Source organism: Ceratotherium simum, chromosome 23, assembly GCF_057802395.1.
Source record: "Ceratotherium simum simum isolate JZ-2026a chromosome 23, ASM5780239v1, whole genome shotgun sequence".
Lineage (NCBI taxonomy): Eukaryota > Metazoa > Chordata > Mammalia > Perissodactyla > Rhinocerotidae > Ceratotherium > Ceratotherium simum.
In genome coordinates this window covers 1038639-1249437 of record NC_141922.1, presented here as the reverse complement: position 1 = coordinate 1249437, position 210799 = coordinate 1038639, and the positions used below count along the sequence as shown (strand labels likewise).

The 210799-nt window shown below is 55.3% G+C and overlaps 10 protein-coding genes, 1 long non-coding RNA gene and 1 other non-coding gene across 54 annotated transcripts; 3 read left to right on the top strand and 9 right to left on the bottom strand.

Annotated features, from left to right (window-relative positions):
• The first annotated feature begins 820 nt into the window (after positions 1–820).
• On the top strand, positions 821–13103 carry ZNF707 (zinc finger protein 707). Of its 20 annotated transcripts, XM_087447312.1 has the most exons (9): positions 826–908; positions 4565–4664; positions 4811–5807; positions 6459–6544; positions 6836–6912; positions 7279–7405; positions 7829–7960; positions 8394–8522; positions 8960–13103. In XM_087447312.1, the coding sequence occupies exons 5-9, from the start codon at positions 6865–6867 to the stop codon at positions 9796–9798; spliced, it is 1275 nt and encodes a 424-aa protein (XP_087303438.1). In that variant the 5' UTR covers positions 826–908; positions 4565–4664; positions 4811–5807; positions 6459–6544; positions 6836–6864; the 3' UTR covers positions 9799–13103. The 20 variants fall into 20 exon arrangements, with proteins under 20 accessions (XP_087303437.1, XP_014652801.1, XP_087303438.1 ...); XM_087447323.1 differs by lacking the exon at positions 4811–5807; XM_087447308.1 differs by lacking the exon at positions 6836–6912 and having other exon boundaries at positions 4836–5807; positions 7224–7405; positions 7845–7960.
• LOC147913964 (U6 spliceosomal RNA) lies at positions 11261–11367 on the bottom strand. Its single transcript, XR_015556000.1, has one exon. It is a non-coding gene; the product is annotated as a U6 spliceosomal RNA (small nuclear RNA).
• An 11640-nt stretch (positions 13104–24743) lies between the features above and the next one.
• CCDC166 (coiled-coil domain containing 166) lies at positions 24744–27756 on the bottom strand. The gene is made up of 2 exons (XM_004443070.3): positions 26899–27756; positions 24744–26798 (listed from the first exon to the last, which is right to left on the bottom strand). Exons 1-2 carry the CDS (start codon positions 27337–27339, stop codon positions 25983–25985), a joined length of 1257 nt encoding a protein of 418 aa, XP_004443127.1. The 5' UTR covers positions 27340–27756; the 3' UTR covers positions 24744–25982.
• A 1209-nt stretch (positions 27757–28965) lies between these two features.
• LOC147913963 (uncharacterized) lies at positions 28966–31936 on the bottom strand. Its single transcript, XM_087447095.1, is given in 7 exon segments — positions 28966–29288; positions 29291–29326; positions 29329–29775; positions 30784–31017; positions 31197–31508; positions 31654–31767; positions 31927–31936. Coding segments are annotated over 7 exon segments (1338 nt in total). The 3' UTR covers positions 28966–29103.
• Positions 31937–42034: 10098 nt separating this feature from the next.
• MAPK15 (mitogen-activated protein kinase 15) lies at positions 42035–48640 on the top strand. Of its 2 annotated transcripts, XM_004443037.3 has the most exons (14): positions 42046–42133; positions 43395–43493; positions 43751–43780; positions 43885–43975; positions 44420–44550; positions 44655–44818; positions 45021–45160; positions 45946–46003; positions 46359–46496; positions 46639–46744; positions 46864–47065; positions 47179–47312; positions 47418–47546; positions 47645–48640. In XM_004443037.3, exons 1-14 carry the CDS (start codon positions 42065–42067, stop codon positions 47819–47821), a joined length of 1668 nt encoding a protein of 555 aa, XP_004443094.1. In that variant the 5' UTR covers positions 42046–42064; the 3' UTR covers positions 47822–48640. The 2 variants fall into 2 exon arrangements, with proteins under 2 accessions (XP_087303429.1, XP_004443094.1); XM_087447303.1 differs by lacking the exons at positions 46864–47065; positions 47179–47312 and having other exon boundaries at positions 42035–42133.
• On the bottom strand, positions 43457–46204 carry LOC147913962 (uncharacterized). Its single transcript, XR_015555939.1, has 3 exons — positions 45972–46204; positions 44428–44496; positions 43457–44142 (listed from the first exon to the last, which is right to left on the bottom strand). It is a non-coding gene; the product is annotated as an uncharacterized LOC147913962 (long non-coding RNA).
• Positions 48641–49596: 956 nt separating the features above from the next.
• On the bottom strand, positions 49597–64207 carry SACK1H (scaffolding CK1 anchoring protein H). 4 transcript variants are annotated; one of them, XM_004443036.3, is made up of 5 exons: positions 63656–64207; positions 55789–56250; positions 54798–54962; positions 54597–54721; positions 49597–54391 (listed from the first exon to the last, which is right to left on the bottom strand). In XM_004443036.3, exons 1-5 carry the CDS (start codon positions 64190–64192, stop codon positions 51544–51546), a joined length of 4137 nt encoding a protein of 1378 aa, XP_004443093.3. In that variant the 5' UTR covers positions 64193–64207; the 3' UTR covers positions 49597–51543. The 4 variants fall into 4 exon arrangements, with proteins under 4 accessions (XP_004443093.3, XP_087303424.1, XP_087303425.1 ...); XM_087447298.1 differs by lacking the exon at positions 63656–64207 and adding an exon at positions 59805–59922; XM_087447299.1 differs by lacking the exon at positions 63656–64207 and adding an exon at positions 57156–59567.
• A 14612-nt stretch (positions 64208–78819) lies between these two features.
• On the top strand, positions 78820–87946 carry IQANK1 (IQ motif and ankyrin repeat containing 1). Its single transcript, XM_087447094.1, is given in 10 exon segments — positions 78820–78853; positions 79497–79691; positions 79694–79755; positions 79881–80009; positions 80071–80362; positions 80460–80623; positions 87078–87225; positions 87335–87401; positions 87499–87627; positions 87629–87946. Coding segments are annotated over 10 exon segments (1425 nt in total). The 3' UTR covers positions 87834–87946.
• Positions 87947–88005: 59 nt separating this feature from the next.
• SCRIB (scribble planar cell polarity protein) lies at positions 88006–111642 on the bottom strand. Of its 8 annotated transcripts, XM_087447295.1 has the most exons (38): positions 111204–111640; positions 109916–110033; positions 109724–109802; positions 109553–109642; positions 109396–109452; positions 109230–109293; positions 109066–109140; positions 108853–108997; positions 108267–108385; positions 107776–107975; positions 107521–107687; positions 107303–107433; positions 107084–107209; positions 106127–106294; positions 105229–105636; positions 104366–104428; positions 103721–103810; positions 102998–103075; positions 101775–102098; positions 101582–101662; positions 101243–101497; positions 100788–100898; positions 100395–100688; positions 100097–100285; positions 93048–93158; positions 92919–92966; positions 92643–92711; positions 90992–91054; positions 90342–90425; positions 90115–90222; positions 89868–90027; positions 89649–89793; positions 89366–89551; positions 89102–89244; positions 88984–89021; positions 88784–88858; positions 88475–88526; positions 88006–88388 (listed from the first exon to the last, which is right to left on the bottom strand). In XM_087447295.1, the coding sequence occupies exons 1-38, from the start codon at positions 111360–111362 to the stop codon at positions 88243–88245; spliced, it is 5019 nt and encodes a 1672-aa protein (XP_087303421.1). In that variant the 5' UTR covers positions 111363–111640; the 3' UTR covers positions 88006–88242. The 8 variants fall into 8 exon arrangements, with proteins under 8 accessions (XP_087303421.1, XP_014652758.2, XP_087303420.1 ...); XM_014797272.2 differs by lacking the exon at positions 90342–90425; XM_087447294.1 differs by lacking the exon at positions 88784–88858 and having other exon boundaries at positions 111204–111639.
• Positions 111643–112191: 549 nt separating this feature from the next.
• On the bottom strand, positions 112192–124721 carry PUF60 (poly(U) binding splicing factor 60). 7 transcript variants are annotated; one of them, XM_004443030.3, is made up of 12 exons: positions 124573–124721; positions 120184–120267; positions 117686–117781; positions 117483–117572; positions 116545–116595; positions 114223–114384; positions 114059–114151; positions 113700–113913; positions 113425–113615; positions 113162–113297; positions 112713–112948; positions 112192–112622 (listed from the first exon to the last, which is right to left on the bottom strand). In XM_004443030.3, the coding sequence occupies exons 1-12, from the start codon at positions 124594–124596 to the stop codon at positions 112323–112325; spliced, it is 1677 nt and encodes a 558-aa protein (XP_004443087.1). In that variant the 5' UTR covers positions 124597–124721; the 3' UTR covers positions 112192–112322. The 7 variants fall into 7 exon arrangements, with proteins under 7 accessions (XP_004443087.1, XP_014652763.1, XP_004443088.1 ...); XM_014797277.2 differs by having other exon boundaries at positions 120184–120264; positions 124573–124705; XM_004443031.3 differs by lacking the exon at positions 116545–116595.
• A 2959-nt stretch (positions 124722–127680) lies between these two features.
• NRBP2 (nuclear receptor binding protein 2) lies at positions 127681–135574 on the bottom strand. 7 transcript variants are annotated; one of them, XM_087447288.1, is made up of 19 exons: positions 135399–135415; positions 135067–135192; positions 134779–134901; positions 134609–134710; positions 134415–134504; positions 134183–134223; positions 133988–134082; positions 133846–133869; positions 133690–133773; positions 133556–133611; positions 133363–133458; positions 131888–132026; positions 131684–131777; positions 131513–131563; positions 131302–131437; positions 130245–130298; positions 130071–130134; positions 129939–129994; positions 127696–129852 (listed from the first exon to the last, which is right to left on the bottom strand). In XM_087447288.1, exons 3-19 carry the CDS (start codon positions 134884–134886, stop codon positions 129784–129786), a joined length of 1359 nt encoding a protein of 452 aa, XP_087303414.1. In that variant the 5' UTR covers positions 134887–134901; positions 135067–135192; positions 135399–135415; the 3' UTR covers positions 127696–129783. The 7 variants fall into 7 exon arrangements, with proteins under 7 accessions (XP_087303412.1, XP_087303410.1, XP_087303413.1 ...); XM_087447286.1 differs by lacking the exon at positions 135067–135192 and having other exon boundaries at positions 127681–129852; positions 130214–130298; positions 135399–135574; XM_087447283.1 differs by lacking the exon at positions 135067–135192 and having other exon boundaries at positions 127695–129852; positions 135399–135572.
• A 1364-nt stretch (positions 135575–136938) lies between these two features.
• Positions 136939–155250, bottom strand: EPPK1 (epiplakin 1). The gene is given in 9 exon segments (XM_087447282.1): positions 136939–139474; positions 139476–139549; positions 139552–139595; positions 139597–139716; positions 139718–139849; positions 139851–139983; positions 139986–140197; positions 140199–149426; positions 154950–155250. Coding segments are annotated over 8 exon segments (10320 nt in total). The 5' UTR covers positions 149375–149426; positions 154950–155250; the 3' UTR covers positions 136939–139045.
• Positions 155251–210799: the final 55549 nt, after the last annotated feature.

Here is a 210799-nt window from a genome sequence, read left to right as displayed (position 1 = left end):
AATTAGAAATAAAAAAACAGAGCCACTCTGACAGCCTAGCGGTTAAACTTCGGTGCTCTCACGGCCTCTGCAGCGGGGTTCGTTTCCCTGTCTCAGAACCACACCACTGTTGCCATGCTGTGGCAGCGGCTCACATAGAAGAACTAGAAGGACTTACAACTAGGGTATACAACCATACACTGGGGCTTTGGAGAGGAAAAAAAAAGGAAAAAAGGCAACAGATGTTAGCTCAGTGGAATCTTTCCCCGCCAAAAAAAGGATAAAAACATAAACCTCCCAGCAGGCTCAGAGCACCCACCTCAGCTGGGGGTGGAGGTGGGAGATGGAGTCTAGGGGGAGCCTGGGGTCTTGCCCCTTGCACTCCAGGGAGGCTGTCAGCAGCCGCCCCCCGCCCCCCAACTCGATGGCCACAGGAGGGTCCTAGAGGGAGTGTATGGGTGGAGAGCCAGCAGGCTCCAGAGAAAGGACTCTGCCCGGCGGGTACCTGATTGAGACAGGACGACCCTGGGGGTGGGCAGGGCCCTGAGCAGACAGCGATGGGCCGGACACCAGGTACTGGAAGCTTCGAGAACCGGGGCCTCCAGCACCGGGACACCTGGTGAGGGGACTGGAGACCGACCGCAAGGGGGCCGACGTTCTATAAGGCGGGCGGAAGGCGGGGCGGGTGAGCCGCCGCTCGAGGGCGGAAGGTCGCGCCAGGGTCACACCAGGGTGCCGGGGCGCCGGCGCCGGGATGGGGGCGGGAGGGGGGTGCGAGGGGACGGGGGGCTCGGCGGGATCCCGGCCGCCCGCGCACCACCGAGACGGCTTCCGGGAGGGGCGGGAGCGCCGCTTCCGGCGGCGGGAGAAGCACTTCCACCGGGGCGGTTTGAGAAAGTGGGAACCTGGAGCGGCGGCGCGGGGCAGCGGTGAGTGCTGGTGTCGGTTCGCGTCCCGCCCGTCCGCCGCGCCCGCTCCCCGGCCCGCGCCCTCGGGGTCGGACGGCGGGGCCCACCTGCCAGGCAGCGGTGCGCCTGGGCGCCGAGGGCCGGCGCCGGTCCCCGCGCGGCCTGCTCTCCGCGCCCCCTCGTCCTCGGCTCGTCAGGGCCGCGCCGCGTGCGCTGTGCTGGACCCCCTCCCCGGTGACCCGGCCACCGCCGCCTCGTAGACGACCGCCGCGTCTGTGGCGCCGGCTGGACCACTCCGGGGGGTCCAGACACCACGTCCCGCTGCCGGCCTAGGGTTACGAACACCCAAGTGTCCACACTCCGTCCTGCGCCTGCCCCGCGGTCCCGCGGAGGCGCTTCTCCCGGTGGGCGCCGCTCCCCGCCCGGGCCGGCGCTCACAGCCCCCGTGGGTCATCTGCGTGCTTGTCCACGTCCTCTCCGCCTGCCCGTTTCACCCTCCGCGCCACTGTCCCCGCCCTCCACCTCTTACTCGACGCCCGGAGGTCTTCTCGCTGTCTTCCCCCGCCCGGACCTGTCCTGCCTTCTGGTTCGTTCACCAGCGGGATCCTTCGGAAACGGGTCTTAGCCCAGTGGGCTCCCTGCCTGCCTCTCCCGTGAACCACGGCCCGGGGTGCCTCGGGCCGCTGCCCCGCCCTCTTCTCTGGCCGTGCCTCGCGCAGCTCTCTCCCGTGCTGTGCTTCCCGCGGGCCAAGTGCAGCCGGTTCGGAGCACGTAGCGGGTGCTCGCTCAGGGAGCTGTTCCGATTTTATCGCTGTGGGGGTTGTTGGTTGCTGGAGGAACTCACAGTCTCTCCTACCTAAACGATACCCGTAACGCGTGTGCTCAGTGCACCTTTTCATATGCTTATAGACCATCTTGTATCTTTTGGTGAAGTGTCTGTTTAAATATTTTGCCCATTCTAAACTTTATTTTTCTTTTTATTGTTGATTTGTGGGAGCTCTAGTTCTGGATAGGAGTCCTTTGTCAGATACACGTATTGGGAACATTTCCTCTCAGTCTGTGGCTTGCCTTTTCTTTTCTTTTCTTTTCTTTTCTTTTCTTTTCTTTTCTTTTCTTTTCTTTTCTTTTCTTTTTTTTGTGAGGAAGATTAGCGCTGGGCTAACATCCGTGCCCATCTTCCTCTACTTTATATGGGACGCCGCCACAGCACGGCTTGAGAAGCAGTGCGTTGGTGCCCGCCTGGGATCTGAACCTGCGAACCCTCAGGCGGCCGAAGTGGAGCGCATGCACTCAACGGCTATGCCACCTGGCAGGCCCCCGCCTTTTCATTTCTTAACTGTTTTTTGATAAGCAGAAAATTTTAATTTTGATAAAGTCAAATTTATCAATTTTTTTCTTTTAAGGTTAGTGCTTTTGGGGTCCCATGAAAGAAAACTTTGCCTACCCCATGGTTATGAGGATATTGTCTGATTTATGCTTCTAGAAGCTTTATACTTTCAGCTTTCACATTTAGTTCCCCAATCTGTCTTGAATTCTTTTTGGGTATGGTGTGAGGTAGGGGGTGTTAAATGTAATTTTCCCCCTGTTGTTCTGGCACCATTAATTGAAAAAAAAAAAACGACTTTGTTTTACCCGTTGAATTACATTGGTGCTTTTGTCATAAAACACTTAACTGTATGTGTGGGTCTGTTTCTGCACTCTATTCCGTTACATTGGTCTGTATGTCTGTCTTTATGCCATCACTACACTGTCTTAATTACTGTAGCTGCATCTTAGTCTTAAGATCAGGTAGTGTAAGTCTCCCCACTTTATTCTTCAAGATGGATTATTTGAGGTGCTTTGCTTTTCCATATAAATTTTATAATCAGCGTGTCCATTTCTACTCCAAAACCTGCTGGTGATTTTGCTTGGGTTGGTGTTGAATTTCTAGATCAGTTGAGGGAGAATTGAAAGCTTAATACACATAAACATGGGATATCTCTCAATTTATTTCTGTCTTCAAGTTTGCTCAGCATTGTTTTGTAGTTTTTTCCTTTTTTTTTTTTAAAAATAGCCCAGTGATCCCAACTTTATTTATTTTTTTTAATTTTTTAATTTTATTTATTTATTTTTCCCCCCAAAGCCCCAGCACATAGCTGCATGTCATAGCTGCACATCCTTCTAGCCGCTGCATGCGGGACGCGGCCCCAGCATGGCCGGAGAAGCGGTGTGTCGGTGTGCGCCCGGGATCTGACCCCGGGCCCCAAACCCGGGACGCCAGCATCAGAGCGCGAGCACCCAACCGCCAAGCCACGGGGTCGGCCCTCCTTTTTTTTTTTTTTTGATGAGGAAGATTTACTCTGAGCTCACAATCCATTGCCAATCTCACTCTTTTTTTTGTTTGTTTGTTTTTACTTGAGGAAGATTAGCTCTGAGCTAACATCTGTGCCAGTCAGTCTTCCTCTACTTTGTATGTAGGATACCTCCACAGCATGGCGGATGAGTGGAGTACGTCTGTGCCTGGGATCTGAACCTTCGAACCCCGGGCTGCAGAAGTGGAGCATGTGGAACTAACCACTTGGCCACACAGCCGGCCCATGTTTTGTAGTTTTGAGAGTAGAGGACTTGTGCATCTTTTGTTAAATGTATTCCTAGGTCCAATGTGTGTTTTTTCCCACACCACCGAGCAGTTAACTAAATTGTGACACTAGCTACCTGGAGATAGTGTCAGACCCCACAGGTTAAGGGCTCACTCAGTCCTACGAGACTGCCCCTCCCCCACACACTTCAAATGCCAGTCGAGGGTCCAGGTCATCACTTGTGCTTCTGCCCCGTGATTATCGATCCCACGACCCCCTCCTTGGTTCAATTAATTTACTAGAGTAGTTCACAGAACTCAGAGAAACATTTTACTTACAGGATCACCAGTTTATTATGAAAGTATGTAACTCAGGCACAGCCAGACGGAAGAGATGCACAGGGCTGGTATAGGGAAGGGTGCCGAGCCGTCACAACCTATCCCAGCACGCCACTCTCCTGGAAGCTCCACGTGGTCACCAACCTGGACACTCTCCAAACCCCGTCCGTTTGAGTTTTTATGGAGGCTCCATTAAAATAAGCACGATTGATGAAATCATTGGCCATTGGTGATTGATCCCACCTCCAGCCCCTCTCCTCCCCAGAGGTCAGGGGTGGGACTGAAAGTTCCAACCCTCTCATCACTTGGTTGGTTCTCTGGGCAACCAGCCCTGTCCTGAGGCTACTTAGGATCTTTCCAAGTCACCTCATTAGCATTAGCTCAAAAAGGCCGCCTTTTATATGACAAACATCACTTTTATCATTCAGGAAGTTCCAAGGGTTTGAGGAGCTTTGTGCCAGGAACTGGGGATTTCTTATTATGCCACACTAGGTATTCGACTTTTAGTTGTTTTTGTAATTGTTACATTGTAATTTTTATTTCATTTTCCCAATATTCATTGCTGGTAGAAATATGATTGGTTTTTATGTTCTCTGACCTTATTTACTTCACTCATTAGCTCTAGTTTTTGTTTGTTTGAAGATTCCTTAGGATGTTCCTATAAGCACTGTCATGTCATCCTTGGATAACGAACGACATTTCTGCTTCTTTCTTTCTAATCTTTATGGCATTATTTCTTTCTAATTTCTTGCACTGGCTTGGACCTCCAAAAAATGATAAGGAGAAGCAGTGAGAGCTGACGGTGGTGCCTTGTTCCTGAGCGCAGAGGGTGAGAGCTCAGTTCTGACCTTTGGGTGTGACGTTAGTCCAGGCTTATCCAGGTGAGGACGTTCTCCTCTGTTCCTTGTTTGCCGAGAGTTTTTCTCAGGATTGAGTGTTGAATTTTAACAAATGCTTTTTGTATGTCTATTGAGATAATCATATAGTTTTATTATGATAAGTTTTCTCCTTTATTCTGTTAATGTAGGTAATTGTGTTGCTTCATTTTCAAGTGACAGGAAAAGTTGGGGATGTCATTGTGACTGAAAGTGATGCCATGGTGTTGAAAGGAAAAGATGAAGAAAATCTCAACCTGAAAAACATAGTTGGGAAAACGTCTAGCAGTTAGCCATAATTGCCAGTGCATGTCAACAGGAAGAACTCACGAGCTTCTGGCAGAACTTGCAGGTGGAGTGGCTGTGCCGCAGGTCGGGGGCAATAAGTGAGGCCGGTGGGAATGAAGAGCGGTCACCACAGATGCCCTCACTGCTACGTGCCGTGGACGAAGGCGTCTTTCTGGGAAGTGGTCATGCTCTGATCTGGGGCCTTGCAGCCCTGGAGTCACTAACTCCAGTGAATGAAGATCAAACCAACTTTGTGTTCTTAGGATAAACTCCACTTGGAGTTTTCTGGAGAATATAGTTCTTTTAATAAATTGCTGTATTGGACTTCCTAATATTTTGTTAAGAATTTCTGTGTCTGTGTTTATGAGTGAGATTGGCCTGTAGTTTTCTTGTCTTATGATGTCTTTATCAGGGCTTTGCTGGCCTCACGAGACAGCTGGAATGTGTTCTTTCTCAGTTTGGTAAAGACATCTAAGATTGTTGCTATTTTTCCTTAAGGATTTGGTGGGGTTCACCAGTGAATCAGCTGGGTCTGGTGTTTTCTCTGTGGGAAGGTTTTTTCTTTTTTTGTCAGTTTCATAATGTGCTTTTAAGGGAATTTGTCCATTTCATCTCAGTTGCTGAGCTTGTTGACATCAAGTTGCTCATAACGGCCGTTTATGATACTTTAACGTCTAAAGGGTCTATAGTGAGACCTCTTTCTTTCATCCCTGATATGGGGAACTAGGCATCTTCCTCCAGCTGGTTTGACTTTTCTCAGGGCGTCTTTAGAACTGGGCTCTCCTGCATCTTAGGTCTTCACGTTCTACCCAGGAAAGACCCAGGAGCCACTGTGGCAGGGGACCTCGGGCTTCTGAGGAGGTTGGTTCTGAACATACCTGGGGGCCGAAGCTGGATCGGAGCAGACCCTGCTGCTTGGTCTGGGAGTTTGTGGCTTATTCCTAAAACTCAGTGAAGGGTGATGAAGCTCTGATGGAGAGTAATGGGCTGCACTGTAGTTGGATTTGGGGGAAAGCTGTGATGTGGCCTTGTTTGTGGGAAAGTGCCTGAGAAGGTTTATGTGTGCAGTGCCATGGGCACGTGCTGCCCCGGTCCTGTCTCTGGAGAGGAACCCAGGCTGCCTCAGCTGGGATTTTAGCCCCCAATCCTCCATTCCATGTCTGCAGCAAAGCTCCTGGCTTTCAGCCATAAATGGCTGCTCTCAGCCATAATTTGGTGGCAGACTGTGGCTTGCCTTCTGGCATGTCATGGTCCTTGTGTGTGGGAGGTCGCACCCGGCACCCGGTGATTTCCCTACAGCAATGCCGGCCCCCCTCCCATCCCTAATTCCCCTTCCATTATGGAGCATACCCTGCAAGCAGCATACCCTGTGAGCAGCATATCCTGCAAGTGTGTGTGCACTTGTGTCGCTGGTTTTTCCTGAATCCCCCTCGGCCCTCTGAGTAGCTGTGGCTCTTGGGGTCAGGTGGGGACTTCCAGGCTACAGCTCTCTCTCACTCTCTGTCTCCTCAGGTCGGCTGCTCCTCAGCACTTACCTTTCCCCAGAGGGGGCCCACGTGTCTCCCTGCAGGCCTGCTGTTCCCATGGATGTCTCCCAGGTGAGCATGGCCTCCTCCTGCCCTGCAGGTGTCCAAGGCCCCAGCCTCCAGCCCACCCATGGGGAGGGGTCCACGGTGGTGGCTCCAGAGGTCTGTGATTCCCTGCCTGATTGGTAGTTCTCTGTTATGGACGGGGGAACAAAAAGAAAATGTGATTCATTTACAGTAAGACCGCAGTTGATGTTACAGCAAAGTTGAAAATACACATGATTCTCTTAGGTGGTGTCTTGTCTGCTAGAGCTGCCATAACTCAATACCACAGGCATTTATGTATTTCTCACTGTTCTGAAGGCTGGAGGTCCCAGATCAGGGTTCTGGCGATGACCCACTTCCTGGCTCATAGACGGCCACCTGAGAGAGGAGGAGAGGTAGGGAGCACGAGCTCTCTAGTGTCTCTTCTCATGAGGACACTAGTCCTGTCAGATCAGGGCCCCACCCTTATGACCTCTTTTAACCTTAATTACTTCCTTAGAGGCCCCGTCTTCAAACAGCCATACTGGGGGCTAGGGCTTCCACATACCAATTTGGCGGACACAGACATGTAGTCTGTAACATGTGCCTTCCCTCGTGCCTAAGCTTCAGGCCTCTTGAGGTTTTTCCTCTCCTGCCCGCACACACTTTTTCTTCCAGCCCAGACACATGGGTTTTAGCTTCTCTTTATTTCCTGCTGTCCTGCCAGCCTCAGGAGCAGCCAGATCTGACTTCCTGCTCTGGTGGGGAGCTGTCTGTTGCAGGAGCCAGTGACCTTCGAGGAGGTGGCCATACATTTCTCAAGGGAAGAGTGGCAGTGTCTGAACCCCAGCCAGAGGGCCCTCTACCGGGATGTGATGCTGGACAATTTTGGGAGCTTGGCCGCACTGGGTAAGGACTATGCTGTCGGTCTCTAGAGCCTGTCTGGACCCTCACTGGTGCTGGGGCCTCGAGTCCAGGCTAAGGGGCTCAGGAGTGGCAGCTCTTGTCCTGTGTCCCATAGAGGGGCTGCCCTGCGGCACGTCTGGCCAAGGGCATTTATCTGTGCTCCCCTGGAGACAGCCTCATCTTCCTTCCTCGGGCCCATCCACTGTTGGACCCAGCGCTGCTGGGACCTTCTATGGGCCTTTGCCGCCAGCAGGGAGGGGTGGGGAGAGCCCATTGCGATTTGGAGCTGTGATTCCCTTCTCCCTGTCTGTCGTCTTTGCTTTGGGGCAGCTTCTCTGGAGCACCCCCGAGGGCTTGTCTGAGCCGCTGCACCCTGACTTTGTCCTCTCTACAAATAAACCAGCACCTTTTCTCTCCTTTGAGAAGGATTTCTTGGCCCCAGACCAGACCTCGTCTCTCGCCTGGAACAGTGGGATGAGCCGTGGGTTGAGGAGCAGGAGAGACCCGAGTTTCAGGAAGCACGGAGGGGTCCCCATTGTCCCACTTCTCAGCTCTCAGGTGAGCTCCACACACAGCGTCCGTCCGTTTTCCTCTCGCAGCAGGACAGTTGGCGCCAAGCTGCTTTCTGTGGAAACCCATGGGGAACAGCCACGCTCCTGCGCTGAGCGCTGCTCCGAGGAGCACTGAGCGTGTGCCGTGGGGATGTGTGAGGTGGTACAGGCAGGCGGGTGCAGCCTTCGGTTCGGGTGGGGCCTGAGAGGGCCAGGCGCCGTCCTGTGGAGACCCTGGGTGTGGGTGCTCGAGGCCTGGCAGCCACACATGGTCACAGGAAGAGGTCAGGAGCCTGACACGCCTGCTCTGAGGGTCTTCCCCTGTGGCCTGGGCAGGTGCTTTGTGTGCTGTTTGCTCCTTTGTAAAATCAGACTATAACAGTGCCTCCTTCCGTAAGTGAGGTGGTAGGCGCAGTGGCAGGTTCTCTTGTTGATTTCAGATTCTCTCAGAAGTGAGATCAAGCAGATGTGTGAGAATGAGACACTCTGGGAAGACACTGGGTTGTGTGGAGCCCCAGGATGGAGAGGGTCTTGGGTACCTGGCTGGAGGGGAGCTTATGGCCTGGAGGGTGAGTGGTTCAGAATAACTACGCAGAGCTCTCAGGCTTCTACACGCCTGTCTCTGGCACCCCCCGCCCCGCACCAGGGCCTTGTTGAATGAACGGAGGCAGGTTTAGGGGACATTCTTTTTACCCTGATTGGTATATGTACTATTGGGCCGTTTAAGCCGACTTATAGTATTATAATATTCCATCATGTTGATAATACTGGAGTTTACCTAACTGTGACCTCTCTTGGGTGAGCATTTGAGTTCATTTTCACTTTCCCACTATTTATACTTTTAGCTCATCTATGTGCTTCCTTGTCACTCCTGTGCCACTTTCTTGGAGTGGATCCCTAATTAGATTGAAATGAGCTGGTAGGACACACTTTGTAGCTTTTCTTCTGTTTTGCTGGCCCATTCTCAGGGCCACCACCCTGTGTAAGCCCCTGTGTTTCTCCACAGGAGCAAGGAAGTCCCTTTATCAGAAGAGACACCGTAATCAGCCGTTGGCAACTCACGAGGAAATGCACGAGCCTGAGAGAGCCAAGGCAGGCGCTGGCTTCAGGAAGAGCTTCCTTCTGAACTTGGATGACGTACAGTGTCCCGGTGTGGCGGCTCTGCAGCGTGGGGTGTGTGGGGCGTGTGGGTTGTGCTGCAGGCGGCAGCCAGGCCTCTGTGAGCACCGGGAGCGTCCCGCCGAGGAGCAGCCATTTATCTGTGACACGTGTGGGAAAGTCCTGAGCTGTCACAGCCGGCTCGCTGCTCACCAGACCGTCCACACGGGAACCAAGTCCTTCGTGTGTTTTGAATGCGGCCAGACCTTCAGGTGGGTCTCCAACCTTGTGCGACACCAGAGAAACCACACCAGCGAGAAGCCCTTCAGCTGTGAGGTGTGCGGACAGGCCTTCAGCCTGAAGGACCGCCTCGCCCAGCATCGCAAGGTCCACACGGAGCACAAACCCTACCCGTGTGCGGACTGTGGGAAGGCCTTCAAGCAGAAGTCGAACCTTCTCCGGCATCAGCTGGTGCACAGCGGGGAGAGGCCTTTCTGCTGCGCGGACTGCGGGAAGGCCTTCCGCACCAAGGAGAACCTCACCCACCACCAGAGGATCCACAGCGGGGAGAAGCCCTACATGTGCGCCCAGTGCGGCAAGGCCTTCCGGTGGCCCAAGGGCTTCAGCATCCACCAGAGACTGCACCTGACCAGGAGGGCCTACGAGTGCGAGCGCTGCGGGAAAGGCTTCCGCCACCTGGGCTTCTTCACACGGCATCAGAGAACCCACGGGAGGGGGGAGGTGTAGGAGCGCCCACGGCGCATGTCTGCGTCTGTGGGCCCTGCAGGAGGCTGTCAGTTCTGACTTAACAAGGCGGGAAGAAGCCGTCTAGGTCCTGGCCTCTCAGGAAAGCCACAGTCAGAGCTCCAGCTCTCCCGAGCAGCTCCCTGGGAACACTGCCTGGAGAAGCGGGTCTGAGGGGCACACCAGGGAGGAGCAGGCGCTTGGGTGGATCTCGGGCTCGTACCCCTGCCCCATCCCAGCCTCAAGGGCTGCTCAGTGCAACTTTAACTTTCTTACCTTCCTGCCTCTTTCTTGCTACCTTCCTTGTCCGGTCTTTTTCAACTTGCATCCCATTTCCGTGTCTTAAGAAAGGCAGCTGTGGGTTTTGCACAGAAGTACAGCCCTTCCTGCAGCCTCTACAGGTGTGACTTAGAAAGGGGCATCTTTGTAAAGTCTTGAGCTTGTCAGAGGATTATAGAAAGACCTCCTTTGGTGGTCGGCCAGAACTCAGGACCAGAGTTGTGGTTAGCAGGTCTGCGTGAGGACAGGGCATCCATCTGGTGCCTGCTTGGGCCCGTGTGTCCTCACAAGTGTGTTAGAGCCCATCCTGACAGCACTGCTACTCCAGCTCATCTCTCCAACCTAGGTTAACTCATGGGTCTAGGTCTTTGGTAAAACAGCACTGCGTCTTGCTTTGTGTGTGTGTTTATATTTGTGAACACGTGCAATTCAGGAAAGCTTTTCTCCCGGTATTATGTGACCAGATGCTTGCGGATCTGTCGGAGACGCCATATGGGTCTGCACAGTCCTTTCATTCCAGACCCAGCCCTTTGCTCCCAAGATCACAGCTGAGTCTGTTCACCCGGTGAGGTCGAGCAGTTGGAGCTTCTGGTACTCCGGTAGTGACTATCTGTCGGACCCTGTGATGGGTGTGGGAACACGTGGTGAGGAAGGGGGCAGGAGGGCCCGGTTTGGCCCATGAGACCTGGATGGGTCTCACCAGACCCAAGTCTGCGTGTGGATGCATCACCGAGATGACTCCCAGCCTGTGATGGCTCTGCTCAGCCCCAGCCCTCTGCTTTTAAGATCTTTCTTTCAGTGAATAAGACCCCCACAGCCACTACCACATGTTGTGGGCTTTATGGTTACCAGGGCAACTGCAGGTGCCATGGCACTGGGGGTGGTGCCACAGAGCTGATCAGGTCAGGGGTGGTCGACTGCTCACCAAGGTGACCACCACCACAGAACTCTTCCCACAGCCCTGTCAGGAGAGCCTTGGGAGCTGGTCCTGCACCTTGAATTGGTGAATCAAGTCGGGTCTTAGAGCAGTAAGGGGTGGCCGTGTTCACGACGGGGAGTTTTTTTTTTTTTTTTTGTGAGGAGATCAGCCCTGTGCTAACATCCGCCAATCCTCCTCTTTTTTTGCTGAGGAAGACGGCCCTGGGCTAACATCTGTGCCCATCTTCCTCCACTTTATATGGGACGCAAAAATATGGAACGCTTCACGAATTTGCGTGTCATCCTTGCGCAGGGGCCATGCTAATCTTCTCTGTATCGTTCCAATTTTAGTATATGTGCTGCCGAAGCGAACACCACGACGGGGAGTTTTATGGGGAAGAGGTGACCTCTTTGTTCTAAACTTAAGGCATCTCCGCTTGTCCAGCCCGGGAATAAAAATCTGCCACGTGGAGCTCATGAGGCCAGTGGCTTTTACTCAGAGACTTGGTCAGGGATAGGATACTTGCCCCCTTGCCTGTAAGAACACCATTTCAGGTGATCCAAATAGTTGATGAAGGATTTTGATTTTGTTTTATTTTATAAGAATTTCAGCTAACAAGTGAGGAGGGAATGATAGAATTAGAAATGAGTTTATAGGAAATAGGGGGTGAAGGGCAGGTTCAAACCACCAGGAGAAAGCACTGAGCCAGATCAGACAGAGAGATGCTACCAGGCAGCGACCTCTCTCAGTAAATCAGGCTGGAGAAGAGGGAGCCACGACGGACCAGGAGAGCGCCAGAGGCACTGCAGTGAGGGACTGTCTGATCTTGATTTGAGCAAACCAGCTGTAAGAAGACATTTTAGAGACAGTTGTGGAAATTTGAACATGGACTGGATATTAGGTAGTACTAAGGAATTTGCGTGATAATGTCACGGTGGTTCTGTTTTAAAAAGTCCTTATTAAAAGTGCATTCTGGGGCTGGCCTTGTGGCCTAGTGGTTAAGTTCAGTGTGCTCTGCTTCAGCAGCCTGCATTTGGTTCCCGGGTGTGGACCTACACCACTTGTCAGTGGCCATGCTGTGGCGGCAACCCACATACAAAAAGGAAGATTGGCACAGATGTTAGGGTGAATCTTCCTCAGGAAAAAAACAAAGTGCATTCTGATGTATTCATGGGTGAAATGACATGATGTGGGATTTTCTTTAAAATTCTAATAAAAAGAAGAAAGACTGGGGCTGGCCTAGTGGCCTAGTGGTTGGGTTCGGAATGCTCTGCTTTGGCAGCCCAGGTTTGCAGGATTGGATCCCGGGCGCGGACCTACGCCACTCATCAGCCATGCTGTGGCGCCAACCCTGCATATCAAATAGAAGAAGATTGGCTCAGGGCTAATCTTCCTCAAGCAAAAAAAGAGGAAGATTGGCAATAGATGTTAGCTCAGGGCAAATCTTCCTCAGCAAAAAAAAAAAAAAGAAATGACAAAACAATATTGGCAAAATGAGTTGTTGAAGATAAATGATGGGTATGGTTGAAATATTTCCATATTTTTTCTTATAGCATATTTGTATTTTAGGTTTATTAATACTTACTGAAGATGGTTTAAAACAGCCATTAAGTCTTAAGTTACATAGCTGTCTCAGTTGGCTCAGACGGCCATAACCAAACACCACAGACTAGGCGTTTTAAACAACAGAAATTTATTTTCTTAGTTCTGGAGGCCAGAAGTCCAAGATCAGAGTGTCAGCATGCTTGGTTCCTGGTGAAGACTGTCTTCCTGGTTTGCAGGCAGCCACCTTCTCTCTGTGTCCTCACCGTGGAGGGGGAAAGAACTCTGGAGTCTCTCATAAGGGCACTAATCCTGTCATGGGCCCCACCCTCACGACCTCATGTAACCCTAATCACCTTCCAAAGGCCCCGCCTCCAAGTAGCGTCCCACTGGGGTTGGGGCTTCAACGTGGGAATTTTGGGGACACAAACCATAGCAGAAGCTTCTCTAGGTCAGTCCTGGCCTGCAGACCAGCTGGCTCCTGTAGGGTGGGCCCATTGTGGGCAGTGAGACCATAGGGGTGTGGTGCCCAGGGCCTCCAGAATAAATGGAAATCTATCCAATGGAACATTTGAGTGACTTTTCTCTTATTTATAGAATCCAAATGTTTGTACTGGTGCCTGTATTTTTCTTCCAGTTCAGAGCTGTTAGGCAGGGAAGTGCCTGGTTGGTTCCCGCCTGATGTGTGGAGTTGTGAAGGCCTTCAGATGGCGTTTGTGTGCAGGTCTGAATGGCCTGTCTTGGACGTGTGGGCAGTCAGTGTTCAGAACAGCACTTCTAAAGACTCGAGCTTTGAGGGCCGGCCCCGTGGCTTAGCGGTTAAGTGCGCGCGCTGAGCTGCTGGCGGCCCGGGTTCAGATCCCGGGTGCGCACCGACGCACCGCTTCTCCAGCCATGCTGAGGCCGCGTCCCACATACAGCAACTAGAAGGATGTGCAGCTATGACGTACAACTATCTACTGGGGCTTTGGGGGAAAAAAAAAAAAAATTATTGGGCCGGCCCTGTGGCTTGGTGGTTAAGTGCGCGCGCTGCGATGCTGGTGGCCCGGGTTCGGATCCCGGGTGCACATCGAGGCACCACTTCTCGCGATGCTGGTGGCCCGGGTTCGGATCCCGGGTGCGCATCGAGGCACCACTTCTCCGTTCATCCTGAGGCCGAGTCCCACATACAGCAACTAGAAGGATGTGCAGCTACGACACACAACTATCCACTGGGGCTTTGGGGGGAAAAATAAAATAAATAAAATCTTTAAAAAAAAAATAATAAAAAATAAAGACTCGAGCTTTGTCCTGCGGAAACCCGGTGGCCAGGGTCCCCTGTTTCTGGGTTTTAATCCTTCATGATGCAATTGTGTGGAATTAGATATGAACAACGAAGAATTAGGTAATTAACTAAATTCCGTCTGATGACGATTATTGACTGATCCCAGCAGCCACCTTGGGCTTAGGGGGCAGTTCAACGGCGGGAGTGTCAGGCTCCCAGCTGTCCTTGCTCACCTCTACTGGCTGGTTAGACCACGGCTGTGGCAGATGTCCCCGTCTGTATTGTCTGTAGTTTCTCGGTGCCCAGCTTTGTGGGCTCTGGCTGGGGAGATTCCTTTGAGGGAGTGGTAACGGGCAGACACAGGGTACTCTGATGAGGTTGTGGCTGCTGTGTATATTTGTTTGTCACTTCCTGAGAAAACTGCCTTTAGACAAGCCTTGGATGGAGAATGGTGGTAGTGGAGCAATGTAAGGGCACAATAGAGCCTGCACCTCAGCTCTCCTTGTCACCATGTCCTCAGTCTCCAGCAGGTGTCCTGTGAGAAGCACCAGGCTTCTTGGGGCAGGCGAACCTGGATGGCAGTGTAGCTCCTCCGTCAGCTGGTGGGGTGGCTGCCACTTTTACGTGCATTTCTCTAGAGTAGGGGTGTGTGAGTCCACTTTGGGGCCGAGTGGTGTGCCACTGGGGCCGACAGGTGAGAATCGTGCCTGTGACCTGGCCTTCCACCCCTCTATCTCCAGGGGACAGTCTTGTCCAGCCTGCATGTCTGAGCCCGGCACACGTGTCCTGGAGCAGCAAGAACCCCAGGAATATGAGGACCACACGGTGGCCCCTGCGACCTTGACCAAGACCAGGGAGTTCGTGTGTCCAGGGAGAGGAGAGCCCGGCACTCAGGGGAGAGCATGTCCCCAGCAGGCCCAGGCCCCTGGACAGCCCCCGTGCATTCTGAAGCCACAGGCAGACCATCTGATAATCTTTGGGGAAGCATAATGCTTGGTAAATATAGATGTTTGGGGTCATGCTAGTGAGGGTGCATCATAAACACAAACCCGGTGTCCTGGGTCTTCATGGAGTCTGTGTACGTCCCAAACCCTTGGGACCCTTCCAGAAGGCGCGTGCATGTGGAGTTGGCGGTGCAGGGCCCTGTCGGGAGGCAGTGCATCTCCCCAGTATCCTAGCCCTTGATACCTCAGAATGTTTGCATCTGTGTTCTCTTGGGATCTGAGTCATGGGCCCACCAAATGAAATGCTTTGGGGATTATGAAACGTGCAGGTTTTGAGCAGAAGTGTAAAGAAAAGCTGATACCTCAGTGTGAGCCTAATGTCAGAACCATACTGGACTTTAAACTTGAGGAAGCCTCCTTTCCACCTGCGCCAATCACCACTGTCCAAAGCTGGAGGGTGGTCGTGGAGCCTCGGGGGCAAACAGGCACCGTGGCAACTTGGCGAGGGAGGCCCAGGGCCGTCTCACACCTGACTGCTTAGAGTTACCTCACACTCTCTGCAGCCCCCACACGCACACGTTTTAGGACATGTGACAGCCTGAGTCAGTGTGCAGTGCGAGATTGCGATTGCAGGAATGTTCTCTCTCCACAGTCCACGCAGAGGTCCATCAATCAAGCCTCAGAAAAGGCAAGGCCTCGGTAAGGGTCAGCCTCAGAACGCGCTCACCACGTCACCTGGCGCTGCCACTAAGTTCGTGGGTTTCTTGACTGGACTCGTTAAAAGACCTTTCTGATTGGCTCGCCCACCGGGTTTTGTCCCCTGAGGCTGCAGCACGTGACTTGCAGGCCCCGTTGTCATGCCGGGGGGCTGTCCTTACATACTGCGGAGGTGGGAAGACAAAGTGGTCGCCTTGCCGGTGCTCCCCACTGTCTCAAAGCTGCGCCATCCAGTTTCCCGTCTGTAGCTGCAGCGCCCTTGGTGGCAGAGAGTGAGCACCCCTGCCTAAGGTGGGCCCGCTGTCCCGAGAAGCGGGTCCCAGTGTGTCCTTCACAACCCGAAGAGGCTTTTTGCAACTGAAGGACCATGTGGAAGATTTGGGTATGACAAAATTCCATACAAAGGAACCAAAAGAAAGAGAAAACTTTTTTCAAAAAAGAATGAGGGTGGGGGCTTGCCCGGTGGCATAGCAGTTAAGTTCGTGCGCTCCGCTTCGGTGGCCCAGGGTTCTCAGGTTCGGATCCCGGGCACAGACTGAGGCACTGCTGTCTAGCCATGCCGTGACAGCATCCCATATAAAGTAGAGGAAGATGGGCATGGATGTTAGCCCAGGGCCAATCTTCCTCAGCAAAAAGAGGAAGATTAGAGGCCGGCCCCGTGGCTTAGCGGTTAAGTGCACGCGCTCCGCTACTGGTGGCCCGGGTTCGGATCCCGGGTGCGCACCGACGCACTGCTCGTCCCGCCGTGCTGAGGCGGCGTCCCACATACAGCAACTAGAAGGATGTGCAACTATGACATACAACTATCTACTGGGGCTTTGGGAAGAAAAAGGGGAAAAAAATTAACAACGACAAAAAGAGGATTGGCATCGGATGTTAGCTCAGGGCTAATCTTCAAAAAAAAAAAACAATCAGGGAAGTCAAAGGGTAGTTGAAGTTGAGTGATGTCCACTCTAGGACAGCCCCAGGGACGCAGTGCCTGGCTTCTGAGACTGCTGAGGAGGCAGCAATGGGCATGCTGTTGTCAGGCCCGCCACGCCCATGTGTGGTGGGCTCCTCAGGCTCCTCTGTGAGGCTCCTCCAGACTTCCTAGGGGACCTGAGGTCTCTTACCTGTGGAACAGGCTTGAGAGGGAGTGGCTTTCTTCAATGACTTCTCATTTGGGGGAGGAGAGACACCTAAAGGGAAATAGGACAGTGTGTTCTGTAGAACCTTCCCGTTCATCTCCCATGGTGCCTTCTGAATGAGACCGACTGGAAGCTTCTACTTTATTCTTCAAGGCAGCTCCGGGGCCAATAACAGCACCAAACATACTTCTGTACCAACATGAATCCAGTCTTGCTATTTCCTGATTCAGTTCTTTCCTCCTATCCTGCAAATAAAACTCAACCATTTGGCATTTGTAACAGACACAGTGAGGTGCCATTTAAAGTCCCCTTCAGGACTAAAGGACTCTCCCCCGGTTGCTGAGAGTGCTGCCACCACAGCCCTTGTGGGTCAGCCGTCTGGGAATTGCCCTTGGCCCAAGTGAGTCATTTGGCCCAGGGTGGCCCCTTTCCTGGGGGCTGCCTCCAATGACAGGTCGATGGAGACGTGTAAAGTCCAGCCCCTGGGCTCTACCTCTAAATGTCACCAGCTTCAGAGCGCCCTGTGGGTCAGCCTGAGCCCCCACTCCTCTGCACACATCCTCTCCCCAACATGCCCACAGCGTGCGATTCTGTCTCAGAGTTGGTGTTTGGTGGCGATCTCAGCCCATGAATATCCAGTGTTGTGGCTGGACTGGCCTTTGTGGTCCTTACTATGATTGTAAGACACCCTTCAGCAATAACCGTAAGCAAACTGAAAAAATAAAGGTTTATTACTTACAGGACGTGGAAATTACACAGCACGCCTGGGGCCACACAGCGAGGTCGCGATGTATCCAATGATAAGGAGTTTTCACCTATTGAGGTATATAGGGTACTCGTCTGGTTTAAACCTGATTCGGCCTGAACTAAAGAAGCCTGACTCAGGGCCTGTCAAGCATGTATTGTACATCCACTTTAACCATTAAACATAAGGATGCATTAAACATTGTCTCCAAATAAAGGAATGCACTCTGAGGATGGGGATGCACGCGGCCTTTACTGCACGCCAGTGTCACTACTCCTTTGAAGACACGTTTCCTTCCCCAACAGCAGGTCATGTTGACCTGCAAGTCTGTAACTGAATGGCTCTTTGAAACTGTATATGTATCCTGGGCATGTTTGATGTATGTTCTTTGTTCTAAAAAGGTATAAAACTGTACTGAAAACCATGCTTCTCCAGAATGCTATGTTCCTTTGTGGAGACTGCCTTCCCTGGGCTAGTCCTCAGCTCGGCTCAAGTCAGTCTCACCTTCTCTCTCGTCTATAGAATGGCTGTTGGTTATTTGTGCTGACACCATCATTACAGTATTGTACAGAGAGAGTGCATGGGCCTGGGGTTCTGCTTTTATTGGGGTTGAGGGAGGGGGCCTAGGGTTTTGCGGGCTCACTCTTTATTGGTGAATTTAAAACATAAGGGGGGAATTTAAAGCTTGGGAAGAGAAAAAAACCAGGCCCAGAAGTCAGTTATCACAACCAACCAAGATCTCTGAACAAAGCAGCCTGGGGGGAGCGGGCTCCATCTGCTCAGTGGCTGATCGTGGGAGTGGATGTCCTCTTCACAGTGGGCGCCTCGGCAGTCAGAGCTGACCCAGGCACTTCATTACAGACAGAGAACAAATGGCCTGCTGTCGGGCTGCGCCAGAGTTGGCCTCTCGGGTACCCGGCCCGCAGAGCAGAGCCTCCCAGGCCTCCCATTTGGCAGCCAGGAACCCCAAGCTTGTCCATTGCAGTCCCTCACCAGGAGGCCCCTGTGGTCTGACTATCCCACCCTTGGGCAGGGTGGAGTGGAGTTCTGCATCCCTTGACCAATAAAGTCGGCAACTTTTGTCTAGAAAAGAGAGCCAAGTGCACGTTGTTTTAGTGAACTTCATTCCAAGTTACAGTTCAATACAAGCCTCATACTTAAGAAAGTATACCTCTCTGGGACAGTGCAAGAAGTGAAAGATCCTCCTCCCCCAGCCCCACACCCCAGGGGTAGTCTGTGCATGGTGGAGTGTGTCCCCAGGTGCTTATCCTGTGCCATGTCAATAAGCCCCAGGTTTGGGTTTGTTTTCCTCGCAACAGTGGAATAGTACTCCCCATGTCCTCCTGTATCCACTCTTGTCAGTCTTCTGTGGTCCCTCCGGGTCCCGCTCCTGTAACAGCCTCACGGAGCTCAATGCTGTGTGTCCTGCTGAAGGACGTTTCCCGTGCATATCGTGCTGCAGTGAGCATTCTCCCCATCTGTTCACACGTGGGCGTTGCATCAGTCTGCTGGGTGGCTGCGGCTGAAAACAACAGAAATTTATTGTCTCAGTTCTGAGGCCAGAGGTCTGAGGTAAAGGTGTGGGCAGGGCCGAGCTGCCTCTGAAACCTGTAGGGGAGGATCCTTGTTTCCTCTTCATGCTCCTGCTGGAGCCGGCAATCCTTGTCCTCCCTTGGCTTGTGGACGCGTTGTCCAGTCTCTGCCTCCGTGGTCACACAGCCTTCTTCTCCCTGTGTGTCTCTGTCTCTTATGAGGACACCAGTCCTATTGGATTAGGGTCCGCCACTCCAGTGTGGCCTCATCTCAGCTAATGACGACTGCAGCAACCCTGTTTCCAAATACGGTCACAGTCTGAGGTTAGGATTTGCACATGTCTTTTTGGGGACACAATTCAGTCCCCAGCATATATGCAGAATGGATTCCTAGAGAACTGCCAGTCACAGTCAGCCTCTTTTAGATTTAACAGAAGCAGACACGCCCCCCCCCATCCCCCCTCAGGCTCTGCCGTGACGGGAGCTCTTCCCGCCTTGGGTGGGGGCCTCCCTCGTGGCACTGCTGTACTCAGCATCTCCCCAGGTCCTGGGTGCTGTCTTGTCACATGTGCATGAGCACTGTGTTTCCTCTCTGGTGTCCAAGGCCTTTGCCTGCTTTTGCTGGTGGGTTGTTGGCTCCTTTTCTTTTCTTTATAGCTCATTATAAAGAGAGTTGTCCTTTGTCTCTTAGTTGTTGTAAATTTTTATTTTTTTTTGGTGAAGAAGATTAGCCCTGAGCTAACATCTGTTGCCAATCCTCCTCTTTTTGCTGAGGAAGACTGGCCCTGGGCTAACATCCGTGCCCATCTTCCTCTACTTTATATGTGGGACGCCTGCCACAGCATGGCTTGATGAGCAGTGTGTAGGTCCACGCCTGGGATCTGAACCTGCAAGCCCCCGGCCACTACAGTGGAGTGTGCGAACTTAACCACTACACCACCAGGCTGGCCCCTTGTAAATATTTTTGCCAAGATTGTCATTTGTCTTCTAACTGATTGTGTATTTTACCTTAAAGTTTTTCATGTTAATTTTTATATCTTCGTATAGTAATCTTTTCTTTTATTCCTTGGGGGTTTCTTTCTTGTTAAAAAATGCTTTCCACTCCTCAAGAATATAAAAGGCTTCCACTATTTTTCTTTTTGTGTGTGTGAGGAAGATCAGCCCTGGGCTAACATCCATGCTAATCCTCCTCTTTTTGCTGAGGAAGACCGGCTCTGAGCTAACATCTATTGCCAATCCTCCTCCTTTTTTTTTCCCCAAAGCCCCAGTAGATAGTTGTATGTCATAGTTGCACATCCTTCTAGTTGCTGTATGTGGGACGCAGCCTCAGCATGGCCGGAGAAGCAGTGTGTTGGTGCGCGCCCGGGATTCAAACCTGGGCCGCCAGTAGCGGAGTGCGCACACTTAACCACTAAGCCACGGGGCTGGCCCAGGCTTCCACTATTTTAATGTTTTTACTTAAAAAAAACAAGTTAATAGACTTTAGGGGCTGGCCCAGTGGCGCAGCAGTTAAGTGAGCTTCATCATCCCCCAACACACACCCCTGGCAACCCTTGATCTCTTTACTGTCTCCATAGTTTTGTCTTTTCCAGAATGTCATATAGCTGGAATCACAGAGTATGTAGCCTTTTCAGATTGGCTGCTTTCACTTAGCCATATGCATTTAAGGTTCCTCTGTGTCTTTTCATGGCTTTAAAGCTCATTTCTTTTTAGCACTGGAAAACATCCCATTGTCTGGGTGGACCACGGTTTATTTCTCCATCACCTACTGCAGAGTGTTGTGGTTGCTTCAAGTTTGGGTGATTGTGAATACAGCTGCTGTAAATCTCCGTGGGCAAGTGTTTGTGTGGACACAAGTCTTCAGCTCCTTTGGGTAAATACCAAGGAGCATGATTGCTGGATCATATTGTGAGAATATGTTAATTTTGTAAAAAGCCACCAAACCGTCTTCCAAAGTGGCTGTATTATTCTGCATTCCCACCAGCAGTGAACGAGAGTTCCTGTTGCTCCACATCCTCACCAGCACTTGTTGTCAGCCTTTTGGACTTTAGCCATTCTAACAGGTAAGTGTTTACTCTTTCGGAATTCTTGGATCTTTAGTCACAAAGAGCTGACTTTCCAGACAGGCCTGATGGTGAGAGCCCTTCGCTTGTTCCAGCACCCAGCTGTCCCCCTCTCCCCGATCACAGCTCTCGCCCCAGGGCCAGGCCCCCCTGCACTGGAGGCCCCGTGCAGGGGCACAACCCAACCAGCTGGGCCCTGAGGTCCAGGCCAAGGCAGGCTCCCTCCTCGTCCACGTGGCCTCCCTCTGCAGGTTGGGGACACTGCTCCCACTCATCCCGTGCCCTGCCCCACCGCAGGGCTGCCCACTCCCCTGTTCTCTGGCCACTGCTGGCGTCAGCACCCACCCTGGCCCAGCCTGGCCTGGCTCATTGAACCCTCTGGAGGCATTGCCCTCACTGTAATTCTCTGAGGGGCCTACCCACCATCCCCTGGTGTCCAGTGTCCCTTCTGCCTCTGCCAGGGTGATGGGAAGCTGAACAGGGTCAGCGGCTTTTTTTTGGGAGGGGACTGGGCATGGCTGCGGGTGGGCTCGCTCTGGTCCCCACTCTCCAGACTGGCCTGGAGATCCTGGGGAGGGGTTCCGGGCGGCGACAGGAAAGCCCGCACGGCACCCACCTGGTGGGCAGTGGTGACTTGGTGCAGGAGCTGCAGAGCAGCGGTTAGGTGCTGAGGGGACAGAAGAGGACGGGTGTCACAGTCTGAGGGGGGCCTGGGCCAGAGGCGCCCCCTCGGGGCCAACCCATCCCCTCTGCTGCTGTGTGTCCCCTGGGCTAGGTGTCCCACGTGGCCCAGCCTCAGGGGCTTGCGGGGTCATGCTATCCTCCATCCCCATAGGAGCTGTCAGGGCAGCAGCCGGACAGGACAACCAGGGCCGACTTTGAGCAGCTCATTGAGAGGGAGAAGCCAGAAAGCTGTGCAAGGAAGAAGGGACTACCAGAACTAGCCCTGCAGCATTTTGAAAGTCAACTTTTTATCAAAGCATAACAACATACAAATATGTCCCAAATGGTAAGTATGCAAGTGGATGAACTTTTACAAGGAAAGTAAGCAATGTCTCATTTGTGGGTAATCTTGTTATCAATAGGTTCTCAGCCAGGAAGGTGTGATGGAAATTTAAAGCGTTCTGAGGGTTGTGGGGACAGTAAAGATACTATCTTCATGAATTATGAGCTTAAATGTGCATGTTAACATTTCTCAGGTGACCACTAAAAGAAGAGAAGAGTATGATTTCCAAGTAGAGAAACAAATGAAATGGCGGGAGGGGTTCAACTGAATCATGAAAAGAGAGAAAGAAAATACAGAAAGTATAAAATAAACTGATAAAAAACCGAAACTGCTATTAATACTACAAATTAACCAATGTAACATAACTACACTCTGTAGTTAAAAGACAAAGATTGTCAGAATGTATTAAAACTATAAGAACCATTTATACCGTTTCTAGGGACATCTGAAATATAAAATTGACACCCAAAGAAAGGGGCGTGCAAGACAAACCAAAAGAAAGTTGGAACAGCCACATTAATATCAGACAGGCTGTGGGCAGAGGTAAAGGAGGACACTGCAGATTGATAAAAGGTTCCATTCACAGAGAAGAGCTAGTAGTTCTAAACTTGTATGCAACTAATAATTGCTTCAAAATACATAAAGTAAAAATGACAGAACTACAAGGAGAAATGGACAAATGCCTACTTTGATGTCTCTCGGAACTATTTCATCCAAAGCAGTGGGCTACAGGGTCTTGCGGACGGGGGTGTCTGGGCAGAAAAGAGAGATTGGAGTGTCAATTGATAGGAGTGGTGCCTGGGAAGAGGAAGTGTGGGGTGTACCGCTGTTTAGTAGCTTCATAATTGCCAAGAACTCTTCCTATCTTGATTTAACAGCACAAATTAGAATCAGTGTTTGAACAAGGTCCAAACGTTGTATTTAGTGGAAATGCGTCTTAAGTTTCTGTTAATCAATAACAATTTCCCCTCCTTCTTTTTCTTTTCCTTGTCATTTATTTTTTGGAAAAAAACAGATATTTGCCCTATAGAGGATTTGGATGACTGCATCCCTACTGTGTCTTGTAGCATTTTCCTTTGTCCCCTCTATTTTGTATACATTGGTAGTTAGATCCAAAAGCTTGATCAGATCAGAGTTTTGTTTCTAATTGAGATGCTTTGTGGGTTGCACTGTGCAGATTCTATTGCTTCATACCAGGAGACACTTAATGTCTTACTCTTAGCAAAGTTAGGGTCATTCATGGATTCGGAGAGTCAGCTGGATCCATCCATTATCCTCATCAATCTTCAACCTATAGGCTTTACCAACCATTATGACATCGCTGAGTATTTCTTCTGCATTTATTAAGTGAAATTCTATACATAACTTTCCTTCACCAACAATTTGTTTATCTTGAAATACAGTTCATACAGAAAAGGCAGAATGGACATGTGGTTCTTCATTTATCAATTTTTAGAATAATGAGTTATTGTACCAGCAACCTTCAAGATGATCAATGGGGTGAGTTTTTATAGTATTTTAAACTCATGCATTTTATATATTTGATGTGTTTCTATTCAGTATAGTCACTATTCTTTTTATTGCTTCAATTGTTGACTTTCTGGCCAATCTGAGCCCTTCACTTTTGCTACCCTGTCCTTCTGACAGGACTTTCTGACAGGTCTGTATCTGGGAGAAACCTTGCTTTCTGGTGTTGACTGAAGAAAAATTCACTACAATTCAAATAGCAGATATTTATTTGGGCAATTAGAATTGTAATTCTGGAGACACAGATTCAGGTAGAAACCCAAAATGGGCTGCGAGGAAGACAAAGGAGACAAGGGTGTATACAGGCAAAAAGAGATAAATTATGTGGGTTGTTTTCCAAGACTTGCAATTGGTGCCAGTACCAACTGTCGCTTCTTGGCTGTATGTGACTGGTTGCTAAGGCCATATGGCAGAAAGTTCTTATCTATGAGAGTAAACATATTTCTTGAAAGGTCTAGACAACAATAGTGAAGCACACTTCAAAAGTTACATTCCATCTGGGTAGAGCCCTGGTGTGCGTGCATACACCCCACTTCCCTAATGGCCTCCCAGCTCCACTTCAGAAACCTTGACATACGTTACTCCATTTTGTTACTGCTGTCCATGCTAGCACAAGATGTCTAGACTCATTTTGTACTGTTTCCTTCCCCAAATCTCGAAGGAGCCCTTGTTCCTTTTATTTTTATTTATTTATTTTTTTGAGGAAGACTGGCCCTGGGCTAACATCCATGCCCATCTTCCTCTACTTGATATGGGACACGGCCACAGCATGGCCTGAGAAGCAGTGCGTTGGTCTGCACCTGGGATCAGAACCGGTGAACCCTGGGCCATGGGGTTTGGAAGCAGAGCGGCAAACTTAACCGCTGGGCCACCAGGCCGGTCCTGTCGTCCCTTTCAAAGAGAAATGGTTATGGGAACTTTCCCCAACCTGGGTTTGAACTCTTCCAAGAGAATTTGTTTGCTGCTGCCAGGGCCCTAGGAGCACTACCAACCCACAACCAGAACATTTAAATTTTCACGGAGGGGCTCAAGGCATCGGGGTCACGTGTACTCGGACGCCAAACATAGCGGGGTGAGGGGCTTTGCCCATTCTCTCTTGGGTCACCCGTGTCACGCACTACCCCTGGCCAACAGGAGCTCCGTTTTGAACCTGTGATCTGAACGCTTCCCTCCAGTGCCCTCCCATTTGGGCCGCCAGCGTCGCGACCCCGGCGGGAGCAGAGCGCTCCACAAAGCACCCACCGTCCGCGCCCAAACCCACGCTTCCGGCGCCCCGCGCCAGCCCGCCGGAACTCGCGCCGCCCCGACCGGAAGTGCGCCGGCCGCTCTAGCGGCGGCCGTCTCGTTGGTCGAGCCTCCATCGCTGCTCTCGCGTCCCGAGACCCAGGGTTTTTTAACAACCTCGCCTCTGCGCTCCGGATGAAGTCTCCGCCCCTCCGGCCACCGTCGAGAGAGCGCGGGGCCTAGCCTCCCCAAAAGCCACTCCACCTCCCCAGCACAGCCCTCGATGAGTACAAACCACACTGAAGGACATCTTAATAACCGTCCTGTGCACGTTGGGACTGACAACTGAATGCGATGCGTGACCCTGGCAGAGGGGGTGGCCACAAAGGACGCTGTTGGGACAACTGACAACACTTTAATGTGAGCTATGGATTAGCTAATACTTTTTCCTCCACGCTAAATTTCCTGATTTGGATCATGGTACTGTGGTAATGTAGAATGCCCTTGTGCTCAGGAAACACTAAAGGATTTAGAGATGAAGGGGCACGATGTCTTGAACCTACTCTGAAATGGGTTCAGGGAAAAAAACGCACAGACACACACACCTCCCCTCAACGGGACAGAACGCAAGCTGCTGGTGAATCTGGATCAATGCATATGGGACTTTCCTGCACTATTCTTCCAACTTTTCTCTAAGTTGGAAATTACATTAAAATAAAAAATTACCAAAAAACCCCCCATAGGTTAAACATAAAACCTCCCGTGGCTCCCCGTGGCGCTGGGACAAAGCTCACGCCCCTCTGGAAGGCCCTCCTGACCGCAGCCTGCACCACGCTGGCCCTCCCGGACACAACGGGCAGTTTGCCCAGCTCCTGCCTGGCCCGCCAGACTCCTTTCCTACTCTCACACCATCTGTCCACGCCTGCGATGTCCGTCCCTGCCACCAGTCTGTCAGCCCTCGAGGGCAGGACGCTGGTGTGGCCGACTCCTTCTGCTCCGGCAGCCCGAGGTCAGCCGTGGAGTGGAGGGGTGCTGAATCCCAGCAGACACACAGGGCGATGGGCGATCAAGCTACCTTGCAGCTTGGAAACTGGAAGCTGGAATGAGTGGCCCCTGCACCAGCCGGAGATGCTGAAGCAGCGAAGCAGGCGGTGCCAGTGCGGCGTGGGGGTGTGTGTGTCGCACCTTTATTAACAATGGCACTCACCAAGTACGCGTCCTGCGCACTCGTCTCCCCCCACTCCCTGGCCTTCCTCCCGGCAGGCTCAGGCTCTCCCGCGGCGGCTTCCGCTGCAGCGTCAGTGTTCATGGTCCTCTTCGACTGCGGGATGGGAAGAGCCCAATCCAGGCACCGACTTGGCAGAGGGGGTGGTGTTCTGTGACGCCGCACGCAATGAGGACCGCGAAGAAACCCAGGAACCTGGGCGGGACAGGGTCAAGGACGGGACCCGGGAGCCCGTGTGCGATGGGGCCTGGGATGGGACCCTGGAGCCCATACGCGACAAGATCGCTGACAGGACCCGAGAGGCCGTGCGCGTCGAGAGCAGTGACGGGGCCCGGGAGGCTGCGTTTGACGGGGGCCGGGAAGCTGCGCGCGTCGAGAGCAGTGACGGGGCCTGGGAGGCTGTGTTCGAAGGGGGCCGCGAGGCTGCGCGCGACAGGCTTGGGGAGGAGGCGAAGGACTCGCGGCGCGAGGCGAGCGGAGGAGGTTGCCATAGCGGCGGGCCTTCGGGGCCCCGGCGCAGCCAGCCATGCACGCGCGCCAGGCCCCGCGTGTCCTCGTGCTCGCGCCGCAGGTGCTCACGCTGCTCCAGCAGCTGGCGCCGCGTTTCATGCAGCAGCTGGGCCCGGCTGAGCAGCCGCAGCAGCTCCTGCCGCAGGCGCCCGTTGTCCGCCTTGATGGTCTGCGTGTGCGCGATGAGCGCGCGCGCTGCCTCCCTCTCAGCGCGCCGTGCCAGGGACTGCACGCGCTGGCGAGCCTCACGCTCGAAGGCCGCCTTGTCCTCGATGAAGCGCCGCTTCACGCAGTGGAGCAACTGCGTGTGCTCCACGCGCTTGTGCAGCAGCTCGCGCTCCAGCGCCCGGATCCGGGCCAGCTGCTCCAGCTGCAGCTCCTGCGGCGGGGGCGCGGGTCAGGTCCGGGACGCGGCGTGCGCCCACCCCGCCCGGCACCCGGCGCCCTCCCGGTCGGCCCGTGGGCGCGCGCGCACTGGCCTTGTAGGGCTGCAGCTCCTGCACCTGCCGCGCTATCTGCGCCGCGCGCGCCTCCATCTCCAGCAGCTGCGCGCGCACCCCGTCCTCTCGCCCACTGTAGTGCGACGCCAGCTCGGCTCGCTGCCAGTCGATCTGCGTCAGGTCCACGCGGTTCTGCTCCTGCAGCCGGACGATAGCTTTGGCGCAGCGCTGCGCGTGCGCGCTCATGTAGCTGGCGTAGAGCCGGTTCTCCTCGCGCAGGCGCAGCGCCTCGCGGTCGAGGAAGGCGTTCTCCTGTAGCACCTGGTCCACGCGCTGATCGCAGGCGTCCAGCTGCTCTGAGAGCAGCTTGTACTCACGCTGCAGATACTGCGCGCGCTCCGACAGTGGCGCCTCGGCGCCCTCTCTCGCCGCACCTGGCTGGCGCCCTGCGCTCAGCCCGCGCTTCTTCTTGGGCGCCATGGGTTGGGATCGGGGTCTGGGGCACGCGGACGCGTGAGGGCACCGCCCCCAGCCCGCTCCTCCAGCTCAACCCTTCCGGTCCCTCAGCCTGAATATTCTAGCGGGGCGGGACGCGTCTCAGGTTCACGAGGTTAGGGGAGGCAGAATCAGGGTTATGGGGTCAACGTGGGGTCAGGGCATGGTCGCCAACCTTTACTCATGGGCTCCTTCCGGACCTTGGCCGTCCGTCGGGGCGCGCCCACCGTGAGTCGTGTTGATGTTCAGCCGGCTCAGTCTCCATGGAGAGAGAACTTAGTTGCTCTCCCCCACTTCTACCCAGTTGCTTGGGCGACGGCCCCACACCCCCTCCGGAAGTCGGTGCGTGACGTCCTGTCGGAGGACGCTGGACTTGCCTCCGAACCTAACAGACTCAGCAGCAGCCGCAGTAGCCCTCAGTCTCCACGTGCCAGGCTGGGGCGCTTTGCCGTCTGTCCACCGATGGCCTCTTAACCCCGTCGCCCCATAGGAGAAGAGGCTTCGCCCAGTCCTGGCCTCCAGCCTTGAGCAAGCTCCACCTTCCCAACACACACGTGTGAAATCTCCCTCTATCTTGTCCAGACAGAGCTTCCCCACAGCATTTCATCTCTCCGGAGACCCTAGTTTTCCTCGAAGCACTTCATGATTCCTTTCCCTCCTTCTGGAGGCCTCCACGGGAGTTAGGGTTACTGGGAAGATCGAGTCCATTCGGATGCCGTCCGTCGTCCAGTGTGTTTCTCTCTAGGATTCCTAAGGCCACACGTGTGGCACCTGTTCAGCTCATCCCACCGAACGGCACTTGGTCGGCGTCCCTTCCCAGTGGGCGGCGTGGCTGGAGTGGCAGGAGCTCTGTCAGGGATTTGGCTGTTGCTCTTTTTGCTGTTGACATTGTGGAAACATCATCATAAACCCCTCATTTAATTCAGTCTTGGCTAGATATGTGAGCGGCGCATTCAGAGTCCAGCAGCCAGCGGGCCCAGCCTCCCGTTCCGTTAGATGCCTCGGGAGGAGGCGCGGCCAGACAGCCTTTGACATGAACTTACAGGTACACCTATTTTGGTCCTGTCATCATTGGTCCAGGTCTGTCCACATTTGCTCTGATATGGACAGATTCAAGGATTGTTGACTTGTAACTGTGTGAGGAGCACGGTTTAGGAAAGAAACCATGTTGGTAGGAAGGCTTGTGTTGAACACCATTTTAGGAGGTTGATTTCAGAGCCGCAGTAATTCACTGATATCGTCGGACTGGCTCTGTCTAGTTAGCTACACCTGCATGAAAGGTATGGCAGAGCCTCTTAAAATTAGGGACACAATTGAGGCAGTTTCTTCTTTGTAAAAAATGTATTTTATAAGTAAAAATAAAATGTCAAAATATTCGAGACGATGCAGAATCTCTGTTTTAACATTAAAATTTTAAAGAAACGTTGATTCATAAACTCTTAAAACAGCATCTGAATGTTAGCCTTAAATGATATTGGCTTCTAATATGAAATTGGTGCTTGACTTCTTACAGAAAATTGGGAAAAGACCAAGTAGAACCAGGGGAAAAAATCAGGAGACCCTGCACTGGGGGCTCCGCCAAGCCCATTGGGATGTTTTCTTCTAGTCTCTCTCCAGGGCCTGGCATCTACATACCAGGGTCCCTCTGCCCCCAGCGCTCTCCACTTCGCCACTCTCGGGGCCCGCCTGGGGCCACTGTCCCCATTTGACAGATTACGAAACCGAGACTGCGAGAGGCGGAGTCTGCTCTCACGCCCGGTCTGGTCCTCCGCAGCCTCGGACCCGGTGCCCTCCCAGGCCAGCCCGCGGCTCCAGGCCGCCCCAGCCCCTCCCGGGCTCCTGAGCCGCACGCATCTGTCGCGGGAGTGTCTGGGTCGACCTCGGCCTTTTAATTTCTGTTGCGAGGTGAGGCACTCGATGGGCGGAGGTTTTTAAGTCGTCCCAGCCTCCCGGATTTCTCGGTGAGTTGTGTCGCTTTAAAGCTCATAAATGCCTCCTTCCAGGAGGAGTCTGCCAAGCCTTTCGTTCTCCTCTGTCTCCAGCTCCCTCGAGACTTGCTTGTTCCCAATTCTGCAATTCCCAATTCTGCAGTCTCGGTGGAATAGTTCGGGGAGCCCGTGGTAAGCCCCGCCCCCGGCCCGGATCCCCCCCGCCCACCTTCGAGCCCCGCCCAGCCCCGGCTCCGCTCCCCGGCCCGCCCCACCCACTCCCCTCCCCCGCTGCCCAGCCGGAAGCGTCTCTCCCAGCCCTCCCCACCGGAGTCCTGGCGGCGGGTGCTGGGCTTCGCCTCTGACCCGCGGCGATTAGGGCAGGAGGGGGGACCTTGTCTCCTGCCGCTTCGGGCTGCCCGCGCCGCAGGCCTCGGGAGCGGGGGTGATTCCAGGAGCAGCCTTTCTCCCGGGGAAGAGGAGGCCGCCGGGCCTGGAGGCGGGCTGAGATGCAACCCCCCCCCTCGTACCCCCGGGGGCCTTTCTCTCGGTTGTTGGGGAAGGGGTGTCTCTGGTGTCCGCCAGGTACCACGAGAGACAGAACTCATCTCCGCAGGCCCAGATTCAAGGCCAGGCGCTACCTGCCACATTTCTCCCCGCCCTTGGGGTCCTTCACCCCTCCCTCCGTGAATGGGGGGGACAGTCTTAGTCCCACAAGGCGCCAAGACTACATCTCCCTCAGAGTCCGACTGGGGAGGGTCTGGGAGGTCACTCACCTTTTGGCCGGGACACTGAGCTGGAAAGTTACTGGGAAGAAGGGGCGCAGGCAATCTGCTCAGCTTCTGCCAAGGCTGCCCCTCCCCCACCCCCGTATCACGGCTAGTCCCCCCACTCCCCCAACTAGTGCTCTCTGCTGGGGGCCTGCGTGGACCCTGAAGGCTGCAGCAGAATGTTCTGTCTGGCCTGTTCTGGGATGCTGCTCACACCACTCCTCAGGCCACTCAGCAGCGGCCCCCCAAGCTTCCAGAGGGCCCACCCGCCTGCCCCTGTCTTGCTGTTCCTTCTGCCCTGGACACCCTCCCTACTCAGCTCCTGAGACTTGGGGTGAACTCCCCTCCTCAGGAGTAGCCAGTGGGTTGAGGCTGTGTGCCTAACCCTGGGGTGAGCACTTCCAGCAGCCTCTGCTCTCACTTCACAGATGGAGAAACTGAGGCACGGAGTGACTTGTCAAGGACCCCTGACAGCACTGGGGCTGTGACTTGGACCTTGGTGAGCTCTTCCCACTGTGTCCACTGCCTCTTGCCAAGTCCTCTCCCCATCCCTGCCCTGTGCCCTAGGGCAAGGGACAGAGCCAGGCACCTTTATTTAATCCCACTCCACGGCAGCCTGAGGCTAGCACGTGGCCAGTGCCCACGACCCTTCCACCTGCCAAGGCCAACTGGACCTGAGGAGTTGGGGGTGGGCTCAGGTGATGCCAGAGACCCTGTCCTTGGAGCTCAGCCCTGGGCGGGAGCCTGAGACCCACAGGGGTGGCAAGATGCTGAGCAGTGGTCAGATGAAGGGACCTGGGGGGCCTGGTGGTAGGGATGCCCCAGCCCCACCCCAGTACCTTGTCCCTTGATCAGAAGCACAGCGCTGATGGCGATCACCATGGCAAAGGGGACGACAGGCAGGAACGTGAGTGAGGTCCAGGAGAGCCTGTCTATCCAGTGTGTCATCTGGCTGGGGTCAAGCCCTGGAGACCCCAGGCCTGGCTGTTCTCTGGGCCCTGGGCAGGACCCGAGTCCAACCCCCTCCCCATATTCCACCTTGTGTGCTGCAGCCCCCTCGCCCCTACACCACCTGAGCTGGCTCTGGGCCGGGTGTTCAGGCAACGACCCTTCCTCAAGTGGCTTCCCCTCCACACCCGGGTACCTCGGAACCGATGCCAGACCCACACCAGGCTCACGGTCAGCCCCAGGTGGAACGCCCAGATCCAGGCCACGATGTGCGTCAGCTCCCACAGCCATGGCTGCCCCTGGAGGAAGCGCTCTGCCCTCCCCAGACACACGGTGCAGTGAGGGCCACAGCTGCACTGCCACCCACTTCCCAGGAGCAAAGACAGGCCAGAGCCAGCGGGAGCCTTGGGGTGCGTGTATGGAGGGGTGGGGCTCCGTGGTGATGCTGCCCTGGTGACCCAGGTCTCTGGCCTGCTCTGGGTCAGTGGGGTCCCAGCTTCAGGGCAGGCTAACGAGCTTCAGAGGGACTCGCTGGAGCCCAGGGCCTGGGGGCTTGGCTCCCTAGTTCTCTCCCTGCTGAGGGGTCAGGCCCGGGCAGCTTGGGGTATGGTCCAGCTCGACCTGCATGCCCCCTCCCTGGGGTGCTCACCTACCTCTGTTTGTGAGGAAGAGGATGACAAACAGAAGGATGCCCAGAGTCCAGAGCCCCACGCAGGCCCCAATGGCGATGCCTGCACCCACCTCCACAGGCTGGCTCAGAGATGCCCCTGAGAGACAGCCATGAGGGGGTGCCCAGCCAGGGGACACGCCTCCTGGGGACCCTTGTTTCTGAGTCTGAACGCACAGTCTCAGAGACAACCACATCTACAACCCGAATGTGCCCTCCTGGGAGTGGCCTGGTAGGTGCCTGGAGTGACCTGGGGTACCTGAGTCCATAGCCCATGCGGGGAGCAGGAGAGAGGAGAGGACGACCTCAGAGACCCAGGTGCTGGACGAGCACACCAGGTCCACTCCAGCAGGGTGGGGGAGGCCGTGCATGAGACAGGGTGGGCAGTGGGCGACCACTGTGACACAGATCGGGACACGGCTGTGATAGCTACTCAGACTTCAACACTGAAGGGCAAGGTGGGGTGGGGCCCACGCACATGGATTGTGACACACGGGGAGGGGCGTGGCCCACGCACATGGACTGTGACAGCCTTCAGTCTGGGAGGTGTGGATGGTGTGAGATTGGTCTCCTGGGTCACAAGGAGCCTGCCATGGATAAAGCAGGAGGTTCCGGCCACACTGTCTCCACCTGGGAGGTTTCACCTGCCAGGCGCCTGCTCCTCCCTGACTCGGGGTCTTCTGGATGAGGCCTCCCAAAACTGCCCATGATTTTCCCATTATCCACAGCCCACTTTTCATCTAATGCATAATAAACACCCCAAGTCGGGAATGCACTCAAAACAAAGCTGAAGGTTACAACTGCACGCCACAAAATGTATTGTTGACTAACAATAAGAAAATAAAATCTTCTTAACAAAATTTATATCCACAAGGATATTGGACAAGGGAAAGATGGACTTGGTAGAAATAATGGCCCCAAAAGAAAACACATAATAGCAGATTTAAAAACAACTAATGGATGAATCAACTGTCAACTGAAAATTGATTTAATTACTAAGTGTAATGAAGTTCACTCCTTGGAATTCTTTTTTGCTGAAATTCACTGATGTTAGTATAATGCTGCTTTTGGCCACATTCTCAGTGGCAGATGGCAGGTCAAGACCGCCTCTGGCTTGAGGTTCGTGGGGGAAAGTGGGGAAAAGAGGGGCTGGCCTGCAGTTGTGACACATCCTTGGTGATCTAGGGACCAGCTGGTGCCCACTGCCCTCAGCAGCTGCATCAGACTGCTCCACGCTCTCCTGGGAACTGGCTCTTCTTGATTGAGTTTACTCCTGCCGTCCACCTGCAGTTCCCACTGCCCGTGGCTGGGGGAATGCCCAGTTGTCCATTCTGGATCAAGTGTGTCAACTTTCCTGGCCTCCTGGGCTCAGCTCACAGCCCCACTCCTAGCCTTGGACCCTCCCTGAGTGGGTCCAGCTCTCATTTCCTTCAGCCTGTCCAACTAGTTATAGTCCTCCCTCCATTTCCATCCATGTGCCTTCTACTCTTCTCTTTGTCCTTCTGGGCATATAGCTTTTCCATTGATATATACATATATATATATATATATATATATTTTTTTTTTTTCTGAGTAAGATTTTCCCAGAGCTAACATCTGTGCCATTTTTCCTCTATTTTGTATGTGGGTCACCGCCACAGCATGGCCACTGAAAAGTAGTGTAGGTCCACGCCCAGGATCCAAAGCCAGGCTGCTGAAGCAGAGCAGGCTGAACTTAACCACTAGGCCACTGGGCCAGCCCTTCCATTCATGTTTATATTTATTATGGATTATATTTGCGGAATACTCCCACTTGTTCAGTAAATTTGCCATTTCATCTAGGTTATTAAATTTATTGATGTGAGGTTGTTATTAATAAATCCTTATTATATTTAATGTTTGAAGGATTTGGTAGGAATGTACTGTCTTTCGTTCCTGATACTGGTAATTTCTTTCTTTTAGTTTTAATCAGTCTAGCTGGATTTTATTCCATTTATTCAAAGAACCATCTTTTAATTTTATTGGTTTTCTCTGCTGCTTGTCCATGTTCCATTTCAATGATTCCTACTCTTTATTATTTCATTCTTTCTACCTACTTTGGCTTTAATTTTCTCTTCTTTTTCTAGCTTTTTAAGGTGGAAACTTAAACCTTTCACCTTTCCTAAAATAAGCCTTTAGAACTATAAATTTCCCTCTAAGCGTTGCTTTAGCAGCATCCCACAAATTCTCATATGTCATGTTTTCATTATCTTTCAGTTCAAAATAGTTGCTAATTTTCCTAGTGATTTCTTCTTTGACCCATTGTTTATTTAGAAGTATGTTGTTTAATTTCCAAATCTTTGGGGGGATTTTCCAAATATCTTTCTGTTATTTATTTCTAATTCAATTCTGTGGAATCAGAGAATGTAATTTGTGTGATTTCAACCCTTTTAAATTTGCTGATCTTTGTTTTATGGTGCTTAGAATAGGGTTTATCTTGGTGAATACTGCAAACACGTTTGAAAAGAGTGTGTATTCTGTTGTTGTTGGTGGATTGTTTTATCAGGGTCGGCCAGTCAAGTTGGACAGTAATGTTCGAGTCGACTACGTCTTCATTTTCTGCTTGTTCTACTAATTATTGAAAGAGGAGTGTTAAAATCTTCAGCTGATTTGATTATTTCTTCTTTCAGTTCTGTCAGGTTTTGCTTTATGTATTTTGAGACTTTGTTATTAGGTACATACACTTTCAGGATTATAATAACTACTTAATGACTTGACCCTTTTATCATAATGAAGTGTCCCTCTTTCTCTCTAGTAATATTCCACATCCTGAAGTCTACTTTGTCTGATATTAATATACCACTAAAGCTTTCTTATGATTAGTGTTTGCATGATAATATCTTTTTCCATCTGTCTTAGTCTATTCAGGCTGCTCTAACAAAATACCACAGACTGAGTGGCTTATAAATAACAGAAAGTTATTTCTTGTGGTTCTGGAGGCTGAGAAATCCAAGATCAAGGCGCCAGAATGGTCACATCTGGTGAAGGACCTCTTCCTGGTTCATAGCTCATGCCTGCTCACTCTGTCCTCACATGGTAGAAAGGGCTGGGGGTCTTTCTGGAGCCTCTTTTATAAGAGCACTAATCCAGTTCATGAGGGGGTCCACCGTCATGACCTATGCACCTCCGAAATGCCCCACCTCCTAATACCATCACATTGGGTATTAGGATTTCAACATACGAATTTGTGGGGTGGGGGGGACACACAAATATTCAGACCATAGCATAATCCTTTTAACTTTAATCTATCTAAGTCTTTATAATTAAAGTGCATTTCTTGTAGATAGCATATTCTTGGATTTTGATTTTTAAAAAATAAAGTTGTACAATCTCTGTCTTTTGTTGGAGTATTGAGACTATTTACATTTAATGTAATTATTGATGTGGTTGGATTTAAGTCTACCATCTTGCTATTTGTTTTCTATTTCTTCAATCTGTTTCTTGTTCCTTTTCCTTATTTTTCTGTCTTCTTTTTGATTAACAGAGTAATTTTTAATATTCCATTTTATCTAGACTATGGGCTTATTAGCTATATCTCTTTATGTATGTTTGCTTTTATTTATTTTATTTAAGATAAAGATTTGTATGTTTAACTTATCAAAGTCTATTTTCAAATAATATTATAATACTTCACATGTAATTTAAGAAACTTACAATAGTATATTTTCATTTTCCTTCTTCATACTTTGTCTATTGGTGTAATATATTTTACTTTTACAGATTGTAGACCCAACAATATATTATTATTTCTACTTTAAACAGTCAACTATCTTCTTTAAAAATTATTATTTTTTCTTTTTTTTGTGTGTGTGAGGAAGATCAGCCCTGAGCTAACATCTGCCAGTCCTCCTCTTTTTGCTGAGGAAGACTGGCCCTGAGCTAACATCCATGCCCATCTTCCTCCACTTTACACGGGACGCCACCACAGCATGGCCTGACAAGTGGTGTGTCGGTGCACGCCCGGGATCTGAACCCGGGCCACCAGCAGTGGAGCGTGCGCACTTAACCGCTAAGCCACGGGGCCAGCCTCCCAAAATTATTTTTAATTGTGGTAAAAAACACATAACACAAAATTTACCACCTTAACCTTTTTTAAGTGTATAGTTCAGTAGTGTTAAGTATATTCATATTGTTAAGTATATTCACATATTCACAGATCTCCAGAACTTCTTCATCTCACAAACTGAAACTCTATACCCATTAAACAATAACTCTCCATTCTCCCCTCCCCACAGCCCCTGGTAACCACCATTCTACTTTCTGTTTCTATGAATTTGACTACTTTAGATACCTCATACAAGTTGCATCATACGGTACTTGTCTTTTTGTGATTGGTTTATTTCACTTGGCATAATGTTCTCAAGGTTCATCCATGTTGTAGCACGTGACAGGATTTCCTTCCTTTCTGAGGCTGAATAATAGTCCAATGTATGTATATAGCACCTTTTGTTTATCCATTCATTTGCCAATGGACATTTGAGTTGTCTCTACCTCTTGGCTATTGCGAATAATGCTGCTATGAACAAGAGTGTGCAAATATCTCTGAGACCCTGCTTTCAATTCTTTTGGATGTATACTGAGAAGTGGGATTGCTGAATCATATGGTAATTCTAATTTTAATTTTTTGAGGAACTGCCATACTGTTTCCATAGTGGTTGCACCAGTTTACAATCCCACTAACAGTGGTTCCAATTTCTCGACAAGGGTACAAGGTACAGAGGTTCCAACTTCTCCACATCCTTGCCAACACTTATTTTCCATTTTACTGATTGTAGCCTTCCTAATGGGTGTGAGGTGACATCTCATATGGTTGTGATTTGATTTGAGATAGACTTTTGATTCTATTGTTGAGCTACCAGGTTCAGTGAGGGCAGTCAGCTATCTTTTACTGAAATTTAGTAGATGAGAAAAATGTCTTTTATGTATAGCCACTGATTTGCCATTTCCAGGGCTCTTTATTTCTTTATGTCAACCCAAATTTTCATCCAGAATCATTTATTCATCGTAAAAAACTTTCATCAACATTTTTTTGTAGTGCAGGTCTGCAGGTGATAAATACTCTCAGCTTTTGTTTGTCTGAAAACATCTTAATTTTACTTCATTTTTGAAGGATATTTTCTCTGGGTATATAACTCTAGATTGGCAGGGTTTCTTCTTTCTTTTAGCACATTAATGATGTCATTGCTTTGTCTTCTGGCTTGAAGGTTTTTCCTGAGAAGAACTTTGCAGTTCTGCTTACTTTTGTTCCTCTGTATCTCAGTTTCTTTGGTGGCTTTTAGTGTTTTTTCTTTTTCACTGTTTTTCAGCAATTTAGTTATTATGTGCTTGTTATGGCTTCCTTTGTGTTTTTTCTATTTAGGCTTCATTTAAATTCCTGGATCTATGAGTGTATTATTTTTCTTTCAAATTTGCAAATATTTCAGCCATTACTTTTTCAAATTTACTTTCTGCACCACCTCCTTTTGTTGATCCTGTCCTGCAGGTTGTTGAGTTTTTTTCTCTGTGCATTTCAATTTGGATAGTTTCTATTGCTGTGTCTTCAAGTTCACTGATCATCTCTTCCGCTGTTAAGTCTATCCAATGAGTTTTTCATTTCAAATACTTTATTTTTTGGCTCTAAAAATTCTGTTTGGTTTTTTTCATAATTTACTTTTCTCATCTCATCATATTCATGTTTTTCTTTAAATCCCTGAGCATATTTATAATAGCTGTTTTTAAAGTCATTGCCAATTCCATCATCTCTGCCATTTATGGATCTAGTTCTATCAACCAATTTTTCTCCTGGATTTTGGTCATATTTTCCTTCCTCCTCACAAACCTTGTAACATTTTTTTTTTTGAGGCAAAATTCACACAACATAAAATTAACCATCTCAGTGGCATTTGTTCACAATGTTATGTAACCATCACTTCTATCTAGTTATAAAACATTTTTGTCACCCCAAAAGGAAAGCCTATACCCATTAAGCAGTCACTCCACAATCCCTCTCTCCCCAACCCCTGGAAACCACCAATCTGCTTTCTGTCTCTATAGACTTACCTATGTTGAATATGTCATATAAGTGGAATCATATAACACGTGACCTTTTGTATCTGACTTCTTTCACTTAGCACAATGTTTCTGAGGCTCATCCACATTGTAGCATGTATCAGTACTTTATTCCATTTTTTTGTGTGTGTGTGAGGAAGACCAGCCCTGAGCTAACATCCAATGCCAATCCTCCTCTTTTTGCTGAGGAAGCTTGGCCCTGGGCTAACATCCGTGCCCATCTTCCTCTACTTTATATGGGATGCCACCACAGCATGGCTTGACAAGTGGTGCGTCGGTGCACACCCAGGATCCAAACCTGCAAACCCTTGGGCCGTGAAAGTGGAGCATGTGCACTTAACCACTGCGCCACCGGGCTGGTCCCCCTGTATTCCTTTTTATAGCTGATTTATATTCCATTGTATGGATGGACCACATTTTGTTTATCCATTCATCAGTTGATGGACACTTGGGTTGTTTCCACCTTTTGGCTTTTGTGAATAATGCTCCTATGAACACTCGTGTACAAGTATTTGTTTGAATATGTTTTCAATTCTTTTGCATATATACCCAGAAGTCAGATCGCTGGATATGGTAATTCCATGTTTAAGTTTTTGAAGAACTGCCAAACTGTTTTCCACAGCAGCTGCACCATTTTACATTGCCACCATCGGTGCACAAGGGTTCCAGTTTTTCTATATCCTTGCCAAGACTTGTTTTTTATTATTATTACAGTCATTCTAGTGAGTGTGAAATGATACCTCGTGTGTCTTTGATTGCATTTCCCTGATAGCTAATGATGGTGAGCATCTTTTCATTTGCTGTTGACCATTTGTATATCTTCTTTGGAGAAATGTCTATTCAAGTCCTTTGCCCATATATATATATATATATTTTTTTTTTTCTTTTTCGCTGAGGAAGATTCTCCCCGAGCCAACATCTGTTGCCAATCTTCTTCTTTTTTTGCTTCAGGAAGATTAGCCCTAAGCTAACATCTGTGCCAATCTTCCTCTATTTTGTATGTGAGCTGCTGCCACAGCACTGTTGATGATCCACGCCCGGGATCCGAACCCATGAACCCGGGCTGCTGAAGCAGAGCTCGCCAAACCCAACCACTACACCATGGTGCCAGCCACCCATATTTTTAATTGGGTAAGTCTAGTAACTTTTTATTGGATGCTTGATTCTGGGTATTGTGACTTTTATGTTCCTGAGTGTTGTGTTGTTGTTGTTTCCCTTTAAGGAGCGTTGAAGGTTTTGGCAGGCAGCTGGGTGATGTTTGACCATTCTGTTCCTGTCAAGGCTTATTCTCCACACTCCTGGTTGGGGGGGAGTAGCCTTTATCTGGAGGTAGTTTAGTCAATTCACAGAGGTGTGACCTGTCCAGGGTCTCTCCTGAATGTCCCGGTGTCCACCCTAGCTGCTTGGCACTTAAAGCTCTCCCCTGCCCATGTGAAACCAGAGAATTATTCAGCTCACAGCCCCCAAGTTCTTTGTATGGACTCGTGTAAGTTGCTCCTGCCTGCCGTGGTGCTCAGTGGCGGGGTCGAGTGAACCCTGTTTGTTTCTGTTTTCCTGAGATCATAGCCCTGCGCTGCTGTTGCCCAGTGTTTGCAGATAGTTGTTTACCATACTTTGTCCGGTTTTCCAGCTGTTCTTTGAAGAAGGGCGTGTCCAGTACCAGTGGCTCCATCATGAGCAGAAGGAGAAGTCCCTCATTCCTTCCTTGTTCTTTTTCTCTTGCGTATACCCCACCCCTCTCACTTTATGTTGAGATACAACTGAAGTATAGTAAACTGCACATATTTAAAGCACATGATTTAAACAATTTTGATGTGAGTATACACCCCTGAAACCATTACCACAACTGAACATTTCTATCACCTCCAAAAGTTTTCTTGTACCACTTTCAATCCATCTCTCTCTCCACTCCACTCCAAGGCCATCACTGACCTGTAGTTGGCATTTTCTAGAATTTTGTATAAATGGAATCCCCACAGTGTACTCTTTTGAGGAGAAGTCTGGCTTCTTTAGTAGCATAATGATTGTGAGATGCATCCATGTTGTGTGTATCAGTAGTTTCTTTCCCTTTTTGCTGAGTAGTATTCCATTGTGTGGTCACACCACGTTTTGTTTCTCCCTTCCTCTGTTTCAAATGTTGGAAGCACATCTGGGTCGTTCTCAGTTTGCGGCTATTAGAGATAAAGCTGCTGTGAACATTTCTGTGCACGTCCGTGTGGACATGTGTGTTCATTTCTCTGTGGCAACTATCTAGGTGGAGAATGCGCCTGGGTCATGATAAATATACATTCAACATTTTAAAAAACTGCCAAATTGTTCTCTAAAGTGGTTGTAGCATTTACCCTCCCATCAACGGTGTCTGAGCACTCCAGTCCCTCCACACCCTCACCGACACTTGGTGTGGCCAGTCTTCTTAACGTTAGCAACTCTAGTGGGTCTGCAGCGGAATCTCACGTTCTAATTTGCACTCTCCTTCCGTTTCAGAGGCTTACTTCACTCTGCCACTAGACCCCACACATTGCCCTGGCCTCCGTCCCACCACACTGATCTCTCCTTCTCAGTCTTGAAGGCCATCTTGCAAACTGTTTCTTTCTTATTTATTTATTTATCCCCCAAAGCCCCAGTAGATAGTTGTATGTCATAGCTGCACATCCTTCTAGTTGCTGCATGTGGGACGCGGCCCCAGCATGGCCGGAGAAGCGGTGCGTCGGTGCGCGCCCGGGATCCGAACCCGGCCCGCCAGCAGCGGAGCACGCACTCAACCACCAAGCCACGGGGCCGGCCCGCAAACTGTTTCTTACAGGTCTACAGTGAAATAAATCAGAAATGGAGAAGAAGAGTTAAGAAACTCTTACAGCTATAGGACAGAGTCATTTTATGACTGTTGAATCTAATACAAATTTTGGGCTTTATTTTGTATGTCTATGGTTTTTAAATTTTTTTTCTAGCAACTCATTTTTATTGTATTTTACAAGATTATTGGTCTGCAACAGATTGAACTATTTTAAAACTGTGGGTCCTCAGACAGTTTGGGAGCTCATCCCGAACGCTGGAGGCCCCAGGCCCTGCCTCACCCTCTCCAGGTGCCGACTCACTCCCTGGTGATCTTGCCTCGCTGCTGCTTTGAATGACGCCCCACACCAACACCTCCAGGGTATGTCACCTGTCCCCACATTCCAAAGTCATGTCTGTCTATGATTTCCACTTGGATGTCATATCAGCATCTTAAAATGTCCCAATTCCTAATCTCTCTAAACCTGCTCTATCCACTGCTCCCCATCTCAGCCCTGTCTTTCCAGACACCCTGGACCCTGAACTTGGGGGTCATCTGAGATTCTTCTTTCTCTCACACCCGCAGCCCACCCACAGCAAATCTCGGAGCTGTCCACCCTTTCACACCCCCACCGTTTCCTCCTCTCTCTGCTTCCTCCCTGCTCTAGCCCCTGGTCTCATTCACAACAAGGGCCCTCCTGCTCTGCCCTCTCCCAGCGCTCCAGCCACGCGGGGCCTCCGTGCAGTTCCAGCGCGCCGCGCACACTCTCACTCGGAGCCTTTGCCTGGCTGTCCCCTCGCTGCTCTCCCCTAGCGTCCACTGGCGGGTGCTCCCATTTCCTTCCCTGGCCACCCCCGCCCGCAGGCCTCCTTACCTCGCTTTCTTTTTCTCCGAGGCTCTGATCGCCGCGTGGCGCGTGACCTCAGCGCACAGCAGCCCCTCTCAGCCGGTCCTGCAAACTCTCACCTCCTCCAGCTCTGCTCTCCCAGCCGCTGGCCGGGAAGGCCCCGCCCTGGCACTCCCCCCAGGCTCCTCGCGGCGCCTCAGCACGCGCCCATCCAGGCGCTCGCACCCGCTGGGGAGGGCGCGGCCCCTGCCCCCAAACAGCGCCCGAGTGGATGGGCGAGCTGTCCACCAGCGAGTGATCCCCTAACCGTCAGCACCACCTTGGCAGAGTCCAGAAGTAAGGCGGAGGGTGGAAAGAGCATCCCAGGCCGTGGGCACCGCGCGTGCAAAGGCCCAGAGTTGGCAGAGAGGGTCCAGGAGCTGCAGAAGGCTCCTTGGGGCGGAGGTGGGAAATGAGCGGAGGGAGGCACCTTCTTGGGGGTCTGGCTGGGGCAACCTGGGAGCGCAGACTTGAGGGCAGCCAGGGTAGGGGGCGGCGCCCCTGGTGGGGCGGGGCTCCTGGTGGCCCCGGGTTGGACGGGGCTTGGGCTGCAGACCCCGCCCCATTTCGGCCGGCGCAGGCGCAGGGAGGCGCCGCCGGTTCCCACGGCAACCGGGTTCAACAGTTCCAGCCCAGCGGTGTCCGGAGGCCTCCGGGCGCCCAGCGGCCGGCATGAGCGCCGCCGAGGTGGACCGTCACGTAGCCCAGCGGTACCTGCTCAAGCGGCGGCTCGGGAAGGGGGTGAGCGCGGGAGGCCCGGGAGTCTGTTCCCTCTCACCCTGCCGAGACTCCTCCACGGACTGGAGGTGTGGCCCTGGGCAGGTCACCGAGCCCCTCGGTGTCTGGGCCTCCTGTAACAGGGCCCTAACCGTGCCTACTCCCAAGGAACTTGTCACTTGGCTCCCAGAGCCAAGTGACAGCCGGGGCCCCCAACGGTCTCAGGCCGGAGCCATCCTGGAGCCCCAGCCACCATCCCCTGCTGCCGGGCTGCCTCCCCCAGTGCCCCCAGGGCGCTCTGGGGAGGCCAGGCCCGCCCACTCTAGGCGCCTAGGGGGAAGGGCAGATCCCAGGCCGGGCCGGGGAAGGGCCTGAGCAGTAAACCGGGTGGGCATGTAGTGGGGGCCAGAACCGTGTGTGCGCCTGTGTGCGTTTGTGATTGTGTGTGAGCATGTGGGGTTGTGTATGAGCATGTGTATGTGAAGGCATGTGACTGTGTGGATGTGAGTGTGTAACAGGGCAGGGGAGAAAGAGCAGTCCAGACAGTGCTAACAGCAAGTGCAAAGGCCCTGAGGCAAGGACCTGCTTGGCTGTCAGAGAAACAGCAGAGTTGGTGTGACTGAATAGGAATGACAAGGGACCGGGGGGGGGGTCCCATTATGTGGGGCTTTGGCTTCTACTGTGAGTGACATGGGGAGCCGTAGCAGCCGTTGGTACCACTTTACAAGGCTCACCCTGCCCGCTCTGTCGAGGATGGACAGTGTGGGTGGGCGAGGGAGATTAGTTCAGAGGTTAGTGTAGTGATCCGGGTGAGAGATGCAGGAGGCTCAGCCCAGGGTGGGGCGTCAGAGATGGAGGATGTGGTCGGATTCTGATGACTTCTGAAAGTGGAGCCAACAGGATTTGCTGACAGGGTGGATAGGGTACGTGAGAGAGGGGGGTTAGGGTGCCTGGAGGGGGGAAAGGCCGTCCCTGAGAAGGCACAGGCTTCAGTTTCTGCCCAGAAGCTCTCATCTGTGAGCTCATTTCCTCCTGGGGCCTCCATCTCCCCTCGCTTCCCATCACCTCCTCCAGAAGACACTGGAGCCCTGGGCAGCAGGCTGGGCAGCCTGTAGCTGCAGGGGCCTGCTCAGAGCCACAGCCCCTCACACCCCCATCTGTCCCCTCCCAGGAGCCAGAGTGGGAAGGAGGAGCCTCGTGTCTGCAGGGGGCAGTCTAGTGGGCAGGGGATGGTCAGGCAGGAGGCTGGCCCCGGGCCTAGCAAGCTGACCGCCCTCCTGCCCAGGCCTACGGCATTGTGTGGAAGGCGGTGGATCGGAGGACCGGCGAGGTTGTGGCCATCAAGAAAATCTTCGATGCCTTTAGGCATAAGACAGATGCCCAGGTAAGTGAATGGGGAAGAGGTGTGGGAAAGGACCAGGGCAGGGGTGTGGGGGTGACCCTTGCCACCTTGGTACCTGGAAGCTCCAGCGCAAACTTGAAGCCCAGTCACAGCAGGTTTCCGGCATTTCTCAGAGCAGCACCCCCTGAGACCGCGTGGTCCAGTGGGTGTGCGGGTGGCGAGCATCAGTCCCGCTGGATCTTTTCCACGTGGCCTTCCTTCTCGTCCTCCCCCACACTCGTGTTTCTGTCTCATTTCAGAGAACGTTTCGGGAAATCATGCTGCTCCAGGTGAGTGGCCAAGGCCATCCACCCACTTCCCCAGGTGCAGTCTTTCAGACAAGGGGGAAGCCTGGCCCCTCGACCCCTGACCCAGCCCCCGGCTCTCTCCCCAGGAATTTGGGGACCACCCCAACATTGTCCGCCTCCTGGACGTGATCCCGGCAGACAACGACAGGGACATCTACCTGGTGTTTGAGTCTATGGGTGAGTGAGGCCTCGCTCAGACCCAGCCCCACCTCTGTCCTGGCCCGGGCTCCCTCTGTATGTCCCTCTGCTGCTTGGGTCCCTGCAGTGGCCAGTGGTGACCACCTTGACCCCACCTCCATGAGGCTCCTGCTTCGTCCACTGTTTGTGGTTGCATTTTCCTTTCTCTACTCATTTTATAAAACAAAAGCAACATGAAATCAAGTATTAAAAATAATTCCACACAGTTTTACTGCTGTGCTGACAAAGGCAGTGAGCAGGCCTGAGAAGCCTGAGGGGACTGCCAGGCAGTGTGCACGTGCAGGACATGGCTCTGGGGGTGGCCAGCGGGGCCTGGGGACTGCAGGCACTGGGTGGGCCGAGGATACCTCAGAAGGGCGCAAAGTGGGACAGACCTGGCCCCCTCACCCCGGGCCCCCCAGGCTGACCTGCGTGTCCCCCCAGACACTGACCTGAATGCCGTCATCTGCAAGGGCGGCCTGCTGACGGACATCCACAGGCGCTGCATCTTCTACCAGCTCCTGCGGGCCACCAAGTTCATCCACTCAGGACGTGTCATCCACCGGGACCAGAAGGTGCCACCCACACTCTGTTTCCTGAGCCCTGAGCCGTGTGTGTGCCCACCAAGGCAACCTCGAGCCCTGGCCTCGTCAGCCCTCACCTCCCTCCTCTCCCCCAGCCGTCCAACGTTCTCCTGGACGCCAGCTGCTTGGTGAAGCTCTGTGACTTCGGCCTTGCCCGTCCCCTCAGCGGCCTCCCTGAAGGGCCGGAGGGCCAGGCCCTGACAGAGTATGTGGCCACACGCTGGTACCGGGCTCCGGAGGTACTGCTGTCCTCGAGCAGGTAACAGTGACACACACACCCCTGCCCCCTCTCACCCCCGCATGCCCTCTTGCCCACCCAGGGCCCCCAGGCCTTCCTCTGCCCTAGCACACATCCTCACAGCTCCTCCCAGCACCCCAGACCCTGGCCCCCTGAATGTCCCTCCTCCCACTCCCACCTCTGCTCTGGGGTCCCCCCACGCCTCCACCCCTTCTTGCCCCAGGTACACCCCTGGGGTGGACATGTGGAGTCTGGGCTGCATCCTGGGGGAGATGCTTCGGGGGAGGCCCCTGTTCCCTGGCACATCCACACTCCACCAGCTGGAGCTGATCCTGGAGACCATCCCACCACCATCTGAGGAGGGTGAGCATGTGGGGGGGGGGGTCCACTGGGCACCAGGGACGCTGAGGGTCAGAGCACACCGCTGTGGGGAGACAGGGCCTGACAGGCCAGGACTGGTAGGGAGGAGGATGGGGAGGGCCCAGAAGCCTCAGGAAGATGCGGACACTGGGCCCAAGGAGGAGCTGCTGGGGTTTTGAGGAGCGACTGGGCAGAGTCTGCAAGGCAGCAGGGCCTGGCCACCAGGTCCATGAGGGCCAAGCAGTGCCCACGAAGGGCCAGCTGGGTCAGGACAAGAGTGCTGGCCCAGCTGTGCTAGCACTCCCTGCTGTGCTGGGAGCTGAGCTGGGGAAGTCTGGGGAAGAGGGGGAGGAAGGCAGCAGGGGAGGAGGGGCTGCAGGGGTCCTTCCTGTTCGGGACGCGGGAGTGGGGGGGGTGGGGCAAGAAATAGGTGAAGGACCTGGTGGAGGGAGCCCTGTTCTCCCCCAAGTCTCTGGTTTCCTGGGTAGAGAGGGCAAGGGGCTCCTCCATGGAGGTGGGGGTGCCACGATGTGCTGGGCCTGCGTGCACATGTGAGCATGGGCTCATGTTGATGGTGTAAGAGTGTGCGAGGGCGGTGCATGTGTGGGTGCACACAGGCACACGTGGGTGCACGCGTCCAGATATCTGGGGTTCGAGCCCTGACAGCCAGCCTAAGCCCTGCAGAGAGGTCACTCCATGGGGCCAGAAGAGAGGGCCCCAGAGCTCCCTGAGCACCCCACCCCACCAGGCCCTCCTGGTCACACCGCTTACTGCCACCCACCCCGCAGACCTCCTGGCTCTGGGCTCCACCTACAGCGCCTCTGTCCTGCACCGTCTGGGGGCCCGGTGAGTGTGGGTGCTTGGGAGCCGGCCTCCAGCCTCTTCCTGTAGCCTTGCTGGCCAGTGTGTGCCAGCCCAGCCCTGCTCTCCCGATGATGGTCTCAAACCCAGCAACTGTTGGTCACGCTAAAAGCGTCTGCCCAGCTCAGCCTGGGGCGGGGGGAGGGCCCGCGGGAGCTGGGCCGGGTGCAGAGAGGAGGGGACCGGAAGACAGTCTGCCCGAGAGTCCTGCGTCGGGGGCGGTGATCCAGAGAGACAGTTAAGGGGCGGGGCCGAGGGTTGGAAGCCGAGCCCGGACCACAGACGTGGATATGGGGAGAGGCCGCGGCCTGGAGAGGGGATAATACTCGGGCCGCTGCAGGCCACGGCAGACGCTGGACGCCCTCCTGCCGCCCGACACCCCCCCGGAGGCCCTGGACCTCCTCAGGCGACTCCTGGTGTTTGCCCCGGACAAACGGCTTAGTGCCGCCCAGGCCCTGCAGCACCCCTACGTGCGGAGGTAGGGGCGGGAGAGAGCGGGGTCCCCCGGGCCAGCCCCCCACGTGCCGGGTTGGGGGTTGGGTGCCCATCCTGGGCTCGGTCTGAGAGGCCTGCCTGAGAGGTCTCGCTTCTCCCGCCGCCACCTCGCTGGCTTCCCGCAGGTTCCACTGCCCGGCCCGGGAATGGGCCCTGGAGGCGGATGTGCGGCTCCCGGTGCACGAAGGAGTCCAGCTCTCGGCCCCCGAGTATCGCAGCCGCCTCTATCAGGTGCTCCGGCCCGCGTACCCCATCATTCCCCAGCCACGCGCACCCTTGAGGCCTCCCCCTGCCTCAGCGACCCCAGATACTCCGCCCCCTACGCCCAGCCGCGCCCCTCCCTCCCGCAGATGATCCCGGAGCGCAGGGGCAGCAGCAGCGTGCCGAGAGAGAACGGCCTGGGGGGCGGCCCTTCGGGGGCGGAGCACAGCGCCCCCCGGCCCCGGGCGCCCCCGCCCAAACCCGGAGCCTCCACCGCGCTGCCCTCGGGCTCGCCGGCGCAGAACCCTGGACGCAGGCCTCAGAGTGGCCCCGGCCAGGAGCCCGCGCGCGGTGTGTGATCGCTGACGGCGCCCACCCCGAGCCGGCCTGGCCCCTTCTGGGTGGGACACCAACTGTCCGCAGCCGGACTCCTAACCCCGGGGGATGATCTTCCGACCCCACAGAAGCCCCTGGCGGAGCCACGAGCCTTCCCAGGCAGAGCTCGGCCCCCCTGCTCCAGCCTCCACTCCCAGGAGGTCCTGGGAGAGGGGAAAGGCCCCCCGGGGCGACGGCAGCGCCCCCCTCGGCACCCTCGTGGGTAGGTCGTGGGAGGGTGGCCGCAGGAGGACCCCTCCCACTGTACTTCTCCCAGGGCCGGTAGCACCCAGGTCCCTCAGTGACCCTGTGACGTGCCCCTTCCCAGGTGAAGCCCAGCGTGAGGGGGGCGGCGACCTCCCTGACCTCGCAGGCCGCCGCCCAGGTGGCCATTCAGGCCCTGATCCGGAGTGACCGCGACCCGGGCAGAGGGGTGAGGGCGGCCGGCGCGCCACGGGTGAGCCGGCCCTCGCCTCCCTCCCGTCCGCCCTACCCCGCCCCCCTCCTCCTCTCCGGCCGCGCCACCCCCTGACGGGGACCCTCGACTGCATGCAGGTCCCCCACGGGCTTCCCCGCAAGCCCCGGCCTGGCCGGAGGATGTTCGGCGCCTCGGCCTTGCAGGGGGCCCAGGGGGCCGCGCGGGCCGCGCTCGGGGGCTACTCGCAAGCCTACGGCACCGTCTGCCGCTCGGCGCTGGGCCGCCTGCCCCTGCTCCCGGGACCCCGCGCGTGAGCTGCCCTCTCACCCTCAACCCGCGCACGCCCGCCCCCCCACTCCAGGCCCCGGATCAACCCCCCCTCCGACGCCCAGCACTCTCCACCCCCCTTTTCCCCACCCCTCCCTTCCTTGTCTAGCTTCTTGTCCAGGCCTCTGTGGGGGGTAGATGAGGTTCCCACCCCAGCCCCAATCACTTCTGCCAATAAAGTCTTGTCAGTCTCCAGCCTAGCTGCCCACCTTCACTCTCACTAAGGGACTCCCTCTGAGGCCACAGTACCGGTTTCCAGAGGACCCCCTTCGGAGGACCCTGTCCCATATCTAGGACAGACCCCATGAGAAGCCGTGTTGTTACCATCTGCTGTCACCCTGTGGCTCCTGTCTACCCGGCGCCCAGTGTTTTCCCTCCAGGCTCAGGGCATCTAAGACTTGGCTGAGGGGTGCCTTGCGGCCAGCTTCCTGTCCCTTGTCCACACACGCCATGGGGCCTTCCTGGTGCCAAGCTGTCAGATCCCAGCCTGGACCTGCTACAGGGTCCATGCTGTCCCCAGGGTCGTCCTGGCAGGGCAGGGACCTGTGCCTGGGCGCAAGCCACCACGTGACCACATTTGTGACCCTGAGCCAGAGAGGAAAAGGAGAAGAGATAATGAGGCAGTGCCCCAGGGCACAGACCCTGACTGTGGTCATTGTCAGTGACCCCAGCCTGTGCCCCCCCACACAGTGACTGGCTCCTGGTTTGTCCTGGGGGAGGGTGGGGGACACCCTAGGGATGTCTTGTGGGGCTCAAGGCTACCTCCTCTGGTCACCACCCGGCAAAGGGCCTGGTGTGAGTCTGGTCCAGGGGTGTGGGGGGTAGGGGGAGATCCAAGGGGCCTAGCAGGCATGAGCTGTACCTCATGGTTCCATGAGTGCCCCGCACGCACCTGACTCTGTGCAGGGACCAGAACACAGGCAGCCGCCTGGCTGGGGGGGCTCGAAGCCTAAGGGGTGAGGCCTGTGCTGTGTTGAGGGCCAGGCTGCCAGGAGCAGGGAGCTCTGCCCTCCTGTAAAAGCCGCTGGCTAGTTGCTGCTGGGGAACAGACGGGAGGGGTGAGGCGTGGGCAAGCAGAGCTGGGTGGAGGGTGGGCCCAGACCAGGCGGCTGCAAGAGAGATTCAGAAAGCAGAGAGAACAGGGCTTGGGAGGAGCTGATGAAGGCGAGGCTGAGGATGAAGGCCACAGTTTGGGCTTGGAGATGGGCCAGCTGCCGAGGGGGCAGCTTGTTGAGTTTCTGGAGCCTGAGGCATAGCCCTAAGGTGATGGAGAAGGGGGACAGACAAGGCTGTGGGATGAATGCTACTGCCCAGAGGGAGCAGGGGGTGCCCAAGGCAGTCCAGCCCTGCGCACAGAGGCAGGGCCGCTGGCATGGGAGGGCTGGGAGCCCGGACACCTGGGGAGTGGCCACTTCGTACCCAGGGTAGAGGAGGACTCAGATGCATGGGAGCCACAAGATGAGGCTGGGAAGTGTCTGCTGGCCTTGGTGACCAGGGGAGTGCCCATGGGGTGTGCCTACACGGAGGGCTGGGCCGCCCTGAGGAGGGGGAGCAGACGGCTAACTGAGGGTGTTAAGCGGCCTGTCACGGGAAGGGGCTGAGAAGCAGAAGGAGTTTGTGTTGGGTTAGAAGATTCGGGTAGAGGTACTGGCAGAGCAGGTGGGGAGGGTGGTGGTGTCCCGAGGGAAATCTGAGAAGTTCATAGGGCTAAAGGTTACAATGTATAACTAGGTGATTATATATATTTGGGAATGTGTTGGAATATTTTGTGCATTGTGTTTTATTGTTAACACCAAAATGTGCAGAACCAAGTTTGGGAAGATGTCTTATTCAGCACGACCTGGAGGTGCAGACAGGAGGCTCCGAGCCCGGGCCCTGGCCTCCCCACGGGCAGCACGCTCCACTTCCTGCGATGGCTCTCCCTCAGCGACAGGCCTGGACTGGTCTGCTCAGAACAGCGACGCACCAGGCGGTGTGAAAACGCACTTGTCAGCAAGCACGTCAAGGCCAAGAGATGCTCCAGCTCATCCAGCTCCCCAGTGACCTTTTCCACCTGAACAAAGTCCCTGCTGTCACCCCTACTTGGGTGGTGGCTTCGGTAACCAGGCTGTGAGCTGTCCACCAGCTGGAAGCTGCTTGGAGTCAGAACTGCTGTCTGCGCTCAGTGGCCTTGTTTCTTAAACCCTTTCCCAGTCTGAGCGATTGGAATTTCTCATACTTAAAAAAACCAAAAACTATTTGAAAAGAAAGAGCACAAACAGTAATTTCACAATGATAGCACCTACACTGGGGGACATTCTAAGCATTTGGTGACAAAATGTGTCATTCCAAATAGAAATTACTCTGTGGAGGTGAAAAACATACAGGAAGGGTAAGCGAGGACCTTGGGCACATTTTGCCCATTGGTGACAAAGGAAAGGACCAAGAAAACGGTGGAGTCGGGTCTGCTGGGTGCCTGCAGGGCAGGACCACTCCCACCTTGTGGGGGTGCCAGGACCCCTCAAGCAGTGGGTTGGGGCTCAGGCGCCACTGCACCGTGTCCTCGGTCCTCACCTGTTCAAGTACAAGTGCTCCACATCAGCCCCTTTCCGGGGCGTGGCTGGGTATGGTGCCTGTGAACATGTGTCTGTCTGGGCGTGTGGGGAGCCTTCACGAGGCTGGGGCGGTGCATCAACCATCCAGACTGGTTTTATTGTGCCACAAAGCCTGGTGCTCTCACTTCCTGCCAGGTACTGGCCAGAGCCTTGCTGGATGAGCGGCCAGGCCTGCTTCAGTTTTTCTGGCAGGGCAGCCCTTCAGGGGTCTTCTTCTAACCCCCTCCCACCCTGCCAGTGGCCCACCCTATTGCGCTTCCCAAGAGGAGCATCCTTTGGGTCTGGCTCCACCCCTCTCTCACAGACTGCCTGCAAGCAGCCCTGCCTCCCCACAGAAAAAGGATGGCCACCAAGAAAGGTGCCAGCAGGCAGGAGGGAGGCAGCAAGAAGGAATCCAAGCAGGGCTGGAAGTGAGCCTTGAGTGACCTGAGGCGAAGGTGGAGAGAACCAGCCCTGAGGAGGTGGGAGGCCCAGAGAGGCCGGGGCTGCCAGGGGACAGCAAAGAGGCAGGAGAGTGAAGACACAGCACAGCCAGGAGGCCAAAGGGGAACCCTGAGACACAGAAGCCCTGAGACACAAGGCCCCGAGAGAATGTGGCACTGAGGCACAAGGACATGGGGTCCTCCTGAAAGATGGGGGACTGAGGCACAAAGAGATGGGTCCCCAAAAGATGGGGGACTGAGGCACAAAGGGCCCCCAAAAGATGGGGGACTCGGGCACAAAAATAGGGCCCCCAAAAGATAGGGGACCTGGGCATAAAAATGGAACCCCCGACAGATGGGCCCTGAGGTGAATGAAGGCCCAAAGGGGACCTGAAGCCAAAAGAGGTGGTGGAGGCAGAGGGGTAAGAAGGGAAAGGCTGAGGACCCAGAGACTGAGGTGCTGAGAAGAGACAGAGGTGGGGGAGTAAGGCATGGGACACTGAGGGGCTGGAGCCCCTAGGGCAGAGAGGCCGAGGAGCGACAGGCAGGGTGTCCACCAGGTCACTACAGGTGGAGCCGAGCTCTGGCTGTGCTCAGCCGGGTTCCTAACTGCTTTGGCATGAGGGCCAGGTGCTCTGCGTGATGAGTGGCAGTGATGCAGGCACCCCGACCTGGGCTGGTGGGCCAGGAGACTCACTTCTTGCTTTTGAACGTACCCAGGATCTTGGGCATGAACTTGCCCACCTTGCTGTCCCTGGCGTCCTCCTCCGCCGGGCTCTCCCCTGTCCCCAGGCCGCCAGCGTCCTCCTTTTTACAGAAGACCTCAAAGCGGCTGTAGACGCGCTTCTCCTTGCGCATGCTCTCCATGCGGCGGAGCAGCCGGTCGCGCTCCTCTGCGCTGGCTGGCAGTGTGCGGCTCAGCCGGCCTTGTGTCCCCAGGCTGTCAGAGCGGAAGATGGCCGAACATTTGTCCTTGTCGGACATATCAGGGGCCAGACCCCCGGCAGCTGGTGGGCGGCCTAGCTCAGGGCTGCTGTGGGTGGGGCCTGGACCCGGGGCGGGGGCGGGGACTCCACGGTGCTTCTGGCCGTGGGCGCTGATCTGCTCCAGAATGGCCTTCGTGTCATCCCGCAGGTTGCTGCTGTACAAGGCATTGGCCGTGGCTGAGACCACGCGTGCCCGCGGGCCCCGCTCCTCTCCTGTGGCAGCCTCTGTGCTGTCACCCCGGCCCAGGGAGGGCCGCCGGGGGCTCTCCGGCTGCCCGTTCTCCTGTGGTGCTGGGAAGCCGCTCTCACCTTCTGCGCGACGCTCGCCCTTGGGACTCAGCAGCTGCCGAAGGCGCAGGGAGCCCTTGCGCAGGACCTCCATGGGGCCGCCAGCCGCCTCCTCCGCGGGCCCAGTCTTCGGAGACTCCCCGGAGAAGGTAAGAGTAAGGCTGCCCCTGCGCTCCGGCACCGGGGGCACTGGGCTGCTCCTGCGCTCCGGCACGGGAGGCAACGGGCTCCCCCTGTGCTCGAGGTAAGTCGAGGTGGGGCTCCCCTTGCGCTCCGGGTAGGCTGAGGTGGGGCTCCCCTTCTGCTCAGTCAATCCTGCGGTTGGGCTACCTTTGTGAGCAGGAAACCCAGGAGTGGGACTCCCCTTCCGCTCGGGGTAGGCTGAGGTGCGGCTGTCTTTTGGCTCAGAGTGGGACGCCTGGTGCGCCCCGGGTCCCTCCGGCGGGGGACTGTCCCGCCCTTGCGGGGAGGTGGAGCGGCCCTGGGCGGAGAGGAGGCGGGAGGGCACCCGATCGGCGCCACTCCAGCCTAGCGTGTCGAGCAGCTGGGTGGCAGTGAGCGTGGCAGCTCCCGGCTGCCGCTCGGCCTCCTGGTGCAGCCGCTGTGCGAAGGAGTCGCGCAGGTCTAGCAGGCAGCTCTCGAGGCTGCGGCGCTCGCCCGCCGCGCCGCCTGGCGCTGCCGCCTCTTCCCGCCACGCCTGGGACACGACAGCCTTGCTATGGCTGCCGACGGTGACTGCGGCCCCCTCCCCGCCGGGATCACGTGCCGGGCCCTTGTACTTCTCCAGGAGCTCGGCGACCTTGGCGGAGGCGGAGGAGCGCACGGCCTCGCCGCCGGGGCCCAGCATCTCGCTGACGGCCTGCTCCTTGTGCAGCACCTGCACCTTCTCGGTGGTGGCCGCCGCGGCCCCGCCCGCGCCCTCCGCCTGCGTCGAGCTGAAGATGAGCGAGGAGCGCAGCCGCGAGCTGCGCTGGATCAGCGGGGTCAGGCGCGAGCGGAAAGCGTCCTGCTTGGCCAGGCCTGCCTCCTCTGGACCCTCGCGCTCTGGGCCCTCGCCGCCACCGCTGCCAGAGCCGGGCACTGGGCCCTTGGCCGGGAAGGACGCGGGCACGCGGAAGGCCGAAGGGAGTAAGTCCCCGCCGGCCCCCCGGCCCCCGGCCCCCAGCACGTCGTCCTCGTAGGCCTCGCCCTCCATGGGCGCGGGCAGGCCCTCGTCGCCCGCATCGTCGCCGTGGCAGCCGCTCAGGTAGGAGGCCAGGCGCCAGTGCCGCAGCCCGGCCCGCCCCTCGGGCCCGCCCCTGCGCTCCGGCTCTGCCTCGGGCGCGGTCTCGGGGCCCAGCCTCGCCGCTGCCTGGCACGGGAAGCGCTGGCTCAGGCTGGGGCGTGGGGCACCGCCGGGGGCCAGGCCGCGGAGGCCGGGCCCGAAGTTGGAGTCCGAGCCGTGGCGCACCTCGCGCGAAGCGCCGGACGGCACGTAGTCCAGCCGCTGGTGTCCGTCCGCGCCGAGCTCGGGGAAGCGGGGCCCAGCGCCCAGCGCGAAGTCGTCGGGGTCGCCGAAGCCCGGGCGGCCGGCACGTAGCTTCTCGAACAGGCCCTGCGGGCGCGCTGGCGCGAGCTGCGAGTCCCACTGGTAATGCTGCTGGTAGAGCTGGTCGCGGTGGAAGTGGCTGGTCTGGAAGCGGAAGTCGTCGCCGTGGCTGAGGAACGTCTGCCGCGACACCTGCCGCGCGGCCGCGAAGTTCTCCACCGCGCCCGTGCCGTCGGCGGCCGCGTAGCTGTGCCGCTTGATGGCGTCCATCTCCAGGTGCCGCGCCTGGAAGAAGCCCCGCGGGCCCGCGAGCTCCCCGCCTGGTCCCGTCTCGGCGTCCAGCCGCCGCGACAGCGGCCGCAGCCCCGCGTGAGGCTCCAGGGCGCCCCCGGGCATCCGCAGTGGCTCCTCCCGGCGGAAGGCCGACAGGAAGTGGCGGTCGGGGTCGAGGAAGGAGGGGAACCCCAGACCCTCTTCCCGAGGCGGTGGGAACAGGAGGTGCGCTCGTTTGGAGAAGAAGGGGGTCGGTACCCCGGCCACCTGGCCGCTCATGAGGGGCCCGCCCCCCGCGTATGGAGCCAGGGCGTAGGCGTCTATGCGGGCCAGCTCCCCCGCCGAGGGCACCAGCGGCTCGGACTGTGCGAAGAGGATGCGGAATTCCTCATCGAAGCTGGAGACCAGTTCGCCCTGGAACACGTGCGCCAGGCTGCGGTGGATCTTCTCGAAGGACCACATGAAGCTGCAGGGGGAGCAGAGCCATAGTCAGACGGAGGGGACAGGCTGAGCAGCAGCGAGAGGCGCAGAGCCCCGCCTGTGGCTCCGAAGTGTCAAGTCTGCAAGGGCTCAGGCGGGGCTGTGTCAGAGGCTACAGGAGGGGGGCTTCTGGAGAGGAGGCCCTCGGGTGGGGAGGCGCTGGGGCTGCGGGGCAACGGGGCTGGGCGCACCTGTAGCTCCCACTCATCACCACGGCACAGTCCACCAGGAGGAACTTCTCCTTCACATGGCCCTGGAAGGACTTCCCGGTGCGGCAGTAGTAGGTGGGGCCTGCCACAGTGCGCACGCGCAGGAACTGGGGAGGGAGAGGCGTTAGGTCTCTGCGGAGGGGGGCTCTCCCAGTCCCTACACGCCCCCTCCCCAGCACTCACGTCCACGTGGTGCAGGTTGACACGGCATTTGTCGGCCATGTCTAGGAAGTGCTGTGCGTTCATCTCATCCAGGAGAATGTAGACCGGGACGCGGCGCGAGGCAGCCTCCAGCACCTCACTGAGCAGGTCCACATCAGTGAACATGTCCATCACCACTGCCACCACCTGCGGGGATCGTGTCAGAAACGGAGGCAGACCCCTCCACTATCCCCACCATTCCCTAACCAAACCTCCAGGGTCCTGGGCGAGGTGGTGGTGGGGGAGCCCTCTGGATCACCCACAAACACTGCAGAACAGCCATAAGTCCATCCCACGGGAGAGTGGGGCCCTGTCAGGGAATGGGGGTCAGGAGGAAGGGGCCTGTCAGAGGGAATGGGGGGCTGTTGGGGGGGCCAGGGCATGATGGAGCCCTAGGCAGCACAGGGCCTGCATCCTGTTGGGGACCCCCTGCCCTACAGATGTCCGAGCTCCCCGGACGCCAGGGCAGGGATCAAGGCTGGGCCCCAAGCTCCAGTTCTGCCCCTGGGAGGGGGTCACCGCCCGAGGGACAGAGGGCAGAGGCAGGGGTCTTCAGTGTCTGGACCTGCTGCCTCAGTCTCCATGGTTTAACAGGGTCTCTTCGCTGTTTGCCAACTGCCTGGTTGGGGGTAAGAAGCCCTCACCTGGGTCAAGGGCAGGACTAGAGAGAATTCTCTGAACAATAAATCCAGGCCAGGAGGGGCCCAACCATCCCAGAGCCACTGCGTTTCTGGGCCCTGGCCACGACCATGGGCAAGCAAACCTGGGCCTGCAATAACCAAACCCTTGGTAACCCGGGAAGAAGTCTGTCTGAGAGCTCGAGCTGCAGCCTGAAGGCCAGCCGGCCAGCCCTGGCCTCCCCTCGCCCCAGAGCTGGGCATGCTCATGTCTCCTCCACCCTCACACCCCTACTCATGCTGCAAGGTCCAGCTCAGGCTGCCTTCCCCACTGCCCGCCGAGCCTGACGCTGCACCTGCTGGGCAGAGCGGATCATCCTTCGAGCCTCATCCTTGATGCTGGGGCTGTCAGGCGGCGGTGGCTGCACCAGTGTGGTCACCTCAGTGCCCTGGAAGCCGAAAGTCAGGGGCCAGCCTAGGTCGAGCTCGGGCACTGCCTGGTCGGAGTTCACGGGCCAGTAGGTGCCTGAGGAGCCATCCATGTCCACATTGGGAGGGCTGCCTTCCGGTGGATCAAGGGCCACATGCTGCGGGGGCCGCAGGTGGCGGCTCACGTGGTCCAGCTCCTCAGGGCACAGGAAGGCAGGTGCCCCCTCGGACGACAGGAAGCGGCTGTAGGCCTCAGGCCCGCCCTCAGCCAGTGCGTCCACCGCCAGGCGGTAGTACTCTTTGTAGTGAGGTGGCAGGTACCCAGGAGCCAGTGGGTTGTCCCCCTGCGAGGAGCTCTGGGAGCGGCGGGCCATGTTGGCGCCAGGGGCCTGGGGGAAGGGCAGGGAGACACATTACTGGGGCAGGGGCACTGGGCCCATGGCCCCCCCCCACATGTGCACATGTTGTAGAAGGGATCGTCAGTGACGTGGGTGGGCTGTGGAGTTCAGCACGTGCCTGGAGGCCTTCCATGGCACCCCAGACCCTCGGATGCCACCAAGTGGGGGACAGCAGCACCGTGCCTGGCACAGATAGCCTGGCCTCGTCTCTGGGTGCTCTGGCCATGCTGGTGGGGCCCTGGATCTCACCAGGACCCAGGGAAGGCCGCGTGCCCCTGCTTCCAGGGGGGCTGCGGCTCCACATGACCCCCCTCAGGTCACTTTATGGCCTCTGTGGCCCCAGGCACTTCTGCTTTGTGGGCCCTTTCCTCCATAAAAAAAAATCAATGATGTTTTATGACTGCTGGTATAAAGAAAATACAATCCAGGATGAATTCTTTATTATTATATTCACTCTTTTCTTGTGATTTTATAGCATGAACGCATTTTCGTGGGCCCCCGCCACTGTGCCTACTGGACAGGTTGGGCGGCTCACTGCCTGTGTGTCTCTGTCCCTGGTGTCGGAGGACCTGCTCCCCCTGCCTCCTTGGCTCATTACCTCAGCTGTAAAATGCAGCCGTGGAGGCTGCCGACACACGCCTGCCTGGGTGAGCTCACCTGAGGCTCAGCACTGCAGGCCCTGGCCACACCCGCAGCCGAGTACAGGGTTTCACACTCTGAGCCCCATAACCACTCACTGACCTCGTAGCCCTCTGAACCCTGACCCCTGCCCCTTGTCCCTGTCGACCAGGAACCCCCTTCCCGTTGGTCCACCACTCCAGCTCTCCGGCCACTTTCCCATCTTAGATATAACTTCCCTGGGCCACAGCCCCTGGCCCGCCCTCCCAGCCACGTACTTCACACCCTGCAGAGCCAGCTGCAGCCTCCTCCCTCCCCAGAGCTTGGAGTCTTGTCTCTGCCAAGCACGGCCCTGCTCACAGTGGTGATCTCTCCAAGTCTGGTCACCGCCCTGCTCCCCGCTGCACTCGGATGAAGTCAGGGCCCTTTGCTGCGGCCCTCAGGCTTGTCCTGGGTTCCAAATGTGCCTCTCCACCCTCATGGCTCGCTCCAACTTCACACCGCCACCCACACACCACTGGCTCCACTCCAGCCCACCTGCCTCCAAAGGGCCTTGTGGGGGCCTGGCCCCAGGAAAAGCTGCCATTAGCCAGGTGGGGGCCTCTATCTGGCTCCCAGGGCCCAGCTACACACCATCCCTGAACCACCTGGATCCCCGCCCTCCTCCTCCCCCGGAAGGAGCCCCAGGCACTGCTTGCCCCACCCCTGCTGTTCCTCAGGGTGGGGATGGGCTGGGACTCTGGTCGCGCCAGCTCGCAGGTTCCTGGATCTTGGTCCTGGCTGGGGAAAGTGCTTCTGCCAGACTGCGCCCCCTCCCCAGGTGCAGCTGGAGACATTGCCTGAGCACGTGAGGGGTCAGGACTCTGTGTATGATGACCTGGGGACCTTTCCTGTCTGCCTTCCCGGGGGGTTGGGGGGTGGCGGGGTGGGGGGGACTGGACAGGCTAACTGAATGTGATGTGGAGCTGGGAGGTGGGGGAACCAACCTCTGCATGCCACTCAGTCCACACCGGCAGAGATGCTACCCGGGCCAACTGTCTGAGGAAAAGCTGTTCTGACATTCCCTTGTGGGGGCACTGTCCTCTGACTGCATCCAGTTACATGCAGGGTGGCCATATTGTCCTCATCCTACATGCACTAGATTGAGGCTGACCACGCCGGGGTGTGGCACATTCAGTGCCGGCCTGAATGTGTACTGGGGTCTCACACTATCTGACCACAGTGGGGGGGGGGGGTGCCTGACACTGTATCTGACCACCGGGGGCGGGTAGTGTCTGACACTGTATCTGACCACAGTGAAGGTGCCTCACACCGTATCTGACCACAGTGGGGGTGGGGTGTCTCACACAGTATCTGACCACAGTGGAGGGGCTGCCTCACACTGTATCTGACCAAAGTGTGGGGGGAGGGTGCCTCACGCTGTATCTGACCATGGCGGTGGGGGGGGGGTGTGCCTCACACCTTATCTGACCACAGTGAGGGTGTCTCACACTGTATCTAACAGGGCACTGTGGTATCTGGCTGTACAGGGTCAGTGGCTGACCATGCAGGGCTTGGGGGCACTATCCTGCTGACTACATTTGAGGGTGGCACCTCCTAAGTCCAGGGAGGCTCACTAGAGGGGATCCCTACTGACTTCACTGGGGAGGGAATCAACAGTAACTGTCCAGGCTGCGTGTGACAGGGGGTGGGGTGATCCCATGAGGGCAAGAGGCCTTCTCATCAGATAGGACTGGTCAGGAAGGGGCACCAGTCCTGCGTGACCACCAAGGTGGCCCTGCTCGGCCTGACACAGCAATACCCGTGACCTCAATGACCTTATTCCTTTGCCTGTTTCCTCTCATGGTCTGCACACCTCTGACCTGTGGACTAGGCAGTGGCCACTCTCCAGCCGGCAATGGGGAGCCCCAACAGGGGCCTCCTCGCATATTTGCCTACCAACCGCCTGCCCTAAGGGAGGGAGGGGCGCTTATCCCACTCAGGCCAATGACTCAGCAGGAATCCGCTCCTCTGCCGCTGACCTCTGACCTCTGACACAAGCCAGACAAAGCCTCCAGGGCCCTGGTGGGCTCCCTAACCAGGGACTTCCAGCCGCCGATCCTTCCCACCTGGGCAGAAGATGAGGTTTCTAAGTAACTAGAAGGAGGATCCTGAGGGAAGGATCTGGCGCTAACGCAGGAGGTGACGTGACCCTGCCCAAGTGCAGACAGGGGCAGGAAGGGGCTCCCCGCAGGAAGGACTGGAGGCGTTAGGCAGCGGGGAGGTAAAGAGGGGATTCGGCTGGACGGGCTCATAGACTGGAAGTCGGTGAGTTGTAGTTTTCGGGGTGTGCTATCGCAGGGCCCAAGGGGGTTAGTGCACCTCAGGAAGTTAGCGGCTGCCTGGGTTGGGTGTCCCATCCACCCACCCCAGTCCACGAACTTGGACGCGAGGGAACGCGGGCCTTCTGCTCTCCCGCACTCCACGCAGAGAACCAGACCGAGCGCTGGCCACCCCCGTCCATGGCGGCCTGGGCGGGGAGCCCCCAGGGAAGGGTCTAGGCCGGGCCCAGCACCCTCCCCAGACTCCAACTAGGCCGCGAGGGCGGGAGCGAGTCACGACGGCTTGGGCAGCCTCGCCTCTGGCCCCTTCCCACTCGGCTCCTCCTGGGCCGGCGTCGTGCGAGGGCGCTCGCGTCCACACTGGCCTCTGCGGCCGCGACGTCCCCTCGCCCGCCCCCCCCCCGGCCAGACCCTGCCCCACGAACGCGGCTGCGCCCGCACCCCCACCCCCGGCCCGCCCCGGGTCCCGCGGCCCCGGCCCAGGTGCGGCGGGAGGGCCGCCCAGGTGAGGCCGCGCCGGGGGGCGCCGCGCGCGCCGACCCCGCCGGCCCCGCGCGGCCTCCTCGGCCGCGCCCCGCCCCCTCGAGCCGCGGGAGGGGGCCCTACCTGGCCAGGTGCGCGGGGTCTCGGGACAACGGCAGCAGGAGCCGACCGCCGCCCAGCGGCCTCGCGGTCCGGTCGGTCCGGCGGCCACTCCCCGCCGCGGCCCGCCCGCCGCGGCCTGATTCACGCGCCCGCCCCCGCCCCGCCCGCCGCGCCCGCGCCCGCGCCGGCCTGCCCGGGCAGCACCTGGGGCGGGGCGGCCCCACCCCGCCGCGCCCGCATTCCGCCGCCCGCGCCCGCCCCCGCCCCGCCGCGCGCCCGCCCGGCCAGCCGCGCGCAGACCCCCGCGGCCCCGGCCCCGGGCCCGCGCCCCCCGGCGCCCATCGGTCCACCGAGGGCTCGAGGGCCCCGCGCCTGACCCCTGACCCTCGCCCCGGAAGTCGAGGTGACTCGGAAGTTCCGTCTCCGTCGCTAGGAAACGGGCCGGCCCGACGCGAGGGGCGGGGCTTCTGGCCTCGTCGGTCGTGGGGGGGGTGCAGGTGAGGCAGATGACGGTGTGGGGGCGGTGCCGAGCCCGGGGCGGGGCCCCCGCGAGCACCGGGGACCCCACCACACGCGGACACCCCCACCCCGACGCCTGCACACAGGACCCCCCCACACACACACTGATGCCCACGAGTACCTGGGACCCCAGGAGCACATGGACCCTGCGGCGCTCAGATCTCCCCGTGAGCCACATACACACCGACGCCCACACGTATAGGGGACCCACGCACACAGGGGACCTGCCCACTCATATGTAGCCGGCACACACACCAGTCCCCTCCCAGACCAACCCCCCACCCCAGGAATTCCCCCACAGGCCCACCCACACCCACACCTGTAGGGGACCTGCAGGCACAGGGTACTCTGTACACAGCCACCCCCACATGGACAGGGGACTCCACAGGCACATAGGGACCTGTGCACACAAGGGACACCGGACACACTGACCCCCACACACCAGTGCCCACGCCAACCCTCTGACCATGTACATGGGACCCCATAGGCACCAGGGACCCCCCACGCACATAGAACCCTTGCACACATACGGGACCCGACATGCACACTAGGTCCCACACGTGTGGATCACCCAGGCACACACCAACATCACACACAGGAGAGCCCACGTGCACACAGGGGTCCCTTAAGCACTGACCCCACACATAAGCAGGGGACCCTACATTTACTGAACCCCCCCCCCCCGTACCCACTCTGCAAGCACAGGGACACTCCCGCACAGGCCCCAGCACACACATAGGACCCTACACCAACAGAGTCGCTTAGGCACCGAGGACCCCGCAAGTACCAACCCCCACATGGGAGGGGACCCGGCATGCACACCGAGCCCCACGCACTGACACGCTCCGTCCATGCACACATCAACCCCCACACTCGTAAGCCCTCAGCTGCCCCAGGTGCCTCAGTCTCCTCTGTGTCCCCCCAAACACTTCCGATCACTGCTCAGAACCCCAGTTCCCCACCAGGCCCTCCCTCAGGGCCCCACTCCCCACTTAGGCCCTGCCCTGCGCTTGACCATCTGTCTAAGCTAAGTCCTGCCACCCCTGCCACTCCCCCAGCACTCCCTCCCCTGTCACAATGTCTGAACCCTCTCTCTGCCAGTCTCCAGTCACCCTCCTGTCCCTCTTGCCATGTGATCCTATTTTCTCAGTTTTCAGGGTCATTTCCAGTTTCATTAATCCCTTCCCCAAACACTCAGCAACACTCCACCGGTGCCAATATGGGAACATGGGCGTGGGGTCGGAGCAGTGCCCAGGCAAGGGCGCTGCCATGCGTTACCTGTGCAGTGGGGGAGGGGAGGGGACCCCAACCCAGACTAGGGCAGGGGAGGCCTCCCAGGGGAAATGAACTTTGAGATCAGTCGCCTGGACCAGGAAGAAAGGTGTTGCTTCCAAGGCCAGGACAAGAGAGGGTTGGGGGCACAGAGGGGTCGATGCCCCAGGTGGGCAGGGGCAGTGGGGAGGCACAGAGGCTGCAGCAGAGCAGGGTTGGACTCAGGCTTGTGCATCAGGACAAAGCTTGTCCAGCTGGCGGCCCATGGTTTGGGGCAGGGAGATGGTTTAGAGTCGGGTACTTGACACCCGACCTTGGGGGCTGTGGTCAAGGCCTGGGACCAGAGGATGGGTGAGCCAGGGGTGGAGGGGACAAGCTGTGGCCAGATGTTCTTGCTGAGCATTCTGGGCACACATGCCAATAACCAGGGGAGGGCATCGGGCTAGGAAGCTGGAGGGAAGCTGTGAGGGGGAGTGCCCGTGATCCTGGGTTCCCCAGTTCGGCACCTGCCGACTGTCCGTCCACGCAGGCCCCAGGCAGTGTGCAGTGTTGTTCCCCACTACTTCTGCCGCTCCAAGCACACCCTCCCTGACCTTTCCTCCCCGCCCCACCCCCAGGAGGATGAGCAGTAAGAAGGGGGTACCCAAAGCTGCATCAGGAAAGTGGTAGGCGTCCCTCCCTGGAGCCAAGCCTTGAGCAGCTGCTGGTGAGTGAGTGTGCCCTCCGACCTCCAGGGCACCCCACTCAAACACTGACTTGTGAGACTCTCTACACAGCCACCAGGGACACTCCCACTGAGAAGACCCTTCCCTCTGAGTGGCTTTCAGGGGATCTCTTTATTGGGCTCGGGTGTGGTAGACTGGGGATTCGTCCATTCTGGACCCTGATCCTGAGTCTTGTACCTCTGGGACTGGGGTCAGGGGCCCTGGGGGCAGTGTTCAGCAGAGCATAACTTTAGAACACATGGAGATGGCGAGAACCTGTGTGAACTGAATACTGCTTCTGAAACAGCAGGGCTGAAATCCATGTTGGGGATTCTCAGGCTAAGTATGTGGTCCACTCTGACCCTCTGCTCCACCTGGGCCATCCCAAGCTTTTCCCTGCCACTCTTGCTCCCTCAGGCCACCCTCTCCATAGCCACTTCCAGGCTGAATGGTGATAGCTTGCCCTTGGCTCAGGAAGGGCACCTCCTCCCAGGCCCACCTCCACCGGTTGTCACTCCCCTTCTCTGAGTCCCATTTCTTCTCGGTCCCAGCATTCATCTGAGTTCTCCACTAAGCTGCCAACACCTTCCAGGCTGTGGCTCTGGGTCCTCCCAGCACCCAGGCCTTCACTGGGGCTGTGCTTGGCAAGAGAGCACCTTACTGCATGCCCAGATACGGCCCCTCTGCCTGTAGTGGGCCTGCCCCAGCCTCTGGACCCCCCAGGCTCTGGGGTCAGAGGACCTGGAGGGCTGGTGGTTGATGCCTGCTGTTCCACGCCAAGCGGGGTAGACCAGCGTTCCCCAAAATAGCCCCAGCCGCGTCTGAGGCAGCAGGTGTCCTGGAACGAGGATGGTAGGCTCAGGTGCCGCATGCTGCTTCCGCAACCTCAAGCCCTGGGCACACACTGCAGTAAACAGGGTGCAGGGCAGATGGGCCGGGAAGCCGGGGGTGGGGGGCACGTTCCTCAGTTCTGTACTGTCACCCAGGTCCTCGGCCTGGCCTGACCCCATACACCGAAACACCACCCTCGACAGCTCCTGCAGTGGCCTGCCCTGGCCCACCTGGCCAGGACCTGGGTCCTCTGCAGGAACACCTCTGCCTCAGTTTCCCTGAACAAGCTCCCTCCCTGGGCACCCTCTACCTGCCAAGCACTGGGCCAGCCTGAGAGGGCCTGCAGTGTCCTGTGTGGGGGGCACCAGCCTCACTTTGCAAATGTGAAAATGGGCCCACAGATGTCCCGCAGCCCGCCTGGCCTCAGTGCACAGCCCGCTGGGCTCCCAGCCTCCTGGGCCTCTGCAGGTGGCTGTAGGTTGCTTGCACGGTCCCCACGCCCCCAGATTGTCCAGAGCCTGCCCCTCTTCACGTCCCCTGCCTTACCTGGCCCTGGGTCTGCAGCACCTCAAGGCCCTCGCTGCGGAGTTGCTCCAGGGCCATGGCCAGCTCCAGCCCCTCCACGCGCACCCAGGCCTGCTCCTTCTGCAGCTGCTGAAGCAACAGCTGCTCCTCCTGCCACAGCTGCATCTGCAGCTGGGCCTGCCGCCGCCGGTCTTCCAGCAGCAGCTGCTCCTGGGCCAGGCACAGCTGGACTTCGTGGAGCTTCAGCAGCTGGGGGCCCATGCCCGGCAGGAGGCCCCCTGCCCCGCAGCCTTCCATGTCCAAAGCGGGGACTAGTGCCAGCTCAGACCCCATAGCAGCAGCCTGCGCTGGCCCCTCGGCTGCCTGTGGCTGCTCTGGCCTGGCCACCTTGGGGTGCCCCTGGGGAGCTGGCTTACTGCTGGTCACGTGCTTGTCCCGAGGGCCCCCTGCGGCCGGGGGTGGGGGCTCGGCCTCAGGGCCATGCTGCCCCGTGGCCCGCTGCACCCTGCCCGCCCTCCTGGCTCGGGGTTTGCGAGCTCGACTTCGTTTCCCAGACATGGCCGTGATCCGGCACCTCCTTCACCGGGTGTCTGCTCCCTGGGGCCTTGCTCATCAGCCAGGTGGCCTTGATCAGGTGTGCTCAGAGGGCGTCCCTGGGAGGCCACGGTGGGCCCTCTGCTCCTGCAGCCCCCTTGTGCCTGCCCTGCCCCTTGGCTGGTGCCCGTGGCGCTGCTGCTCCCGGCCTCGGCTCTACGTGTGGGCCTCACGGGCCCCACTCGGCGGGCCGGGCCACGCCAGGAAGTTTATAGGGACTCGGCGGCGCGGTGGCTCACCCGGGTGCAAAGGCTGACTAACGTGCTGACACAGGGCGCGAGACTTTACGGCCATAGGCCTCGCTGGCCAGACTGGGAGGGAGACTGAGAGAAACCGGAGGAGGTACTCTCGGCAGCCAGACCGCCGGCTGTGTGTAGCGACGAGTCTGGTCCTGCCCTGGGCGGGCACTGGTGCCCCCCCACCCCGGTCCCACCCTGGCTCCCCCGTCTCACCCTGGTCTCAGGAAACTCAGACTCCAGCCCACAGGGCCGGGAGCTGCATCCCCAGCCACATGACCATCTGGACAAGACCCTCACTGGTCAAAGACAATCCCAACCCAACTACCATGGGAGACCCCAGCCTCCCAGCCAGCACGCTCAGAGGAGCCCCGTGGGGCCCGAGCTGGCCTGGGTGCTCTGTGGACATGGTGGCTCCCTCGCTCCAGCCTGGCAGACACCTGCTGGGGGCCAGGCTCTGCTGGTGGCTGATGGAAGAGACTGGGCCTTGAAAGGTCCAGCTGGCATTCTGTGGACTGAGATGGGGCAGCAAGGAAGAGTTCAGCCTGTCCTGGTTGGGAGTCCAGCTGCCCTACCCACAGAAACAGAGGCCTGAGGAGCCCACACCTGGCCAGCCTTTGGATTCCCAGGGATGGGCCTGGGGGGGATGCGGGTCGAGCCTGAGTGCTGGCCTCCCCTGGGCTTCCTGTTGGGAGGGAGGCTCCAGGGGGAGGGGGCTCCTCCCCAGCGTTTCCCCAGCCTAGGGCCGCTGACTCACACCCACGCCCAGGGCCCCATCCCAGCCAGCTCTGCCACACTGGCTGGACTGGTTTGCCTGGCTCAGCCCCGCCAGGTGCACCCCCTCCTGCTCAGCTTTTGCCCCAGAGGCCTCAGGGGCAGGTAGACAGCCGGCCACCGCCTGGGGAGCACGGTGGACACACAGAAAGGGAGAAGGGCCCTGGCGAGGGAAGTGGCGCCGGGTGGGGAGCAGCCCTCCTAGCAGAGCTTCAGCGCACCTGGGCTCAGCAGAGCCGGGCTTTGGGAACGTGGCGCAGGGCGGTCCTCCCTGCTGGAGCTCACCGGCACCCCCCCCTCCCCCGCCCCGTGGTACCCCTGTATTTGCTGTGGAGGACAGGCTGGGCGGCTGCTCATTAAAGCTGCACCGCGGGTGGGCGCTCCTTAACAGCCAGGATGCAGCGGCCCTTCTGGTGGCCCAAGAACGCCTCCTGAAGTTGATAGGGAGGGATGGGTCCACATGCCAACCGCACTGACCGCCCCGCATCTCCCAGGGAAGCCAGGAGAGAACCACTGGCCACAGAGGACGACCGGCCAGCAGGTGAAGGGCATGTTTGCGCGTGTGAGTGTACGAGAGCATGTGCGTGGGTGTGCGAGCGACCGCGTGTGTGCGTGCTCGTGTGAGTGTGCTCGCGGAGCGGGCCTGCAGCACGCACGGAGCAGCGTGTCCTCCCGGGAGCTGGCGGAGCCAGCCGGGCCCTCCTTGCTCTCACCGCCCTGGCCCGTGCTTTCCCGGTGAGGGCTGGATGGGGCGGCGCTGTGAGGGCCTCACGGGGGCGCGGCCTCTCGGGAGTGCCTCTAGCCGCTGTGGTAGTTGGGGGCTGCCCTCCTCCCGCCGGGTCCATCGCGTCTCTGCTCTGCGTGCTGTCGCCCTCCGCCGGCAGGAGCCAACCTCGGGACCAGCAGGTGGGCGTCCCAGGGACAGGAGGGCATGGCACCGCCTCAGTGTCACCCACCCCCCCACACCCCCGGGGCTCTCCTGCTCCTTCATGGGTGCCTGTGCCTCGACCTCTGTCCCAGGCCCTGTGCTCTCAGGGGGCACAGGCTCCCTTTTGGTTTCTTGCACTGGCCTCCAGAGTTGTATCTTTACCCAAACCTTCCTCCTGCACCCCAAACCCATATTCAACTGCAACCCAGCCCCCTCCTGGGGGTCCTCAAACTCAAGAGTGCATGGAAATGTGAACTTCTCATGCCCTTCTTCAGTGTCCTGGCTCCGCACCTGCACCTGGAGACCCTGAACCCGAGCCCCACCCCACATTCAGCTCATCTGCTCTCTGCTGCTCTCCCTCCCCTCTCTTCTGCCCTGGTCCCAAGTGTGCTTGCCTCCTGACTCCAGTCTGCTCCAAACCCACCTCCCACCTCTCATTTTGCTTCTAGTCTGTTCTCCAGAGCAGCCAGTCTCAAGTCTCACATACACACTTGATCCTGCCTGGCGGGGCTGGCCTTACCCCAGGGAGATACTACCAGGACCACCTTTGTGCTCGCCCCCCAAGAGCCAGGATAGGGAGCCTGACCTTGTCCTGAGGACAGGGGTGGACTACAGAAGGTTTGTAAAGTCCTGACTCTTGATTTTATAAAAGTGGTATATGCCTGATGTATTAGTCAGGGTTCTGGATTGTGTACAGTAGAAACAAATTATATGCAGTTTAAGCAGAAATGGAAAGGATTGGAAGGTCTGCCTTGGAAAGTGGCAGAAATGAGAGAAAGCAGAGGACACAGGCAAGGTCAGGCCCAGAAAAAGCCTGGTCAGGATGTCCCTTCTGTCACTGGAGGTGCTTTCATTGTCAGGGAACGGTGGGACGGATGTCTGCCCCCCAATTTTGTTTTCTGTAGTGTGAAGTGGGCTCCCACTGAATTCTCCAGAACAGCACGCAACCCTCCAAGGTAGGAGTCCCGAGCCTTCAGCAGGCCAGTCTGCTCTTCACTAAGGCCAGCTGCTCTGTGGGACATGGAATACGACGAGCCGGGCCCTGCGGCCTCATCTCTTTCTGTATGAGGTGGGCTCCCAGCTCAGAGGCAAGGTGGGTGCTAGGACTGTGCACACGGGAGTTAGCGGGTCTGTGCAGAGGGCCCAAAGGGCAGGTGTGAACAGCCAACCCAGGAGGAACCTCGATTTCAGCCAGAATAAGTGGTGTCCCCTTCACAAAGGAAGGTGTCAAATAGGACTGCCCTGCTCAGGGCTGGGCACCCGGAGATTGAGGACACACATGGGCCCTGCCCTGCCGCCATGGCCGTGTGGCTCGTGAGCCTGGGAGCAAGTCTTCGTGCCCTCTTCTAACCCAGGGCCTTCTCTGCAGTGGGGACATCTGGTTGGCGTCACACGGATAAACTGTTTTCACGCTCTGGGTCAATTCCAAGAAGTCCATCTGGAGAGCATCATCCCCCAACCTCCTTGTCACACCCACATTCCTGATGGTCTGTCCACATCATCAGCCAGTGTGGATGAGTTGGTATAAAGGTTAATCGCAGGACGGTATCTGGTCTAGAGCAGCCTTGATAAGAGCGGTCCATGCTGTTAGGCCCAGGTGTCACCACCACCGCTGCCACCACAGCCACTCTGTTCACAGACATGTGCACAAGCACCGGGTGGCTGAGGAGGCTGGCTGACGTCCATAGGACAGTTGTGATGTCCACCTGGGTGTCCAGCGCCTCCTCTGCAGTGGACTGTCTCTGGATGTCACTGTGAGACACAGAGCCAGTCTTGTCTGCTTGGTGCGCCCGAGCCCGCCCCCATCGCAGGTCCTTGCGTGTCCTTTCCTGACCTGCCTGTCACCTTTGTTCCAATCTGGTTCATTTCAGGCTCCTGAAGCACCAGCCAAGCTTCTCTCCAGTGTCCTCAGTTTGTCTGCACACTGCAGGCCTCTCTTCCTGTCCATAGGAAATGATAACCAGGTGCCCCTGGGGGATCTCCCTCCACCGCTGTCCTTCAGGACCTCCCGAGAGAGGAGCTGTCATGTGGCAGTGGTCAGTTTAAGTCAGTGCCACGGCATGGACCTGGCTGACTGTGCCTCAAGGCCGAGTCCTTCCCTCCTCCATCAGCTCCCCTCCCAGGAGCCCATCCGTGTGGGTTGAGGAGAGGCATCAAGATGACAAAAGAGAGGAGAATGATGTGGCTGGGCCAGGGAATGTACTTGTGCCTTGGTGTGTACCATTTCTGTCAGCCAGTGGGTTGCTGCTCTGTCCGCCAAGGCCGCAAGTCCCAGGGTGAGGCCCCTGCTTGTGGGTAGCACAGGCTGCATGTTCTCTGGTTCCCGGGTTGGACTCCCAGACCCTACAGGGCCTGATCTCGAGCTAGGGGCTCTTCTCCAAACCAAGAGTAGTGTTCCACAACAGAAGGCACCACCGTGCTCTAGAACCTCAGAGTCTGTGCTGTGGCTCTCCCACTGGGCTTGCCAGAGGCTGCACACGACATCCTTCTCCCCTACGAGTATCTTCAGCACGCCAGACTTGAGGATCATGTGGTCCCAGCAGGTGGCACCTCCCACCTCAGCCAGAACCTCTGGGCCCTGCTGGAACCGTTGGCCTTCAGGGTCCCTCAGGAAATGGGGTGGAGTGGTATTCCCAAGTAGGGTGTGTGCTGCTCTGCAGTCCTCAGGGACCTGCCAAGCACTGGGCCTTTTTCTTGATGGAAGAAGGTACAAGGCTCAACAATTTATCTTATACCTTAGGACGTCCTGACACGTCCCAGATCTGTGAACCCTAACAACTTCACCAGCGTGCTTTTACCTCCCACCCTCTGGAACTCCCTGGATCAGCGAGATGTCAAGATGATCTAGATTCCTGTATTAGTTTCCCATAGCTGCTGTAACAATTAACACACATTTAGTGTCTTAAAACAATGCAAATTGATTCTTGCAGTTCTGTAGGTTAGAAGTCGGACTCGGGCCTCAGTGGCTTACAATGGAGGACTAAGCAGCCTGCTATCCTTCTGCAGGCTCTAGAGGAGGATCTGTTTCCTTGTCCTTTTCCAGCTTCTGGAGGCCACCCACATTCCTTGTCTCATGGCCTCTTCCTCCATCTTCAAAGTCAGCATCTCTTTGACCTGCTTCCAAAGTCATAGCTCCCTCCGAGTCTTCTCCTCCCTCCTCTTCTGCTTTGAAGGACCCTTGTAATTACATTGGACCCACCCAGGTCTTCCAGGGTGGTCTCCCTATTTTAAGGTCAGCTGATTAGCAACCTTAATTCCATCTTCAATCTTAATTCCCTGTTGCCAGGTAACACAATGTATTCATAGGCTCCAGGGAACAGGACATGGACGTCTTTGGGGGCTGTTTTCTGCCGACCATTGTCCCTGTGCACTATTATGATAGAAAGCCAGAGAGGAACCATCGTCTTGAGACAAGACAGTGAAGGTGTGCTGGGGTCTGCCATGTGAAGGTGAGCTGCTTTTAGTCCTCCCCAGTGGCGGATATTGCGAAGAAAGCATTTGCCACACCAGTAGTTACATATCAAAGTGCCAGCGGCTGGTTGATCTGCTCCAGTGAAGACACCTCTTCCGCACGGCAGCTCTGACTGGTCTGCCGCCTGTTTAAGTTTACTGTAGTCTGTCGTCTTCCACCGTTATTGATTTGTTTTTTTGCAAAAGCCAGACAGATGAATTTAATGGAGGTGTGACGGGGATTACCACTCCTGCTTTCCTGAAGTCTTTTTTTTTTTTTTTTCAATTAAGGCTTTATATTTTAGAGCAGTTTTAGGCTCACAGCAAAATCGAGGGGAAGGTACAGAGATTTTCCCATATATGCCCTGACCCACACATGCACAGCCTCCCCCATTATCAACATCCCCCCCAGAGTGGGATATTTGTACAATGGATGAACTTACGTTGGCACATCATAGTCACCCAAAGTCCACAGTTTATCTCAGGCTTCGCTCTTGGTGTTGTACATTCTGTGGGTTTGGATAAACGTGTAATGACATGTATCCATCATTATGGTATCACACAGAGTACTTTCACTGCCCTAAAACTGTCTCCTTGGTCAGCCCCCAGAGAAGCCAAGTGTGCCCTTCAGTGTGGTATTTTTAGGTCCTGATATGGGAGGGGGAGCCGGAGATGCTGAGGCTGGGCTCTGGCCATGGGACCACGTGGTCTTGCAGTGAGTGGAGTCAGAGTGTCTGGTTATCTCACAGTTCTGTGGGTCAGGAGTCCACCCAGCTTAGCTGGCTCCTCTGCACAGTGTCTCTCTCAGGCTGTTGTCAGGATGTCGGCCAGGGCTGCAGTCTCATCTCGGGCCTCGACTGGGGAAGGGTTTGCTTCCTTGTGGGCTGTTGGGTAAGGGCCTTGGTTTCCTGCTGGCTGCCAGTCTTGCCACGTGGGCCTCTCCAGAGGGCATCTTACAATATCTTTTTTACTTACACATTCAGAAACTGGGGAAATAACCATAAGTTGTGTCTGCAGAACTACCAGGTGCAGTATAATAGGAACTTGGGCCAAAATTCCATGATCTCCTGTCCATGATAAGCCTGCACTTTGACTAGTGGACCATAGTGGTGTTTGGGGCCCCAGGAATTAATTCAGAACCAATGCTTACTTCCTGGCTGTTGCCTTTTCTCCAGGGCATAGTCATCCCAGTAAATGGACAGGGGTCCTCTGGGGGGGGCTCAGAGGCAGATTTACTGTATACTTGGTGACAAGTTGCAGGGTCCCTCCTGAAGGGATCTGGGCTTCTCTTTCAACCACAGGGTCTAATTTGGCTCATTGAAATGCTGCTTCTTGCCATGGCTGGCTGGCCTCTCCTTTCCCATTGGCAAGGAGCTTGGTGCCACGTTCAAGCACAAGAGCACCACTCAGTCGCTTGCATGATCGTATCTTTTGGGATCTGTTTCCTGGCACCATTCTAGTACCAAGTACTGTACCTGTCAGAGTGCAGTCAGAAAAACAAAACTGATTAAACTTTAAAGATGGACTTTAATATGAAGAGTTGGTCGAACACCTGTTGGAAATCTAGAAAAGCTGGAGGGGACCACGGAGGTGTCACAGGGATAATTTCAGAAACAGCCATCTCCCCCAGGCTGGGAACAGAGGAGCCACGGGGGTGGTCGGCACTCAGAAGCTTGTGGAAGGGGCCGTGTGAGCAGGAGTTGGGGGGGGGGGGCATGTTTCTGAAGCCAGGTGATTACCTGGGCTGCTGCTCAGGCCTCAGGAGCTCCGCAGAGGGCCCCAGAGAGCGGGGGCTTTGCCCAGCTGTTTCTCCAGCCTCTGAGAGGGCGGCTGACCTTGGAGCAGAGAGAGAAGTGGAGATTGGAGCCGAGTGCGGCTGGGACCAGCTTCTCCCGCGGCGGCGAATGGCGGTTCTGGGCAATGCTGACAGGGACAGTCAGCACACAGGAAGCAGCAGGTCCCTTCTCTCTCTTCTTGGTGGCAGAGCTAACAGGCAGACAGGCAGCAAAGGAGAAGTGTGTGGCAGTCTCGGGCTTACGTCAGAGCAGAGTAGAAAGGTGGGGTTGGAGCTGAGACTGGACGCGGCGGCCGGCCGCCACTTACCGCGATGGGGCGGTCGTAGCTTTCAGAAAGGCAGGCGCTCACGGATCCTTTCTAGGACCACTTCGGGCACCAATAGTTGGCTCCATTTCCCTGGAAGATGGGGCCAAAGCAACACAACAGAGTGGTGTCATTCCCAAACATGAGTGGAGGAAGAGGAAGGTGAAGAGGAGAAGCACAATGTGATGCCTCGCCGAGCTCCCCACCGCCCCACAGAAGAGAGCTGCTCCCCAGTTCCCGCGGGACGAAGACCCCCAGGGATTTACACTGCCCCCATTTTCAGGTTACTTCATCTGTCTCCTTCGTCAGCCCCCAGAGAAGCTAGGTGTGCTCTTCTGTGAGGTAGTTTTCAGGTCCTGATGGGGGAGGAGGAGCCAGAGACACTGGGCTGGGCACTGGCAGTGGGAACAGGAGGCCTAGAGGTGAGTGCTGTCAGTTCCTGGGCAGCAGCTGAGGGCCAGGGGCCACGGGAGCTGGGGCTTGTTTTGTTGTTAGTGTGACTCTTAGCGCCCCTGTGCACAGCAGAGTGGAACCCTGCCCAGTCTTCCTGCGCCATCCTCACCTTCTAGGGCTGTATCAGACGATGCTCCGCTGCTATTCACAGGGTTTTCATGGCAATTTTTTCAGAAGTGGGTGGCCAGGTCCTTCTTCCTAGTCTGTCTTAGTCTGGAAGCTCCTATGAAGCCTGTCCACCAAGGGTGACCGTGCTGGTATTTGAAATCTCGGTGGCATAGCTTTCAGCATCACAGCAACGTGCAGTCACCACAGTGTGACAACCAATAGATGGGTGGTGTGGCTCCCTGACCAGGAAACGAACCCCAGGCCATGGCAGTGAGAGTGCCAGATCTTAACCACGAGACCACCAGAGCCGGCTGGAGGCTTGTTAGATGAGACTGATACAAATCCCATCTATTTGACTACGATATGCCTTTCTTACACAAATTTTAGTTTTTATGTTCAATGATATACATCCAAATTTTGTAATACAGTGAGTGTATGTGTCATTTTGAACAATTGTATGCTAACAGTAACAGTAATGACAACTCAATCCAGAAGAATTTTTTAAAATGTAGAGCTTTGTAGTTACAGGGACATTTTTAAAAACTAAATTGCAAAAAAAAAAAAAAATCTAATTTGAAGTATGATTTTTTTTGCAGAGAAATATTATAGGATTATCAATAAAAAGCATAAAATATATTAGGATAGAAATCTTTGAAGAAAGTGGGATAGATGCAAAATTTCAAGGAGAAAACCACAATGTGTCATTTCTAATTGTAAAAGAAGACCTTTTTTGTGTAGTTTAGAAAGGGTGATGCCGGGTATCAAATGGTTATGGTATTTGCATCCCATTAGTAAAGTAAGAGTTTTATTTTAAAATTTCATCAATAAACCAGAAATTTGATCCTTTGCAACTATTTAAGCTTGTTACAAAAAATTTTAGATGTTAACTTTAAAATGTACAAGGAGGTACATAGTTTTGCATTTTTAAATGAGATATGCAAGCAAGAAAATTTGAGGACTGCTGTTCTAGACAACCGGATTTTTAGAACTTCGTGGAAGTAGCCACTTCTGTGTCATCAAGATAATTTACTGCGTCCTGCCTGTGTCTCAACAAGGGAGCCAGGGAATCTGCTGCTTACTGGCCCCAGGTCTGACCCGCACACTGTAATCGCTGTTCTGCACCATTGGGATCGTCTGAGGAGTGTTCAGACAGTCAATGTCCCTGTGGACTAATTGTGACACAGAACAACTGACATTATTCTGAGGCAAGATGGTAAGGTATATTGATGTCACTTCCAGGTAGAAGCAAATTGCTCCTGGTGAATGTTTGCTGGGACAGGAAAAACATACTTATCAGATCAGTAGCTGCATCACAGATGCTGACTGCTGTACTGATTTGTTCCAATAATGAGAAAACACATCTGGGACGGCAGCTGCAGTCGGAACCATCTTCCGATTAAGCTTACAATCATTTTTAGTCATTCTGCAAAAACTATCCATTTTCTGCAGTAATAAAACTGGAGAATTTAGTTCTTCTCTTGTGCTATTAATCTATATGGTCTCTTAATTGTTGCTATATTTTCTTTGATTTACTATTTTGGGAGAACATTCCCAGCTCTTCCACACGGCTCCTCTTAGAATAACAGTGATGACTGCGATGATAGGTAACATTATTCACTGCGTGCTATGCTGAGACCCTGTCTCAAGGATTTTATATTTATCAACCAACTGATCCTCAAAAAACCCAACAAAGCCTGTGAAGCAGGGAGAGTGGTTATCCCTATTGCTGACGAATTTAAGTGGGGCTTAGATAGTAATTTTCTGATGTACAGGATCAAACTTGGGTTTGGTGTTCTGCCTCAGTCTTGCATCTGTAAGACGTAAGAGATTAATTTAACGAGGTCACAAAAGGCCCCTCAGGCTTTGATCTGGGGATTTAGGGATGTTTAGCTTGTCATTCTCTTTCAAGGACCCTGCAGTTCTTGAAATTTCCATGTTCTTCTAATATGACCCTCTAGCAGCCAAAGAACAGAGAGAAGGAACATCTGCTGCTGGGGGCGGTGCCTGTCAGAAAGACTTCCTTGGCAGGGCACTACACCAACAGAAAAGATGGACAGCTACCAGGTAGCCCCCCAAAATCCATTCACTCATAAAAATTTCAAGCCATGCCAACAAATCAACAGAAAAAGCCACAGATCATGGCATGCCCCAGTCTTCAGAAATCAGCAGCCTCTAGACGTGTGATGCCCGTTGTTCTCTGCCACCCTTGGGTCTCTGTGGGACATTTTCCCTGTCCCATTGCTCTCTGTTTGCTCCTTCCTTATGTGGTTCTAGTCAGTTTATATGCCAAGAGCTCTATCCAGCATTATTTTGGAGACACCTCTCTGTCTCCCTCTCATTAATCGTGGGGCCTTGAACTTACCATGCTTGGTGGGAGAGTCACGTCCTAGTCTCCTCCCTGAACCAGTCGGTCAGATGAGAGGACAGAGCAGAGCCGCTTGGCCCCACTCCGACGTCTTACCAGTGGGTGGGAGGTCACTCCCCTTTTCTTGACCCTGGACATGAGGCTGAGCTTTCTTTGGCCTTTGTCACTCAGAGGCCTTCTCAGTTTTATCCTTCACTATTTGGGGTGAGAAGGAGTTGCTGCTTCCAATCAGGTGGTCTTCAAATTTCTGGACTTGATTGCCTTTCATTTTTCCCTGCAAAACAGCCCATTTTATTCTGAAGTCATCTCCTTTGTGAAGACTCATGTCAAAGGCAGCCAATAGTAACCAATACACGCTGCAAACATTCTGTTTTCTTACCTCATCTCCTAGAGCTAGTAGTTCATGAAGCACATTATCTACCTTCCGCTCTGTCCAGCACGTTATCTACCTTCCGACCTACCTTCCGATCTGTCTGGGAGAACAGTACCTGGAGACACCGCCAAATGTCCATCCTTTAATGATGGGCCCGCCTCCTGTTAGCCTCACATCCGTTCCTTTGCACCGCTGCCTCGGCCTGCAGCCAATACCACACACTTCAGTTTGATTGTTGCTGTGGTAGCACCCCACTCTGGTACCAGTTTTTGAATCAGTCAGGATAGGCTAGGTCTTCGGGAACAATTTCTTGATTTAAAATAACAAAAGTTTATTCCTCGCTCAGGCTGTATGTCCACTGTGGCCTAAGGGCTCTGCTCCAGGACTCAGACCAACAGAGGAACTGTTACATCTCTCAAAGCCTCTCGAGTTACCTCCAATCGTGAGTGGATTTACTCACAAGTGTATTCTTTCTATCATCCTTGCCTGCACCTCCGTGTCCATTCTGGCATCCTCTCTCTTCCACCTGCAGAGCACTTTTGTTATTCTCTTCAGTGTGAATCCTCTTGTGAAATGAATGAGAAACCTCAACTAAACTGGGGTGGGGAAGGCCTGTAGGGGGGGCTCTCACTCCCATCACACATCCTCAATTACACCAAACAGGAAGAGACTGACTTGCATCTCTGACAGGAAGTAAAACTACTTTACTACTGAAGGAATAGCCCAGCCAATGATAAACGCCACAGCCCAGCCAATGAGACACGCCGCAGCCCAGACAACGTGAAACACAGCAGCTCAGCCAATGAGAAATGCCACAGCTCAGCCAATGAGAAGCCGTTGCTGCCCTGAACTGTTACTTTCCCCCAATGGGCTTTCTTTTAGAACAGCCCTCCTCCTCCCCCTTTTTCTCTATAAAAGCAGCTCCCCTCATTGGTTTTCTGGATTTGCCTACGGTTTGTCATAGCATGCACATCCCAAACTGTAATTCTTTTGGCTATTCCCGAATAAACTCATTTTGGGATAAAATAACAGAGAAATCTGCTTTTTAAGTTGACGCTCTTAAGGTTTTGTTTGTCCAAAGGTGTGTTTATTTTGCCTTAAAAAAATTTTTTTTCCCCTTTGAGAGTAATATATCTTTTTTCCTTTAATTAATTTAAAGATTTTTCTCATTGTCTTTAGCAGTTTTACTGTGGTGTGCTTTGGTGTGTGTGTGTATGCTTGTTTTTGTATTTATCCTGCTTGGGATTCATAATGCATATCAAAGCTGTGACTTGATGTCTTTTGTTAGTTTTGAAAAATTCTCTTTAAATGTTTCTACCACCTCTCTTTTCCTTACACTTGCAACTCCAATTACATCTGCATCAGACCTTTCTTTCTTTTTTTTATTTTTTGCTGATCTCACTATATCTTTTTTTTTTTGCATTTCTTTTTTTTATTGTGAAATTTTTGTTGTACATTATTGTTTATCAGTCACCATATAAGTGCATCCCTCCACCCCTTGTGCCCACCCCCACCCCTCTAGCCCCTGGTAACCACCAAACAGTTCTATCTGTCCGTGTGTTGATTTATCTTCCATATATGAGTGAAATCATGCACTGTTTGTCCGTCTGCATCAGACCTTTCTTTGTGTCCCTCCATCTTTAATCTGGATATTTTCATTTGCATTATACTCCAGGTTACTAATTCTATTTTCAGCTATGTCTATTATGCTGTTAAACTTATCCACTGAGCTCTCAATTTCAGTTTTTGTGTTTTTATATTCTAGAATTTCCATTTGGTTCTTTATTATTGTTTCCAGTTCTCTGCCCATAATTTTCAATCTTGTCTTTTAATTCCTTGAACATTTTTTTGTTTGTTGTTAGTGCCATCAAGTTGATTCTGACCCTAGTGACCCCGTGTACAGCAGAGTGGAACCCTATTCAGTCTTTCTGTGCCATCCTCTCACCTTCTGACGCTATATCAGACAACGCTCTGCTGCTATTCATAGGGTTTTCATGGCCACATTTTTTGGAAGTGGGTAGACAGATCCTTCTTCCTAGTCTGTCTGAATCTGGAAGCTCCCCTGTGTCTACCTGTCCACCATGGGTGACCCTGCTAGTATTTGAAATCCTGGTGGCATAGCTTTCAGCATCACAGCAACACGCAGCCACCACAGTATGACAACCAACAGATGGGTGGTATAGTTCCCTGACCAGGAAACGAACCCGGGCTGAGGCAGTGAGAGCGCCAATCTTAGCCACCAGACCACTGGGGCTAGCTGTTCCTTGAACACGTCACTTGTAATTATTTTAAAGTCAATATCCAAGAACTCCATTATTGGCTTTATCTGGGTCTGTTCCTATTGTTCATCATTTTTCTTGCTTTTTAGTCATATCTTGTTTCCTCATTTGCCTGATTATCTTTTGGGTGCTATACATTGCATATTAAAAATCTTGGAGGTATGCTAAAGTTCTGGACAATGCCATCTTCCTCTGGAGAAGGTTTGTTTCCAGCTGGCAGCAAGGCTAGGGGCAACTCTGGATTGCCTTCTTCCAGTCAGGGGTTCAGTGATCTGAAGCTGAGGCTCCCGTTCCCACAACAGTTGCTTTATATCCCAAGGATGGAGTTCTTCAGGATTCCTGCCCAGTAGGGTTGCCAGATAAAATACAAGACACTCATTTCAATTTGAATTTCAGAGAAACAATCAATTTTTAGTCTATGTCCCCAAAATTGCGTCCTGTATTTTTATTAGCTAAATCTGGCAGCCCTAACCCCAAAGCCTTACCAAGCGCCCTGGATTACAAATTGTGTCCCCTTGACTCTGTGATCTGCCAAAAGCCCCGCTCAGTTTGGTGGCCTCCCCTCCCATGGGGGCTGTGGCTTTCAGCATTGACAGCTGCTGCCAGGTGAAACCTATCTGCCCAGGCTGGGCCCCCCTCCTGTGCTCACCTCTTGGCCCCACAATTCTTCACTTCCTTCATGTCTTTGCAGTGCCTTCAGACACATGTTCTACAATATATTCATTTTGTCCATCTTTTCTATTGCTGTCATTGGGAAGGCTGGTTTGAACCTCCTACTCTGCCATAGCTGGGAGCAGAACTATGGGTAGAATCTTCTTGAGCCTCTGTTTCCCCTCAGAATTTTGTGGACGCTGATTCATTGACTTCTAACATTCAGTGTTGCCATAAAAGTCTTAGGAGAGCCCGATTTAATTTCTTTTTCTACTTGGGTGCTTGAATAACTTTTTTTCTTTTAGGTTCAACAACCTAATCAAGATGTGTCTGATGTCAGTTGTTTTGTTTCCTGATATATTTTTTGTCCCTTTTGTCTTAAGATTCATTTCAGGAAATTTTTCTGTATTTTATCTTTAAATATTTTTTCCCATTGTTAGTCTCTGCATTCTAGAGACACTAATTATTCTTATGTTTGACTGTCTTTGCCACTCTCTGTCTCCTCCTTCTAACCGATTTCCGCTCATTTCAGCCATATTCTCTGTGAGCCTCAGACCTTTCCTTCCAGTGGTGAGCTCCCCCTGCCCCCATGTTGACTATTTCCGAATGCTCCTCCTTTAGTCACTGATCTGTGGGGTTGAGTATTGTTTTCCATTCCTCTCCTTATCTGTGCCAACTCTATTCTTTACCTCATTTGCTGTTTTTCCCATCTGATCGTTGATCCTTTCTTTTATTCAGTTTCTATTTTTATTACGTTCTTCCACTTTCTATTGTGGTGCTTTTGGAGAGGTGGCTTTGTGGCTTGTTCTCTTCCAGTGGCTAACTGCCATGTCACCCCTACAATCTGCTCGCATCCTTTCTTTTCGCATCGAGCATGGTTACAGTGAGCATCTCCCCTCTGCCCCGATGTAGGAAGTCTCAATTACAGAAACATACGTTCAGCATTTACTAACTTCTGGGAATTCACGTGTTCTATCATTAGACTGTTGGAAAGCCCTGTGGGGTGTAGCTGCCATTATTACCCCATTTTAGAGAAAGGGACACTGAGGCCCAGAGAGGTTAACTGGTCGCCGGACATCACCTGGGCAGAGAGCAGCAGGGCCGGGAGAGGACGAGGGGAGGTTGGGTTGGGGGGGTGGAGCACAGCTCGCAGGGCCCTGAGTTCCCGTGGGCTTGTGGGTTGAGACGCTCGCTTCAGCCCAGTCGGCTCAGCCCGGGATGCAGGTGCCTGATTGTGGGAAGGATCCTTCCGGCTTTCAGGGGGCAGGGTCCTGTGGGGGTCCGCGGGGGACTTCCCGGCCTGAGGCCATCTTTCTCATCCTCCTCGGGTTTCCTACCAACTTCTCCAGCGCCTCTTCCCAAGCTGGGGGCTCATAGGGGATTTGCAGGGTCCCAGCTGTGTCTGTGGAGGGGAAGGTCGGGAACTTTCTGCCGAGCCCCGGATCCTCTCGCCGCTCTCCCCTGCGCTCCTAACACCTCCTCGTAAAGCTCGTGGATTATTCCGGCTTGGCTGTGTGTGTGGATTTTAGAACATTTTTGTCCTTCCGTCAGGTGGGGATGGAGTGCGTCTGCTCCACGCGCCACGTTCACCTGGGGCTCGGGCGCACACGGTGCTGGAGGCCCGGCAGCTGCGCGGACGGACGGCAGCTTGGAGGGGAGCCGTGTCCCCAACCCCGGGGCCAACCGCCGAGGACCAAGCAGCCGCTCTGATCCACTGTGCCTTCCCGCAGCTCCTGGCAACAAGGGAGCTGCCCGCCGTCATCAGGGGCACCAGGCGAACCTGGAGCAGCAGGAGAGGCTGCAGAGGGAGGTGAGGCGGGGCCTGGGTCCTTGCGGGGCGGGACCAGAGGGAGTGGGAGCCGGTGACATCCGGCCGTGGGGGTGGGAGCTCAGGATAGAGGGGCCATAACCTCAGGGCGGGGGCGGTGACCTCAGGGTCTGGCGCCCGGGAGCGGGGAGGTGGCGGGCCGAGCACAGGCGGCGGGAGGAGCGGTGGCGCGGGGCCGCCTGCTCGACGCGGCGCTGGTCAGAAAACTGGGCGAGACCCAGGGTGTCCTGCGGGGGGTCAGCGGCGGGGGCGGGTGGCCTGCGCTCGGGGCGCAGGTGCCTGTGGGCCTCGCACCAGGTGGACGAGCCGCTGACCCTCGAGGGTGCGGACTCCTGGGGGAACCCGCCCCTGGCCATCCAGCTGCTGGCCGAGCAGGGCGCCAGCCCCTCCTGCAGGGCGCTCGGGCCGGACGCCGCTGTACCGGGGTCTCTAGAAGCTGTGGTGCTTCTGAAGCTGGGGGCTGACCCCGGGTGTCCGCGGCGGCGGCAGCAGCCAGAGCAGGCACGCAAGCACAGGCAGGAGCCTCCGCAGGGGGCCTGCTCGTCCTCCCCCAAAGTGCTCAGCAGCCTGGTGGCCCTGCGCCGGGCTGGTCCCTGACTTTTTTGCAAAAATTTCTTTAAATGCATCTGATTGGAACCCCAGACTATCTCCCATCTCAGTCTTATATCCTCCCACCCCCACCCCAGATCCCAGCCGAATCTGTGAAGCTGAAGTGTTGCCTGGGAAATGTGGGATCAGCCGGGGGCCCGCTGGGGGCCCGCTGCTCCCACACTGGTGGGTGCCAGGGCTTTTGCGCAGCTGGGGAGCCCGTGCCCTGGGCCCCACCTTCACCCCCAGGCTGCCTCCTCAGGTTGCTGCTGAGGGGTGGCCCTCCTTGTCTTCTGAAACATTCCCTCTGCTCTTCCCCTCTGGACCCTCAGCTTCATCTCTTTAATAGACAGGAGGGGGGCGTTGAAAAGAGCAGCGGAGTCTTTGGCTTCAAACTACTCCTGCTTTCTCCTCAAACAGAGGAGCAAAACGTGAGGCCAGGAGGACAAAGGGCCTGGCCACTCCTGAGAAGGGGCTGCGTGAGGAGGGGGAGCATGGAGAGGACCCCCCTGTCAGCTGCTCATGCTCCACACCCATGTGGGGGCAGGCCCAGGACTGGGGGGGGACAGCCCCAGGCAGTGGGCACAGGGGGCTGCGAGGGTCAAGAGCATGCAGGTGGCTGTCTGAGGGGTGCTGAGGAAGATGTGCCAACACAGCTGGGGCCAGGGGGTGAGGGGGCCTGGTGGGCTGTGGGGACAGGGTGCTGAGCAGCTAACTCAGGAGGGGGGAGGGGAGGGGTCAGGGAGGGCCGGAGGCCTGCCAAGGCCACAGGACGCCAGAAGCATGGCCTTTTCAACAAATGGTGCTGGAGCATTTGGAAACCCACGGGCAAAGAAATGAGCCTTGATCTAAACCTCACACCTCACAAAAACTAACTCAAAATGGATTATGGATTTAAACATAAAATGTAAAACTAGAAAACCTTTAGAAGAACACAGGAGAAAATCTTAGGGACCTATGGCTTGGTAAAGAGTTCTTAGGCAAAAAGCAGGATTCATTAAAAGAAAAATCAACAAATTGGACTTCATCAAAATGTATAACTTTTGCTCTGCAAAAGAGCCTGTTAAGAAGATAAAAAGACAAGTCATAGGGAGAAAATATTTGCAAATCACGTATCTGACAAAGGACCTGTATCTAGAACATACAAACAACTCTTGAAACTGCACAGTAAATAAATCATACCATCCAGTGAGCAAAGGAGACGAAGTGAAATCCACTGACGAGGATGTAATGACGGCAGTTAAGCACAGGAACGGTCACCCTCAGCACGCACCTGGTAGAAGGGCTGAAATTAGCATCCACACCAAATGCTGGCGAGGATGCAGAGAAACTGGATCCCTCACACACTGCTGGTGGGAATATAAAAGGTACAGCCCCAGGGAAAACAGCGTGGCAGCTTCTTAAGAAACTAAACGTGCACTTACCATGTAACTCAGCAATCACACTGCTGGGCATTTATTCCAGTAACATGAAAACTATGTCCACACAAAAATGTGTGCACACATGTTCATAAACATGGTAGTTACACAAATCTACACACGGGATAAAACTGCACATAACTACACACACACAGGAATACATGTGAAATTATTGAAATCGAGTGACTGGGGTCTGTGGATTGTAGTCTGTCGATACCCCGGTTTGTAGATTGTACTGTAGTTGTGTACAGTGCCATCACTGGGGAACTTGTGAAGGGTATATGGGAACTCTACTATTTTTGCAAATTCTTGTAAATCTATAATTGTTTCCAAATAAAAGTTTAATAAAACTACCAAGCATGCAAGGAAACAGGAAAATATAAGCCACAGTGAAGAGCAAAATCTATTAAAACTAACTCAGAAGTGACACAGATGACAGAATTAGTAGGCAAGGACATTAAAACTTATAACTGTATCACACACACACCCCTACCTCTATCTCTAGCTCTTTACTCCTAAAATTGTAGAGATTAAAACTACAATGTCTGAGATGAAAAATACACTGAATGGGATTAATGGCAGATTGGAGATTGAAAAAAAATTAGTTAATTTGAAGACATAGCAACAGAAACTACCCAAAATGAAGCACAGAGAGAAAGAAGGTTGAAAAAAAATGAACAGAGGTTTTGGCTTCCGGGATGGAGTGACCCAGACCTGACTGATCCTTCCACCTGAAACAATGACAAAACCTAGAATACATGAAAAATGGTTTTCCAGACACTAGGCATCAGGCTCCAAATCAGTGATCCCCAAGAGGCTGGAATTAACTAAGAGAGCCCTTTGATGGCCTAGCGTACCTCTGAGAGAAGCTGAGTGGTGCAGGAAGGGAGGATCTGGAGTTAAGGAGACAGTTCGGAGTACAGGGACACCAAGGCAGCGAGAGACTGCAAGTGCCAGAGAGAAGAGCTGCGAGGAGAACGGGAGCTCCAGAGGCATGCAGGGGCCCCTTTGGGCACTCAGGTGAATACTCGTGTGTGTCAGGAAGCTTCTCTGCGAGGAGGGAAGGAAGTGGTCCTTGCCTGTTCCCACCAGCCACAGCAGGAAACCCCACAGTCCATGGGGTATTGGACGGAGCACTCAGGATGATCTTGCCTCAGCAGTGAGGAATAATTATTCCTAGAATAAATGCTGCTCTGGTACAGCCTAACAAATCCTAAGACCCAAAGGATAAAAATTTCTGAGAAATTTAATAGTATCCCAGAATGAAATTCAAGAATACTTAAAGAGATACAAAAAACAGCTCCTAAGAAGGCAAAATGCACACTGTCTGGCGACCAATGAAAGATTACCAGACATGCAAAGAAGTATAAAAATATGAGCATAATAAAGTCAACCAATCAAAACAAACCCAGAACTGACACAGATGTTGGAATTAGCATATAAAGACATTTAAATAGCTGTTATAACTGTATTCCAGATGCTCAAAAAATTGAGTAGGGACATGGAAGATATTAAAAAGACCCAAACTTAAATTCTAGAGATAAAAACTACAGTGTCTGAGATAAAAAACAAAAAACACAACTCTGGATGGGATTAATGCAGATTAGATATTGCAGAGGTAAAGATTAGTGAATTTGAAGACTTAACGATAGAAACTACCCAAAATAAAATCCCTCTAAATGAAAAGAGGATCAGTGAGATGCAGGACAACAACAAGCCTAAGATATAAGGAATTGGAGTCTCCAAAGGAGGAAAGAAAGAAGAGAAACAGAAAAAAATATATGAAGAAATAATGACCGTATAATTTCCAAATTCGATGAAAAATAGAAACCACATTCCTAAAAGCTCAACAAACCCCAAGCACAAGAAACAGGAAGGAAAATCATGCAAAGGCACAGTAGGATAAAATTTCTTAAAGCCAGTGATAAAGAGAAAATCTTAAAAGCAGCCAGTGGAAAAAGACACGTTATAAACAGAAGCACTAAGATAAGGAGATGGCAGATTTTTTATCAGAAACAATGCAAGTGAGGAGACAGAGGAGCAACATCTTTAAAGTGCTGAAGGAAAAAAAAAAACCTTGTCAACTTTGAATTCTATACCCAGTGCAAATATCTTTCAAAACTGAAGGCAAAATAAAGACCTTTCCAGACATACAAAAGAAATGTGAATGCGGGCTGGTCCGGTGGCATAGTGGTTAAGTTTGAGTGCTCCACTTTGGTGGCCCGGGGTTTGTGGGTTCCGATCCCGGGTGCGGATCTACACACCACTCATTTAGCTGTGCTGTGGCGGTGTGCCACATACAAAATAGAGGTAGATTGGCAACAGATGTTAGCTCAGGGCCAGTCTTCCTCACACACACGCACACATGTGAATGGAAGTCCTACAGGCAGAAGGAAAGGGACAGCAGATGGAAGTACGGGACCACACAAAGGAGCGAGGGGCACTACACACAGTAACTACACAGATAAATATACAAGAAAGTGTCATTATTTAAATTTATTGAAAAGATAATTGAAGAAACAAGGAACAAAAATAATGGTGATGTCTTATGGGGTTTTATAACATATGTAGATGCACATATTGAACATTGCACAAATTATCGTTATTTGGCTCAAGTGTGTGACAAAAATATCAAGTTTGGGAGGGGGAGTAGAAGTAGATGGTTTAGGTTCTTCCACTCCACGTGCAGTGGGTAATGTCACTTGAAGGTAGGTTGTGATAAGCTACAGATGCATACTGTAAACCCTAAAACAACTACTAAAATATCAAAAGAGTTATAGCTAATAAGTCAACAAAGGAGACAAAATGGAATTTTAAAAACTATGCAATCCAAAAGGAGGCAGGAAAAGAGGAAAAGGAAAATAAAGAACCAATGGGACCAGCAGAAAAGCAGCAGCAAATGGCAGTTTTGAACTTGACTGCATCAGGAACCTCATTAGATGTAGGTAGTCTAAACACCTCAGTTATAAGGCATAGGGTGTCACTTTTTTTTTTTTTTTTTGTGAGGAAGATCAGCCCCGAGCTAACATCCATGCCAATCCTCCTCCCCTTGCTGAGGAAGACCGGCTCTGAGCTAACATCTATTGCCAATTCTCCTCCCTTTTTTTCCCCAAAGCCCCAGTAGATAGTTGTACGTCATAGTTGCACATCCTTCTAGTTGTTGTATGTGGGACGTGGCATCAGCATGGCTGGAGGAGCGGTGCGTCGGTGCGCGCCCGGGATCCGAACCTGGGGCGCCAGTAGCAGAATGCACGCACTTAACCGCTAAGCCACGGGGCCGGCCCTAAAATGTCATTTTGGATTTAAAAAAACATCCACCTATCCTCTGCCTGTAAGAAACAAACTTTAAATGTAAAGACACGAATAGGTGAAAATTACAAGGATGGAAACAAATAGGCCAGGATAACTCTAAACATAAGAAAGCTGAAGTGGCTATGTAACATCAGGAAAAGTAGATTTCAGAACAAAGAATATTACTAGGGATAAAAGAATCATTTCATAATGACAAAAGGATCAATTCAACAAGAGAACATAAGAATCCTAAATGTTTATGCAGCTGCTAACAGAGCTTCAAAATACATGAAGCAAAACCTGATAGAACTACAAGGAGAAATAAATCCACAATTACTGTAGCAGATTTCAACATCCCTATCTCAATAATTGGTGAAACAAGTAGACAGAAAATCAGTAATGATGTAGAATTAAATAACTATCAACCATCATCCATCCATCCATTTATCATTCATCTGTCCATCTATCATTGTTTCCATAAATTTATCCATTCATCCAATATTTTTCCCCAGTAGTTGATTTACTCTTTCATCAGTTCATACATTCTCTCATTAACTTATGAGTCATTGGTTCATAAACTTACCAGTCTATCCACTCATTACTGTATCCTCCATTTTAAATCACCCCTCATTTATTCATTTATTTATCTACTATTAATTCAAACATCCACCATACACACATTCATACTGTTTACCTGAAAGAAAATTCAGAGAAAGAAAGGACCACGTTTAGTTCACGCCACAACTGTATCCTCCAATAACAGACATTTTGGTTGTCACATGAAAGACACTCAAATTGTGCTGAATGGCTGAACTCATCTATCAATTCATCTATCCCTTTTCTCAACCAACCACCTACTTATCTAATTTATCCATCCATTAAATCCCTTCAGCTATTAATTTTGTTCATGCATCAATTCATTAGTTCATTGCATTAGTTCATTACTTCATTCTTTTATCAGTTAATTTATTCATCTACTCATCATTCATTTATTCATTAGCTCATTCATAAATTCATTCATTACACTATTTTATTTCATCTGTTCACTCATTTAGTTTTCCATTTATTGTAGTTCTTCTACTTACAAACTAACCTTTGGCAAATTCTTAAACTTATTTGAATCTGTTTCCATATATCCACAAATGGGGCTAATAGCAGTCCCTATTTTTTGAAGATTAAAAAAATAATGAATGAAATTCCTTAGCACAATTCCTGGCACATAGTCAGTGCTCTATAAATGATAGCTATCATTCTTTTAACTAAGTATTCACAATTTCTTTATTAATTCATTCACTCACTCTTCCATACATCTAAGTCATCCATCCACCCCTCTCTCATTTGTCTGCCCATCCAGTCATTAATCCACTCCTTCATCTTACACGTCTTGGGACTCTTTTTTTGTAAAATACAAACCACATACCAAACAGCACAAATGAAAGTTGTGTGGCTTGACTGACCACAAAGGAAATACTCATGGAGTAACCACCTGAGTCAAGAAATAAAATATTGCCAGAACCCCATCTCTCCACCCAGAGAACCCCGCCTTCTGGGCCCCTTTATCACTCCTGGAGTGGGGTGGGACTTCAGAGGAGGCCAGTGGTGAGGGGCTGCTGCTAGGGGAGTTTTGGGGCGAGGGTGGTCCCAAGTGGGAGGTCTGTAGAGAGACAACAAAGGAGCTGCAGGCTGGCCCCTGTGGGTGCTACAGAGGCAAGCTGGGAGCCCGGGGGCTGGCAGACGGGGTGTGGAGGGGGGGTGGCGGGGAAGGGGCCGTGGAGGCCCTGTTGGGTCCTAGCAGGGAGACCGAGGGCCCTCGGGTGTCTCAGTTTTGGCGGGGGGGCTGCACCATGATGGTCAACACTGCTGGGCCCATCACTGGAGAGCAGTGAGGGCCGTGTTCCCGGAGTTGGTGCTCTTTTCTCTAAAATGCAAGAGAAGCAGAACTTCCTCTCTGGTTAAGCAGGACACAGAACACACGCCCTCCCCCTGACCAGTGTCGTCTCTCACTAGGTGGCCTCGCTGGACACAGTGGCCAGTGCGCTGCAGTCGTGGGACCTGAGCCTCATGGAGGCCATGCTCCAGAACATGGAGGCCGACTGGTGTGGCTGGTGTTGGGGGAACCAGAAAGGATGTCCTCTGACCTGGCTGTCACAAAGAAGTGAGCAGCCACCAGAGAGGAGCTGAGCTGGGACGGGGAGCTGGGGAGGAGGAGCCTGGTGCCGGGAGGTGGAGACAGGCAGGGAGGCCCCTGCAGGCTCCGGACTAAGTGGACACGGTGAAGCCGGCCTACCCACGGCGGGAGAGGGTTCAGCTGGCGCTGCTGGAGGCACTCAGGTCTGTCTCCTCCTTCTGTCAGGAGGAGACAGAAGGCGGGGTATGCCCGGCACCCCTGCCCCCACCCTGCCCTGTACCCCCTCCAGCCACCACGCAGGTACCGGAAGCCAGTGGTGTGCGACCTGTGCGGGGTGGATCTGTTCCCGGCGCTGCGGTGGGACCTGGTGCAGAAGCTGCCAAGCCGTGGGCCGCCAGAGTAGAAGAGGTGCCTGTTGCAGCTCTAGCCCACCCACCCATGGCCGAGGATCGCCCCACCCAGGTCCAGAGGCGCGCCTGGGGCCCTTCTGCCTCTTCTTTGTCACCAAGGTTTGGTGGGCACCGGCTGAGCAGCGCAGGTCCTGCTTCCTGGCGCACGCAGCTGCCCAGCCAAGGCCTCTGGTGCCCGGACCCACTGGACCGCGACTGTGCGCGTCTGTGCAGGGAGAAGGCTGACTGTGCGTGTCCATGTCCAGGCCAGGCGGGAGCCCCAGCTGGAGGACACTGGTTTGCAGGCACTTGGGGGTGGTCCCTGCCTGGCGATAGGCAGCCCAACCAGTTCCCCCAATGTGGAGCAGCATATGCTGGGGGCGGGGCGGGGCGGGGGGCGGTACAGACAAGCGGCAGGTAAAACGTAGTCAATTTTATTCTCCTTAAACCACAAAATAGAGTCTTTGGTTGTACAAACGTCACTAGTTACAGTCTTGCCAAGAGGTCCCGGCTGGGGAGCGGCAGTTAGTTGGCGGCCAGAACTCCTGAGGGGTCTCTTTAAAACGCTAACACCCAGGTTAAAAGACTCGGGGCGAGGATGGCGGTGGAGCTGGCAGGGCCCCCACCCCAAGTCGGGGGGAGGTACCCCAGCCCTCTAGGAGGGGACCGGGCCCAGGCCGCGGCGCCCTGGCCGCATGGGGCGGCGGCTGCTGCACAGTGTCACCTCCTCGGGGCCCAGGGCGCCTGGTGAGGGCCTGCCCAGCAGCACCATGGCCACCTCTCCGTCCTCCTCCTGCAGGCCTGGCGGGCAGAGGCAATGGAGTGAAGGGGGAGAGGGAGTGGGCCAGGCACCCTGCAGCACCCCCAGGACTGGCCTGCCAACTCACCGCGGCTGGGAGATGGTTCCAAGGACCTCAGCTCCTCAGCAAAATCTGGGGACTGTGTTGGGGAGAAGGGTTGGGTCAGTGCTCCGCCCCAGACATGCCTGAAACCCCTGGAGTGAGCCTTGGTGGGGTCCTTGCCAGCCCTGGCTGAGGGATGGGAGGTGGGTGGGGAGGCCTCACCCCCAAGGAACAGGACGGGTGACAGACAGGGAAGGTGCTGGATGAGGGGACAGGCTGGATGACAGGCACAGGCAGAAAGGTGGCAGGAGCCGTGTGGGGCTGTCCTGCAGAAGGGCCGGGAGGGCCCGGTACCTGCATGTCATAGACAGGTCTGGAAGAAGGCAGGGCTGCAAACACCCTGTAGTCAAACTTCCTCCCAGACAAGGCCTTAGAGGAGAGCGTGAAGGAAGAGAGGCAGAGAGCAAGAAGAGGAGTGAGGGGGGCTGCAGTCTGATCCCCGCCCCACCCACATGGAGGGATGAACAGAATGGAGACAGGTGCTGGGTCCTCACCAGGCGTCCAGGGGAGGTGCTGGTCTGGGGGCCAAGATCTAGGTGGACAAGAAGTGGGCGTTGGGAGATGTTGGCCCCACAGGCTGAGGCCCCCCCACCTCCCCCTGGACACACGGACCTTCCAAAGGGGTGGGTGATGGAGTAGGCGCGGGCGAGGGGGCTTCAGCGAGCCGCTCCAGGGGCCCACGCTTGCTCCGGCCCTCCTGGGACTTGCTGAGGACCATCTGTGCACGGAGGGCATCCTGCTCCAGGGACTTCATCCTGCAGGGGAGCCGAAGGGAAGGTGGGGCTGGCAGGGCCCACCGGGCGCAGGCGGCCGTGTGGGCAGGGTGGGCCCAGTGGGCGGGGGCAGCCCCAGGTGGGCAGGGCACCAGAGCCTTACCTGGCCGCCCTCCATAGTGCGCGCTTCTCGGCCTCCAGGGCACGGCGCTCGGCTGGGGACAGGGCCCGCTCGGGCATGGGGAGCTCGGGGCTCTGCACGCGCAGCCGCTCCTGATGGCGCCGCTCAGCTTTGGCCGTCCGCACCGGGGCACTGCCTCCCAGGGGTGCAGGGGACGCAGGGCCGAGCCTAGGACAGGACAGGAGGGCCAGGTGGGCGGGGTGCTGGTGAGAGGGGGTACCTGGAGAGACAATGGGTGCCCGCCTGCACCCCCACACCCCCTTACCCCGTGGCAGGGCCTGGGCCCGCCCAGGGCGGTTCCTCCTCTGGCTCATCGTCATCGGGGGCCTCCCCGTCCAGGGAGTCCAGGGTGAGCCCTGCGTCCGCAGCCTCCTGCAGCATCTGTGCCCTCTTCTGCTGCAGCTTTCGGGCTGAGGCAGGGAAGGGGAGGTCAGGCTGCAGGCCTGGCCCTCACCACCCGCCTGCCAGCCAGCCAGCGGCTTACCTTCCTCCTCCTGCATCTTCCGCAGGTCGTCAGCACCCACCAGTGACACGCGCTTGGGGCGGCCCTCAGCCTGGGGCACCCGCACCTCCAGCTCAAAGTACTTCTGCCGCTCGCGGAAGGTCAGCTGCTCCGGGGAGGCGGCCAGCCCAGGTGCAGGGGACTAGGGGGAGCGGGCCCTGAGATCTGGCCCCTCTGGGCGCACACCACGGGTGCATGCAGCAGAGTAAGGCGGGCGCCTCCCACCTACCTGGGCAGGGGCGTCCTGGGCCGGGTGCGGGCCGGGCACGGCAGCGAAGGTCCTGTAGGCCTGCTTCACACTGGTGGGCAGCTCGTCAGGGGAGGGCGGGGAGGGGGGCTGGGGGGCGGGGCACATGTGAGCTATGCTGGGACAGCTGTCCTGGCTGCAGCCACCACCCACCCAGCCACCAGCTGTCCCCAACTGCCTCCAACCCCCACCCACCGCAGGGCACTCACACAGCAGGGATCACCTCTGCCCCTGGGTGCCGGGGAGCCCCTTGGCCAGGCCTGAGCCAGTGGCTGGATCACCCCGGGTTTTGTCTGCAAAGGGCAGGGGCGGGGTCCAGAGGGAGGGATCAGGGGTTCAGGTAAGGGGATGGGGGGAAACAGAGAGAGAGAGAGATGGAGCCAAGGTGGGTGGCTGGGGTGGCTGCCCAGGGCATGGGGCCAACACTCACCCGTCTGCCTGGAAGGACCAGAGGCCGGGAGCTGGGCACTGCTGGTGCCTACCCCCCCACGCAGTGCAGTGAAGGAGGCAGGGGCCCATGGCCTGGCCCTCCCCGTGCAGCGGAACCAGGGAGCCTCAGCAGACAGGTTGTGGGGACCGGGCCGGGCTGGCCCCCAGGGACTCACAGACAAGACGATGGACAGAGGTGAGGTCACCTTGACCACCCAGCCTTGTCTGCCCAGAGGAGCCACAAGGAGCTCCCTGCCCCCACTGCCAGCCAGCTCTGGCCAGGAAGGTGCCCACAGGCTGTGCCCTCACAGAGTGATGGGCGGAAGCTGGGGGGAGGTGCTGTTCGCTGGCACCACCTCCCCGGTAGAGGGGGCACTGCACACTGGCACCCCTCTGCACTGTTCTCCACCCCCACCCAGTGGGTGCTCACCTGCTGGCAGCTGGGGGATCGAGGAGCCTCGGCCATCTTCCCTCCTGTCATCCCAGATGGTACCTGGAGGAGCCGGGCGGTGCGTAGGGTGAGGGCCCCATAAGGAGGAGAAGTTGGGGGATGGGGTGCTTGCCTTGGCAGCACAGAGGCTGGTCCTCGGCTCCCCAACCCGACCACAGCCCAGGGGATGTCCCCAGATGGGCCTGGATGCCCACTCGGCCAGCACAAAAGGGTTCTCCCCAAAATGCTGTGGCCTGGAGTCCACCAGGCTCTCCCCCTCCCCCTACAATGCCGGGAGGACAGGAGGGAGGCCTGGGGTGTGGGCCTGGCCTTCAGCCTCTGCTCTTCCCCCTAGCCTGGGCTGAGCAGCCAGGCGTCTGTCCATGGCAGTGGGCTGCTGCCGTGGGGGCAGCCTGGAGCTTGGAGGGAGAGATGGAGACAGACAGACAGACCAAGACGAGACAGGACAGAGTGAGAACTGCGTAGGGGAAGGCCCAGGGACAGAGACAGCGATGGGGAGCTCTCAGGGCTCCGGGCTGAGGCCCCTGCCCACTGCCTGCTGCCAAGATGCCAGGGAGCAGCTGGGCCAGTAGGCTCTACCCACAGCGGGGCTGGCTGCTCCACAGGCAGGCCCCTACCACCCTCCCCATGCACCTCAAAGGTGTACGACCAGGGGGGTCCCAACTCGCCAGCCACCCCACAGCTGTGTCCCTTTTTGGTCAGAGGACACTGGGCCCCTACCGCTCCTGGGGGCTTCCTACTCTCGGCTGTTCACCGCCGAGGGAGGGTCTACACTGAGGCCCCTGAGTGGGTTCCCTCAGCCCCCAGGCCCCTTCTGGCCCCTCACCGCCTCCTGCTCCTCCAAGGCCCTCACCCAGCACGACCTCCCTCTGCTCGGAAATGTCAGCACCTCCTGGAGCCCACCCCTCAACCACTCACGATCCTGCAGGGTCTCCCAGTGGTGGCTGGTGGACACACCCTCTGGGAGGGTTATTTATCTCTCTCCAGGGAGGAATGAGGACTGAATGTCCATCGTGCCCAGCGTCTGCCCCCCAGCCCAGCTGTCAGTGCTGGGCCTCTCCCCTCAACCCTGGTGTCTGTGGCTCCTCGCAGCTGCTCCAGCCTGTCCTCTCCAGGGCGGCTTGTGCCCAATCCCACCAGGACCCCCTGATGGCTCTGGTGGCCTCCACCTGCCCCTGCCCCCAGCCCTCTGGGGCCACCTAGCTCCCTCTGCCTGCAGTGGGCTGGGCCCGGGCTCCCCCACACTCAGCCTGCTCAGTGAGTCCGAGGACAAGGCACAGAGGGGGCCGGGGCCAAGGGCCTTCACAAGAGCCAGCCAGCCTACCCGCTCTGAGCCTCGCATCCTCAGCACCTACCTCATGGCTTGGTTCAAGGATTAAGGGGGACAAGAAACATGCCAGGCTGGGAGATGGAGTTCCAGTGTGGGAACCCTTGACCAGTCCACCCCTGCAGGCCCCAACTCGGCCTCCTCCAATCCCCACCCCTGCCCCCACCCCAGATGAGGACCCTCCATGGCGGTGCCCACCCGGGAGCTCTGTCCTGTGGGGTCTCAGGTGAAGGAAGGAAGCTAAGGCAGGAACAGGACAGGTAGACAGAAGCCAGGCCAGGGGTGCGACTCAGAGACACTGACCCTCTGCACACTGCCAGGCATGGCGGCCAGAGCGCGGTAGTCCAGCTTCAGGCTCTCTGGGCTCCGACCCTGAGGAGCAGAGTGGACACAGTGCTACAAGATGTCTGTGACCGAGCGTGGGGCGGGCAGCTACGAGGGGTATGGAGTGGGTGGTAGGGGTCTGGGACCTATCCACCCCTGCAGTGCCCCAGCAGGGAGGGAGCAGCCAGAGCGAAGAGCCACAGGCCCTCGTGGAGAGAAGCCTAGTGAGCAGGCAGGGAGGACCCAGACACTCACTGCGGCCTCCGGCCCCCAATGCAAGGCCTGTCCAGGCAGCTCCTTCTCCTGTGGGCAGAGCAGACATGTCAGGGACCGCTGGCCTCAGGCTTCCTGGCCCTTGGGCTCCCAGCCGTGGGCGGCTCTCACCTTGGCGGGGCTCTCAGGGCTCAGCTCCCGGTCAATGGAGGAGATGCTTTCCAGGCTGTTCCGGCGGCCGATGCCTGCCGCAAAGGGGTTGGCAATGATGCCCGGGGACACCTGAGGAGGGGAGTGGGCTAAGGGGGGACCCCGGTCTCGAGGTCCTGCTCCAGGGGCAGACCGGAATCCTGGCCCAGGATGCGCCAGAGACCACATGGCTGGTCACCCAGGACACTGTGCCATCACCCTGTCTAAGACGTGGGGTGGCCACGGGTGACGTCTGCACATCACGGGCAGCAGAGGCTGTTCTGACAGGATTCTGAGGCAGCCATGCTGGGCCCTGCTGCTCGGGGTAGGGGCAGGGCAGGCTGACCGTGTGCACTCACCACGGGGAGCAGAGAACTGACAACCCCGGGGGTGGGGGCAGTGGGCAGCGATGCGCCTAGTGTCACAGAGATGCTTGCAGACCACAGGCTGCCTCTGGAACCTGCAATGCGGGCACCTAAAGGGATTCTGACACAAAGGACACTGCAAGAGAAAACCCCACTAGCTCTGTCTCGAAAAGAACTAAAGCATCTCAGCCTGGTGACTGGCAGGCAGGGCAGACAGGAGGAAGGAGGCAGCCATGGCGGGGGCACTGGGAGGGCGGAGCCACGGAATGTGCTTTTCTGCCAGCACTGAGGGCAAACACAGGCGGCAGGGACACGGGAATTGCTCACTTCCGACCCCACCCCCCAACCCCTGAGAGAGAAAAGGGGCTGCTTGGCCTCGACCAACAGCAGGAACCAGAGGAGGGGGCGGCACAGTGACACACAGGCCTAGAAAACGCCCTCGTGACAGAAGGGCATGGGCAGTGTGGGCCCAGCTACATTATTGTTTCAAAAACCCAACTGAAATGATAAATAAAGAGAAGGGCAGAGAGACAGCCCCAGAGAGTGCAAGGAGAGGAAACGGTCACAGCAGAGAAGACAGAACTCAAGGTCGCGAGCACCGAGCAGGCAGAGGGACGCTGTGTCACAACAGAAGGCGCCATCAGGAGGCAGATACGATGACCGTAAACCTCAGGCCCTACACAGTGAGCAGCTAAACACGGGACACAAAGATGACTGGAAACCTGAGGGCTTGATCCAGAGATCTAGCGGGAGACTGAAATACGACTCAGGTTCTGATGAAGCTTGTAGATTTAACAACAAAACTCAGGAGCCTACCCTCTTAACTTCAAAAGTACTGAGTCACAGCCACGGGGCAGGTGCGGGAGCAGGGGGCCTGCAGAGGGGGGATGGCCGCACAGGGAGGGACTGGGTGGGAAGGACTAGTGGCGCCGCCGCCACTGCCTGGTTTCTCACCTCGGAGGCAGCCATTCAGAGCTCAGGGGCTGCCCTGTGGCGCTGAGCGGGATGAGGGAGAAAGGCACCACGCACTCTTCCAGGTACCAAGATACTCGCAGACACAGATGTGCACACAGAGGCACACGCAGGATCCCAGCCACCGAGAGGTCCCCAGAGCATGACACCCCAACGGCCACGAGCACACCCAGACCCAGATCTTGGTGTCTAAATACTACTTTCCACTAAAAGAAAGCAGGGCTCCTTGGAGAAGTGCGACTCCAGGGCAGGGCGGGGAAGCAGGAGATGAGCCCAGGACACCCCGTTGTGCCAGAAAGTCATGGGAAGTCAAAGTCAAAGAAGGTGGGGTCGTGTTCAGAGGGGCCAGGGCCAGCAGAAGCCCCTTTCATCAGCCAGGCCTGGGGCAACTTGAGCGTCAAAATCAACATAAAAAGTGACAAAGTATCACCTGTGAAATAAAATGAAACTGGCGAGTCTCCACGACCGGGTAAGTGGCTGAACACATAACCGCAAGGGAGGGCAAGCTCCTCCCCACAGCAGAAAGCCGGCTGATGAAAGCAGAAAGAACAATGGGGCGAGAACATCATGCAGCACCCACCACGGTCCTAATGTGAGAAACGTGACTGGGCGCCCGAGCCGGTGGGTGAAGATCTGACAAGGAATGGGACATTCATACACTCTAAGTGCCTCCCCACAAAATACTTGTTAATTTCGAAGGGGAAAGAGTCACTTTGCAGTGGGAAAGACTGGGGACGCCAACGTGGAGATCACCAGTAATGGGACAAACTGCCATCCGTGTGTCCTGGTGGGAGGCCCAGACAAGACAAGGTCACTTCTGTGATAATCCTCCCAAAAACCTATCAACTGAGACATCCTGCAGTGAGGGACGTCCTACACAGTGATGGCCTGTGCTCATCAGAAGTTCGAGGTCAGAGTCAGGGGATGCCATGCACAACCCTGGGCCGTGCCCCTGCTATAAAGGACATCCTGGGACAGCAGTGAGACACGCACGGCCCGAGTGAGAGGGTCAGTGGACTGTTCTTCCCACTTTTCCCCAAATTTAAGATTATTTTATGTATTTGCTTATATTTTTCCAAAAGAAACAATGGCAGGATAAACCAAAATGAATACAAATGGTAGCCTGCAGAGGCACAGAGATGGAAGTCAGACTCCTCAAAAGCCCATGTGTGTGGTTTTGGCTTTGGGACCACGTACAAGTTTACACTAATAAAAAAACTGATTTTTTAAAGTCATCCCTAAAAACTGAAAACAAGTCAGCCTAACTGTATATCAAGTTGGCAGCATTACGATACGAAGAATTATTTCAAATGACTTAGAAACACAGTATTTTGATTGTACGGCCTAGTTGGATAAATCCTAAGGACATAAAGAAATCTGAAATTGCTTTCAATGGTCTTGTTATTGGTAATGATGTTGGTATTGCATTTTAAAAGTATTAAGTAATCATAGTAATATTATTTAAAAACAATTTTCAGTATGAGAAAAAGAAACACAAATATAAAAAAAGTTAATAAAAACATTGTAACCTTAAATATGAATTGAAAATAACAGTATAAACTCATGATGTTTTTCTTTCTAAAAATACCCACGTGCCAGGGCCAGCCCCATGGTGTAGTGGTTAAGTGTGCGTGCTCTGCTGCTGGTGGGGCAGGGTTTGCCGGTTCGGATCCCGGGCGCGCACCGACACACCGCCTGTCAGGCCATGCTGGGGCAGTGTCCCATATAAAGTAGAGGAAGATGGGCACAGATGTTAGCCCAGGGCCAGTCTTCCTCAGCAAAAAGAGGAGGATTGGCATGGATGTTGGCTCAGGGCTGATCTTCCTCACAAAATAAATAAATAAATAAATAAAATAAAAATACCCACTTCCCAGGCTCCATGTGCTGCAGAGCCCACAAGTAGTGACAGCCCAGGAGCCCTGAGCACCAGGCCACCCGGTTACGGACTCTGAGCACCACTCCCACTGGCAGGAGGCAGAGCAAGGATGCTACTGAATAACAGGGGTCACACTGCCCATCAAGGGGACAGCGTGAGCACAAAACACAATGGGCTGGAACACATCAAGGATATACCATCCCCTGATTTCATAACAACACTAAAAACAGAAACAGGAAAACACCTCAGTAGCCGTCTTTGGAGGTTTCCAATGTACCAGCTTAAAAATTCAAAAAATGACAAATGAAAGAAAAGAATCAAGTATTTATCACATCTTTCCTGTGTAAAATTTTCTTATTTCAGGACAAAACAATAGCTGATGAAGAAAATCTCTTCTTTACAGACAAATCTGTAGAAAAATTAAAAGCAAGAGATGTAGCAGGAATGACTGGAACATTCTTCCTCAGAGCAGAAATCAGGAAACACGGAGACAGAGAGGCGGGCTCGATCAAAACCAAAAACCTGTTCTTTAAAAAGGCTGTCAAAACACACAAAACTTTGGCGAGTGTAATCAGGAGGAAGAGAAGACAGACCCAGAAGGAATGTGACCGCAGGAGAGAGGATGTTCTCCGCCTGGTACCCAACACGCTGTGAACGAAGGGAGAGGCCTCTGGGAACGGCTCAGCAGCCCGACGTGCCCAGGGATCTTGGTGCTGATGGAAAGGCTGGCACATGCTGTGCTGTTTCCTCTATGTAAGCCTCTCAATAACCCTATGAAGCAGACACTGCTATCACCCCGTGGCACTGATGAGGAGACTGAGGCACAGAGAGGTCAAGCATCTGCCCAAGGCCCTACAGCAAGTGTGAACCTGCCGCCAGGTCTGTAAGACTGTGCAGGAGCCCCAGGACGCACCAGCCAGAGAGCAAGGACTGGCATGTTCTAACATCAGCCCTGGCCCTGCACCGTCCGGAGTGCTGGGCAAGAGAAATGGCCAGCACAAGTTGACACCAGGCCTGGTTTGCAGAATCAAAACAAAGTTAGGGAGATAGGTGGCAAACCCTGACTCCTATAGGGGTCAGACAGGTTAACACAGATGAGGCAAGTGGGCTGAGCTGAAGAAAAATGGAGGGTGGTGAAGAATCGTGAGCACCCTGCCTGTGCCCTGGAGGGTCAGAAACACAGACAGCCCTGTGGGAATGAGGGCCGAGGTGCCAGGAACCCAGACACTGATGTGAAGACTCCTGAGGTGTAAACATCGCTCCTGTTTCTTTAAAGCTCCAAGCCAGCAGGAGGAGACCTGTGGGCTGAGCCTCAAGTCCACTGGGCAGAGGCACGTAAAAACCATCCAGAAAAGGACTTCAGGAAACTCAACACTCATTTCACGTAACAATTCTTACATGAAGCAGCCGCCCAAATTTAAAAAACGTTATGAAAGAAACTACAGCAAACATCAAACTACAAGATGGAACAGTCTCTTCAAGTTGGCACAAGGCAAGGCTACCGGCCGCCTCCACCCTTCCCACAGCTCCAGGGGTCCCAGAGGGGCAGGATGGGCCTGAGCGGGAAAGGGAGACCCGAAGCCATCGCTCAGGCCTCAGGGCTTCCACTGGGAGATTAAACAAAATCTTGATTAGAATTAATAAGGAAACAAGAGCAACCTATGAATGCTCAGAAAACACTCATCACACAGCCACAGGACTCTGAAAGCACAGCCAACCCCAAGTCCTCACCAAATTTTGTTACAGAGTTGGCAGGTTCATCTGGAAGAGAAAACACATGGAAATAAACTGACACTTTTCAAAAGAAGCAAAAACAGTGGGTGACTTGACCAATTAGATATCAAAACATACCATAAAGTGACAGAACTGAAGAGCGTGCGTCGCCAAGGAACGGGCGGGAGCTCACCCAGACCACAGCCAGAAGCATGCCCGGGACACACTGTGACACCAAGGAATTTGGAGCTGACCCACAGGGAGTCACGTTTTCCCCAAATTCGTGGGGAAATGACAGACGACTCAGTAATATGTTGGGACAGCATATTCATTCCCTTGAAGAGCAAGTCCAGGTGGATTACAGAGCTACATGTTCTGTAAAACTTATGGAAGCTCAAGAAGAAAATGTGGGACAATGGTTGGACAATTTTGCAACAGGGAAGGTTTTCCTAAGCAAAAACCAAAATCCAGAAATCAGAAAAGATTAGAAGATTTAATTCATAAAAAACTTCCATTTCTGTAACCCCAAAGACACCATTCTTGAAGAGTTAAAGTGACAAACGTTTGCACCCTACGTAACAAAGACTGACACCGACAACGTGCAAGAGCGCGTGCCAGTTATGAGACCAAAGACGCACTCCCAGGGCGGGGGCAGGGGCGCTGGGACGGACGCAGGGCAGGCTCTTGGCTCTGACCCAGCATCAAGACCTCGGGACTCTTTTCTGCAGAAAATCCCCCAAGAGCACAAAGACGGGCTCCCAAGCTCGCTGGGAACACCCGGACAGCCACAGCGACACAGGGAGGGAACGCCAGACGCAGTGCGTGAGGGCAGCCAGAACCAAGGCCCAGAGAGCAAGCCAGGTGTGGGCACCGCCCCCCGTAGACTTGGGGCCACACTAGCCCCCACTCTTTTGGATGTCTGAACGCTTCACCATAAAGCTGTATGTATTTTCTGTTTTTGAATAAAAAGCTTTAAACCAAGTAAACATATTGACTAAAAAACTTTTAAATATGCATTTTAAATAGTAAACAAAAGGCAAAGCCCTCTCTAGGGACCACATGGACCAAGGCTTCGGTCATAAGAGAAACTCCTCCTCAGAAACCACCAGATCCTGTGAGGAAGAAGGGAGACGGGCACGAGGCCGACCCCAGAGCCCAGAGAGCAGGGCCTGCAGCCCAGCGTCCAGCCCTGGAGCAAACAACACCAATGCCAACTCCTTTCCCATTCAGGAGACAACATGCAGAATGAGGGACAACCCCTCACTGGCAGTGCTGGGACAGGGGGCAGTGAGTCACTGTCCCTAAGATCAATTGCAGATGGGCCACCTCGAGGTGACTGCCCTGTCCGAGAGATGGTGCCAGCAAGGAGCCCTCGGAGGCTTGTGTGGGCCGCAAAAGGATGCAGCCACATCAGCTTATGCCAAGGGACCCCAGGATCAGCAGTAGAGAAGACGGGAGAGAGCGAGACAGCCTGACCCCCAAGCAGAAGGGACACCAAGCCTCAGAGGCCAGGTTTGTCCAGAATGTGGGCCGGGCCAGGCATTGGGAGCCCAGTCCTGGTCCCGGCAACCAACACTTCCTCTGGGGAGCTGGGAGGAGGGACAGCTGGGTCCCTCACGTGCCCCACCCTGGCTTCTGCTCTGGGATGGAAGGTCTTGAGAAGTGAGCTGTGTCACTGTCTCAGGACGGCACCTGGGCAAGCTTGGTGGGGCCCCTGTGCATGTCTGCAGGCACAGTTCTGAAGGGCCCTGGCCTGCCTACACGCCTAGCTCTGAGCCACCTTGGCCTGCCCTAGGGACCACACCCTACAGATGCTGCCGTCTTCTTGGACCTGACCATGCTGTCTGTTCATGTGCCCCATCCTACTGGGCCAGAGCCTCCACACGCCACGAGCAGGCGGCCGAGACCACAGCAGGGCACTGCCCAGCCCCACAGCTCCCACCCGTGGCCGACTCTAAGTGGCTGAGCACTTCCCAGGCTCGCAGGCAGAAAGCATCAGCTGTCCCAGCCTACACAGTCTCAGCTCCTCGTGACACTGCCAGGCCATGCTGGGCAACACCAGGTCTCCACGGCAGAGCACTGACCTCGGGGGGAGGGGCACTGACCTCGGGGGGTGTGGTGATGCTGGTATCGAAGCCGTCGCAGACGAGCACGGTGAGGTTGTCGCCCACACTGCGCAGCAGCTGCACGGCCTCACCGTGAGTCAGGCCCAGCAGGCTCTGCTGGTTCACCTCTAGTAGCCGCAGCCCCACTCGCAGCCGGCCATCACGCCCTGCCGCTCCCGTGGGGCTCACCTGCAGGGAGACCCAGGCCCTGCACCTCAGGATGGGCCCTCGCCCCTGGGCCCCCTTTCTCCACCGTGAGGGACCCAGTGGAGCAAAGTTGGCTGAGGCAGCTTCTCACCTTGGAAATGAAGATGCCCTCATCTGTGGGATCGCAGGGGTTCCCTGCATGGCCTTTGGCACCCCCGCGGATGCTGATGCCGAGCTTCTCCCCAGGAGCCTTCTGGATACAGAGTTCCCGCATGCCCGGGGGCGGTGGGTCCCTCCGCACGAGCAGGACCAGCTCCAGGCAAGGCCGGAGAAGGGCGCTGACCGCATCCTGGTGCGTGGCCTCCCTCACATCCTGCCCGTTCACCGCCAGGATGCGGTCACCGACCCGCAGGCCGCTGCGCGCAGCCAGGCCCCGTGGGAGCACCTGTTGGGGGATGGCGCTATCCAGCGGGCTGGGGGCCTCGCTGCCCTGTGCCCGGGCCAGGCCCCCCTTGCATAGAGATGCCTATGGCACCCACTCTACCTTGGAGATGAACACCCCAGGCTCCTGGACACCAAACGGGTGGCTGGAGTGGTCAGAGCCTCCGACGATGCTAAGCCCCAGTGGGCCTCCAGCTCTCGGCAGGCAGATCTCCTGGGGACACAGAGGGCCGTGAGGGGCCAGCTGAAACAGGCTTGTCAGAGCAGCAGAGGGTACTTCTCCAGCCCAGAGGGTGTGTGGGTCCAGGGAGGCTAAAGCCAGGTCAACAGGGATGGGGGGGGCACCCTCCTGGTCACCTCGGGGAGGTGATAGTGGGGTGCACAAGTGATTGCAGGGAGAGGAGACCAACCACATAACCAAGGCCTGCTGTCCTGGGACCTGACTGGAGAAGGCGTGGGCACCTGCTTTCCCACCCAGGGGGACCAGTGCCCCACACCTGGAACTGTGCAGACATGGAGGAAGAAGGGCATCGGGCAGGGAGAGAGCTGGGGACTCACCTCCACTGGGTACGGCCCCTCCAAGGCAGCGGCCAGCAGGCTGGGGGCCAGCCTCAGTGGCCCAGGCTCCCCAGGGGTGGCAGTGACCACAGTGGTGGTGGCAGCAACGGTGGGCGGGGGGGAGTGTGGTGGGGGACTGGGGGGAAGGGGCCCTCCAGCCTCCCGCTCCAACAGCAGGGCAATGGTTGGGGAGGCGGCAGTCAACAAGGAGACAGCATGGTCGTGCCTGGCCTCGGTCATGTCCACCCCGTTGATCTACAAGAGCGTGAGCAGTTAGTGGGCCCCATGGGGCCAACACAGTGAACAGGATGCTGGGTGGGCCCCTCCACCTCCACTTACCGAGAGAACACGGTCGCCGACCTGCAGAGTGCCTGCCCGGTGGGCAGCACCCCCCTCAGCGATGCGAGAGATGAAGATGCCCTGCAGAGGAGAGGAGAGCCGTGCAAGGCCAGGAGACGTGTTACTGTGGCTGGTCCTGGTTATGCTCTGACCCGAAGCACCCCGCCCCTGCTTGCCACTGCACCCGCCTCACCCCGTCACCAGCCCGGTAGGGTGTGGAGCCTTTCCCGCCAGCGATGCTGAAGCCCAACCCCTTCTCGCTGCGCACGAGGCAAGCCACGTGGCGCTGGCGGAGGGGCCCGGGGGTCTCGGGCTGGAGTAGGGGCAGGCGCAGGCCACCTCCCCACCGCTCCCGGGGGTTGTAGTCGTCCTCGGGCCGCAGAGGCGTGACAGTGACGGCGTTCTCGGGCTCCACCATGCGCTCCCGCCACAGCCGCATCTGCACGGTTGTGCCTGCGCCCCGCAGCGCCTCCACGGCCTGGTGGTGCTCGGCATTCTGCAAGGCCACACCATTCACCTGTAGACCACGGCACTCATCAGGGCAGGCCACGGCCACGTAAAGGCTCCACGCACACCCCCTCCATGCATGGGAAGACAGAACAGGGGATAAGCCACAGGGCTCCTGGGGGGCTGCTACCCGCTCCCTCAAGTCTGTGCCACCCCAGGTTCAGGACACGAGTTGGTCGAGAGGCAGGTGATGCCCCTCCTGCTGGTCCACACCTGTGTCCCCAGTTCTGAGACCCCTTGCCACCTGCCCCTCATCCCAGCAGTCCCACAACCGAGAACGCCCAGGTTATCAGGTTTCCAGTCCCGCGCCTCCACCCTAACCCCCACTCGGTGAGGCTCTCCCCTCCTCCAGGGTGCAGCAGCTCCTCCGTAGAGATTAGGGTACTGGATCAGCCCCATCTGGATGAACACCTGCCTGGCCTGCAGCCGCCTGTCCACTGGCCCCTCTTGACCCTTCGGGAAGGGCACACTGCCCTCAGACCCCACCCTGGTGACAGCTGTGAGCACACGGCCTCCAGTGAGCTCCCTGACACACCTGTGGGGACAGGTAGCTGGGTGCTCAGGCAGGGACTCCAGGGCAGGACCAAACCCCCCATCCAGACCCATTAAAGGTCTGACCACCTTCTAGGCTGGCTCCTCCTTGAGACCTCTGCTACTGGCACAGCCAGCACCCCACCTCTCTGGGCCTCCCGCCTAGGGGGAGAGTCTCTGCCTTAGGGGGCTGACAGCTGGACCTCCTGACTCTGGCTTATAGGCTCCACACTTCACCAGGGTCATCTACCTGGGGCTCTCAGAGGAGAGGGGCTGGGGCCCCCCACCTCCTGCAGGGGAGGCAGCCGAGCACCCGACAGCTGGGGCTGTGTGGATCTCCACGGCCAGAGGCCCACTCACACAGCGGCCAGGACTCACCTCGAGGAGCTTGTCGCCCACACGGACTCCTGCCCGGGCTGCAGGGCCCTCCTCGGACACCCGAGAGATGAATATGCCCTAGAGGATGAGAGGGAGCTGAGCCCGAGAGCACAGCAGAGGCCGTGGAGAGGGCCTCTGTCCTGCCCCTTCTGGGGCATGGGCCCTCAGTGGCTATGCATGGGCCAGAAGCCCCCAGCTGAAGGAGACCACCCCCAGCCAAGGCTGCAAAGACGACCAACGGCCTGGGAAGAGAAAGAGCGGGCCTGGGGTGGTCAGAGGGGCTGGGCTTGGGCTGCCATGGGTCCCGCATGCCAGGGAACTAGAAGGCACAGATCACCCTCCAGAAAAGGTTTTCGACCCCAAACCCAGCACACAGGTAAATTAGGGAAGGAAATGCTTGACCACAAAAGGCACTGCAGGCAGGGGCACACTTGCTGAATCATCTTTAAACTCTCGAATCCTGCACGAACTCAGTCCAGGTTGGCACTCAGTGCCCTGCGTGGGCCAGACCCAGCACCCAACAGTGTGTGTGTCCCTTAGGGGCAGGGAGCCCGAGTGAGTGGAGCACCCAGAAGAAAGAGAGCAGTCAGGCGAGCTTGGAGGTGCTACCCAATAACCCTCAGAGCCACAAAAAGCTTCAGAGACAAAGGCAGAGGTGCTGGGAGCGGTGACCTGGCCGAGATGGCTGGCCAGAGCGGGCGGCCGCGGCATGCAGCTCCTCACCTCGTCGTCTCCCTTGTAGGGGGTGGAGCCCTTGCCACCTGCGATGCTGATGCCCAGGCCCCCCGTCTGCCGCACGATGGTGACCATCAGCTGGAAACAAAAGAGACACATGTCCAGAGAGGCCCGTGAGGGGCGGAGGCTGCCTGTGGGCCCAGCAGGGGATGCGGGAGGGCCCAGTCCTCTCCAGTGACCACCTCTGCCAGGGCTGGCCTGGGTACAGCAGAGAAGCTGGACAGGGTGGGTGTTGCTGGGGCAGAGTGTGGCAGCCAGGCTCAAGGGAGCTCAGCCTGGAAGGGGTGTCCACCCATGGGTGTTGAGGCCTAAGGCCCCACCCATGGACTGTGGACGGGGCTGCCTCAAAGCTCCATGGCCCCCAGAGGTGGGAAGGTGGGAAATGCCCCAGCACCCCTGCCGAGACAGGCTGTCCCTGCCCAGAGACCAGCACTCTGTCCTCGCGCGTCTGTGCCAGAGAGCCAGCAGGCCCCGCAGAGATGTGTCAGCCCTAGACCCCCAACTCTAAAGCAGGGATCAGGACCTCTGTGGGAGGGGATCTGCGTAGGAAAGGGGGAAGGAGATGCAAGAGCCCGCAGCCCGGGAAGCAAGGCGAGCAGCAGCCGGGGCACAGAGCAGCGAGCGAGTACAGACCTCTTCTTCCTCAATGCGAGCGGGCTCTATCAGCAGGTTATTGGCCTGGTCAAACGACACCCCCTGTTAGGACAGGACCAGCGAGGGCATGCAGGTGAGCCGCCGCCCGGCCCCGCCACCGCCTCGCCGGGCCCCACCACGAGCAGAAAGGAGAGAAGAGACCACACCAAGCTTCCGCAGCCTGAGCACCGGCCCCTCCCCGCCTGGGCCTGGCACAGCCCCCTGGCACGGGGTCCCCACCAGTCTGGACCCGTGGCTGCCGCTGCTGACCACCAAATGGGGCAGGCTCGGCTGGTCAGGGGTGGGCCCCACAGCAAGATGAGCCCAGGCCTGGCTGTCCCAATTCAACCATCCACGCCCCCTCGACTGTCTTGGTGTCACACCTGCACTTAGGGCAGACCCACTGAAGCAGTGCCACACACAAGAGCACTGTGGGGCTGGGGTGTCCCCAGGGGCAGGCAGGACCCTGTGTGGGTCCATGAGAACCACTGGAGGATCAGAGAAAGAATACAGATGAAGGCCCCAGGGTTGGTCTGAAGCCCAGCTCTCAGGAGGGCTCAGAGGGCAGAAGAGCGCAGGCAGCAAGACGGTGGCCGCCAGACCCCCAGGATGGAGCTGCAAGGCCAGCAAGGGCCTCTGGGCCCAAGTCGGTGCCCAGCCCCGGGAGGATGGCAGAGAGTCAGTGGCCCTTGAGGATGGGCCCCTCCCTCGCCAGCTGGTGTCAGGACACCGGCCCAGAGTGGCCACAAGGGATGCCTGAGACCAACGCCAGCCCAGACCTGGAGGCCTGGCGAGGAGCAGTGACGACACTGCCTAGGGGCCAGGACAGCCCGGTCCTGGCGACTGTGTGGGGTGAGACCTACCTTGACAGACGGCACAGAGGCCACGGCCTCTTCCTTTTCTTCCACGGCCTCGGCTGCCACCGCCACCTCCTCTTCTTCCTCCTCTCCAGCCTCTTCCTCCACCTCCTCCTCCTTGGCCTCCTCCTCCTCCTCGGCCCGAGGAGCCCAGGGTGTGTGGGGGCCATTGTGCCAAGCCCCAGGCCCAGCAGGGCCCTCGCCGTCAGGCTGCGTCCCCTGCAACAGAGCCACGACGGCCTCGGGCTGGGGCAGCTTGGAGATCTTGAAGTGCTTCTTGTAGTGCGGTGTATCCTTCCGGATGAGCCGCTGTCTCCCACCAGGCAGGGACCAGGGAGCCTCCAACTGCCCTTCCTCATTCTCGCCATCTTCCCCTGGCAGCAACAGCGTGTCCTCTGCGAAGCGCACTGTGGGCTGCACACAACTGAGCGTGAGGACAGTGGCCTGCCCCCCCTCCCCCACCCGAGAAAGCCCTGCTGAGCAGGCGGCAGCAGACAGGGGCTCCAAGAGGCTCCCTGCTGTGCGAATAATAAGGATGGGGGGCTGCCCGGTGAAGGGCACGAAAGAGCTCAGCTCCAAGGAGGTCCAGGGCCAGGACACTCTTTCGGCCCCACGCATGCTGCTCTGAGCAGGACCAGGGAAAAAGTCTCCTGGGGTCTGGGAATGGTCTGCAGGGTAACGTATGGCAGAGATGAACGTGGGAGGGCAGAGACCACGCCGAACACGGCTGTGGGGTGGAGACCCTCACCCCTGGCCCGTGCTGAGTTCTACAGAGAAGAGAGCCCACCTGTGTGGCCCACTTGCACCTTGACTGGTGCTGAGCACACCCCTGCCTGGGAGGGGCGTGGGGCAAGGAGCAGCCCCAACCCTTGGGCGAGTGAGTGGCCTCCAAAGCCAGCCTCACCTCCTCGTAGGCCTCCTCTGCAGCCTCCTCCTGGGCAGCCGGTGCAGCTTCCTGCTGGCTTAGTCCCTCTGCCTCGGCCAGCAGGACCTCAGGCTCACCCTGGGAGGCCGTGCTGGTGGACAGGTGCGAGCCCTCACTCAGACCAGACACGGCACTCAGCCTCTTTTCCTGTGGCGGGTCAAGCAGTGGGGTCAGGCTGTAAGATTACACTGTGCCCACCCCCAGGGAAGCCACACTACCACCAAACTGAACCTTCGGCACACAAAACCACAATTCTGTGGTGCAGCACCTCAACGATCTTTCCAAAAAAATTGGAAGAACAGAGACTGAATGAGTTCCCAGGAGGATGCCAGCCTAAGAAAGGCCAGGCACCTGGATGTGAGCACGGCTCCCCAAAATGACCACAACAGCTCCATGGTGTAGATAGCCCCACGCCACAGACACAGGCCCTGCCAAGTGTCCCCCAGCCACCAGATATGCCCTGCTGTGCCCCAGGGGCCCTGAAGCTTCCCCAAGCCCTGTTGCCAAAAGCTTTTGAACAAGCAGAGTGGAACCTGCCCAGCTACAGTCCCAGCTCCCTTCACAGAAGCTGGTAACGCCTGTGCCAGCTTGTGAGCACCTGAGGAAGATGCCAGTCCACAGACCCAGATCTCCACCCCGTGTCACGAAGGGCACAACTGCCTCTGGCTCCTCCTGCACTCCTGCCCCACTCGTCTACGCCACATGTTCCCCTGAATCCGCCCCAGCACCCCTTGCCCAACGCAGCCCTGGTCTGTGGGACGGCACAGTGCACTTGGCCCTGGGCCTCCCCACCCCCTCACCAGGCTCATCTCCTCCCCCGTGCCCACCCCAGGCCCTCAGAACCCCACACCCAGGATGAAAGAAACGCCCAGGACTCCTGAGAGAAAACCCTCCACGCTGGTGTCCCTCCTGCACCCCGTGGGTCCCAACAGGCACCTCTTCCAAGGGCGAGGGTGGTCTGGGATCTGGCCCGCAGCAGTACGGCTCGCTCCGACGCTCTTCAACACCTCTCTTCATCACCTTGAGCTCACTGGGATGAGGTGTGGCCCGACGCTGCAGGCCCTGCAGTGGACACAGGGATGAGGGCCGGGCAGAGCAGAGATCAGGTGGGGGCGCAGAAAAGGTGGCCCACCCAGGGACCCCACCCCCCTATACCCGCTTCTCGGCAGTGGCCTCCTCGGCATCCTCGTCACCCAAGGGGGCCTCCAAGAACTGGATGACGCTGACACGGCTGAGCGGGGCGTCGCTCCAACTCTCTGAAGGGCTGCTTCGCTGCCCTGGGTCATCTGCAGGAGGCGAGCGTCAGGGAACTCCAGCCTTGCCTGAGACCATGCCCACCCCTGGGTCACAGCCACGGGCAGCCAGCAACCTACCGAGGCTGGGCAGGGGCTGCTGCGGCAGCAGGTAGCAGGTGAGCACCTTCTCACCAGTCTGGGCGTCGTCCTCGGTCTGGAACCGGAGCATGGGCTGTGCCTGGTTCTCAGCCAGCCACAGGGCCTTGAGGTTGAGATGGGTGAGTGCGAACGGCAGACTCTGCAGCCTGGGGGCCGGCGGGCACGGTCAGCTCAGTGGGGGCCGGCGGGCACGGTCAGCTCAGCAGGGGCCAGGCAGGGCGGGTGGGCACTCACCGGTTCCCTGCCACATCCAGCACATGCAGCTCGGCTGTGTGGGCGAGCTCAGGTGGTAGGACAGCCAGGCGGTTGTCCCTCAAGGATAGCACACTGAGCGCTACACAGCCTCCAATCTCAGGTGGCAGTACCTCCAGGCGGTTCCGGTCCACATTGAGGTTGGTCAGCTTGCTCAGCTTCCCCAGCGAGTGGGGCAAGGCCTGGCCCCGAGGAGGGAGAGTCAGAAGTCAGCAGAAGCCCGCTAGGGGTTTGGAAAAGGAAGATAGGACTCCCCAGGGCAGTCTCTACCCCCTGCTCTGGTTCCTCCCTCCTCTTCCCCCAACCACCTCCCACCATTGGGCCTCCCATCCAGAGAGAGGTCCCGCTCCCGACCCACAACAGCACCCCTACCCTCGCTCTGCACGCCTCAAGGCCCCCCCATCTTCTCTGCCTCCCACGCTAACTCTGAAACCAACCCCTGCCAGGGTTGGGGCCCACAGCCTGGGCCCTACCGTCAGCAGGTTTTCCGTGAGGATCAGCTCAGACAGGTTCTCACAGTCCCCGATGGCCTCGGTCACCTCACACAGGCGGTTCTGATCCACCTTCAGGATGGACAGCTGCTTCAACTGACCTGTTGTTCGGGAAAGGCGGCGACAGGGCTGAGTGGGGTGGAGGGTGGAGACCATCTGCCCCTCTCCCTGCCTCTTGCAGCCCTGGAGAACCAACAATCACTGAGAGCTCCTGCCCTGCCCCCAGACCTGTGCTCGCCCCTCCCACCCATCCTGGGGCAACCCTGACCGCCACACCCACCCACACCACATATCCTTCGTGTTCCCCAGCTCCAGGGACCAGCCGCCAGCCGCCCTATGAGCTCTGCCCACCTGCCCTTGCAAGCTCACCATCCCCACTCTGCCACAATGAACTGCCTTAGGCTCTCAGACTCATGTGGTCATTCCCCCCAAAACCTCAGCCTAATCTCCCCTTCCTCAGGCACGTCTCCCGGAGCCCCAGTGGGGTCAGATCCTTGCCCCAGGACCCTCTTCTAAGCCCGGGTTCACTGCCAGCCACACCCCTCCTGGTGCCTAGGCCAGCGCTGACCAATGCCGTCAGGAAGCCGCTGCAGCAAGTTCTGGGAGAGCAGCAGGTCGGTGAGCAGCACCAGCCCGCCGAGCTCCGCGGGCAGCTCCTCTAGCCGGTTCTCCGACACATCTAGGCACACCAGGCGCCGCAAGTTCCCGAGCTCCTGAAGGCGGGCGCGGAGGGTCAGGAAACAGAGGAGCATAAGGCAGGGCCAGCCACACCCTCACTTACTGGGGGCAGTGCCGACAGCTGGTTCCGGTCCAGCCACAGCTCTCGCAGATTGGGCAGAGCCCCCAGGGTATCAGGCTGCAAGAACAGACAGAAACAGTGGACGCCAAGGCTCCCCGGCCTTGCCTGGCCCAGCCCCGCCCAGAACGGCCCCACCCTCTCCGCACCAGCACTTCCAGATCATTGCCTCCCAGATCCAGCTGTTCCAGCTTGACCAGAAAAGACAAGGACCTGCAGAGGAAACAGAGCAAGTTTCGTCCTGGCCACACGGCCCAAGGCCTGCACGGCTGCAGCCCAAGCTGGCGGCTGGTTGGGGGGCCTGAGCCCACTCACGCAGGCAGGGACTTGAGCAGGTTCTCCCGAAGCTCCAAGGTCACCAAATTGGCCAGGCTGAAACAGACACCAAGGCAGGGCGTGAGACAGACAGGGACAGAGAAAGAGGTACAGGAGCAGGGCTAAGCCAAGCCCCCCACCCCAAGTGGACACTCACTTGCCCACGTCCCCGGGCAGCGCCTGCAAGGACACGTCATTCAGAGCCAAGTGAGCCAGGCTGCGCAGCTGAGTGAAGCCTTCAGGGAGCCTACGCCAGAGGAAAGGGGACCTCAGATACCCGGGCTGGGACCGCCGGACCTCCCACACCCCACTACCGCCTCCCACCCACCTGGACAAGGGGTTCCCGCTGAAGTCCGCGATCTCCAAGGCCTTGCAGAACTTGATGCTCTCGGGGATCTCAGGAATGTCTGTGATGGGAAAGGAGGCGGTCACCATGGAGAGACCCACCACAGCCTCCAAGAGCTTCGAGTCCTTTCTGCCACCTCCAGGCCCCACTCCAGGCCCGCCCCAGGCCCCGCACCGTTCCTGGATACATCCAGCTCCACCAGCTGCATGAAGTTGGCCACCTCGGGGGGCAACCGCTGGATCTCGTTGTCACTCAGGCCCAGCTTGCGCAAGTTCAGCAGCCGAAAAAAAGGCTGTGGACAGGAAAGGGGTCAGGTGACGGGCCCTGTAGCCAAGAGACCCTCCAGAGCAGACACAAGTTCACAAGTTACAGCTTCTCTGGGCCTCTGCCTGCTCCAGATCTCACAGCAACTGGGGGTCCTGCCACATCATCCCAGCCCGTGGCAAGAAGAGCAAGAAAACACACACATACAACTCACTACACTCTCGACTCCCTGGATCTGACACCCGGTTTCCTTTCATATTACTTCAGGCATGTCCCCTACCACCATCTAGCCATGTGACTATCCTCACGTGTTCAAATCATAGCTCAAAAGTCACCTCCTCCTGACTGGACGAGTCCCCGTTCCCTGCCTTGTGTGTCCCTCAGGACCCCACCCACCAGGCAGGTGGGCTCTCTGGGGCACAGTGATTTCTGCTACTACACCCCCAGCAACGAGCCCAGTCCACGCCTGCACCAAAAACTTGACAATCTCCAAAAAGAGTAACGAAAACAGTGGACCACCACAGACACAAGTGTGGCTGTGAGCAACGTGGGACCTGGAGGTGAAGTGACGGACAGCCCTCCCGTCAAAGCCCAGAGCGGGGCCACACCCTCTGTGGCGTGCAGCCCCCAGGCGTCAGGCCACTTAGCACCCCGTTTCCAGAAAGGAAATCCTTTTGTGACTCGTTTCCTCTAATCTTCTCTCCAGAGCAGCCTTAGAAGAAAAAAGCAAGCTGACCAAAAGAGCAGCAGTGAGGTGCGGACTGAGTGCAGACCTGTCAGGGACAACGACCTTAGGAGGGCTCCCCACAGCACCCAAGCGCCCAGGAGGAGGAGAGCAGTCCCGGGAGAAGGCTGGGCTCCCATCCCCAGAACAGCCCGGCAAGTTAGTATTCACGGCTCAGACCAGGTTCACCCCAACCCCATCCACCTCCGCCACGGCTTTCATTTTGCGGCTCCTCCTCTAAGATCAGTGACCATCTACGCCCCTGATGACCGTTGCCACCTGGTGCCAGCGCCGGCGGTGGGTGAGGAGGGCGGGGCTCTGGCCGGCAAGAACCAGCAGGGCTGGTTGGAGCTGCGGTGCCCCGCCCAGGCCAGCGCCTGAGGAGGGCTCGCACGAGCGGGGTCGACCCGACCCCGAGCTGGCGCCGACCCCGAGCTGGCGCCGAGATGGGGCGGCAGCGCGGGGGCCGCTCACCTTGGGCAGCTCGCGCAGCTGGTTGGCGTCGAGAAGCAGCTCCTCCAGGCTGCGGCTGTAGCGGTAGATCTCCTCGGGCACGGCCTGCAGTGAGCAGTGCCGCTTGTCCACCGACTCCACGTGCCGGTTGCAGCGCCACAGCGGGATGCACTTGAGCATGGTGCGGGCGGGCGCGGGCCGGGCGCGGGAGGGCGGGCTGGGCGGGGGCGGGGCTCGGCCCGCATGAGCGCCGGGCGGCCGGCGGGACGGGGGAGGGGCGGCACGCTCGGAACGCTCGGACCGCGGCGGCCTGGACAGGGGGCGCGGCCCGGCGGCGCTCAGATCCTCGGGAGGCGGCGGCGGCCCCGCATCGCGCCCGGCTCGCTCGGCTCGTCCACTCGTCCGCCGCTGTGCCGCAGCCGGAACCGCCGCCGCTGCCCGCCGGACTGCCCCGCCGACAACCGCCGGCCGCCGCGCAGCCCGCCGGGAAGCCAAGGCCCGCCCTCGCCAACCAGCGCTGCCGGGACTGCAACGCCCACAACGCCTCGCGGCGCCAACGCCTCCGAGGACCCATAGCGGGCTCGCGCACAGCCTGCCGGGAGGCTCAGCTCCCGTCCCGGGCGCGAGGCACGGTGGGAGCTGAAGTCCGCGCGCCGGCCCGACGCTTCCTGCCGGCCGCCCCCTGGGGTTGGCCCCGCAGCCCCTCCCGCCGGGACGTGGGCTCCGCGAGGGCAGGCGGCGGGCAGACGTGGCGCTCCATTTGCCTGGCCGACTTAACGTGTCCCGGACTCGAGGAGCTCTGGGCCAGCCTCCTCCCAGCACTACCTGTGCAGGGGGCAGTGGGAACCCCGCAGGCACCCCGGCCACGCGCACCTTTCGGCTGGTCCTCCGCTGCCCGGGCAGAATGGAACCAGGAACAGACCCCTCCCCATCCTCTGTTCTCCAGCCCCGAGGCTCCCCACCACCCTCTGCTGGGCCGCGGGAACCAATAAGCACAGGACCACTGTCAGACAGGGACAGTCAGGGCCAGCAGCATCTGCGCCTTTATCCGCACGCTGGGCGGCTGGGCCCAAGACACCACCAATCACTATAAAACGAGGAAACAAGGAGCAAGTGCAAGTCCGGGGAAGTGGGCCAAGGTCACGCGGAAAGGTCACTGTTATCAAAACGCTCCTGGTCATACACTTCAGCCACCACCTTGCGACCAGCAAACCAGCGCCCATTGAGGGCCTGGATGGCCTTGTGAGTCTCAGAGGCCATGGAAAACTCCACAAAAATCTTGACAATGATCTCTGCATCCTCCTCCTCGCCCTGCTTCTCCTGGTAGATGATGACACGGTTGACAGCACCAAACTTGCCACACTCCTCAGTCACTTCTCCCTCCAGGTCGTCATCGATGTCTTTGGGGTCCACCATGTTGCGCAGAACCATCACTGTGGACTGTGTTTGTGGGGGCGGACACAACAGCTGAGAGCTGTGGCTGGCTGGACCACCCCGCCCCCACCCACCCCGCTGGCCCAGGCCGCCCACCTCCTGCTTGCGGAGCAGCTTCTGCATCACCATGTGGCGGGCGCTGCTGCCCGAGATGCTCATGTGCTCCTGCTCGCTCAGCATCTCTGGCCGCTCCGACTCGGGAAACAGCTCTTCCTCCTCCTTCTCCTTCTTGGGCTCCAGGAGACCCAGCGTCGGAGGGCTGGCCAGGATGGGGTTCACCACTCCCACAGAGGGGATGGTGACCGGAATGGGAGGCCGGGCTGGGGTCACACCTGCAGCAAACCCACCAAGTCCAGCAGTCACTCCCCTCACCCCTGACCATCCCAGGAAAAAGCACAGCACCACCCGGCCGTGGCTCGCCTGCCCTGGGTGCAGAGAGCTAAGCCTGGAGCACACAGGCCAGGAAGCTGAGGGTAGAAGGCAGCAAGCCCTAAGGAAAGGAAGGAGCAGGGGAAGGAGGGAAAACTTGACCCAGCCAGGCTCACCTGTGATGACTCCCGGGGCCTGGGCAGCCATGACAGCCTGGGGTAAAGCCCCCAGGGGCTGGGCTAGAGTCAGTGCGGGAGACACCAGTCCAGGTGTGGCCAGGGTACCCAGGACCGCTGCTCCAGCTACTGCTTCCTGCAACCCAAAAGACCACTACGCTCAGTCCCTGGTTTGGCTGCCGCCCTCAATACCACCCAAAAAGCCAGTCCCCAAAGGATTGGGGATATGACTATACCAGACACTGTCACACAACAGTCCTCACCTGAGCCGTAATCTTGGCTGTAGCTGCAGCTGCAGCCACAGCAGCAGCAGGTGGGAGGCCTCCAGGTGTGGCAGGTGTAAGCAGGGGCATGGGGGGTGTGACAGCCTTGCCCACCCGCAAGTACTGGCCACCCAGGTCAAAGAGGTTCATGGAAGATACGGCATCCTGGGACGACTGGGCCTTCTCATATTCTGCAGGGCAGGAGCAGCAGTGAGGGCCAGCCACAGTGTTGAGTGGGCCCTGGCCCCACCCCTGCCCCACCTTCCCAAACTCACCAATGAAGCCATAGCCCTTGTGCTTGCCAGTTGTGGGGTCCCGGGCCAGCGTGCAAGATTTGATCTTGCCAAAGGCCTCAAACACGCTCTTGATGTCATCGTCCGAGAGGTCCTGGTGCACGGAAGCCACGTAGATGCGGTTGAAGGCTCGTGCCTCCTCAGCCAGCTGGTCTATGATGGGCTGCGCCTGCCCTATGTTGCTGGGTCTGCCCACCTGCAGAGAGGCAGGGGATGAAGAGTCCCCAGTCAGCCCAGGCCTGGCACTTCAGGCTTCTGGAGGGGCTGCTCTGCATTTTCTGGGTGACCAAACATAGGGCACGCAGTGCACTGGCCCCAAGGCCCACCTCCCTGGCCCTCACCTTGATGTTCCTGCCTCCCAGCATCACTGAATTCATCTGCTCCAAGGCCAGCTGCGCAGCTTCTGGGACCTCATACTCCACAAAGGCAAAGCCCTGGATACAGGGACGTGCCGTTAGGCCAGGAGAGCCCAGGGCAGGGTGGGGCAGGGCAGACCAAGTCTCACCTTGTGCTTCATGGTGACGGAGTCCCAGGACATGTCAATGCTCTTGATGGGTCCAAAGGGGGCAAAGGCCTGGCGAATGGTGTCCTCTCCCAGCTCATAGTAGATGGAGCCCACGTAGACCCGGCACATGATGGCCAGCGCTCGCTGCCGCTGAGCTGCCATCTGGAGCAGGACATAAGGGGAGAGAGAGCCACTGGCTTGTGAGAGGGTGGCGGAAGGCTGGGCAGCCCATTCCCCTCCTGGCCCACCCACCCAGCTCTGCTGTGGGGAGGGCTCCCCACACGGCAGCGCGGTGCAGGCTCAGCCCCTGTGGTCAGGGTGGTGGGGGTCAGCAGGACCCTACACCCAGGAAGGACGGCTGGGCCCAAAGGCAGGACACGGACACACCCCAGCCTGCCCAGGTCCCAGGCAGACTGGCAGCAAATGTGACAGGTGGTTGGGAGGCAGGGCTGTGTGCCCTCTGACCCAGCCCACCCTCCAGTCTAGGGTGCAGGTACCCTGGGCAGGGCTGGGAGATCCTCCCAGGGTCCTGGCCAAGGGCTCTGATAGAAGAGGGAAGGGGGAGCCGTCCAAGCTGGAGGACCCACTGGTGTGGAGGCAAGAGAGGGGGGCAGAAGACAGGGCAGCTACTGCCCAGAAGAGATCCCAGGGGAGGAGGTCAGGAGCCCGGATGGGGGCTCCCTGGAGAGAGAACCAAGAGCAGCTGCTCATGTGGGGCTGACTCAGGTGGGGGATCAGTGCTCTGCAACCCCCCAATACCTTGAACCCTTCACAAAAAAGGGCTGCCTGGAGCCCAGCCCACATCCACAGCCCACAGGGCCTGGACTCCCAGAGCATCAGGAGGTGGCAGAGCCAAAAAGAGAAGCCCCAGGGCTCCTTGGAGCCAGGAGGTGACAGGCCAGGCAGGCCCAGGGCTCTGTTTGGGCAGATATTGCTCCCACACTGGGGCGAGCTCAGCCACTGTGCTGAATGACCTCCTCATGCTCTCAGGGATGGGGTTCCCACCCCTGCCACCTCACACATGACATGCCAGGCAGGAAGGTTCCCAGAGCCACTTGTGGTGGGTCACCAGCAAGAGCCAGGCCCCCAGGAGGAGATCACAGGCCCAGGGCAGGCAAAGAAGATGGGGTCCTGGCTCCAGCCCCTCCACAAGCAGGGGTCCCCTCACCCCCACGAAGGTCCCCACAACCAGAGACCAGCTTCCTTCTTTAGACACCAGCTGGCTGAGCACAGGTCGGGCCTCCCCCTCCCTCACAGAGGGGCCTGAAAATAAGGTCCACATCTCCCCCAAACTAAGAATTCCCCCCAAATGGGACTCCCTTCCTCAAACTGGGCTCCCAACACACAGGCCTCAGGCTCCATGCTGAAAGCAAAGTCCCCCAAAGGTGGAACCATGTCCCCTCTCACACCAAGCGCCCCAGACATGAAACCATCTGCCCCTCAAGTCAAAGTTCCCCAAGATAGGAGCACATCTCTTCAGTGTGGGCTCCCAACAGCAGGTGGGCCAAGAGCCCTCTCCCTGATGTCTCCCCAGAGTCAGACACTTCCAGAGAGGACAATGGGTCTGTCTGGCCTGAGGACAGGGCCATCTCCCTGTGAGAGCAGCACACTCAGGGACGGCCCCCAGAGAAAGGGCCGTGTTTCCTCCTCAGCCTGCCTCTGGGGGATCAAGGGGAGTCTCCTTCCCAGACTCCTCTGCCCACGGCAGCCAAGGCCACAGCCTCCACCTCTGCCTCCTCCCTGGCCTGCTCTGGCCATGGCCACTGCCCGCTCCCTGGCTGCGGGGCCTCTACCCCTCAATGACAGCCAGGCCCAAGGCCCAAGTCCTTGCCCTTCCCTCTCTCTTGCTCAGGTCCCTCCAGCCCCCACCCCATCCATCCGTCCTCCCTCCAGGGTCTGATGAGGCCATGAGTTAGGACCCTTCTCTCCTCAGGGGCCTGACCCCAACCCAGGAGCCCAGGCAGCCTGGAGACTGACGGAGCTGGAGGCCCGGGCAGTACACCCCGTGCGTGCAGGTGGCATGGGTGCAGGTGGGCCTGGCGTGGGCAGCTACCCTCCTGGCCGGCTGCCCTCCGCAGTTACCTGGCCGGTTAGTTCTAAGGCGGGCCCTCAGAGCAGATGGAGGACTCCCCAGGGGCGGTCCCGGGGTGGGTGCCCGCCCACACCACTGGCCCCGCCACGCCTGGCGCTCTGCTGCGCTTGTCCCGAGCTGGCGGGCAGGGCCGGCTAGGGGAGCAAGGTCCCCAGCACACGGGCTGCACTGCCCCCCTCTAGCCCTGACTAAGGACATGAGCCCCGGAAGAAGTGAGCATTTCTATTGACCGATTGCAAAGGTGAGAGAGGATCTCCAAAGCCCATTGTCACTGCTGCCATCTGAAAGACAGTAAAGACAGAGTTCAGTCTGTTGGAGCCGAGCAGTCTCCCGCTCTCGTCATACCTCGCCCTGCCAGGGAGGCCCGCCTGCCTTCCCACACTGCCGGCCAACTGGCCGGCCGCCGGCACCTGCCCAGGGGGGCCTCAGAGCCCCAGGTGCCCCGCCCCGCAGCCTGGCTGGCGGGGCAGAAGGAAGGGAAGGGGAGCGGGGTGGGGGGGCATGGTGAAAAGCCAGGGCATCTCCCAGCAGCATGAATGTCTGAGGGCTGGGCAGGGGGTGGGGCTCGAGGCCCAGGCACCTGTCGGCCTCACCCTGGCCTCTTTCCCACAGCCATTGCAGCCTCCAGCCACAGGTCTAGAGCAGGGCCCTGTGGAGGCGCCCCCCCAGCCTGTCCTCTCAGTCCTGGGCCCCAGCCCAGGTGGTCTGGGCTCACTGCAGGGGTGGCGGCCTGATGGCTCTTATCTGAGGCCATGGGGGCAGGGAGGAATGCCCCTACATGCTGCACCATCAGCTGTGTGGTTTGGGAAGACATGGGCCCAGGGGCAACCTGAGGCAAGAGTCTGAAGTCCAAGAAGAGAAGCCGACTCGGGGAGTAGGGAAGGTCTACAAAGAAGGGGCAGGGAGGGGCGTGGGCGCTCAACAGGTGGATAAGGCTGGGCCACTCGTGCCTCAGGGAGGAACCCGGGCGTCCCAAGAAGGACTCCTTGAGAAACTGAGAACCACAACACCTTGTGGGGACGGCCACAGGCAGAGGAGGAGGAAGAGAAGGAAGAGGAGAGGGTGGAGGTGGCGGGGAAGGGGGTGGAGGCTCCCCGGACCAGGCTGGGTGGGGCGGCCTCCAGCAGAGCCAGCACCGCGGCCGGAGGGTAGGGCCCAAGCAGCTCACCTGCAGGTTGGTGAGCTGCTGCTGCTGGTGCGCGATGGTCTGCTTCACCAGCACACTCTTGATGCTCTGCTCCATGGCGTACTTCTTGGCCTGCGAGAGAAGGTGGTGAGGAGCACTGGGGGGCCCAGCCTGTGGGGAGGCGGGCCTTCCTCCACTCTGACTGGCACCCCACACCCCCAGTGCCCTGGGAGGTACACTCTCACCTTCTGGAGGGCCTCTTGCTGCTCAGGCGTCAGGGGAGGCAGCCCCAGCTTTGCGGCTGTGCTCTGCCCGTTCTCCATCTTGATGGAGTCTGTTCCCTGAAGATGGGGAGCAGGGAAACGGTTAAGAATAAGCTCAAGACCTCCCTCATGTGGCCTCAGGAACCCCACCCCACCTGTCTCCCCCCCACAACTGCACCTGGCCTCCAGCCCAGCCCATTCCCAGGGACAGACACGTCCTAGCACAGACTGTCTCCTGCCTGACCTGGATGCAAGTTTGCCCTTCTGACATCCCTGCGCCTGTTCCAGGCCTGTCTCTCCCAGGACCCCTGGGTAGGACACATACTGAGGCAGTCAGGCACCTTGGGGGCCCTGGGCCAACCTGGAGCAGATGCAGGGCCCAGGCCACAATGGCCTCCTCAGGAGCTACCAAGACAGGCAGCAAACAGGATGAGGGGCCTGGCCTTAGTAGCAACCCTGACCCCGGAACCTCCGTCCCATGCGGTATAAGAGAGCTGGCCTCGGCTGTCCTCCAAGACAATGGAGGGACCAGAGCCCTCTGGGTATTCTGAGACTGCTCACTCTCAGACTGCCTGGTGCCCAAGCCCCTACAGCTTTTCATGGCCCCAGCCACAGCCACAGACTTGGCTTCCCTGCTTGGGAGGAGTTCCAGGGACCACTCAAGGAGCAAGTATGGGAAAAGGCCTCCCCCACAGCACGTCTCTATGCCGCCCCCCATCCCCCATCCCTGCACTGTGCACACGGCCCAGAGAACCCGGAGTCACTCTCCCAGCCCACAGCAGCCCCAAGGGGGTCTCCAGCCCACCTTCGCCAACCTCCTCCCTGGGCTGAAGCTCCCGGGGAAAAGAAGCCAGGAGCAGACCAGTCACGGGGGGACAGAAGTGGACACCTGCCAGCACACTGGCCAGGCAAGCACAGGGACCAGGAGATGCTTTGGGGGGGGTGGGGAGAGTCAGTCACAGCCCGCTGCAGACTCAGAGGGGATGCTACTAGGATTATGTTTACATTCCTTCTGTCAAAATTAATTTCTTAGCTGTTTGAAGCAGGAAAAATACAGCCGTGTAAGCAGGAGGAGAAGCCAGGTCCCCAAATCAAGCAGAGTATGTGTGTCGGGGGTTAGAGCACATCTGCCTGTCAACCAGCTCAGGGGCCTACGGCTACCCAGCAACTACAAGGAGAGGTCACCGCTGGTCCCTCCAGAGGGGCCCTAGGACGTAGCCTTGAGAGGGATGGCAGAGAAGAGAGGCAAGTCCCCCAGCACAGGAGTGATGAGCAAGGACAGAGGTACAAACGAGGCAGGAAGGGGCCGGCTGACCCAAACCCCAAGAACCACCATCTTGACCAGCCTGAGTGCTAGGTTTCCAGCACAGGGTCAAAGGGCAGGAAGCCCTGGAGGCCCCTCCCCCAGCAAACCAGTCTGGTCCCTTCGAGGCTTGTTCTCTCTGCCCTCCCAACTGGCCCCAAGCCCAGTTCTCCTTAGTGGGAGAGAGGCCCCAAGAGCCAGGGGCTGTGACTCTAGAGCAGGCTGTCACCATGGTAATCAATGCAACCCCCTTTCAGCCCCTTAGAAACTTTTCAATCTCTTCTTTGTCTTGGTAAACAAAAGGCCCTTCTCCCACCAACCAATGGCTGGCTCCACAGCCAGCCAGGGCGGAGGAGGGCTGGCTAGAGGGACACCCTGGCACCCCTGCCATCAGCTTCAGTCCCCAGAACTTCCCAGGATCCAGACTGCATACTATAGCCCTCCCCTGAGTGTGTGGGGCGGGAGGCAGAGGAGGACCCAGCCCTAACAGACCTCCAGGCCACGTTGTTGAGCCCCCTGGAACCCTCTGGAGGCAGGTGCTGCCAAGGAGAAGCACGAAGATCCATCCTATCACCCAGCAACAAGGCCCAGCTCCACCTCCCATAGGACGCTCCCAAAGGCCGGCCAAGGGAGCAGGACAAGATTGGCCCATGCTGCGCCCTGCAGACGGCCCAAGTCCCACCCAGACCTGGGCCCAAGTCCCACCCAGACCTGTGCTTTGACTTGCACGTTGTTCTGCTTTGTTGCTTTACTTAAATTAGAGATCTAAAATGAAAATCTATTTCTGACTCTTAACAATACCCTGAACGTTCTGGAACGCATGCCTGCCCTTCTGCACAACACTGATGGCTATGAGCCCGCATCTGCTGAGGTTCAGCCCCCACCTCATCATTGTCACCATCTGCCTGGCATCTGAAGACACATGAGGCTTTGACCCACCACAGAAGCAGGACGGACGCTAGGGGAGAGGCAGGGACGAGGAGGCTGGAGCCAGGCCCAAAGCTGGGTGGAGCGGGGGCAGGACAGGTGCCTCTGCCCAGAAGGGAGAGAAGAGTCCCTGGGGCTCCTCCCGCCCTGCCCCCAGCCAGGTCTCTGTGGGCCCAGGGATGCGCAGGCAGGCGGGCAGGCAGGCTGGCGGGCAGGCAGGCCTGAGGGCGAGGATGCTTAAGGTCAGTACCTGTGGAGGTTTCCATTTGTCTCCCGCTGCCACCACTGCCGCCGCTGCCGGCTCGGACCCCCCTCCTTGCTGGCCATTGACCTGCTGCAGGCAGGAAGGAGATGTTGTAACGGACAGTCACAAGACCCACCCACCCAGGCCATCTCTCATCTTCCCTAGCTGAGGGCTGAGCTCCCCAGGGATGAGCAAGGGAGGCCGGGCAGGGGCACAGGAAGCAACCAGCTTGGCCCCTAAACATTCCTTACACTCCACCCACCCCACCCTACCCATTCCTCCAGCACACCTGCCCAGGGCCCTGACACAAGGGGCTGGCCCGGCAGAAACCACAGCCAAATCTGGGGCAGCCCTGAGTTGGCAGCGAGTCTCCAGGGAGGGACAGGGTAGAGGGGATAGAAAACCCGGCTGGGCTCCTGCCCTGGCCCCAATGAAAGGCATCCTCTCCTGGATTTAGAGCTGCCCTCAGGCCACACAGCTGAGATCCTAAAGACCAGGTCCTTTCCCATCAGCAGGAAGGACAGAACAGGATGACAAGGAGCACAGCTGGCTGTTTCCCCTCATCTCCTTCTGAGGCAGACAGGGGCACCTCTCTATCACCCTGCACACACACCTGGGCTGGCCCACTGCTCACCATCAGCTCCAGTGCCTTCCACAGATTCTGGCCAAGCCCAGGCCCCACGCCCCTCCTGAAGACACACCTCTGAGCGGCAGGCGGGGCAGGTGGTCTGCATGTGCAAGCCTCCCTCCCCCAGCAGTCAACTGTGCAGGCTTGTCTAACTCCAGAAAGGGCAGCTGAGAGCTTGGCCACGCCCCTAACCCACAACCAGAGGGGCCATAGAGCACGCTTGCAGAGCCAGCCCCATGGAAGAACACGGCTTAGCAGGACGGCAGGGGCAAAGACAGGCTGAAGGCAGGAGGCGGTCAACGTTGTGGGTGTGGGGGCCTTGGTGGAAAAGCCCTGGGACCTACTCTACCTTCTAAGAGGGCACCAGTGAAAACAGAGCAGAACACACTCAGCCTGTTCCCAGCTCAAGGAAGAGAGCCAAAGATATTAGGAACACCGGGCGCCGCCATGCCCACCCTCGGAGCCCCATGCACAAAGCCAGAGGCAGGGCTGACTCGGCCAGAGCGTGTCTGAGGCACTTTAGCCTCAAAGGAGGAACAGCAGTACAAGCCTGGCTGCACTGGAGACGTGGCCAGCGGGCATGAAAGCTGTGGCAGACCAGCCCTGTGCCCTGCCTGGAGCGGCCCTGAACTCAGCACCACTGCTCCTTAGAAATGGTGCCCCAAAGAGAGCTGAAGGAAAAGGGGATTGCACCTAGTGGGTGCACGGCCCCTGGGGGGCGGAGTCAGAGTCTGGCTTTGCAGCAAGTCCCTTGGTGGCTCCTGGAGCGCACCCAGGGCAGAGGCTGCCTCTCAAAGCCCACAGCAAGAGATCACTTCAGGTCTGAGGAAGCAATCCAGCCCCTAGACCCATGTGAAGAAAGCCAATTTTAGGGCACATTTATAAATAAATTCCTGCTCTCCAGAATTACTGTAATAGCTAACACAGGAACCAGGACAGCGCTGAGAGAACACGGCTCAGAAGAGACTTCCTACAACAGTCCACCAAGGGACTCTACACAGGACACCCCACCCCACCCACGGCAGAAATGAAGTGCCCAGTCCCAGGGAGCCTAGAGTTCTGCTCTAAGCAGATGCTTGGAGGAAACTGACTTATCATCACAGCTAGTCCCATGCTGTCACCCTCTGGCAATGAAAACCGCAGGCTTTGCAGACACAAAGCCCCCCCTCAGTGCTTTGAGGGGTGAGAAACCCCCTGCGGGGGGGCAGTGCAGCTGCAGCTCCAAGACTCTGGAACCCAAACTCCTGCTGGGTCAACAGCCCAAGGCAAGAAGGATTATTTCTTCTTAAGAAAACCAGAAAAGTTAAGTAATTACTTAACATCTCCAGGATTCAGTCTCCGGGAGCTGGCCTCTGGCCCAAAGATCCAGTCACTCCTTGTAAAGGACTGAAGTCAATCCCTGCGCATGGCGAGCGAGCCATAGGCTCTAGTGACTATTAGTATTGTTATAATATCCAACATCAAATCTCTGGGCGGGGCTGCTGCAGGATACCGCCTTCCATCTGTTCAGTCCCCTTCACACGGTGCCATGCTGTTTACTGCACCGCCAGGCTCCATGCTGGGCACTGCAGATGCAGCAAAGACAAGACAAGAGACGTGCCAACCAGCACCTACAGAAGAGGATTTCTGTAGTTAATGAACACTAAGAAGAAAATCAAGCTCAGAGTGAGAAGAGAGGAACTAGGAGGCATACTCAGCCATGGCAGCCAGGGAAGGCCTCCCTGTGAAGTGACATGCAGGCCAGGACCTACACAGGAAGAAGAAAGCAACTGTGCTCTCGGCAAGGGGGGACAGTCCCAATGGTCCTGCCAGACAGAACCCAAGGATGACAGCCCCCAGGGCAGTGAGCCCAGCTATCAGAGGATGGGGAAGAACGGAAGAGTGAGCCAAAAAGACACAATGCAGCCAGCACACCATGCCCCTGCTGAGAAGGGGCTGTGGCCTGTTTCTGCAGCACCAGGTAGAAGGCACACCCCAGGGAGAAGAGGCATCTTCTGCATCTTACTGCATCCTTCCCCACCAGATCCCTGTCAGCCAAGTTCAGTGCCACTCCATCCCACCTCCCACAAGAGCCAAAGCCACAGCTTAGGACAGCAACCAGTGCTGCTCAGCACGCATGGACTATGGAACACAGGCTCTCACTGTGTCCAATTACGACAGACAGCAGAGAAACAGGCAACTCTTCTAGAAACCTGTCCATTCAAAAGTTTAGAAGAGGAACATGTTAGACCACAGGCCGGACCTCACTCTCAGAGTCTGATAAGGTAAGCCTACGCCTTTACAGTTTATATATACATATTAACCTCTCGACAGAATTCAGATGGGCAACGAACACCCCTACTGAAACCCCAACTCACAGGTTTCAGACTTACTGACCACGTCCACCTCTACTATGATACCACCTGTGTCTGGCACCGTGCCACAGCAGAGCTGAGCCCCAATTCACCCCTCAGTCCCCAAGAGCACAGGTGCTGCCAGCTCCAGCCTCCAGTGCCCACTGAGGCCGGGGCTTGGTGTTTCCACTGCTCTGTGGATGCTTGGGGAGAGGAGGCGTCCACTGTCACTGGCCTCTCCTACACCTTCTCCATCTTCCCAGGAGTCTTGGTCCTTATCTCCAAGCCTACCTCTCCTTCACCATTCAACTCTGATTGCTGCCCGGGACAGTCACCAAGTCTTCAACCCTCACCTCTTTTCTAACTTCCCTCTCACAAAGGTCATTCATTCTTTGGCTTCAACAGGAAGCAAGACATGGTACAAAGAGGACAGTGGAGTTAGCCAGACATGAGAATCACACACTGGGACCCCCTCATAAGCTGGGACCTCTCTCCCCCTGGGAGTCAGTTTCTGCCCCGGGGGAGCCAAGCCTAGCCCCCTCACTGGGCATCAGCCCCCAGCTCCGGGCCTGGCCAGGGCAGTCTAATCACACTTTCGGACCTTTAGATGTCTCCCCTACCAATCCAGCCTCCAGCCACCTGCAAAATCTGCCTTCTCAAGCAGACCTCACCACATCACTATGGGTACGGGTCGGGGGGAGAGTGGCAGGGAAATAAAGAGACTTAGTGTCTCCGTGAAGGGTCCAGGAAGGGTCAGTCACTATGCAAAGCGGAGAGAAGAAAAGGGTCAGGGCAGACTTCACCACGGAGGTGCTATATGAGTAGGGGTCTCCATCTATGCTAATCAGTCCATGTGGCTGAAAGGGAGGCGAGCACCGAGCAAGAAAGGGGTTCCTTCCTCGGGGTGCCCACACCAACCTGAGCACGGCTCGGGCACCCCGTCTATGGCACCTTGGGTAGGATCTGGCCTCTGGTGCCCGCCAGACCCCTGAACAGGGCAAGCCACCCTCCTCAGCGGACCCGGCTCCCTCCCTACAGGTCCCCGCACGCCCGGCGGCCTCCCTGCATACAGGAGGGAGGAGGGACGCCATCGCTCCCGGGATCCCCGCCTTCAAGCCGGGCCACAGGCACACCCGGTCGGCAGAGGCGGACGACGACGCCTGGCTCCGCCCTGAGGCTGTTCGCCCGGCCTGGCCCGCCGCCCCGCACGCCCCCCGTGCGGCCCTCCCGCGCCCGGCGCCGGAAGCTGCAGCCTGCGGGCCGGAAGCTGCGGCCTGGGGCCGGCCCCCGCCTCGAGCAACCAAGGGCCGCGAGGCCCGCGCGGGGCCCGGGAGCGACCATCGTGTCCCCGGGGAGCCCTCGGCGCCCTGGCCTGGCCGACGACCCGCTCCCGCCAGCTGAGCAGCAGCCCGCGGTCACGGGGATCTCACTTACGAGAGCTATGGTCGCCGTCGCCATCTTGCGCCCGTCGCGGCCGCTGGCGCGCCAGACGCTCCTGCTCCCTCCGCGGTCTCGCGCGATCTGGGCGTCTGGGAAGGCGCCGGGAAAAGGACGGAACTCTCGCGATAAAAGGCCCTTTCGCCAGCGACGTGGAAGGGGAGAGGAACGCTCTTCCGGTGCAGGAAGGGACAGTTAACGCCGCGAGAGGGCGGGGCGGAAGGGGCGGGGCCGGGGCGCGTGTGGTCGTCCGGGCCTCGGCTACCCCCGCGGCCCGCCCTCCGCGGACGAAGACCCTGCAGCCTGAGTATCCGGGGTCAGCCCCTCGCCTCGCCTCCTGGCCCGCTCCGGCCGCCGCTCCTTTTTTCCGCCTCCTTTACGGAAGAACCGGTGCCGTCGCCGCACTCCGCCCAGAGGCAGGCGGAGGCCGGCGGGCCCCGGGCTGAACCCCACCGCGCGAACGGCAGGGTTGAGGGGGTGACGAAGAAGCACCGTGTGTCAGTCGGGTTGGAGACGCTCTTCTCTGCGTCGGAACGCCTCCGGGGCCTAATGAGCCTCCCGAGAGATGGTGTGCCTCACAGAATCGGCAGCCTTCTCTCCTTCCTGGCGGTCCGTGAAACTGTCGTGCGTCAAAACCCAAGGCGTCGTGGATTCGGTCACCTGCAGTCGGTAGCACTGCGACCCAGGACACGGGCCATGAACCGGTGGGTGGGAAGGGTGTGCCCCGGGTCGCCTTGGTCCCCGGACTGTTTTCAGAGGCCGCCGGCTCCATCCGCGAGCCGCGCAGTCCGCAGGCCGTGACTCGGTGAAGACGGCGCGGCGCAGGGCCTGAGCTCGGCCGCGTCGCTGCGGCCTGCCGGAGGCGGCGAGGGGCCTTCCCCGGCTGGGCAGGTCTCCTCAGCCCTGGGAGAGTTGAAAATGAAATGTAGGCACCGCCACTGACACGTGGCAGAATGTTTTTCTCATTTCCCTCCCCTCTAAAACGACACGAAAAGGATTTTATAAAGGCAAAAACCCATAAAGACAGAGTGGAATGTGAAGCTGGAGGAAGGTGTGCGGTGGCAGCTGCTTTAGCCCGCTGGAGGTCAGCGTCCCAGAGATAGTGCGTGATAGTGCAGTTACAAAAAGGAGATCGCACATCTGTCCCTACCGGCGGTGCCTTGGAGGTGAGCGCCGGCCGAGGGGCTCTGAGGGCCGTGGTGGGGCAGGGTCCTGTTCTGAAAGTGGGGAGGGAGTAAGTGAAACTCCTGTCCTATCCCCCACCTTCTCCCCTGGCTCTGAGTCTGGCCTCGAACATGTGCCACCCACTATCCTCAGAGAGGACAGCTCCTCTCTGCAGCAGCTCCAGCTCAAAGGAAAAGACTGGCAGATAGATCCCTGGCCTCAAGGTTCACGGAGCAATAAGCCCCACCACTAAGATCATCTCGCTTTTAAATGCACCTGAGGAAGAGGAAAAAAACGGAAAAGGAAAAGGGACTCAGAAGGAACAGAAACAATAAAGCAAGCAGAAGAAGGAAAAAAAGCTAAACCCATATCCTCAGAGATGTTAGAGAAGATGATGTACCCAAAAACAAGAACAAGAGGGTATAAAGAACATTCAGCAAATGAAAAATAGCACTTACAACTGAAAAATATGAGAGGAAAATGAACAGTTCAATAGAAGGTTTGAAAGATTGAGTTGAAATCTTTCAGAATGTCTAACAACAAAACCAGATAGCTAAAAAACAGAAAATGTAATCATAATCACACTGGTCAGTACTCTTCAGTGCTTAGAACTGGGCTGGCACCTCAGAGGCCTCTGTAATAGAGGGGGATGGATGAAGGGGTGGGTGGGCTGGGACTTTGCCACCGCTCCCGGGGAGGGGGACAGAAGCACCACCTTCTGGTGGCAGCTTCGCCTGTGAACTTTGACATTGATGTATAATATGGCATTCAGAGTGCTTGTGTGCTGGGTGCTGTTCTCATTTCATTACACACATGAAGTTGTGCAGTCCTTAGAACAGCCCCATGGAGTGGGCACTGTTGTTATCCCCATTTTTACAGATGAGGAAGTAGAGGCACAGACCCATGTCACGCAGCAGGAGACGGCAGAATGGCTCCAAAGCCTATGCCCTTAACCACCATATATTATGCCTCTCGAAAGATAAATCTAACATCTAAGTAATAAGCATTCCAGAAAATAAGCAGATGGGAGAAGTCAACAAAAAAACAAAGAAAATTTCCTAGAATTGAAGGGTCTGGATCTCTGGACAATAGATGAAAGAGAAGGTCTATATCAGGACACATCATTGAGAATTTCCAAAGCATTGGTGCAAAGAGAAGATTGTCAGAGAAAGAGAGAAGAAATCACAGACAAAGGGTCAGAATTTAGAAAGGCATGGAAATTCTCAGAACTAGAAGAAAGTAACATGGTACCCTCAAAATCCTGGGACGAAATAATTCCCAACCTAACCAAACTTTTGTACCTAGTAATGGTAACAAACAGATGTGAGAGTAGAATAAGAAAACAGGCTAAGACTCCATAACTCCCCATGCACCCTCTCAGGAAACTTGGAGGTTGTTCCTCCTCAAACAGAGGGCGAATGAGGAAAGTGTGGGATCCAGAGACAAGAGAAAGGAGGTGCTCCAGGATGCTGGTGAAGGAGTAACTCATGCTGACAGCTGGGCCACAGGCCCAAGAACAAGCAGCCTGGGGCAGACAGTGGGCATGGTGGGGGCTCTAGGAAAAGATTAAACTGAATAGTCAATTGTGCAAGGAATCTCAAGTATTGAGAGGACGTTCACACTTCTGCAAGAGACTCTAAGGATGAATTAATGAGAAATGTATAGAAAACTAAGCAAATTAAAAAAAAGCAATTATTAACCCCAGGAAAAACAAAAAGTTGTGCAAGAAAGCAAATATAATTCTAGGACACCTTGTTCTCTGCTGAGACCTGTGGTGATGAAGCTATAATACCCTTCACACTGGGATGATGCTAGGTCAAGGGATTGAGACCAGTGACTCCCCTTCCCCCAGAGGATGCCAGCAGGGGACACCTAATGTACAAAAACCAATAAAAAGGAGTAAAAGCATGTATGTCGTTTTGTGAAACATGAATTTTAAGTGCCTGAAGAAACAGCTAAGAGAGTTGCATTTGGAAAGGATCAGGGTTGGAGACTGTATTTATTATTTATTTATTATTGGCCTAAAAAAATTCATTCCACTTTTAAAATAATATGTATACCCCTTTGAAAAGATAAAAGTTAAAATGAAAACCTCAATGTAGGCACAATTAAATGAAGCAATGGTGGTATCCACAATTTTGAGTTCAGTTTAATCATTGGTACACAATCTGTTATGCATTTGACACGAAACTGTTTAAGACGATGCAGAATCAGACATCTTAGCATCAGGATTTCCAGCTAGACATGTAAGTTATTTTAGATTTGTAATTTTAAGTTGAAAAGTGTAAGAATTTGAATAATTTTGTAAAGAGTACTGGGATGTTTAAGATAACTTGAGATTCACTATATTTTTACATTTAATTTATTAGATATGTGTTGGTAAATTTGTTTTGTTTTGGTTTTTGGTTAGGGTGGTGTGGTAGGTGGGATAATGACCCCCCCCTGCAATAGATGTCCATGACCTAACCCTCCGATCCTGTGAATGTTACTTTGCGTGGCAAAAGGTATTCTGCAGATGTGATTAAGGACCTTGATACGGGGAGATTGTCCTGGATTATCCGGGTGGACCTAACCTAATCATGAAGCTTTCTGGGCTGCAGAAAGCCAGACAGATGGTTCATAAGAAAGACAACCCAACGTTGCTGGCTTTGAAGATGGAGGATGGGGCCATGACCCAAGGAATGCAGCAGCCTCTAGAAGCTGAGAACAGCCTTCAGTTTATAGCAGGCAAGAAAATGGGGACCTCAGCTCTACCACTGCAAGGAAATGAATTCCTGCCCAGCGCCCAGCACCCTGCCTCACACCTGCAGGCCAACAACCTGAAGGAGCAGGAAACGGTTCTCCCCTAGAACCTCCAGGAAGGAATGCAGCCCTGCTGACACCTTGATTTTAGCCTGGTGAGACCTGTACCAGACTTCCAACCTACAGAACTGTAAGTCTGTGTTGTTTTAAGCCAATAAGTTGGTGGGAAATTCTTATAGCAGCAACAGAGAACTAATACAGTGGTGAGATTTCCTGGTTTGACATTTGAAATGCTTAAAAAGAAACCTGAAGGCACTAAATTTATACATGCAATTTAAAGTGTTCAAGAGTGTTTAACTAAATTTGAAAATGGAGGAGAGGTGATCCAAGAGAATCAAGGACGGGGGGGGGGGCGGGGGAAGGGAGTTGAGTGGGAGAGACAGGGACCCCAGGAGGCAGCTGCCACGGGGAGGTGAGGGAGGGGATGCGGGAGGTGGTGAGTTTGAGAGGAGGCGCAGTGAGGAGCAGGGTGGACACCTGACCCCGACCTCTCCAGCCCAGGGGATGCAGGAGAGAACATAGCCCTTTGGAGGGGGTGGCAGGGGCCAGAAGAGTGTCTGCAGAGGAGGCAGCAGGTCCTGGTCTCAGAGCAGCAGAAAGTCAGAGAGGGGCTCCAGAGCAGGTCTGCATTGGATGGAGGGTGGGGTGAAAGAGCCACATGGAGCTGGGAACTTGAGCTTCTTGGACTCTTGTCTCTGCTGCCTGCTTCTCCCGCCAGGTCAGGGGCCTGCCCAGCACCCAGCGCCATGCCTGACACCTGCAGATGCTTCACCACTGGCATGAGGTGGGGGTTCCTTGTGTGGATCTGTGGTACCAACCCAGGATGGAGCATTTCCCTGGGCAGACATCTGTCCTGGGCTGACTCCCATGTCCCAGCACCGTGGCTCCCTGCCAGGCCGCCTCCCCCATGCTGAGGGCTCAGTCACTGACCAGATAGCTTGGGGGGGTAGGCAGGGGGGACTCTTGGCCAGGAAATGGAGGATATGGGAAGGGATGCTGAGTTGTGGAAGCAGGCTGGGTGGGGGAATCCTGATCCTAAGGACATAGGGCATAACCACTCCCCCCACCCCCACCCCAGGGCTCCTCCGAAGCTGTGGAAGCAGAGGTTCCTCACTAGCAGGCCTCTGGTCATTAGCCCCTAGGCATGCAGGCAGAAGGCGGCCCCTGGTTCTCCCACCCCGGGCCAATGCTGAGCTTCCCCCTGTGGGCAGGCACGGCTGGTCTCCAGGGGCTGGGGTGCGGTCAAGGCTGAGCTCCGCGGTACTTGAGGAAGGTGCTCTCCAGGAAGGCGGCCAGCTTCGTCCGGTCGTCCTGCAGGGCAAGAGGGAGGCGTGGGGCAACGGAAGGGCGTGGCCCACCCTACATGCCCTCCCGGCCCAGCTGCCCGGCCCGCACACCTCATGGACGAAGCCGTAGTGCACGAGCTCCGCGGCGAGGTCCTGGGCGCTGTCGGCTGCAGCATGAGGGTGAGGTGTGAGGCCACTGCCCACGCCCGCACCCGCGCCCGCCCAGGTCCCCACCCCGCCTACTTGGGAGCAGGTCGTAAGTGAGCTGCCGGTGCAGCCGGTCCTCCATCACCAGAAGCAGAGTGAGCTGAGGATGCAGGAGGGCGCGGTTAGGCTCCCAGAGTCCGCTCTGCCCCTGTTACCTCCCCCCCTTCCCCATGCCACACCTGTGTCGCCCCAGACCCCAGCCCTGCTCACATGCCAGGGCGCCTTGTCCTCGCTTCTCTCCAGGTTACACTGCATCTGGATCACCTGGGATTGGGGGGCGGGGGGCAAGGTCACCACAAAGGCTCGAACTCAGCAACTAAGCAGCAAGAACAGATGCCACCTCAAAGGGGCCCAGAAGGGACAGTAAGGATTGGAAATGGGAAAATTCTCTACAGGAGAGGCTAGAAAGCACATCTCACTGCTACAGCCTGGCGAGTTAAGCAAAACTTCCAGAAGAGTAGACATTGAGTCTGGGTACTGAAGGATGAATAGGAGTTTTCACAGGTGGAGAGAACACCTGAACAAAGAGGGAGCTGTGGGAAGCAGTGCGGGGGTGGGGGGCTGTCAGCAGGGACACATGGGATGCCAGCAGGACTGGGCCTCAGAGCACCTCGGTCAGGCTGAGGACCACACCATCTCTGTGGGCCACTGTGGCTGTTAGGACATGAATTCTGGCTGCACTGTGGAGGGGAGCCAGGAGGAAGGCGGCCAGGCTGGGGAATGGAGGTGGCCCCGATTAGGGTGGTGACCATGGAGACATACTCAAGGCTGAAACCAAAGCCTCTGGAACCCAGTGGGTGTGGACGTGGAAAGGGAGAGAAAGGGGCTGAGGCTGATTGGCCAGGAGGGAGCCTTGCAGGAGAAGAGGTTGGGGAAGCACAGTGGCTGGGGGCCTTGGAGGAGACACGAGGACACAAACGTCAGGGAATCAGCAAGCCGAGGGGGTGGGATCAGAGAGGGCTGGGGGTAGATGAGAGTGCAAGATGAAGGCTGCTTGGAGCAGGGTGGGGTCAGGGGGCCAGCGTGTACGGTGGAAGCAGCAAGGGATGGGGGAGGGGTCTGCAGGGGGCAGGAGCCTCTGGGAAATGGGGTATCCCAGCTTGTCCTACTGCCTCCCAACTCCCACAGAGTGGTCAGCCAGGACCTGGTCTCTGGCAGCCTGGAGGAGGGCTGGGCTGGGGGGACTCGAAGCCCCTGAGAAAGGCACCCCCCTGGGCAGTGGGACAGGCCTGAGATCTGGCACGGTGCAACAGAAGTGGGGGCTCACCTTTCTGGTCTCTGAGTCAAAGGGTTCTGGTGTTGGGGTCTTGGCCTTCTGGGCCTCCTCGGGGAGTGGGGCCAGCACACGGGGCAGCCCCAGGGGCCGAGCAGCAGCAAAGTTCATCAGAGGGTAGATCCCATTCCTGGGGACACACCAGGGGTGGCTGGGGGCTCAGGCCTGGCAGCCGCCTGTTCCCCAACTTCACGCCAGCTCTCACCTGACATCCTCCAGGAATTTGTCCAGCTCCAAGCAGGAGACCTCTGAGTACCTAGCATGGGTGCGAGAAGCCCATGAGGGGTGGCCAGCCAGCTTGCCCTCCCAGTGGGGCATGACTGGGTGGGGGCTGGCCAGGCAGAGAAGGGAGGCCTCCAGGTGGCAGGCCACTCACCGCCACTGCCGCGGGGGCCGGGGGATCTCTGCCAGGACTGCCTGCAAGTCCAACGCTTTGGTCTTTTCCTCCACCACATTCTCAGGCATGAGGTCTGCAGGCCACAGGAGCACTCAGGGTGGTGGACCCTGAGTCACGGGTTCTGGAGGGCCCCCTTCCACATCCCAACTCCAGGCCCTCGGCCCACCCCTGGGCTGGCCTGACCCTCACACTGGTGCTGGATGAAGCAGTGAGCTGCCAGGAGCTTCAGTGAGTGCACTTCGAAGAGCACGCGGTGGAACAGAAGGTTGTGAGCAGAGGGCCGGCGGGCGGGGTCCCGGGCCAGGCAGGAGAGGATGAACTCCTGGGGTTGTAGAGAGGAGAGGCTGCAGTGGGCGGAGTGTCTCTGCTCTGGCCCCACAGTATGAGGAGATGAGGCCCCTGAAGTCCCCGGACCCCAAGGGTCCAATCTCCGTGGGAGCGTTCATGCAGGAATGCATGTAGGGAGACGCATCCTGTTAGCAGCCAGGCCAGGACCTGATCCTACAAACAGGAGTCAGGCCCTGGGCTCAGAACTTCCCATGCTCTATTTCCATAACCGTCACAAAAATCGTGGGGAGTAGGCGTTGTCACCCCCAATTCACAGATGAAGCCTGCACTGCTGAGGGAGGACACTAGCCCCTGCCCTGCAGCCCTGGGGCCGGCAGAGTGCCCGCAGATCAGCCCAGGCCCCTGGAGACCAGTGCGGGCCAGCCTAAACCCCAGCCTGCCCCTCTCCTGGTTGCCTCAGCTCAGGCCTTGCTTCAGAGATGATCTCAATGGGCCCCTGCCCGGCCCCACATCCATGCCCTCCACTGCCCCTCATGTCTAGTCTGGCTCCACCTCCCCACCAGCCCCATCGGGCCCCATCACTTCCCTCCCTTGCTCCCCTGAGGCCATGTGGTTAAGCCAGACAGTCGCTAGACTCTGGCCAGAGAGGCTGTGGATGCAGCTTCTGCCCCACACTCCCTTGGCCTGTCCCCCACCCACCATGCTCCCCACACAGCGGGGCCACATCTCTTCTAGCCTGTCTCCAGGAGGCTTAAAGGCGGGGATGTGGAGTCGGGCAGACCCGGGTGCAAATACTGGCTCCACCACTTCCTCTAAAGCCTTGGGTGAAGTGCTTAGCCTCCCTGAGCCTCGGTTTCTTTATCTATAAAATGGGCATAACAATAGTGCCCACAGAGGGAGTAGCTCTCTCGTCTCCCTGTCCTTAGAATGTGCCTTGAGGGGCCGGCCCGGTGGAATAGCAGTTAAGTGCATGCGCTCTGCTGTTGGCGGCCAGGTTCAGATCCTGGGCGCGCACCGACACACCACTTGTCAAACCATGCTGTGGCGGCATCCCATATAAAGTAGAGGAAGATGGGCATGGATGTTAGCCGAGAGCCAGTCTTCCTCAGCAAAAAGAGGAGGATTGGCAGATGTTAGCTCAGGGGTGATCTTCCTCACACACAAAAAAAATGTGCCTTGAGAGCCTTCAGGCCTTGAACTCAACATGCGGTCTAGCTAAGGTGCTCCTTGCGGGTGGTCCCTTGTGCAGCAGGGCTGACACACCCCTCAGTGGCACTGACCCGCTGCACCTCCAGACCTGCCCAGAGCAACTCACTGGCCCTACATGGAGCATCGAGAGCCAGCCAGGAGGGGCAGGGCAAGCTGCTTACCCGCATGTTGGGGTCACTTAGCGAGTGCCTGGCCCGAGCAATGGCCTCCTCTGTGACCCGGGTGTCCCCGTTGGCTTGGATCTCCAGCACAGCCATCTGGGGAGCAGGGCCAGGTCAGGCATGGGAGGGGACAGTACAGGTGAGATGGAAGGGAGCTAGCTGGGAGGTGGCCAGGTGGCCGTAGGGCTAGTACCTCCAGTGCACACATCCCAAAGGAAAAGATGTCCACAGCAGTGCCATCAGCAACCTCTGAAAGGGGGAGAGCAAGTCAGAGCGGGTAGGGCAGCTGCCGAGCGCGCGAGCACTGAGAAGCCCTCCGGGACTCACCGCCGTACTCTGGCGGGAAGAAGTGCAGGTTCCGCGGTTCCTCGCGCTCCGCGCGGATGGGGCTTCGAAGATCGTCCGGAAGTGCTATGGAAAGCGCCAGCGATGAGCGGACTGCACCTCTCCAGGGCCCTCCATCCCCCCAGGGGCCCCACGCACCATTGGAGAAGATGCGGTGCCACACTGCGCCGGCCACCGCGGGTAGAAAGAGCGGGCGTCAACGTGATGGGGCATTGGGGGCCCTCGGTTCCCGGCAGGTACCCCAGCCCCGCCCCCCTGCCCCACCCCGCCCCGCCAGCACCAGAGCCGATCTTGATGAGGCCGTTGTGCTGTATGAAGATGGTATCACTGGTCAGGTTCCCGTGGATGATGGGGGGACTGCAGGCATGCAGAAAGCTGCGGGAGTGGTGGGGGGAGAGCAGGCAGAGCAGGGTCAGGGGGCGCCGGGGAGGTGGGGGCGCGGCAGGGCGGCGCGCGGGCAAGCCCAGGCCCTCACCTGAGCGCGGACAGGATCTGCGTGCACCAGCGCTTCCAGGCCTGGCGGCGGACGGACTCCGTCGGACCGGCACGGGAGAGGCGGCTGGGCTTGCGGTGCCCACCCGGAACCCCCGCCTCGGCCCAACCCCTTTCCTGTTCCTGAAGCCACCCGGTGCCCCCACACCATCGCTGTCTTTGACAGCCTCTAACCCCTTCCTGTCTCCTACATCGCGCCAGCCCACTCCCCATACCCGGGCGTTCATGGCTTTGTGGTTCTTCTTGGTCTTTTTGAGGAATTGCTTGAGGCTGCCCGAGGACACATACTCTGTGATGAAGATGACCTGTGGAGCGGGAAGGCTCGCGGCTCGGCCAACGGTGGGTGGGTTTCCACAGCTGCCCCACGAGCTGGGGGCCTCACCCCTTCCCTGGTGTGCCCCTGGCTCACCCGCGCATGGGCCTCAGAGGCATCCAGCCAGTACTTGTGCAGCTTGACGATGTTAGGGTGGTCCACTAGGGCCAGCTGCTCAAACATGGTCTGGATCTTCTCCTGGGAAGGGGGGGCCAGTCACGGGGTGGTCATGGGGTGGGGCAAGGGGGGGGTGCAGTGGACCTCACCTCGTGCGCGGCAAAGGCCTTCCTGTCGCCGAAGTGCAACTCATTCCAAACCACCTCCACCCCCTCCTCCGTGTCCATGGCCAGGAAGGTGCTCTGGACCCCTGGCATGTTCCCCTGGTTCACCTGGGGGTGGGGGTGGGGGCTATGAGTGTTCTGGTATGTGTCAGGGGAGAGAGTGGGGGCTTGGTCTCTGCCCACACCCTTTCTGCAGACCCAAGCGTGGGATGCAGGCCCTGGCCAGCTCTAGGGCGAAGCTGGGGGCCTGGAGGAGGACTGGCCCCCACGAACCAAGGAGTGGTATCCAGGGCTGGGCTTAGGGGATTTGGAGCAGTTTCAGGGGTTTGAAGATGGTCCCCAGAGGGCTAGCGGCTGGTCCCAGAGGCATGAGGAGGCGGTCCTTGGAGGATACTGGACCTTAGGGAATTGGGGGTTCCTCATCAGCGCGTGGGGGCCAGGCCAAAGGGGGCCAAGGGCCGGCCAAGAAGGGAGCCACCTGCGCGAGGCCGCGGAGAGGTTTCCGGCCTCCCGGCTCCTCCAACACCCCCACGCCTCGCGTGGCCACCATGGCCCCTCCACCCGAGGTGGGCGCGACACCTCCCCCCCAGCCCCACCGTGCCCACCTGCTCCCGCCGCTTCTGCCAGCGGCCGCACGGGCTCTCCTCCAGGATGTCGCTCTCGTCCTCGCTCTCGTCCTCCCGCTCCCGCTCCCGGCCCCGCCTCGGCGCCGGCTCCGGGGCCGCCATGGCTCGGCGGGCCGAGGCCGCCGCCCTCCGCGCGATCCGCTGCCCCGCGCCGCCGCTCCCCGCCCGCCCTGGCCCGGCGCCCAGACGCCTAGCCGGGAGCGGAGCGGCCCCCGCCGCCTGGATCCCCAGCCCCGCTCCGGGAATTGGGAGGCGCGGGCGCGCGGACGGCCCGGGGGTGGGGCCCGCCCCGCCCCGCCCCGCCCCGCCCCGCCCTCTGGAGCCGCCTCCTCGGGCTGGAGTCTGAGTGGAGCTACCGGGCAGAGGCCGAGCCTCCGCCGGGCGGAGCCCCCGCCCGGTGGAGCTCCGTCCCACATGAGACCGCGCCGGGTCCGAAGCCTTGCTTATCCTCGACTAAGGCCCCGCCCCACGGAGCCCCACCCCATCCCCGCATAAGGCCCCGCCCCATACTAGACCCTACCCACCGCCGTCTGAGGCCTCGCCCCACAATCCCCGCCGCATCTGAGGCCCGCCCGGGCTGAGCCCTCAGCCGCGAGCCGCGCCGCGTGAGACCCCGCCCCATCCGAGGCCACGCCCACGCCCACATAGGCCCCTCCCCACCCGCTCTAAGGCCGGGTCCCGTCCCGGGCCCCCGGCTTCTCCCGGCTGCGGCCGCTCTCGGCAGGAGGCCCAGGGACCAGCCTGAGCCCAGTGACCCGGCCCCAGGGGGTTCGGCGCCGGCCTAGAGCCGAGTCCATCGGAACCTCCCCGGGGGCGCGGCGGCCTGCGCGGACCGGGCCAGGGGTCTCGGGGAACCGCCCCTGCCCGGCTCTTGGAGCCTCGCGTTCTTCCCGCACCGCTGCCCGACCGGCTCCTGCCGCACACACATCCCGAAACCCACCCCGGACCGCGGTTCAGTCTCCGGGCTTCCGCCCTGGGGTGGCCCCAGCGTGGAGCGGGGCCTGGGGCAGCCCGTTCCGCCCGAGGGTGCTGCCCGAGGGCCTGAGTGAAGGCCTGGGACAGGCATCTGGGAGGTGAGCTCTCCTGGCGCGTCCCCCCTCCGACAAGGAACACGTGGGAGGGTCACGGAACGTAACAGAAAAATACACAAACAGGCCGACCAGTTGACTTTAATTCATGCCACAAACCTCCCACGGGTGCGCAATTCTGTGTTCCCTTTCACGTCCCTATGCTCACCTTACCACTTTCCAGGATAGCGATTTCCTATCTTCTCTCTTTCTGCCGATGGCTCCCCTGGAAAGTGGAGCCATCAGGAGGGAGCCGCACCCCCACTCACATGCAGCCCCCTCTCCCTCCAGGAGGCCCCCTTCACCACACCCTCTAGCCACATCAGCAAGGCACGCTCTAGAATTCTTATCTAAAATCCCCCTTTACCCCCAACCCCCACTACCTTCCCACGTCTCCTCCCACTCACACCTGCCGATTACCCACCCACCCTTTACTTTCTCCATCTAGAGAGAAAAGTAGTGGATGCTTGTGCCTGCTCACAGAGTTTATATGAATAAAATGAGCCTCATTTAAAATGGAGTTGGGAGGCCAGGAGGGGTAGCTCTCACCCCTACCACTCTTCCTTTGCAGACCCCAACAGGAAGTGTACTTTGCATTTTCCAACAGGAGACGCCTACGTTACCACCCCAACAGGAGGAAGACTTTCTCCTCGCCCAGCAACAGCCCAGCCAATGGGAGCCACGGCTCAGCCAGTGAAGAGCCAGTGAAGAGCTGTCATAACCCCACACTCCTGCCCTCCTTCAATAGACTTTTGCTCATCTCAGCAGCTCCTAACTCCTTCCTTTTTCTCGGTAAAGTAACCTTCCTCGCCTGTGTTTGCCAGACTTGCCCATGGTTTTACCATAGCTTGCTTGTCCAGAATTGCAATTCTTTGCTATTCCTGAATAAACCCATTTTGCTGGTAAAATAACTGGCTATTTTATTTTTAAGGTCGACAACTCCAACCCTGAATTCCTGCTCCTCCATCTCCATTCAATGGCCTTCAGCCCCACTGGTTTCTGAGGCGCTTGGGACACCTCTCTTCTTCCCAGCATTTGGCTTAGCTGGCATCTGATCCCTTTCATCATCTCCACTGCTGCCATCATTTTACGACCAGGGACCATTGCTCCCCCGGACCACTGCAGCAGCCTGCTCCTTGTGCTCGAACCTTCCACCAAGCAGCAGGTGATCCTGTGAAAGTGTGACTCACCTGCTTAGAACTCTCTGTGTAGTAAAGGGGGGACCAGCGAGGCCTGGCCCTCTGTCACCCACCCCAACTAGACACTCTTCAATTAATGACTGAAGTTCTAGGCTCTTCCAGGAGCCTTTGAGCAAGACCTAACTACAGCATATGCAGAGTATTCTGAGATAGGGCTCTGTCACCTGAAATTTTCAATACTCATTTTTCTTGTTTAATCTCCTGTATCTACAATGAGGATATCCAGTTTTGTGGATGAACCTTCAAAACTCGGAAATCAAAGAAGATAGCTTCGTTTATACAAAAACATTTTTTTGTAAATTGTAAAAGCCATAGCTCCAAAAACATGAGACATCATACCTACCGGGAAGATCTGAACCAAGAGACAGAACCAGCCTGTGCCTTCACTGAGGACAGCAGTGGGATGTACTGTTCAGAGCCATAAGCCACTGAACTATAGACAGGAAATGATGGAAAATGACTTAGTCCACAAACAGGAGAATTATTTTGTAATTGCAAAGAATGCATTTAATAAAACCATGAATGCAACATATTGATATTACACACTTAAGATATGCCAAGGTGCAAAAAGAAAGAGTTCTTCATTCTAAATTGTCAATTTTAAAATAAAATAAAATAGCCAGTTATTATACCAGCAAAATGACTTTATTTGAGAATAGCAAAAAAACTGCAAATCAGGACATACAAACTAAGGTGAACCTACTGGTGCATCCAGAGAACAAAAGAGGAGCTGCTTTTATAGAGAAAAAGGGGGAGCCGGAAGGGGCTGTTCTAATTGAAAGTCCATTGGAGGAGTGTCAGAGTTCAGGGTGATGACAGCTCCTCGATGGCTGAGCTGCGGCATTTTCCATTGCCTGGGCTTGCTGCTGGGCAAGAAGAAAATCTTCCTTCCTCCGGCAAGAACAGTAAAGTAGTAGGAAACTTCCTGATCCAGGAATGCAAGGTACAGTCCCTTCACCCTGGAGTAATCGGCCATGAGTGGTAGGGCTTCAGAGCTCCCCCTACAGGCTTTCCCAACGTGAAGTTTAGTTTAGGTTTCCGTTATTAACTTTCACAAACCAAAGCAGAGTTTATCAAGGATTCTCAGGAGCCAATTTCAGTGAAATAGAAATGAATCGAAAACTGACAAGTGAGAATACCAGGAGGAGTCAAGATCATCATGAAAGAGCCTGTCCTTCTTTCAGTGCAAATGGGGACACACGGGAAACGAGGCCGAGTACAGAAAAAACTGGAATGTCAACAAAGGAATACAAGTAAGTCGGACAGAATGGAAAAAAAGGTTGGAAAGGAGAAAATGAGGAAAGATACTGTAAGATATTCTTGAGAGTGGACACAGGAACATTACAAAGTCCATTCACACTTAAAAGAGGGAAAGAAATAAGAGGCCAGTCTCTGGGTCAAGAGTGGCCCTCTGGAGCAGCTGCATGTAGGTGAGGTTCTCGTGCGTGTTGGGGTCGAAGAAGCCCTTGGTGTCGTCGCTCGGGTCCGCCAGGACGCGGTTCATCTCCTCATCGAAGTAGCCGCGCTGGTAGGCCACCTCCACGGGCACGCGGTGGCTGTGCACGGGGTCGATGACGCCGCCCGTGGCGATCTGGGCCTCCAGCAGGCGGATGCCGTGGTCCCTGACGATGAGGTCCTTCTTCATGGCCTGGAAGAGGGAGATCTGCTCCCCGGTGTAGGGGTCGGTGTAGCCCGTGACGGCGCGCTCGGCCGACAGCAGCTTGTCCTGGATCTCGCTGCCCACCACGCCCGCGGCCACCGCCTCCTCCACGGACAGCCTCTGGTTGCGACGCGGGGTCGATGACGGCCGGTGGCGCCTGCGCCTCCAGCAGCACCAGGGCCGTGCCCGGCCGCAGGACGCCTTCCACATGGCCTGGTAGATGCTCATCTTCTCCTGCCGCCCGGCTCGCCCTGGCGGGCACCAGCACGCCCGCGATGCAGCTCGTGCCCTCCAGGTAGCGCTTGACCGAGTCCATCTCTGTCACCTCCTGCAGGGTCTTGGTGCCCTGGGCCAGGTCCCGCAGGGTCTCGGCCCAGGATCCCGGACGTGCGCAGCTGGGACGCGGACACCTGGCGCCTCAGGCCCCGGAAGGACACCTTGCTCAGCCGCTCCTCCGTCTCCTCGATGACCTGGGTGAGGATGGCCATGAGGGCGGCAGGGCCAGGGCGCCGCCGCATGCTGGGCCAGGAGCTCGCCCCGGCGGGCAGGGCTCAGATAGGAGGAGAAGAGGACCTCCCACACGGAGACCGGCTGCCCTCGGAACTGCCCGGCCTGTACCTCCATGGTGGCGGCACGAGGGCCTGCTCCTGGAGGCGACGGGCGCCTCGGGCGTCGGCATCACCGCGCACTGGCGGCCCCAGCTCCGGCTGGCCTGCGGGCGGCGTGCCCCGCGCCTGCTCGGTCCCGTGGGCAGCCTCGGCCTCCTCGATGATGCTGGTCAGCCTGCGGGTCAGCCGGCAAGCCCAGCGCCCCGAGCTGAACTGGGCCAGCAGCTGCTCCGCGTGGCGCCGCCACGAAGCTGGACGCCAGCACGTCCCACACGGACACCGCCGGCCCCCGCAGGCGGCCCACCTTGACCTCCATGGTGGCGGCACGCAGGGTCCCCCGAGGGTCTGGGGCGGGCGGGCGCGGGCTCCCGTCCTCGGCCCGGGCCAGCAGCGAGGTGAGGGCGGCGCCCACCTCCTGCGCGGTCAGCGCGCCCGCCCGGTACCGGCGCAGCAGGTCCTCCCGCAGGCTCTCGGACACCTCCCGGTAGAAGAGGAGCTCCCAGACGGAGATGCTCTGGCCCTGGAGGACGCCCGAGCCCGGCGTCACACGGGCCTCGCGCAGGGCGCCGCGCAGCTCCTCGCTCAGCTGGTGCACGGCGGAGCCCCGGTCGGCCAGCTGCAGCATGTAGAGCCCCGTGTCGGGGTCGCGCACGCAGCGCCGCAGCAGCTGCACGTAGGTGAGGTTCTCGTGGGTGTTGGGGTCGAAGAAGCCCTTGGTGTCGTCGCTCGGGTCCGCCAGGACGCGGTTCATCTCCTCGTCGAAGTAGCCGCGCTGGTAGGCCACCTCCACGGGCACGCGGTGGCTGTGCACGGGGTCGATGACGCCGCCCGTGGCGATCTGGGCCTCCAGCAGGCGGATGCCGTGGTCCCTGACGATGAGGTCCTTCTTCATGGCCTGGAAGAGGGAGATCTGCTCCCCGGTGTAGGGGTCGGTGTAGCCCGTGACGGCGCGCTCGGCCGACAGCAGCTTGTCCTGGATCTCGCTGCCCACCACGCCCGCGGCCACCGCCTCCTCCACGGACAGCCTCTGGTTGCGCACGGGGTCGATGACGAAGCCGGTGGCCGCCTGCGCCTCCAGCAGCACCAGGGCCGTGCCCGGCCGCAGGACGCCCTTCCACATGGCCTGGTAGATGCTCATCTTCTCCTGCCGCCCCGGCTCGTCCTTGGCGGGCACCAGCACGCCCGCGATGCAGCTCGTGCCCTCCAGGTAGCGCTTGACCGAGTCCATCTCTGTCACCTCCTGCAGGGTCTTGGTGCCCTGGGCCAGGTCCCGCAGGGTCTCGGGGCCCAGGATCCCGGACGTGCGCAGCTGGGACGCGGACACCTGGCGCCTCAGGCCCCGGAAGGACACCTTGCTCAGCCGCTCCTCCGTCTCCTCGATGACCTGGGTGAGGATGGCCATGAGGGCGGGCAGGGCCAGGGCGCCGGCCGCATGCTGGGCCAGGAGCTCGTCCCGGCGGGCAGGGCTCAGATAGGAGGAGAAGAGGACCTCCCACACGGAGACCGGCTGCCCTCGGAACTGCCCGGCCTGTACCTCCATGGTGGCGGCACGTAGGGCCTGCTCCTGGAGGCGACGGGCGGCCTCGGCGTCGGCATCACCGCGCACTGGCGGCCCCAGCTCCGGCTGGCCTGCGGCGGCGTGCCCCTGCGCCTGCTCGGTCCCGTGGGCAGCCTCGGCCTCCTCGATGATGCTGGTCAGCCTGCGGGTCAGCGCGGGCAAGCCCAGCGTCCCCGAGCTGAACTGGGCCAGCAGCTGCTCCCGCGTGGCGCCGGCCACGTAGCTGGACGCCAGCACGTCCCACACGGACACCGCCGGCCCCCGCAGGCGGCCCACCTTGACCTCCATGGTGGCGGCACGCAGGGTCCCCCGAGGGTCTGGGGCGGCCGGGCGCGGGCTCCCGTCCTCGGCCCGGGCCAGCAGCGAGGTGAGGGCGGCGCCCACCTCCTGCGCGGTCAGCGCGCCCGCCCGGTACCGGCGCAGCAGGTCCTCCCGCAGGCTCTCGGACACCTCCCGGTAGAAGAGGAGCTCCCAGACGGAGATGCTCTGGCCCTGGAGGACGCCCGAGCCCGGCGTCACACGGGCCTCGCGCAGGGCGCCGCGCAGCTCCTCGCTCAGCTGGTGCACGGCGGAGCCCCGGTCGGCCAGCTGCAGCATGTAGAGCCCCGTGTCGGGGTCGCGCACGCAGCGCCGCAGCAGCTGCACGTAGGTGAGGTTCTCGTGGGTGTTGGGGTCGAAGAAGCCCTTGGTGTCGTCGCTCGGGTCCGCCAGGACGCGGTTCATCTCCTCGTCGAAGTAGCCGCGCTGGTAGGCCACCTCCACGGGCACGCGGTGGCTGTGCACGGGGTCGATGACGCCGCCCGTGGCGATCTGGGCCTCCAGCAGGCGGATGCCGTGGTCCCTGACGATGAGGTCCTTCTTCATGGCCTGGAAGAGGGAGATCTGCTCCCCGGTGTAGGGGTCGGTGTAGCCCGTGACGGCGCGCTCGGCCGACAGCAGCTTGTCCTGGATCTCGCTGCCCACCACGCCCGCGGCCACCGCCTCCTCCACGGACAGCCTCTGGTTGCGCACGGGGTCGATGACGAAGCCGGTGGCCGCCTGCGCCTCCAGCAGCACCAGGGCCGTGCCCGGCCGCAGGACGCCCTTCCACATGGCCTGGTAGATGCTCATCTTCTCCTGCCGCCCCGGCTCGTCCTTGGCGGGCACCAGCACGCCCGCGATGCAGCTCGTGCCCTCCAAGTAGCGCTTGAGTTCTTCGCGTTCCTGGATGTCTTCCACTGTGCTCTCTCCTCTCTCCAGTTCCTCCAGCGTCTCCTTGCTTATGATTGCAGAGTGGAAGAGGTCAGACGCTCTGATTTGTCCTCTGATGCCTCTGAACCATAATTGTTTATGGCTCTTTTCCTTCTCATCAATTATTTGAAGTATAACTTTTACTACCTTTTCTAGTGCACGTGCTGTGTCTCTTTTGTATTCACCTACTAACTCGAGCTTCTTCTCCTCTGTCACATATTCGGAGTTCAGCAGCTCCCACACTGATGGCGTCTGTCCCCTGTACCTTCCCACCGTGACCTCTATCCGCTCAGCCTCGAGGGCACTTCTTGTTGCCTCATCGATATACTCGGAGTCCTTCCCATCGCTGACCACAGGAAACAGAGCCCAGCCTGCCCCCTCTTCATGGCGGCTCCTCTCCTGCAGCTCCTGGTATGTCACCTTCTCTCGCGTGTTGGGATCCACAAACCTTTTATTCATGCCCCTCTGACCTGAAATGAGCGGGTACACGTCCTGGTGCAGACAGCCACGTCTGTAGGCTGTGTCCAGCGGGAGCCGGTGGTGGTTCAGTGGGTCGATGATGCCCCCTGTGGCCACCTGCACCTCCAGCAGTCTGAGTGCCTCCTCCTGTTTCACTAACTTCCTTTTCATGGCCTGGAACAGTGGGATCGTGTCTCCCGTGGCTGGGTCCGTGTAGCCTTTGGCAGCCTTCTCTGCATTCAGAAGCCTTTCCTGCAACTCGTCCCCCACCAGGCCGACAGCCATGGCCTCGTCCACCGAGAGCCTCTGGTGGCTGAGGGGATCCAGCATGAACCCTGTGGCTGCCTGCGCCTCCAGCAGCTGAGTCGCAAACCCCATGGGGATGAGTCCTCTCCTGCTGGCCTCGTAGAAGCTCATCACCTCCTGGGTGGCAGGTGTAGTCACCCCTGCAATGCAGCCACTGCCTTCTAGATAGATTTTCACGTGCTCTAGCCTGCTGAGGTCCTGCCCCCGTCCTTGCCCCCTGTGCAGTGTATCCAGGGTCTTTTTATCAATGATTCCAGAGTTGAATAACTCTGCAGCTGTCACCTCCCCGCCAATGGCTGCTACCGTGATGCCTTGGTTTTGCTCTTCTGTTTCTTTGATTGTCGTGGTAATGACCTCCAGCAACTGCTCTATGCGCAATTTCTGGGCTCTGTACTCCTGGACAAGCTGTCGCTTCCTTTCCTCTGTGAAATACGAGGAGGACAGCAGGTCCCAGAAGGAGACCATCTGATTCGCAAACCTCCCCACGTGCACCTTCGTAGTTTTGGATTGCAGAACTTGCCTTGTGGCTTCATCAACATACATGTAGGTTTCTCCTTTCTTTACAACTTGCAGCATGTAGAGCCCCGTCTCGGGGTCACGCACGCAGCGCTCCAGCAGCTGCAGGTAGGTGAGGTTCTCGTGCGTGTTGGGGTCGAAGAAGCCCTTGGTGTCGTCGCTCGGGTCGACCAGGACGCGGTTCATCTCCTCATCGAAGTAGCCGCGCTGGTAGGCCACCTCCACGGGCACGCGGTGGCTGTGCACGGGGTCGATGATGCCGCCCGTGGCGATCTGGGCCTCCAGCAGGCGGATGCCGTGGTCCCTGACAATGAGGCCCTTCTTCATGGCCTGGAAGAGGGAGATCTGCTCCCCGGTGTAGGGGTCGGTGTAGCCTGTGACGGCGCGCTCGGCTGACAGCAGCTTCTGGTAGGTTTCCCTGCCAAACATCCCTGCTGCAAACGCCTCCTCCACGGTCAGCTTCCGGTTCTCCACAGGGTCAATGAGGAAGCCCGTGGCAGCCTGTGCCTCCAGCAGCACCAAGGCCGTGCCTGGCCGCAGGACGTGCCTCCTCAGGGCCTCTGAGATGCTCATCCTTTCCTTCGTGCCCTGGACAAGGACCCCGGCGATGAAGTTGCCTCCTTCCAAGAACTGCCTCACGCTGTCCATCTCCGTCACCTCCTGCACGGTCCTCCTCCCCTGATTCAGCTCGTCCAGCGTCTTCTTGTCGATCAGCTGGGACCTGAACAGGTCGCTGGCTGACACCTGCTTCCGGAGCCCTCTGAAGGCGGCCTTCAAGGGCTGCTTCTCTGAGGCCTCAACCAGAGCAGTGACAGCGCTGACCACCTGTCGCAGGGCTGTGGCCCTCCCGGACTGGCAGAGCGCCGCCAGCTCCCGCCGCTGGTGGATGCTGACATACTCCGAGTGCAGCAGGTCCCAGAGCGACACGCTGAGTCCTTTGAACCTCCCCGTGCCAATGGGCACCTTCATGGCCCTCAGGGCCACCGCCGTGTGGTTGTCCACCTCAAGCGCCACGTCCTGGGGGAGCGGCAGCAGCCACAAGCCAGTGTCGGCGTCCAGGACACAGCGCTCCTTGAGCTGCTGGTATGTCACCATGTCCCGCATGCTGGGGTCGAAGAAGAACTTGCTGTCCTCATCCTTCGTGGTCAGCGCCCGGTGTGTCGTCTCGTCCAGGAGGCCAAGTCTGCAGGCTGCCACCTGGGGCAGGTGCACCCCATGGATGGGGTCCATCACACCCCCTGTGGCCAGCTGTGCCTGCAGAAGGGGGAAGCCCTCGCTCTGGGGCACAAGCCTCTTCTCCATGGCCTGCCACAGCGAGAGGGCGCCCCCCGAGTAAGGGTCCGTGTACCCAGCCACCGCCACCTCAGCCTGCCGGAGCTGCTCACCCAGGGCTCCATCCACCAGACCAGCCTGGACCGCACCTTCCACTGACAGTCTCTGGTTGGTCAGAGGGTCCACAAGGGAGCCAGATGCCACCTGGGCCTCCAGCAGTCTCTGCCCCAGGCCCACGGGCAGGAGGCCGTCCCTTATGGCCTGGGTGATGCTCACCTTGGTCCCCGAGGGTTGCAGCAGGACGCCCGCCACACAGCCCGTGCCCCACAGGCAGGCCTTCACCTCGGGCTGCTCGGCAACCTCGGCGGGCGACCTCGTGCCCTGAGCCAGAGCCACCAGGGCCTCCTGGGTGATGATGCCAGCATCCAGCAGCCAGACGGCGGGGATCTCGCCCCGAGGGCCGGGCACTGTGACACGGGCCCGTGCCAGGAGCTCCACCTCCTGCACCCACCTCCACACAGCCGCCTGCAGCTGCTGCACGGTGGTCTTCCCCACCCTGAAGTCCTCCAAGAAGCCCCTGCGCTGTTCCTCTGTGAAGTGGCAGGAGGCCAGCAGGTCCCAGAGGGACCTGCCATCCTCAGCCCCCTGTGTAGCCTGCAGCGTCTCCCGGACCTGCTCGTCTGTGGGGACAGCAGGAGCACTTTCTGGCAGGGGCAGGAGGTGAAGGCCAGAGGCCTCATCCCTCAGACACTGATCCAGAAGCCGGGTGTAGCTGGTGTGTCCCCGGCCGTCTGGTGTGGGGAAGGTCTCAGAGGAGCTGGACAAGGCCGTCTCCATCTCCTGGTCAATGCAGCCACGCTGGGTAGCCACGGACATGGGGAGGTGGTGGTGGCCGGTGGGGTCAATCACCCCTCCTGTGGCCACTTGGGCCTCCAGGAGGCGGGTAGCCTGCTCCACAGGGACAAGTCCCTTCTTCATGGCCCCAAACAGGGACACCCGCTTCCCAGAGAAGGGGTCTCTACAGCCAGTGATGGCATCCTCGGCCTGTCTCAGCCTGCCATACAGCTCTGGCCCCACCAGCTCCCTGCGCACGGCCTCATCCACCGACAGGGTCTCCAGACTGTGGGGGTCGATAATGGCTCCGGTGGCTGCCTGGGCCTCCAGCAGGGCCAGGGCCACTCCCGGCCCCAGCAGTTTCTGCTTCATGGCCTGGTAGAGGCCAAGCCGCTGGTTGGAGGGCTGCAACAGCACGCCGCCCACGGCGCCCGAGCCACGCAGGTACCTGTGGACACTGTCCATGTGGAGGAGAGCCTCGGGGCTGACTGCCCCCTCCAGCACCTGGTCCAGGAGCTCCTGGTCAATGATGTGGGCCTCTAGGAGCTGATAGGCAGTGACCCGGCCCCGTAGCGTGGGCAGTGTGACGTCTGCCCACCTCCCCATCTCTCTCTCCAGCAGCTGTGCGACCTGCTCCAGAGAGACCTTGCGCAGCCGGTAGTTCTGCAGGAGCTGCCTCCTCTGGTCCTCACTGAAGCATTCCGAGTTGATCAGCTCCCATGCAGAGACCCTCTGCCCCTGGAACCGCCCGTACTTCACCGACAGCAGCAGGCGCTGGAAGGCCTGCCGGGTGGCGCCATCCACCAGCGGGGGCTGTGTGCAGCTGAGCGGCAGCACGTAGAGGCCCGTCTCGGGGTCCTCCACGCAGCGCTCCAGCAGCTGCATGTAGGTGAGGTTCTCATGCGTGTTGGGGTCGAAGAAGCCCTTGGTGTCGTCGCTCGGGTCCGCCAGGATCAAGTTCAACGTCTGGTCGAAGTAGCCGCGCTGGTAGGCCACCTCCACGGGCACACGGTGGCTGTGCACGGGGTCGATGATGCCGCCCGTGGCGATCTGGGCCTCCAGCAGGCGGATGCCGTGGTCTCTGACGATGAGGCCCTTCTTCATGGCCTGGAAGAGGGAGATCTGCTCCCCGGTGTAGGGATCGGTATAGCCCGTGACGGCGCGCTCGGCCGACAGCAGCTTTGCAAACACGTCAGGCCCGATCACACCGGCCCTTAGCGCCTCCTCCACGGAATATCTCTCGTTTTCTTTTGGGTCAATGATGAAGCCTGTGGCCGCCTGCGCCTCCAGGAGGATGAGGGCCGTGCCGGGCCTGAGCAGCCCCTTCCTGCGAGCCTCGTAGATACTGAGCCGCTCCTGGGAGCCGGGCAGCAGCAGGCCGGCAAGGCAGCCGGTGCCCTGCAAGTACCTCTGCACCGAGTCCAGGCTGCCCACGTCCTGGGCCGTGGTCTGTCCTCGTTCCAGCTGCTCATACACATCCTGGTCGATGATCTCTGCACTCAGCAGCTCTCCTGGTGTCACAGCGACCCTCAGCCCAGCAAAGGTGATCCTGGCATTGGCTGCAGCCTGCTCAAGGGTGGCCCTCAGCGTAGCTGCCAGTTCTTCCACCGAGAGGGCCCCTTCCTTGTGCTGTTGGGCCAGCGTCGCCCTCTGCTCCACAGGGACTGCCTCGGAGAAGAGCAGGTCCCAGAGCGACACGAGCTGGCCCTGGAACTTGCCCACGGAGACAGTGGTCATGGCTGCACTCAAGGCCTGCCGCGTGCTGTGCTCGATGAACGGGGGTCCCTGCGGCTCCTGTTTGAGGGCCCCTGCTGAGAGGGGCAGGAAGGCCAGCCCCGTCTCTGGGTCGGTGACACAGCGGGCCAGCAGCTGCCCATAGCCCAGACTCTCCTGTGTGCTGGAGTCCGAGAAGCCAGCGGCCTGTGAGAGACACAGCTGAGTTTCTTCGTCCAGGCAGCCAAAGTGCAGGGCAGCCTCCAGGGGCAGCCGGAGCCTGCGGGCTGGACACACTAGCCCGCCTGTGGCCAGCTGGGCATCCAGGAGCCGCAGCGCCAGAGGCCTGTCTACCAGCTCCTTCTTCATGGCCTGGAAGAGGGGGATGCGGGTGCCGCTGAAGGGATCATGGTACCCCGTCACCGCCTGCTCTGCCACCAAGAGCTGCCTGTGGAGCTCTGGGCCAACCAGGCCTGCCCTGACTGCCTCATCTACCCACAGCCGCCGGCCGGTAGCTGGCTCCACCAGCGCACAGGTGGCGGCCTGAGCCTCCAGGAGTGGGAGCGCAGCGCCCATTGGGAGCAGGTGCTCGGTGACGGCCTGGAAGAAGCTCTTCTTGAGGCCAGCGGGCAGCAGGACGACCCCCGCCATGCCACCAGTGCCCTGCAGGTAGCGCTGCACCTCGGCGCGTGCGCTCACGTCCAGCACCGCCAGCCTGCCCTCCTGCAGGCCGTGGGCCGTCTCCTTGTCCAGGACCCCTGCCTCCAGCAGCTCTGCCAAGCTCACCGCCCCACTCAGGGTGCGGAAAGTGATCTTAAGGGGCAGCAGGGCCAGCCCTGTGTTAGGGGCTCGCACACACCTGCCCAGCAGCTCACGGTACGGCAGCCGCTCCAGAGTGCTGGGATCCAGGAAGCCCAGGGCACCCGAGCCGGACTCATGCTCCGACAGGCTATGCCATGTCTCCTGATCCAGGAGGCCCTGCTGGCAGGCCAGCTCTGGAGCCACACGCACGCCCCGGATGGGGTCCACCAGGCCCCCAGTGGCTAGCTGGGCCTCTAGCCAGCTCCACCCCAGTGCCCTGTCCACAACCTCCTTCCCGATGGCCTGGAAGAGGGCCAGCCTCCCACCCCCATAGGGGTCTGGATACCCAGTGACCGCGCGTTCGGCAGCCAGCAGTTTCTCCTTCAGCTCCAGGCCCACCAGACCCTGCTGCAGGGCCTCAGATACGGGGAGCAGCTGGCCCTGGGCAGGGTCCACAAGGCCCCCAGTGGCCGCCTGGGCCTCCAGCAGAGCCAGCCCGAGCCCACGAGGTAGGAGGCCCTGCTTCATGGCAGTGTAGAGACTCTGGGCCTGGCCCGAGGCCTCCACATACACCCCAGCGATGCTTCTAGCCTGGGTGGACGACGCTGCCTCAGCCTGGGGCCCAGAGGGCGTGCCAGCTCCCAGCATGGCCTTCATGGTATTGGGGACGATGGCTGGCTCAGTGTTGTTGGTGACCAGGACATCAAGAGGAGGAGAGACGTGGCCATTCATCACGTCTGGCTGGTTGTGCAGAACTCTCACCCGAGGTCCACTGTGTCTGCGCCTGCAGGGGGTGGAAATGCTCCCTTAGGGTCTCTGGGATGGCACTGGTGCGCGGGCCGGAGACACGGTCAGGGGGTCAATCCCAGACCCTAGATCCGCCTAGGCATGGCTGGCCCTCCAGGGGGATGAGGATCGGCATCCAGGTGGGGTCCATCCCCTTGCGCCACCGGGTCCCAGGAGGGACCTTGTGAGCACAGGGACCCCAGGCCAGCCAGGTAGCCTGTAGGGACGTGCGGCTCTACTTCTCCTGTAGGCCATCCTCTGGCCTCCATCCCAGCACAACACCCTCAGGCCCGTGCCCCCGGTCCTGGTGCAGGGGGCTGGGGCCCTCTGTGCTCATGTCCCAGCTCAGCCCCTGTGTCCCCTGGGCCATGGCTCCTCCCACCTTCAGCTTCAGCACCCACACCTTCCAACTGCGCCCCCGCTTTGCTCCCCAAAGGCTCCATCCCCCACCACCCCTGGGGTGGCCTCCACGTGTTCGTGGACATCAGCACCCTGCCTCATCCTCTTCCACCTCCCCTTTCAGTGACCTCCTTCAAACCCTCCCCCACCCAGACCTGCTGCTCCAGAAGCCTCTGCCCTGGTGCCCACTCCCTCTGGGCTCCCCAGTGGGCTCCAGCCAGAACTCCAAAGTCTCATGGCTCAGCTCTGGGCCCTCTGGGCTCTGGCTTCTCAGCGCCCACACCTGGCCTGGGGGGCCTGGGAGACCAAAGACTCAGCGCCAGCCTGCTGGCCCTGCTGACGGCCGAGCTCGGGTCTCCCCGCCCTGCTGGTCCCTGGTCAGCCGGCTCAAAGCCTTAGCACCCTCCACGGCTATCCCCTCTCAGCAGACAGCTGTGCACCCTTATCCTCTCGGCAGTGGTGACAGGGGCCTAACCTCTGGCCCCTATCACACCCGCACACCAACCTCCTCACCCAGGCTGTCCCTTTCTATGCTGGGTTAAATCATGCCACCAGAAGGATACGTGCAAGTCCTTGTCTCCAGTACCTACGACTGTGGCCTTATTTGGAAATAGGGTCTTTGCAGATGGAATTAAGTTAAGATGAGGTCACATGGAATAGGGAGGGCCCTAATCCAACAGGACTGGTGTCCTTATGGGAAGACAGAGATTGGGAGAAGGGCGGTGACGACGGAGGGAGGCTGGAGCGATGCAGCTCCAAGCCCAGGAACACCAAGGATGGCCGCCAGATGCCAGAAGCATTGATTTCAGATTCTGTTCTCTCGAACTGGGAGAGAATAAGTTTCTGTTGTTTTAAGCCGCCCAGGTTGTGATAACTGTTGCGACAGCCTCAAAACGACTGGGCCTCCCTCCCTCCCCTGCCCTGTGAATGGGTTCACTCCCCGTTTCCTCGGAACTACCCCTGTAGTCCCCCGCCCTGCTCCACACCCTCATTCCTGCGGGCGCTGTCTGTCTGCTCAGGAGCCTGTCAACACCTGTCCTTGCCTCCCGACCAGCTCCCCAAAGCCCACTCCTCGAACTCCTGCACCCCACACAGGGTCTCCCGAGAAGGCTCAGGCCCCTCGTTTGCCCCTCGCCCCCACTGCACAGCTCTTGCTGAGGCGACCTCCAACTCCACTGCCAAACCCTACATACCCATTTCCGATCTGACGGCCCCCAATCTCCGGGGTGTGGGGCCTCTTCCCCCTGATTCTGCTCCATCTCCATTTACTCATGAAATCAGAGAGCTCCTTGTGACCGCCCTCAGCTCCCAAAATTGGCAGCTTGAGCCCAGCCTGTCCCAGAGTTCAGAACCACGAGTCCAGCTGCCTCCTGGACACCTGTGCCCGGCAGTCTCACGAGGAGCTTCAAACTCACCCACACCCCCGCAGCCGCTCACGCCCTGTGACTAGCTGTCTGCCGCCATCCACTCTGCAGAGCCTGAACCCTGAAGCCCCACACTTCTTCTCTCCCCATGGCTGGCCCCACGAGTGGTGATCCCCTGCGCCGGCCCGTCTCACATCGTGCCCCTGGCCTCCACGGCACCCCTTGGCCTCACAGCACAGTGAGCACCTGCTGTGTCGCTCAAGGCTGGCTTCCCTGCTCCTGCCCTCCCCGCCATCCTCCAGCCCCTGGAGCAGGGTGAGGCCAGCAAGTGAACACGGGGTCGGGGGACTGAGCCCTCCAGGGGAAGACCTTCTCAGTGGTCAGGGATGTGCAGGGGGGCAGCAGGTGGCTGAGGTGGGTGCAGAGCCACCCTCTGTCAGCGGTAATAAGCCCAAGCTTTGACATCACACAGACCTGGGGGGACGGACACTTCGAGGCACTGCCCAGACCGCATCTGGGATTGCAGCACTCAGCCCCCTCCAGGGAGGGCTGCAGGCAGATGGCCCAACTGTGGCTCCCTTGGGAATCGGCTCACCCAAGGTCACCCCTTTCCGGGCTGCACAGGCTCAGTCCCTCGACTGGACTTGGGGTGTCACAGCCCATGGGCTGCCCGCTGAGACCACATCGAACCCACCCTCCTGGTGAGATCCTGCTCCCTCCTTTCCCTTGCATAGCTGCTGGTCCTGCAGCTGACCTGCTGCTCAGTCTCGGATAGTCGGTGCCAGGACCTGGCAGACACCGAGGTGGGGCTTCAGAGGGGCCCACTGCCACCCCGCTGGCCGCGAGAGCTGGGCTCCAGGAAGCATCACAATTTCAGCTGAGGCGAGTGGGCCGTGCCAGGCAGGAATACTCTGGGCACAGTACCAGGCATTTAAGATGGGGACAAGTGCATAGGATGGTGGAACGGGGGGCATGGCTAAGCAATCAGGCTTTGGAAAAAGATCACAAAAGGCTGCAAGTGACCAACTGGACAGTGAAAGCCCATGTGGTTGCCTGGGGCCTTGCAGTGGCCAGTGAAGAGACCCCGGTCTCCGCAGGGCAGGGCAGGCTGAGGTGGCTCCGTTGTAAGAGGGCCTCTGAAGGCACCAGCAAAGCACCAGCTCACAGGTGGCCGCATACCCCAGGAGGGGGTACTGCTCCAATACGTCCTGTCCCAGCAGGTGGACCACGTGGGCCCAGGAACTAAGGGGTGGGAGCAGGCGTGGCCTTCCCACCATCACCCCAGTGACCCACTGAGGGTTTGGGCTCCTTGTTCCGCAGCTCCAGGGTCGGTGGATTTAGACATCTTGGTCCCAGACGAGAACTGCTTCTTCCAGGGGACACAGCCACAGTCCCACTGAGCTGAAGGCCACGGCTACTACCAGGGCACTCTGGTTCCTTGTGTCCAGGACCAAGAAGCCTGAAGACCCACCCAGCAGGGGAACTGACCTGACCATGAGGAGGAGCGGGGCCTGTGGTGGTGGCCCATGTGGCTCCTCCCCTGCCTGGTTCTGCCAGTTGTGGCAGCAGACGGTGGGTGCAGCGGGGGCGAGGGGAGTGAGGAGTGGGTCACGGAGAAGAGACCATGAGGGCCCGGTGTGGCCCCAAGACCTGCAGTAGTGGCCGGGGTCTGTCCTGATCACCTTCTCCCTCGCACTTCCCCAGGAAGAGACGCCCATGGGTGCCCCGAAAGCGGGGTTCCAGGGCACGGTGTGACCTTGGTGGACGCAGGGTTCTCTGACGGCCTTCTAGGGGAGAGTGGGACTCCATGACAGGCCAGCTTGTTCCACTGTCGGTCTGATTCCTCTCTTCCCTTCCATAGGGGCCATCCTGAAGCCACTCTCTAATCCTCTGTATCAGACTCTGCTTCAGGGACCCGACCTGAACACATGCTTTGCTGCCCACCTGCACCCGTGACCCCGTGTTTCCTTTCTGAAGTGTGCCCTGTTCCAGGATGGCCTTCACAGGGTCTGTGAGCCCGAGGGAGCCACTCGCGGCCAGCATCCAGCCCTGCCCCAGTCTCAGCCCAAGTACCAGGTAACAGGGCTACCGGGGGAATGAGAACAGTGCCCCTGCCCCTCGCAGGGGATGAGGGTGGGAGAGAAGACAGGCACCTCACTACCCAGCAAAGGGGGAGAAGGGCATTCTGGGCCACGGCGGGGGCAGGAGCGGCGTGGTGGGCACGGCCGTGGGTGGTTCTTGCTCAGGACATGGGCAGCCAGCCCAGAGCCCAGACCGGCTGTGCTGTGGGGGAGGGGCGGCACCTAGACAGGAAACCCAAAGGAGCCAATACAAACTGCGAGCAGCAGGCTCCAGTGCCCTGCACAGGGGATTCACGGGGGATGGGCTGGGTGCCTGAGGGGCAGGAGCAGGCAGTGGGGGCCTGGGGCCCCATGCAGCAGCAGCTGCAGGACCACACCCTGTTCTGTCAGCAGTGACCTTGGGCCTGGTGTGAGTCTCCCTGGGCCCTGCCCAGGCAGGAACTGAGGAAGGTCCTGGGACTCAGCACCTTGAGTCTGTGGGGACCTTGGGAGGGCAGCTGGACAGACAGGTCTGGAGCTCAGTAGAGACTGACCAGGGCATGTGAGGAGTGTCCAGGGCCTGGGGAGCGGGAGAGGGAGACCCAGGCAAGCCCGATGTCACAGAAGCCAAAAGATTCCAGAGAGGTGGCCACCAACGGACTGGGCCCGGTGTGTGACCACAGGGGCTGGTGGCCTCGGGTCTGGGAGAGACAGCAAAGGGAATCTGAGAAGGGAGCAGGGCCCCTCCTGTGGCTTCCCTGGAGTAGCCCTACCTCAGGCGGCCCCCAGGCAAAAAAGGGTGGGAGGGCAATTCCTGAGGAGGGTGGGCCCCATCTGTCAGCGCCTCACGGCCCCCCCACTCCAGCCTGGGATGGGGTGGGGGCAGGGAGCTGGCTGGCTGTGCACCTGAGCCAGGTCAGAACAGAGCCAGGTGGCCAGGCGTCCTCAGGCTCACACAGAGAGGCTGCAACCTTGGCCTCTGCCCATTTGTGGGCAGCTGCAGGAAGATCCGCCCAGCCCCACGGGACAGAGATCAAGGCTGATGAGCGGGTAGGGTTCTGGGTCCACGGGGAGCGGGTGCGCGATGGGCAGAGCCACTCCCGCCTCTGCTTCCCAAGGGTCTTGAGATGACCCAACGCGGGCGTCCTTGTGCCCTCCCACCCCCGGCAGCAGGTAGCCCCCCAGTGGGTTAGCGCAGGCCTCCCTCACCCCAGCAGCCGCCAGGAGACGTGCCCGCCCGCTCAATTTATCAGCCTAATTGCCTCGCGCCGGAGCGTCCCGGCCCGCCCCAGCCGCACACGCCCCCCCGTCCTGCAGCGGGACGGGGAGGGACCGGACCTGCAGCGCCCGCCCAGAGCGGCGCACCCGTCCTGCCGGGAACCGCGGGCCGCATCTCCCGCGCCCATGCGGGGAACCTCAGCCTTCCCACCCGCGCCCCGGGCTCGGGGGCGACTGCCGGGACCACCCCCAACCACCACCACCAGGGCTGGTGGACAGGGGACCCGGCCACAGCGCCCGGCTCGGCCGGAGCTCAGACTGCGCAGGGTGGGAAAACGGCCGAGCCGGAGTCCGGAGCTCCGGGCCACCCCGCGGGCGCCTTGCGCCCCCACCCCAGCCTCCGCCGGCCCCAGGCCCAGCGCCCGCGCAGGTGGTTCGGTTTCGCTCAGTGGCCACCCCGCCCCGGCCCGGGTGTCCCACCTGTCCGCACGGCACCCCAGAGCTCAACACGCAGTCCCTCCGCTCGCTCCTCGGCCGGTTTGCGACGCCGCCCGAATTTAAACCCGCTCAGGCCCCTCCCCGCGGCGGCCCCGCCCTCGTCTGGGGGCGGCGGCCCGATGGGTCGCCCCGAGGCTGAGTGGGGCTTACGAGTACCGGGAACCGCGCGGGGGGCCGGTCAGACGCCCCACGCGCGCCCTTTGGCCGGCCGGCGGTCTGTGAGCACCCCTAGGCGAGGAGGGGCCCCCCAGTTGGGTGGGGCGGCTGCCGGGGAGCAGGGTCTTCTCCCTCCTACTCTTGCCTCTTTCGACCCTTCCCCCAGAGTCACCGCGAAGGAATGCGGGGCGGGCTCAGGAAGCAGGGAGAGAGTGCGCCCCGCGCCCGCCTGGACGGCGTTTGAATGGAGTTTGCAAGGGAAATGCGGACCCGCCGGCGCACGTGGTTTCGCTTTCCAAAATGCGACTTGATTCCCGGAATACAGGGCCGGAGCGCTGGTGCAGGAGCGGGCGGCGCCGACCCGACCCCGCTTCCCCGCCGGTTGGCTGTCCTCAGGCCTTGCTCACTTCCCTGGGGCCGGCTCCCTCCGCTGCTGTTTAGTTCTGGGTGGGCTGAGCCAGCGTGTCCTCAGGGACTCCCCTCCATGCGCCCCTCTTCAGCCTTGACCTTGGAAGAGCTGGGGTCTCTGTGTCCCCAGCAGACTCCCAGTCCTGTCTGGAAAGGATGGTCAGGCCTCACCCCACGGGTCCAGCTCCTCCACCCAGGCTCAGAGGAGGTCCACTGTCCACCCAGGAGTACCTAGCCCCCCCTCTCAGACGCACATCCTAGCACCCACCTTCCGGGGCAGGGGGCTGCTGGAGGTGTTGCAGGTGGAACCTTGGGACACCACCTGGGTCCCGCCTGCTGGGGACCACAGCCCAGGACAGGAACCTCTCATGGCTCTGCTGGCTGGTCCTCCCCTTCGCTGCCCAGAGATCCCAGATGGACAGGGGCAGAGCAGGTATCCAGCAGGCCCCCAGGGCAGAGCCCAAGGCCTCTGCTCCTCTATCACCTCAGCCCTGAGGTCTCAGTCTCCTGGCTCTCCCACACCTCACCTCTGCCCAGGGCATTCTTGACCAGATTCTCATCCAGGGCCACCCAGCCACCTCCGACGTGAACCATGAGGGCCCCTTGAGACATCTGCACAGGCACAGGGTTTGGGGGTCCGGGCTTCCGGGTGGATGGTGCTGGGGTCAGCTCCCATGGCTCTGCCCTCACCCCTGCCCACCAGGCCCATGCTCACACCTGCTCACCAACGCTCCCTGGACCCTGGCCGGCCTCTGGCCACCTGTGCGCTTGTCCCCAACCATGTCCCCCACACTGCCCATGCTGTGTGGCTGCTGCTGGCTGCTGGAGAGCCCTGGCCTCGACAGAGGAGAGAGCTCTGACGTGGGACCACATCCCTGCAAGGTATGCTGGCCAGCTGCACCCAGCCCCAGTCCTGCTCGCCGGACACCAGGACACTGTCCATGACCTCCTGCTGGGAAGTGTGGCCGTGTTGGCCATGGCTTGTGGCCCGGAGTGCGCCCAGCGCCTTCTTCCTGTGGCCAAGCCATTGCAGGCAGCATTGCTGCCAGGCCACGAAATCCAGGTGTGTGCCAGCCCCTTGCTATGGGAAGGAGGTGTGAGGCTTGCCAGGCCTAGGTCTCTCTTGTGTGCGCAGGGGTGGGCAGCGTGCCTACCTGCCCCTCACCTGAAGGCGTGGGCTGGCTGCATGCAGCGGACCCTGCCCCAGGCACTGCTACTGGTCCTTGTCACACCGGCTCCTCTTCCTGTGGCTCCAGCTCCCCGTGGTGGCCTCCAGCTTAGCTCTTCCAGGAATGCCCCTGGGGGCAAGCCTGGGCGACTGTCCTACTCCCCAGGTTCCCAGGCTGTCCCTGGCCAGGGCCCCTCAGAGCCAACACCTTCCCTGGGGCACTTCCTCCAGTCCAGTGCTTCATCCCAGCAGCCCCCAGGCCTGGGCCTGTACCACCTCACAGGAAGGAGGGGCCTCAGGGTATTTGGGAGCGGGGGGTGTCAGGAGGCCGGTGAGGTAAGGCCCCTATGCCCCATCCCGCCCTGCTTTACCTGCCGCCACCGCCTCCTGAGCTGGTGCGCTCTGCCCAAGCTGGCCACCAGGCACCCAGAGCCCCTCAGGAGCTGTGCCCAGCCCTGCAGTCCACCCCGCTCACCCCAGAGCACCCCATGGGTCAGAGGGCATGGTCCAAGGAGGGGGTGCCAGGGCACCTAAGAGCAGTGTTACCATGCTGACCCCAGCCTGGTCCAGGAGATCACTGTGTAGGCCACAGTCCTTGGTCTCAGGTCCTCCCTTGGTCCCTTGGGGCTCGTCCTGGCTCAGCCTGTGGGGTAGTGCGAACAGCTCCTCCACAAAGTGGCCTATGGCGAGCATCGCCGTCTCCTCCAGGATGCCCGGCCTATAGCAGTGGTGTGGCAGAGGTGGGCAGGATGCAGGGCCGGGTGGGAGTGAGGTGGGCACAGAGCAGAGTGGCAGGCTGACCTCTCCATCAAAGGGCCAAACGCTGCAGCCCAGCAGCCCAGCTGCTCCAGCAGCAGGCCCTGGTGGCAGGTGCCCTCACAGGCAGCCCCTCCTCACAGGGCCGGCCCCCCCCATGGCAAAGACAGTGTCAGGGGCTGTTCTCAACACGGCCATCAGAGGAGGCTCACATGGGAAACCCTGCCATCAGAGGAGGCTCACAGCCTGCCTGCCTCCAAGAGGCCCTTCTACCTCTGTTCCCCATGGTAGCCCCATATCCTGAACCCTCCACCCTGTGCCTGACACTGGCCCCTCCATAAGCAAGGAGACGTGACATGGGCTGGCCCAGTCAGCGCAGCAGGGAACACAGCCCCTGCCCTGCTGGACGCTCAGGGTTGGGTTGAAGAAAGGCCAGCAGAGCCAGCAGGGGTTACTCCCTCGTGAGGATTAAATTGTGTCCCCCCCAAATTCGTTATGTTGAAGTTCTAACTCCTGAGCCCTTCAGAATGTGACCTTCTTTGGAAGGTGGTTGCAGATAAAGTTGGTTGAACTGAGGTCTACTGAAGTGGGATGGGCCCTGACTAGTGTCCTCATCAACACAAGAGGTTATGACACAGACACACACGGAGGGAGGGCGATGTGAAGGCACAGGAAGAGGACGCTGTCTACAAGCCAAGGAGAGAGGCCTGGAGCAGATTCCCTCACAGACCTCGACAGGAACCACCACCACCCGCCCCCTCCCCCACCCCGACACCTTGACCTGGGACTTCCAGCCTCCAGTACTGTGAGGCAACACGCTTCTGTTGTTTAAGCGGCCATGGCAGCCTGAGCAAACTACGACAGTCCCCCAGTCTGAGAACTCAACCTGGTAGAGCAAGTGAAGAAGGAGATCTGGGACTTCAGGGCAGGAGGAACACGTCGAAGCTGCCTCTTGCAAGTCCCAGCTTCTCCCACATTACAGGAGGAGAAGGAAGGCAGAGCCAGGGTGGAACGCACTCTATTGACTCCCAGGCTGGGCCCCAAGGTTGCATTAAAGTAGGAGAGACACCCAACCTGTACTTTAGAATTAAATTTCTTTATGTCTTGCTCCAAATATATATTTTCTTTCCGGTTACTGCATAAATCGAAGTCATAAATAGCAACACTGTGATCTTAATTGGGAGCTCCTCTTGATAGAAAAGATGGAAGGTGTGCACAGATACCTTGCCCTCTCTGTCCCCACCCTAATACTGTTTAGAGGTTGGGCAGTGCTGTCCCCAGAGGTAGCGTCCTTGGCTGGCTAGACCCACCTCTGAGGGCTGGCAGCCAGGTCCTGCCTTTACCTCTGGTCCTGATCCTGCTAGGAGAGCAAGGCGGCCTTGTCATGGAGACTTGAGGTTATTGGAGGGATGGGAGCCAAGTCCAGAGATTGCCACAGAAATCCTTCTGGTCAGCCCTGCCTGCCCCAGCTGTCCTTCCTCCTTGCTGCACCCTCTTCACCCCGCAAGAGGGCCAGTCTCCGGAGGCCTTCCTACCAGCAGACGGGGCCCCAGACCCAGAGCCCCCAAGTTGTCCAGCTTCCCTGTGGTCACCCTTCTCCTCCCACAGGACTCTGGGGCAAGCTCTTCCCCATCGCCCCAGTCTTCCAAGGCACCTTCAGGGCTTGGTCCCAGCTGCCCTCGGGCTGTAGCCCCTCCTTGCTGGCCACCAGCTCCACCGGGCGCCACCAGATCTGCTCAGCTGGCCTGTAGGTGGTCTTCAGCCCAGCGTCCTGCGCCTGACCCTCTAACCAGCACCCCTCCAGAGGCTTCACCTCTGCCTGGAACACAGCTGGGGAGAGAGAGGACCGCCCCGGGAACCCAGCCTTGGGCACAAAGCCCCACGCCCACCCCACCTGGCTTCCTGTGCACCTGGGGCACTCGAGCCCACCTTCCGGGCCTGGCCGTGCATGCTCTTTACGGTGACCCCTGAAGGCCCTGGGGTACCCGGTGGGAGGTACGGTTCCTGAACGGACGCCGTATGTGCCACCACCTGGCCAGGGGCCTCTGCTCGCTCTGCCAGCTGCTCCAGCCGCTCCGCTAGCTGAGCCAGCTGGGCACTCAGCTGGAGGAAGAGAGCAGCATCTTCCCAGGCAGCCCTGGCCTGGGGACAGAAAGCCCTCTGTACCCGCCCCAGCCATCCCTGCTCCACGGCCAGAGAGGATGGGGCAGATTGGAGACTGCCTCCTTCAGCCCTCCAGCCCCTGCCCAGCCCTCCTGGCCCACCCTGGGGCAGGCCAAGGTGGGCGCAAACACCTCTCTTCATTATGGAGCCCTTGCTATTCAGAGGCTGCCCCTCTAGTTCCAGCTGGGCCGCAGAGCTCACTGGGTATGAGGGCTCAGGGGACCCCATTCCCAGGTCATGCAGCAGCTTCTGCCGGGCATGGGCAGTGCTGTTCCCGGTCAGCCTTGCCCACCCCCAGAGCTGCTCCAGCTGCTCCCTCACCAGCTGACCTTCATCCTCTGCAGCTTGTGCCAGAGGGAAGGGGCTGGGGTCAAGGACGTGGGCACTGGGAGGGACCTTGGACTTGTGGGCTGGGACCTCAGCACCAGAACAATCCCCAGAGGCAGGGGTAGGAGGGACTGGAGGGGCATTTATGGGGGTCCCCAAATATGAGCATTGAGGATGCCTTGGCTGACCTACCAGGCTGTGAGGCCACCTTCCCTGCCCATCCCACTCACCACTCACCCTCGAGCAGCTCTGCCAGCCTCTGGCCAGCCTCCAGAGTCCTTTCCAGGCCCTAAGCCCATGCCACAGCCCCCTCGCACACACCCTGTGAGCACACGGCCACTGAGCCCCGTGCCAGGCCATGGCCTCTGCCCTGGGGCCTGGGCGGTACCTGCAGGCGCTGCACAGCCCCCTTGCGGCCCTCAGGCCTCCACCGGGAGCTGCTTGCCCGAGGTCAGCTGTGCCAGGGGAGCACCACAGGCCGCCTCGAAGCTCCGGGCCGCTGGGACAAGCTGCTCCAGGAGCCCGCATCTGAGGACCCGGACCGGGGGGTCAGCAGCGCCCTCTCTGTGCCGGCCTTCTTCCTACTCATGGCCCTCAAGGCCTCACCTGGCCTCTGCCCGCTGCACCAGGCCATCCCACTGGGCCTGCAGCTCTGCCGGGCTTTGGGCCTCCTGCAGCCTCAGCTCCGGTCCTCCAGCAGGCGCCGGAGCAGTTGCCAGGTGTGGGGGCGTGGGGGCTGGGTGCACAGTGCTGGCTGCCCCTGCCCAGCCCTCCTGCCACTGCCCCTTCCAAGAATACCCTCAGCCCTGAGCCTATAGTTGTTCCACCACCAGCCACCTGGGAGAGGGTCTGCGGTCCATACTGTGTGCTGATGGCTCAGCCTGAGGCTCAGAGGAGGACTCAGGGATCCAAGGTGCCCCACTTGGCCCTGCCCCCTACACCCTATACCTCCCCTCCCATAGCTAGGCAGCGGCTACTGTAGTGTCAGGGCCAGGGGTCCCTGCGAGGCCTGCAGCTCCTCCTTGCCATCCAGCTAGCTGCGAAGAGTGTCCAGGAGCCCTGGGGGCTCCTGCAACAGGGACGTGCTTTAGCCCTGCTGGGCTGAGCCCCAACCCCTACCCCACCCAGGGGCTGCCATACCTCACCAGGGCTGGCTGCCCTCCTGGCCGGCCAGGCCCCACCTCCACAGCCTCTGTCACCACCGTCGTCATCACCTCTGTCATCTCGGTCATCTCCATGGCACAGGGGCCCCACCAGGCCCAGGAGATCCCTGGTGGGAGCAGGCCCTGGGGAGCTGCTGGTGGGGAGGTCTCCTGGGGGCCCTCAGGCGAGCCCCAGCACGGCTCCTCCCCTCCCCCAGGCAGCCCAGCCATGAGACTGGGTTTCCCATGGTGGACGGGGCACAGTGCAGCCTGTGGGAGAGGGACACTGAAGGGGGACCTGCAGTAGTGTTGGGGGAGCCACATGGCCCGTCCAGTACCTCACACACCCCTGGGATCACAGCTGTGGACTCACCGTCTGGGAGTCACCACTGGTGGGCATGTGGCCCCCTCCCTTGGGAGCTGCACCGTTGGAGCAGCCGGGTGCCACTTTACCCACCTTTGCCCACCTGTACTGCCTGGTCTTCCCCCTCCGCACAGCTCAGCAGCTCCAGTGGCAGTCCAGCCGGTCCAGCCCACAGCCCCAGCACTCTCCTATCGGCCTTGTCTCCTGCCAGCCACCTGTTTCCTGGGAAATGGTCCCCAGCCTCAGCCATGAGAGGCTGGAGCTTCTCCCCCGTCCCCGGAGGTTCCCTACACAGTGGAGGGGCAGGGGGCTCTCACTCCCCACCCAGGCCGCATCTAGCCCTCCCAAACTGCTGTGGGGCTGGGGAGGGGCAATGGGTGGCAGGCCTGTCCTGAGGGTGACCTGGCAGTTGGAGGAAATGGGAGGCCGTGCACATACTTTGGGGAGCCCCTCTGGCTGGATCGGTGACCCAGGGGCTGCAGAACCACCCCTGGGTTCTCCCACCTCCTCCTCCACAGCCACAAAGACCCCACCTCAGCCAGACCCTGAGACCCCTGGGCTACATCCCCCTCCCACCTCCATGTAGCCCTCACTGGCCTCTCCCTCCTCCTCCAGCCACCCCACCCTTGGGGCCTGGCCACCCCCACCCAGCGCTTCCCCACAGCCCGGACTGGTCGGCTCTTGCTTCTGGGAACCACACACCTTGGCCATACCCTCCCCCACCCAGCCTGGAATGAACCACCTCTCCACCAGCCTGGAGGCCTCTTCTCCCAGGCCCGCTGGACAAGGGGGTGACTCCCCACAGAGGGGGTGCTCCCAGGTCCCTGCCGGCTCATGGTTTTCTAACCTGCTCTTTGGTCAGGTGGGCATCCATGTGGGCCCATTCATTCGTTCATTCATTCATTCATCTGTTGATTTCTTCGTCCAACGTTGGCTTCTACCAAGGAGTGGACGCTGTGTCTGGTAGGAAAGCCTAGGACCTTCCCGTGTCCCCCGCCATGCTGGGCCCCAGACTCTCCCAGGAACCCGCCCTTCCTGGAGAGGGGGTGCCCAGAGGTCTGGCCTGCAAGGGAGGGGGATCTCAGCCTTTGGGGAGGCATGGACGGGTCCCCTCAGCTGCCTGACAGCAGAGTGCACAGGGGCTCCCACCCCCCGCCCCGCCCACCGTGACACTCAGACTGCTGCCCGCGCTCATCTTGTTCACATGGTTGGTACTGCCCTTGCCCTCGGAACTTTCCATCAGAAAATATTGGGTGGAGTGGGCAGGCAGGCAGGCCAGGGCAGGCGGGCGGATGCTGTGGATGGGTGGGTGGCAGGTGCCTCTCCCGGGAGGGGTCAGCCCCTCCCTCGCTCCAGCACGGCCCACCCTGCCCTGCCCACTTTGTTCTCAGCCCCCACCCCAGGCCCAGGGAGCGCCTAGGTGCGGGCCCCAAGGGGGAGCCTCGGTGGGCTGGAAGGGGCACATTCCAGCACAGGCCCGCCACCTCGCACACAGACATCCCCTCGTGCCCACCCAGCGGCCAGGGTGTCCTCTCAGCGCCCAAGGAGTTTCCAGACCAGCTGCCCCATCTGGCCTCTGGGCCTGGGCAGCCCTCCTCTCTCTCCTCTGTCTTCCTTAGGCCCCCCGGTGAGGGGGACTAGGTGCCCCTGGCTCCTGACACCTGGCGGTGTGTTCACTTCCCCACACTAGAGAGGGCTGGATCAGACTTCTGTTTGAGTCTCCACTGGGCTGGCCAAGGGCCATGGACTGAAGAGAGGGGTCCCGAGAAGGCCTGGCCAGGGTCCTGGGCTGAGCCGGGCTCCTCCTGCACAGGGACAGTGACACCCACCCAGCAGGACCCCCAGATGGCCTCACCCTCCACGGCAGCTTGAGAGGCCACGTGGCCCTCTTTCCACATTGAGGCTCCCCCATCAGAGCAACTGAGTGATGTGGATGATCAGGAGGGACAGGAGACAGGCAGAGGCCCTGCCCCCAGGCTGCCTCACAGCCCCGCTGCTTCCCACAGCCATGTGCACGGTAACTCCCAGGGTTCATCCTCGGTGCCACCACTGGGCCCTTCCCCAGGCTGTGTCCCCTGCCAAGACCTCCCATCTCTGTGTCCTCTCCTTGCACATTCAAGCCGATGCCCCCTGGGTGCCCCTTCCTGAGGCCCCACCCGACCTAGTACCCCCACCTAGGTTCCCTCTCCCACTCCCACCTGGGCTAAGGACAGGCCCAGCTCTGCCTGCACCAGTTCTCACCCTTCAGGTGGGGGGCCCAGGACGAGCAGTGTGAGAGGTCTGTGCCCACGCCCATGCATGTGCACACACACGTGAGGGCCCACGCTGTGGCAGAGGTGGAGCCGGAAGGTAAATGCCGTCTGAGCCAGACTGGGCCCTCAGGAGAGAACACAGTCAGAACCAGGTCTCTGGACACAGCCCAAACTGGTCCCACCGAGCCCCACGGTGGTGACTCTGGCCCTCATCGGGGTGAATGGAACCTGTGAACATGTTGTGGCATGTCTGACGGTGGCAATGAGCCCAAGTGGGGCTGGAGTGGCCGTTGGCAGCCTGGCTGGAGCCGGTGTGGACGAGCTAGCTTCAGCCGGGCAGCGCCCGATGTGGCCTGGAGCCAGGAGCGGCACCAAGGTTCGGGGTGGGGCAAGCTGGCTGGGAGAGGAAGCCAAGACAGCCCAGGAGGGGTCAGGAGGAAGCCCAGGGCACGGGACCCCTGCTTCCACCAGGCCCAGGCTGAGGCCGGGAGCCCAGGGCCCACGGGCACAACAGCCCCAGTGCCTGAGGTTTTTCCCACTGGGGGCTCCAGGCCCCTGGAGGAAGGGGCTGGCATGGGGCAGGGTGGGGGGTTCCCTGGGAGAGCCCATTCAGGCAGAGACTTGTTTGCCACCTTCTTGATCAGCAGGGGGTGTACGTTGAAATAAGCAAGGCTTTTCTTTTCAAGATACGAAAATTCACTAGAAGACACCGCAAGAGTTTGAGTTGGTCACTTACCAGTGCACATGTCTTTGTGATAGAAAAGCCCGGAGAGTTTGGGGGAACCTGAGATCTGAGGGCTTTGCACCCCCTACCCCAGGTGGGCCCCCACCCCGGAGCTGGAGAAGAAGCTGTCACGTGGCAGCCCAGGCAGAGGCTGCTGTGGCCCCACGGAGGGAGGGGCTCTGTCAGCCACCAGAAACCCGACTCAAACTGGCTTGAAAAAAAAGGAGACACTGTTGACTCAAAACGCGGGGAAGCTTTGAGAGGCTTGGCTGACGCAGGGCTTGGCCGGCGTCCCCGGGCCGGCATGTGCTGCGTGCTGCCCCACGCTGGCTCCACTCTCGGTCTCAGCCTGCTTGTCCCAGCAGCTCCAGGCCCAACGCCGCAGCTCCAGGGAGAAAAAGGAAACCTCTTGTGTCTCTCCCGGAAGGCCGGGAAAGGGCTCGTGGGCCTGTTGGAGCAGAGAGGACAGGTTCCCCTCCCTGCACGGACCAGTGCCCACGCAGAAGGACTGCCCGAGGGGGGCAGAGCACATGTTTCCAGTCCACCTCTGGCTGCCCACACCTTTCTCCCTCCATGCACATTTAAAGCGCACAACACACAAAAGCTACCGCACCTCACGCTCAGGCCCCCCTGGAAGACGACCACGCGACATCTCAGTGTGTAACGCAATCTCGCTCCCAAAGCCAAGTCACCTGGGTGCTCATCTCGGCCACTGGGTGACCCACGCATCCATGCCAGCATGCAGGGTGGGGAGGGGACTGAGTGGAGATATCTCTGCAAAGGGGTCTGGGGCAGAAGCACCCAGGGCCAGGGGCCACAGCACCTCTCACATCCTACTGGACATGTAGCCATGACTCCTGTTGCCCAGGAGAGCTGGCACCTCACTGAGAGCGTCCCTGTGACCTGCTGTCATGTGGACAAAATACCACTCCTGTGGGCAGCGTCTCAAAGGCTGACCACTTCAGCAAGAGGCTTGGGGGTTGGCCAGGGGAAGAACAGCTTCTAGAATCTCTTTGCGGTTCTCAGGTCTCTCTGCCAATACCGTCCCCATGAGAGCTGGGGGTTGGTCTATTTGCGACCTGTCACTCCTGGGCTATGACAAGAGCCAGAACTTCCTCCAACCGTCCACCTGGCCCTCCCCCTCCACCCGGCCTGGAATGACTTGAAACAAATGCAGGGCTGGGAGGCCCAGTCATTTGCCCCTCGCCCAGGCCAAGCTTATCACCGACTTCCCGAGCAGGGCAGAGCCTCCTGCCCTGCACCCTGCTCTGTCTCAGGCCACAGCCAGCAAAGCCCGTTCTTTGTACCAATTTCTCGTCAGTTGTGATTGCTTGGATTCCTTGTGACAGAAAACTTCACAGAACGTGGTTTAGGCAGAAAAGAGAAATTGTACGCTCACACAGCTGAGAAGCCTGGGGCAGTATGGCTTCAGGAACGGCTTGGTCCAGTGGATCAAAGTCACGCGGCTTGTTCTGCTTATTTTTCCCTCCGTTTCTCGGCTGTATTCTCTGCTGTTTGGCTACATTCTCAGGTTGTATGTGGCATAGGTGGCGGCCCTAGGCTCGCATCATCACAGCAGGAAAAAAGAAACCCACTTGCCTCTCTGCCACAAGTTCTAGAGAAATCACCTTGGCTCTCATTGGGTCACCTGCTGGTATGGGTTGAATTGTGTCCCTCAAAAAGATATGTTGAAATCCTAACCCAGTACCTGTGAATATGACCTTACTTGGAAATAGAGTTTTTGCAGATGATATAATCAAGCTAAGATGAGGTCATTAGGGTGGGCCCTAATCCAACATGACTGGTACCCTTATAAGAGAACTGTGTGAACATGCCGTGAGAATGCAGAGACACACGAGGCGAGAATGCCAAGTGATGACAGAGGCAGAGATCGGAGTGAGGCATCGCAGGCCGAGGGATCCACCAGACGCTGGAAGAGGCAGGAAGGAGTCAACAAACAGGTTCAGAGGGAGCATGGCCCTGCCGACACCTTGATTTCAGACTTCTGGCCTTGGGGACTGAGAGAGAACAAATTCCTGCTACTTTAAGCTGCCCAATCTGTGGTCCTTTGTTCTGGCAGCACCAGGAGACTGACACACCTGCACAGCCATGAACAGATCCCAGCGGCCTAGTTTAAGTCCCACGCTGTCCCTGGAGCTGGGCATGGAGTCAGCGCCACCTGACCCACGTGGCCTGAAGGTGGGGAGGGAGCAGCTCCAAGAGAATAACTGGGGTGTGCTCCAGGAAGAGAGTGGCAGCCTGCTGATGGCACAGAAGGGCAAACAGCCGAAAGTTGGGCCACAGCGCCGTGGGGAGCCAGAGGAGGGGCGGTGTCCCCTGGGAAGGGGCGAGCGCATCTCTCCGATGCCACAGAGGGAGACTGAGATGACTCAAGTGGGAGGTCCCATCCCGGCCCCTAACATGCCTGAGCACCCAAGACCTCGGACAACTCCCCCGGGGAGGGGAGCCAGCCGGTCGCGCCCCAGTCTGTGGGATAGAGGCTCAGGTAGAAGTTAACCTCAGTTACAACACCAGCAGTTACACCTCTTGTACATCCCGTATCTGTGTTCTGAGGTCTGAGGTTCTGAGACTGAAGTTACAAACTCTGAGAGGCTTCCTGGGCTTCAGAGAGCAGAGGGCACGCTAGAGCGAGTTCCTGAGTCCTCATCCAGGTCTGGGAAAACCTGACAGCAAATGCAGCAGATGCAAAGATGTCCCCGTCCTCTCCACACACAGGAGCCTGCAGGAGCATCCTGATGTCTGGATTCAGACCAAAGTCTTCACCAGGCTTTTGTGGGCCTGCAGACCGCTCCACTTCCCTCTCCCACCACGGTCTCTGAACTCCATCCCCGCTGGCCCTCTCCATCTCCGCGCTCTCTCAACTCCGTCCCTGCTGGCCTCCATTTCCGAATGGTCTTCACTCATGCTGTTCCTTGTGCCTGGAGTGCTTCCCCCGTTCACATTTGTCAGTCTGTCTTCACCCTCGGGAGTGGGAGGTGTCTAAACAGAGGATCCGCAGTATCACCTGGTCCCATGACCATGACATCCTCACAGTAGAGGAACGGTGTGACGCTCTTCAGACCGCCAGACTAGGGGGGCCATGTTGGGACAGCAGGCAGAGAGTAAACTGCCCTGTGGCAAGACGTAATGTGCATTATTATCCATCCCAAGAAAATGCAAACTGCTGTGGTCCCCCTTCTTGACGGGTAAAGAAAAGAATGCAGTCCCTGCAGAGACTGGAGAGATTTACCCACCTGGGATTCTGTATAAGATCATCACACACCCACTTTATGGCAAAGGAGGCACCACAATGGATGCATGACATGGGATCCACGGTCAGCCTCCATCTGGCAACAGCCAGCAGCTGCCAGCCTTTAGATGGTTGGAGCGCCTCTCAGCGTCATGGCTAAGGCAGCTCGGTGGTCACACCTGGTGAAGCTGGGCGCTGTTCTTAGAGACGGGTGTAGGTCTTGAACCTGTAACCACGATATATCTAGGTAGGCTACATGGGTCTGGGCACGAAGGGGTGGGGACCCTCCTGGGGAATCCCTGCTCCCCACCCTACACTTTAGGTTCTGTAGGCCCAGAGGCCCTGGCTCCAGAGAGGGTTTGCTTCAAGACACAGTTGGGGGTTCCACTGAACCTAAAGCTACCAGATGGCACCTGGTTGTTTTGGGTTCCACGTGCCCATAGACCAGCAGGCGTAGAAAGGATGACCATTCTGTCAGGAGCAGCTGACCCTGGTCCATGAAGAGGCGGAGTCACTGCTGCCAACCTGGGGCTGAGGGGTGTGTTTGGAGCTCAGAGGGTCCACTCAGGCGTTATGGGTGATCCAGGCCCAGTTTTACCTGTTCACGGCAAGGACAGCCACCACACACACCACCAGGAGCTCAGTCCCCTGAGGGGTCCAGGTCACCCACTGAGCAGGCCACCAGGCCAGTGATGAGAAGACAGGAATCTGGAGTGGAGAGGTGGTATCAGTTATGGCAACCACGGGGGCCGTGGCTCATCCTACTAACCCTCCTCTTTGAGTCTTTATTTTTCTAGAAATCACGCAGCCACATTTCTGAGGGGTCAGTGGGTGAACTTAACATGGGGAGGGAGTGGATCTGAGTGGTGCAAGGAGTGGACTGTCACAGGCGCTCTCAGCGTCCCGCCACATCCCTCCGCCCTCACACCTTTGTGCACGTGGACTCCTGGCGCACACCTGTGCCCCCAGCCCACACCCGCACGCCTGGTGTTGGAGCGAGGCCCTCAGGCTCTGGAAACCTGCTTGGCTTGTGAACATAGAGACTGTCTGCAAACCTGAGTCCCCGGGGCAGCCCTTCAGCACAGACGGAGAGTGCAAGGGTCTAGCCCTCCTGCCCTCAAGCCCTGGATGGAGACCCCTGGGGGATGGCCTCGCTGTTTCCCAAGTTCCCCACAGGACGGATCTATTGCCTCCAGCGAGTTCACTCCACAGCGCCCCTCCTGGCTCGTCCCTGCCCCTCCTCGTCTCTCTTCCCCACTCCCCACAGCCGTTTTTGGTTTCACTTCCCAATAAGTTGCTTTTGCCCCAATCCTTGCCTTTGGCTCTATTTCTAGGAGCCCAGCCCAGGGCCCAGGACTCCTCCCCATGCTGGACACTCACGTGGCACCATGTGCATCCCTGCATTTCTCAGGGAGGATGGAGCACTTTGGTTAAAGTCTGTCTCCCTCGCTTCAAAAGCTCCATCAGGACAGGAGTCCTGTCCACAAGAGTCACCACTGTCTCCCCAGAACCCATCCTGGTGCCTGACACACAGTGGGTGCACAATTAATGCTGAATTAATCGACGACTCCAATCAGGCAGGGAGGCACCTGTGCAAAATAACTGGAACCAGCTTCCACTGGGCTAACGGCAGATGCGCGTCCAGGGGCATGGATCACGAGATGCCCCCTGGTGTGGAGCCCCTCCCATGGCCTTCCCCATTGTGGACGCGGGAACCCATCAGCTCCCGTCTCCCCTGCTTGGACTCCCCCTCGGCACCTGGTTTGGGCTTGGACGGTCAGCTGCTCTCCTGGACCCTGGATCCTGAGGGCGTGGTCCAGGGCGAGGCTACAGCGAGGGTCCCACCGCCATCCCTGCCTTTCGCCACTTGGGGCCACTTCTGGTCCCCATCTCCCTGGTTTGTTCCCTTATAATTCAGCAGGCCTCCCATTATCCTTCCAACAAATTATCTTTTTGCTCAAGTTTCTGCTGCTTATAACCAGGGCCCCAATGGCCTCTGGAGGAGGCGCAGCAGACAATTGACCGTCCTGAGCAATGTGGCCTTGGGGCTGACACAGGGCTCAGGGCAGTGGGGGCCCCTCACTCCTGAGGGGAGATGGCCTGCCTTCCAGGACCCAGGACAAGTCATCTAGTTGGTGTGGTACTGAGCACTGGGGTTTCGATGGTGACGAACCACATCTCCCTCCTCCTGAGTTGGAAGCTAATTAAGAAATAAGACGTTATGAGAGGTTCGGGGATTTGATCGGAGACGTAAAAGAAACTTTCCACTCCAAACAAATGGACTGAAGGTATATTTTACTATATAGAGGATAGTAAAGGCGATAGTCCACAAACAGATCCCAATACGTCAAATAATAAGAGGGAAAAAACACCAGCTCGACTGGAAAAGGAAAACATTCACATTGGCTGAGATAGCAGCAGATTCGAATAGGTCATATAATAAGAGGGAAAAACATCAGATCGATTGGAAAGGGAAACACCAGATCAACTGAAGGGAAATGACACAAATCAACCAGAAAGAGAAACACCAGGTTGACCGACAAGAGAACACATCAGATCAATTACTTCACAATAAATCAGTTACTCACAACACCACGCCCCACTGCAGGGAGAGTCCTGTCAATCGACACGGCTGGGCAAGGATCACACGTCCTGGGCAAGGCGTCCCTTCCACAGGTGGAACTCTCACCAGGTCTCAGTTTCCAGCAGTTTTTTATAGCATCAATAATTTCCAGAGTAAGCAGTTACAGAGCTTTGTTTCAGAGCAAGCATTTAGTGTTCCCATGCACAAATGGTTATCAGTGGTGAACGTGCACTGAGCCCCCTGGCTATTGTCCCAGCCCAGTAGTTGTGTAGGTGCATTGTTTACCCTGCTTATCATCCCAGCCCGGCACAGATGGCCAGTCTGTCCCAGGCTGCAGTGCCCAAAGGGCCTTGAAATTTTTACACATTGCAACTATCTCCATGGGAGAAGGGCCAGTTCCCACCACGCAGAAAGCAGCTTTTATATTTCTTTTTGTGCTGGTGGCTGTAGGTCAATGGAGCGGCCAAACATGGCTGTACTCATGTCAAGACAAAGACGCAGGCACAGAGAGGTGGAGGCCAAAACGTCAGTTGCTCTGCCGCTACATGATCGCTGCCCTGGGCCCCGCACCCCAGCTAGAGGTGGTGGGAGGACCTCAGCACCACTCCCCTCCCCCACTGGGCTGGAAAGGAAGGACACGTGTCCATGCGCCAAGGGCTGGTCTCCCCAACCCACCATGAACAGCCCCTCCTCCCCAAGGTGAGGAGCTGAGTGAGCAGAGAAGGGAGAGCTCACCTCTCAGAGGGCTGAGCGATGGCCGGCACGAGGGGTTCAGAGAGCGTGGCCGGAGGGGCTCCGGTTGCACTGGACAGACTCCAGCAAGGCCCCCCGACCTCTCCCCGCCCTTTTCAGCCCGACGACACTGCCAGTGGGCACCCCCTTGCCTTAGGAAGGCAATTCTGAAGTGAGGCGCCTGCACAGCATCCCTCACCATCCACCAGACCTCACCCCGAGGGCTGAGAGCCACACCAGACCCGGGGAGACTGAGGCAGCGTCCACACCCAAGCGACTTTTTGAATGAATTTGAGCAAAACTCCAGGTTGCGTGTGGGGGTGGGCTTGGGTACTCGAGCAAGCACGGGCTCGCTGGATGTGCCAACAGGTGTGAGTACATGGACCCGAGATTCTGGACTCGGGGTGTGCACTCCAGCAGCTGGGAGTGTGTCCGGGGTGGGCTAAGGTGATCCTGGGTGGGGTGGGGGGACGGTGGGCTCCCAGGGATTCCACTGTGATGTGTCGTACTGCCCCGTCTGGGACTGAGGCCCTCGTGTGAGGGGCCCCCACACCCCAGCACCCCCTCTGCGCAGTCCCCCTGTCGATGCTATGGGAGGGCAGGCTGCTTGCTCTGGGGCATGGGGCTGAGTTGGGCTCTTTCGTGGTCCCTGAAGGGGGCAGACGGGGCACTCAGAAGTGGCCACAGCCGGCCAGCCTCTGCGAGGGAGTCCCTGCTGTTAAGCCCATGCAGGGCCTCTGTCCCTGCCACGGCGGCCCCCTGGTCCCGACCTCACTGAACAGGCCCCAGGGGACTCAGGGCCTCCTTGGTGTTGGGGGCCCTCTTTGCATCTGCCTCCCTTCCAGCAGGTGCCTCTCTGTGCCCCTCCCAGGCCCCCTGCACACCAGTACCACTCTCGCCACGTCTCTGACCATCTGCCTGCGCACTGGCTGCTGTTCTGCAGATTGTCTTCAGGGACAGTGAGAGGCCAGATGTATGGCTTCAAATTCTCTGCCTGAGGGGTACTCCCGTCTCTACCTCACCGTCACCCTGGGGGGCCATGGGCTGGGGCCACGGCCTTGGGCAGAGTTGTCTGTAGGCTTGAAGTCCCCCCACCTCCATCACCAGGGGGCAGGTGTGTGGGCCTGAGGCTGAGGGTGGGGGTGGGGAAGGCATGGCAGAAGGCGAGTGCAGGGAGGGTGTCTGGGCTACCTGCTCATGCAAATGGGCTTGCTGCTTGCCACCTGCTCACCTGATGTGCCGTCTTCTCTGGACAGGGGAGCTCGGCGGCACAAGCCCAACTTTGTGGCCAATGAATCGATTACTCCAGTTTATGACAGGCAACTCGGGGCACCTGTCCCCGGCTTCCCTGGTCACATGGTTCATTCGTACCAGGGCCCAGGAGCAGGCCTCGGGTTGGTCCTCAAAGGGGACCAGTCACTTGCAGGAGAGGGCACCGCTCAGAGTCCGTGCTGGGTTGCTCCTTTCGGCATGCTCCACAGGACCCACGGAGGTCTCTTTCCAGGAACACTGGACACTGTCAAAGTGGCTGTGTCCTAAGACAGAGTAGCTTCCCCTGAGCCCGGACCAGCTGTTGAGCCTGCTCAGCCTGAGGGGACCTCTGAGAATGGTGATGGCTTCCAAAGAAACTCACCAAGTTCATGCCTCCTAGATTTGGCTGCTAGTAAGAGTGGTTCTTATATAGTAGGGGTTTACCCTGTCTCCTAAAATGAATCTACGGGGGGTCATTTGAGGCTGGCACATTCTGCCATTCTTAGCCTCAGCTTCAATCCTCATGGTCAGAAGGAGGCTGCTGGGGCTCCAGCTGTCACATCTACACAGCAAGCAGGAAGAAGGGGAAGGTCAAGGAGCAAAAGGAGACCTCCCTCCAGCTGTGTCTCTCCCAAGGTGTGAGATGGAATAACCGCACGAAGGGCAACTTGGCATTATTGACCAAAACTGCAAGTGCGTTCAGCTGTGATCCTAGCCAGATCTGGGGATTTCTCCACAGACACACCTGCGCTCTTAAGCAAAGACTTTATACGGGATTATTCAGTGCCGCCTGGCTGGCAAGGGCAGGAGATTAGAAGTGATTCAGACACCGTCAAGGGCCAGTTAAGCAGCCAGAGTTCATCCACACCACCGAATACCAGGCAGCTGTGGAAAAGGAAGGGCGATGCTCTCCAGCGTGCTGTGGGGAGACCCCTAGGCTGTAGAATCTAAAAGGAGGCAGAACAGCCATACAGTATGCTACTTTTTATGTAGGAAATGGACTGCTTAGTTTCCTGTGGCTGCTGTAAAAAATTACCACAAACTTGGTGCCTAAAATAACAGAAATCTATTCTCTCACAGTCCTAGAGGCCAGAAGTCTGAAATCAGGGTGTGGGCAGGGGAGGCTGCCCCTGGAGGCTCCAAGGGAGGGTCCTTCCTGCCTCTTCCAGCTTCTGGTGGCTCTAAGCGTCCCTTGGCTTGTGGCCTCATCGCTCTAGTCTCTGCCTCTGTCTCTGTCTTCTCACCTCTTCTCACCTCCGTGCCTCTCTTGTAGTGACACTTGTCATTGGATTTAAGGCCCCCCCCAGATAATCCAAGATGGTCTCATCTCAAGATCCTTAATTTACTTTTATCTGCAAAGACTCTTTTCCCCAATAAGGCCACATCCACAGGTACCAGGGATTAGGATGGGGACATATCATTTTGGGGGCCACCATTCAGCCCCCTGTGAGGAGAAAATACGTATTTGTATTAAGAAAGCGCAAAAGGACACATAATGTGCTCTTCCTTAGGGCTGACCACCAGGTTTGCTGAGGGGAAGAGGAGCGTGGGTGTGCAGCGGCAACATGCAAGTGTCTGGAACAACCCTTCTTGGGTCACCTGTGGGACTCTGTTCCCCACTCTGGCCGCACGCGTCTCCCCAAAGCGTCTAGGAACTAATCCTAAGGGAGGAGCAGGAAGGCGTACTGCTGTCCCAGACAGATGAAAGGAAACTGTTTCCAGCATTTTCTATGTGTGGAGAGGGCGGGGAAGTGTCTCTGGCTCGAGTGATCCCGGAGTGTACCTGATCAGGCCTCTGACGGGCCCTGGTCACTCTCCACGGCCCTCGCTCCCTGTGCACTTGCTACACTGACAGACTAAAGGGGGCTGTGGCAGGAGCCCCCGCCCCACACTGCTCGGGTCAGTGGCTGTGTCACTGCATCATTATACTCACTCTGGGCCTGGGGTCACAACCCCATCTGGTCCATGAGCCCACAGGCCCATTGTATGAAGGATCGGGGCCAAACTCCTTTTGTTACCTAATGGATTGAATTGTGTCCCCCCAAAAGATCTGTCGAAGTCCTAACCCCCAGTACCTCAGAATGTGACCGCATTTGGAAACAAGTGTTGCTGCAGTCGTCATTAACTGACACAAGGTCACACTGGAGTGGGGGACCCTAATCCAGTAGGACTGGTGTCCTCATAAGAGACAGATACACACAGGGAAAACGCCGTGCGACCACGCAGGCAGAGACTGGACGACGCATCCAAAAGCCAAGGGACGTTGAGGATTGCCGGAATGATTCCAAGTGAGGCCTGGAACAGACGCCCTCAGAGCCTCCGGAAGGAAGCAGCCCTACCCCCACCTTGACCTTGGACTCTGGCCTCCAGAGCTGGGAGAGCGTAGGTTTCTGTGGTTTTAAGCCTCCCAGTTTGTGGCACTTTGTTACAGCAGCCCCGGGACACTAACGCACCCCTGATCCCATTAGCCTTCCCCGCCCGGTGACCCCAGGAAGCACCAGTCCCGGGAATCACTGTTAGCTCAGACCAGCGCCCAAGGTCTGGGCATCAATTTGTCCCGGGCCCTTTGGGTGGGTGGGCAGAGGACTTAGAGGACATCCTTGGGGCATCCTTCCTCAGGGAGACCCAGCATCCCTTAACTCAAGGGGCCCAGGTCTGGGAGTGACCACGGTCAGGGGCCGGGGTGGGGCTGCCGGTCGTTGATACTTATGCAAATCAAGTGAGACGGGGGTCTGCCCATCTATTTTGGTTCTGGGGCCATATGGCTGATGAGCCAACCACGGGGACCCTGGTGGGCCCTGTGGCCTCTGAGAGCCCCTTATCTCTGGCATTTGGCGTCCCGTCACCTCCAAGCAGTCAGAGATGCTCCTGGAGAGGCAGGGCAGGGGTAAGGCGGGGTGGGCTAGGCATGATGAACCTATCCCAAGACCCGACGTCTCTGCACTCCCTCTCCACCCCGCAAAGCCCCATGAGAACAGGCTCTGGACCCTTCCAGCCACCCGACCTAAACTACCTGCTTCCCCTCGTATGTGCGCCCGGGGCAGGGGCTGCTCTTCTCTGCTGGCAAACTCTGCCTGCCCAAAGGGGACGCTGACCCCTCCTCCCTCAAAATCACCCCTGGAGACGCTCCTAAAGCAAGAAAGGAATATGGATTCCAGAAACCACCTAATGAGAACCCCAGAAGGTGTGTGTGTGTGCGTGGGGTGGGGGGCTGCAGCTTGGGCAGGAAGGGGCTGGAGAGAGCACAGTAGGAGAGGGGTTCCCCAGACTACGCCCTCACTGCTCCCTGGCCTGGCCCCTCCGCTGCCCTGTCGTGGTGGCTTTGAGTAAAGTCCCAACTCCACACATGCCCACCTGGGTGAGCAGATGTAGACTACAACAAGTGTAGACTGACCAGCAGCCCCCGGACCCCTCCTCTGCCATTCCTTGCCCTCCAAACCTGGGGAGTGCCTTCAAGATGTGTTCTCTCTGAGCACACACCCACGCAGGAGTGACAGGTGGTGATACGTGGTGCCCTGGGGCGTGCCCCTTCCTCCCTACTTAAACCCGCCAGGACAGGCATCATCAGGTCGCAGTGCTTCCTCCACACATGGCCAGGCAGAGGGAGGACTCACGTGTCGGCCTGATCAGCCGCTACCGGAGGAGCAGAACCACCGTCCACAGACGATGGCTGAGCAACACAGAGGCTGCGGCAGAATTACCGAGACAGAGGTACCAATACATTAAAGGAAATGTCCTGGGGAAAAACAAAGCAAGTGACCAGGAACATGAGGCAAGAACAAGAACTCACTTTAGGAAAAGAACCAAAGGCAAATATTCTGTATGAAAAGCATAACGGCTGGAATCCACGAGGCGGGGAGAGGTGGGACACGAGGGGCCGGGACGCCTGGTGATCAGACCAGGGCCTCGCTGCTGGCAGCTGGGCAGGAAAAGGAGTCAGAGAATGTGAAGGGCCGTGCAGGTGGAGGTGGACATGCCGACATCCAGGTGTGAACAAATAAACCCGAGAGAGTGGAGAAACAGCAGAACTCAACTTCCCAGAATCAAAGAGAAAGGAAGGATCTCAGACTGGACCGAAAGGGCTCAGGGTGGATTACAGAAGAGACACAAGGAAAACCCGGCCCTGACACAAGGGGCAGATGGAACGGCATCAAAGACAAGGGGAGGAGTCTAAAAACCATCTGAGAGAAAGAGAAAATCTCCTAAAAGGGGAAACAGTCAAGGCGTCGGGTTTCTCAGCAGCTGCGCTGGATGAAAGACAATGGTGTGTTGTTCTAACGCACTAACGGAAGAGAACTTTGGACCTCAGATTTTCATAGCCAGCCATTCAAATACCATCCAAATGTGGTCATAACAATAAAAATATTCTCAGATCTCCAAGTCCTCCTGTGGTGAGAGCACTCTGGAGGTGCTGGAGCAGGGGTCATAACCACAGGACTAAAGAGAAGGAGAGGAGGAAGTCCGGCCAGAAGAAACAAGACTCCCTCACACTGCTTCTCAGGATAAAGGCCGGGAGGGAGGCCCAGGGGCCGGCCTATCAGAGGAGACGCAGGTACTGAGAAGGAAAAGTGAGGAGGAGGAAGCGAACATGAGTACGCATCTTAAGAGCAGCCAAGATAGGAACAAAAACATGACATATTCCTTTTAAAATCAGTAAGAGAAAATTTGATTTATGCAATGGGAAGCAGAAAAGGAAAAAAAAAGGAAAAACAATAAAGCACAGCAAATAGAATACATGGAATAAGATGGCAGAAATCAGTCCAAATGTAACAGTAGATACACAATGTGAATGGGTTCAACTCACCAATTAAAAGATTCTCAGATGGGATTGAAAAAAGAACAAACAAGATCTAACAACATGTTGTCTGCAAGAGACAATCCTAAAACAAAAAGCCATATGAAACAACAGAAAGAGACCCCCATCTCTGACAGAGTAGAAGTGATACTGACCCCAGGCTCTTAGGCTCTGTCTGTGATAGAAACTGACAAGAGGCCCAACCAAAGTCTCAGACAAAGTTTTATTAGGGCTTATGCTCCAGCACAAGGGAGACAGCATGAGAGAAGTGGCTTTCTGGCTGGCTCCCTGAAGGGAGCCATCCTGAGTCTTTTATGAGGTCAGGGAGCGGACTGGCATCATGATCCTCCTCCTCCGAAGGCATTCTGCTTCCCTCTTCCTGGTGGTGTCGTCTTCGCATGCCCTGTTGGGGTTGTGGTCCCTGCGCCCGCCCAGTAGGTGCAACGTGGTGGTGTTGCTCACTATGCCACCCCAGGAAGGTCGTATAGAGGTCATCTCGAGGCTTCATGTGCATGCAGGAGTTGGGGTCGATTGCTTGGTGGAAGTTTTGTGGTTGGAAGGTGCTTATCTTGACTTTGAAAATAGCTGAGCTGGGAGGTGCCGGATCTGGTGGCTAAGGGTGAGGAGCAGAGTCCCATCCCCGTTCTGTCTCATTCCCCCCTGAGAGATTTTACCTTACTCTTTCTTAATGGGATAGAGACTGGTGGTCTTGTCTTCTGGAGCTACTTTCAGCTGAGCAGAGGTGCTGATCCTATATCCCAGAGGAGTAAAAATCTCTCGCTGACTGTTCTAGGGACTTATAGGGACTCTGGTGCTGCTGTAACGGGATAGGCTGCAATCCCCGTGCCACCATTAGTTTGACGACTGCTGGAGCCTGGAAGATATAAACTTTACCAAGAGATTAAAGAGACATGGACCAAAAAGCAACAGGAGCAGGATGGCCATTAAGGGCCATTCCTAAGAAAGGTAGGAACTACCTGAGGCCAGGGAGGACACCCTTAATCATTGACCAAATTTGATTAGGGTCTGCCCCCTGATTATATCCGTGTCACTAGGATGCTTGTTCGTAGATCTCCTGGATGTTGGTCTCAACCTTTCCTGAGTTATTAACATAAGTACAGCAGGTTTGCTAATTACTGAGCAAACACCCCCTTGTTCAGCGAGAAGATAATCCAGAGCCAGTCTATTATCCATTACAACATTGGCTGAGAAGTCTAGAGAAGGGTCAAGGTTTTGTAGAGCTTGTCCTGTGTTCGTGGCCAATTTTTCAAGGGCCTGTGTGAGATTTCTTAGAGTTGCATCATGGTATGCAAAGCCGCATTAGGGAGCCGCCAAGCCTATAGCTGCTCCAATTCCTGCCAGGATTAACCCAATTGCCCTCTTGGATCTTGGCCCAGAGGTAATGTTGTGGATAGTCACACCTATTCCCCAAGGACCCAATCGGCCTATGGTGCATTGCCCCTTAAATTGACAATGATAGGGCCGGCCCCGTGGCTTGGTGGTTAAGTGAGCGCGCTCCACTGCTGGCGACCCGGGTTCAGATCCCAGGCTTGCACCGACGCGCTGCTTCTCTGGCCATGCTGAGGCCACGTCCCACATACAGCAACTAGAAGGATGTGCAGCTGTGACACACAACTATCTACTGGGGCTTTGGGGGGAAAAATAAATAAATAAAATCTTTAAAAAAAAAAAAAAAAAAAAAATTGACAATGATAGGCCAAGGCCTGATTTGGAAACAAGAAGGTCGAGTTGGGGTTGCCTTCATGGGGAAATATATTTTGCCAGGGGACACAAAGGAACATATATCCAGGGGGAGCATGGGCCTGACGTGCTGCCGAGGAGTTAAACCAGATACTTAATAAAAAACATTTCTAGAGAAACAAAAAGAAAAACAAGGTTAATAGTTGGAGCAAACTATAGACCAGTTTCTGAGCCCAGGGAGCACCAGTCAAAAGATTTCTAGATGTCAAAGTCAACGCATCTTTTGCAGTTCGAAATGTCTCTGATGATGTCATTGGGTGTTCAGGTATCTTTCTGAGTGGCTTACACAGCAAGAGGCATGAATCTCTCTTAAGTTTATATCAAGTTGTCCAGCTTCAGTTTGCAAGCCTTCAGGAAAAAGAGCAAGTTCAGTTCTCAGTGATTCTGAATGAAAATGGTGGAAAAAATGGATATGTTAGCTTGGAGATTTGTATCCAGATATTTCAGGAGACTGGAAGAATTTAGGATCCAGTTCACTTAACAGATATAAAACAAAACCTCAGAGACAATTATCATAACTAGAATCTAATATCCATGAATGTGTACTATCGTTTTTATTGAAACACTTTTTCTCTCTAAAATCACTCTCATTTTTACAAAAGATAACCAGTTAAGACTCACTGGTTTGTAAAATGTCTAGTTTCAATAAACTTGGCCCAATTATTTACATAAGTACAACAAGAATAGCAATTGACCATACAGGCTCTTTCAAATCTGCTTGGCTGGAACTTTTTATAAGGACTCTCAGATTGAATTTTAAAGGCCTCTTGAGGCCAGGAAGCCATGCCAAGGACTTGTCATCAGACTCTGCCTGCAATACCTACAGATTTGGGTGAATTCCTCTTTTTTCTTAAGGTTCCCCCAAATATCCTGAGGTTTCTTGCACCTGCCAGACTTACACCAAGTCTAGGTCCTGCTTACATCAAGACTGAATTCCCTCTCAACTGAGGAACAAGGTGTTTTACAAGACAGAGTGAGAAGATGAGCTTTTGAAGGCTGTAGAAGGCCCAAACCCACGTATTATTTAACTGTTTCACATAGGCAGCAATGGGATCCTTCTGGTCTACAGGAGTGGTTGGAAAGGCGACAGAAGAGGTTAGAAAATTCTTCTCTCCAGGCCGGCCCTGTGGCTTGGTGGTTAGGTGCTCGCACTCCGCTACTGGCGGCCCGGGTTCGGATCCCGGGCGCGCACAGGCGCACCGCTTCTCCGGCCATGCTGAGGCCGCATCTCACATACAGCAACTAGAAGGATGTGCAACTATGACATACAACTATCTACTGGGGCTTTGGGGGAAAAACAGGAGGAGGATTGGCAATAGATTTTAGCTCAGAGCCGGTCTTCCTCAGCAAAAAGAGGAAGATTAGCATGGATGTTAGCTCAGGGCTGATCTTCCTCACAAAAAGAAAAAAAAAGAAAATTCTTCTCCCCAAGTGTGGGAGCCTAGGGTGGAAAAATACTGAGGAGTATACTGACAAGACATCGGTCGGCCAGAGTACTGAGGTTGGTGCAATCCGTCCACCAACTGAGAGGCCTCCAGGTCCACAAAGGGTGAATGGGTAGGTGCAACCAGCCCACGACCCGCCGGGGTTGATCAAGCCCAGGGAGTCACTCACATGTCCATTCGGGTGGCTCATACCAATGATACCAGGAGAAATAGAAAAGAAGGACAGAGAGAGAAAGAAAGAAAAAAGGAAGGAAAAAAACTTTGTCTGAGAGGGGGCAAAGGGGGACCCCCGGGAGGCCAGAGGAAGACTCACCAATCATGGTGACACTGAAACAAAGGTTCAGGTGGCTGCTTGTCAGCCATGAAGGATTCATGTCCAGCAGTCCTGTTGGCCTCCCAGAGTCCTCTTCTGGGGAAACGTCCCATGTGGTCCCTTCATGGTTGCCAAGAATATGATACTGACCCCAGGCTCTTAGGCTCTCTGTGTAATAGAAATTGACGAGGCCCAACCAAAGTCTCAGACAAGGTTTTATTGGGGCTTATGCTTGAGCACAAGGGAAACAGCACCGGAGAAGTGGCTCTCTGGCTGGCTCCCATCTGAGTCTTTTACTGAGTGAAGAGAACAGGCTGCCATCATGATTCTCCTCCTCCAAAAGCATTCTCCTTCCCTCTTCCTGGTGGTGTCATCTTCACACACCCCGTGGAGGTTGTGGTCCCTGCGCCCGCCCAGTAGGTGCAACATGGTGGTGTTGCTCACTATGCCACCCCAGGAAGGTCATATAGTGGTCATCTCGAGACTTTGTGCACATGTGGGAGTCAGGGTCAATTGCTTGGGGGAAGTTTTGTGGTTGGAAGGTACTTATCTTGACTGTGAAAATAGTTGAGCCAGGAGGTGCCGGATCTGGTGGCTAAGGGTGAGGAGCAGAGTCCCGTCCCTATTCTGTCTCAGAAGTACAGATGAGCATCATGAAAGAGGCAGGGGTGTTGTCCACAGTGACAAAAGGAGCAACAGAACACAGAGCACCACCAGCCCTCACCCTCTTTGAAGGCAGGCAGGCAAACAGCTCCACCAGTAGCACTCACCTCGCAGAAACTGGTAGCTCAGAGAGACAAAAAATGTGGAGATACGCTGAAGATGCAGCAGTACCATCGGTAAATTTGGTTTGGTACATTCCGACAGACTCACTAGACATTCACAGCCCAAAAACAGAGCGCACATGCTTTTTGAATCCATAGGGAATGTTTGTGCCCGTTTACCAGGCCACAGAGAAGTCTTGGAACATCCCAAATGGTCAATAGCACACAAATGGTCCTCTCAGCAAAAAGCAGTAAGTTAATTATTTTTAATTAATTAATTAACCAATCACTAACAACAAAAATCCCATGAAGCAATGACCACACCATTGGTCTCCTCTCTCTTTATTAACCGGACCTCTCCACCTGAGGTTAGATGGACACATGGCTGCCCCACTGCAGCCACTGCAGCAGGTCGTGGCCATGTGACAAGGTTTGGGCCAAAGAGCTGTGCAGTGTCCCCTCTCCCTTACCCTAATGGCTAAGACACTGGTGCAGAGTGGACCACAGAACAGGTAAATGAAGCCACCTGGATCTCTTACAAGGCCTGGAGCAGCCCCCACCAGCCTGCACACCCCCTTCTGGACTTTTTTTTGTAACAGAGAAATAAGCTTAAATCTTATTTAAGCCACTGTCTCTTTGAGTCTCTTTGTAGCATCAATCTGGCCCATGCCCTAATGAGTAAATCCCACAGGGTTAGAAAATAGCATGTTACCAAATAACCCTTGGGTTAAAATGGAAATTATAAAGCAAAGTAAAAAATCAAATCAAATTCTCATTTGAGAACCAAATGATAATGGAAATATCACACAAATTTTGAGGGGTACAGCTTAAGCAGTCTTTTGGAGGAAATATACCATTTTAAATACTTTTTATCAGGAAATAAGAAAGGCTAAAAGCAAAAGAGTTAAGAATTAAACTCAAGAAATTGGCAAAAGAAGAATGGAGCAAACCAAAGAAACATGAAATAAAGAAATAAATAAGAGAAGAAACCAGTGAAACAATAGATCAAAACCAATAGCAAATAACAAAAGCAAAAGCTGTTTTTTTGGAAAGATTAGTAAGATAAACAGACCTTTGGTAAGAATGATAAAAAATGAGAGAGAAGATGTAAGTAAAAATTAAAATAATGACAATAAAGGGGAAATAACTACAGATATAAACAAGATTTCTAAAAAATCAAGGTGTTTGAATACCCAGATACAATGGACACATTCCTACAGATATACAAAATACCAAATAGAAATAAAAAATAGAGACTTTCAGTAGATTAGTAATTAAAATGGTGGTTAAAGCATTTCCCACTGCAAAAACTCCAGGCCCAGATAACTTTAGAGGTAAATTTTACCAAACTTTCAAAACAGTTTTTACTAACTCATGCCAGTTATTCCAAAAAAGATTGAAAAGGAGAAAATTTACCAAGCTCGTTTTGTGAGGCTAGTGTATTATCGATTCCAAACCCAGAAAAGGACAATATAGGACAGAAAAGTGTTGACTCATACAACTTATGAACATAGAGGCAAATGGGTCAAATAAAATATTACCTAGTGAAATGCAACAGTGTTTTAGAAAATAACGTTAGGATCAAGAATGCAAGGATGGTTCAATGTTGGAAACTGTCAACATAATTCATTTCATTAATAGACTTTAGGGAAAAAAACGATTATATCAATTGATACAGGAGAGTATTGATAAAGTTCAATACCTATGTGTGATTATAAAAAGCAAAGAAACAAAAACAAAAAACTCTTAGCAAATTAGCACTAAAACATAACTTCTTTAACTGACTTTTTGTTTGTTACTGAAAGCCAGTATTAACATTTTGCCCAATGGAAAAACTTTAGATAACTTCCCTTTAAGAGTGGGGAAAGGACAAGGATGTTCACAATCACTCATAGTTTGTATAGTATTGGAGGTCTTGACTATTTTCATAAGGAAATAAAAGGGATGAAGGGGTAAAAGAATTGGGAGAAAAGAGAAAAAATTGACTTTATTGGCAAGTGATATCATTGTCTACCTAAAAAAAAGCAACAGACTCTTAGAAGCAAATGGGTCTTCTCTCCAATACTCAGAAAGAGATGGATAGCCTAGCTGAACCTGGGCCCCATTAACCCCACCCCAGGATTCAAGGTGAGAATTTTCCAGCATGTGGGATGGAGGAGACAGTCTTGGCCTCCGGGGGGAGAGTGGGCAGCCTTGTTTCCAGGCCACTGCCCCAGATCTCCAGACTCCCCAGAGACTGTACTCCCTCCTGCCCTTCAGCTGGTGACAGTTTGGGGAGACACCTGGAAGCCCAAGTCAGAAGCCCGAGTTGGACAGGAGAACCTGCCCGCTGTGGGTCCCTGTCTGGGGTCCACACCCCTGTCCCAGCTCCTCGAACCCATGCTCTGGTTTCCAGAAGGCAGGGCTGGTATGGGGACAATCCCTGGAACTCCAAGTGGACCCTGGGCTCAGCTTGTTTCATAACGTGTCATATTCCCACGTGTGGTTTGTGGCTTCCATTTGCTTGGGGAAGACCTGCAAATGTAAGGGTACTGATTATTTGATGATATTGAAAACTACTGTTATTTAGGCATGATAAAGGTATTGTGATTGTTATTTTGTAAAAGAGCCCTTGTCTTTGATGGATGTATGCTGATGATGGAATGTGGGAAAAGGATGGGGGTCTAGAGACCAATTGGCCATGAGTTCCTAATTGTTGAAGCTGGTATGGGTAAATGGGAATTCTTTATTCTATTCTGTATACTTTAGTATGTGTTTGAATTTTCCACTATAAAATTTTTTTTAAATAAAACGAATTGTTTTCTTACCCATTGGATTCCAGTTAGCCAGCGGCCATGCCCTTAGATCTTTTCTAGACAGACTTTGAAGATTTGATACACTTCCTTGCTTTGCAAATCCAGTTCTCCTCTTCTTGACTTAAGTGTGAATACTTCAGTCCTATCCAGGACACTTAGTCTCTTTTCCTTGAGCCATTTTCTTACTTGAAAGGATTTGCCAGATGCCTGCTTAATCCATCAAGGATTTAACCACGGGCCTGCATGCTACCCTTGACTTAATCTTTGATTTAAGGCTGAGATATAATAGCCTTCTGTCACTCAAAGTATTCCTCTTTAGAGTTGAGAAGCAGTTGTTTCTTCCAACTTTATAAGTCCCTGAAGTTATGAACTGGCTTCCTTCTCCTTCATCCTGCTTGCAAACCAGCCCATTCTTGTCTAAGCATCTCTCTCAAAATATAATTCACATATCATAAAATTCCCTCCTTTAAAGTGTACAATTCAGTGTTTTTTAGTAATACCATAAAGTTGAGCAACCATCACCATCATCTAATTCCACAGCATTTTCATCATTCCAAAAGAAACCCCATACATTTTAACATTCATTCTCCAGTCCCTGGAAACCACTAACCTACTTTCTGTCCCTATGAATTTGCCTACCCTGGGCATTTCATATTAATGGAATCATGCAATATGTGGTCTTGTGTCTGGCTTCTTTCACCTACTGTAATGTTTTCAAAGTTCATCCATGTGGCAGCTTGTATCAGTATTTCATTCCTTTTTATGGCTGAATAATATTGTATCATATGAATACACCACATTTTCTTTATCCATTCATTAACTGATGGACATTTGGGTTGTTTTCACTTTTTAGCTATTATGAATAATGCTGCTATGAACATTAGTGTGTAAGTTTTTGTATGAACATATGTTTTTAATTCTTTTGAAATTACTCCTCAGTACCTAGGAATAGAATTGCTGGGTCATACAGTAACTCTATGTTTAACTTTTTGAGAAACTTTCAGACTGTTTTCCAAAGTGGCTTCACCATTTCACATTCTTAACAGCAATATATGAGGATTCCAATTTCTCCACATCCTTCTCAACACTTGCTATTTTCTGTTTGTTTGTTTGTTTGTTTGTTTGTTTAAAATAATGGTCATCCTAGTAAGTATAAAGTGGTATCCCATTGTGGTTTTTCTTTTATTATTTTTATTTTTTTCCCCCAAAGCCCCAGTAGATAGTTGTATGTCATAGTTGCACGTCCTTCTAGTTGCTGTACGTGGGACGTGGCCTCAGCATGGCCAGAGAAGCAGTGTGTTGGTGCGCGCACGGGATCCGAACCCGGGCCGCCAGCAGCGGAGTGCGCTCACTTAACCGCTAAGCCATGGGGCCGGCCCCCCATTGTGGTTTTGATTTGCATTTCCCTAATGACTAATGGCATTGAGCATCTTTTCATATGCTTAGTAGTCACTTGTATATTTCCTTTGGAAAAATGTCTACTCAAATCCTTTGCCTATTTTTAAATTGGTTTTTTTGTCTTTTTATTGTGTTATAAGTGTTCTTTATGGATTCTAGATACAAGTCTCTTATCAGATAGATGATTTTCAAATATTTTCTCCCATTATGTGAGTTGTCTTTTCACTTTCTAGATGGTGTTCTTTGAAGCACAAAATTTTTTAGTTTTGATGAAGTCTAATTCATCTATTTTTTCTATGGTTGCTTATTCATTTGGTGAAATGTAAGAAACCATTCCTAATTCAAAGTAACAAAAATTTACACTCATGTTTTCTTCTAAGATTATATTAGTTTTAGTTTAATAGTTTAGCTCTTACGTTTAGGTGTTTGGTCCATTTTTAGTTAATTTTTGTATATGTCGTGAGATAGGGGTCCAGCTTCATTCTTTTGCATGTGGATCTCCAACTGTCCCAGCACCATTTGTTAAAAGATTATTTTTTCCCTATTAAATGGTTTCTACACCCTTGTTCAAAATCAATTGACCATAGATACATGAGTTTATCTCTGGACTCTCGATTCTTTTCCATTGATCTATACGTCTATCCTTATGCCAGTACCACACTGTCTTGATTTGTAGTACACTTTTAAATTTTGTAGTAAACTTTGCTACAAAATTTGTAGTAAATTTTTAAATCAAGAAGTGTGAGTATTCAAATTTTTTGTTTTTCAAGGTTGTTTTGGCTGTTCTGGGTCTCTTGCAATTCCATAAGTATTTTAGGATCAGTTTGTCCATTTTTGCAAAAAAAAAAAAAAAGGCAGTTGGAATATTGATAGAGATTGCATTAAATCCATGGATAAACTTGGGGAGTGGAGGGAAAGAGGGCTCTGAAGGGTCTTACACTGGCAATTAAATGCTCTGGTATGAAGACGCCACACGCCACTTCCTCTCACATCTCATGGGCCAAATTAAAAACATTCACCTTATCTCATGCGTACAGTTGTTGGGATGGTCTTCTGAACCCCAGGTATCGCCTCACTAAAAGCTGAACCTCGTACAGGCACAGCCCACAGAACACCTAGAAGGGGAACATTTCCGCCACTGAACACCTCTGGGTTTTTAATATCTACACTTCATAGAACATGTGTATCTCTCAATTCTATTTCTAGAAATAATTATAGGAACACTTTATATTTCTATCCCCAAAATCAATAAAAGAACTTTAACAATACAATGTGTAGGGAAAATCTTGAGTTACATCTCACATTACAATGGGTAGATAATTGTAATCATGTGAGGGTGTTTCGCAAAGCTCAAGGAACAACAAATGGGTGTGTGCATGGATGGGATGGGGCTGGGACCGAAGGAAACCACATCCCTTCAGACGGTGTGTGAGCACCCTATGCACCACTGCATTTAGGCAGTGATGTGTTTAGCATTTTACATGCTCTTAGACGTGTGTGTTACTTACACACGAGTGTTTTACTGGTTTTTAGTTACATTATAATTTTTCCCATTTAAAATAGATGATATTTTTGTGGAGAATTCTGAGTCTTAGGAATAGATTCTTGACGTTAAATGGAAGAGGCCTGTGATGGACAATTAATAGTAGTACACTGCCTAATTTTTTTCATATAGTGTCTATTTCATAGCTTCGATTGATATCTTTTCCAACTTTTTAAAGACTTTTAACATTCAATATTATTAATGATGTGCAAATCACATCCTCATGTCTACTAAGATCGTGGATAAATGCTTTGTTCCCATCCTCACCAATCAGTTGATTTTTTTCATGCCCAAAGAGGTCAAAAAAACTCAAAATACAAAATCTTTTGAGTATTGTACGTTATAAAGTAACCAAGGTCTAGATTTTTTTCTTTTATTTCACCATTTGGAAGGATACACTTTTAATAAGTTTCCAAAAACTTCTTACCTGTGACCGCTGTTTTGGAGATTAGAAATCTGTATTTGAGGAGAAGTTTCAAGACCACTGCCCCGTATTTAATATGCCCAACCGGTGACTTCCTTTAAATCGCTCACCGTCAGTTCTCCCATCTGATGGACACCTGCGCGCGCGTTGAGAACAGGGCGTTTGGGATGACGTCAGGGCAACAAGGCCCTTTGCTCACTGGACCGTTTCTGCCTCAGGCGTTAACATGGAGCCTCACAGAACCAACACCACATTCCCTTCCTTCTGTCGGAAAGCTGGTGTAAAATACTGATTTTGGGCCGGCCCTGTGGCTTGGTGGTTAAGTGCGCGCGCTGCGATGCTGGCGGCCCGGGTTCGGATCCCGGGTGCGCATCGAGGCACCACTTCTCCGTTCATCCTGAGGCCGAGTCCCACATACAGCAACTAGAAGGATGTGCAGCTACGACACACAACTATCCACTGGGGCTTTGGGGGGAAAAAATAAAATAAATAAAATCTTTAAAAAAAAAAAATAAATAAATAAAAAATAAAATAAAATAAAATACTGATTTTTGTTGGAACAAGACACTTTGCTGCCATCTGCTGGAAAACTCTCATAATAAATGCCTACTTTTGCCACCAACATTGTTGGAGACCGTGAAGCTGTAATTTAAATATATTATAATGAAAATACGAAACGGCTTCTAAATTAAGAAGGGCGTCTGTGACATGCTGGTGCCTCCTTAGAGGTGATGCTCCTGCAGTCACTCAAGGAGCCCAACAAATCTCCCCCTCCTCCTGGCCTGGCCTGAACCAATGGCAAAGAAAGACAGAAGAGTTGACAGAGGAGGACCAGATGGAGTGAAGTCCCACAGTGTTGAGCCTTCTCAACCCAACTGTAGTCATCACATCTCTGGCAAATTGCTCCTTCACCCCCCTTCGCAGACAGGGGATGGGATGGGGTGCATGGTTGAATGGGACGCGGCCAGCAGCCCTGCCCAGGGAGGTGAAGAGCAGGCTTGTGTTGCCGCCATCCCTCAGTCCAGTGTCCTCAGATCAGGCCCATCAGAGAAGCCCTCTCCTCACCAGGGTGAGGAAAGGGGAGGCCAGAGTGAGAAAGAAGGCTTCTCCCAACACTGCCCACCTTTTGTCCTCTATCTCCACTTGGTTTATGGTCCCTTAAGCCATGGTCCCCCAGGGTGTGGTTGCCCCCTCCCGGGGGGGCTCAAGACCAGAAATCCATCAGCACGCTCTGCCCCCCCTCCCCTTCATAGGGCACTTCTCTAAAACCAATCGCTGCCGGTCTGTGCCTCTCTTCCTAGCCCCTGGCAACTACCAATCTACTTTCTGTCTCTATGAGTTTGACTACTCTAAGTACCTCATATAAGTGGAATCATACAGTATTTGTCTTTTTGTGACGGGCTTATTTCACTTAGCATAATATCCTCAAGAGTCATCCATGTTGTAGTGTATGTCATATCTCCTTCCTTTTGAAAGCTGAAGAATATTCCATTGTACGTATATACCACATTTTTCTTGTCCATTCATCCATCAACAGACACTTGGGTTGCTTCCATGTTTTAGCTGTTGTGAACAATGCTGCTGTGAACATGGGTACACAAATATCTATTTGAGTCTTTGCTTTCAATTCTTTTGGGTATATGCCCAGAAGTGGAATTGCTGGATCATATGGTAATTGTATTTTTAATTTTTTGAGGAACCTCCATACTGTTTTCTACAGCAGTTATGCCATTTTACATTCCCACCAACAGTGCACAGGGTCCCAATTTCTCCACATCCTCACCAACACTTGCTATTTTCTGGGTTTTTTTTTTTTTTTTTTGATAGTAGTCATTCTAATGGGTGTGAGGTGATATCTCATCACAGTTTTGATTTGCATTTCCCTAGTGTCTAGTGATATTGAGCATTTTTCTTTTTTTTTTTTTTAAGATTTTATTTATTTATTTTTTCCCCCCAAAGCCCCAGTAGATAGTTGTATGTCATAGCTGCACATCCTTCTAGTTGCTGTATGTGGGACTCGGCCTCAGGATGGACGGAGAAGTGGTGCCTCGGTGCGCACCCGGGATCCGAACCCGGGCCACCAGCATTGGAGCGCGAGCACTTAACCACCAAGCCACAGGGCCGGCCCAATATTGAGCATTTTTCATGTGCTTACTGGCCATTTGTGTATCTTCTCTGGAGGAATGTCTGTTCAGGTCCTTTGCCCATTATTGAATCAAGTTGTTTGTTTTGTTGTTGTTGAGTTTTAGGAGCTCTCTACATATTCTAGATATTAATCCTTTATCAGGTATATGATTTGCAAATATTTTCTCTCATTTTGTGGGTTGCCTTTTTACTCTGTGAATATTGTCCTTTGATGCATAAAAATTTTTAATTTTCATTAAGTCTAATTTGTCTATTTTTTCTTTTGTTGCCTGTGCCTTTGGTGTTGTATCCAACAAATCATTGCCAAGTCCAATGTCATGGAGATTTTGTCCTATGTTTTATTCTCGGTTTTATAGTTTTAGGTCTTAAAATTAAATCTTTGATCCATTTTGAGTTAATTTTTGTATATGGTATGAGATGAGGTTCCAGCTTCATTCTTTTGCACATGCATATCCAGTTGTCCCAGCACCATTTGTTGAAAAGACTGTCCTTTCCTCATTGAATGGTCTTGCCACCCTTATCAAAAATCATTTGACCTTATATGCAAGGGTTTACTTCTGGGATCTGTATTCTATTCCTTTGGTCCACATGCGTGTCTTTATGCCAGTACCACTCTATTTTGATCACTGTAGCTTTGTAGTAAGTTTTGAAATGAGGAAGTGTGAGTCCTCTAGCTTTGCTCTTCTTTTTCAAGACTTTTTTTTGTCTATTTTGGGTCCCTTGAGATTCCATATGAATTTTAGGGTGGGTTTTTCTATTTCTGCAGAAATTTTCATAGGGATTTTGATAGAGATTGCATTGAATCTATATATCACTTTGGGTAGTATCGACATCTTCACAATATTAAGTCTTCCAATCCATGAACATGGATGTGTTTCCATTTATGTCTTTTTAATTTCTTTCAGCAATGATTTGTAGTTTTCTTTGTACAAGTCTTTCACCTGCTTGGTTAAGTTAATTTCTAAGTATTTTATTCTTTTTGATGCTATTGTAAATGAGAGTGTTTTATAATTTCTTTTTTATATTGTTCATTATTAGTATATAGAAATGCAACTGATTTTTGCATATTGACTTTATATCCTGCTACTTTGCTGAATTCATTTATTAGTTTTAACACCTATTTGTGCAATCTTGAGGCTTTCTATACATAAGATCGTATCATCTGCAAACAGAGATCATTGTATTTCTTCCTTTCCAATTTGATGTCTTTTATTTCCTTTTCTTGTCTAATTGCTCTGGCTAGAACTTCCTGTACTATGTTGAATTGAAATAATGAAAGCAGACGTCCTTGCTTTGTTCTGATCTTAGAGGAAAAGCTTTCAGTCTTTCACCATTGAGTGTGATGTTTGCTGTGGGTTTTTCATACATGACTTTTACTATGCTGAGACAGTTTTCTTCTATTCCTAATTTATTGAGTGTTTTATCATGAAAGGGTGTTGAATTTTTGTCAAACGCTTTGTCTGCATCAATTGAGATGATCATGTGGGTTTTTTCCTTTAATATATTAATGTGTCCTTTCATCTCACCCTGCAGGACTCCCTGGAGCATTTCTCACAGGGAAGGTCTAGTGGTGACTAACTTCCTCAGCTTTTGTGTATCTGAGAATGTCTTTATTTCTCCCTCACTCTTGAAGGACAGTTTTGCCGGAAATAGGATTCTTGGTTGATGGTTTTATCCTTTTAGCACTTCGAATATATGGGCCCACTGACTTCCAGCCTCCAAAGTTTCTGAAGAGAAATCTGCTGATCACCTTATTGAGGATCCCTCGTATGTGGTGAGTCATTTCTCTCTTGCTGCTTTTGAAATTCTTTTTGTCTTTTGAAAGTTTGATTATACTGTGTCTCATTGGGTCTCTTTGAGTGCATCTTAACTTGGAACTTATTGAGGTTCTTGGATGTTTATATTCATGTCTTTCATCAGATTTGGGAAGTTTTCAGCCATTATTTCTTCAGATATTCTCTCTGTCCCTTTCTCTCTCTCTCTTCTCCTTCTGGAACTCCCACAATGCATATGTTGTTCCACCTGAGGATGTCCCACAGATCCCTCAGGCTCTGCTCACCTCAATCTCTTCTCTTTCTATTCTTCAGACTCAATCGTTTCCCTTGTCCTTTCTTCAAGTTCGCCAATTCTTTCTTCTGCCTGCTCAGATCTGCCTTTGAATCCTTCTAGTAAAATTTTCCCTTCAGTTATTGTACTTTTCAGCTCCATAATTTCTTTTTGGTTTCTCTTTAGGTTTTCTGTCTCTCTGTTGATGTTTCCATTTTATTCATACATCATTTTCTTGACATTCTCCACATTTTCATTTAGTTCTTTGAGCATCATTAAGACAATTGTTTCCAAGTCTTTGTCTAATATATCTGCCATCAGGTCTTTTTCAGGGACAGTTTCTGTTGACTTTTTTTTTTCCTTCAAATGGGCCATACTTTCCTGTTTCTTTGTGTGCTTTGTGATTTTTCTGTTGAAAACTGGATATTTGAATCTAATAATGTGGTATCTCTGGAAATCAGATTCTCCCCATTTCCCAGGGTTTATTATTGTTGTAGTTATTATTATTATTATTATTATTATTATTATTATTTTTAGGCTGTATTATTATTATTATTATTATTATTATTATTATTATTATTTGTAGGCTGTCTCTGTGCCAAGGATCAGTGTGAGGTGTAAACCTAAGGTCTTCTCAGGTCTTTTCTGAGCCTGCACTTTTCACTGGGCATGCGTGGTCATTTTCTAATTTCTCCTTACGTGCAGTTGCTCTTGAATGTCCTTAGTCTTTAATGTTTAGTTCCCAAAGAGGGGAAAAGAGAAAAATAAAGTGGGGGGTAAGTGCACCAACCCTTTAAATCCCCTGAAAATCACTTCAGCCAGAGAAGAAGGGCCTTGCAACAATGGGGGAGGTGCAGCAACAATGCCTGCCCATCTCCTTTTCTGCACCTCTGTGATCAGAAGCAGCAATCAGCAATCAGGGCACAGATCCCCAATATTTGGAGGACAGAGTCCTTTTTGTCTACCCCAGCTCCTGCAAGCTTTGTGCAAGCTGCTCCAGGAACACGTGCACAGCTGCCTGCCACGTGGCTGGGGGTGGGGGGTGGGCAGCTGCTACTGTACTAAGAGCTCAGATTAACCTAAATTAACCACAGTTTACTGTCTAAGTCTTCCCCTGGGAGTTGCAAGCCTTCAATGGACACCAGAGCTCCATAAGAGAACCAGCAGACAGGTTCTGCCAGTGCAATTGTTGTCTGGACGAGGAGACAGATTCCTGGTGCTTCTACTCTGCCATCTTCCAACATAGGATTCTTTTCCCATTTATCAGTTTTTAAATATATGTAATAAGTTGATTCCCAGTATCCTCTAAAGATGAGCAATTAATTTTTTTTAACTCATGGTTTTAAGCAGCTATTTTCTTCATTGATACTCAGATTGTCCCATCTTGCAAACACATTTCTAATATGGTAAAGCCTCACATTCCAGAGGAGAACAGAGCAAGAAGCCACATCCCAACGGATCACAGAAATCCTACCCCTTCTGGGAACAGGCTTGTAGAAGCCCCTAAAATCAGTTGCTATCATTCTGGACCTGGGGTGCCCAGTGTGGCCCATGATCCTGCCTTGCTTCATGTTGGGTCCTTTGCACCATGGGATGGACACCTCCTGGACAGCCTGTTGAGACAGAAGCTGAGATGCCATCAGGGCCTGGAGCCCAGAGGATAGCCTCCTTGGAGGCCAGGCCTCCCCCAGGGGACTCCTGCCCTCTGCCCCAGGCAGCTACAGTTACATGGGCTGATGGCCTCTCTGCCTGGCAGGAGAGCCAGTCACTTACTTCTTTATTCACCCCATCCATTAGTCCAGGGCCCACAGTGCAGCTGGTTACAGGGTGAGGACTCTGGGGAGATATGGGACGGGCTGAATACAGGGGTCAGATGGAATCAGCTGAGGCCCCAGGAAAGCAAGGACAGTTCAACCATGCTGAGCCTGGGGAGGAGGAGCCTGGGGACAGTGTGGTTCCTGGACCCTGGAAGGTAAACTGGATGGGAGTAAGAGTTCAGGGTATAAGACATCAGGGTCCTGCCTACCTATGAACAAGTAGAGCATGGCAGTGCTGCCGCCAAGGCCCCACTCACATGTGCTGGGGCTGTCCCTTAGAGACCCTCAGGGCACAGAGGTGTCAAGTGGGCATGTGAAGCTGACTCCTGGCTAGGGGCCTCCCCTACCCCATGCCAGGCCCTCTGCCAGCAGTGTGCATGGTCCCCACAGGACCTCAGCCCAGGACCATCAGGTTCAGCTTCATGCCAGGGCACATAACTGTCTCGGTCCCTGAACCATGGACACCATATGTCCCAGGACTCCCATCCCTGTCTGGGGCACATCTCGATCCATTCCTAGCACTGAAGAATTACCTGCTCCCAGAGCCCAGCGGGCTGGGGCAGCTTGATGGCCTCCCTGACTAGGCTGTGCCAGCTGGCAGCACAAGCGTGACCATCACCGGGCTCCCGGAACTTCCAGGCACCCACGTGTTCCTTGAAGGGTCAGCTGTTTGACAATAAAATTTGTAATATTAAATTGTCACCCAGGGACTCTCCAGAACCAGGCAAGAAAACAAAGGAAAGAGAAACCCATTCTCCCATAACAGGATCAGCGGTTTCCCACTGGGATGTGCCTGATGTAGCCAAGACAAGCAGGGGCAGGTCAGGAGAGCTCGCCTGGCCGCCCTCCCCACCCCCCCTACCCCCCCACCCCACCCCCCGCCGGGCAGTCTGCTTTCCCCTGCCCACGTCTTTGTAAATGGTCCCTTTGTTAAACTCTCCTCAGCTACCCTGTTTCCTGTCAGGACTCTAACCAGCAGACACATTGTATTTCCACTCTTTTAATGGTTACTCTTATATTTTTAACGTGACTATTTAATCAAGTCCAGAATCAATCAAAATCTCCATCCTTGTCCTGAAAAATCAAAGACATTAAAATGTTTTAACTCAGATTGTGCCTTCCATTTTACATGTTACCGATGTCTGCTATTTTAATTCCACTTTTTTTCTTTTCACTTTAACCTCTGCTTACTCCTGTCAGAAATAATCTGGATTATGTGGTTGACTTCTAACTTCACCCTCTATCCAAGAATGCAGCAAACTGGCCGTGTCTCCTTGTGCACACGTGTAAGATTTTCTCGGAGTAGAGACCTACTTGTCAAAATGCCGGGTCATAGGGTTGTCTTTGAACGAGTTTTGACTTACCCACATGCCATGAAACCATCACCACATGCCCCTCATGCTCCTCTGTGACCTCTCCCTCCAGCCCCCTTCTCACCCCGCAGCCCCAGGCAACCACTGATCCGCTTGCTATCACTATAGGTTAGTTTGCATTTTCCAGAATTTTATACAAAGGGGATCAAACAGTATGTCTGGGTTCTCTCATTCTCATAATTGTTTTGAGACTCATCTATGTTGTTGTGGGTATCAATAGCTCATTCCTTGTGTTGCTTAGTTGTAGTACACTGTATGAATACACCACGATTTATTTATCCACCAACTTGTTGATGAACATTTGGTTACCCCCTAGTTTTTGGCTGTTACAAATAAAGCTGTTATGAATGGCAAAGTCTCTGTATGGACACATTGTTTCTATTGGATAAATACCTAGAGCTGGAATGGCTAGATCCTATGGTAAGTGCCAAAGTATCTCTAATATAGTTGAACCATTTTACCTTCCCACCACCTTTGTTTAAGCACTCTTGTTGCTCCACATCTTCACCAACACTTGATGTGGTCAGTCTTAATTTTAGGCTTTCTAGTGGGTCAAATGTTATCTCATCGTAGTTTTAATTTGTATTTCCCTAATGACTAATGATGTTGAGCATCTTTTCACGTGCTATTTACCATCCATGTATCTTCGTTGATGAAGTGTCTGTTCAAAACTTTCACCCATTTTAAAATTGGGTTGTTTCTTTGGCCAACCTCGGTGGCCTTGTGGTTAAGTTCAGCGCGTTCCACTCCAGCACAACGGTTCTCCAGGGTTCGGTTCCAAGGCACAGACCTACACCACTCATCAGTGGCCATGCTATGACAGTGGCTCACACACAAAATAGAGGAAGATTGGCAACAGATGTTAGCTCAGGGCAAATCTTCCTCAGCAAAAAATAAATACATAAAAAATGGGTTTTTTTTTATTGAGTGTTGAGTGTTTTTTGTATATTCTGAATACAAGTTCTTTATCAGTTATGTGATTTACAAGTATCTTCTCCCAGTCTGTGACTTGTCTTTTTATTCTCTTAACAGTGTATTTTGAAGAGCATACATTCTTAATTTTGATGAAGTCTAATTTATCAATTTTTTTTCTATGGATCATGCTTTTGGTGTTATGTCTAAGAAATCTTTGCCAAGCCCCAAAATCACAAAGATTTTTTTTATATGTTTTCTTTTAGATTTTTCATAGTTTTAGATTCCAATTGCGATCCATTTGAGTTCATTTTTGTAAGGAGTGAGGTTCATTGTGTGGCATATAGATAGCCAGTGGTTCCAGTATCATTTGTTGAAAAGATTATCCTTGCTCCACTGAATTACCTTTGTACTTTTATTTAAAATCAAATGATAATACACACACGATTCTGTCTCTGGACTCTATTGATCTATTAGTCTATGTTGACACCAATTCTGCACTGTCTTGATTACTATGTATTTACAGGAAGTCTTAAAGTCAGATAGTGTAAGTCCTCCAAATTTGCTTTTCTTTTTCAAGGTTGTTTTGGCCATTCTTGGACCTTTGCATTTCTATATTTCTAAAAAAAAACACCTGCTGCGATTTCAATTGGGCTGCATTGACTCTATAGTTCTCTTTGGAGAGAATATCTTAATATTGAGTTTTTTCATCCATCAACAAGGTCTATATCTCTGTTGATTTAGGTGTTTGATTTCTCTCAGCAATGTTTTGTAGTTTTCAGTGTTCAAGTCTTACACATCTTTTGTCAGAATTATTCCTAAATATTTCATATTTTTATGTTAATTTAAAATGATCTTTTAAATTTCAATTTCTGATTGTTCATTGTTAGACTGTAGAAGGACAATTGATTGTTGTATCTTGATGTTGTATCCCACAATCTTCCTGAACTCATTTAGTAGTTCTAGTAGCTTTTTTGTAGAATCTATCATATTTTCTACTTAGATAATCACGTCATTGGTGAATAAAGACAGTTTACTTCTTCCTTTTCAATATGGATGCCTTTTCTTTCTTTCTCTCTCTCTCTCTTTTCCTTATTGATGCTAGAATCTCTAGTACAATGTTGCCTTTCTTCTGCTCGTAGGGGGAAAGCATTCAGTCTTTCACATTAAACACGATGTCACCTGTAGATTTTTCATAGATGCCCTTTATTTGGTTAAGGAAGTTCCCTCCTCTTCAATTTTCCGGAATAATTTGTCTATAATTGGTATTATTTTTTCCTTAAATGTTTGGTAGCATTCCCAGTGAAGCCATCTGGACCTGGGGCTTGTTTTGTGGGAAAGATTTAAATTTTTTTTTCCCCCAAAGCCCCAGTAGATAGTTGTAAGTCATAGCTGCACCTCCTTCCAGTTGCTGTACGTGAGACGCGGCCTCAGCATGGCCAGAGAAGCAGCGCATGGGTGCGCGCCCAGGATCCGAACCCGGGCCGCCAGCAGTGGAGCGCACACACCTAACCGCTAAGCCACAGGGCTGGCCCTGTGGGAAAGATTTAAAACTACAAATTCCATTTCTTTTGTAGATTCAGGGCTCTGAAGGTTGTCTATTCCTTCTTGCGTGAGCCTTGGTAGATTTTGTCTTTTAAGAACTGTGTCTCTTTCATCTAGCTTGTTGAATTTATTGACACAAAGTCGTTCGTAATATTCACTTTTTATCAATTTAATATCTGTGGTGATGTCACTTCTCTCATTCTGATATTTGTAATTTTTATCTCCTCTCATTTTTTTCCTGATTAGTTTTGCTAGAGATTTATAAATGTTATTGTCTCAAAAACCAGCTTTCAGTTTCACTGATTTTCCCCTATTCCTACTGTTTTCCACTTCATTGATTCCTGCTCTGATCTTTGTTTCCATTCTTCTTATTATTTTGAGTTTAATTTCCTCTCCTTTTTCTAGCTTCGTAAGGTAGTAGCTGAGGTCATTGCTTTGAGATCTTTCTTCTTTTCTAATCTAGGTGCTTAATGCTATGAATTTCTCTCTAAGTACTGGCTTAGCTGCATCTCTCGTACTTTATGCTATATTTTTATTTTCATTCAGTTTGAAATACTCTCTAATTTCCCTTTTGATTTCTTTGACCCATTTAGAAGCTTATTATTTAGTTTCCAAATATTTGGAGATTTTCCGGATATTTTTTGCTATTGATATCTAATTTAATTCCACTGTGTCAGACAACACGCTTTTTATGCCTAAATACTTTTAAAGTTATTGAGACTTATTTTACTGCCCAGAATGTGGTCTATATTAGTAAATGTTCTGTGTGCACTGAAAAGAATGTATCCTGCTGTCTTTGGGTGGAGTATTCTACGTCATTTAGGTCAAGTTGGTTGTAGTGTTACTTAAGACTTCTATAACCTTACTGATTTTATGTCTGTTTGTTCTATCAGTTATTGAGGGAGGGGTATTGACATCTCCCACTATAACTGTGAATTTGTCAATTTCCACTTGCAGTTCTACTACTTTTGGCTTTTTGTATTTTGAAGCACTGTTACTAGGTGCATAAAAATTTATTGTTATGCCCTCTTGAGGAACTGACTGCTTTACAATTATGAAAGAACCCTCTTTATCCCTGGTAACATTCCTTATTCTAAAATCTACTTCATCTGATATTAATATAGCCACTCCAGCTTTCTCATGATTAGTGTCAGCCTCTTATATCTTTTCCTACTCTCTTACTTTTAACCTATTTGTGTCTTTATATTTAAACTGTGTTCCTTGTAGGCAGAATACAGTTGGGTCTTGCTTTTTTATACAATCTGACAATCTCCGCCTTTTTATAGGGCTCTTTCAACAATTTACATTTAATGTGATTATTAATATAGTTGGACTTAAATCTACTATCTTGCTGTTTGTTTCTGTTTGTCCCATCTGTTCTTTGTTTCCTCTTTCTCCTTTTTCTGCTCTTATTTGGATTAATTATTTACTTAGGATTTCATTTTATCTCCTTTTTGGCTCATTAGCTATAACTCTTGGTTGTGTTATTTTGGTGCTTGCTTTCCTGTTTATAGTATACATCTTTAACTTATCACCATCTACCTTCAAGTGGTATTATTCCACTTGACATATAAGAACCTTACAGTACTGTACTTCCCTTTCTCCCTGCCTGGCCTTTGTGCTATTGTTGTCACATATTTTACTTCAATATGTGTTGTAAATCCCATATTACATTGTTATTGTTTTTGTTTTGAACTGTTTATTATCTTCTGAAGAAGCTTAAATATTAAGGGGGGATGTCTTTACATTTACTCACATAGTTACCATTGCCAATGCTCTTTATTCCTTTGTGTGGATCCAGATTTCCATCTGGTATTATTTTCCTTTGGCTTAAAGGACTTCCTTTAACATTTATTGTAGTACAGGTCTGCTGGTGATTTATTCTTTCAGCTTTGTATGTCTGAAAATTTTTTCACTTCATTTTTGAAAATTTCTTTCACTCAGTAAAGAATTCCAAGTTGACAGGTTGTTTTCAGTTCTTCTTGCAAGTCTTCTAACTTGCATTGTTCCTCATAATAAATCTGCTGTCATCCTTATTTTCGTTCTTCTGTATGTAATGTGTGTATGTATATATATGTATGTATATGTATATATGTATGTATATATATGTATGTGTATATATATTTGTGTGTGTGTGTGTGCGAGGAAGATTAGCCCTGAGCTCACATCTGTTGCCAATCCTCCTCTTTTTGCTGAGGAAGACTGGCCCTTGGCTAACACCAGTGCCCATCTTCCTCTACTTTATATGGGACTCTGCCACAGCGTGGCTTCACAAGTGGTGTGGTGGTCCACGCTCAGGATCCAAACCCTGGGCAAACCCAGAGCGCCAAACTGGAGCACGCGAACTTAACCGCTACGCCACCAGGTTGGCCCTATGTAATGTATATTTTTAATCTGGCTGTTTTTAATATTTTCTCTTTATCACTAGTCTTATGCAACTTGATTATGATTGCCTTGGTGTATTTTTCTTCATATCTTTTGTGCTTGGAGTTTGTTGAGATTCTTGCATCTGTAGGTTAACAGTTTTCATCAAATTTGGAAATTTTTCAGCTGTTATTTCTTCACGTATTTTTAATGCACCCCCTTTCAGAGATTCCAATCACATGTATATTGGTCTGCTTAAAGTTGTCCCACAGCTCACTGATGGTCTTTTCATTTTTTTCCCAATTTTTTTCTCTTTATGTTTTGTTTGGTTAGTTTCCTTTGCTATGTCTTCAGCTTTCCTAATCATTTCTTCTGCAATGTCTAATGTACATGCAGTGTATTTGTCATCTCAGTCATTATAATTTTCACCTCTAAAAGTTCAGTGTGGTTCTTTTGTTTTAATATCTTCCATATCCCTGCTTAACATGTTCAGTCTTCCCTCAAGCTTCTTAAAAATATAGACTATAGTTATAATGGCTCTTTTTAATATTCTTGTCTACTAATTCTATCACCTGTGTCATTTTGATCAACTGGTTTTTCTCCATATTATGGATTGGGTATTTTAGCTTCTTTGTATGTCTGGAAGTTTTTGATTATATGCCAAAAATTGTGTATTTCACCTTGTTGAGTGTCAGATATTTTTGTCTTCCTATAAATATTTTTGAAATTTGTCTTGGGATGCAGTTAAGTTACTTGGCAACAGTGTGATCTTTTCAAGTCTTGCTTTTAAGCCTTTGTTAGGCAGGACCAACTAACTTTTTCCCACTACTAAAGCAAGACAGCTCTGAGCAGTCTACCAAATGCTTTGTGAACTACAAGGTTTCCCATTCTGGCTGGTGGGCATAGGCAGTACTCTTTGCCAGTGTGACCTCCTGGGATTGCTCCCTCTAATCCTTTTGAGTGTTTTTTCCCAGCTCAGGTGGATTCCTCACACCTGTGCACTGATCAGTACTCAGCTGAATCCTCGTGGGGGGATGCTCTGTGACATCCCTTTCTCTGTACCACTCTTTCCTCCCCAGTTTCCTGCCCTGTAAACTCTAGCTGCTTCCAGCTCTCTGGACTCCCAGCTCCATCTCAGCTAAGGGAATCTGTGCAACTCCACCTGGGTGGCCCTCCTTGTGCCAAGGCCTGGACATTCTCAAGGCAGCAAGTGGGAGCAATCATGAGGCTCATTTTGTTTGTTTCCCACCTCTTGGGTATTACTTTCCTTCATTGCCTAACGTCCGATGTCTTGAGAACCACTGTTTCCTATATTTCATCTGGAATTTTTGTTTCTTCAAGTGGGAGGGTAACTTTGATCCTTGTTACTTCATCTTGGACAGAGTGGAAGCCCAATTCCATCTTTTTTAACCCCCAAATTGAACATGGTTATTGTTTTTCTTTTTTAATTGTGGTAAAACATATATAACATAAAATTAACCATTTTAACCATTTATAAGTGTACAGTTCTGTGGCATTAGTACATTTATATTGTACAGCCATCATCACCATCCATATCCAGAATTATTTTCACCTTGCAAAACTTAAACTTTGTACCCATTAAACAATAACTTCCCATTTCCCCTCCCCTTAGCCCTTGAGACCCACCATTCTACTTCCTGTCTCTATGAATCTGACTACTCTAGGTACCTCAAATAAGTGGAATCATACAGTATTTGTCCTTTTGTAACTGGCTTATTTCACTTAGTATAATGTCCTCAACATTCATCTATGTTGTAGCAGGTGTCAGAATTTCTTTTCTCTCTAAGGTTGAATAATATTCCATTGTATGGATATACTACATTTTATTTATCCATCATCAGTTGATGGACATTTGGCATATTTCTACTTTTTGGCTATTATGAGTAATGCTGCCATGAACATTTGTGTACAAGTTCTTGTGTGGACATAGGTGTTCATTTCTCTTGGGTATATACCTAGGAGTGGAATTGCTGGGTCATACAGGAACTCTATGTTTAACTTTTGAGAAACTGCCAGAATGTTTTCCAAAGCAGCTTCAGCATTTTACATTTCCACCAGCAGTGTATGAAGGTTCCAATTTCTTCACATCCTCTCCAACACCTGTTATTACCTGTCTTTTTGATAATAGCCATCCTACTGGCTGTGAAGTGGTTTCTCATTGTGATTTAGATTTGCATTTCGTTGATGGCTAATGACATTAAGCATCTTTTCATGTGCTTATTGGTCATTTGTACATCTTCTTTGGAGAAATGTTTACTGAGATCCTTTGCCCATTTTTAAATTAGGCTTTTGTCTTTCTATTATTGAGTTGTAGGTATTCTTCATGTATTCTAGATACAAGTCCCTTCTCAGATATATGATTTCCAAATATTTTCTCCCATACTATGAGTTTTCTTTTCACCTTCTTGATGGTGTCCTTTGATGTATAAAAGTTTTTCATTTTGATAGTCAAATTCACTTATTTTTTCCCTTTAGTCATTTGTGCTTTTGGTGGCACATCTTAAAAACCATTGCCTTATCCAAGGTCATTGTCTTGAAATGAGTACAGCCATGTTTGGCCGCTCCATTGACCTACAGCCACCAGCACAAAAAGCAGGGTAAACAATGCACGTACACAACTACTGGGCTGGGACGATAGCCAGGGGGTGGGGCTCAGTGCACATACGCCACTGATAACCATTTGTGCATGGGAACACTAAATGCTTGCTCTGCAAACTCTGTAATTGCTTACTCTGAAAATTACTGATGGTATAAAAACTGCTGGAGACTGAGACCCAGTGAGAGTTCCACCTGTGGAAGGGACGCCGTGCCCAGGATGTGTGATTCCCGCCCAGCCATGTCAATTGACAGGACTCTCCCAGCGGTGGGGTGTGGATGTTGTAATTGATTTATTGTGAAGTAATTGATCTGATGTATTCTCTTTTTGGTCAACCTGGTGTTTCTCTTTCTGATTGATTTGTGTCATTTCCCTTCAGTTGATCTGGTGTTTCCCTTTCCGATCGATCTGATGTTTTTCCCTCTTATTATATGACCTATTCGAATCTGCCACTATCTCAGCCGATGTGGATGTTTTCCCTTTCCAGTCGAGCTGGTGTTTTTTCCCTCTTATTATTTGACCTATTCAGATCTGTTTGCGGACTGTCACCTTTACTATCCTCTACATAATAAAATATACCTTCAGTCCATTTGTTTGAAGTGGAAAGTTTCTTTCACATCTCCGATCGAATCCCCGAACCTCTCATAACAGTCATGAACATTTATGCCTATGTTTTCTTTTAAGAGTTAATAAACTCTTACACTTAGGTGTTTGATCCATTTTGAGTTAATTTTGTGTATGGTGTGAGGTAGGGGTGGAACTTCATTCTTCTGCACATGGATATCCAGTTTTCCCAACACTGTTTGTTGAAAAGACTATTCTTTTCCCCATTGAATGGTCTTGCCATCCATGTTGAAAATCAATTGACTGTAGGGCCGGCCCCATGGCTTAGTGGTTAAGTGTGTGCGCTCCGCTGCTGGCGGCCCGGGTTCGGATCCCCGGCGTGCACCGATGCACTGCTTCTCCGGCCATGCTGAGGCCACGTCCCACATACAGCAACTAGAAGGATGTGCAACTATGACATACAACTATCCACTGGGGCTTTGGGGGAAAAATTTAAAAAATAAAAAAAAAAAAGAAAATCGATTGACTGTAGATATGTGGGCTTATTTCTGAACTCTCTATTCCATTCCATTCATCTATATGTCTATCCTCATGCCAGCACCACACTGTTTTGATTCACTTTGAGGTGAATTTTGAAATTGGGAAGTGTGATTTCTCCAATTTGTTCTTCTTTTTCAAGATTGCTTTGACTATTCTGAATTCCTTAATATCCCTGTGAATCTTAGGATTGACTTGTCAATTTCTGCAAAGAATCTAGCTGTAAGTTTTATAGGGATTGAATCTGTAGATCAACTTGGGGAGTACTGCTATCTGAACAATATTAAGTCTTTCAATCTATGAATATGAGATGTCTTTCCATTTATTTAGTTCTTTAATTTCTTTCAACAATGCTTTGTAATTTTCAGAATATAAGTTTTGCACTTCATTTGCTAAACTTATTCCTAAATTTTATTCTTTCTGATGTTATTTAAATGGAATTGTTTTCTTAATTTTAAGATTGTTCATTGCAGATGTATGGAAATATAATTGAATTTTGTAAATTGATCTTGTATCCTATGAAGTTGCTGACCTTGTTAATTGGTTTTCATAGTTTTTTAGCACATTCTTTAAGACTTTTTATATATAAAATCATGTCATCTGCAGATAGAGATAGTTCTACTTCTTCCTTTCCAATTTTGATGCCTCTTATTTCATTTTCTTGCTTTATTGCTCTGGCTAGAACCTCCAGTACAATTGAATAGAAGTGGAAAGAGTGGACATCTTTATTCACCCTATTTCTTAAGTGATAAAGCTGGGCATAAATTTGGCTTCATGCTCCTCACGCATTAGTGTGGGAAAATACCTGAGCAGCACTCCTCAAAACTGTCCAGGTCATCAAAGACAATGTTTGAGAAACTGTCACAGACAAAAGGAGCCTAAGGTGATATGATGACAAAATGTAATGTGGTGTTCCGAATGAGGTCCTGGAACAGGAAAAGAACACTTGGTAAAGAATAAGAATAATAAGGAAATTTGAATAAAATACAGATTTTAGTTAATAATAATGTATTGATTCATTAATTGTGACAAATTTACATATTACTATAAGATATTAATAGGAGAAACTGAGTGCGGGGTATTTGGGAACTCTCTGTATTATCTTCAGTATTTTTCTGTAAATCCTGAACTATACAAAAATTTAAAGTTTGTTTTAAAATAACATTAATGTGCATGGGGAAGTAATGTACAGCATAGGAATACAGCCAATAATATTGCAATAACCTTGTATAGTGAAGATGGTTACTAGACTTGCCATGACGATTTCATAATGTATATAAACGTCGAATCACTATGTAGTACACTTGAAACTAATATAATGTTGTGTCAACCATACTGCAATAAAAATAAATAAGTACTTACATATTATATTGCCAAAAAAGTACAGTAAAGTACTATTACTGTGGGTGTGTTGTCATAATGCAGGTTCTGAGTCAGCAGGCCTGTGACAGGCCTCAGGAGTCTGCATCTCCGAAAGCTCCAGGGTGTGGCCCCAGCTCCTGTTGCATGGACCACACCTGAAGAGACTTCCACTTTTGCTGGTGAGCTGTCTAACAGGCTAGAGGTCAGCCTTTAGTGGGTATCCTACATCCTTGGTCTTCTTTCTGGCTGCTTTAATATTTTTCCTCTTTGTCTTTGGTTTTCTGTAATTTTGCTACAATGTGTTCTGATATGGATGCTTCATTTGCCATGATAAGATTTTATTGTGCTTCTTAGATATTATGATTCATGCTTTTTTTAAATCAATTTGGAAAAAAATTACCAGATATTATTTCTTCAAAAATTATCTCTATTTCCCCCAGGATCTTCTTCTGCAACTCCAATTAGACCAATGTTAGACTATTTTGTTATATGCTGTGTGTCTCTTAACCTCACTTTCATATTTCCCTTCTTATGTCTCTGATGAATTCTGAGTAATTTCTTCATATCTTTCTTCCAATTTACTATTCTTCAACTGTGTCTAATCTGCTGTGTAATCAATTGGTTGAGTTTTAAATATTATTATATATTTCATTTCTAGAAGTTCTACAAAATTCTTTTATAATTCTCTTGGTCTTTTTAGATGGAATCTTATTTTTCATATTCTAAATTTTCTCTTTTACTTCATAATCATTTTCAATATACTTATACTCTTTATTGAATAATTCCAACATCCTAAGTTCTTTCGGTTCTAATTCTGTTTTTGTTTATGCTGACTTGTTCATAATGGCTTGTTTTCATTTGTCTTACAATTTTGAATTATGAGATCATGTTTGAAAGCCGGGTCTTATCTCTGGGAGTCCTGTGAGGCCTTGGGGGCAAGACCTCCAGAGAAGATTGCATTGGCTCATGCCAGGCACCAGGCCATAATCAATCTGCAACCTGGTTGACTTAGTTTCCCTGCATGGGGTCCCCCAGAACATAGAAGGGGAAGACCTGAGATTATAAATGCCCAGTGGAAGCTTTTTCCTGCAGAGCCCAAACAGAATCCAGTGAGTTTCTTTCGTGTCGCCATTTGGCAATGGGTGGGACTTTTCTGGTCCATATGTTCCCTGAGTGTGGCCTGCTGAGGATCCAGATTTCGTCTCTGCTTGTGCAGGCCCAAGTCCCGTTTCCTGTTCCTGAGGATCTGTGAAGACCTGAGGCTTTGGGTTTCTAGGATCAGAACTTCTCAGGAAAGCGTCAGCCACTGCAATGAAGTCCTGCTTCATTTCTTTCTTTCTTTCTGGCTTTTTTTTTTTTTTTTGGCGAGGAAGATTAGCCCTGAGCTAACATCCAATGCCAATCCTCCTCTCTTTTTTTTTTTTCCTTCCGAGGAAGATTGGCCCTGGGCTAACATCTGTGCCCATCTTTCTCTACTTTATATGGGATGCTGCCACAGCATGCTTTCACAAGTAGTGTGTCAGTGGGCGTCTGGGATCTGAACCTGTGAACCCTGGGTCACCACAGCGGAGCATGCGCACTTAACCACTACGCCACCGGGAGAGCGCCCCTGCATCATTTCTCATCCCCAAGGATTTCCTTTTCTTTTTTGTGATCTCAGGTATCCGAGAAGGTATTTGTTAGGTCTTACCTGGGAGATATATAGTGGGAGGCATTTTCAGGAAATATAGGTCTGTCACACTGCTGCTATTGTAAAACTGTCGTCCTTAAAGCACGTCAGTTAGTGATCCACTCAAATCCCATTTGGGGGGTCAGTGTGCCCATCCCCCAGACTCACACCAGCACCCCAAGCTAGAAGATTTCCCTTGACTGACAGAGCTGCCCCATTCAGAGATGCCTGGGAGCCACTTGACCCCCCCAAAGGCGGCCTGCAGCCAATGACTGACTGATGTGGGGGGATATCAGCCCAGACCCCTTGTCGCTGGAGAACCTCTGAGGTGAAGTTCATCCTCCTGAGACCCCTGTGGTATCAGGCTACGTCTAGACTTCAGCTGAAACCATGTGCTCGCCCAGCTGCTCTCCCTCCCCAGCCTGTGTTTGTCACCCTTTTCTGATAGCACGCCCTCCATAAACGAGGTGCACCTGAATCGTGATCTCAGGCTTCTGGGGAACTGACCTGAGACAGGTGGTGCCAGGTGTGGTGCCAGGAAGCATCTTCCACAGCGGGGATTTGGAGTTAGAATGCCCACTGACCAGCTGGCCACAGGAGCTCATCTGTGGTGGCAGGTGGATTGTTAGTCCTGCCATCTACAGCAGCACAATCGATAAGACTGATGTGTGGTGAAATGTGCAGCACACAGGTAGAGGGGGAAGGGCAGAATTACCATGGCGGTGTTAGGGGCTGAACTGTGTGCCCCCAAATCCACACGCTGAAGTCCTAACCCCCAGGACCTCAGGATGTGACTGTGTTTGGAGATGGAGTCTTTACAGAGGTGATTAAGGTAAAGGAGGTCACTGGGGTGGGCCTGATCCAATCTAACTGGTGTCCTTATAACAGAGGGAGATCAGGACACAGACACACACAGAGGGACGACCACGTGAGGAGACGGCCGTCTACATGCCAAGGAGAAAAGTCTCAGAGAAACCAATTCTGCTGACAATTTGATCTCAGACTTCCAGCTTCCAGAACTGTGAGGAAATAAATGTCTGTTGTTTAAGCCCCTAGTCTGTGGTATTTGTTATGGCGGCCCTAGCAAACTAATACAGGCAGCATGTTTGAAATGGCAGTCAGAGGGCCTGATCCACAGGGATATGAGCACATGGTTTATAGAACACGGTGTCCTGAGAGATAAAATAAATGGGCCAGCAAGGAAATTGCTGACAATAGTGGTTCTCAAACCCTAGCATGTGGCAATCAGCTTTAGGGCTTGTTAAAACATGGATTGCTGGGAGCCAGCCCAGAATTTGATTTAATAGGTCTGGGATGGGGCCAAGAATTCACATCTCACAAGCTCCTAGGTGGTCCTGGTGCTCATGGTCCAGAGGCCACACTTTGAGGACCACTAGCTTATTGTATAGAAGCGAGAGAGATTTTAAAATGAATGATATGGTTGAGGTCAGCTGCCACAACGGAAAATACAATTGCTTGCTCTGCTTCCTACCTAAGCCAATTCTCAGACCCACAGCCCACAAACTGAAAGATTTCTTAGGTCTCCTTGAGAACACTACAGGTATAGACAGCAGTGATGCCCCGAGGCCTTCTCTAAAAGGACCTAGAGCCACTTATCCGGACAACTGTGCACTGGGGAACAGTGCACACCCAGATCAGGGCCTGAGCTGACACTGATACACAGGCTCCCTGCTTTGTGTAGGGAACACGGGGTCTGGAAATAACTGAAGTCCTGGTCTGGGTCCCTCTGACAGAGGATCCAGTGGGTCCACAGAACCACTGTGCAGTCATCCCGCCAGTCCATGAATGTGTAATTGCAATGGACATACTTAACAGTTGGCAGAATCCTCACACTGGTTTTCTGGCATGTAGAGTAAGAAATTATTGCAGCGGTTAAGACCCGATGGAAACACTAGAAACGGCTCCCCTCCCCAGCCAATATAATAAGTAAAAATATTGCATCCTCGTTGAAGTGGCAGAGATTAGCAGCACCCCAAACACTTAAAGAATGCAAGGGTGATGGTCACCATCTTCCCTTTTAATTCACTGGTCAGGTCCCTGCAGAAACTGAATGGATCATGGGGGGACAGTGGAGTGCCACAAACATAATCAACAGTCGCCCTACGTACAGCTGTTGTGGAATCTTGTCTAGAACAGATTAACATGGCCTCTGAGAAGTGGCCTGTGGCTCTTAACATCGCAAAAGTTTCTTTCCCATTCTGGTAGAAGGTTAGGAATGGTGCACGCTCACGTAGGAGCGTGCACCTTCACACTTTGCCCCAGGCTATGTCAACTCCCCTGCTCTGTCACAGTATAGTCTGACTAATGCACACAAAAACATGTTGGCCTACTTATTGACAACATCATAAGCGCCAGGCCTGACAAACAGAAAGTGGCAAGTATTCTGGATGTCCTGGTAAGGTACGTGCACTCGAGAGTGTGGGCTATACACTGAATAGACTCAGGGACTGGTCACTTCAGAAAAGCTTTTAGGAGTCCAGAGGCATGGTAGGACTTCCTCTCCAAGGTCAAGTTTTGAGCCTTGCATTTCCTACCACTAAGAAAGAAGCATGCACCTGGTGGGCTCCTTGGGTTTTAGACACAGCACCTACCACATTTGGGAATAGGACATCGATCCATTTACTGGATGACATGAAGGCTTCTAGTTTTGAGCGGGGTTCAGAAAAAGGAAGGGCACTGCTGGTAAGGCTGTGGTACAAAATGGCCCTGCCACTTAGGCCGCAGGACCTGGCAGAGCCATGTACTAGACGTACCTGTGGCAGGTGGGTGAGAACGTGATATGGGGTCTCTGACAAGGCCCTAAGGGAGAACTGCAGCACAGACCCTAAGTCTGAAGTGAGGACAGAGCATCTGCAGCAGAGAACTGCAGACTCCTCAAGGACAGGGCCCAGAGTGCTCCTGAGGCTGGTAGGGACTGATCATCTGACCATGGGACATCAGTCACCAGAGCTCCCATCAGGAGCTGGTGCCATCAGACCCACCAAGCCATAAGGTAGGCAGGCTCAACGAGGGTCCAGGGTAAGATGGAGCAGATGCCCGGGCTCAGGCTCACACGGGGCCAGAGGGCTACATGAGCAGGTGGCCCAAATCCCCACATCACCCACCACTGCAACACCATGGCCTTATAGAGGGTCCCCATGATAAGGTGATGGAGGACAAAACCTGGGCCTGGTTCACAATGGCGGGCATGGTGTGTTAGGCTGAACACACACGACAGCTCCACTCAGAGCTGGCCCCAGAGACAGCAGTGAGGGAAATCCCTGGCCAGGATCAACACTGGGTTATCCATCCTGTGTGGAGAGGAGGGCCACTCAGTCGGGACAGACGTGGACCCACAGCCAGCCGGGGGAGAGCTTGGCTGGTTGGTCAGGGCCTGAGAGGAGCAGAATTAGAAGACTGGGGAAAGGAGGTGCTGGATGGACACAGGGAGTGCAGTGTTGTTTCACACGCCGATGTCCACTGGGAGCACCTGTGCAGAGAGACCCAGGGACCGGGTGACTTGGCCGGTGGATGCTGGCCACCAGTGCTTGTACATGGGCTCACGACTGGAGTAGCCCAGGCACAGAGATGGGGCCAAGCACAGGCTGACAACACAGCTCCCTCTCCAAGGCCAGCCCAGCCCCTCTCACTGCTGCACATCAGCCTCCCAGCAAGAGAGACTCCAGAGGTGATCCGAACCACAGAGACCAACCAGCAACTCAGTGGGGAATTGATTCCTTCAGACTCATATTCCACCCAGGTGCCTCAGTCTTGGTCTACATAATAGGTTCCTGCAAAACATCTCCTCGGATCCCTGTTATAGCAAGGGGGTGCAGCATGGGTCCAGGACCACAGGACACCACACCCTCCAGAAATTTCTGGCCCAGCAGAATGTTGGACAGCCTCAGAAGGAAGCAGTTGACACCCTGAAGGACTGAGGCACTGTCTTTCATAACAGGGGGTGACCCTGAGACAATGGCCCCAGTTGATGGACCTGAGTCTGGGAACCAAGGAGTGGAAGCAGAAATGGCCCACGCTCCATACCCTCAGTGACCCACTGACAAACGTGTGCTGCTTGAAGCTGCAATCTTAGTGAGAACTCAATGCTCCTGGTCTCCAGAAGAAAAACACTGCCACCTGGGACACAGCGATAAAGAGTCCCACTCGACTTACAGCTATGGCTGCCACCTGGCCACAGTGGCTCCTTGTTCCAGCAGACCAGGAGGCCAAGTGGTCACCATCTTGGCAGAGATGACCCTGATTGCCACATGGAGGCGGGCTGCCGCCCTCGGGCATCTCAGTATTTCCATGCCTGGTTTTAACTGTAAGTGGACAAGGAGAGCAGAGCCTGACAAGGACACCTGGA

Coding starts and splice junctions, on each gene's coding strand:
- ZNF707 (XM_087447304.1), top strand. CDS start 6,751: ATGATTCTCTTAGGTGGTGTCTTGTCTGCTAGAGCTGCCATAACTCAA. Junction 6,913..7,278: donor CACCTGAGAGAGGAGGAGAG/GTAGGGAGCACG, acceptor TGTCTGTTGCAG/GAGCCAGTGACCTTCGAGGA. Junction 7,961..8,393: donor TCCCACTTCTCAGCTCTCAG/GTGAGCTCCACA, acceptor TGTTGATTTCAG/ATTCTCTCAGAAGTGAGATC.
- CCDC166 (XM_004443070.3), bottom strand. CDS start 27,339: ATGGCGCCCAAGAAGAAGCGCGGGCTGAGCGCAGGGCGCCAGCCAGGT. Junction 26,799..26,898: donor AGGAGCTGCAGCCCTACAAG/GCCAGTGCGCGC, acceptor CCCCCGCCGCAG/GAGCTGCAGCTGGAGCAGCT.
- MAPK15 (XM_004443037.3), top strand. CDS start 42,065: ATGAGCGCCGCCGAGGTGGACCGTCACGTAGCCCAGCGGTACCTGCTC. Junction 46,745..46,863: donor ATCGCAGCCGCCTCTATCAG/GTGCTCCGGCCC, acceptor TCCCTCCCGCAG/ATGATCCCGGAGCGCAGGGG. Junction 47,547..47,644: donor GGGCGGCCGGCGCGCCACGG/GTGAGCCGGCCC, acceptor GACTGCATGCAG/GTCCCCCACGGGCTTCCCCG.
- SACK1H (XM_004443036.3), bottom strand. CDS start 64,192: ATGTCTGGGAAACGAAGTCGAGCTCGCAAACCCCGAGCCAGGAGGGCG. Junction 56,251..63,655: donor TGCTGCAGACCCAGGGCCAG/GTAAGGCAGGGG, acceptor CCCTTCCCCCAG/GCCCCTGGCGCCAACATGGC. Junction 54,392..54,596: donor GTGATGAGTGGGAGCTACAG/GTGCGCCCAGCC, acceptor CTCCCCCTGCAG/CTTCATGTGGTCCTTCGAGA.
- SCRIB (XM_087447289.1), bottom strand. CDS start 111,362: ATGCTCAAGTGCATCCCGCTGTGGCGCTGCAACCGGCACGTGGAGTCG. Junction 109,294..109,395: donor CTGCTCAAGTCCCTGCCTGC/GTGAGTGGGCTC, acceptor TTTCCTCTGCAG/GTCCTTGTCTTTTCTGGTCA. Junction 108,386..108,852: donor GCGGCTTCCTGACGGCATTG/GTCAGCGCTGGC, acceptor CCCGAACAACAG/GTCAGTTGAAGCAGCTGTCC.
- PUF60 (XM_004443030.3), bottom strand. CDS start 124,596: ATGGCGACGGCGACCATAGCTCTC. Junction 113,616..113,699: donor CAAGGGCTATGGCTTCATTG/GTGAGTTTGGGA, acceptor CCTGCCCTGCAG/AATATGAGAAGGCCCAGTCG. Junction 112,949..113,161: donor GGCCCCGGGAGTCATCACAG/GTGAGCCTGGCT, acceptor GGTTTGCTGCAG/GTGTGACCCCAGCCCGGCCT.
- NRBP2 (XM_087447283.1), bottom strand. CDS start 135,521: ATGGCGGCCCCGGAGCCGGCGCCGAGGCGGGGCCGGGAGCGGGAGCGG. Junction 134,711..134,778: donor AGGCCTTTGCCGCGCACGAG/GTGAGGTCCACT, acceptor CCCCCTTCCCAG/GAGAAGATCCAGACCATGTT. Junction 130,135..130,244: donor AGGACAAGGCGCCCTGGCAT/GTGAGCAGGGCT, acceptor CTGCATCCTCAG/CTCACTCTGCTTCTGGTGAT.